The following is a 220,521-nucleotide window of genomic DNA, read 5'->3' on the forward strand; positions in this document are numbered from 1 at the left end:
CCTTGTGAATGTGCCCCTCTTACTGTCTTGTGGTTCCTTCTTTATGTCTTTGTTTAAGAGTATCTTCTTTGGTAGGTTCTTTTTTATCCATGGCTGTTCAGCAGTTAGTTGTGGTTCTGATGTGCTCATGAGAGGAGGTGAGCTCAAGGTCCTTCTACTCTGCCATCGTGTCCCAGGAACCAAGGAAATTTTAATCCAAGGTCATTGTGCTCTCCAGGAGATGGATCGTGTCCCCACAGTGAGTATCAGGGAAAAATCCCCTTACGCCTCCAACAGGAGAGAGAAGGAACAGCTCCTGAGGTCTGCGTGCTAAGCATGGACACAGCAGGCAGTGGCGAGATGACCGGCATCAAGCGTTCCTGAGTGTTAGCTGCTGCTCGTGCCGGCCCACGTCCGTAAGTGTGGATGGCGGTGTCTCTCTGGGTCGCCTGGCCATCCGTGTGTGACTTGCTGAAATGTCACTCTGTGAATGGTCTGCTCCTTCATTATGTTGCATCTTGTGCTCGGCACATGTGCCTGGGGATCTCCCTTCCCCGCAGATCTCCCTTGGATAAATTCCTAGCAGTAGAAATGTACACATAAAGGATAATTCAAATGTTCTGAAATTCCTGAACTTTTAAAGAGTACTGCCAGAAAGTTACCTACCACTCGGAGCACCTGCCTCTCCCTTTCTCATCGGAGCTGGAGACGGCACCTTGTTTCAGTTCCATTCTGTTGATTACTCTGAAACTGGACATCGTTTATACTTATATTCATGCTTCTACTTTTGTGACTTTGAGTGTTTGTCTTTTTCATGACTCAGTGTTTTTAATACACAATATATTAACTCCTCTCATATCCAGTGGTCTTTTTAAACCTATTTGTCAGCTGTCTTTTGGTTTCATTGACGGTAGGTAGGGGGTCTACAGAAGGGAAAAAATTGTATGTGGTGATATATACCTTTTTCTTTTTGCTGTTTGTTCTGAAATTGAGTTCTGGCTTCCCCACTGGAGGTGACACAGCTGGCCCCCCATCCTCGTCCATGAGAGGGTATCATGCTGTGTCCTCACTGAAGGACAGCACCACACTTGGCACCTTGCACACGCCTGGTTTAATTCCATTTATGGTTCCTGCCTTTGCTTTGTTACCCTGAGGTGACAAAAAAAAATATTCACCTGTTCTTATTTCTAGTACCTACATGGTTTGTTTTACATTCAGAACAATTCATCTGGAATTACTTCTGGCATAAAGCACGTGTTGTATTTAGAGTTTGCTATGGTCAGCAGGGCTCCCTCCTCTAAGCCAGCCCGAACATTGCCTCTTTAGAGATAAGCAAAGAGTGACGTTTTGGGACACAGGCCACCATCACCGTGTGCTTCCTCCTGCCCGTCCTCAACGCCATCCTGGGTTTCCATTCCAGCCCGTTAGTGGGCAACTTGGTTCAGCCTGGCTGCTCGGTTCTAGGGGCAGTGACTGGGGAGGTTCTGATCGGAGGAAGGTAAGAGGGGCTGGCGTTTGGAGATTCCCCGTTTGTCATTTTGCTGACAATGAAAATGATCAGCTGTTTAAAGGGCTGTTACTTTTGTTACTTCCTTACAGGCTGCTCTAAAGGGTCTCCCCTCTGTTTTTTAAAAATTTTTCTGGTATACAGCAAAGTGATTCAGTCACATGTGTATACACACTCTTTTCATGTTCTTTTCCATTATAATTTTTACAAGTTAATGAATACAGTTCACTGTGCTATACAGTAGGACCTTGTTTTATATATAGTAATGCATATATGTTAATCCCAAACTCCTAATTTATCCCTCCCTCCCTTCCCCTGTGATAACCCTGAGTTTGTTTTCTGTGTCCTGTCTCTGTTTCGTAAGTTCATTTGTATCATATTTTAGATTCCACACATAAATGATATCATACAATGTTTTTGTCTGACTTCACTTAGTATGATGCTCTCTAGGCCCCTCCATGTTGCTGCAGATGGCATTATTTCATTCTTTTTTAATGGCTAAGTAGTATTCCATTGTGCATATGTGTACTACATCATTTTTATCCATTCCTCTGTTGATGGACATTGAGGTTGCTTCCATGTCTTGGCTATTGTAAATGGTGCTGCTGTGAACAAAGGGGTGCATGCTGTATCTTCAAATTAGCGTTTTCTATGGATATATGCCCAGGAGTAGGATTGCTGGATCATACAGTAACTCGTTTTAATTTAAGGGACCTCCATACTGTTCCATAGTGGTTACACCAATTTACAATCTCCTGTGTTCTTTACTGAAATATCAAACAGCAAGTTGGAACCGTTTTTAAAGTTTTCTTGCAAGATCCTCCTCAGCCTCATGTGTTCCTGTGTTGTAGTTGTGAGGTGGATCTTCAGGCACAGGGCGACCCCTTAGTCACACGGCAGAGCTTCCTGCATTGCCGTCTGTTCTGGCCTGGGGAGTGCCAGGAGCCTGGGCCAGTAGTAGGGCCTGGCCTCACGTCTGGACATCCTGTTGTGCTTTGGGGATGGGCCCTTCCAGGATCAGCACCTTCTAGCAAGCCCTTGTGAAACTCTCCACTTGGAGATGGACAAACCCCCCCCCCCCCCCCCCCGCCCCCAATGTCTTCCCTTACAAGCCTCCATGAAGAGTTGATTTTTCAGTAAGCTGTAGTGCAGGTACTGCTCTACAGTATATGAAACCCTAGTCCAGAAGCACAAGGTTTCCGGGGAGGGGAAAGCTCAGGGTGCCTGACCTGCCCCATATTGCTCATGAGGGCTGCCCAGAGGGAGGGCAGAGCTGCCTTATAGGTACTGATGATGATTTTTACACTTTTAAATGTACCTTCCTCTCAGAGACCCTTTCCAAAAGTAGAAAGTAATTAAATTTACAGTCGATAAAATCCAATATTTGAGAATAAGGAAAACAGAAAGTACAGGCCTCCTGAGGGGTGTATGTCAACTCAAAGCATCTTTCATTCCACACGCACTGAGCAGCACAGGCACTGACGGGAAGAAGTGACTGGAGAGATGGAAACTTCTATTTAGTATGCTCCATGCTCCCAACAGGATTCTGGAAGCAGATCAGCACTGGCCAGAAGTGACTCTCCAATGCCTTGCTTACAATGATGGTGGGCAGTGACACCAGCACAGATGTCAGCCTACATGTCTAGAAGCCAAATGGTGACTTTCAGGTGGAGAGTACAGGTGGGGGCTTTGCCATGCTCTGAACTGCAGTGCGACCTTATGAGTGGACCTACACAGGGCCACCAGGGAGACCAGCAGTGGCCACCAGGGAGACCACTCCAGCCTCAAGTTACAACTCTAGCCTGTGCTGCTCAGGGGAGAATGTCCCTCCCCACTCTATGCTGAAATTTGGCAAACGGGTAATAACTTTGTCTTCTTATTACAGCTATCACTGCCCAGGCTCTGACACAGAGTCCTGAGAGGGTGGGAATAGAATATCCACACTCCAGATCCTCCCTTGGACCCCTTTTGTGCCTCAGCACTGCTTTGCAATGACTCCTTCCTGCATCAAGCCTCCAGTGGGCCTTTTCAGCCAGTCCAGGCAGGTCTGCATTCAATTATAAATCTTTACAGTGCTATCAGTTTCTGTTGTACCATTTAACAGACAGAAAAAAAAAAAAAGCCAGGTTGGAGAGGACAGGAAATGTGCTTGTTTCCAGTATTAGAGAGATGGCTGTAGAGGGATATGGCACTTCTTCACTTCCTCCCTGCTGGCACCTCTCCCTTGGCTTCTGTGGTTTCCCTTTCCTGATCTCTCACTCCACCCCTCTGACCATCCCTTTTCACTCTGATTGGCCTGTTATCTTCCACCCACCACTAGCACTGCGGTGGTCCCTAGGTTTCTGTCTACAACTTTCTTCTATTGCACTTCACATGCTCTTCCTGAAATATCTTATTAGTCATTCATATAGAATAAATTACCAGTTAATTGCTAATGACTCCCAAATTTCCAGATCCATCTGAACATCCAATCATATCCCAGTCATTCTACTTGAGTGACTCACTGGTGTCTCAAACACAGCATGTCAACACCAAACTCACGCATTCCCTCCTCCAAGCTGGCTGAGTTCTACAATAAATGACCTTACCTTCCACCCTGGGGTCACCTTCCTTCCCCTCCACATCCTGTCAGCCACTACGATCGTTTCTCTTAACCCATCCTGTAATTTCCACCTACACACTCACAGCCCTGGTCGGTGTCCACGTTCCCTCTGATCTGGACCACCTCCCTCACCTTTCTTATTCCTCCTTCAAGGTCCATCTCAGGCATGCCCTTTTCTGTGGCAGTTTCTCTCCACAAAATGAGCTGGCCCTTAAAAGAATTCCCTCAATCAGTCTTGAATATATACCTGTTACATTATGCATTTCTCATTCATCATGTTACTTTTACTTCATTGTAACTTTCAGTGACAACAGCATGTGTAATGCCTGTCACACAGGAGCTAGTCAAAAAAGTTTACTGAGTGAAAAGATTTTTTTTTGATGTTCAGTTGAAATCTTATTTCAGCACTAGACTATTGCTTTTCTCAGTTATTCTAAACACATTATAAGGAGCCAAATTCAACAGGCTCAGGGAGAAGGCAAACTTAACAGCATAGTGTGGCAAACACCAGGACAGTGGTTTTCTCTTGGGGGTGAGCAGGAGAGTCTGAGGAATGTCAGGCATCACAGAGGGTTCAGACAACATTCTGTTGATCTGGATGACAGTTACATGATGATGTACTTTATAGTTAATTGGTAGCATTATAAAAACACTATATTGGGACCAGCATCACACACCAGTGGGCAGGCACAAAAATCCTGAAGGCCAAAAGACACAATATACTTAAAGTGATAAAAGGGAAAAACCTACAACCAATAATCTACCCAGCAAAGCTTTAATAAAGGAACTTCTCCAAGTAAAAAAGGCCATTACAAGAAACATGAGAATCACGAAAGGAAAAAGCTTATTGCTAAAGATAAATCTATAACAAAGGTAGTAAATTAACCATGTGCAAAGGTGTAGAAGGTAAAAAGAAAATAGTAAAATCATCTACATCCTCTATAAGTAGTTAATAGATACACAAAGATGTAAAATATGACATGAAAACCAGTAATTGTTGAAGGAGGGGAGCAAAAACGTAGGGTTGTTAAAATGCATTTGAAGTTAAGAGATTAGCACCTTAAAAAATATATATATAATCATAATATATGTTAATCATATATATGTGTCTCTACAGAGAAAGCTATACATAAACCTCATGGTAATTACAAACCAAAAGTCAATAATGGATGCACACACAAAAAAGAGAAAGGGATCCAAACATAACTCTGAAGATAGTCACCAAATCACAAGGGAAGAGAACAAAAGAAGGAACAAAAAAGAACTACAAAAACAACCCCCAAACAATTAACAGCAATAAGTACATACCTATCAATAATTACTTTAAATGTAAATGAGCTAAAAGACACAGTAGCTAAATGGATAGAAAAACAAGACCTATGTATATGATGCCTACAGGAGACTTATTTCTGATCTAAAGACACACAGACAAAAGGGATGGAAAAAAGTATTCCATGCAAGTGGAAATCAAAACAAAGTTGGGGTAGCAATATTAGACCAAAAACCCACCTTTAAGACAAAGACTATAATAAGACAAAGAAGGACATTATATAGTGACCAAGTGATCAAGAAGATGTAACAATTGTAAATATATACACGATAGTATTTGCTTTATGTATTTAGGCACTCCTAACAGACAAAAGGTACAGATTGTCAGTAACACAGTAATAGTAGGGGACTTTAACACCCTACCTACATCAATGGACAGGTCATCCAGACAGAAAACCAATAATGAAACACTGTGGCCTTAAATGACAAGTTAGACAGGATCAACTTAATATATATGGAACATTCCATCCAAGAGAAGAATGCATTCTTTTCAAGTGCACATGGAAAATTTTTCAGGATAGATCAGGTGCTAGGCAATAAAACAAGCCTCAGCATGTTTAAGAGAACTGAAATCACCAAACATCTTTTCCAACCACAATGCTATGAGACTAGAAATCAACTACAAGAAAAAAACTGCAAAACACACAAACGTGGCGGCTAAACAATATGTTACTAAACAACCAATGGATCACTAAAGAAATCAAAGAAGAAATCAAAACATACCTGAAGACAAATGAAAACACAGTGATCCAAAAATCTATGGGACCCATCAAAAGGAGTTCTAAGAGAGGTTTATAGCAATAGCTTAAATAAAACAAAACAAAAAATTCCCAACAAACAAAAGTCCAGGACCAGCTGGCTTTCACAGGTGAATTCTACCAAACAGAGAAATTAACACCTATCTTCTCAAATTATTCCAAAATACTTAGAGGAAGGAATGCTTCCAAACTGATTCTAGGAGGCCAGTGTCACCCTGATAAGATATCACAAAAGCAGACAAGGTATCACAGAAAAGAAAATTACAGGTCAGTATCACTGATGATGAACACATGTGAAAATCCTCAACAGAATATCAGCAAATTGAATTTAATTATACATTAAAAGGATCATACACCATGATTAACTGGGGCTTATCTCAGGGAGGCAAGGATGATTCATTATCTGCAAATCAAGCAATGTAATATAACACCACATTAACAAACTGAATGATAAAAATCATATGATCACAAAATAAACCCAAAATCATATGATCATCTCAATACATGCAGAACAAGCTTTTAACAAAATTCAGCAACCATTTATAACTCTCCAGAAAGTGGCTATAGAGGGACTATACCTCAACATAATAAGGGTCATATATGATAAGCCCACAGCTAACATCATACTCAACAGTGAAAAAAGCTAAAAGCATTTTCTCTAAGATCAGAAACAAGAATGCCCACTCTCAAACTGGGTCATTTGTAGAGATATGGATGGACCTACAGTCCGTCATACAGAGTGCAAAAAAAAAATATCGTATATTAATGCATATATGTAGAATCTAGAAAAATGGTACAGAGGAACCTATTTGCATGGCAGGAATAGAAAGGCAGATGTAGAGAAAGGACGTGTGGACATGGAGGGGAAGAGGAGGGTGGGATGAAGTGAGAAATTAGGTTTGACATAAATACACTAGCATGTGTAAAATACATAGCTAGTGGGAAACTGCTATAGCATAGGGAGCTCAGCTTAGTGCTCTATGATGACCTAGATGGGTGGGATGTGGGGTAGGTCTAAGAGGGAGTGGATATATGCATACACATAGCTGATTCCCTTCACTGTACAGCAGAAACTAATACAACATTGTAAAGCAATTTTTAAAAAAAGTTTACTTAAAAAAAAAAAAAGAATGCCCACTCTCACTTTTATTCAAAATAGTATTGGAAGTCTTAGCCACAGCAATCAGACAAGAAACAGAAATAAAAGATTAAATTGGAAAGAAAACTGTCCCTGCTTGCAGATGACATGATACTATACATAGAACTACTAGAGCTCACCAATGAATTCAGTAAAGTTGCAGGGTACAAAATTAATATACAGAAATATGTTGCATTTCTGTACACTAACAATGAACTTTCAGAAGGAGAAATTGAGAAAACAACCCCATTTATCACTGAATCAAAAAGAATAAAATACCTAGCAATAAATCTAAGGAGATAAAAGACCTTTACTTAGAAAACTGTGAGGCAGTGTTGAAAAAAATTGAAGATGACAAACAGATGGAACAATATATTGTACTGTGTTCATGGACTGGAAGAATTAGTATTGTTAAAATGACCACACTACCCAAGGCAATCTACAGATTCGATGCAATCCTTATCAAAATACCAATGGCATTTTTCACAGAACTAGAATAATTCTAAACTTTGTATGGAAACAAAAAGACCCTGATTAGCCAAAGCAATCTTGAGAAAGAAGAACAGAGCTGGAGAGATCATATTCCCTGACTTTAGATTATACTACAAAGCTATAGTCATCAAAACAGTACAGTATGGGCTCAAAAACAGACACATAGCACAATGGAGCAGAATAGAGAGCCCAATAATAAACTCATGCATTTTTGGTCAATTAATCTATGACAAAGGAGGCAAGAATCTACAATGGGGAAAAGACAGTCTCTTCAATAAGTGGTGCTAAGAAAACTGGACAGCTATATGTAACAGAATGAAATTAGGACATTTTCTCTCACTGTATACAAAAAGAAACTCAAAATGGATTAAAGGTCTAAGTGTAAGACTGGAAACCATTAGAAAATCCTAGAACAAAACATAGAACACTCTTTGACAAACTGTAGCAACATTTTTTTAAGATATGTCTCCTAAGGCAAAGGAAGCAAAAGCAAAAATAAACAAATGGGATCTAATTAAACTTAAAATCTTTTGTAGAGCAAAGGAAACCAGTGACAGAATGAAAAGACAACCTACTGAATAAGAGAAATTATTTGAAAATGATATGACCAATAAGGGGTTGATATCCAAAATATATAAAAAGCTCATACAACTCAATACCAAAAAAAAACCTGATTTAAAACTGGGCAGAAAACCTGAAAAGATATTTTTCCAAAGACAACATACAGATGGTCAACAGGCACATGAAAATCACTAATATCACTAATCATAAGGTAGTGATATCACTAATCATCAGAGAAATGCAAATCAAAACCACAATGAGATATAACCTCACACCTGTCAGAATGGCTATCATCAAAAAGAACACAAATAACAAATGTTGGTGAGGATGTGGAAAAAAGGGAACGCATGTACACTGTTGGTGGTAATGTAAATTGGTGCAGTCACTATGGAAAACAGAATGGAGATTCCTTAGAAAAACTAAAATTAGAACTACTATATGACCCAGCAATTCTACTCCTGGGTATACATCCAAAGAAACTGAAAACACTAGGGACTTCCCTGGTGGCTCAGTGGTTAAGAATCCGCCTGCCAATGCAAGGGATGTGGGTTCAATTCCTGGTCCAAGAAGATCCCATGTGCCACAGAGCAACTAAGCCTGTGCACAACTACTGAGTCTGTGCACTGCACTACTGAAGCCTGCATACCTAGAGCCCGTGTTTCGCAACAAGTGAAGCCACTGCAATGAGAAGCCTATGCACCACAACAAAGAGTAGCCCCTGCTTGCCACAACTAGAGAAAGACCAAGCACAGCAACCAAGACCCAAAGCACCAAAAAAAAAATTATTAAAAAAAAAATGAAAACACTAATCTGAAAAGATACATGCACCCCAATGTTCATAGCAGCATTATTTACAATAGCCCACATATGGAAGCAACCTTAAGTGTCCATCAACAGATACATGGATAAAGAAGATGTGGTTATGTATACAACAGAATACTACTCAGCTATAAAAAAAAAAAATGAAACTGCCATTTGCAACAATGTAGACAGACCTGGAGGGTGTTATGCTTAAAAGATAAAAACTGTATGTTATCACTTATATGTGTAATCTAAAAATAAAACAAATGACTATAACAAAACCAGACTCACAGATTATTTCATAGAGAACTAGTGGTTACAAGTGGGGAGAGGGAAGGGGGAGGGGCACACCGGGGGCAGAGAATTAAGAAGTACAAACTACTATGTATAAAATAAACTACAAGGATCTACTGTACAGCACAGGGAATATAGCCAATATTTTATAATAACTTTAAATGGGGACTTCCCTAGTGGTGCAATGGTTAAGACTTCACCTTCCAATGCACGGGGTGCAGGTTCCATCCCTGAGAAGCCCATGTGCTGCAACAAAGAATAGCCCCCATTCACCACAACTAGAGAAAGACCAAGTACAGCAACCAAAAAAACAGAAAACAGAAGCAATATTGTAATAAATTCAATAAAGACTTAAAAAAAAAACTTTAAGTGAATTATAATCTATAAAAATTTTGAATCACTGTATTGTATACTTGAAACTAATAAAACATTGTAAATCAATTATGCCTCAATGAAAAAAACAACACCCTATGTACTTTTCTGTTATATTTAACAATACAATTTACTTAATCCATCATTCAATGAAAAAGCTGAAAATTTGAAAAAACAATTCCTGGGCTTCCTAGGTGGCGCAGTGATTAAGAATCTGCCTGTCAATGCAGGGGATGTAGGTTCGATCCCTGCTTTAGGAAGATCCCACATGCCGTGGAGCAACTAAGCCCATGTGCCACAACTATTGAGCCTGCACTTTAAAGCCTGTGAGCCACAGCTGTTGAGTCCATGTATCACAACTACTGAAGCCCATGTGCCTAGAGCCTGTGCTCCACAACAAGAGAAGCCACAGCAATGGGGAGCCCGTGCACCACAATGAAGAGTAGCCCCTGCTCGCTGCAACTAGAGAAACTCTGTGTGCAGTGACAAAGACCCAACACAGCCAATAAATAAATAAATAGATTAATTAATTAAAAAAAAATTCCACTTACAACAGACTCAAAAAGAGTAAGATAATTAGGAATAAACCTAACCAAGGACACAAAAGTCTTACACACTGAAAACTATAAAATGTTGCTTAGAGAAATTAAAGAAGACACAAATAAATGGAAAGACAGCCCATATGAATGGACTGGAAGACTTTATATCATTAAAATGCCAATAGTACCCAAAGTGTACGGATTCAACATATTCCCTGTCAAAATCTCATTGGTGTTTTTTGCAGAAACAGAAAAGTCCATTCTAAAATTCACATGGAATCTCAAGGGACTCTGAATAGCCAAAACAGTCTTAAAAAAGAATAAAGTTGGAGGTCTTGTACTTCCTGATTTCAAAACTTAATAGAAAACTACAGAAATCAAAGCAGTGTGGCACTGGCGTAAAGACAGACAAAGTGCAATGGAATAAAATAAAGAGGCCTGAAATAAACCCTGGTATAGATGGGCAATAATTTTCAACAAGGTAGAACACCATTCAATGAGGAAAGGACAATCTTCTCAATAGTGTTAGGAAAACTGGATATCCACATGCAAAAGACTGAAACTGGACCCGTACCATAAACATATCAACTCAAACGGGAACGAAGACCTAAACATAAGAAGTAAAACGATACAGCTTCTAGGAGAAAACTTAGGGGAAGAGCTTCCTTGGATTGGGTAATGATTTCTTGGCTACGACACCAAAAGCACAGGCAACAAAAGTAAAAACAGATAAACTGGACTATATCAAAATTTAAAACTGTACATTAAAAGAACACAACAAGAGTGAAAAGAAATGGGAGAAAAAATATCCAAATCATATATGTGGTAAGGAGTTAATATCTATAATATACAAAGAACTCCTACAACTTAACAACAAGAAAGCAAACAATGCTTTTTAAAAATGGGCAAAGAACTTGAATAGATGTTTCTCCAAAGTAGATCTACAAACAGCTAACAAAGACCTGAAATGATAAAATGGTGCTCAACATCAGTAGAATTGGTGGTTACTGAGGGTGGGAGGGAGGACAGGGTAATGGGGAGTTAATTGGTACAGAGTTTCAGTTTTGCAATATAAGAGTTCTGGTGACTGGCTGCATAACAAGGTGAATGACTTAACACTTTTGAACTATATATTTAAAAATGGTTAAGATGGTAAATTTTTCATCATGTATATTTTACCACAACTAAAAATTAAAATAGGTACTAATAAAGGTATCAGAAATTATTTTTTAAATGGATCACAGACCTACATGTCAGCTAAAACTGTACAACTATCAGATGAAAACAGGAATAAATTTCCATAAGCTTGGAATAGGCAGTGGTTTCCTTTAGATACACCAAAAGGAAAAACTGGAATTTATCAAAAGTAACAATTGTGCTCAAAAAGAGCATCAAGAAAGTGAAGATAAACTACAAACTGGGAGAAAATGTGCTTTCAAAGGCCAACCATTTGTCTTTAAAAGGAACCTGTATAACATACAAAAAAAAAAAAAAAAACTCTTCACAATAAAGACAACTCAAATGAAAAATGGACAAAGGATTACAATAGACATTTTTACAAAGATATACGAATGACCAATAAGCACATGAAAACATGCTCAATATCATTAGCCATTAGGGAAATGCCAATCAAAATCCCAATTCAATATCACTTCATACCTAGTAGAATGATTATAATCAAAAAGATGAAAAATATATTGAAGTGCATCTATGTTGGGTGCATACATATTTACAAATGTTTGATGTTTTTCTTGGACTGATCCCTTCCTTATCTCTTGTAACAGTCTTTAAAGTCTATTTGGTTTGATATGAGTATTGTTACTCCAGCTTTCTTTTGATTTCCATTTGCATGGAATATCCTTTCCCATCCCCTTACTTTCAGTCTGTATGTGTCCCTAGGTCTGAAGTGGGTCTCTTGTAGACAGCATATATATGGGTCTTGTTTTTGCACCCAACATAGGAGCACGTCAATATATAAGGCAAATACTAACAGACATAAAAGGGGAAATGGACAGTAACGCAGTAACAGTGGGAGACTTTTAACACCCAACTATATATGTTACTATATGACCAATGGATCGCTTAAGAAATCAAAGAGGAAATCAAAAAACACCTAAAGACAAATGACAATGTAAACATGATGATCCAAAACCTATGGGACACTGCTAAAGCAGTTCTAAGAGAGAAGTTTATAGCAATACAATCTTACCTCAAGCAACAAGAAAAATCTCAAACAGCCTAACCTTACACTTAAAGCAACTAGAGAAAGAAGAACAAACAAAACCCAAAGTTAGTAGAAGGAAAGAAATCATAAAGATGAGAGCAGAAATAAATGAAATAGAGATGAAGAAAACAACAGTAAAGATCAATGAAACTAAAAGCTGCTTCTTTGAGAAGATAAACAAAATTGATAAACCTTTACATAGACTCATCAAGAAAAAGAGGGAAAGGACTCAAATCAATAAAATTTGAAGTGAAAAAAAGAAGTTACAACGGGTACCACAGAAATACAAAGGATTGTGAGAGACTACTACAAGCAACTATATGCCAATAAAATGGACAATACAGAAGAAACAGACAAACTCTTAGAAAGGTACAACCTTCCAAGACTGAAGCAGGAAGAAAGAGAAAATATGAAGAGACCAATCACAAGTACTGAAATTGAAACTGTGATTAAAAGGCTTCCAACAAACACAAGTCCAGGAATAGATGGCTTCACAGGTGAATTCTCTCAAACACTTAGAGAAGAGTTAACACCTTCCCTTCTGAAACTCTTCCAAAAAACTGCAGAGGAAGAAACACTCCCCAGCTCATTCTATGAGGCCACCATCACCCTGATACCAAAACCAAAGATGTCACAAAAAAAAAAACTACAGGCCAATATCACTGATGAACATAGGCACAAAAATCCTCAACAAAATACTAGCAAACCACATCTAACAACACATTAAAAGGATCATACAACATGATCAAGTGGGATTTATCTCAGGGATGCAAGGATTTTTCAATATCCTCAAATCAACCACTGTGATACACCACATCAACAAGCTAGGAAAACCATATGATCATCTCAATAGGTGCAGAAAAAGCTTTTGACAAAATTCAACATCCATTTATGATAAAAACTCTCCAGAAAGTGGGCTTAGAGGGAACCTACCTCAACATAACAAAGATCATATATGGCAAACCCACAGCCAACATCATTCTCAATGGTGAAAAACTGAAAGCATTTCCTGTAAGGTCAGGAAAAAGACAAGGATGTCCACTTTCGTCACTTTTATTCAAGGTAGTTTTGGAAGTCCTAGCCATGGCTATCAGAGAAGAAAAAGAAATAAAAGGAATACAAATGGAAAAGAAGAAGTAAAACTGTCACTGTTTGCAGATGACAATACTATATGTAGAAAATCCTAAAGATGCTACCAGAAAACTACTAGAGCTCATCAATGAATTTGGTAAAGCTGCAGGATATAAAATTAATACACAGAAAACTCTTGCATTCCTATACACTAACAATGAAAGATCAGAAAGAGAAATCAAGGAAACAATCCCATTTACCATCGCATCAAAAAGAATAACATACCTAGGACTAAATCTACCTAAGGAGACAAAAGACCTGTACTCAGAAAACTATAAGATACTAGTGAAAGAAATCAAAGATGACACAAACAGATGGAGAGATATACCATGTTCTTGGATTGGAAGAATCAATTTTGTGAAAATGACCATACTACCCAAAGCAATCTACAGTTCAATGCAATCCCTATCAAATTTCCAATGACATTTTTCACAGAATTAGAATAAAAAACTTTACAATTTGTATAGAAACACAAAAGACTCTGAATAGCCAAAGCAATCTTGAGAAAGAGAAGTGGAGCTGGAGAAATCAGGCTCTCTGACTTCAGACTACACTACAAAGTTACAGTCATCAAAACAGTATGGTATTGGCAGAAAAACAAAAATATAGATCAATGGAACAGGATAGAAAGCCCAGAGACAAGCCAACACACCTATGGTCACCTAATCTATGACGAGGCAAGAACAGACAAAAGAGAAAAGACAGTCTCTTCAATAAGTGGTGCTGGGGAAACTGGACAGCTACATGTAAATGAATAAAATTAAAACACTCCCTAACACCATACACAAAAACAAACTCAAATGGATTAAAGACCTAAATGTAAGGCTAGATACTATAAAACTCTCAGAGGAAAACATAGGCAGAACACTCTTTGACAAATCACAGCAAGATCTTTTTTGATCCACCTCCTAGAGTAATGAAAATAAAAACAAAAATAAACAAATGGGACCTAATTAAACTTAAAAGCTTTTGCACAGCAAAGGAAACCATAAACAAAACAAAATGACAATCTTTTTTTTTTTTTTGGATTTAGTTGATTTTATTTACAGCTTGTTTTCTTTACATTTCAGAGCATTACACAATTACATTTTCTCATTTTCTGACCTGCAAACAGATACCTTAAACGGAAATATTTTTTAAAAATTATCAAACTAGGTACATCCAAAATGCAACAATTACATATATGACAATTAATTCACAAAGTGTAATTTACCAGGACGTATCCTAAGAATTTAGAAACAGCCAGTCAGTCAGGAGAAATCTGACCAAATTTAGCAATCAACTATTTACATATCCAAAGACAAACCTATCTAAACTCCCAAAGCAGAAGTTTGAAAGTTTTTGTTAAGTCCCCATTTGACAAGAGAGAGCAAGATGATTCAGACCTAACCAGCCTTGACAGTCTTAATCCCAAATACTGGGCTATTTCCCCAGTCCCCAGCAATTCAACAACAAGCATCTCAAGTTTGTCAAACATCTAAGTATCAAACACCCGTGCCATTATGCACATAGAAAGGCTAAGTGTTCATTAATTTAAGAACAAGTAGTCATTAAATATCCTCGCTATTCCCCCCAGCTCACCAGCCCTTACTATGATCCCAGATATGCAACCTGTGTCACACAGTGACAGGCTATGTTTTATATATGTATCTATGTATACACACACACACAGATATTTACATGTGTGAATATACAAATACACATACACACAGTACTAGGTACAAATAGCAATTAACAGTCCCTGCAAAAATTCATTTTCAGTTGAGGCTATGGCTCCTATGCCTTGGGATGGTTTTAGACTTCAAAACTGAAAAATACTGCTAAAATCTCACTTCCTTAAGACAAAATTTGATTGCTTGTTTAGTTTAAGCTTCTCAATATACAAATGGCTATAAGGTTAAGTATAAAAAAGCAGCCAACTGAGTGCAATTTCTCTCTCCACTTTGGCCAAGCTATCTCATAGAAGTTACCCCTAACTAGATTAGAAAGTCTGTGGTGCCTTCCAAAGGTTCTTGCCTACCTTACTGTCCACGTTCACGTCTCAAACTGTGTCAACAGAGCCCACACTTCAGGGGTCAGCTGCTTGGCAGCCTTAGCTGCCTCTGTGATAGCCTTGCGATACAGGCCCTTTCTCTTCTTATTAAAGCGTGACTGGAAATTTTCTAAAAAGGGGGAGAGTTGCGAAAGAGCCAGAAAAGATGTTGTTGGAGACCCGAACCATGAAATACGGGCTTCCTGTCGGACTAAAAGGCCGTTATCTTTCCGGCTCACAGTCATAGTAAAAATACGGGCTGGCCACCAGGGGAAGCCATATATCTTGGCCCAAACAATGTCCCCTACACATATGGTCCTGCCATCTGGTGTGACGCACTTAGAGACGTTTTTGGAAAAGACTTTCATTTTCAAGGAATTACTGAGCTTTTTCTCTTCCTTTGAAGAGGAGGAAGTGGAGGAGGTGGAAGGTGCATGCATACAGCCTGGAGGAAAATCAAAGCTTTCAGAAGAACTACACTCAGTTGGATGATTTCAAATCATCTGTGCTGTCAATGCTACACACCGAAGCACTGGAAGAGTCAGATTTCTTTTGATTTAGGGTCATGTAAACAGAGATATTGCTTTTGCTGCCCTTTTTGCCCAGTGTCTGTGGTTCATCCTGCTCATCAGGCACAAGCACTTCAGTTGTGTCCTGAACCTCCCTGCTGGCCTCTTCAGGGCCTTTGGAGGGACTCTGATTTTCTGAAGGGGCCTCACCTGCTGAGCGGGTAGAGGTGCAGCGAGACTGGGGCTTAGGTGCCATCTTGCCACTCCGCATTTTCTCCAGTCCTGTCTTCAGAGAAGAGTCATTTTCTTCATTCCTGTACCTCTGTGGTTTTAAACGAACCCGGGGTGGAAGGGAACCTGAGCTAGAATTCTGATATCGACGTGTGAAATGGACTTTTGAATGTGCATTTTTGGATGTAGAGGTTTCACTCTGCTTCTTCTGTGCCTTTTCTTTGGCAATTTTCAGCACTTCCCAAGCTTTTGCATGATCCATGTTCTTATTCTGGAGCACTTTTTTAGTACTTAACTGAGCTTTTGATGTATTTGCCTGAGCAGAAACTTTCACTACTCTGCCTCTGCTGTGAGCAATGTTTGAAACCTTAACCACAGCATTTCTTTTCTGGCTTTCATTTTGGTTTTTCCCATCCACCTTATGGTCAGTTTTCAGTTTTTTGTTCACAGTTCTTACACTTTCATTTCTCCGTTTTTTATCTTCATATTTAGAAGAGTCACTTGCACTACTACCTTTTCTAATTTCTTTTTTTCAGCAACGACACTGTTTTTACATTTGTCACACAAGACTTGCCTGGGTCGTAGTTTAATAGCATTCATTATTGAAGTAGGTTCTTCCCTGTACATTTTTCTCTTGGGTCGTTTAATTTTCCGAGGAGGTGGCTGAGGTATTGATTGGTTATATGTGTCCCTGATAAACAAAGGGGGAGGATAGGGTGCTCCTTCGTGGAAGAGATGTGGTGGTTTGGAAGTCCACAGGCTTTCGGCCAAGCTCAGCTCGGGAGGCGGGACAGGAGAAGGGTCATGGGGAACAGCACCATTCACTTCACGCTTGACTTCCGTCCCTTCTTGGAATGTATTACTTTGGAGCTGCGTGGCTTCAGGTTTATCCTTATATTCCCTTTTGGGAAATACTGTCACAGGGATCCCATGGGGCCCAAACCTTTTGGACAGATCCATGAGGACCCCAGAGAAAAGCTTCTCCCCGAGGCGGAACGACACGACGAGCGCGTCCTCAATGATGTGGTCCAGCGTGACCCGCACCTCCGAGCCTGGGATGAGCTGCGACACCGCGGAGTCCCCACCCATCGGCGGCACGAGCGCCGGGGCTGCTCCTGACGCTCCTCGGGAGCCGGGGCTCCGCGGGCGGCGGTGCAGGGGAAGGTGGAAGGCCGGGCCCTTCCGGAGGCGCGGGCTGCCGCCGGCTCCACCACCCGGGCGGGCAGCTTCTCCTCAGGCTCCAGCTCTGGCCCAGCCGCCTCCGGGCTGCGGGCGAGCTCCCCCGGCGGCGGCGGCCGCGGCGGCGGGAGCGGCGGCTCTTCGGCCTGAGGAGAGGACTGCTGCCCGTCGGCCTTGGCGTCCGGCACAGATGCCTCAGTGGCCGGGACCAGGAGGGGGTCAGTGCCAGCCTCGCTGCCGGGGATGGGCTCCATCTCCGGCTCGGCCTCCCCGGCGCCCCCCTCCCCGGGGGACGCTGCAGTTGCTCCAAAATGACAATCTTTGAAACGGAAAAAAATATTTGCAAATGAAGCAACCAACAAGGGATTAATGTCCAAAATATACAAATAGCTCATGCAGCTCAATATCAAAAAAACAAACAACACAGTCAAAAGATGGGCAGAAGATCTAAATAGACATTTCTCCAAAGACGACATACAGATGGCGAAAAAGCACATGAGAAGATGCTCAACATCACTAATTATTAAAGAAATGCAAATCAAAACTACAATGAGCTATCACCCACACTGGTCAGAAGGGCCATCATCAAAAAATCTACAAACAATAAATGCTGGAGAGGGTGTGGAGAAGAGGGAACCCTCCTACACTGTCGGTGGGAATGTAAACTGGTACAGCCACTATGGAGAACAGTATGGAGGTTCCTTAAAAAACTAAAAATAGCACTACTATATGATCTAGCAATCCCACTCCTGGGCATATATCCAGAGAAAACCATAATTGAAAAAGACACATGCACTCCAGTGTTCGCTGCAGCACTATTTACAATAGCCAGAACATGGAAGCAACCTAAATGTCCATCAACAGAGGAATGATAACGAAGAGGTGGTACATACATACAATGTAATATTACTCAACCTTAAAAAAGAATGAAATAATGCCATTTGTAGCAAGATGGATGGTCCTATCGATTGTCACACTGAGTGAAGTCAGAGAAAGACAAAAATCACTTATACGTGGAATCTAAAAAAAGGGTACAAATGAACATATCTACAAAACAGAAATAAAGTTACAGATGTAGAAAACAAACTTACTGTTACCAGGAGGTAAGGGGAGGAGGAGGGGATAAATTGGGAGATTGGGATGGACATATACACACTACTATATATAAAATAGATAACTAAGAAGGACCTACTGTATAGCACAGGGAACTCCACTCAATACTCTGTAATGGCATATATGGGAAAAGAATCTAAAAAAGAGTGGATATATGTATATGTATAACTGATTCACTTTGCTGTACACCTGAAACTAACACAACATTGTAAATCAACTACACTTCAATAAAAATTTTTAAAAATAAAAAAATAAAAATAAATTTAAGTTATAAAAAAAAAAAACACCAAAAAGATGAAAAATAAACAACTGTTGATGACATGGAGAAATTGAAATTTTCTTACCTTACTGGTGGGAATGTAAAATGATGTAGCCAGCGTGGAAAAGTTTGGCAGTTCATCAGTTAAAACTGGAGTTATCATATGACACAGTAATACCATCTCAGGTATATACCCCAAAGAAACATGTCCAGATAAAACTCATAATAATGATATTGAATGTTCATATCATTAGTCATAATAGCCCAAAAGTGCAAACAACCCAAAAGTTCACCAGCTGATGAATAGATAAATAAAATGTGGTATATATCTACACTATGCAATAAAAAGCAATGAAGTACAGATAGATGCTACATACAGATGAACCCTGAAAACATGGTGAAAGAAGCCAGTCACAAAAGGCCACATATTACATATTTCTATGCTTATGAAATGTCCAGAATAAGCAAATCAATATAGACACAGAAAAGGTACAAGTCATTGCCAGGAGCGGTGGGGGGGTAGGGAGCGCACAAGAAGGGAGTAACTGCTAATGGAGATGGGGCTTCTCTTTGGGATGATGTAAATGCTCTGGAATTAAGACAGCGGTGATGGCTACATGACTCTGTGACTATTAAAAAAACAAAACTAACTAAATTGTATATTTTAAGGGTGAATTTTATGGTATTTGAATTTCTCCCGATGAAGCTCTCAATAAAGCTGTAACTAAGAAAAAGATAGGGCTCTATAAAATAATTTGAGTTTCTTATCAAACTTAGTTTTCGATAAAAGTTGTAGCACTTAAACAGGTATACAAAAGTAACTGAAAAAAATCCATCATTTTCCCTTTCCCAGTGAATAGTATATACAACAGATTTCAGTGATTTTCTGCAACAAGGACCAGTGCTGATGTGGAATTCTCACAACTTTAGGTGAACCTTTAAGAAAGCAAATGAGCTACAGAATACCTTGACTGCTTTAACTCCAGTGAACTGCAGGTCTATGAAGAAGCTATAGCTCTTCCACTCTTCAATACTGAAAAAAAAAAGCTGGAAACCTGGACTCATATCTGGTTCTACTGTGTTATGTGATCGGAATAAAATTACTGTGATTCTTAACTTTTACAAGCATTTCATGGTTTTCAGCCTTGCCTTCAGTCAATACCTACTATTTCAGTTTGCTCTGAATCCTTCTTTTTAGCATAAGGCCCATCATTCATCCAATGTGATTCTGACATGAGTTACCAAATACAGTGCATTAAGACTCAGGCCTGGCCAAGATCATGGGGTCCCATCCCTTTTTCCACAGGGACTACAGGGACTAGTCTAATTCAAGGGCAGGTGTTCTAGAGTAGACAAGAGTCCTTTTGTGGAGTCTGATTAGTGGACCCTAGAAAAGGAGGTTGTCTCTCTTCTTTTTGGGTCACAGACCTTAAGGATGTGTGCTTTTGGCGGACGTTGGCCTCTTTCCCATTATGTAGAGAGGGCCAGCCTGAAAATGAGGTCAGGAAACAGGAAAACAGCCAAGAGATGGGGGCAAGGAGCCCTGGCACTATAATCCCAGGCTTTGGATGCAGGTGTGCCTAATGAATGATACAAATGTTTTGAGGTTGTTACTTCAGTGAATCAGTGCAAGGGAAGCATTTCTTCTCCAAGGAATCAAACACAATTTATTTTAGAACTAAACAGTACAGACTGAATAAAAGAAAGTTCTATCCTAAACTTTCCAGGTAGACATTTTCTATCTCACCACGCTTCATGTTGATTTTAACAGTCCCATCAGTGGCCTTCACAATATTCATGAAGGATGTACAAACTATGTCATTTGGTTGAGGAGTCAAGTTTGAAAATATCAATCTTTCCATTTTCTGTGCTTCAGAACAATTCTTAAAACATTTATTATGTTCTCAGCTCATAACTATTCAATTAAATTTTTCTTCAAAAATAACAGAGCAAGAGAATCATTTACTGTATACATACTGAAAACCAGAACTCATTTTCTTCAGTGTTCCATGGAGGAAAAAACTGCTCCAAAGGAACAGATGTAACAAAAAGTATGTTTCTTACTTTGGCTTCTCTGTTTTAATGACCAGAGAAAATCCTTTGTTGTTTTCATCTTGGTTTCAACATAGTAGTATTAATATCCTTTTCTTCCCCTGAATCTTGATCTGGCATCCAACTGAAAAGAAATACACAATTAAATCATATTCTGGACACCATAATTAAACACAGCTTTGGTAACAGGTGTCATTACACGAGAGAAGTAAACCAGTTTCCAGCACAATCAAAAAAGCAATGGTCACAGCTCTCAAAGGGAAAAAAAAAAAAAATAAAGATGGCATTAAAAACAAAAGTTCCACTTAAGGTCACAATAAGGATTTTCTTCTTGAGTCCAAATTTCATTTATCTTCTTTTCTGCAGTATACTCAATATACGTTGTTCTTAAACTTGACTTTCTAATTAAGTTTGGGTTAATATTCAAGTGTTTTAAAAATCTTTATACAGTAACTAAGAAAAGAGGAAGGAGCCTTGAAAAACACACAGCCATTCTGGGATTAAAAATCCTTAAATTACGACTCATAGGTCAGCTGCATGTTCTTTGACTTAAGCCTCACAGTGCGGCCACTTCTTAAGGGTGATGTGGCAGTGTGGAGGGTCCTAGTCAGTAGAGAAGGCAAAACTGCATAGACAGTCAATACCACTCCCTAGAAATTCCATAGGAAGGACAACACAGCCAGTGTGGGACAGGCCGCTATTTCTTCATTTGAGCACTAGATAAAGCAGCTAAGAGCCACACTTTCAAAAAATAAATAAATAATCTTCAAACATGGGAATCATGACCAGGATGATGAGATGCTTATGCAAAGAGGGAACAGCCGATTCAAACTCACCATCTCACCTTCACTCTGGGTTATACAGTCACTGTTTGAAATACTAAGCAAAATTACCAGCACAATTTAAATTGTTGTTTCAGGTTTTTGCTAAGAGTGCACAACTGAAGTTGCATTAACTGTGATGTGACTCCACTATGCTGGAGGACTAACAGTTAGTCACAGTTTTGAAGAAAGGCTGCAAGAATCTCTAAGTCTGCTAAAAAGTTCATTATACTGCTCTTTCTGGAGTCAAAGTATGAGTGAAGCTCTGCCTTGTACTGATATTTAGAAATGGTCAGAAGCACATTTACTTTTTATTCAAGATTGTTACAAATTTCTGCAGAAGGTAGATAAATAGTGGAAAATTTTTACATGTTCTGATTTCCTAAAGTTCTTTGGAGATCAAAGACTAAGCTTCGGGCCAGGAATTACAGGGAGTTTTTTTTACAAATTCAGTCATTACGATTAAAAAGGACAACTCATCACCTCCTACAGTAACTGTTATGACTTCTCAATTATTTAAACATGATCCGACATTCTTGAAAGATCTAAAGGCTTGCATTTTACATGGGTAACAAAACTATGTGAGAGAAGGCAAAATCCTCTTTTCTTACATTAAATGACAGGGAAATATGGCAGAGAACTGTGTTGCTTGAGGAAATAAAGAGAGCATGGCTAAATATAATCTAACTTTATACCTCCCTGGATCCGATTAGTTAGCAAACATGCTTGAGCTCTCGTCTGGCCTCCCAGATCACAATATCCTGTACTCTCTGCTTCTCCTATCAACAAAAGGGAAGGGATTTGAGTGCTGCTCCTCAACAAACAAAAGCAAGTTCAAATCCAAGTTAGTGCTATCTTTAGAGGGATGTTCGTTTTTCTGATATCATATTTTCTTTTCACAAAGAGAAGGCTCCCAGTTTCTATTCCAAAGATCTTTGTATATCTTTGAAATCAAAGAACACTAGGGTAGAAACCATTAGATTTGTAATGTCCTCGTAGGCTGTCTTTCCAAAATCCATGACTCTACAAATTCAAACACAGACACCAACATTTTCTCCTAATCACATCAACATGTAAGGCGCAGTGCACACAACTTAGACCCCCACATTATGGGTCTGTGTGTAACTGCCAAGTGACCCAAACACACAGTGACCAACATCTTTTCCCCATTTACACTTGCCAAGAATGCACTCTCACTCTTTCAGAAATTCATGAAGTTTAGCTGCTGTGGTTAGCATAACAGCAGTAACAGAACAATCAGCTGTGGGTTTTCATGAATGCTACGTCACATTAACTCACTGGATAAGAAAAAATACATCCTTTTTTCCAAGTGATATCACTGCAACCTATTTATAATTACTAAGTCACACATTTAACTCCACAGAGCTAATTTTTAGCATAAGCTTTCAAAAATCTTTAGCTACTTACCATTGATCTTTTACACTCAAAAAATGAGTATTTCAAAGCTTTGCAGTTTCCTTCCTTCAGACACTGCCGAGGGGATTTTCCTTCCTATGACACATAAAACAATATAAGTACCTGAGAAATCTTCTCACAAAGTAGAAACTAACTGTCCTTCTGGAAATAGTTCTTTGTTAAAAAGTTAAGGAAAAGGAGAAAACAGTAATTTATATAAGAAATAATTCACAATTCATTTTGACTACTGGTACTCAAGGAGAAAAGGATAGAATGAAAAAATGTAAAATAATTTTGTGGCACTTTAAGGGTACCCTTGAATTTTTGAAAACACGTTTCCATGAGATACTTTTCTTTAAAATGTTTATATAAAAATCTAGAAACTGATATCTTCAGCTCCTTATGTGTAAAAAAGAGTAAAGGTGAAAGTAGTAACAGGGTTTCTTCAGTGGTTTTAAAACTTTTACACTGAAGAAGTCCCAAAGACAGAGAAGAAAGTACTGTGTGTGTCACAGAGAGAGAGAGAGAGAGGGAGGGAGGAAGGAAGGGAGTGAGTGGACCTGCACCTGAGAGATGAGGCATGCTGTGGTGGTGAATAGGAGGGTTGGTTCTGGAAGGCAGTATCAAGTGGCTTTAAAGTCTCCAATTATAATATCATTTTAATGCAAGCAAGTTTACCTCCAACACATCTCTGCATTTTCCCACCCCTACTGCCACAGCCAAGTTCTCTACTCTGAGAAGCTCAGAGTAAGAACTGGAAGAGGAAAGTGATATTTTAACAGAACTTATACACTTGTGAGGGAGGATCTGCCTGGGTCCCATGTGAAATTAACTTGTCTTCAAGCAGTGAAAGCTCATAAGAGCTTAGGAAAATTGGATTAAACCATTCCCTTTCTGCCATCAAGACAGGATACTGCTACAAGAACGTTTACAGGGGAAGTGCTTATTTCTGACTCTTGACAAATAAATAAGACTTTAAAAATCACACTTGACAAAGTAACTGCACAACTAGATAAGAGCTAAAATTCAGTAGTATTTTAGTAGGTAAACATGGGGTAGAAATCCGAATACTACCTCTTCATTAACTTAAAATATTCTGAACAAATTTACTGCCATAAATTGAACTTAACACAAAGGCACTTAAATATATTGGACACATGGAAGCATCTACAGAAAGTGTATTTCACAATTCAAAGAGGCAAGATTAAAATTTATCTACTGTGAAATTTCTTTTTGAACGTCCTACCTTACTAAACTGTCTAGTAACTAAACACTCACAAGGACCGATTTATTTTTTAAAAAATTCAGAACTGTCCTAGATCTGTTTAGCAGGAGATTAAAAAGTAAATGTAAGATATTCCTGCCTTATAGCAGGTAGGAGGGCTTCAAATAGGCAGGAGGTGTACACATGCTGATGTTCACTGGCGGTGTGAGCAAATCACAAAGCATCGGGGGGAGGTAAGACGGGGGAGGGAGACAGAGAAAGGTGCTGAGGGGGTTCCGTTTCCCAGGAATGTAAATGTATAAAACATCTGGAAAAAGGAGACTGAACTTAAATTTCCTGAATCACCTGAGGTTTAATGACATTAAACTGACTTGCAATTCATGAGGGGAAAAAAAATCAAAACCTTACATTTTATTAAAGAAATAACAAGTAAATAAAACATATACTGCTCATAAACATTAGCTTTATATAGTGCTTGACAATATAAAGGAAGATCGTGAAATCTTCCTACTAGAAGTGAGTTCCAACGCAAAATGAATCAAGCAATTCTGTCTGAGAGTAAAAATGACCCTGTTCTGTGTTAAAAGCTCAAACAGCCACAATTAGGTGCCCTAAAACCTGAACAGCTTTAGTGCTGGTTCTCAACAATTCAGAAAGATGTTAATGAGGTCGGCCAGAGTACTACTTAGGTAGAAACAGCTGGTATAACTTACATTTCACCTGCTCTTCATCCTCAGGGATTTCCCCTCAAGCAGATTTTGGCATCCCAACCCCACCACTGCAATCAATCCCCAAACCTTTATTTTGCAAGTGCCAGTCTCACTCCTAGTTTCTACTGTGAAAAAAGCTACAGAGTACCACATCTATGGCATTCCTAATCCCCAGGAATCTTGGCCATGTTTCAGTCCTATGTCTCCTTGGGCCCTAGATTTGAATTGTCATCTACATCAGTGAATCTCAAAAGTGAACCAGAACAGAGCAGCAAGCTTCTCTGCACTATTACGTTCCTCCCTCAAACTCTGTAATGAGGTTGCCCACGTGAACAACGTGGAGAGAGATAAAAGACTGTAACTATACAAAAGACTGTAATTTATAAACTGATGCTTCTCCTTGTATCTTAGATGCCATCTTTTTCACAAGCTTTCAACCCATACTGCCCACTGCCTAGTGGGAAGATGCAATTAGATACCACACCTAACAGAGAAGTATTACTTCATCTTCCTCCACCTTCACCCCTAATGGCAGATTGCTAACTGCCCCTTATTATTCACTCTTCTTTTTGAGTGGGGCATATGGCTGAGCTAATTTCCCAGCCATCTTGCAGCTGGGTATGATCATGTGACTAAGTTCTGGCCAATGGAACATGTAGGACACTGAAATGTAAAACTTCTGGGTTGGTCCTTAATGAAAAGTGGCCTGCCCCACTTTCCTCCACCATGTTACTAGGCCTGATGATGTGGAAGCAAAGGCAGTCTTGGACCATGAGTGAGAAAGTAACATCCTAACTCCCATCACAGCACCTAACACCACAGATCAAGTGTTTAGGTTCATGGAAGACGAAGAGGATCAGACTAGATCCTACTTACAGGCAAAAGAGAGAATTCTCTATGCTGTTTAAGCCACTGTTATTCCGGGTCTCTGTGATATTTATCTGAACCTAAAACCTAACACACTCCCAAGCTTATTTGCCTTCTGAGGTCAAGACTGGTGATTCCCAAACATGGCTGTGTCCAAGAATCAACCTGAGACACTTTTAATTTATAAGGGAGATGGGGAGAGCAGTGGAATTGTACTTTCAAGCACTCCACCTCCATCTCCAGGTGATTCTGATGCAAAGTGAGCAGGTCTGGAAGCTGTTAACAGAGACATGAGGGAGATAACTTGTAATTGAGTTCCTTGGGCACAGTTTCAATCGTTTTGATCTCCCAGGAGTCACAGAATCCTAAGAAGTTTATCCAAGAGATGCCTTTTGAATCTACTTTTTCCTTGTTTCTCTTCCCCAGCCCCACTGGAGCTTACAGCCTTATCACCATTACCCTGAGTTTCTCTGAGCCCCTACAGTTCCTTGATTATCTCTCAGTGCAGCCCCAGAACGAAGTATTTTATGTTCAATTCCTCCCTAAAGTGAGGTTTGGCAGCTTTTCAGGTGGGTTAAAGATTGGTAAGGAAAGACTATAACATCATCTGTCAAAAGATCAGATTAATTTCTTTATTCAAGGAGCTGAGGAATCAAAAACCTTATCATAAATGCAGCGGCCATACAGAGCAGGTGTACACCTTAGCAAAACTCCCCTTGGTCTTGAGTCCCTAGGTGGGGAGGGGTGGGCTAGAGCTGTCATGACACCATCCCAGAAGGTAATATATCTGCCTGAATTTGCATAAGTCAATGTTCTGCCTCAGTATTGCCCTTTTATAGTCCAGTTGAAGTAACCATTCAGGATGAATTTAACACAAACTGTCAATGCATTCCATTTAAGAGACTCTTTATAAACACTACGTTCTCCTAGCTGCCCAAATTCAGCAACAAAAAGGCCATATACTCAGTGGGGGAAAGCAACATCTGTGCCACGTGTCATGGCCATTATCTCTGCCCACAGCTTTTGAGCTTTCCAGAGATCCAGTTTCTACAATGTGTCCCATTCATCTATATGTCCCCTCAATCAGACTTGGCTCTCAAATGTTTGCTAAATCAAACAATCACTGCAAAAAACCATCTTGGTGTTCTCCTTGCCACCAGTATCCTCTTCCACGTCCAGAATTTCTTTCCTCAGTCCTACTCTGTGCCTGAGCCGCTCGCTCTGACACACAAGGGCCTTCACCCATGGCAACCTTTTCTCAAGCCTTCTGTCACACTCCCCATCCTCCAGCCCAGCAGGGCACCAGCTTCTCATGGCCCTCCCACATCTCCCTGATTTTGCACGTGCTGTGTTTTCAGATTCTCCCCACAACCACCACAGCCTCCACTCCTTTATTTGATAAACTACTACTCAACCTTTAAGACTCAGAGCCAAGGTTACCTCCTCTTGTGAGACGTTTCCAAATTCTCAAGCAAAATAAGTTGCTCTTCATTGGGCGCCAGAGGCATGTTGCTCCTCTACTCATTAAACAAGTGTTTGTTTACTGAATGCTCACACAGCCCCTGCCAAAATCAGTGAACCAAATGTAAATCATGAATCAGTAGGAACACCAGTATAGCCTTATGGTTGATGTCCATTTTTTGAGGTACTTGTCTTTTCTTTGAAATAAGGGCAACTTTCTGAAATTACATCTCCAAATGCAAAAATAATTGACACCCAAAGGATTGCCCTCTCATCAGGCCTTTGTGATTGGAAAAGGTACTTGTGCTTTGGTTGGGTTTAAGGCCAGAACCCAGGTTCCCTAGTCGACTTTGAACCTCACTGCATTCAGATGGGCTCCTGAGAAGACCTGTGGCTCCAGTGAGGGAAAAACATGAGACCTCAATGTCTCCCATCACAGCACCTAAAACCACAAGATCAACGGCAGGGGGAGCAAGATACAAAGTGGTGAAAATAAAGAGCTTCCCTATTTGCGTACGCAGGAATGCATAGAACTCCAACTCAGCAACAAGTTCAAACCAACACAGGGTAGATACAGTATCTACTCAGCCACCCCTTAACAGAGAAAGGAGAATTTACTAGGCAATACAGTGTACCAGCTTCATGTAATTATCTGCTTACTAATTACCTGCTAACTTCTCGTCTCCTACGGCTCAAGAAACCTGTCTTATTCTCCTTCATGTCTCCAGAACCTGGCAGAGTGGCAGCTTTCCGTGTTTCTCGACCCGAAATGGTTTAACCTTTACATAAACCCAACGGGGCGGCACCGTTACCTCCAACTTCACACCACTGCGAAGTGAGGCTCTGACAGTGGATTCGCCCAAGTTCATCAAGCTGGAGCTGCGCTCGACACCCAGGACGGGCGAACTCCGAGGCATATCTCTCGGCCGCCGCCGCCGCCAACTGGGGCCCTCCGCCGGCCCCGCCCCCCCGCTGCGGCCGTCGGTCACCCGAGCGCCCGGCCGCGCTACCTGGAGCACGCAGTCCGACTGCAGCAGACACGCGCCCAGGTCCTCCTTCACGCCCGCGCACGCGCCGCCCTCCGGCTTGTCCTCGTAATACCGGGGCATGACTGCGCCTCCCACCGCCGCGGCCCCGACCCGCTCCCGTCGGCGGCCGCCCCGACTCGGCTGGACGTCAGCAACGCCGCGGCGGGCGGAACCGGAAGCCAGCAGCAACCACTTCCGGCGGGTGCGCGGCGGGCCACGGGGCCCGAGAGGCCGCGCTCGCGCGCGCGCGCGGCGGCAGTGGGTCACGTGACGCGCCGCGCCCCCGGCGCCGCCGACGTTGCTGGAAGGGAAGTTGGCCCCGCTGCTGCTGGGTTCGTCTGGTGGGCGGCGGTGGCGGGTCACTTTGGAGCCGGTGGAGGTCTCCGCGGGGCTCCAGGTGAGGCCTAGCCGACCGCCCCGTCTGCGCGCGACTTGGGCTTGCCCGGGGGCCGTTTCTTCCTGCAACTCGGGGCCCCACGTCACCCGGCCCTGGAGTGACCGCGCCCGGGTCCGGCTGCCCGGCCTGCGGTGGGGCTGCCAGGCACAATCAGGGAGGCTGGTTACAGTTGAATTTCAGATAACAGCGAATAATGTTTTCGTCTGTGTGTGTCCCACGCAGTGTTTCCACCCTGCTCGCACTAAAAATTACTCTTGTATCTGAGATTCAGCTGTAACTGGACGTCCTGTGTTTGTGTGATAAACCTGGCCGCTTTACCCGAAGCCCGGGCCCGGCGGGGAGCAGCTGGGCGCGGAAGCGCCGCTGGCGTTCTGGAGACCTGGGGAGTGGAGCCGGACACTGGGCTGCCGGGGCGGGGCGTGGGGGCCGGACGCTGACTGACGCTCCCCTGGCTTCAGACTGGCTGGACCGGACTCCCACGCTGTCGTTCCCCTGCTGAACTATTCAGGAAGTAAAACAGTATGCTTTTGAGTTTTGCTGTGTTTTTACATCACATGCTAATGAGCGAGTTGCTTGCTGGTCATGTGTTGATAGACCTGTGTGATAGGCCATTTATTTTACCTCGTCGGGAACATCGTTTCTGTTTGGCTTACAGGAAAGGCTTTCCTTTAAAGTCTTGATGGTTAAGAGCACAGACGACAGGGGGAATTTTGAGCCTGACTGCCGGAATGCAAATTTTGGCTCCACTCTGTATGCTTCGGGCGGGGGCGCAAGGGGGGGGGGACGGGGAGGGGAGGGTCTGAGGATTGAGGGAAGTGAAGTGCGGGGAACGTGTGGACCCTATAAAAGTGTTATGAAGGTTCAGAAGGGCGTGGGGTAGCCCTCGCCTGAAGTGCAGTGTTCTCCAGCCCCCAAACCAGCCTCAGAACCAACTCCACTAGCTCTTGAGCCCTGCCTTTACTCAGGGATTGGAGCTGAAATGTAAAGTGACTTCTCTCGAAAGTAACTCATGAGAGGGGTGCTAGTAGCTGACAGTTTCTTCAGATGACTTGTAATAGAATTTTTTGTTGTTGTTCCACCTAGGAAGATGTTACCCAGTACTTCGGTGAATTCCCCAACTCAGGGGAACGGAGTATTGAGTTCCAGAGATGCCGCCAGACACACAGCTGGAGCGAAACGCTACAAATACCTGAGGAGGCTCTTTCGTTTCCGGCAGATGGACTTTGAGTTTGCTGCCTGGCAGATGCTCTACCTGTTCACCTCCCCACAGAGAGTTTATAGAAATTTTCATTACCGGAAACAGACAAAGGATCAGTGGGCCAGAGATGACCCTGCTTTCTTGGTCCTGTTAAGTATCTGGCTCTGTGGTAAGTACTTATCTGCTTGAGAGTTGAAGAGCACATTGAGCATTTCAGGTTGGACTTGTCATTTGCAGAATCTTTTGTTAGCAACATGTTGTGGGTCACAATTTGGGGGATCTCTGAAGCTGTTTTCTTCCTTTCTGAAGCCTCAAAAATCTCACAGGCAAGAAGGTGGTACTCTTCCTGGTTTTAAAAGTCCCAAGCAGATGCCAGAGTCAACTGTTTCCTCAGAAATTTGAAAAGCAGAGGACAGAATCACTCCATGTCTTTTAACTACTGTAATAAATAAATTGATACCCAAAAGCAAATTGATACCCAAATGCAAACTTACTGTGAAAAAGGACTACTGAGATTGGAAATTGCATTTCATCATCAGGCCAATCCAGAGTGAGAGTTCTGAAAGTGCTGATGTGAACTTGAGAAACTGCTTTAAGCTCTCCAGTAGTGCAGTGAAAGGGTCTGAGCCACCTTTAGGGTGTTGGATTTTTTTCACGTTTAACTGGACTTAAATATGTGTTTTTTCCGTACTGATCGTGTTCTGAATGCTGGGGCTACCCTGGTGAACCACAGACAGACAGGGGCCTCCTCAGTAAACTTCAGATATTTCAGTGGTGGTTCTCTGTTCCAAGATGGTCTGCATTTCTTAGTCACTTACATCTAACACATCTTTGGGGTTTACATTTCTGTCTCCCACACTAGAGTGGGCGTCTGAAAGGCAGAGACCATGGCCTGTATCCCTAGAACCTAGCAGAGTGCCTGAATACATCTTGTAAATCTTTCTTTCAGTGTCCACTATAGGATTTGGCTTTGTGCTGGACATGGGATTTTTTGAGACAATAAAGCTGCTCCTTTGGGTTGTATTCATAGACTGTGTAGGCGTCGGTCTTCTCATATCAACCTTAATGTGGTAAGTATCGTAACTTTGGTTCTTCAGATGCTGCTGTAGAGCCTCCATTTGCTTGCTTCACAGAGTAGCTGATGGAAATTAAAACGAGATAGATTAACTGAAAGCATCGATTTTGGTTGCCGGGATTATTATAACTTGTCTTCCTGTGTCAGTACCTACATCAGAAAATAAGGGAAGGTCTGCTTTGTCAAAGTGCATCACATAAGTGAATTGAAGTAATGATTGTGTCATATTAACAAAATCTCTGATGTTGCAAAAATATTACACAGCCAATTCTGCTTAAGCTGTCTGGATGGTAGCACAATATTCTGCCTTTGTTAGTGGGTCACTTCTAGATATAAGATGTAGAGGGTTATGTCATGGAGTCTTATTTTGAATCTTTGACATGAAATGAAGTACACCTGAAAAAAGATTGTTCTGCTTAAACTTTTGGTGCCTTCCTGCTGAGACACACACGTGGGTTTTAGTGACTGGGCTCTCAGTCTAACTTTGTCTGCTTTGCTGTGCCAACAAGTAGTGTACTGAGTATAGATCTGCTGTTTGGTTTTTCAGTCTTCTCTCTGATCAGTGCTCCTGTGTGATTGGTGTGCTGGGTAAAGGGGGTGGATGGGAGGGCATGCTCAGCAGGGGGCCAGTGGTGGTTGTTGTATATCAGAGAAACTACTGGAACCTGAGTCACAAGAGACCTGGGTTCAAATGCCAGCCCAGCCATTTACTGTGTGCTTCATAGCCCCAGTCTCCTCTTTTGAAAGATGAGGTTATCTGTGAGGTATTTGAAAAGATTGTAGTATGAAAAGCGCCTGGCATATAGTCTGTGCTCCGTAAATGGTAGCTGTTAACATTTTAAGCAAGATTCTGAGACGCTAACCTCTCATGATACCAGCCTGTTATTTTGCTTTGTAACTTCTGACTAGTCCAGCACAGGTTTCGTATGCGCTAGGTAGTCGGAAAATGCAATGCATCATTAATCTATAATTCTAAAATCTGGCCTAAAAAGAATACTGCTAACCAATGTAAGTCATATATTCATTATCAGAACATCTGTGGGAAACATGCTAGGTGAAAACATTTCAGTAATAAGGCTTTCAAACAAATAGTTTGTAGCTGGCATTCTGCCTTGAGTACATTGCATCTGGAGGGCCACAGAAGCTGGGAGTTTAGTACCTTAGTATGAGTCTGTATCACAGTTTGAGTTCAATGGAGTGGGACTCAGTATATTTTTGAGAATCTACATTGTGTTGTGAATTGCGTGAGGAACTAGAAATAGAAATAATACGTAATTCCGGTCATGCCAGAGGCATCGCAGAAGCAAGCGTGAGGAGGTGTTTGGGCAGATGGGGTAGTTGATTCCTGGCACCAAGTGCAAAGGCAGAGAGGTGTGGAACAGGGTACCAGGTCTGGGAGCGTAGGGGGCACTGGGTGGCTGGAGAAGAGATGGGACTAGAGAAATTGGCCCTAAACGCAATTCAGAGAAAAGAATTGGACTTTTAGCTCATAGGCTGCATGTGCGCGTTGGAGGGTGGGGGAGGGGTGGGAAGCTTGGAAGCTTTGAAGTAAGAAATGCTATCAGGTTCACACTTCAAGAAAAATCTCTCTGGCAGTGGAGGAGGAGGAGCTGGAGAGGGTGGGGAGGCTGGATGCAGTCGTGGGGTCTGCATTGGAGAGAGGAAGCCAGACTAGAGCAGTGGTCCCAGAAATGGATGATGGTAGGGAAGAGGAGGGGGACCCAGGGCCTCTGGGATGGCCTGCAAGTTTTGGGCTTAGGAGTCTAGTGGCTGGTGTAGATGAAGCATTCCATGTTGCACACTTGAGTTCAAGAGGTGTGCTGATAACGAAGTGAAGGTTCCTGAGACACTGGGGTAGGTAACTCGAAAGCTCCAACAGTCTGGCCAAGATGAGGCAGTGACAGGCATTATTAATATGGGGGGGGACACCACAGCTGTCTTTGAGCTCTCTCAGAAGGAGTGTCTGTGTTCTAGGGGTGAGACTAGGACAGAGGCCAGAAGCCTGGGAAGCACGTATTTAAGGACTAAGCAGAGGGGTGGGGGCGGCAGCAGGACCCACAGAATGGGAACCTGGGTAGTGGGCTAGATGCTTACTCCATTCATGTTCATGGCACATGTTCTTGGCTCAAGTGGAAGGTGTTTTGGTAAGTTCCAGTTTGTTCGGGCAAAGCACTATTATCTTGACATTTTCAGATAACTGAGTATAGGACTCTTTTATTCGAACTATAACACCTCCCTCTTGTTTCTTTCTTTTTTCTATTTTTATTTCCACCATAGGCATAGCATTTTCTTAACTGGTATCCTCGAAATGAAATCACACATAGAAGAGCCCACTTAATTTCCACAGCTGTGTTTATAACACAAATGATCCTTTTTGTTCTTTTCCTTTGAAGATCTGTCCTTCTGTTACCTGGATGTCTGTCTTTTCATTCATTCGTCATTGAACAGAAGTCATTTAACAGAATGATCAGGCCACCCTGTGGAACAGGGACATGCGCTAGAGTGTTCTTGTGGCTGGAAATGTCGCTGGCCACTGGTTCCTTACTGGGCACCTTTCCATGGTGGGGTGACCCCACTCTTAGGCCTTGGACCTGTTCTCTGTGTTCACTCTCTGGTTGATCTCATTTGGGTTGGTGGCTTTTAATATCACATACACACTGATGAGTTTATATCCCCAGTTTGGACCTCTACTCTAAACTCTAGACCTTCTTACTACAGAGTAATAGGTTTCTTCACCATAACAGGTCCAAATCCAAACTCCTGCACTCTCCCCTTCCTGCCCCAAAAGCACTCTTTGTGCAGCCATCCTCACCTCAGTTCGTGGCACTTCAGACTTCTGTTGGTGTAAAGCAAAAATCTCTCATTCATCCTTGACTGATCTTTTTCTCTCGTACCCCACGCCTAGTACTCAACTCCTATTGGCTCTGCCTTCCAGCTGTAATATATCCCCATGTCGGCACCTCCGCTGCTGCCACCCTGTTCATCTCCTCGCAGTAGCCTCCCACCTGCCTCTCTGCTTCCTCTCTTGTCCCCAGAGCCTGTTCTTAGACCGGCAGCCAGATGAACCCTGTCAGAACAGTAAGTCGGATGTCCTTCTGGGAATTCCACAGCGACTTCTTAACCCGCTAAGAGTAAAAGCCAAAGGTCTGACAGTGGCCACAGGCTCTACAAGATCCGGCTCCCGTTTCTTTTCTGATTTCATTTCCTGCTTATCTTCTCAACCTGTTCCAGGCACTCTGGGCCCCTCCCCCATTCCTCAAGCCTGCTAGGCCCTCTGCCACCTCCCTGTACCCTGCCTCCCCCACCTCTGTGCTCGGACTCCCCTCTGCCTGGAACGCTCTTCCCATCACAGCCCTTGGGTCTTTACCCCGATGCCACTTTCTTATGACCACCATCATATTTAACATTTCAACTTTGTATTCTCTGTCCTGTGCTGCTCTTTCTCCACAGGACCATCTGATCATATTGTTGTCTGCCTACTCCCACTAGACTGAAGGCAGAATTTTCTGTTTTGTTTACCACTGCATCTCCAATGTCTGGAATAACGGCTGGGACATAGAAGGTAGTCAGTAAATATTCACAGAATTAATTTTACTGTATTATGAAATAAATGTTAACTTTCCTCTTCAGGTTTATCTCTAACAAGTATCTAGTCAAACGGCAGAGCAGAGACTATGATGTGGAGTGGGGCTATGCCTTCGATGTGCATCTGAACGCTTTTTATCCCCTCCTCGTCATTCTGCATTTTATCCAGCTTTTTTTCATCAACCGTAAGTAGCACTTACTTCTCAACATATCATCAAAAAGCCTTTACTGTGTCCACTGAAGAGAGATTCACTGTATGCAACTCTTCCGCAGATGTCATTCTAACAGACACATTTATTGGATATTTAGTTGGAAATACCTTATGGTTGGTTGCCGTTGGCTATTATATCTACGTAACTTTCCTAGGATACAGTGGTAAGTAATTATTTTTTTGGTTGCCTGACAACAGGGAGGGGAAAAGTTGTAACAGAAATACACTTTCATGGAGCTCGTACAGGCACTGTCCCAAGTGTTTTATGTGAATTCTCCCATTTAATCTTCACAGTTATATGACACAGGTTTACTTGTCCCCATTTTTCAAATGAGGAAACAGGCACAGAGAGATTAAGTAGTTCACCCGTGGTCACGCAGCTAGCAAGTGGCATAGCTGGTATATAACAAAGTTTATAATTTTAAGGAACCGTGTTAAACCATACTGATGCTCTCCGAGTTACTTGCAGGAACCCACGACCAGTTTCCTCTTCCTTTTCCCCCAGGCTTTTGGATTCTGGGTTACCAGCAGTCAGAGGAGGAAAGGGTTGGGTCTGATGTATGGGCATGTTTTAAAACCTTTGCCTCATTTTCTGTTTTATGATTGGGGGTGGGGAGGGGGTTGAAATATTCTTTATTTTGTAAACATCTGTGTTTAAAATAGATGAACCCTGCTCACAATTCATGTATTGGACCCAAGATACAGTACAGAGTTCACCCGTCACAGGGATAGTGGGGCTCATGAGCAGGCGACCGCCCAGGCCGGCGGGGGGGGGGGGGGGGCGGGGGTGCAGAGGTGCTGAGGCTTCAACAGGCAGGAGCGCCTCAGGCCAGGTCCCAGGCCACCTGCTGGGTTGGAGAAGCTTAGGGGTGAGAGGTTCTGTAGATAATCAAAGAAGATCAGGCCCAGCTTCTTCTGAGCTCAGGATATGTTTGTAAAGTCACTTAAATCCTGCTGTTGGTTCATTTTTCATAGTATGAATGAGAACCATATTTACATTATTCTTCATGTATGTTAAGAAATGATCGCTGTTAAATAGAGCTAGATTGACCTGTTAGCACTATGTTTTTGGTTTTTTTTTTTAGCCCTTCCTTTCTTGTCACTCTGGATGATTAGGATCTTACTGTAAATACTTGTACTCATGTGTGACTGGCTCTTCTGGTCAGAGGTTCCCATGCTAACCCCCTTGGCTTTGCCAGGAACCACTTAAAACCACCCCCCGCACCCACCCAAATTGTAATACTTTGGGGCATTGGGAGTCCTTTCTCTAGTTGAGGGGAGATGTTTGTGACATGTTATATTTAGGCTTCTAATGAATTTTCACATTTTGAGAACATTTTAAAATGTCATTAGCACACTGCCACGTTACGGTTTTTCAAAGTGGATTTTGGATCACTCTCCTGGTAACTCCCTACAGTTTAGAAGATTGTTTGAGCACAGCTCAGTTTCAGTTTGGAGACTACTTGTATGAGAAATATTTAGGTTAGAATGCATGGGGTAGGGATCCACTAACTAAACCATGAGCAAGAAGGAAACACAGATATCTGGGGACAGATTTTATATTTGAGAGCTTCAGTTCTTTCCTAAAGTTTGGGATACTAGTTGAGATCACACCTTCTCAAAGTAGAGATGTAATGCTTCCTCTATTGGGAAATCTCAGATAGCTGAGTTGTTTTTTTTCCTATAACATCTATCTCTATTGGTACATTAAGACAGAAGAGGCTTCTGGAGACTTCCCTGGTGGTCCAGTGGTTAAGACTTTGCCTTCCAATGCAGGGGGTATGGGTTTGATCCCGGGTCAGGGAGTTAAGATCCCACCATGCCTTGTGTCCAAAAAACCAAAAACATAAACAATGGACGCAATAATCTAACTAATTCAATAGAAGACTTTATAAATGGTCCACACTAAAAAAAAAAAAAAAAAAACTTAGGAAAAACAAAAAGGAGGCTTCTGAAGCAGTTACAGGTTTAAATTCACCATTGCGTTCATTAATAGACCCTCACTCTTAACCTTAGTCCTGGATTTGCTTCTCTCTCAGCCTTTGTGCTAAGAAACCTCTGCTCAGTTTCTTCACAACCATGAATGGGAAGGAAATAACACAGAAGAGTAGTAATAGTAATATTGTTTGGCTATAATATAGCATCATAGTAAGATACTTCAGTTAGATTCAGAATATGTGTGCCTTCTCAGCCCCTCGTGCTGTGGGGGAGCCGACTTCCAGAATGCTCATTTACTAGGCATTTACTTATTTCACCAACGGACCTGGATTTGTTCCTTTTCCAGCACTGCCATTTTTGAAAAACACAGTGATTCTTCTCTACCCCTTTGCACCTCTCATTCTGCTCTACGGACTATCACTAGCACTGGGCTGGAACTTCACGCACACGCTGTGCTCGTTCTACAAATACAGAGTGAAGTGAAACAGGGAGCTTCTTACGTCTTAGCTGCAGCAACAGTATTGGTGAAGTGGTGATTTCTTGTGACCCTTGTAAATAAACTATCATTGTAGATATCTTAAAGGTGTAAAGTTTGCAAATTTGAAGAAATATATATGTTAACACTTATCGAGTACATTCCTTAAAATAATTAAATGTACATTTCTATAATAAATATTTTTAAACTAAAGCATATATTTTATTCACTCTAATATTTGCACACAGAATGATATGCAAAGTATTAAGGGGCATGAGGAAAATAGAAAGGTAAAACTTTAATATCAATTATTTTTGAAAGAGTATCCATTTGGAGAATATGATAATTAATAATCATATGCTTCCCCTCCTCCCCTCCCCCTAGTCTAACCTTCAAAAGCCTCCTTGTAATGTAATTCAAATAGGAATCACTGTACTACAGGCTCTAAATATCAACAGCCATTGTTTATGCAAAAAAAAAAACAACAACAAACAAAATACAGGAGAATGAAGAGGCCCCCAGTGACTCATCTTCCTCCAGGAACCATACAGCACACATAAGGTCTGAGTGAACACCTGCATGACACTGATAACCACGTCTTAACACTCAGGCTTTAAAGAAAAAGAGACTTTCCAAAACCCACATATCAAATCCACTCCTGTTGTTTAACTGAAAACAGTTCCAATAAATATTACATCACTGTTAAACAAAACTAATAATAAAACTTAGTACTCATGAAGTTTTACGTGTTTTTATTAGAAGGAGTCTTGAATGCAAAATGGCTTTTTAAACATCTTTATTTCAAATACACATGAACGATTGTGGCACAGAGAGAAACAGTGATGAAAGGCACAGTCAATGGGGCCAGATTTCAGGTTTTCAGTTATAGCAGCAAATTTGAAAATAAATAATCTGCCTTTAAAAATCCAACAGGTACCTAAAATATTACTACAGGTATTGCCCATTCAACCAATGAAGACATTATAAGGAAAATATGTACAATACATTTAAGGAGGAAAAAACATCTGGTACAACCTGGAAAAGCAGTTCCTCAAGCAGCTTCTCCCAGGGGTGCTTCCAGAAACACCCCCAATTGCAACGACAGCCATTCCAAAGTTTGTTCTCAAGGAGAAAGGCTTTAGTTTTTCATTCCGTAAATGCAACACCTGTTACATTTCATCAGCTGATTTCTAAATCTGTCTTAGAAAAGGACTGTCTACACGGAAAGGAAAAGTATCAAATCTGCTGGCAGTGCATCTTACAGTACTGTCGATATCCGCCATTTTTAAGGCTCAGAGACTATGTCTTCAAAAGGTATTTGCACCCAGTTTCAGCAAACACTGAGCATATCGAATAAATAATGGAAGTGCTAATCAAACTAAAGTACCAAGCCTTTGTTTCCAGGGCAATTTGCTAATTACTAACATCATGAAGCCACTAGGAGCAAGTGACACATTAAACAGCCTCCCTAGTGTCCAAAAGTATTGAACGTTCCCTACAACAGACAATCCTTATTTTAGAACAATTTTAGCACCATTTTTCCACACAAAGTGTTTCCCATTCAATATTCAGTTTACGTTTTTGAATGATATCTAAATTCTCAATGCACACGTAACTCTGGAGTGCCAGCTCTTTATGGTTTGTTCCCCTGGAAATGCTCTAGCTAACACCCCAAACAGGTGAAGCAAGTGTTTCAGGTAAGAAGAGAAGAGTTTATATAGGTATCGATGACACAGGTATATATATATATATATATATATATATATAAAAACAAATCCTTCGTGTTTTTTTTTTTTTCCATTAACACTGGTAGTGGTCTCTTCAGCACTGTAGGTTCACATGCATTGAAGAAATAAAGTAAGCATATTATCATGGCATATACCTGTTAAGATTAATAATTAAAAATTTACAACTATCAAACTAAATTCCACACACTATAAACACTGCTACATAACTTGGAAAAGTTTCCTTTTCTTTAAAGGAAATCAGATCTTTAAAGAGATCAGATGTTTAAGTCCCCTTATGACCTCAGATATGATTATGACTCAAATTTCCAACCTTTTGATAATCTTAGCCTCTCATTTTCTTTCAGCTCAACTTTTCTTACATCAAGGCTGTGGCAATACAGTAAAAGAAGCACAAAAAGTAATGGACAAGCCAAAATTAAAACAAACTTCACTAGCAATTAATGACTTGGAAGCAGAGAAGTATTTTGTAAAATATTCCCAAAGTACAAAAATTTGGTTAGCACATACAGGATTTGATCTGTGCTTAAACTATAAAGTAAATAAGTTTTGGTTTAAAAAAAAATTAAGTTCTTCAATACAGAGTAGATTATTTGATCTCTGCATAAAGGCATACTTTTTTTCTCAATTTAGTATCTTATTTAAAATATCACTGTTCATCATTCTTAAATAATAACTGACAGGCTCAGAGCAGCCTAAATCAACATAAAGTGACACCTATTCCAGGAAAAAGATTACTCACTGGGTCCTGCTCCTGCAGTCTCGGCTAGCAGTTCCTTTCTGAAACACTACTAAGATGCTGCAAGTTTTTGCCAACAACCTGCCAAAGAGAATTAACTGAGGTCTCCGGGAAAGAATCCCAGATGAGGCCTGGGTATATGATCTGCTAGTGCAAGACTTTATTCATGTCTTTATCAAGAAACACCCAACATACCAGAGGGAATCAAGTAGGAACACTTTTCCACTTCACCTCTTTTAAATATCATATTCATTTTCTATTGCTGCATAAAAATCATGGCAAATTTTAAAGCTTAACACAACACCCGTTTATTATCTCACAGCTCTGTAGGCCAGAAGTCCAGGCAGGTGGGACTGAGCTCTCTGCTTAGGGTCTCACAAGGCTGGAATGCAGGTATTGGCAGGGCTGGGCTCTTAGCAGCTGGAAGAGAGTCCATCTGCAAACTCCTTTAGGTTGGCAGCTGAATTCAGTTCCTGTGGCTGCAGGACTGCAGTTTCCATTTCCTCTGCTGTCAGCTGGGGCCTCTCAGCTCCTTAAGACCATCTGCATTTGTTCTCATGTGGCCGTGCCCATCTTAAACCAGCCATAGTGCCTCAAGTCCTCCTGCTTTGAATCTCTGACTTCTGACAGCCTGAGAAAACTCTGCTTTTAAAGGGCTCACCTGATTAGATTAGCTGTCACCAGATACTCTCCCTCTTGCTGTACAACAGAATCATGGATCATACAGGTTCCGCGCACACTCAAAGGGGGAGGATCTACAAAGTCATTGGGGGTCATCCATACAATTCTGGCTACTACAAATATACACTGCTATTAATTAGAACAGTCTCTCCAAACATGCTGTTTCCATATAAGCACACTTGTCTTTAAGGACAGCACTGTTGGGAGACAACTTTTTTCATTGTTATGACATTTTTAAAAAGCCTTCATAGTGTTGAAGTTTTTAAAATAACACCTTCTAATTATTTACTGATACAAACATTGATTTAAAAAGCTATATACCTTTGTTCAAAGACATCTCCAATGGTTGATTTAACCTACACACACATGTCTAGAGCCTGCATTCTAAATAATCCACATGCATTCACATTTTCCAAAGCTTGTCAATCACACAAGCTTTGGAACCTCACGTTGTTGCTCTTTTTGGACTATACAGCAGGGACAGTGAATGCAGTCAAGTATGCATGAGACTTAGAACAAAGAATTTAGAACTGAATCTCAGAATCCTGGAAACAGGTCCTCAACCTTCTCTTCTCACCCGAAATACTCACTGTCATGTGCACTATGAAATGTTCTGCATATCTGCTTTTAGCCTCATAACCAGAATTCATCATTCTGAATTCTAAAATGTTCACATTAGCACTCTTGACACAGAGCTGTCCTACAGAATCTTCTGTGATGATGGAGATGGTCTATATCTGTGCTGTTGAACCCAGTGGCCACTATAGCCATAGGGAGCTAGTGTGACCAAGGAGCTGAGTGTTTTATTTAAATGTAAGTAGCTGCCCTATGTCCAGTAGCTACCGTAGAGGACAGGCAGCTCCAGAGACATCATGCCATATACACATATAAAAATAAAAGTCCCGCCATCTGACACTTTCCCCCACTCACTCTTTGGGTAAAAGTGGTTCAATGGCCACTCAAGGTTAAGTATTTACTCTCCATTCCAGGTCCCCTAATCTTCCATCCCAATACTTTAGTCCCTAAAACAACTCTTAAAGGCAACCACTCTTGCTTGAGGCAAGCCTGGCTGCTTCTAATTGTCTAGTGGAAACTGGGGGAAAGGAGAGCACAGCTAACACCTGTGAGCACAGCTCACCCTCCGTGAGCACCTGTGCAACAGAGGACAGATAGGACGCATGACTTACAGGCTTGCCTGCAGCAGCTTGACGTTTGGCCATAGTGAGTACATATATGTGCACACACACCCCCCACAAACAGAAACGAGACAGCTGAGTGTGTGTGTGGCAAGGACAGTAGGTAAAGAGACTTAAGAAAGAGAAAGAGGAGTGTGGGCTGGAACAGTTGGTACCCTCCCCCAGATGCTGCCTGGGCACCTGCCACGTGTCAGGCACTGTTTTGGGCTTGATGAGGCACTGGTAACAAATTCATGGGGAGGAAGGAGTGCACAGGAGAGTCCCTAAAAGATGGACAAGATTTGGCTGAAAGTCTTCTCAGGAACAGGAGTGATGAGCTAAGCCTGGGAGGGGAGACTGAGCATGAAAACAGGACAAAGCTGGCTGGATAAGGCTTGGTCTCAAGACCAAGACAGCCCAACAAATGGCCAGGAGCTGCAGTTACCGTCACCTCCCTAGACTCTCACAGCTTGGCCTTTCTTCCTGAAATCAGAGTTCACTACTTGGAGAGCAGGGAAACAAGGGGATCTCCTCCAGATTTTTACCTCTTGATATTTAGATATTATAGCAGTAATTTAGTATGTGAAGCTGGTGCCAAAATTTTATAATGAAAGGTTTATGCTTTTCCAGTGATATTTCCCTGTTGGACGCCGAGTCAAGGAGATTTGAGAAGAATATAAAATGTAAATTAAAGAAAATAAAAAGTAAATTTAAAAAACCTCAATAAAAAATTTTAACTGGACTTTGACATAAAAAAAAATCATTGTTGGCATCCTGTAACTTTTTAATCAAGAAAAGTAACTAAGAATTATTCAAATATGGAGTAATGGAAATAACTGTACCCTATCAGTGGTTCCCAACAATTTTCTCTGCAAAACTCTGTACAGAAAATGAGGCTGTTTGGAAGCTATTTGTTCAGCCTTCTGGGTAACCAGGTGACACTCCTCCAGGTTAAAGGCAACCAGCTAGAACCTCCAGCTGCCCAAGGCCTCAGCCACTGGCTACTCTGAAAGCTCAGGGGATTCAAGCTCTGCACACCTATAACTGCCTGTGACCCACCTGAGGACACCAGATTGGTTGGGAATTGATGTGGATAATTATAATTTTGTAAAAGTAAAAGACTTTTGTAAAGATCACCAACTGCTAAGGCTGATAATTTTTGTTTATAGTAGTGATTTCATTTGGAATTGCGTGTTTAAGAGCAAGAAATACTCTTCAGATGTGAATTTACTTACAAGTTCATAATGCAATAGAATACATTAATTGGGAAAAACAGACAACTGTTACAATACCTTTCACCAAAAAAACCGACATTACAATTTTGCTTTTCTTTAAAATTAAACCAATTATGATTCATACAATAGCATTACCTAGAAAACATTTTGTCAGAACTCATAGAATGAGTGCAGATATAAAAGCATCAAGGAAAGAGAAAATGCATCTAATTCATGGATTACAGGCAAAGATCAAAAGAGAAAGAAGATGTTGTCATTCTACACATCAGAGGAAATGTAATGACTTCGGTCCATGATAACCTGGGTTGAAATGCATCATCCGCCCTGCACATTAAAATTTATCAGACTGATTTTTTGTGGCTACACACCATACACAGTATAGTAAGATAACCCTCAAGAAGGACATTGGTCTTTAAAATCTTGGCTTTAAGGAATGACAAATGCCTTTGAAAATATTTTGTTCAGAATCACTGTGATTACAAAAGTACTTCAGTTAGGAAATCAATCTAGAATCATTCTTAAATGGCAGTGCATTTGAAAAATGGCATTAACTTGTAATGTTTGCATTTCCAAAGAAAAATATAGAAAGAACTTAAAAAAGCAAGGTAACTGGTTTTCAAAAAAAGTATCAATTCAAAAATTTACTGCACAAAAATATGTACTTCTTAAGTGTTTCTAATAAATTAACTCCATAACATTTTATGTATATTTATATATTTATATATATATATAATCCCTGATAATCTATAAAAGAGGGTCTATAATAGTAAAATAAATGAACTTCAAAAGTACCCCCTTCATAAAATGTATTTCACATTAATTTTTCTCAAATTTAAGGGATGTAACAATATGTACAACTCTTATGTATTAGTATAATACCAAAATAGTACAAGTCATATTAACAGGCTGTCATAACTGTAAAATGTTTGAGTCAAGTTAAAACTGGAGGACAATAAAAACGGATGATTGAACCTGGTGTACCCCCCCAAAAAATTAAAAAAAAAAAAAATTGTTAAAAAAAAAACTGGAGGACAGCTTAGGTTCGAATGCATACAATTATCCAAGGGAGATTCATTTTCCAAGTGGAAATGACAATCACCTTATCTACAGTAGATTTCACAAGAGGTAGAATTCAGGTTACCAAGAAAAGGTACATGCTCAGTTGTCTTTAATCAACAAATTCACAGGGAAAAAATGTGTTGGTTTCTTAGGAGATGGTCACTTTGTGACTTTTTTAATATGAATCTGAAATACAAGATAGTGAACAGCATGAAAAGGCAATTTTCAATTTCTAAAAGGTCTAAATTATGAAATCCAAATGTTGTAAAAAATGGAGAATCTAAGCTGTTTCACTGATTTAATATATTGTCTTACCTCATTAAGAATGGCCCAAACAGCAGAATTCTGAATAACTGAAAGTCGAAAGGCTGAGATGGGGTTTAGGTTGGGATCCACCATTCCTTCTGCAATGCCATTCTCAAACTTCCCTTCAAAGTAAAAATCAACACTCATTGGGTAGACTGAAATAAGCACACAAAAATTATCACTGACTTAAAGCAGGGAAGGAAAACACCAAAATATTTCTAGTGGATGTTTTTACACAAAGCATGGGTGAATTTTTTTCCTTCTTTCTACCTTTATTGAACTTTTAAATTTTTCATGAAGTAGTGCAAGCTTAAAAACATTAGAAGCAACCTATTTATAGAGGTGGAGCTATGCATTTTCTTACTGCAAATTACAAAAAAAAAAACCAAATATATTCGTTTTTACATCAACTAACACAAGGTTTTTAGCAAAATGTGATTTACAAAAAAAATAACAAAACCTTACAAAATATACTCGGGTACCCTCTCTCAGTCTGACCACTTTGAGGATCAAGTCAATAGTAACAAACTTCAGTGCTTTAATTAGACACACATACAATGGTTGGCCTTGTACAGTTTCCAAGGTTACATCTAGAAGGAATCAAGAAGTGATACCTTCTCAAGGCAGTTCTAATATAAAACTCCACTATAAATGACAAGCTCAAAAAGCTCTTCTGTAAGGATAAGGACCAAGAAGCTCTAAAAAAGATAACAGGCTCTGTACTCAATTTTTCTTGCGGTGAGGAAACAGCAAGAAAACAAAACCAAAATGTTGTTGAAAAAGTCACAGGAAAATGGTTTTTTCTGAGCCATACTGCTCTAAGCCAGGGATTGGCAAACTTCCTAAAAACGGCAGACAGTAAATATTTTGGGCTTTGAGGGTCAAGAGGGCATTTGAGAATATCCCGCAGGTACTCATACAGAAAAAGAGGTAACTAATTTCCACAAAATTTTTATTGATTAAATTTAAAATGTAATAGGTACCTAAGTACTCTTTTTTTTTTTTTTTTTGGCTAATACAAGTGTACTAAGGAGAACATAATTCCTTTTGGGGGGATAACATTTAAATTAACTGTGATTCAAAGTTAGTTTTCCTCCCTCCTACACTGTTGGAAATGTAAATTGGTACAGCCACTGTGGAAAACAGTATGAAAGTTCCTCAGAAAACTAAAAGTAGAATTACCATATGATCCAGCCATCCCACTCCTGGGCATATACCTGGACAAAACTATAATTCAAAAAGATACATGCATTCCTATGTTCATAGCAGCACTATTTACAAAAACCAAAACTTGGAAGCAATCCTAAATGTCCATTGACAGATGAATGGATAAAGAAGATGTTGTACTACATACAATGGAATACTACTCAGCCATAAAAAAGAACAAAATGATGCCATTTGCAGCAACATGGATGCAACTGGAGATTATCACACTAAGTGAAATAAGTCAGAAAGAGAAATACAAATACCAAATGATATCAATTACATGTGGAATCTAAAATATGGCACAAATGAACCTATCTACAAAAGAGAAACAGACTCACGGACATAGAGAACAGACTTGTGGTTGCCAAGTGGGAGGGGGTGGGAGAGGGATGAACTGGAGTTTGGGGTTGGCAGATGCAAACTATTACATTTAGAATGGGTAAACAATAAGGTCCTACTGTATAGCACAGGGAACTATATCCAATCTCCTGGGATAAACCATAAGTGAAAAGGATATTAAAAAAGAATGTATATATGTGTACAACTGAGTACAGCAGTACAGCAGTTTGGCACAACATTGTAAATCAACTATACTTCAATTTTTAAAAAGTGAATACATCAATCAAAAAAAAAGTGGTCCTTATCAAAATCAATTGCAAATGCTCATCTGTTAATGTGGATCTATAATGATTTATTTTATCTTAAATGTTTCCTTTCACAGAGCCTAGATACTGACAAATACTGTTGTTAATCCACAAGCACACGGTTTTAATGGAGCATGTCCATGACTTGGAAGGTTTTTACATAAAATTCCATTAGATTCCTCTCTTTGATATTGGCCCCACCATTACATTGCAGATGAATCACTTTCAGTCAAAGGTTAGGGGGAAGCTCCTCAATTAGCTTGATACTACTTGCAGGTCAAATAACATTAGTTATTATCAAAGTGACAAATGCAATATAAGTTTTGCACATAAGCACTGTTTTGTCTTGTACTTTCAGGTTGAATTCATTAAGAAACATTATCAAGTATGAAGGAAAAACTAATTTTCAAAGAGATAATAGTGGTTGAGGGCAGTTCTCACTTGGAAAATTTTCAATCTTATTTCAGAGCTAAAACAAAACAAAAACACAATAAAATTTTATCACTGCTAAGCCCCAGAACTGCTGTGTTGTAGGGAAAGTCAGGATATTTGGTTCTTACTTCTGACAAAAATTCATGGAACTGATGTTGATGAAATCAATGAGAGTGAATGAAGTTCACTGGTGACACTACTGGTTCAATAAATTAATGATACACGACAGATTCAAATACTCTCTGTAAAGCACCAGCTGATGAATAACAAAATAACTATAGGCTTTAAACACCTTACATTTTTGCAAGCTTTGTAAATCTGTCCACCTAAGCCTTCTTCCCCTCCACACATATTTTCACCACCATTCACTGTAACACATCCTAGCAGATTCCACTGCAGGTTGTATGAATTTTGTGTTTTCTCAACTTGTTTGAAAACATTCTTGCCTGCACTTGCTCTCTACAGACTATTCACAGAGGCCAATTCTTCAGTCACTTCAAACCTGGCACTGACTCCAAATAACAACTGGGCAGTCTCAGTAATATCTGTCAATTCATCAAGAGCCAAGGAAAACTACTCAAATAATTTGCTTTGCTTTTTGACAACTGATATTGTTCCCAAAGTCCCCAACTCCTCAAGCAATAGTTATAGCTGAAAGCCCAGTGCTCTGAAATAGTTCATTTTCTGGGCACACATCTGCTGTACACATGACTTAATTAACTCATCACTGGCAAATGGTTTTCTTGCTTGGCTAACACATGAGCCACGTTGAAACTCACTTTGGTTACAGCATCATATGAATCTTTCATTTTTGCGAAGAAATTCTCAGTGATGAGATATCATATTTTAAATTTTCCAATTTTTCTGACCATTGCTTTCCTGTGAGTTAGGGACACTGTTGTGAGTGCTTAATAGTGGTAACATACACTTTAGCTAGGCTCTTGTGTCACTGCATAATAACCACATAACTTGCCATCTAATTTTGTAAAACAACCCATATTCCACTGTGTTAAAAAGCACAACATTCAAAGTCCACTTTTCTTGTTTTGACATGAAGGGTAGGCATTGGTAATTTTTTAAAAATTATCACAGTAGAGTGATGTGTTTAAACACTGTCAAATTATAATGCATCACCACTATTTGTAGTGCACTGAGCAGCAATTCAAAGCACTGAGAGCACCACCACCTCCATCTCTTTTGCAACTGCTCACCTCTCTCTGCTGCTATAGCATAAAAGCACACAGTCATCACAAACAAATGAGCATGGTTGTGTTCTATTCATGGACACTGAATTTTGAATATTTTCCAGTTTTTACATATCACAATATATTACTATTCTTTTTAATTTTTTTGACCATTTAAAAATGAAAATTCGCAATGAAAAAAATTTCTACATTGTTCACTCACAGGCCATTTGAAAACAAGCAGTGGGCCAGGTTTGGCCCAAGGGCTGTCATTAGCTAACTGTTAAATTATGTGTCAATTCTAGAGTCTTAAAATGCACTCATTAGGCTCGTAGTAAGATACACTCAAATTGAAAACCATACTGGAGAAGGTTTACATTCATCTGTACAGGAAATACTCAATGTATGAACTTCCAAACTAATGTTTTTATTAAAAAATTATTAATACTTATTTCATAAAAGTATGTCCATATTTGGCACTGGACTGGGGTAGGGAGTGTATGCTACAAAAAAAGTAACATTTAATATTGAGTTAGGGAGGCTAAAAAATACTGTGGAACTTGAAACATTTTAACTTACAATGCATCTGAATCTGTCACCTGATGAGCTCATTTAATTAGAAAAATAATTAGCAAATTATATAACTGGCCTCATTAAAACACTCTCATCCAGCAATTTTATGCTGCAGATATACTCTCACATGTACAAAAAGCATATACACATTGCAGCAAAAACTGCAAACAATCTAAGTGCCCATGATTGGGAGACTAATTAATTTATGATATGTTAATACAAAGGAATACTAGGCAGCCCATTAAACGAATGAAGAATGAAAAGAATAAAGTTGTAGATAAGGCAGTTGTGATTTACTTCCATTCCTAAGTATACATTATAGAGATAAACTCTCACACATGTAGTACATAGGTGTTCAGACCAGCAAAAAGATGGAAACAAACTTTATAACCAAGCAGAAGAACAGACAGTTACATACTCACCCATGGAGATCTACACAGCAGTGAAAATGAGTGAACCATGGATACACGCATCCACATGGTTGAATCTCACAATGGTGAGAGAAAAAAGCACACTGTAGACTACAGAATGACACTGCTCATATCAAATTTTAAAACAAGCAAAATAAGACTATGCATTATTCAGGGATATATTACACATATGTAATAAAAGCATATATGGAAATGGAAACCACAAAACATAGGATAGTAGCTACTGTTGGGTAGAAGAGGAAAAGAATATAATTAGGAAAGAGCAACTGAATTGGCAAATCTTAAGCTGGGTACACTGATATTCATTACATTATTAGCTGTATCTTTTTGTGCATCTGAAACACAATTTTTAAAAAATGTTCATCTTTCATATGTATGTATATATTTTGTTCAGTGAAAAAACAAGATGTAAAACAAGGCTGTAGAGTATGTTACTATTTGTGTGTGACTGTGTGTTTTTAAAGAATATACTCGGGCTTCCCTGGTGGCACAGTGGTTAAGAATCCACCTGCCAACGCAGGGGACACGGGTTTGAGCCCTGGTCTGGGAAGATCCCACATGCTGTGAAGCAACTAAGCCCATGCATCACAACTACTGAGCCTGTGCTCTAGAGCCCGTGAGCCACAACTATTGAGCCCACATGCCACAACTACTGAAGCCCGTGTACCTAGAGCCTGTGCTCTGCAACAAGAGAAGCCACCACAAGGAGAAACCCACGCACCGCAGTGAAGAGTAGCCCCACCTCACCACAACTAGAGAAAGTCTGTGCGCAGCAACAAAGACCCAACACAGCCAATAAATAAATATTTTTTTAAAAAATAAATAAAAAAAAGAATATACTCATATATCTGTATTTATGAATAGATACTTCTGAAAAAATACAAATTATTATAGCAACTGCCTCTGGGAAGTGCTGGGTAGGAGGGGAAAGAACAGTGAAGGAGACAAGTTTACCCTTTGGAATTTGTATTTGGTACCGTGTACATGTATTATTTTTCCAAATAATAAATTTAACTTTTGTCCCTGACCTAGTGGTCTGGTAGCTAAGTATTAAAAGATAAAAAAGAAGGGGAAAATGAAGGAGGAAATTACTAAAGAGTGACTAGAATCCCCAAATCCTGGCATCGGGAGGGACTTTCAAGGTCATGCCCTCCGTGGACCTTCTTCTGCTACCCTGACAGTGGTGCATTCCTTCTTCCAGTGTTTGTGAAAGGCTCTCCTGCCATCTGATAACTTTTACCTGCTAATAAATCTGGTATTTCTTTCACAGGACTGTCCTTAGTTACCATGCCACACCCATCTAGACTACCCCACCTTCACCTACCAGGTCTTCACGAATTGCCCGCTGGTTGTCTACTGTTTCCGACAAAGCCTTTGGATGTAATTCACTGCACAATCTGATTCAATTGAATCCAGGCCCCTCTGCAGGGCCAGTCTTTGTGGCTTGTCCCACCCAAGAGGGCTTTTTTCTTCTTTTGGCCCTGCTGCACAGCACCTAGGATCTTAGTTCCCTGACTAGGGATTGAACCGGCGCCCCCTACAGGGGAAGCACGGAATCTTAACCACTGGACCACCAGGGAAGTCCCCAAGAGGGCTCTTATTAGCTATCTCTTTCTCTGGTTCTCTCTGTCAAACTTCTGGATGGCTACAGTTTGCCTTGAATGTAGCTACCAGTCTCCTCCTGTTTACCATCAAAATCTCCACCATATTCCACAGCCCCCATGGGGGTTGTTCATATAAATATCTCTACTTCCTATTCTACTTTCATAACCAGAACTCCCCAAGTTCTGTTTCAAGTCCGTCAGTCCCTTTAGGGTGAGCTACAGAGCTCTCTGTTCTGATGGCCTGCCTCTCCCCTGGAGAAAATCTCTGCACCACTGCTCAGGACCCCTGACAGGGGCAGCAGCCCACCTCCCTGCTAAAGTGATGCCCCTGCTTTACCAGCAGAGCACTGGGTTGTAGCAGTAGCCCTCCGTGTCCTGGCTGACCTCTCCCAGTGTGCAGGGACCAGTGGGCTGGGGGAGGCAATCAGGGCCAAGAATTCTCACCCTGCCAGGCCTGCAGTGAAGCTTTGCCCCATGAATGGAGGTCAGGTGGAGGAAGGGAGCCTCCGATTTCTCAGCTGTTCATGTCTGGAATAACGCTTCTGCAATAGGGAGCTGGGAAGGATGATAGATGCTGGCAGCCTGCCCTTCCCGGTGAGACACTGCAGCCCTGGAGCGGGAGCTGGCGGGAGAGGGAGTCGGCATTCTTGGCTGGGCCTGCAGAGCAGAGCTTCCGTGCCACTGAGCTTGGCCAGCGTGAGTAATGAGTGGGTCAGGGCTCCACTGCCACAGACTCTCAGTGCTCTTACTGAGAGTCAGACTTTATGAGTACATGTTTCTCCAATTTTCTATACTTTTTTAAAAATACCTTTCACTACTTATGGTTGTCTCACTGGGAGAAGGTCTGCAAAGCCCCTCACAGGCCATTCTGCTAAAGCATACTTCTTAAGGGAGCAGAATTTTTTATATTAACTTGAAAAAAATCAGTGGCTTTTGTTTCTGATGTGCACTTTTGTTACACAAGGTCCTAGGTCTGGTCACCCATCAGTTCTCTTCTGGTTCCAAATATGTATGAGTTGATGTTTTTAGAGGCCATTATCTTCAGATCACTGCAGAGACACTTAATCATATAAATGTCTCTATTTCCTATTCTACTTTCATAACCTAGAACACAACTTTCTCAAAAATCTAATAACTGACAGGTAATGGGGTTAATAAATGTCTCGTATAAGCAGCTAATTTTATAAACATTTCTCGAGTGGGCTAAGATATAACCCAAATATGAAAATAATTAAACTCATCTATCCACTAAAACTACATAGAAATTAGTCAGGGTTATTGTACAAGCCTTGTAGCAAAAACTGAATGACATGTACCAAACGTAAAACTGCTCGAGAATTAGAAGAATGCATCTGCCCTGAATACCTACAATATTAATTGCCCAACAGTTTCTTCTGCGCACCACTAGGAAAAGCATTACTTTGTTTTAAGTAAAAGAAAATACATAATCATTCACTGAGTTGATGTCTATCAAAGGACAGGTCCTACGTTAACCCCGGGAGATGCTTGAGCAACAAGCCCCACCCCCCAGCCCCACTCTGAGCACTATGAAACGTAATTATACAGAAAAGGTGCACACAATGTGGTAAGAAGAGCAGAGGAGAAGGCAACCAAACTGGTTAATAAAGGGTGAGAAAGCATTCATCAGGAGGAGAAATATCAATCCATCATTGCAGGCAGGAAAAATGGCCAGAGACACGGCTGGGAGCACAGGGCACTGGAGCAACATGTCTTAGGACTGGAGAGATAAAGCATAAGAGGAAGGGGCTTCCCTGGTGGTCCAGTGGTTAAGACTCTGTGCTCCCACTGCAGGGGACACGTGTTCGAACCCTGGTCAGGGAACTAAGATCCCACATGCTGCATGGAGTGGGCAAAAAAAAAAAAAAAAAAAAAGCGTAAGAGGAAAGTTGACAAGAAACAAAACTGGGTGGGAGCTAAGGAATCTGAACACGGAGGGTCATAAAGGTTTTCAGCCAGGTTAATGTAGCATCTAGGTTTTGGGAAGGTAGCCGCAGCGGCTCTGTGGACTGGCTCGGAAACAGAGGCAGAGGGCCTTCAGCACTGCTGCACTATGGTCAATGCACCACAAACCATGGTGACCACCAATGACGAAATGTCCACATTACAGACGCTCAGGGTAGACGGCTATGTGGCCTCCTGGTAGCTTGCCAGTGGGCATCTCGGTACAGATCTACAGCTCAGGAGGGAGGCGGGGCTGAAGGTGCCGCAGACTCTGGTATGTGGATGTTGCTGAGACCATGAGAGTAGCCAGCTAAGGTCACCCAGTACGAGACTGCAGAAGGCATACGAAGGCAGATTATCTACCAGTGACAACAATGAAACAGCAGATGGACAGAGAAAGAGGAACCAGGAGACCCTAGCTGGGTCAAGATAATAATAGAAGTATGCACTAGAACACGAGAACAAATAAAAGAGTGCGCTGGTGTTAATAATCTTGAAGTTGCTTAACATCTGAAAAGAATTTAAAATTACTTTAGGACTAAGTCCAGAAAAGTAAAGGACATTTTACTAGTTTAAAGCAGGTATTACCTATTCTGAAATAACCATCTTCTAATCGTTTGTCTTTGGTTTCTTTGCTGATTTCCAAACCTTCACTCTAAAACAGAACAAAAACATCTTATAAATAACAACTTCTATTTAAAACAAATCTAAATTATTAATATATCTGAATAAATATAAAAGTAGCATCTGTGGCACAGCTACCTCTGAAAAGAGAAAATTCCATGTAAGTCTTGAACCTTAAAAGGCTTATCAATCAATCAATGTGTTTTTTTTTTCATCTGAATCTGTATATATATGCTGTTGGCTAGAAATTTTAAATTTTAATTAATTTCCAATTTAAATCAATTAATAGAATGCTGTTTTCTATTAAAATATACAAAAGTAAAGAACTGTGTGTTAACTTGAAAAAATTAAACATTCCTTAGAGACCAATAAATTAATTTTCTGTATTATTCAACAGGCATTAAAACTATGTGGTGTTGGTTAGAATGGGCATCATCAGAAAATCTACAAACAGTAAATGCTGGAGAGGGTGTGGAGAAAAGGGAATGCTCTTGCACTGTTGGTGGGAATGGAAGTTGGTACAGCCACTATGGAGAACAGTATGGAGGTTTCTTGAAAAACCAAAAATAGAGTTACCATATGACCCAGCAATCCCACTGCTGGCATATACCCAGAGAACACCATAATTCAAAAAGACACATGCACTCCAATGTTCACTGCAGCACTATTTACAATAGCCAGGACATGGAAGCAATCTAAATGTCCATCAACAGAGGAATGGATAAAGAAGATGTGGTACATATATACAATGGAATATTACTCAGCTGTAAAAAGGAACAAAATTGGGACATTTGTAGAGACACGGATGGACCGAGAGACTGTTATACAGAGTGAAGTGAGTCAGAAAGAGAAAAACAAATATTGTATACTAACACATATATGTGGACTATAGAAAAATGGTACAAATCAACCGGTTTGCAAGGCAGAAATGTAGACACAGGTGTAGAGAACAAACATACAGACACCAAGCGGGGAAAGTGGGGAGGGGGGTGAATTGGGAGATTGGGATTGCCATATATACACTACTAATAAGAAAAAAAATACCAAATTGTACACTTTAAATATATGCAGTTTATTGTATGTCAATTGTATCTCAATAAAAGTTCTTAAAAAAAAAAAAACTACATGGTGTTTTGGGACTCAGAATACAAACAGCAAGTGAACATTAAAGTAAAATAATGATTCATTTATTTTCCCAGTATAAAGGTCCAAGTTATTTCCCAACAGGAAACAAAATAAAGGCTCTGTGAATAAGGCAAATGGGACAATATACCAGGTGTCCCACGTTTCCAAAAGAAGTTGGTATTACTCACCACTAAGGTCCTGCCATTATGAGAATTTTCTTTCATAAACAAGAAGAGCCTCAAACCAGGTCTATTAATATTAGTTCTTAAGGAAAATTAAGGGGAAAAAACAGTCATACCTTCAAAGGCAAGACTTCTACAGTCGTGTTCAGCAGAATATCCCCTGGGTGTTCCTGGTTGCCACTATGAAACAAATAACTGAAAAGACAAACAAAAAAATTAAAATATAGTCAGACTATCCTTGACAAAGATTCAGAAAGATGGCCTTACCTCAGAATAGAGTCTGTAGTGACTGCACACTATATGTTCTGAATAGTTGCAGGGAAATTAAAACCCAAGGCAGGTGTGTTAACTCCTCTTTCAGAGGGGCATGTTGCTGCTAACATAATAATGTACTTAACAGACACAAAAAAAAATGACAGTTTTTTGTTGCTATTTACGCTGCTTGAGACTTGCAAACCTCTTGACAGGAATGCCACAATTGTAGCAGCTAAAGAATACTACAGTATCTTATATCAGAGAAAAGTTTCACTAGGACAGCAAGGAGTCCTGCTGGTTTTAGCCAATACAAATAATTTGAATATGAGTAGACTGAGAGTGAATTAACCAATTCCAAATATCTGAATTAATTCCATGTCAGTATTAACAAATATTTGAATAAGTACTGATTACATGATATACTGTGATGAATCTCAAATACTCTCTGGGTCTGAGTATAAAGTTCTAATGTTTTGATATTCTGCAAACAAGTGTGTACGTGCAAAGTGTGTGGGGGAGGGTGAAAACTGGACAGGGTACAAAGTATATCTAAATCTAAACCTAAAACTTGAGTTTGGTGAAGCTCAGTGGCTAAAAGTTTATGCTTAGGCATCGGGGGAGACCTGCATCCAGATCCTGGGTCTCTCGTTCCCTAGAATTTTCACCTTTAGCAAGTCTCATTAAGCTTCCTGAGCTGGCATTTCCTCTGTACATGTGGATACTCCCACCCACCTCATATGACTGTACCAGAAAGTTTATGAGAATTGACTAAAAACACCCTGCATATTAAAAACACTTAGCAAGTCATCGTTACAGTATAGCTATGATATAGTATGGTATTTGTGGGCAAAACTCGCCTGTGATGAGGACTTGACTTTCAAATGTTACAGAGGCCAGAGGACCCTAATAGAAGCTTCTTCAACACTACACCAAAAATTACTCTGAGCATTTTCAGATGAGATACACTTTTTTTACAAGGCATCTTTGACTTGGAATGCCATATAGCCAGGGACCATTCAACAGCTCAGCTATAGATGCAAAATTAAGGGACGGGAAAGCCAATTTTAAGAGCCTGCAGATATACTTTCAAGTTTAGACAGACTGATTCAGAGGTGTTTAGTATGTAATTATTTATATAGTGAAATACTCAATACCACCTGAAAAGTTTAACATTAGAAGAAGTACACGATGGCAGAGACATGCAGTGAGATATTGTGCAGCTATTAAAATGCTTGTGAATCACTTACAACAGAGTATACTGGATAATATAAGATACAAAATTACATGTAGACTACAATCTCAAAGTAGAAAGTGCACAGAGTTACCAAGAAAAAAGTGTGCCAATATGGTCATAATGGTATCCTTGGGGGTTATGATTTTTTCCCTCATTCTTCACACCTTAAAATGTTTATATAATGAACACGTTATACAGAGAATATTTTTCCTAACACTTCATTTCTGTATTAATAAATACAACTTCTGCCTTTTCTCCCTCTCAGCTAATAAGTTATGGTGCAAATCAAATGATCCCTTTTATCAGTCCTAGGAGGGGTGGGTCTGTGCACAGACTTCAAGAAAATTCACATATACTGTTATTTTAGAAGAACTGTTTCACTAGAAAAGTGCCCTCACTAGGGGCATTGTAAATATCACTTTACAGAGGTTTATTGTAAATGTATCTGTTGTTACTAAGTTTGATCTCCAATGTAGGAGCTCTTCAGCAGATTCTTTGATGGAATTATTTTTATTTGCTAAAAATAAACCCATAAATGTGGTTTGAGGCTATTCTTGTTGAGGTGAAAGAAGACTGTTACTTCTAATTCTATGATGACTCTTTAAGTGTGTGATGAACAATACCTCACTGGGCAGACTATACAGTATAAAAATGAACATCAATGTTAGTACATGTGCTGTGGAAGTGAGCACTAAAAATGAACATTTAATAACAACAAAATGAATATTATATACTCATGTAAATGCAAAATACTACTCAAAGGTTTTATGATATGTCTTGCTAGTGATCTTCCATTTTTTATAATATTTTTACAGTTAAATTCCTCTTCATAATCAGTTTAGAGTAACAAAAGAAAATTAACAGCATTACATTTAGCTATGCATTGTTTTTGACCACCTTACCCAGAATTATTCCAAATGATTTTTGGCAGATTCTAAAAACCAAGTGGCCTTCAAAGGAGAACACACATGATCACATGTCACAGGCTAGGGAACTACATTCTATTCTGGGGATTACATGGAAGTAATCCCCACAGACAGTCTAGGGAACACACCCCAAACTGAGGAAAGACTGAAGAAATTGTGACTCTTCAGTAAAAAATGGGGAAAGTCCCAAATTTTGTAAAGTGTACATAAATGCTGAAAAATATAAAAGTGCTGTAAACTTCTCCACTTGCAAAAACACTGACTAGGAATAGTCATAGTCTGTCAAATTTATCATTTCAACCAAATTGCTGGGCCATCCACTAGCCTACAGTCAAATCTTAAGGAATATTCTAGGATAAGGACATGAAAACTAATCAGAGATTCTGAGGGAGAGTTCTACACAAAATTATTAAAAATCTATACTAAATATACATGCAGAAATACCAACAGAATTTATCAAACATGCTAAATGCTGGTATTATATCTGAAAGCAACACACCCATATTATTACTGAGTTATAGAAAATGTATTTTATAATCCAACATTTAGGACTCACTGACCTCTCACATGTGTTATATACACTAAAAAATTCTGTCATAGACCACATTATGAGTAAGAGATCTGAATTGTAAGACCAAATATATTTCAATAATGACCAACCTTTCCACACTGACTGGCTTGTCAAATTTAAACAGGATGTAGTCTCCAGCTACTGGGGTTATAGCCCAGAAGAAATCCTCCCCCATGTAAGTTTTCTCCAGTGTATGTCCTTGGTAAACCTTCAAAGACGTCGATACCTCTGCAGGGGGGTTTACATGGATTTTAAGAAGTAATGGTTTCATGTAATCTTTATCCTAGGAGGAAAGACACATGAGCAACATATGGTTCATTTATACTTAAGAAGAACAAGGATTATACAGTAAATAACAAATCGTCTGGGGCTTCCCTGGTGGCACAGTGGTTAATAATCCACCTGCCAATGCAGGGGACACTGGTTCGAGCCCTGGTCCAGGAAGATTCCACGTGCTGTGGAGCAACTAACCCCACGAGCCACAACTATTGAGTCCATGCACCACAACCACTGAAGCCCATGTGCCTAGAGCCTGTGCTCCGCAACTAGAGAAGTCAACACAATGAGAAGCCCACACAATGCAATGCAGAGTAGCCCCTGCTCTCCGCAACAACAGAAAGCCAGCGCACAGTAATGAAGACCCAATGCGGCCAATAAATAAAAAATAAAATAAATAAATTAAAAAACAAAACAAAACAAAAAAAGTCTGTGCATGAGAAAAATAAAATTAAATCACCAACCGTGAGTTTCTGAATTTTTCCTGTTAATGAAGAATGTAGACCCACATGTTGGAAAAGGGAAGGTCTGAAGCGAATCCGCAGATTGGCTTTCTGCCGATCACAGTGTTTCTAAATATCAAAAAGGAAGATTAGTGTTACATTATAAAGTGAAATCTTGTCCTCCTTTGAAAGATGAGAAGTCCTTTAGAAGAGTACATATGGAAAAGAAAATCCAACTTCATTTCACAATTCCAAGTCATGTGTTTTTTTAGGGCCCTCTTTGAGGCATTAATAGGTTTGGTGCCTACTTGATACACAGACATGATGCGGAAATTAAAAATAAACACTTCTAAGGGAAGAGTTAAGGATTTAATTTCAACCACCTTTCAAAATAGGTCAATAGAGGTTTGACTTTTAATATTAAAATGCACAAACTCTAGAGGTTTGGTTCAAATACACAAAATAGCTTTAATTGGATAATGTAATGAAGAATTTGTAGATAAGAAAAGGCACATTTTGTTGCATGAAAGCAATTTGAAAATGTGAGGCAGTAAGTGGACTACAAGTAAGGAAACAACATCGAAACAGACAAATCCATTTTGGCACAGTTGGGGGACACCTATGTTTCAGCTCTCAGTGCGCCATGGCCCAGATTTCCAGTTACAACCTGCTCTCGTGTGGGACCCAGAGCACTGGAAGGGCTCTCGTGCTTTCATTAGCTCAGAGCTTTAGGACAGCCATGGCTACCTTGTCGTGCTTTTATAAACCCTTCCCATTTTCAATGACTTTTATAAGTTTGGGGCTAAGAATATACTGAAAAAGACAAATGTATGAGGGTGAGTCAGAAATTATCCACACTCTGTTTACATTAAAACTTCTGCTGGCTGCACTGTCTTATCAGGCTACTGTTTCCCCAGTCACTGCTGTGCAGGTGTGAACATGTTACATCAGTTCATTTGGAACTGCAGTGGGAGCAAAAACAGATGCCCCACTTGTGATTTGCATGAAAGAAGAGGAGTGATTCACTTTTTGTGGTCTGAGGGTATACCTGGTGCCGTTATTTATTGAAGACTTTGTACGCAGTATGGAGAAAGTGTTTCGTCACAAAGAAGTGTGTATGAATGGATAGAGAAGTTCAAGGTAGGTCACACAAGTGTTAACCATCAAGAAGCCGGACGTCTGTCCATGTCCACGGTTGATGACAGCATTGAGCGTACACGTGAAATGATTGTCGAATAGGTAAGTGACAGTGGATTACATGGCAAATCATTTGCAAATCAGCCATGGATCTGCCGATGAAATAATCCATGACAGACTTAGGTTTCGAAAAGTTTGTACTGAAGCCTAAACTTTGGATTAAACACAGAGGACTGCTATCCAAGGGCGCTGTGATCTTGCATGACAATAAACATCTGCACACTTCTGCCCACACTATCGACACTGCAAAAACTTCATTTAAAGCATCCTCCTTATAGTCCTGCTCTTGCTGTGTTAAACCATCCTCCTTATAGTCCTGCTCTTGCTCCATCAGACTTTCACCTGTTTGATCCCCTGAAAGCAGCCCTACGAGGATGAAGATTCACTTCTGATGAAGAAGTGAAGACAGCGGTGCATTTGTGGCTCCCAGCTCAGCCTAAAACATTTTTTAATGAGGGAATATGAAAGCTTGTTGACAGATGGACAAAGTGTATTGAAAAGCAAGGAGATTATGTCGAAAAATGATGTATTTGTCTTTTCCAAAAGTTAATTAAAATAAATTCTACAGCCAGAGTGTGGATAATTTTTGACTCACCCGCGTATAAGACACTTCCACTTTGAAAGACTTCTAATAATTTGTGTTAAAATGTCTAGTTTTTCTCAACAGGTTTACTTCATTAGCATTATTGCTCACACTAGGATAGAGGTGGAATCGTATATTTTATTTACACAAATAAAACACCCAAGTGGAAGGAGAGGGAGGGTAAGGGAGAGAGAAGACAGGGGAGGAGTGAGGAGAGGGGAGAAGCAGCACTCAAGAGACCAAGCCCGCCACTCAACACACAGGCAAGGGACCACACATTCAGGCCTAAAGAGTCCAAGCAGGTCCATAACCTTTGGAAGAATGTGTGAATGCTTTTTTTTTTTAAGGTAACAATGGTTTATAACATTATATAAGTTTCATGTGTACAGCATTATACTTCTACTTCTGTGTACACTCCAGCATGCTCACCGCCAAAAGTTCAGTCTCCATTTATTGCCGTACAGTTGATCCCCTTTACCCATTCCACCCTCCCAATGCCCACCCCTGCCCCTTCCCCTCTGGTAATCACTACTCTGTTCTTGTATCTATGTTTGTTTTTGTTTGGTACTATTGGTGAGAATGTAAGCTGGTACAGCCACCGTGGAAAACAGTATGGAGATTCCTCAAAACACTAAGAAGAGAAGTACCATATGACCCAGCTATCCCACTTCTGGGTATTTATCCAAAGAATAAGAAAACATTAATCAGAAAAGATATATGCACCTCCATGTTCATCACAACATTATGTATAATAGCCACAACACGGAAACAACCTAAATGCCCATCAATGGATGAATGGATAAAGATGTACTATGTACACATATGTGCACACACACATACACACAGTGGAATACTACTCAGACATATAAAAGATGAAATCTTTCCATTTGCAACAACACTGATGGACCTTGAGGGTATTATGCTAAGTGAAATAAGTGTGAATGCTTGGAAAGGTCTCCTAGACCACTGTCAAGGGGATGTGATTCTGGAGCCAGCAAGTATGTGGTGACAGTTTCCTTGACATCCTAGCAGAAGCAGCTGAAAAATTATGGGAAATTATGGGTCACAGAAAGAAGAGTGAAAGAATGGGTCTTCATGGTTTTAATTTTTGCTTTCAGAGATTTTCACCTCATAAGCTCATTTTAGAACCTAACCATATATTAGATAAAACTGCACAGGACCAATTAAAGGCAAGTGTGTTGTACAAATGTAAATATGACATTAATTGTCTGTGTCCTACAATAAAAATTCCTGTAAATCATGAAGAAAATATAGGTAAGGGCTTATATCATAAAAATGAGTTGATCGAATCAATTTATATGTTCAGTCGTTGGAAAGCTGGTGCTCTGCTATTTCGCTCTACTCCATGATGTGCTCTAAAGAAAGTGGTTATTTTTAAAAGAGGCAGAGAGAGAATGTAATAGGTTACAGACCCCTGAAGAGGGCGTCCTAAAAACTAACTGGCAGAAGGGATGATCAAACTATCCTAGGAAATCAGCTGATTTAATAGAAATCAAATTAAATGTTTATTTGTGAGAATAAATCAACCCTATAATGAACATACGCTTGTAATAAAGATTTCCTTGTTATTACATGTCAAAAGTGACTCATTCATTTTTAAGAATGTGTACATTCATATTTTACTTATGCTTACAGCCAATAATTAAAAAATTCTTCCAGAGATACAATTCAAATTAGACAAGAAAAACATATTAATTACTCTTTACAGTAAGATTTCTATGGTGATAACTTAATATTTGAACAGTCAAAGCAAAAACTATTGTTTACTTGCTTACCTGCTACCAACATTCCAAAGGTCAGCATATTAGCAAGAACACTGGCTTCTTATAAGCAATACAATACAAAAAAAGGAACTTTTTTGACTTATTGTTTTGGTATAAAATACGACTTCCATTTTATTCCTTATATCCAGGTGTGCTGGGGTCTGATGTGGTCCCCGAAGTATGTGAAAAAAGAAAGCTGACAGAGGACATGAAGAAAACCAAAACAACGCCCACCCCCAACCCCCACAGGACAGATATGGCCAACAGAAACACCAGAGCCTAAAGACAATAAACACTCATCAGCAATTGAAAGAAAGGTGAGCTTCACTGACTTAAAAGTCTGCCCAGAACAGGAACTTTTTGTAGTTCAAGAAAGCAAGCAAGCACTTAAACCCTTATGTGGAAACACTGTTTTCTTTTCTGGTTCCCGAGTCATGGCTTACACTGAAAGCATAAAAGGAGCCTCTTCCACTGGCATAAGAAATTAACTTACTGCATCTTTTTCAGGGTTGCAGACTTTAACCCACAGAATATGGTCCAAGAGCCAATCAATGGGTTTCTCCTTATAGAACATAAATATGAATTCCACAATCAGAGTGAGGTCTGGTGCTTGAAACATTTTACCTGAAAAGATACTCCCAGTCAATAACTGTAACAAAGAAGCCAAGCATCAAAATGGCTTAAATGAGTAAAATTCATAAAACAAAAACACTAAAGCTTGTGCTTTCAACTATAAATCATTATGAATAATTTCCCCATTTGTCTTATTAAAAACAAGCTTTCTTTAGCTAAGTTTAGTTGTCACCTGAGTATAAACGGAAGTAGGTATTGAACTCCTGACTTTCCCTATTACAAAATCTATCATACAACTACTAGCTCAAAGGATTCAAGAAGCAAGCTGGAGATTTTTCCTTCATGTCTTATTAAAATTATTCCCACAAAAAAGGCACTTAAGAGGTTTAAGTTTAAAAAGAAAATTAACTAAATCAATAAAAGCAAAAAACAAGGACTCCTAATTCTGTCTTCACAAATAAAGATGTTTTGTAAGTCTTAAATTGAGTTTTGAGATAAATGATCAATAAGGTCAAAGTCCCAGCCTCTAATACTTAACAGATTTAAAGCATTACAGGACATGAAATGTTATTCTCTGGGGTGTTTTTTAAAACCTGTAAATTTCCTTCAATCTTCAACTTGAAACATATTCTCTTTAGTTGGATAATTTAGGAATTTTAATGAAAACAAAAAACAAAAAAAAAAACCACTTAAAGCACCCTGACTAGTCCATAAAGCAACACAAGAATACAAGTTAATCACTGAACAAGAACTTCACATACTACATCAAATACAGGAATTCCTATCAGAAAACCATTAGAGACGCATTCTTTTAGAAAGAACTTCAATCTTGCAAAAGCTCTAGGCTTTAAAACAGGAACTGGAAGTGTTAGATAAGAAGGAACCAGATGTGCTTCCCAGGACCGTGGTTGTCTCCGTGTAGTCTAGTCGCGAAAAGCCAGCAGGGCTGCCTTGTAGAACTCTAGAGTAAATATTACCCTCTTAGAACTCTCCAAATACTATTTTGGGTTGACTTTCACCATTTTATACACGGAAGTTTACCAAAGTTACATTTCTTCAAAAGCAATTCATTTCCAGAGGAAAAAAGGACAATTTTAAGGTTAAAAAAACAAAACAAAACAAAACAAAAAAAAACTAAGATTCTAAGAGTCACAGTTATTTCTGAAAAGTAAATAAATCTAACACTTTTCTTACCAATGAAGCCCAGCTGGGAGAACTCAAGTATCATCCATTCCTCAGAAGAAAGTTGAAGTGCAAAATTTTTTATGGTATTAAAGTAATTCTGTTTGACAATAATATCATCTTCAAGCTAAAGAAAGTTGAACAATCATATTAATAAATTAGAAAGAGAAGGGAAGATTTAGGGAGGACATTCTTTATTATGGAAAAACTCAAGCACACTTTTATAATGACAATCTAGGAAATAATGGGCAAAATGATGAAATTAGAAAAATAAATTTTAGGAGTTTCCTGGCAGTCCAGTGGTTAAGATTCCACACTCCCAATACAGGGGGCATGGGTTCAGTCCCTGGTCTGGGAAGATCCCACATGCCATGTGGTGAGGCCAAAAAATAAAAATTTTTTAAAAATAATAAAAGGGAAAATTATAAAAATAAATAAAATAAAAATTAGGACTTCCCTGGTGGTGCAGTGGTTAAGAATCTGCCTGCCAATGCAGGGGCCACGGGTTTGATCCCTGATCTGGGAAGATCCCACATGCCATGGAGCAGCTAAGCCTGTGTGTCACAACTACTGAGCCTGTGCTCTACAGCCTGCAAGCTACAACTACTGAGCCCATGCACTGCAACTACTGAAGCCTGCACACCTAGAGCCCATGCTCCACAACAAGAGAAACCATCACAATGAGAAGCCTGTGCACTGCAATGAAGAGCAGCCCCGCTTGCTACAAATAGAGAGAAAGCCCGTGCACAGCAACAAAGACCTAATGCAGTTAATAAATAAATAAATATATTTATATACATATTTTTTTTAATTAAAATAGGGACTTCCTTGGAGGTCCAGCAGTTAAGACTCCACACTTCCACTGCAGGGGGAACGGGTTCAATCCCTGGTCTGAGAACTAAGATCCCACATGCCGCGCGGTGCGGCCAAGAAAGTGGGGGAAAAAATTTCTTAAAAAAATTGAGGAAAATAAAATGGCAGATGCACATGGCAAGTCAATGAAACTACCCCCTCACCATAGGAAATAACAAAACCACTCCATGAATGACTCCTTTTGGTCCTTCTATGGCTCCCAACATGATTTTACACTATCCTGTTTTCTTTTCAAAGGAAAAGAATTTTATAGGTCTTTAAAAAAATTTTTTTTTTTTTTTTGCTTGTTACATGTATTATGTAACAAGCAAAAACAAAAACAAAAAATGCTACCAGCTCTCCTTCTCTGCCCTCCATCCTGCTAGCGGAGGTGACCAGTGTTCAAGGCTGGGTGTGTGCCCACTGGACACCTTCAGTATGGGCAAACAGCACAGGTAGATCCAGCCCTACCTAAAGGTTCCCACCCACCTTTACGTTTTTATTACAAAGGGATCACATTATGAAACTGGCTTTTTTCTCTTAATATATCATCCAGGTTAATAAGTATATATTTAAAGCATTCTCTTTAATAGACTCATACTATTCCCTGGGGTTGATGGACAAATCATTCACCTGCTCACAGGCAGACACCCAGGCTGATTCTCACTCTTTGTCAATGCAAACAACACCTACCCTTCATATCGGAGCTGTTCATTTCTGTAGGACGGGCTCCTAAAAGTTCTTTTTTTCTATTTTAAAAGATATCTTCAAAATATTTAAGAAGCTGTAGCAATTCAGAGTGCCCATTAACCCCATGTGCTCTGCCATCACCACGTGTTACTGGCATGTTTACCAGTTCAGCAGGGAGTTGACAGAGACAGGGGATCATGAATGTACGCAAAGACTTCCTCCCCAAATCTCCTTCCATAAAATTTCAAAGTCACAAGATAATTTTTTTTACATATATATACATTCTTTTTTTACATGTCCTTCTTTTTTTTCTTTTGGCCGTGCTGCACCGTATGCAGGATCCTACCCTGACCAGGAATCAAACCCCTGGCCCCCTGCAGTGGGAGCGCAGAGTCTTAACCACTGGACCACCAGGGAAGTCCCTATACATTCTTTTTTAAATATCCTTTCCCGCTGATATCTTAAAACTCTTCCTTTTCATAATGACACATTATCATTTCTAGTTATCTGCTAAGTAATTTTCACTTATTTTAGTATTTAGGTTTTTCATGTTTTAAGTCTCATAAGCTTTCTTCCTGTCTGTGAAGAAACAGTAGCAGTATTTGGAAAGGTACAATTCTGACTCACCCAATATTTACTGAGCCTCGATTATGTTCCAGACACAGTACTAAACCCTGGGAACCCATCGGTGAACAGAAAAGACAAGTTTTACACCCTCAGAGCTTGTAGGGAAGCCAGAGAGAAAACCAGACAAAGCACAGAGCCCCAGTGGCACCTAACGTTGCTTTCCCAGAGAAAAGATGCCCACACTCACACCCAAACATTGGCTGTGGATGCCCAAAGGAAAGATGACCCCCAAAACCAGGCAAGTCCAAGTTTTTCCAATAAGTAGATTAAAAAAACAAGCCTGGAATAGAGACACAGATGTAGAGGAGGACAGACGTGTGGAACACAGGGTGGTAGCGGGGGTGGGATGAATTGGGAGACTGGGATTTACACATATACACTACCGTGTGTAAAATAGCTAGCTAGTGGGAACCTGCTGTGTAGCACAGGGAGCTCAGCTTGGTGCTCTATGGTAACCTAGATGGGTGGGATGGTGGGTGCTGGGAGAGAGGTCCAAGAGGGAAGGGATATATGTATACATATAACTGATTCACTTCGTTGTACAGCAGAAACACAATACTGCAAAGCAGTTATACCCCAATTGAAAACAAACAAAAAAAAAGGTTGGGACTGATTTATTTATTATTTCATCTACACTTCTGATATACAGCAGAGTAGGTAAAATAATTTAATGCCTACTTAAAATTTAGTACACTAAATTTGGTTACCACCAAAAATTCACATTTTTTATATTAAATTAGAAAAATTGCTTTGTTCCACTCTCACATCTCATCAACAACTTTGCTTTTAAAAAAAAACTTTTAGAGATAATTGTAGATTCATACGCAGCTATAAAAAAGAGACCCCAAATATCCTCAATATAACTACAGCACATCACTACCAGTAAATTGACTCTGATACAATTCAACCAACTTATTCAAATTTCACCAGTTTTACACGCACTCAGTTGTGTGTCTGTGTATTTAGTTCCAAGCAATCTTAACACGCATGCAATTGCAGGAGCACCACTAGAGCCAGGAAGGGGTCAGTTCCATCACAGGGATTCTCATGCTACCCTTTATAAACACAGCCACCTCCCTCCTTTTCCCCCTTCCCAGCCTCTGGTAACCAAGAGTCTGTTCTCCATCTCCATAATTTTGTCATTTCAAGAATGCTGTGTAAAGACTGGCTTTTTAAACTAAGCATAACTCCCCTGAGATCCAAGCATATCCCCTGATATGTCATGTATCTTAGTTCGTGTCTTCATTATCTGGTACCCCACAATACGGATGCACCACAGTTTGTTTAACCAGTCACCTGCCAAAGAATATGTGGGCTGTTCCCAGGGTTTGCTATTATGAATGAAGCTGCTATGAACCTTCACGTACAGGTCTTTTAGTGAACATATGTGCTTCTCTGACACCAGTGTTTTATCACAGCAAGAGTCACTCTTTGAAAAATCTAACATATCTCATTAGTGATCACTAGTTCATAGAGGGAAGTTAAAATACAAGATGTAAAATAATGCTTTTGCAGTATGCAACTGCAGTATCTGAAACAGGTGGAATATTACATTTACATTTTTGCTCCAATTTTTAAAAAGTACAAGGAGAAACCAAAAACTAATGATGGTTACCTGTGGGGCAGAAGGAAACAGGGGGAAGGGGACAGGGATAAAAAGGAGACTTCTCTAAATATATCTTGTTTTATATAAGTTTTGATTTGGGGATATTATGGTTTTTACAACTAAAAAGGAAAAATATCCTAAAAACTGAATACAAATGGAAACAAAAGAACCTAGTTTCATATCAGGCTGTCAGCGTGGCCACACAGTATGAAGAATTTTGTCGAGTGACTTTCAAACACAGAATTTTGACTATATACCCATATCAGGATATACTCCTGGGGGTGGGGAAAGGACAAAAAACTTTTCATTGTATTTAGTAGTCTAATTGTTAGTAGTGATATTGGTATTGTTCTTTTGAAACTATTCTAGGTATACTATAGAATAAAATAATTATGTTATTTAGATAACTTGACTAAAACCAAGACTTTCAATGTAAGAGAAAAGAAATATATGTAAAACTCAAAAAAGTTAAATAAAAATACTATAATCTCACGCTTGAATTGGGACTATCAATACAAATCTGACTTTTTTCCCTCTGAGAAGTAAAATGTTCTTTTCCTTATTAAAACAGCTAGAAGCAAAGACACCACAAGAGCAATGAGCATCTCAAGCACACAGACTGTGGTCCTGAGCACCATATACCTCTAAAACGAACCGGGCTCCTTAGAGAGATGGCTGGTTCCAGCTCTGGGACAGGAAATGTGCAAGATGTGCCAGTCAGCAAGGAAGAGATCAAAGACTACTGGACTCACATGAAAAGAATACAAGAGCCAGTTTAAAGAGATTCCCACTGGCTCATGACGGGCCGATAAAAGCATCAATATGAATAACGACTGCAAAGACTGAAGCAAACAAACTCTATTTTGAAAAATCCATGAGTTCATAACAATACTTTAAAAATGGTCACAACTGGAGATTACTAGGGTATCAACTTTAAAAATTAATAAAGAATCAAGCATTTATTCTTCTTTTCCTTTGTGATGAACTATTTTTCAAGATAACCAAATGGTTAAGAAGGGAGAGTCCTTTACAGAAGAACTCTACTTATAAGAACAATACAATTCACACAATTAGAAAATTACCAGTTGGCAATCTCTAATGAAATAAGCGATCTGGGGGAAAATAATCAGTGGAAGCTGAAACCGTAGGAGGATTGGCTGCTGGGAGCTTTTTAATAAAGGAGAGATGAGGCTGACACCCCTACAACCACCAATTAAATCTCAGCATCACTAGAAGTAGGACAACCTGACACAATGTGTGTCACTATGTGATACAGGAAGAACCACGCAGTACCACCTGTGAAGTGTCTGTATCATCGAACAGGTGTCCAGAAGACTGTCCTCAAGTCCAAGCACTTTAGGGAGCCAGGTGTGCTGCTGTCATGGGAAACTTCATTACAAGCCACAAGCAAAACACTACAGCAGTTGGCATTTTCTTTTCCCTTTAGATGTACGTCTGTGATAACTACAGAGTAACTGCTGACTATTGCTTTTTTTTTTTCCATTTTTTCTTTTGTTTGGTTGTGCTGCTTGACTTGTGGGATCTTAGTTCCCAGACCAGGGATCTAACCCACGCCCGTGGCCAGTGAAAGTGCAGAGTCCTAACCACTGGATGGCCAGGGAATTCCCTCTATTGCCTTTTTAAAAGTACTCTTTAAAGGTCTTGGGTAGGATACACCCCCCAACATACGCAACCTTGAAGTCATGTTCCTGGGGTAGTTATGAAGTCTCTGCACATCATAATGAACTCATGGAGAGAATTAAGTACATTATGTAAAGACCTAAATGTAAAGCAACTCCCTCTTTTCTGAGGCATAATTTTTGGGCAAATAGGGTAATTTTAAGAATGTCCAGTGGCTCCATCTTTGAAAGAGCTGAAAAGTGGTAACAATCTTAATGACCAAAAACAAGATCATGATATCTGAGAAGCAATTAAAAATTATACCAATCTATAATTACTGGCATATAAGGTGTCTATGGTATGTTAAGTGACAGTAAAATAGGCTTTAGGATAGCATGTACCGTACACTCCTGTTATAAAAAGGGTTGTATTCAATGAGTTAATATGTGACAAATTTTAAAGAACAATGCCTGACACGTGGTAAGTACGCAATAAATGTTAGTTCACAGCAGCTGTTATTGTTATACCATATACTGACCCTGCTTAGGGGAAGTTTTCCTTACCGTCCTCTTTCTTAATCCCATCCTTACCTCAATTTCTTAAACATTAACTTTTCCTACACTCCCTCCAAAAGCTTTAAGGTTCCATTAACTCTTCCCTTGGAGGAAAAGTGAAAACAAATTTCAAAGGTGATATAGCTACACTTTTAAATTCTCTCTATAAAGTTCTTGACCATGATGTAAATGTTTATATATTGGCCCTAGAACAAACAGCGAGGTTCAGCTACAATAATATTTGGGATAGGTTAAAATAAAATGCTTTGAAATTATTATTTTAAAATTAAAATCAGACTTCTCTAAGGTATTTAGAGGAAATGTACTACCTATATCTAGGATATCATGTTTTTATACACACAGCTGTTGCATCCTGTTATAGACAATGTCACACTCCAACCTCATTTCCATTTTTCATCCTGTGAACCAAGGAAGGGTTCACGCACACTTGAATGCAGCTGGCCGCAGGTATAATGTCAAAGGAGACAAAGTCTGCCCTCAAGAAGTCCACTTTCCCATGTGATGCCAGCCTGTTTCCCTCTGTCTTTCCGGCCCCCGATCCCTGTCAACAGCTGCCTAACCACATCCTTCCTGTTCGGGTCCCCAGGGCTGCTTCTTGTCACTCTTGTCCAAACACCCACCCAGGAAAGGATCTAATAAATACCTTTTATACTGAAAAAAAATAATAACTGACAGGCTTTGGTGCCATATACCTCTCAGGGGTATTTGCATTTTGACCAAGGGATAAAGACGTTCGGTTAAAGAAGTGAAATTCCAGTGGTTAAATTTAAGCTTAAGTATTAAGGAGAATGAGACTTGGAAGAAATAAGAGCTTCCTAGAATTATTGAAGTTGTTGCCTACCTGGCTAACTTACAATCCATATCATGATGGACTTACTGCTTTAGCCATGCTACTAATAGTTGCAGTATTAGAACTAAATGTCAGCTTTATTATCTTCAATACAAATGCAAATGTACTGCAGCGCACAAAACAACCATCTATGAGCTAAACCAGTGAGTGGAGCTGCAGAGCCATGTTGTCAGCGATGTGATCAACCCTTCTGCTCTGGCATACTGTTATGATCTTATATGTTTTAGACGGTTTACACTTTCAAAACTTCATTTTAATGAAAATATACCCTTGATATTACTTTCCCCTTAAAAGTGTGGAAAAAAAGTAAAGGAAAAATCACACTCACCTGGATGTAATATGTGCCCTTTTCCTGAGCATACATCATTAGAAAACAATAATCTAGGTTTTGCTTTGTTCTCCACCTGAAATAAAAATTTTCAAAAATAAGTTAGGAATCAGACTCAAAGTTAGCAAAATAAGGTTAGATGGATAATATTTTATAATATATAACAGTATTTTATAATATATAGTATAAATACAAGATGTCACATTGTATATATTATGTATACAACGTATAGTTATATGATTGATTGATAGATAGATACACTGATGTCACACACACAGGATATATCCACTTAGGAGAGAGTGAAAGAGAATTCACTTTTCTCTAATGACAGTTTTATCAAAATATATTCTCGAAAACACTAATGCTCAACATGTCCTGAGGAAAAAAGGAGTCTAATGTCAAGTAAGTTTGGGAAGAACACACATTACCCTGCTAGAGACATATTAGTATATTAGAAGCATTGAAACATTCAGTAGTAAATACATTTGTTGAAAAGTTTTTAATCCAATATTTTCCAAATTTTCTTGACCATAGGCCTCTTTTCCAGTAATATCTCAATGTCTCTAGGAACTAGCGCTTCACATACAGGTAAAAAATCCTTTGGAAACCCAGAACTTCGTATTAAAGTTCACAATATTAGTGAATTCACCTTTTGGTGAATTCTTGGTACCTACAGAAACACACTGACCAATACTGAATAAAAGAAGTGGTTTTTCCAAAAGTCAGTTTAAAAAAAAAACACACACACACACAAGAAAAGTTTTGAACCACTAACTAAACTTCTCCAGAAAACACCTCACAAGCTGTTCTGAATTTAATGAGTCTATCCAGAGGTTTTTTTTTTTTAAACAAATTCAACCCTAAATTTTTAAAATAACATTATATTTATTGAGAGATAATTAACCAATTAGAGGGACACATCTGTCTTTGTGACAAATTAACAACTCAAGAAATATAATAAATATCTTCTCAAAACACGATTTTTGTCCTTTTTCCCGGTTATGGACAATCCAAAACTGATGCCAATATCTCTTAGACTACTTTGTCTTTAATAACAATGCAAGGAAAATTTCTAACTCTTTCAGTTTTAGAGATTCAGAGATAAATAAATTGACTAATGCTTTTATTGCAATATAATTCTGCACAAGAGCAGTATTGTTTTTACCACTTTTATTGGATCAGTTCTCATTTATGTTACACACAGACATGAGATTTCTAACTGGACTAACTTTGGAGTTATACTGAATATACTCTTAAGAAAAGTCACAGTGAAACTGAGACGAAGCGAGAGAGTAGCACAGACATATATATACTACCAACTGTAAAATAGTCAGTGGGAAGTTGTTGTATAACAAAGGGAGTCCAACTCGAGGATGGAAGATGCCTTAGAGGACTGGGGCAGGGAGGGTGGGGGGGACTCGAGGAGGGGGGAGTCAAGGAAGGGAGGGAATACGGGGATATGTGTATAAAAACAGATGATTGAACCTGGTGTACCCCCCAAAAAATAAAAAAAATACAAAAAATTCATCTCAAAAAAAACAACAACAAAGGGAGTCCAACTCGAGGATGGAAGATGCCTTAGAGGACTGGGCCAGGGAGGGTGCGGGGGACTCGGGGTGGGGGGGGGGGAGTCAAGGAAGGGAGGGAATACGGGGATATGTGTATAAAAACAGATGATTGAACCTGGTGTACCCCCCAAAAAGTAAGAAGAAAGAAAGAAAGAAAGAAAGAAAGAAAGAAAGAAAGAAAGAAAGAAAGAAAGAAAGAAAGAAAGAAAGAAAGAAAAGGTCACAGTATCACAGAGCAGCACAGTTATAAAATTCATTAGGTTTACCAAATTCAACCTCTCATCAGCAATTCCACAGAATTTTCAATAAAATAATCAAAAAGTCACTAGCTCTCACTTATTAGCCCAACCTTAAAATGAGTTAAGCTCTGATAAACAAGGACAACATTTATTACATATTATAGTCACAAGGGTGCACAGGCTCACCTTACTCTTTCTTTTGAATCTCCAAATGTTTCCTTTAAGTTTGTCAAGTCAGGATAATAGCTTTCAGGAGGTGATATTATTTCCACCAAGCCAGAACTGATTTCTTTAGAAAATCTATTACGAGAAAAGTTGGCTGAGTTATTTAAGTTCTGTGAGATTTTACATCTTAACAACCAACTTATGTGTTTAACATAAAAATACATTAGTATACTGCTACAGTCACAATGTGTTAAGTGAAGCAGCTCATCATTGATTTTACTCGCTAGGAAATACAGATTTTTCCAATAGTACATGCTTTTTTTTTTTAAATAATGCTTAAAAACAGTGTAAAATACTAATATCCACAGAGTAGCATAGAACTCCTAGGCCAACTACAGGTATTAAATTCCTAAAAGGTATCAGAATTTTAAAAAAGCAATCCAGGTGTCACAGAAAATAAGAAAGAAAACAACCTAATGAATGTGTGTGTATATCGATATACATATATTTAAGCAAAAATAAAATTTTTTCCATTTTCAGGAAGGCTTAGTTTTGCGGTACAGACTATTACATCATTCTAAACTAGTATTTCTCAACTGGGGGCGATCTTGTCCCCCAAAGATACGTTGAGCTATGTCTGGAGATTGTGCAAGGCTGAGAAACTCTATCTTCACTGATTCAAATGTAATTTCACATCTGCATTCTCCCTTACTTCATGTTTGCGAAACTCCACAAAATGCTTATGCAATTACCTGCCTTTGCACAAATGTTCCTGGTATTTCACTGCAATTTTTCCTGGGTTTGCTTTCCTGCACACTGAGGAAGAAAGGAATCAACAGAATCGCTGCATAAGCCCCAAAGACCTGCCCACGTGGTCTGTGGGAAGGGGGACCAATAATGATTGCTTTGTTCCCATATTTAAGGATTTTATACCAATTTGTGATTGTATAAAAGCTGCCAAGAAATTCAGCACTCGAGGAAAAAATTTTACAAATGCACAACTTAATCCTGAACTATGCATATATTTTTTAAAACCTCTGGTTTTGGCATTTTGATAGACAAAGATCAAGCCACATTATCTTACACCTAAAGTTGGCAAATACTTGTTGCTTCTCTTTTGTCTTTCCTTTTTAAGTAAAAGATATGTCTTTTGAGGGCAACAACAGATACAGGTCGATGAAGAAACCCATTATCAGGACTGATTTCATGATATTATTAAAACTACAAAAATAATGGTACCTGCAACTTGCTAAGCTGTCCATCTGTTACCTGCTACGTGCCCCACTCACAATAAACTGTTAATAAACCTTTGCAGATTTTTAGACATAGGTCAGCACTGAGGTTTGAAACTGCTATGTGACTAGTTGCCCTGCCAGCAGAAAATATTTTTCTTGGTAAACAGAGGGTGAAAGATTTAAGTGATCTCATACGACTCTCTCTCTATTCACAGATTAAAGACTGTTGTTTGATAGTGTTACATACATATGACATTCAAGTCTTTTCTATAATGAAATACACCACTATATCCAATCAGATAACATGATACACACACATACTTTACGATAATATAAAAGACCAATGACAGGTGGCCCACTGAACACTGAACTGCACAAAAAATGAACTATAAAGGAAGGCATTTTCTTTTAGCAACAAGCCAAGAGATAACAGTAACTGACGTACTGTCATTTCCATAATTAAGAAGAACTTACTCTTTCTCCAGGTTGGCTACAACACCATTTACATAATCAATATCTGTCTGGGAGAGAAAAAAACAATTACACCAACATCCATGTTTTTATATTTTTATCTTTATTTTATATTTTATTTAACTTTTAATTCTGAATTCAAAATTAAATGATTAGAACATTCACTGAAAACATGAAATTTTCAGACAACTTATGGGATTTGCATCTCTGTATTCTACTGTACTGCACTGCTATATATCACTGAGTACTTACCAATAAGCAGATTCTTAAGTTTTTATTGTTTTCAATTGTCTATATTCAACTCAGTAAGAAACAACTGAGCATAGAAGCTATTTCTACTTCTTCTGCAACATCCAAACTATAAGCAGTGAATCAGTAACAGAAGCAGCACACAATTGAGAAAGATTTTTCCACTTGGAGTTATAAAACGTAGGTTCAAGATTTGCCTCTCTAGCTACTGGCCTGTATAATCTAAAGCAAGTTACTACTGTGAGCCTCAGTTTCCCGTCCTATTAAAGAAAAAAGGGAGTGGTGGCAGAAGGAAATAATACCTCAGAGACTATGACATTAAATGATAAAGCTATGTAATAAGAAGCTGTGTTATTTTATATTATTATTATCAGGCTGATAATGGAAACCCAAGTCAAGAGTACTTTAATCAGTCAGAAAAAAATGTTTATCAAACCTGTGAACTTCTAAATTATATATAAATGGAGAGCCAATACTCCTGACCAATTTTAAATACAATGACAAATTAAAATGCTCAGTTGTTAACAGAAATCAATGCTACATCTAGTATGATGTATATTATAAAGACTGCCAAAACACAATACTTGAGGAAAATATAACAAACCAAAAAAAGATAAAGCTTAACCCTGGAAATTCCAAAACTATCGAATTATAAAAAGTTGTCTTAGAGGAAGTTTTTTGAAAAATACTTTAATTTCTGTTAATTGAAAGTAATTGCTATTTTTATTGTTAAAGATGTAGGAGTGAGACCACTTATGAAGACCATATCCTTCAAACTCTTAACAAAGAACCACGGGAACACAACTAGCACACAGCTCAAAACCCCCTGACCTTCCACTCCATAAACCCAAACACATCTTAACACTCATCGGGCTATAATTTTGGAGAACGTGATCAAGTCTGGTTTATATAACCTTTAATGAGTTTAGTAATACCTGAAATTCAATTTGATAACCATTTATTGAGAGCCGGTGATTTGCCTATCCAAGGAAACGGGAATACAAGACGGACAAGAGCAGCTCCCTATCCAGCAGGCTGTCCAAGAGGGCAGTCAAGACGAATAAGCTTATGTGAACATAGACCTATTATGTGATGCATAATAACACTCATGAAATGCAAGTCATCCATATCTAATACTATACATAATCCGTATGCTGCACACTAACTGACATAACTAGCAAGAGATTCACTTCAACGACTCTAAGCGGTGTCACCATTACACATCAGAATCGATGCTATCTGGTATCAGCCGAGGGAGTTGTGGGGCTCCTCTGGAGAAAGTAAACATGTAACTGGCCTAGAAACACACAGCCAGGCCAACCTTTGTCTCCACTCGGGCCTCTACTTGCCTCTCTCCCCGACTCTTAGATGTTGGCAATAAGACAGGCAGTCTCTGAGATCTTGGGGGCTTGACGGCTTTAAATTGAAAGAACCCTTTTTCCTGAAATCTTTTTTAAAGGTCTGTGCAGACTTTTTTAAAGGTAATATTGTCCTCCAATTCTGAGAACGTTTCTGTGAGTCTGTAACTGAGATACATATATTCTAAGGGTATGTGAGCGATATGATTGGGATACGTGGGAAAAAGAGTCGACACACACATAGCAAAAGAAGAAAGAGCATTTCCCCCTGGAGAATCAAGTGTTTTTGTTTGTTTTTTGAATCAAGTTTTCTTCGTGGTTAAGTAAAATTAAATTTTTTTAATTGAAACTAAAAGATTTATTAATACATACTGCAACATGGAGGAACCTTGAAAACACTATGCTAAGTGAAAGAAGCCAGTCACAAAGGACCACACATTTTATAACTGCATGTATATAAAATGCCAGGATTAAAATAAAACAATCTATAGAGACAGAAAGTAGATTCGCAGTTGTCTAGGCCTGGAGGGGATAGTGGCATTAATGGGTAATGGGTGCAGAATTTCTTGTTTAGGTGATGGAAATCTTCTAAAATTGATTGAGATGATGGCTACAGAACTCTGACCTTAAACAGGCGAACTGTATGTTACATGAATTCCACACCCCCCCCCCAAAAAAAATCAAAAACACAAAAACTAAGAGATAGAAAAAGATTAAATATAAAGAAACCCAAGTATTTCAGATTGTGCATACAGAACTGTGGGTCAAGCAGCTACTCTTAGGGATATGTAAGGAAAAGTTTAAGAAGCATAAAAGCAGATTCAAAGTCACTAATTCTGACAACAATTCACCAGCATACAGTCATACACACATAACAATTCATCAACATACACACTTGGCTTAAGAATCAATTTTACTAGTAGTATATAAATTAGATGAAATGACAGTAATAAATTCCAATCTTTATTTTAAATCAATAATTTATAAAGTCCAATTTGAAAAGAAATAATTCTTCGCCAGATGTCATGGCAGTCAGGAAACTGTAACAAAGTCAAATGATTTCAGGGAATCTTGCAATTCAAATCAACATATAAAACAACGTATCACTTTTGAATATGCCACAGCTGCTGTGTTCAGTAATACTGCAAAGAACAAATATGTTCTATTTCTAGAAATAGAAATCTGAGTGAAAAGGTATTTTTAAAAAATAAATTACATAAATTTATTTCTAATGATCCAAAGAAAAAAACAGAAAGTTAGAGGCAACCTCCTATGAAAGATAAATGTTACAAGTGTCAGACTTGTAACAGTTACCCAGATGCAAAACAGGAAGAAATGTTAAGCATTAGATCAAAAAAGAACATAAAATTAAAAGGACTGAATTTTAAATAACTTGAAGGTAAAAACTGATTTTTAAAAATGTCCTTTATATGTAAACTTACTATCTTCTTTCTAATCATTTCATTCCACACGTCTACTTGGTGTCTACACCATAAGCTGGGATATTTATATCCGTATTATATCAATATCATTGAGCTCTGAGTATAGGTTAGCAGATAAAACAGACAAGATCTCTGCCTTGTGGAATTTAAAATTTGTGGAAGATGCAGTCCATACAGAAAACCAAAATCATATATATATAGCTGAATATTTATTACATGCTATGTAACTAGTATGCAACAATAGAGAAAAGGAAGCAACCTATTTAAACAGGATAGTCAAAGAAAGTCTGAAGATTTGGTATCTGAGCCCAAATCTGATACATATTTCTATTCAAATCTACAAAAATAAATAGAAAATACTAAAAGGAATATTGTAAATTAATTGATATGTTAATTAGGGCTTTGCCTCTGCCCTTAGACAGGGTATGTGCAAGATAACCCACTGGAATAGATCATAGCGTACAATTTTCTATTTTGGGGTATGTTTCAGAGGGTATAACATGCTATTATTAGCATACACATGTGCAGACTGGGGGTTCAGGATCAATGGGATGCTGAGCAGGAAAGCTGGGCTCGCACTGCTGGACTGGACGAGTCCTGTTGAGACAGGAAGGTTGAATTAGCCAAACAGGCCACCAGGAAATAGGCCATAAAAATAAGGCTCATCCACCACCTTTTTTAAAAAAAAATATTTATTTGGCTGGGCCAGGTCTTAGCTGCGGCACGCGAGATCTAGCTGCCTGACTGGGACTCGAACCTAAGCCCCCTGCATTGGGAGTGTGACGTCTTAACCACTGGACCACCAGGGAAGTCCCATCCACCACCTTTGATGATGATTACCTTCTAAATACCCTCTGATGGCTTTATGTGAATAGGTTGATAGCTCTGTCTTTCCTATCCTTGTTCCTAGTGGCTAAATTTTCCTCTAGTTATGAGCCACTTTTTTTTTTTTTTTTTTGGCTCCTTGGCATACTGGACAACAATAACAATTTTTTATTTGATACTGGACATTATAAATGGACACTGTTGAGAGTCTTGATTGTGTTGTCTTTTAGAAAGCGCTGAGCTTTATTCTAGCAGGCAGTTATTTCTGGATCAGCTGATCCTTAAAGGCCTCTTTCTAAGCTTTGCTGGGGGGTCAAGAATAACCACTTCCTCTGGAGTCTCCACCGAATGCCCTGGGTGATCACCAAGGGCTCACCGTTCTGGCTGGTCAACCTCATCCTATGTGCTCAGTGGGATGTGATCAGGTTTCAGCTCCCTGATCATCCTTTTTCCAAACCTGTGGAGGCCTCACCCTGTGTATGTGGATCTCCATCCAACAGGGACTCAAAGGCACCATCATTTTCTGTGCAGCAGTCTCCTTTCTGGAACTCTGTTCTGCAATTTCCAGCTGCTGTCTTTGGGATTCTCTTCCTGTAACATGATCTCGAAATGTCTCCAGGCAGAAAGTTGGGACAACCGTGGTGCTCATCTCTCTCTCTCATAGAATCACATCCTGCACAGTTTGCTGTCCACTGTCTAAGAACAGCTTGATCATATATTTTGTCTAGATTTTTAGTCGCTTACAGCAGGAAGGTAAGTCCGGTCCTTATTAACTCCATCATGGCTGGAAACAGACATCATTTTATATAATAAAGGACCAATGAGAATTCCAGAAAGATAATGCGTACAAGTGACAAATCAAAAGGACTAAAATGACACATACGTGTCAGAATGGGACTGGCAGCTCGTAATAGATTTTATTTCCCTGGGGTCCAACAAAAAGCTATTCCTACACACCTAATGCTTGGTTTTAAGATACTTTAAATTCAGTGCAGATGTACGAACAAAGGCTAACAAATACCACAATTAGCTTGTAGCTTCTAAAATAGTCAAGCTGTTAAAAGATAAGAGTAAGAAAGAGGAAGTTAAAAGGATTCACAAGAGAATAAATAAAAGATTACTTCTTCATTTTCAATATATCTATCACAGCCTTTCTTCCATTCCTTCTCCTAAACAGTCAGCTGATGCTACAGCAATAGTTCTCAAACTTTTGTGATCAGAACTCGTTCAGTTCAAAATATGTTCATAATTTGATGACTTCTCACCATCTCCAAGCCTCACCTGGATTATTACAACAGTTTTCTAAGCAGTCTCACTTCTGCCTTTCCAAAGCAACTACTGTGATCCTTTTAAAAGGTAAATTATACCAAAAATGCATAAATGCAATCTAATCATGAGAAAACATCAGACAGACCCAAATTGAGACATTCTACAAAATAACTGACTAGTACACACGAAAAGTCTCTGAATTCATGAAACACAAGAAAAGACTGAGGAATTGTCATAGATAAGAGGAAATTAAGGAATCAGAGCAACTAAATGCAGAGTGATATTTTGGACTGTAGGCTGGAACAGACAAATGACCTTAGGTGGAAAAATGTGGAATTTGAATAATGTCTACAGTTTGGCTAATGGTATTATGCCAATATTAATTTCCTGGTCTTGATCATTTTATTAGGGCTACATAAGTTGTTAACTTTAGAGCAAGTGGAATGAAAGGGATATTCTACATTGCTTTTGCAACGGTTCTGTAAATGTAAAATTATTTCAAAATAAAGTGTTCTAAAGTGCCTTCAAAGAAAAGAAAAGTAAGTCAAGTGTCTTCTCTACTTGAAACCCTCAAATGGCTTTCCAGATCAGCAGTTCACAAAACAGGCCGACTCCCTGTTTTCATAAAGCAAAATTTTATTGGAATATAACCCAATCCTTTCATTTACATATCGTTTCTGGCTGTTTTGGGGGCTACCATAGCAGAGTTGAACAGTTGCAACAGAGACTATATGGGCTGCAAAGCCTAAAATATTTGTCATGTAGCCCTTTACAAAAAACTTTCCCAGTCCCCCAACTGAGGATAAAAGCAAAGTTCTCATGATAGCCTGTAGTGTTCTAAGTGATCTGGCCCAACCCACTCCTTCTCTGCTGACCTCCTACTGCTGAGCCCCTCCCCTTCTCTGCTCCAGCCACACAGGCCTTTCCTTGCTGTTTCACCAAATGTGACAAGCAGTGCTCTTACCTCAGGTCCTCTGCCTAAGTTGTCAGTCTGCCTGGACTGTTCAACTCTTGCACCCTCAGGTCTTTGCCCAAATGTCCCGACCACTCTAATAAGCCATCCCTTGGCAACCCTGTCTTATTTACTCTCCACAGCACTCTCTACCATCTAACACATTATATATTTTGTATTTTATCTGTTCTTCTCTACAATGTAAGTTTCATTGGGTAGAGGCTTTGTTTTATTCAATGATATGCCTAACACTTACCATTGTTTCAATAAATATTTGTTGAATTACACGCAAGTTTTATAGGATATTACATATATATGTATATAAAAATCCTATAAAACTTGAAAAAAAAAGTATATATACATATATATACTTTCTTCCTTACTGGCATTTGTGTGATTTATAACCAATGCATAAGTAAACACCTTAAAATCTAGCTAATGAAAAATACAGGCCAAAAATACTACTGAAGCACCAAGAGAGTAATCTGTGATTTAAAATCAAGAATAGAAACAACTAACAACTAGACAGATAATCAGCAAGTCTGCAGAAGACTTTAACAACACTATCAATGAACTTGACCTAGCAGACATCTATAAAACACTCCTCTCGACAACAGAATCCATTCTTTTTAAGCCACATGGAACCCTGTCCAGGATAGACCATACATTAGTCCATAAATAAGTATTTATAAATGTAAAAGGTCTGAAATCATACAAAGTCTGTTCTCCGACTACAATGGAGCTGAATTAGAAATCAAACAAGAGAAGGAAACTTGGGAAATATACAAATAGGTAAAAATTAAACAACACCTTTCTAAATAAACCATAATGAAAGAAGTAATAATAAGGGGATTTAGAAAGTATTTTGATTTGAATGAAAATTAAAATGACATATCAAAACTTATGGGAAGCAGCTACATTGGTACTTTGAGGGAAATATAGCTTTAAATTGCCTATATTAGAAAAGAAACTGCAACCAATAATCTAAGTGTTCACCTTAAAAATCTAGAAAAAAGAAGAGTAAACCAAACTAAGAGTAAGCAGAAGGAAGGAAATAGTGAAGAGTAGAAATTAATGAAACAGAAAAACAGAGAAACTGTACAGCACAGGAAACTATATTCAATATCCTATGATAAACCATAATGGAAAAGAACATGAAAAAGAATGTATGTATATATGTATAATTGAATCACTCTGCTGTATAGCAGTACGCTGTAATTAAACTATACTTCAATTAAAATAAATTAAAATAAAGAAAAACAGAAAAATGATAAAGTCAATAAAACCAAAAGTCAGTTCTCTGAAAAGATCAAAAAATGATTATCAACTGAATAGTATCACAAGAAGTTTTTGTGCTTTACCTGATGGTCAGCCAGCTGAAGCTGAAAGACCTAAAAGACCTCAGAGGCGGAGGAAATGGGGAAGAAAAAGAAAGAAAAATGGGGGTAGGGTAGGAAGAATGAAGACAGGAGACTGCTGTTTAGCAAATTAACACTGAGGAATGATTGGACTCTTAGCAATGCGTATACATAACTAATAAATATTCTTTCACAAAGGAAAAAAAGACAAAGCAAAGGTACAGAAAAAAAAAATATTCCTGTGTAATGGCAGACTACAAGTTAAGGGCATGATCTACTATCTAATGGAATTTTTAAGATTTTTAATCTCCTCCAGTACCTTCCTCATTTTAGTACTTCAATAAATACTAGTTCAATGAGTGAAAGAATACTTAGAATGAAATCTGTTCTTTTGCCTCTATGGTACTGATGAACCCAGTGGCAGGGCAAGAATAAAGATGTAGATGCATGGAACGGATCTGAGGACGGCGTTGGGGGGGGGGGGGGGGGGGCGGGGAATGCAAAGAGGAAACTGGGACAAAGTGAGAGAGTAGCACTGACATATATACACTACCAAATGTAAAATAAATAGCTGGTGGGAAACTGCATAATACTGGGAGATCAACTCGATGATGGGTGATGACTTAGAGGGGTGGGATAGGGAGGGTGCGAAGGAGTCACAGGCGGGAGGGGATATGGGGATATATGTATAATTACAGCTGATTCACTCTGTTGTACAGCAGAAACTGGCACAACACTGAAAAGCAATGATACGCCAATAAAGAGCTTCAAAAAAAATGACAAACGTAATTACGAGAGTTTGAGAAAACATAAGTACAGAGAGGGCAACTGCTTCTGAGGCTACTCTGCTCCTCAGGTGCTTTGCGGTGGAAAAAGGTTCCAAAGCATTCAAGTAACTAACCCCTGGCGCAAAGCACACGAAAGGGTCTAACCAGAAAAGACTAAACCGCTCATACAGAGTTCACCCAGGAGCACAATCACCAATGAGAAACACTTACAAAGCTGCAAACTCCATTTTTGGTAAGACCAAAATTAACAACCAAAATTCTCAAACTCAAAAGGAAACCACTTTGGTTCCAATAACCCAAGGTAATGTGCAGAATCCTACAAACTAGTTATATTTGCAGGAAGCAGCCTGACTCTGGCAGCTACAAAGACATGGTCTTTGATCAAAAAAAAAAAAAAACAACAATTAGCATGGAACACTACTCTGTCCCTCCTCCTCCTATAAACCAAGAGTCTAGGAAAAAAAGCCATTTCCTTCAATGATGATTCATAAAAAAGGAACCAACACAGCGACTATAGAAAAACATAAGAAAAAAAGAGCTTCAACAAAACCTATGAACAAAAACAACAAAAAGGAACGTTGATAACCACAAAATAGGTGAAAAACTGTAACTAAGTATTTCCTCATTAATTCAAAAGAAAAAAACACCCAGTTGAAGCAGTTGCTGTTGTGAAGCAATTTCAGATAGCAGAAATGATTGTAATGATTCTAAAACACACAGAGAAATGCAAAGGACCTAAAATATCTAAAGCAATCTTGAAACGATTGGAGCACTTAACCCTACCTGACTTCAATACCACTAATTCAAAGCTATAGTAATCAAGAGAGTGTGGAATCTGCATAAGGATCAACCCACAGATCAATGGAACAGAACAGAAAAAAGACCCACATTCATAGGGTCACTGGATTTTCAACAAAAGCACCAAAGCTATCCAACAAGGAAAGGAAAGTGTTTCAATAACTGGTACTGGAGTAAATGACATTCATGTAAAAACAGTGAATTTTAACATCAAAAAATTAACTCAAGATAGATCGTAGACCTAATTAATGCACAAATTAAAACAAAGTTTTCAGAGAAGAAAATTTTTATGATTTGGGTCATGGAGAGCAAGGGTCATGGAAAGCAACAGTCATAAAAGAAAACACTGACAAATTAGACTTCATCAAAATTAAAGACTTCTGCACACCAAGACAAGGCAAAAACATGAATAGACTTCCACAGGTTGGGGAAAAAAATATACACAAAAACACATATTTGACAAAGGAATGGTATTCAGTATACACAAAGAACTCTGAAAAACTCAAAACTACCACCATGCAATTTTTAAATGGGCAAAGTTTTGAAGACATTTTGCAACAGAAGACACACAGATAAAATGGATTAATGATGGACAGAGATGTGATTAAATGAAAATACTAAAACATTAGTAGAATGCAGGTAGTATGTAAACAGGTATTTACTGTAAAATTCTTTCAATTTTGTTGTATGTCTTAAAATTTCCATAATAAAAAAACACCAATCAAAAGTTCTTTCTTGAAATTAAAGAAGACTTGACTCTACATACCTAAAGATCATATCCTGTGCCAGGGAAAAATGATCTACAATGGTTAAAATCAAGGCTCATTAGAGCAAAATTACTAGGCTTTAAAGACAGAAAAAGACTCTTTTGAGCAACCACACAAAATATGGATTTCTTATAGCAAAAAATAAGAGAGATGGAAGGTCATGTGGCTAGCTTCGGCAATAGCACTACAACCACTCCCCATCCTCTGGGGGGAAAAAAGGAAGAGAAAGAGAGAGAGAGAGAAAAGAGAGCAAGAGAGAAAACAGAGAGAGAGAGAGAGGAAGGAAGGAAGGAAGGAAGGAAGGGAGGAGAAGAAGGGAGGGAGGAAGGGAGGGAGGGAGGGAGGGAGGGAAATGTAACTAAAGGTTCCTATATCCAAGCAAAATATAAAGGCAGAAGATAACATTTTTGATCACACAGGACCTCAGGGAAAACTGCTCACAAAGACCTTTCTTGAAGAAAAGTAGAAAATGAACTTTAATCAATAGGTTTAAGTAGGTTATCAATTGAGAATGTACTTTATGTTTATTTAGGATTAAGCAAATAAGTAGATATATTGTGAAACACAGGGACCAAGTTTCTCACCGTTGGAGAAAAGAGCTAAAATTAAGGAATAAGGGAGGCTAGAATGAACCCTGTGGGATTGGGCTGGTCCTACAAATAGATGCACACAAGACTTACATAGATGTACGTATGTAAAAGCTGATTCTTTGACAAGATAAACAAAATTGATAAACCATTAGCCAGACTCATCAGGAAAAAAAGGGAGAAGACACAAATCAACAGAATTAGAAATGAAAAGGGAGAAGTAACAACGGACACCACAGAAATACAAAAGATCATGAGAGACTACTACAAGCAACTATATGCCAATAAATTGGATAACCTGGAAGAAATGGATAAATTCTTAGAAAAATACAATATTCCAAGACTGAACCACGAAGAAATAGAAACTATGAACAGACCAATCACAAGTATGGAAATTGAGACTGTAATTAAAAATCTCCCAACAAACAAAAGCCCAGGGCCAGATGGATTCACAGGTGAATTCTATCAAACATTTAGAGAAGAGCTGACACCTATCCTTCTCAAACTCTTCCAAAACATAGCAGAGAGAGGAACACTCCCAAACTCATTCTATGAGGCCACCATCACCCTGATACCAAAACCAGGCATAGATGTCACAAAAAAAGAAAACTATAGGCCAATAACACTGATGAATATAGATGCAAAAATCCCCAACAAAATACTAGCTAACAGAATCCAACAGCACATTCAAAAGATCATACACCATGATCAAGTGGGGTTTATCCCTAGAATGCAAGGATTCTTCAATATATGCAAGTCAATCAATGTGATACATCATATCAACAAACTGAAGGATAAAAACCATATGATCATCTCAATAGATGCAGGAAAAGCTTTTGACAAAATTCAACATCCATTTATGATAAAAACTCTCCAGAAAATGGGCATAGAAGGAAATTACCTCAACATAATAAAAGCCATATATGAAAAACCAAAAGCCAACATCGTTCTCAATGGTGAAAAACTGAAAGCATTGCCTCTAAGGACAGGAACAAGACAAGGCTGCCCACTCACACCATTATTATTCAACATAGTTTTGGAAGTGTTAGCCACAGCAATCAGAGAAGAAAATGAAATAAAAGGAATCCAAATTGGAAAAGGAGAAGTAAAATTGTCACTCTTTGCAGATGACATGATATTATACATAGAAAACCCTAACCGGAAAACTGCTAGCACTAATTGATGAATTTAGTAAAGTAGCAGGATACAAAATTAATGCACAGAAATCTCTTGCATTCCTATACACTAACAATGGAAAAGCAGAAAGAGAAATTAAGGAAACTCTCCCATTCACCATTGCAACAAAAAGAATAAAATACCTAGGAATAAACCTGCCTAAGGAGGCAAAAGACCTGTATGCAGAAAACTTTAAGACACTGATGAAAGAAATCAAAGACACAAACAGATGGAGTGACATACCATGTTCCTGGATTAGAAGAATCAACATAGTGAAAATGACTGTACTACCCAAAGCAATTTACAGATTCAATGCAATCCCAATCAAATTACCAATGGCATTTCTCACAGAACTAGAGCAAGAAATCTTATGATTTGTATGGGAATGCAAAAGACCCCGAACAGCCAAAGCAATCCTGAGAAGGAAAGACGGAGTTGGTGGAATTAGGCTTCTTGACTTCAAACTATACTACAAGGCCACAGTGATCAAGACAGTATGGTACTGGCACAAAAACAGAAAGGAAGATCAATGGAACAGAATAGAGAACTCAGAGGTAAAGCCAAGCACATATGGGCACCTTATCTTTGACAAAGGAGGCAAGAATATACAATGGAAAAAAGACAGCCTCTTCAATAAGTGGTGCTGGGAACATTGGACAGCAACATGTAAAAGAATGAAATTAGAACACTTCCTAACACCATACACAAAAATAAACTCCAAATGGATTAAAGACCTACATGTAAGGCCAGACACTATAAAACTCCTAGAGGAAAACATAGGCAGAACACTCTATGACATCCATCAAAGCAACATCCTTTTTGACTCACCTCCTAGAATAATGGAAATAAAATCAAGAATAAACAAATGGGACCTCATGAAACTTAAAAGCTTTTGCACAGCAAAAGAAACCATTAACAAGACAAGAAGACAACCCTCAGATTGGGAGAAATAGCAACGGACAAAGGATTAATCTCCAAAATATATAAGCAGCTCATGCAGCTTAATACCAAAAAAGCAAATAACCCAATCCACAAATGGGCAGAAGACCTAAATAGACATTTCTCCAAAGAAGACATGCAGATGGCTAACAAACACATGAAAGGATGCTCAACATCACTAATCATTAGAGAAATGCAAGTCAAAGCCACAATGAGGTATCACCTCACACCGATCAGAATGGCCATCATCAAAACATCTAGAAACAATAAATGTTGGAGAGGGTGTGGAGAAAAGGGAACTCTCCTGCACTGTTGGTGGGAATGTAAGTTGGTACAGCCACTATGGAAAACAGTTTGGAGGTTCCTTAAAAAGCTAAAAATGGAATTACCATATGATCCAGTAATCCCACTACTGGGCATATACCCAGAGAAAACCATAATCCAAAAAGAAACAAGTAGCATAATGTTCATTGCAGCACTGTTTACAATAGCCAGGACATGGAAGCAACCTAAATGCCCATCAACAGATGAATGGATAAAGAAGATGTAGCATATATATACAATGGACTATTACTCAGCCATAAAAAGGAATGAGATGGAGCTATATGTAATGAGGTGGATAGAACCAGAGACTGTCATACAGAGCGAAGTAAGCCAGAAAGAGAAAAACAAATACCGTATGCTAACTCATATATATGGAATCTAAAAAAATGGTACTGATGAACCCAGTGACAGGTTAAGAATAAAGATGCAGATGCAGAGAATGGACTAGAGGACACGGGGTTGGGAGGGGGCGAAGGGGAAGCTGGGACGAATTGAGAGAGTAGCATAGACATATACACTACCAACTGTAAAATAGCTAGTGGGAAGTTGTTGTATAACAAAGAGAGATCAACTCGATGATGGGTGATGCCTTAGAGGGCCGGGACAGGGAGAGTGGGAGGGAGTCGCAGGGGGGAGGGGATATGGGGATATATGTATAAATACAGCTGATTCACTTTGGTATACCTCAAAAGCTGGTACAAGAGTGTAAAGCAATTATATTCCAATAAAGAGCTTAAAAAAAAAGATGTACATATGTGTGCATGCATGTGCATTTATGAATACACCTATTTCCTAGCGCTGCCCACTGAAAAGGCCAGAAGCAATGATCCCTTAGGAACAATGAGCATGTCTAGAACCCAGGTCTTGGTTTCTAATACTGTTCTCCAATAAAAGGAACCAGGTCCCTTGCAGATATAGATGATTCTAGGACAGGGGCAGGGAAAATACAAAGTTCACCTAGAACATCTTACACTGCTAGAAAATAAGAAAAAATGATGGGGCATATTGAAAGCACAGAGCAGCCACCTCCAAGAGCTCCCAATGGCCAAATCTTGGACAACTGGAGCAACAAAGCAGAAAATTTACAGTAATAACCACAACTCCACACCTACATAAATAACTGAGAAAACAAAACTGGGGGAAAGCATAGCTCTTCCTTATAGTTGAATTCCAATGAATAAATCATACAACAGTAATTATAGTAATGATAGTACAATAAATGTGCAATAGTACAATAATTACTGCAGGCAAGAATCATCAAGCATGCTAAATTAGCTGGCAAAAACTTATGATGAGAAGCAGGATATTTGCATGATCTCCAAATTATCACCCTACAAGATAGCTACAAAGTATTTACAGAAAAGGAGAATATTTACAGTAGAGAAATCTGGCAGACACCATCTCCATCAAGTGATGAAAGTTAACACTGTCAATAACGAGATATATCAACGTCATCTAAACCTGAGCTCTGAAAAAGAATACATCACTTCTACAGTGTTATTACTAAAAATGCACAATCTGATTTTAATCATAAGGAAATAAACACATCACTGGGTGACATGCCACAAAATAACCAGTGTTCTTCAAAAGTGTCAAGGTCATAAAAAGACATTAGTGGGATATTTGGAGAAATCTGAAAAAGGTGCATTGATTAGTTAATAATACCGTTTCAATGTTAATCTCCTGCTGTTGATGATTACATTATGGTCATGTAACATGTTAGCATTTGAGGAGACTGGCTTAAGGGTACCTGGGAACTCTATATAACTTTTGCCATTTTCTTGTAAAGTCAAAAATCATTTCAAAATAGTTTCTAAAAATGAAATGTGATGATGACTGGTGATGACTTAGGGGGTGAAACAGGGAGGGTGGGAAGGAGTTGCGGAAGGGAGGGGATATGGGGATCTATGTATAAATACAGCTGATTCACTTTGCTGAACAGCAGAAACTGGCACAACAGTGTAAAGCAATTATACTCCAATAAAGAGCTTAAAAAAAAACAAAATGGGAAACTTTCTCAAAAAATAAATAATCAATCCAGAAAACAAAAAGTCCGTACCAACAAGAAAGTTTAAAAACTCCCTTGATTATCTCCTTGGTCAAAGAGGAAACAGAAATCAAAATCATGGATGGGGCAAGGTAGGGGTAGGGGATTAAGAGGTACAGACTACTACATATAAAATAAATAAGCTACAAGGATGTAATGAACAGCACAAGGAACACAGCCAATATTTTATAATAACTTTAAATGGAGTATAATCCATAAAAACACTGAATCACTATGTTGTACACCTAAAGCTGTAATACCGCAAATAAACTACACTTTCATTAAAAAAAAGTCATGGGCTAATAAGAATTTAAACATTTCACATCAGAACCTATGCGATACAGCTAACACAGGGCTCAGAAGAAAATTTATATTAGTTCTTATATTAGCAAAGGGAAATAATAAATAAATAGCAAATAATAAATCAGTTTAGCATCTGGGTCAAGATGTTTGAAAAAGAATCAATAAAATGGAACCAACAAAAGCAGAAGTTAATAATGTTAAAAGCAGACATTAATAAATTAGAAAACAAAAAAGGGAAATAATAAATAAACCCAAAAGATGGTTTGGGGGATAATAAATAAATACAGATCCACTAGCTAACCAATCAAAAAGGGGGAGGGCACACAAATACAAACACGTAAACAAAGAAATCAGGGAGAAATGACCACAAAGAGAACAAAAGTTTACTTTGCTCCACTCTATATAAAGCAAATTTTAAAATTTTGATAAAATGAACCACTTTCTAGGATGATATTTTATCGAAATTGATGAGAAATCCAAGTAGCTCTTAATGTTCCAATATGAAAAGTCAGTATTATACCATCTAGGTAGAAATGGGGAGAAAAAGAATATATCCACATATACGCCCATTAAATATCTCTGAATGGGTACAAAGACCGTAACATGCGAGGGGACAGTCTTGGAGGAGACGAGGGGACAGGCTTTTCAAGGTATATACACATTTATAATTTGTAAACCATGTGATCCTATTACTTATCCAAAAAATTTAATAACTAGGAAATAATTTTCCCTTGGAAACAAGATATACAGCAAAAAATAAAAATAAAATAAAAACTCCATAGCAATTTGATCAGTTCTCTCTGGTTATTCAATTTCTGCATTCATTTACAAATTCACCTGCTCTGCAAATCCTGCCCATGGGCCCACTAACCAAGTAGCACTGTTAACCCAATTTAAACCAGAGTTGAAAGCCAGCATAGGAAAGGCCTCTGGCATTCTGACTGTAAAACACAAACTAGAACGTATACAACAGTAAAACCGAAAACTGAATAAAAAGCAAGACTGTTCTAATGCCAAATACTAAATACTACAAAAAGCTAGAAATTCTCTAAACTCAGTTTTTCAGAGACTACTTTTAGGTGTTTTCCAGCGTGATGAATTTGTTCTTTCATTATAGAAGCTCAACTCGAATTCTATCGTTTAGGAACTTAAAAATTAAATATGGCCTTTGGATGGTTTCTAGGCGAACCGCGGAAATAATGTGAACACACAGAATGATATGAAAGATAAGCTATCTCAAGTTCTTCCAAATTCCCAGCAACCTTTGTGGTTATCACCAACATAATCTGGGTGTTATGCTTCACGCAATATTCTGGCTGAAACCCACTTCAAAAAGCTCATTTTGCCTCTTTTTTTCCTTGGAATAGTATTTAGCCATCTACCCCTGGGCCTCCATGTTGACTGCCTGTCTGTTTAGGTGGCATGTATATAGCAATTTAGGTTTTTTTGAAGATACAGCCTGTATCAGTCAGGATCTTAGTTGCAACCAACCAACACTGACTCAGGCAGAATAGTCAGAAAAAACACAATTAATTGAAAGATGGTTGGTTAGAACTCACAGAACTTCCAGTTAGGCTGAGGAAGCAGGCTAGGAAGACGGCAGAAATAACACTGGACCACAGCCCCAAAATCACACAATGCTCCTAATGCCACAGCCTGCAAAGCCCTCACCACCAGTCCTCGATGCTCTGGATGCTGCCCCAGTGGGCCATGGGGGACACCACCGCCACCACCACTGTCTACCACCAGAATGGGCTGTCCACAATCCCTGCTTCTTTAGAAAATATATTTCTGCTGGCATATAGAAATATAAATTGATCCTGTATCCAGCCACCTTGATAAACTTCCCTATTATTTCTAACAATCCGTCTGTTTAAGAGGGGGTTTTCTGTGTGGTCTGAAACTAATGAAGCTGCACTCAAAGTCCAGGAAAGGAATATCCGCCAGGCTGAGCCCAGGTCACATTCCTGAACTGGTCCAGCAAATATCTGGCATTTTTAGTTTCCATAGTGACAGGAAGACACTTCTTCCCACCGAGTTTCATAAAACAGAGAATTCTCCAAATGTAAGAGTGGGACAGAAAAAATAATTTTTGCTAAAATTCAGAGTACACTATAGGAAAACACACTGTCGAGGGAGGGAGGGAATACGGGGATATGTGTATAAAAACAGATGACTGAACTTGGTGTACCCCCCAAAAAATAATAAATAAATAAAATTAAAAAAAAAAGACAGTGACAGAAATAATAGAAATAATTATATAAAATAATATGAAATACTATAAATTAATAATAAAATATATAACATAAAAAATAAGGAGGCATATGGACAACCAAGGATCCTTAGGATACAAAAAAAAATCATTATATTCTAAGTAAAAGTAAACACAAGAATGATACAATCTTAAAATCTGAACACCACATTTGGATCACATCACAGATCCTTCAGACCAGGTGGAATTCATTCCTCTCCACTCCTGCAATTCCAGAATGCAGTCAGTGAACTTTAAATAATGCATCAACACCCAACTGTTCAAAACCTTGAATGTTCTGCAAATGTCTCATCATATAAGACCAATGGACCCCTAAAGGAAAAATCATCAGAGAGGAATAGAGAACTAAAAACATAGCAAATAATTACATTTCTGTCTCTCCTCTCCTCCCCGAGGGGGGCATCTTATGGTTCACCCTTCAAAGGAAAAAAAAAAAAACCCAAAGAACAGAAAGCCAAACAAGGATGAAGAGACTATGATCTCCTTTACTATGTGTATTCTTGTCCAGTTTTTTCATTCTTAATTTTCTCCTCACATGTTAAAGTGGACCCGAGGTATTCATACTTTTATAAAAAGCTGAAAAGGTTTGCAAAAGATAAATTTACTTTGGTCTATTTACTCTAGATTAATGTCAAAGGAGAAGAGTTTCATAAAAGGGATGAGCTGGGACCTGAAGGATGAATCAGAAAGAGAAAGGAAGAGGCAATGCTGCGGGCTGAGGAATGACTACAAACAGAACTGAGGACATACAAGGTCTACGTGAGAGCTGGAAGCAGAATGACTACAGCCTAGACCTATTAACACTATGACGTAAAGAAACTTTAACAAACAGAACAGAAACCTGGAAGAGAAGCAGTTTGGGGAAACCAGATTAATTTAGTTATTGACATATTAAGAGTTGCCCATGAAATAATTCAAATAATGTTATCAAGTAGGCAGACGGAAACAGAGACTCAGGAAGAGGCTGGAGATCTAGATTGAGAACCATCCCACATGTAGATCACTAGATCACAGTCAAGGCCACAGAATATGCACTTGGGACTAGTGTTAAATGAGCCCAGGCTACCAGACACTTAGGTGAAAATTTCTAATCAACATAGAACCAAATGTGGTGATTAATAAGTTTAGATTGCCTAAAGGCAATGCAATGAATTCTGTAGATTAATTCTTCTATTCAGAATCGATTTTCTTTCAAATATTGGAATTCTATATAGACACATATACAAACACTGCAATTCAGGAGAGAAGTCCTCCAAGATCAGAACACTGCTGACCCCCGGGCCACATTTTCAGTTTACAGCATCTCTCCATGCACTATCTCCCTGCATCTCCCTGCAGCAGTGTTAAGCTCACAAGGCTCAATGACATTATTCTCCTTTTATTTTATTTTATTTTTAGCTGTGGTGTATGGGCTTAGTTGCTCTGCGGCATGTGGGATCTTCCTGGAGCAGGGATCAAACCCGTGTCCCCTGCACTGGCAGGCGGATTCCTAATCACTGCGCCACCTAGGCAGTCCTATTCTCCTTTTAGAGATGAAGAAACTGAGGCTGAAAGAGAAAACGACCTGCTCAAGTGGCAAAATCCAGACCCTGAACACAGGTCATGTGACTCCACACCCAGCATTATGACATCTTAGTGATCAGAGAAATGGCTACAGCAAGAGGTCTTGAATCTTCATGGATACTAATCTCAGTCTATAGGCTGAATACTATTTTTCAAGTGCATAAGGATAGTTTTTTATTTTGTAGTTTTAAATTTTTAAGGCTTTTTTTTCTGATAAAAATCAATATACACTCATTGCAAAAAAGTTCTAATTTTACAAAACTGTATGGTAACTCCCCATAACCTCAACTTTCAAGGTATCTGCTACTAATAGTTTCAAGTCTATTCCATGAGATCATTTTCTCTATTTATTTTATCGATGCACATTAGGAGCTATGTAAATGTGCCCTGTGCTGGAATATATTTACATACTTGCAAATGTTTCTACTGGATCAATTTTTAGAAGCAGAATGTTAGGTCACAGAGGGAACTTTACATTTTAACAGCTGTTCCCCAAATGCTTCCCAAAGAGGCTGTACCAATTTCTACTGATATACAATATGTGACTGACAAATTTGATTACTTAAAATGTAAAATATCTATAACAGACAAAAACCATCAAAAACGAAGTTCATGCAAAACACAAACTGGACAAAAGCTAATGTCAAAGAGTTAAAGAGTTAGTGTCAAAGAGTTAATTCCTCTCATATATGAAAATTTCTTACAAATAAAACATCACAAATTAAACAAATGAGCAAAGGCTATAAAAATAAGTATAAATACAAATGGCCAAAATATATATAAACCAACATTTAATCCCATTCAGTAAACAAATCCAAATTTTAAAAAAGCAATGTATTATTTTTACCCATCAAATCGGCCAAAATAAATTTAAAGAGATAAAATATTAAAGATAAATTTAATATTATCTCACAGAACATGGGGACAGGGAACCAAGCTCTCTTGCAGACTGCTGGAAAAGGGATATTAATGGCTCAACTCCTGCAGGGCATCTTGCCCAGGTGTGAACATTTCATGTATCTGGACTCCACCCTGCAACTGAATATTTAGGAATTGATTTCGTGTCAACAACCAGACAAGTGCACAACCATTTATTTACAGTAATGTTCGATGCAGTGCTGAAAAGAAAAGCAAAAGTGTGGCAACAGTTTCAATCAGCCTGGCAACCAGAAACTAAATACAGCATGGTAAAACCATACAACGGAATGTTATGTGGCCCTAACAACGATGGTGTGATAGCTATTCATTTTAGCATGGGAAAATGTCCGTGATATTAAGAAACATACAGAACAATTCCATTTATATATGTATACAGCCATAGGAAAAATTTCTTAAGATATATGTACTTCAGAATAGCAACAGTAGTTATATCTATATGGAGGAATTACAGGTAATTTTTCAATACACATTTCTGTAATTGTTTTGAACAATATACATGTGTTTACTTTTTATATTAAGGAAGATACACGAACATTCTCATTTAAGAAAAGACAGAAACACTGAAAAGTTGGGAATCAGTGGGACAGAACCAGATGAGGTCATAAATCTTCTCACATTCTGAAATTCTACATGATAATTAAGGAAAAATTTACTCCAGGATTCTTTTTCATCACTTAAAAAAAAAAAACAAAACTTGCTCAAGATTTATTCTTTCCCCATATCTTTTGAGGAGACTAAAATACAAGAAATACAGTATTTATCATGAACATGATATCTGAATTTTTAAATAATAATGTGGCTGCATCTTGTGAGTAAAGAGAGGGGGTAGAGAGAATAAAGAGATGATAAAACCCTAGCCTATGCTAAACCTTTCTCAGGTTTCAAAACTCCCAAAGAACATCAGTACATATTTCTAAATTCAGGTCCCAGAGCCAGAGATGGGGACTCACTGTTTGTAAAGATCTATGTATATAATATTATCTTACTGACAACAGATATTATACCATTCCTGGACTGTAACTGCACAAGAGAAGTTAAGGCAAACACACAAGTTAGACTTAAATTTAACTATCAGATGGAATATACCACTTAACCTTTACCCACCACATTTTATAAAAAAGGTTCATAAAAGCATATACAAAATATGGTTTTGACTCTTATAGATTATATGTGGTAAAAAAAAAAAACAATTAAATAATTACCTCTCCTATGAAGACTACTATAACACAGTCCAACTTCTCTTCAGGATACAGATTATCAATAAGGGAATGAAGAGTTTCTATGAGGTAAGATTTAACTTCTCTCTTCACTGTGGGAACTCCCATTACTATTGAAACTGAAACAAAATAATGATAGCAATTATATTAAAAGATTTTACAAAGACAATGAAGAAAAATACTACTGTTTCAAAAGTATTATACCCTCTCAAATCGATGGAGATAATTGGGGGATCAAAATACACTACATTTCAGAGAGAAAAATAATCAAAGGATACGGGGCATACCTATTCTACAGTAATTCTTTTCCATATGGCTTCTCCACAAGAAAAGAAATGATGTCAAAGAACTGACAAAGATGAAAGGCAGTAAAACACAGGTTAAAAATGAATGACGGTAAAGTATAAACAACAGATTTTATTATACAACTAAAACTTAGAAATATTAAACACATCTTAAAAATTAATGTCTCACATGTCATGTATAAGGTGCCCTAAGGAGCACACAATATCACTTCTGTGGTTTCCTTGCCAAATTCATAACCTCAATCTAACCATGAAGAAACATGAGACAAACTCAAATTAGGGGGATACTCCCCAAAGATCAGGAAAGATGAAGAAAGCATGAGGAACTGTCCCCGACTGGAGAAGACTAAGGGGATGTGACAATTACATGAAATATGGGATCCTGACTTAGATCCTAGAACAGAATAATTAATAATAATAATAATAATATGACAAAATCTAAATAAGATCTAAGGTTAACAGCATAGCATTGATGTTAATTTCCTGGTTTTGATTACTGTACAATAGCTACATAAGGTGTGAACATTTATGGAAACTGGGTGAGGTATATAGAAACTGTGTACTATTCCTACAACTTTTCTAAGTCGAAAATTACAGTCAGTTCCACTATAATGCTTGTTTTGAAATACAAATTGTTACTACATGATTAATACATTAGAGAATAATTTGAGCATGATGTGAATTTCACATTTGCTTTTATGCAGTTTCTCCCCTGGGACAAACACTCACTAGGTGAACACAGAAAACTGTACCCACTTGAACTGAGTTCAGAAAACTGAACCAAGCCATGTAGAAATACCCAAAATGCACAGCTGCCTCAGCTCACAGCGTGCTGTGGACCACACTTATCTATATCTGGTATTACAACTTTCTGCCAGATTTCTGTCAATCCGCTGTGTACTGTTTCACAAAAAGCTTCCAAGCTGCAGTCCCTCTGAAGCCCACTTTAACAAGCAAACCTCAAGTCTGTTTCAAGGTAGAATACCATATTTATTGTAGTATTTACGCATTTCTCCATCATTTAGTATGTGCAAAATTGTGCCACTGCTTTTATTAGCTTATCTCTTCTTCATGTGTAACTGACAAAGTTTTTGAGTGTTGTGATCCTAACTCCATTTTCTCACTTTATTGCACAATTTTGCATAGCACAGTAATATTTAGGGACACATATATTATATTACAGTATTTCACAATAATTTTTTAAAAATAGTATCTTTAAAAGTCTTAGGGACTTCCCTGGCAGTCCAGTGGTTAAGACTCCACGCTTCCACTGCAGGAGGGGCAGGTTCCATCCCTGACTGGGGAACTAAGTTCCTGCATGCTGCATGGTACAGCCAAAAAATTAAAATTTAAAAAAAAAAAAAAAGTCTTAGTATCCTAAGTGTTATAGATCAGTAGAGTGGTATTTTGCAAAAGCTAAAATTAAGTCTTAATTATGTAACAATTTATTGGAGACATGTACTACAAAATACTTAGAGGTCATAGAATTCTAAGGCTAGGAGGAAGCTGAAAGATAATGGATCCATGATTCTATCACCACGATTCTATAGTTCTAAGGTCCAAATAGCTTAAGGCAGTCCCCCAAGTTTCTATACCACATTCCTCTCTTCCATTCTGGGATGAAGAGTTTTCAAGGGCTCAAAAAAGGATGTGCTATATTTGTTGTGAACATATGTACTGAACACATTAAATGCAAGGCATTATTTTAGGTGCTAGGGATATAACAGCATAGATAAGGTCCCCACTTTCGTGGGAACTTTCTTACATTCTAGAAGAGGGGAAAAGATCAATAATCTTAGAGGGTGATATGTATTACACAAATTAAAATGTGGCAATATTAGAAAGAGTAGGTGGGGGTTGGGGGAAGGGGGGGTACCTCTATAGATAGTGCAGTCATAGGAAGACTGATATCAACTGAGCTGGTAATTAATGATGAGAAAGAGAAGAAGATGAGGAAACAGCTGGGCACTGAAGAGAGGATGATTTGAACAGAGTCAAGCAATAGTGAGAACAGAATATATCTAAAGCAGAATGAGCCTAGATGCAGAGGAATTAGTCAGGGATCCGATCACATATAACCTTAAATTTAGTTTTAATTTTTAGGCAAGAGAAAGCCATCATAAGGTAAGCAGGGGATGACAATATCCAATTTGTAATTTTAAAAGATAATGAAATTTTGTGGAGAATGGATACAAAAGATTTAAGAGTATAAAAGCATTTTGGAGAGATCAGTTAGGAAGTTACTGCAGTAATTTAAGGAAAAGATGGTTTGAATTAGAATGTTTGAAGATGGAGCTGAGTGAGCAGATCTGGGATCCACTGTGGAAACCCTCACTCCTGGGGCTTACGAATGGGAGAGACAAGGGAAGAGGAGGGCTAAGGAAAACCTGAATAAGTGGGTGGGGGATCTTTTACTGAGAACAGCACATCTGCGGGGGAAAGGGCTCCCCATCAAGATTTCTGTTTTGACCATGTTACTCTGAGATGTCTAGAAACAGGGTGAGTTACTCCAGAAGCAAATTTCCATATATTTTTATCTACCTCAGAATTTTAAAATATATAGAATATACATTAAAAGAATATAAACTATGCTATGAAACATTCCTATGAAATGTTAACACTTAGGAAGTTCAAAAACTTTGCTTACCGAAAAAGCAAAATCCATGCTGACCCCAGCGTATGCAAAGAAAAATGGCATAAAGTAATAATGCAAATTCTCTATTCCCTACTCAAGTCTTAGGTTTCTAAGTGTAGATGGCATGTTTAGAGAAGAAGCCATTTCTCCCAAACAGACTCTTTCGGAGCTGAAATTGAAATTCTTTAGTTTAAACCAAGGCACTCAAGGACTCCAAAAGCACTAAAAAAGAAAGTACTAATTTCAGCTAAATCTACAGAATTAGAGTATCCCTGTTAGTGGTAATTCACAAAATACCACAAAAAAGACAGCTTTTCCTGTTCTCTGGGCATGTGGTAAAGTCCCCTTAGGGTTGAGGAACTGGGTAGAGTGGATGTGACTAGTAACAGACAATGAGTCACCCCCATGTGTAACTGCAGTGTCAAATCCTTCCTGCTCAGCAGAGCAGCCAGGACCATATGGCGACTGCCCCATCAGCCTGCATCTCTGAGTGGTCAGTGATGCGCAAGGCCCCTGCTAACCCTGATGAATGTGTACTCTGAGCCGAAATAAATAAATAAACCTTAAATTACTTAAATTCCTCAGGTTTGGGGGCTGTTAGTTAATACCTCATAACCTAGCCTGTCCTGTTTGATACAATTGTTCTGTGGTTTACAATGTAAAAAACAATGTATTCTAAGGGGTCGGAGTTCAGAAGAAAGAAAACATCAGCAACATAAACAATGGGGCCACATCATTCTTTCAGAAGGAGCAAGGTGGACTGAGGATCCAAACAGAAACAGAGCCCAAGGGCTGGACACAGAACTTTGTTTCACTGATTCACTGTCCAATATTTCCTATTCAAGCACTAGTTGTGCATCTGTAATACATCTGTTATATACTAGACAATCTAAAGCACAGTAATAAGAAAAGAAGGCCACTGCCTCACTGAGTTTATAATTTGTTGTATCAGTTTTCTTCAACCTTCCTAGGAAGTTTTCAAATTCTAGTACTTATTTCCTTTATAATCAAGAAAAACTTAGGAACAATCTTAATTTGGTATTCTTGATCTTCAATTACTCAGACTACCTTCAGTTAACATTAGGTTACTTTCCTTTTTAAATATTCATTGCTAGTCAAATATTTTAGCTTATCATGTTCTTTATGGTTTTAGTCATTTATTCCTCATTTCTTCCCTTATATCTTATGAGAATTTTTTTTCCTCCTACTGCTTAGTTGCACCTTCTCTGTCTCCATCTTCCTTGGCTTCATCTTTCTCTTTCCTGAACATGAATGGCTGGAGAACCTTGAAGGCTAAGTCCTGGGCCCTAGGTCACCTCATCTACCTCTGTATCCTCAACAACCAGTCACTCGTAAATGATGACTCATAAAATTAAATCTAACTCAGATGACTCTTTTAAGTTCCAGATCTATATATCTGACTGCCTATCTTCCACTACAATAACTCAAGATCACCTCCTACCATACCCAAACTTAACTGATGATTCTCTCTTGCAAACCAGTTCTGCAAATCACTTTCTATTGCCCTGATCTCAGTGACTAGCACCCACCATCCATCCAGTTACACGATTCAGAAGCCTAGGACTTCTCCTTGACCACTCCCTCTACCTCAGTCCACAAAGCCAGTCGCTCACTATGTCCTCCCGTGCACGTCCACAAGCATTGCAAACAACTCTAAATCCAATTCTTCCTTCCATCTCTACCATCACTACTGCCTAGTCTAAACTCATCCTCTCTCAAGTGGATCACTACAACAGCCTCTCAACGGGTCCTCTCCATCTGCTCTTCTCTGCACACCCTCAGTCGTTCTTCCCATTGCAGCAAATGTGATCTCTGCAAAATTTAAGTCGTATAAAGTCATCCTTACTAAGCCCTGCTTAAAACCCTTCACTGGCTTCTTGCTGCTCTTAGGATAAAAGCCCAAATCCTGTAAATGGCCTGCAAGGCCCTGCAATGTCTTGCCCTGACAAATCTCTAGCCTAATCCTGTTTCACGTTTCCCTTCACTCTACATGTCAACGACAGTGGCCCTCTTTCATCTTCTAGAACACTGCATGCTCCCTTCCATCACAGGGCTTTTGTGGTGCTCTTCTCATTTTCTGCAACTCTTTTCTCCCATGTGAAAGACAGTATAATGGTCCCCCAAAGATGCCCCAACCCTGATTCTTGGAACTTGTAAATATATAACCTTATATGCCAAATGACTCTGAAGATGTGATTAAGGATCTTGAGATGGGAAGATTATCCTGGGTTACCCAGGCGAGCCCAATGTACTCACAAGGGTCCTTAAGAAAGGAAGGCAGGGAGCTTCCTAGGTGGCGCAGTGGTTAAGCATCCGCCTGCCAATGCAGAGGTCACGGGTTCGATCCCAGCTCCAGGAAGATCCCACATGCCACGGAGCAACTAAGCCCGTGTGCCAAAAAAAAAAAAAGAAAGGAAGGCAGGAGAGTCAGAGTGAGAGACGATATGACCATGAAGCAAGAGGGTCAGAGTCAGAGGGAGATTTGAAGATGCTGTGCTCTGAAGATGAAAGAAGGAACCATAAAGTAAAGAATGTAGGTGGCCCTAGGAGCTTAAAAAGGCAAAGAAGTGGATTCTCCCTGAGAGCTTCCGAAAGCAACACACCCCTGTTGACACACTGATTTTAGGACTTCTGGCCTCCAAAGCTGTAAGACAAGTTTGTATTGTTTCAAGTCACTAGATTTATGGTAACATGATACACAGCAGCAACAGAAAACTAATACACCCATCTTTACCAGTAAACTACTTATTCCCCTGATCTCAGGGGGATCTCAAATGCATTTTTCAAGACGTCCCTAAACTCCTTAATTAATACCTCTTCTATTCATTCTCTAATCATCCTTTATATCACTAATGTTGTAACTGTACAATTATGTATATAATTGATTATTTGACTAATGCATTCTCTTTTAGTAGAATGGAGCTCACAAGACTAGGAATCACATCTACTTTTGTGTAGTGCTCATGGATTTTTTTTTAACTTCAGCAAATACTTAGAGAATTACCCGCTGTACTCTACTAATCAGTATGCCATCTTGGTAGGTAACCTGTGGAGGGTCTTTTCTCAGTCATCCTGCTCAGCACTGAATGGACTCCTCCTCTGAAGACATGTGTGTCTCTTCAACTCAAGGAAACTTTCTTCTATTATTTATTGATTATTTCTCCCCTTCGCTCTGTTCTCTCCTTCTGAAATTCCTATTAGGTAGATGTTAGAATGTCTGTCTGTCCTGATCCTTCGTGCCCTCTATGTTGCCCTCTGGAAGAACCACACAGCTCAGTCTTTCTCATCATTAATTTGATCCTCAGCTGTGTCTATTCTGCTTATCAGACCACTTACATGGAAACTTAAAACATAATTATTGACATAAAAGTACAAAGATTTTTAACTGATCCTTTTATAAGTCATTTATAAGCTGTCCTTTCTCATCCCTCTGAAAATATGTTTTATTTTTATATTATTTTCTGCTTGCTCTACAAGTGATGTTGGTCTTCTTAAGTGTTTAAGTGTTAACCCTAGCTGTACAGGATGGCCTTCTGCCTACCTGTAGTCTCTGTGTCTATTTACTGTGGCCTGCCTCTGTAAATCTGTGGGAGGATTTGGATGTGGTGTGGGTGGGAGTTTTTTGTTCTGGATGTGAGAATTCCAGCCCCTGTCCTGAGGGGGTCAGTAGCTGCCTCCAGCACAATTCTCCCTCCTTATCCTTAGGAAGACTTAGCTGGTCTGAGTGCTGTTCTTTAATCAGCCTGACTGCTGAAGAACAGAACTTTTAGCAAAAAGCAGTATTCTCTGATCTAAAAAAGTGAAGTTGTTAATATAAAGTACCTAGATAGGTTTTAAGGCTCCACAAAACCCCAGAAATTACATACAAAACTACTTTTTCTACGTGCATTTTTCTAAGTAGAAGGTTAATAACTTTCCTAAGATAGTCAAAGGGTTCTTTTTTTTTTTTTGGCTGTGTTGGGTCTTTCGTTGCTGCACGCAGGCTTTCTCCAGTGGCAGTGAGTGGTGGCTTCCCTTGTCACGGAGCATGGGCTGTAGGCGCTCAGGCTTCAGTAGCTGCAGTACACGAGCTTAGCAGTTGTGGCTCGGGCTCTAGAGGGCAGGCTCAGTAATTGTGGCGCATGGGCTAAGTTGCTCCGAGGCATGTGGGATAAGTTGCTCTGAGGCATGTGGGATCTTCCCAGATCAGGGATCAAACCACTGCTCCCTGAATTGGCAGGCAGATTCTTAACCACTGCGCCACTAGGGAAGTCCCCAAAGGGTTCTGTTACTCTAAAAAAGTTAAGAACCACTGCCTAAAGATTTAGGAAGATTTTTAATGTAAATCCGCAGGTTTTCTGGCTTTTCTCCCCCCAGGTTGTCTGCTTTTTCTACCTTTAAAAAGCAGTTTCAGCTTAATAAGAATGTTAACCACTGAAAAGCTGGTTGACTAAAATTTTATTACATTTATGATGGATAAAGTCGTAAACAAATGGGATAAAATAAGCATCTTCAAAAAAGAGAGAGAATGTCACATTCATAAAATAAGAACAACCAACTATAAAAGAACCTATTAGACACCTTGGAAGTTTTAAATGACTTTAAAAATACTTCTACTTTCTTTTCATTTGATTTGTATTAATGAGGAAATAGTCTAAACCAACAAATGCATGAAAAGGCTAGGGCATCTTGCCCACGCAGTGATTATTAGAGGGAGAGACACACTATCAACTTCAGAAATAATTAATGATCAATGTTTTAAAGAAAATAATTTAGAATATGCTACATATCTTATTAGTCTTTGTAAATCCAGTATCTGATGTATGAATAAATATTTCTTGAATTAATAAAGAAATGGAAGAATGAGTTAGTCTGAACATGATAATTTATCACCTCCATAGGAAAACAGTTTATAATTTTAAATGATTAATAAAATAGAAAGATGATAGAACTAAAAAATGATAAGTGTAAAAACTTAAACTTCGAAAATGTTACCAAAACCCAGTAAAATACCTAAGAATCCTCTTGAATCAAATGCAGACTAAATCAGCTTCTCAAAAACATTACCATAAAGATGCATTTCAATATCTAAGAAGTAACGATTTTGTCATTTGTTAAAGACTTTGAGAGAAGTAAAATAACATTTTTGTCTCTATATCCTAAAATCTACGAAGAAAAGATTAATGAAGTCAAAGTGGAGAAATAAAAAGTATAAAAGAATCGTAAGTAAGTTCCACAGGGAATACTCAATGCTCTAACAGGAGAAAAAAAAAATGCCATAAATCATCTTTTAAGTATATTGGGGGAAAGGTACAAAGTATCTCTATTATTTCATGAAAGGTTAAATATAACTATATACTTATATTTCTGTAAGAAAAGGGAAGGGGAGATATATGAAAAGCTTTCTTGACATAACTATAAGAGCTATTAATGCTGAAATAAGATACAAGAAAAAAAAAGTTATTTCTCCACCTCCCAAATTTTTAAAAAAGAAAAGCTTAAAAAGTTTAAACACTGTTTTGCCTAGAGATAGGGCTTGAACTAGATGTCTCATAATCCTTTTCAGCTCAATTACTCTGGTTTTTGGAAAAAAATGTCCAATTCCTTTCAACATGGACTTTAGAATGACTCCTAAGTTACTACACACAGATCAAGAATTTTTATTCTTTGACCTGCCTGACTTCTAACAGTCAACATAACACTCTAAGACATAATTAACACAATAGTACAACTACAATAGGAAACAAATATACCTCCTGTTCGTCCATTTCCAATCTGCACAGCAGGTTGAAGGCTTCCTTCATTTTGTAATAAATGAGGCAAATGATAATAAATACTTGGCACTTGAAGAGATTTTTTGCTTGTTAACTCCTTTAACAGTTTTAGGGTATCATCTGAAACACAGAAGTACAATCAATCCATGGTAACACCTTACTTACGGAAGTTGCTGATGTTAAAAAGACAGTGGTAAAAATCTGTGAGAACTAAAAAGAGTTTTCTATCCTTATTTCATACTTTGGTCAATGAGATTTCCACGGACACTTTGGTAACCAGAGTCTCACAGACTCATGATGTTGAAAACAGTCTGAATGAAGCTTAAAAAAGGTCAGCCAAAGTACCATGAAAATGTGGACTGTGAATCACTCACCTTAATAATGTGTCAGCATTCAAGCCCTGGGGGTAGACTCTAAATACTCTATCCATTCATGAAAATGTAATAATAATAAGTACAAGGACCACCAGTAACTTTCACTTTTTTATGCTATTATATATGACCAAAATTTCACCTGGAAGATTTTTTTTTTTTTAATTCAAGTACACGAATTTAAACAACCCAAGTTGAGAATGTTTGGTACGGTTCATAACTCTCAAATTGTTTTTCAGTTTTTATGAGAGGAACCAATGAACCATTTAATATAATATAAAAGAAAACCTTGATAGAATAAGCAATATTGTTTTAAAATTTCATTGAACTAGAACTTAACCTTTTAAATAAGGAAGTTAGCAGTAAGGACTTGTAGTCTCAATAACAATTTCATACAGAGCAATATGAAAATTCCATTAAAATATTCTGAATATTCAGAACCAAAAATTCACAAAAGAAATGCAAATGACTATCACACATGAAATTAAAGTTTAATCTCATGTTAAAGCAACACCTACAAATGACAACATCTACCCATCAAATTAAATTAGCAGATTAAATAATAATAAATTGTGGTGATAATGTGATAAATGTTTCAGCTATTCAGAACAGCATCAAAACCACTAAAACATTCCTGCCTTATTATTCAGTAATTTCCCTTTTAGGAATTTAGCTTTTACACATTCAATAAATATTTAGTGAATTATCTACTTTGTTCCAGCCACTGTGTCATGTGTTTGGAAATCAACAGTCATCAAAACATAAATTCTGTTTTTTAAGAAAGTCATAATCTAATGAAAATAACTTAAGGCCTACCATAAAAGTAGCTGATTTATATATAGAAATGTTCTTCACAGAGTTATGAATTGGGAGACAAAAACAATCGCAAAAATCCTATTTGCCTAATTGTAGAAAAATATTTAATATATTATGCTATATGATTAGCTGACATATATAACATCATCAAAAATGGTATTTTAAAAGACTATTCGATGCCACAATAAAATGCTAATAGCATAATTTCAAGAGTAAAAATAAGGTCATAAAACACACAATCACAATTCTGAAGAAAAAATATGCATGGAAAAAAGACTAGAAGAAAACAGAGAATGTTAACCATTCCATAATTTTCAATGTTACTGTACCATCATACAAATTTTATAATCAGGAGGGGAAGAAAGGGGCACGAATCTCTAAAAATAAGGTAAGGCAGCGAATCTCGAGATGAGAGGAGTTAATGGTGAAGGATTATAACAGATAATGCTAAATGAAAAAGCATATTAATCTTGCAAGATTATGCAGACTTGGAGACAACTGATTATATACATATATACATATATATATGATTAAACTGATATAATTTATATCAGTTTAATCATTAGAATAAGAATAGGAAAGAAACAGAAGATGGTTGGCATTCATTTCACTCAGACCAGAATTTCTCAGAGAGGGAACAGGTCAGGTGCCCCCAAAAGTACCCATTATAAAACTATGTCTTTTTTATTTCTTATAAGTCATATTTAAGAGCACCAATTGCTTCAAATAGCTCAAAGGTTCCCCAGAGTCCATTTGAAGTCCATACAAATCACAACAGAAACAAGCACAAACACCTAGTTAAACTTTAGTCTCATTTTGAACATTTTTTAAAAGATGCTGGTTCTTCACTACTGTCCATGAAATTTATACAACTGAAATTTAACTTAATATTACTCTCTTTAAATCAAAGTTAGCAATTAATAAAATTGTTTATAATTACCCACAACAGAAGAAGTTTTGCGTGGTGATTTTTCTCTCTGTAGCGGGTAACAAACAACGGCTGACAAGCAACGCCAGAGAATATTTAACACAACCCTTTGGAAATATAATCTTTTCATAAGACCAAAAACATCATCTGTACCTGAAAATTTATTCACCGTATCCTTGCTCCGGTTTGTTTCTGCGCCTACGCGCTTGAACTGCTGTACAATGGCATTGAGTTCGGAAGAGCGCTGAGAGATTCTATGTTCAGCTATTCGGAGACGTTCTTTTAAAGCAAGAAATTCTCGTTGATAAGCAATCAGTTTTTCTAGAAGCAAAACCAAAAGTTATCAGTATATTTCTTTAAAAAAAAAACCATTATAACCAAAACAGAAGTGTAAGATTAGACATTTTAAATTTGCATTTTTCAGACATATATATTCACTTAAGAATTCACTGAGACAGAACCGAAAATAAAAAAGAGCCCCAACTAACAAAATGGTGACAAAGCCACCACTAACTTAGTGCTATGAATATCTGTAAGAATGTGAGTGTTTTCTAATTAGCACTTCAGAAGGTTAAAGGTGGGAAAAAAGACAATGTGTTTGCAATTTACACTTTGAGCATAATACTAACATCATTTCTCAAAAGGTACTAACAACTATAAAGACCCTATTTGCATGAAGACAGACATGAAGCATTGAAACTGATGATAATATATCTAAAAATACATTGAATATAACATATTTTAGAGCATAACCATTCATTTCCATAGGCTCTTTCCTCTATATTTCCTATTCTGCAAAAATTTCCCTAGGCCAGACTGTGGCCGAATTCCTGATCCTTAACAACTCCATCAGGTAGATGTAAGATGACCTTAAAAGTCAATTATTTGTTATACAACAACTTCCCACTGGCTATCTATTTTACAGTTGGTAGTATATATATGTCTGTGCTACTCTCTCGCTTCGTCTCAGCTTCCCCTTCACCCCCAGCCCCCCCCAACCTCGCGTTCTCCAGTCCATTCTCTGTATCTGCGTCCTTGTTCTTGTCACTGAGTTCATCAGTACCATTTTTAGATTTCGTATATGTGAGTTAGCATACAATATTTGTCCTTCTCTTTCTGACTTACTTCACTCTGTATGACAGACTGTAGGTCTATCCACCTCATTATATATAGCTCCATCTCATCCCTTTTTATAGCTGAGTAATATTCCATTGTATATATATGCCACATCTTCTTTATCCATTCATTTGTTGATGGGCATTTAGCAACTCGAGGATGGAAGATGCCTTAGAGGACGGGGACAGGGAGGGTGGGGGGGGACTCAAGGGAGGGAGGGAATACAGGGATACGTGTCTAAAAACAGATGATTGAACTTTGTGTACCCCCCAAAAAATAATAAATAAATAAATAAAATTTAAAAAAGAAGTCAATTATTTGAATTTGAGAGAATCACAGGTCAGGAAAGCCTGGTCTAAGAAATAAAAGTGGATTTTATGAGGATAAACATAGGCATTGAAGCAGTAGTATGAGACATCTCAGATACAAAGTACACAGTGAGCGGAGGTCCCAGGACAGAACTGCACACCAAAACCTAAGAGATGGCAGAAAAGAAACCACGTATGTAATCTTAATCAGCCTCGCTGAAAGGGAGCTGAGCCTGGTGAATGGTCCAAGCAATTTCCACAACCTCATTAAACTAACAGAAATCAGGACAACCGTTTCAGCTTCTCTATCAAGCTAGATAATCTCAGGCTACTATTTTGACATCTAAACAAAACAAACCTTGGAAAGACTGTTTTTAATTTATATTGTAATCTCTGCTTTCCTCAAGGATGGACTCATTCTGTACGAAACAGAATTAAGAAATATAAACTTACCTGTTTCATAAAGCTAGTCTTAAAAAGTCAATTATATTATTATTTGTCCTTTACATAAAAGACCACAGTAAATATCTCTTAAGAATTCTGTGGCAGGGAAGAAAGTCTCCCCTGCTTAACTGTCATTTTTCCCTGTACTGAACAATGTATTAATAAGCAGCTCTAGTTTTCTTAATTTGCTGGCTTTAGGAGGAAAGGGAGGGAGGGGGTTGTGATTAGGAAGGAGCACACAGGGGAGCCTCAGGGTGCCAGCAAGGTTCTATTTATTGACCTGGTTACTGATTAAATAAAATTCATTACTATACATTCATGGTTTAGGTACTTTTCCATACATGTATATTCATATTAAAAGAAATGTTAAAAAGATACTATTCACAAGCACAAAACTATAAACAATTATACTATAACAATTATAACAAGAGGCACACACGATTTATGTGATAAAAACTATAAGCCTTTTCCTGGAGCCTGTAATGGAAGAAAAAAAATGAAGTCATTTATTAACCCTAAGTGGGAAAACCCAATCTTGCAAAAAATAAGTAAATAAATAATAAATCCTACCCTAAGCTAAATAATAAATGCAACACCTTTCAAAACAGCAACAAAAACTTGACATGTGATTGTAAAATTCATGTAAATACAGAATGTTTTTAAAAGGTCAAAAGTCTGGAAATAATACCAGGGAACTTGCTCTGAGATCAGAACATACTATAAGGCTATAGAAATGAAAACCATGTTGACTGGCAGGTCCAGATAGGGGGGGTAAGGGCTTATCATGCCAAGCAGACTGCGTCCAAAATGAGCAAGAGTGAACAGTCCTGTGAGTTCTTCCAACTTTACCTCTTATCACTAATACAGTGCCGAGATAGTGGTTTCTAGACATCTGCCACTGAAAAAGAACTAGAACCCTTTGGAGAAATAACTTTAAGATGAACCTGGAGCATTCTTATGTCAAGTAAGAAAATTATTTTTTAAAAAAAAGACAGGGCATATACTGCGATTAAAAAAATTAAAAAAAAAAAAAAGACAGGACATGTCAAAAGGATACAGGAAGCCACTTGAGGGGCTCCAGCTAGCTAAATGCATGGCAATTTAAGTACCAAAACAAATATTGATGGTAATGAATTATAACTTATTAAATAAAGTAAGAATCTGAGTCCGTATTAATGATAAGTAACAATTAACAGATGAGAGAAAAGTGTTTCTTACAGTGGAATGCCAGCTTAAATATTAATGAAAGAAGGATGAATGTTAGAAAATCACCCCTTTGCAACTGTCAAAGCAATACCTGATTCAGGCAAGAATCAAAAATGGATGCTAGACAGAGAAAGACAAGTACTGTATGGTATCACTTATATATGGAACCTAAAAAATACAACAAACTAGTGAATATAACAAAAAAGAAGCAGACTCTCACATACAGAGAACAGACTAGTGGTTACCAGTAGGGAGAGGGAAGGGGGAGGGGCAGGATAGGGAATAGGGAGTGGGAGGTACAAACTACTGGGTGTAAGATAGGCTCAAGGATATACTGTTCAACACGGGGAACATATAGCCAATATTTTATAATAACTGTATATGAGAAGTAACCTTTAAAACCTGTATAAAAACTTTTTAAAATTTTTAATCAAAAAAAAAAAAAGGATGCTAAAACCAGTAGGTGAAAGTTTAATGAGGAACAGGACATGTATATCATCTCAAAGTATCTCTTCACAAAGTAGCCATTAATTTACAAAAGGGAAAATGCTAGCTTTACCTTGGAGAAACCTGGCAGATATCATCTTAATCAAGTGATCAAAGTTCACATCAGCAGTAACGGACCAGACTATCATGTGCACTCTGCTGTGATGCACAAAGGACGCACCTCGCGTATGTGGTACTCCTGCCAAAAATGCATCATCTGAACCTAATCTCAAGGAAACATCAGACACATCCAAAGTGAGCAACAATGTACAAAACAAAAAAGCTTCTGCTATAAAAAAAATGTCAAGGTCACTGAAGACAAAGGCTTATTAGGAACTGCCCCAGATAAGAGACTAAAGGAGACAAGACAACTACATACAAACTACAATCCTATGTGGGGTCCCAGACCAGAAAAAAGAAAATGCTATAAAGAATGTTACTGGAACAAAGTAACAGATGATAGACTACAGTGTGTGTAACACTGTGCCAATGATATATTTCCTAAATTTGACACCTGAACTGTCCTCACGTAAGAGAATTCCCTGTTGTTAGGAAAAACAATTATTTAGGAGTGAAAAAGCAGGACTTCTGTAATAATTTACTCTCAAATGGTCCTGAAGAGAAACAAACATCTGTAGATACACAGTAAGTGTAATAATAGAGACAAAATATTCATAATACGTGAAATGCGCAGAGAAGCTGTTTGTACCAGCTTTCTAACTCTTCATTTCTTCATTTGAAACTTTTTAAAAAATTAAAACATTTAACTATAGGCAGGAGGATGGGATGGCAGACAGGTTCAGTCTTTTAGCTGCTCTTGAGTGGTAGGAGGGATACGGATCTGAGGGCAGTCTCTGCCCTACATGCATTTTCTTGGTATTTTTGAAACCACCTTCCCAAAGACCAGCCTCACCAAGCAGGAAGTAGCCAGTACCAGTGGAGAAATACCCCCACTCCAAATTCCAAACTGCCCACCTGCTTTGAGGTGAACTGGCCATGCTTTTGAAAACACCCAGTGGTCCATGGGTCCCAGAGATCAAGTCATACGTATATTCTCTCAGGCCTAGATGCGACTGCTGCTCTTACTTCAGAGCCCACAGCTGTTAAAGGGCTCAACATGGGTCATTTTCCATCTCACTTGCATCTGTCCTTTGCTTCTAACTCCACCCTTCCGTACTAAAAGTGTTCTCTCTTGGGAGTTTAGAGCTAGCAGATGCAAACTATTACACACAGGATGGATAAACAACAAGGTCCTACTGTACAGCACAGGGAACTATATTCAATATCCTATAATAAACCATAATGGAAAAGGAATATGAAAAAGAATATATATGTGTGTGTGTGTGTGTGTGTGTGTGTGTGTGTGTCTGTATATATATGAAACTGAATCACTGAATCATTTTGCTGGACACCTGAAACTAACACGACATTGTAAACCAACTACACTTCAATAAAATAAATTTTAAATAATAATAATTAAAATAAAGCATTCTCTCCATGACATCAGAGCAAGTCCACACTTTACTTAGAAAGCCAAGACTGTGCAGTAAAGCTCTCAGCTAGTACTGCTAGGAATTCCATGGGACACTGTTGGCTCTTCTAAGCAGAAAGCAGTTACACATGCTCCTCCTCCACAATCCATGCAAACATAGCATTGCTAGTGACCTCTAGAATTTTCTCCATTCATATTTCCCATTTTACCTTGCTCTCAGAAAAAGTTCAAACTTTAACATAATGCACAAAGAACTCCTTCAAATTAGTGATGTGTGTTTGACAATCTCCTACTTTCAACATCAGTATCAAAATTCTTATTTTTGTATTTCTATGAATCATTTCAACCAGTTTCTATGGGAGAACCTGGCAGGAAACCGTGAGGGTACTTTTACACTACCTTACTGGAAGTCCCTGGTTTTGTTTCCTGTTTTGTCTTTATTGAAAATTAAATCTCTTTTTTAATTGTAGAAAATCACATACCCAGATTAGAGCAATGAAAGCACAAATCACATTCTGTGAACCTAAGAATCTGAAACGTACAAAATTTCTAAAGAAACCACCTTAATTCCTTCAACTTGAGTAATCAAGTCAGTTATCCAGTGAAAAGGGTAACTTTAGGCTTTCAAAGAAGTTCTGGTTGAACCATATGAAATTAGTGATATTTGACCACTTTTGACAAAAAATGGCAATTTCATATAGTTCAGCAAATTAAATGTCTTAGACTCAACAATTTAATTTAAAAATCTATAAGTAGTATAGATAAAAAATCTACACAAAGATGCACTAATAACTAACACCTGATAGATAAAAACAGAACAGAAAAGTTCATTTTTCAAACAGTACCTTGTTATTAGCAAGACTCAGAGGTTACTACCTAATTCTAGGAGCTAACATTTTAATACTGGCTTTTTATGTTGAAATTCTAATTCAAAAAATTAAACCCCCTTTTAAATTATTTAATTTTAATATGTATTAAATAATAAAATTCTGGCACTGGAAAGAATGTCGACAAGTCATCTGGTCCATCCCTCTGTTCTTTAGTACTACACTGTACTATTTCATACAGATAAAAAAAATTTTTAATATGAAAAACTCCCTAAATAACAGATTCCAAAATTTAACAAATTATACACGTCAGGAAGTCACTGCCTTTGAAAACATTTTATTTCACATTGACCATTCTTATACAACCATTTTTAAATAGAAAGGAGAAGACCTATATCAAATTATGGACAATTTCCCACTTACAAATTTCTTACAGAAAAAATTAAAGAACTCATTCAGAAGGTAGATTAGCAAAACTAAAGCCTAGAAAAGCCAAAAGATAGAAGTCTGGATGAAATAGGTTAAAAGAATAAAATTTGAACAGACAATTCTAATGAGAATGGATAGCTAAAAATTACAAACAAGACTGGGTCTCTCACTGTTTCGCTAACTTTACTGAACCACCAGGAAGAACTTGTTAAAACACAAAATTCTGGACCCCACCTCCAAAGATTCTGATTTAGCAGGTCTGACATGGGCCCTGAGAATTTCTAACAAGCTCCCAAGGTGAGCCACTGAGTGAGCAGCTCTGAGAGAGACAATACTGTCCTCAATGTGGGTCTAGACTCTAGCAGCCTGGAAATCCATGCTGTTCTGCTCTCTTACCTCCTTTTCTCCTCTGGACTAGATGTTAAGAGCTCCAGGGACAGGAGGGGTTCATCAAAAGTTTTAGGTCCATGATCCTCAAGATTACACTTGGGACAGAGAGGGTTTCAAAATATCCAGTGGACACCAATTTCCAAGGTCTCTTTTTAAGAGTTATAGGAATGAACAAGATCATTCCCTATTTTGGGAGTATTTCAGTCAGGACCCACGATAGAAGCATGGATTATGAAAAGACCTGTACCCTTCTAAACTCAAAAGGGAAAAATAGGGCTCATAGCTACATAGAATCATATATTTTATTTACATTAAAACAAAGAATATAATTCTACTTGTTCCCTTACATAATGTTTTCACTGTGCTTACAAAACAGGACCCTAACTAATGAATACCAGATACGCTACAGTTGAAAAGTTTTCTGGAACACAATCACTATTTCTAAGTTGTCACCTATGTTTTATAATCATTAACACTGTCATTCAAAACAAACTTCCAAGTAGAATTTCAATAAGTTAAAATCTATCCACTGATCTTATAAAGCACAAAACTTTAAGATATAAAATGATACTGCATATATCTATAACACACTTTCTTAGAAATATTTCCTCAGTCTTAATACTCACAATCATTTTCCTTGATTTCCCTTGAAGACAGGGTAATCTCTTTTTAGTAATTTTATCATGAAGTCCCAAATTCCATTATCATTATGAAATGAGAGGGAAAAACAATAATTCGCATAACCTAGGATAAGTAAACTTACCCATAACAACAGTTTTTACTTCTAAAAAATATAAACAATGATTTTATGCAATCTGATTTTCTGAAATTCATCAAGCCATAAGGAGCTTGGAGTAAAAATCGTCAGACGGTTATGAACTAACTTTCCTTAAGTACTTAAACTTATTAGCAGACATTTTCCATGAAGGGGTTGCTTTGTCCCCAAAAGAAAAAAACACTATTTGTATTCTAAAATATAGAATAGTATTTATTTTTCTATGAAGAATCCCTCAAGACAGAGCATTTTATTCTTCACCTGAATCATCTTTTCTTAAAAAAGGACACTGGTAATTAATTCTGTACTGTGGACGAACTCTATCAACGAACGTGGTGTCCTGTTACTGTATCTCCCTAGCTGGACATGGTCACTCCTTTTATGACCAATTTCGTGATTTCTTCTTCCTGCTCCTCACTTTCCTCTTTTCCTTATTTTCCACCTTTCTCCCTTCATATTCTTCTGCAAAACCCTTTTCAAATACTTCTCCTGTGTTTCTTTCTGGACTTTCATTTCAACCACAAACTTCACATCTCTCACTTCTCTTCTTCTTCACACATTCATGCTACCCCATCCACCTCATGACATCCCCATCTTCTCTGTTGTCTATGTTTCAAATTACCAGTTGGGGTGGGATGAATTGGGGGATTGGGATTGCCATATATACATTACTAATAAGAAAAAAATATATCAAATTGTACACTTTAAATATATGCAGTTTATTGTACGTCAATTGTATCTCAATAAAAGTTCTTGAAGAAAAAAACAAACAAACAAAAAAACAACAAATTACCAAGGACTTTATCCTCCAATTGATGTAAATACTCTACTTGCTTGGAGACCCTAACTTTGTAGTCTTCCATAACTTTCAATAAAAACAACTGAAAATTTAGGATCTTCCCTTCTTGTACCCATAATGGCAAAGAAAAGGAAACTGCCAGAGAAAAATATTTCATAATTATTAAGATGAGTCAGAAAATGAACGTGGACAGACAGGTAGTATCACTCTAAACTCTAATAATGTTGGTAAAATCAATCATAAAAGTGAAATCTCAGATTATGAGTCTTCAGATGACAATATCCTAAGTGAGTTTTCTCAGGTTTGAGATCAGGACTTCCAATTACAGACCAAAACAGAGTAGACACATTTCTCCCTATTTTTCGTGCTAAGCACAATGAAAACCCTGGACATTCCATATGAAACAAACATACAGAAAACTCTTAAAGGTAGAGAGACAAAGGCAGACAGAAGAGATCTTGGGACCCAAGGACACAACAGTGAGTTCCCTGAGTTTTCTGTTTGCTTCATATATTCCAGACTGGGTACCAGAGAAGGCAGCATCCTGGAAACACCAACAGAAGCACACAAAAATGCTCCAAGAAAAGCCTGCTCTGTCTAGGCAAAGCACTAAGGATGGGTGACCTAGCAAGGTAGAAAAATTTTATACAGTAACTGCTCTATTCCAGCCAAAGAGTGTGAAAAAAAATATGGTCCCATCCCCACCCCACTGGCAAAAGCCAAGCGAGGAGTCTAGACTTCCACCCCTGCCTAACTGTAACAAAGACACACACACACACACACACACACACACAGGTGGCATCAGAGAAGACTGAGTGAGGGGCTAGGACATTCACTACCTGCAGCAGTAAGGAGCACCCCTGATGAGGTGTCAGTGGAGGCTACATGGAAAGCAATAACAGGTACCTCCCCCACCGCCAGCCAGAAGAGGCCTCCTCTTCTGGAGGAGAGGCCAAGGGAGGAGCCTGGACTTCTATCCTCACCTGGTGGTAACCAGTGAGTATTCCCCTTTTCCCTCCCAGAATGGTGTCAGAAAGGGTCAGCTAAGACAAACAAATAAGCCCCAGATTTCTTGTAATACACCAAACTCCCTGGATACAACTGAAGTTACTTATCATACTAAGAACCGGGAAAATCTCAACTAGAATGAGAAGAGACAGTCGATATATGCCAACAGCAAGATGACACAGATGCTGGAATTACCTGATAACAATCTTAAAGTAGCCATCATAAAAATGCTTTAACAGCCACACTAAAGAAATGGAAAACTAGAAACCCTAAGCAAAGAAATAGAAGATATAAAGTATAAAAACAAGTGAAAAATTTAGAACAGAAAATACAATAGCTGAAACAAAAATTTAATGGATGAGCTCAATAGCAGAATGGAGAGGACCTCAGAAAATGTCAGTGAATCTTGGGGAAAATAATCAAAATAACCCAACCTGAACAACACAGAGAAAACAGACTGGGAAAAAAATTAACAGAGCCTCAGAAATATTTGGAACTAAAACAAAAGATCTAAGATTTAACATTCCTGTCATCAGAGTCCCAGAAGGAAGAGAGGGTAGGGTGGGAAAACTATCAGAAGAAATGATGGCTAGAATTTCTCAAATTGGCAAAAGACATAAACCTCCATAAAGATTCAAGAAGCTGAGAAAGTCCCAAACAGGATAAACCCAAAGAAACTGATGCCAAAAAATACCACAAATAAATGTCAAAAAACTAGAAACAAAGAAAAAATCTTGAAAGCAGTCAGAAATGACACATTACCTGTTAGGAAAAAAAAATAATTTGAATGACTGCAAATTTCTCATCAAAAACCATGGCAATCAACAAAAAAGAAAAAAAAGAAAAAGAAAAAAAAAGGAAAAAAGAAATCAAAAGAAAAAAAAAAACCCATGGCAATCAGAAGGACGTGGCACTACATTTTTCAAGCACAGATATACCTCAAGTTATGATGGAATTACGTCCCAATAAACCCATTGTAAGTTGAAAATATCATAAGTAGAAAATGCGTTTAATGTACCTCACCTACTGAACATCATAGCTTAGTCTAGCTTATCTCACGTGTGCTCAGAACACTTACATTAGCCTAGAGTTGGGCAAAATCATCAAACACAAAGCCTATTTTATAATAAAATATTGAATATTTCATGTAATTTGCGAATACTGTACTGAAAGTGAAAAACAGAATGTTTGCACTGCTACAGCATGGTTTTAGGTGTATCAGTTGTTTACCTTCGTGACGGGAGCTGACTGGGAGCGGTGGCTCACTGCTGTGCCACTGCTGAGCATCGAGAGAAAGTATCATACCACATATTCCTAGCCCAGGAAAAGGTAAAAATTCGAAGTATGGTTTTTACTGAATGTGTATAGCTTTTGTACCATCGAAATGTCAAAAAATCATTAGGTAGAATCATCATAAGTTGGAGACCATCTGTACTGAAAAGAAAAAAATATCAACCCCAAATTTCATATCTGGCAAAATTATCCTTAAGGAATGAAGGGGGAATCAAGATATTCTCAGACAAACTAGTGGAATTTGTCATCAGCAAACCTACCCTAAAATAATGGCTAACAGAAGTTCTTGAAACAGAAATGATAAAAGAAGGAATCTTGGAACAACAAGAAGGAAGAAGGAACGGAAAGAGCAAAAATATGGGCAAACACAATAGATGTTTCTTCTCTTTTTGAGTTTTTGTAATTATGTTTGATGACTGAAGCAAAAAATATAACACATCTGATTTGGTTCTCAATGTAGAAGAAAAAGTTAAAACAATTATAAACTGGGGAGGGAAAAGGAGCTTTTAAAGGGGATAAGGTTTCTACATGTCACTCAAACTGATAAAATGCCAATGGCAGTAGACTTTGATAAGTTATGTATCTGTATTATAATACCTAGAGCAACCACCAAAATATCTATACAAAAAGATACACTCAAAAACAGTACAAATAAATAATAATGGAATTTTTTAAAATGTTCAATTAACCCATAAGAAGTCACGAAAAAGACAAAAACAAAAAACAGGGAACGAACAGTGAACAAAAATAAAATGACAGACCATTAAGTCTAACATCACTAATCACATTAAATGTAAATAATCTAAATACACCAATTAAAACAGAGATTGGTAAAGTGGATTAAAATATCAATACATTATCCCATTATATGCTGTCTACGAGACTGAAGTTCATAGCATGGAAACTTACTCAGCAATAAAAAGGAACAAACTACTGAAACAGCCAACAGGTTGCATGGACCTCAATTATGCCAAGTGAAAAATGTCTATTTCAACTGGTCACATACTGTGCGATTCCATTTATGCAACATTTCCAAAATGACAAAGTTATAGTGATGGATAACAGGTTAGTGGTCGCCAAGAGACAGGGACGGTGGGGGATGGAGGAGCAGGTGTGACTATAAAGGTGTGGCATAAAGACAGATCTTGGTGGTGATAAAACTGTTGTTCATCTTAGTGATGGTGGTTACAAGAATCTGCACGTGTGATAACATGGCATAGAATTATATACACCCATAGTACCAATGTCAACTTCCTGATTTTGACACCGTACCTTACACATACGTAACTTATCACAAGAAGTAACTTGGGGAAAAAGGGGTGAGAGTTACATTGTACCTCCCTGTATTATCTTTGCAGCTTCCTGTAATTCTATAATTTTTTTTTAATTTATTGGCTGTGTTGGGTCTTTGTTGCTGCACACGAGCTTTCTGTACTTGCAGTGCATGGGGGCTACTCTTCACTGTGGTGTGTGGGCTTCTCACTGTGGTGGCTTCTCTTGTTGCAGAGCACAGGCTCTAGGCTCTCAGGCTTCAGTAGTTGTGGCACACCAGCTTAGTGGCTCCGCAGCATTGCGGGATCTTCCCAGCCCAAGGATCGAACCCGTGTCCCCTGCATTGGCAGTCAGATTCTTAACCACTGCGCCACCAGGGAAGCCCAATTCTATAATTCTTTTAAATAAACAGTTTTTAAAAAGCAAAACAAAAAACTGACGAGTTTTTAAACAAGCAAAACAAAAAAGAATCAATGAATGAATAATCATTTCTAAAGACAAAAAAGGAAACGGCATTTTCATCAAGTTAGTCATTTAACTGGAAGGACCTCATCAAAAAGAGCCATAAGAACCCAGAACATCCTGTTTTGCTAAAAGGATGGGTAACAATATTCTTTTGCCTACGATGTATTTGTGCAATAGGATTTATTGGATGGGTTCATAAGTAGACAAATGATAAAGGCTCACGTGCATACTGAAGTGATTAGAAAGAGAGGATTCAGAAATGAAAAAAACTTCCTCAGATGGATCACTCTAAATTTAATAACAAAAATGTTTTGCAATCAAGGATCAGAGAAGACAGCAGTCCTCTCTTCAACAAAATTATGAGCTACAAATGTTTTCAAAAGTTTTGTTTTGAAGATAGAGGTGAAGAAGAACTAGAAGTAATAATGAACTAGAACCAAAGACATGTATTTGAAATCTGGAATTAGAATTTATAAGCAGGATGTGTCCCAGGTTCACGCGTGACAGCTGGTGAACAGTCAGTTGCATTTCAAAGGAGCTGCCCATTTCAGTTTATATATCTACCAAACCAGAAAGGTGAGGATAAAAATTTGACTTTGCTATGTTTAATTTCTTGTTAAAATTTACAATAGAGTTGTTTTTCACTGTCCCTTTATTCTTATTTCTGTATTATTTATAAAATCACTTAAAATAAAAATAAATAAAAGGCGTCCACTGGACCCAGAGAGTATATCGATGTCTATTTTTCCTGGCATAATAAGGGCTTTCAGACTGAGTTTAGGGAAACTATCACTTCCTTCCACCCACAGTTCACCTCTTCCCACGCCATACGGAACAAACCTCAACGTGTGGAGGTTCTAATCTTCAGCATCACACTGCGTAAGACAGAAAGGACCAGGGAGCTGACCAAACATCTCATGGTGCAGTCCACTCGCACAGCTCCTACAAGGTCACCTACACGGTTAAGCCAACGTGACATCTCCTTCACCTCGTGATGGTAAGGGGGATGGAGAGGAAGGTCCTCCTCATAGAGACAGCAGAGGCTGCAGTTACTATAAAAAATACACACATCCTTGGGTGCCACCCATGCACCCTTCTGAATGTTGAAGCTTTTCACACACCCTGAAATTTCATCACAAGGTAATTGCTTAGCTTGGTGCTCATCTATCCTCTCTCGTTCACCCAGATGCCCCTGTAAGCCCTCATTTCATGCCTCACCCGGATCAGAACACAACCTTTTTCCATGTCTTCTTGCATCCCCTCTATTCTCTGGACTATCACATAGCTAATTTTCTAAACTGGAAACCCTTAAATGACTCTCTGCTGAACTCTCCATTATCTCTTAATGCTGCTCAGGATCACGTCTTGCTTCACTCCCACACTGCTTGGAATTCTCCAAACTCATGAAGCGTTTTATCCCTCATAGCTCAGCCATCTGTTTATCAGAGCCACCCTTCTCTTTCTTCATCTCATAAAATTCCACTCATCCTTCAAAATACTCTTTGGTTGTCTTCCCTTTGAAGCTCTCTCTGACGTCTGCCCTACTTTTAGCTCCTCTTCATCTTGTCTTATACTTTATCTTAATTATACTCCCATTTTGCATCTACGGCACTGCACTATAATGACATGTGTCTCCTTCTCCCTCCTTTTTTTTTTTAAAAATAAATAAATAAATTTATTTATTTATTTATTGGCTGCATTGGGTCTTCGTTGCTGGGCACAGGCTTTCTCTAGTCGTGGCGCGCAGGGGCTACTTTTCATTGTGGTGTGTGGGCTTCTCGTTGAGGTGGCTTCTCTTGCTACTGAGTACAGGCTCTAGGTGCATGGGCTTCAGTAGTTGCAGCACATAGGCTCAGTAGTTGTGGTGCACAGGCTTAATTGCTCCACAGCATGTGAAATCTTCCCAGACCAGGGCTCGAACCCATGTCTCCTGCATTGGCAGGCAGATTCTTAATCACTGCACCACCAGGGAAGACCTCCTTTTCCCTTCTAAAGTGTAAGTTCCATGACAGCAGGTGTGCCAGGAATTCCCAAGACCACATCCAGGTTCAACAACTCACTAGAGGGACGCAAGGGACACAGTATACAGTTATCAGCAAAGGGAAAAGGCACATGGGTATAAGTCTGGAGGAAACCAGGTACAAACTTCCAACCCTTCTCCCACTGGAGTGGTCCAGAACACAGTTCCTCCAGTGATGAGTTTTGACAACACATGCAAAGTGCTGTCACCAGGGAAGCCCACTAGAGACTCAGTGCCCAGGGATGTCACCAGGGACTGGTCACGCAGGCAGCCTCTGCCTAGCACATACCAAAATTCCAGACCAAATGGCTTGTACAAATAGTTTAGGCACAGTGAGCCCCTTCTGTCATGTGGGGAAAGTTTTACATCAGTGTTTACCAGCTAAGTTCCCAGCAGCCAGCCAAGGACCAACCTTGAAAGCAGTCCTTTCTAATGATAAGCAGTCTCAGATCTGTTTTTAACACTTTTCTTTACAGCAGGAATCCTAGTTAGGTATTTTCCTCTAACTGCCAATGCCTTGCAGAATGTCAGGTAATCAGTAGCAATGCCAGTGAATTAAGGCAAACCCTCTTAAATTAAAAAAAAAAAACTCATAAGAAACCGATCAATGATATGTACAAAATTTGTCACAGCATTATTTAAGATTAAGCTAAAGATGGTAACTGTATAATGGAATATTATGGACCCACTAAAAATCACGACACGGGAAACGTGTGGTATATTAAGCAAAAATGTACATTATACAACATGCACAATATGTCAATTACATTTTATTTATATTTAGTACAGTAGTACTAAACTGCACCCAAACTTTTTGGTCTCAGAACCCCTTCACAATTAAAGGACCCTAAAGACCTTTTGCTTAGTTGAATTATAACCCATTACATGTTAACACAAAAAACATTTTATCAAAAATAAGTATATTTTCTAAAACAAAAATTTAGTAGAGTGAAACTGGAGGCTTAATAAAATGTTTGGCTTAATAAAACACAGCTGAATTCTCAAATCTGCTTCTGTTATTTCTTACTAGAGTGAAAAAGGGAAATAACCAAATATCATATCAGTACTATGATAAAAACGGTCTTAACTTTATGAACCTCCTGAAAGGGCCTCAGGAATCCTCATGCGTCCCTGGACCAAACTTTGAGGACCACTAGTTCAGAAAAATGAAAGAAAATATATCAAAAATGTTAACATTGCTCTAAGTGCTAGATTCCATTGATTAGCACTTAATTTAAGATTTCCATGCATTTACATTCTATTAAGTCAGACTAATCTATTAATCTCTTTTTTTTAATGCTATTCTTTTCTGCTACTGGTTAAAGAGTCCAGTGCACCTTTATCCATGTACTTCATTAAACAATGGAGTCTAGGGCTGGACAATTACTCATATCCCTTAAAATCTGACTGGCAGTATTTCTAAAGCAACACAAAAAATTCAGTTAGCTAATGTTCCATAATAACCCAATGTTCTCAATTTAGTCTCTGCTAATATGTCAGCCATGAATAATATCCTTTCAGAGTTAAGAATACATCAGGCATAGGTTCCAGACAACCTCTGAGCAGAGCACATGTGCTGCTTCAGAAGCTTTCCAACCTGGAAAAATTAGATTAGGAAACTGTTATAGGAAATGGATGCTGGCCAACTAAGCTGAACATAAAATAATATCATGGCAAGTCCACAGGCCAAATCTACCAACTTTGATATATAAACAAGAGAGGCTGCTGGCCAACTTTGCAGAAAATAGGTTTATATTGTAGCCCCTCTTTAGGTGCTGTATTAAAATTAGGCCTTTATTTATAAAACCTTGGCTATTAAAGACTTTTTTTTTTAGAAATATGGCAAAAAGTTTGCTATGCTATGATTTTATGTGTATGTATTTAGAGCCTGAAGAATCCTAGGTATAGCGGTTCTCAATGCTGGCTGAGTATGAGAATCACCGGAGGGAACATTTTAAAAATGCTCAGGGAATCTCTAACTTCTGGCATGAAAGATTGAGGAGGTCCACAAATCCTTTCCTCAAAAAGCAACCATAAAGCTGGACAACAAAGGGAAAAGAAACACCCACCATTTCACGGCTCTGGAAATCAACCAAAGATATACAACACACTGAGAAGCATTTATTCATGAAAACAACTGCACTTCAGTTAGAACAGGGTTAAGTCTGTGACTTTCTTGCAGTAGCTGCCCTCTCACCTCCCCAGCTCCACATCAGACAAGGCAGAAGCAGGCCTTGACACCGTCAGATTCTCGGAGGGGGCGCATCTGATCAGGACTGTTGTTGGTCGAAGCGCCAACCAGCAGCAAACGCACAGGGAGGGCCAGCAGCTGTGCAACCCTGGGGATGCTGTTGTGTCTGGTGTGAGCAATGGACTTGGGCGTTGCAGACCAGCCAGAGACATAACAGGGAGTTCCAGGGACTCTAACAGCCACAGGGGCTTAAAAGGCTCTTCAGATCTCCCAGGTTGACTGGAAGCTATGGGCACGCACAGCAGAGACCAGAGAGGGCCCAGGCCACCCACACGTGCCTGACCAACAGAACCCAACCCCGCACACAGAGGAACCAAAAGTGGCCAGTGGAAAGGAAAGCCTCAAGTATGACTGTCCCACCGTCCACATGCGCCCCCGGTAGAGAGGGGAGCCCTACTGCTCCAAGGGCTTGCCTACAGCCTCTGACCAACCTGGGGCTGAACACGATGCTGTGCGGACACAGGTGCACCCCTCGAGGAAACCAGGCTTAAAAACAAAAGCAAACCAAACCAGAAGTGTAAAGCATCAGCAGTCACACACTGTGGGAGAGACAGACTCTAGCGATTCAGTCTAGTCAAGTTACTAAACAAATGAGCCAGCAAAACCACCACCACCACCGGCAAGGGTAAAAAGTAAGAATCTAGAATTGCATCAATATACTATCTAAAATATACAGTAGTCAACAAAAATTTTCAAGATGTGTAAAGAAAAAAGGAAGTGTAACCCATACTCCAGGGGAAACAAATTTTAAAGCAGTCAATGGCAATGTCTCTGAGTGTTCCCAGATGTTGGATTTGGCAGATGAAGATTTCAAAACATCTACTACCAAAGAATTAATATAAAACCACGTTTAACGAATTAAAGGACAGTGTGATGAAACTGATGCAATGAATAGAAAAAATAAAGAGAAACAAATTATAAAACAAAATGGAGGGCTTCCCTGGTGGCGCAGTAGTTACGAATCTGCCTGCTAATGCAGGGGACACAGGTTCGAGAGCTAGTCTGGGAAGATCCCACATGCCGTGGGGCAACTAAGTCCATGCACCACAACTACTGAGCCCACGTGCCACAACTACTGAAGCCTGCATGCCTAGAGCCTGTGCTCTGCAACAAGAGAAGCCATGGCAATGAGAAGCCTGTGCACCACAACAAAGAGTAGTCCCCGCTCTCCGCAACTGCAGAAAGCCCATGCGCAGCAAAGAAGACCCAACGTAAACAATAAAATAAAATAACTTTAAAAAATGGAGTTGGATAGTAACTAAAATGAAAAATTCACAGTAGGGGCTCAAGAGCAGATTTCTGGTGGCAAAAGAAAGAATCAATGAGCTAGAAGTTAGAGCAGTAGAAATTATCCAATCTGAAGAACAGAGAGAAAAAAAAGATTGAAGAAAACTGAACAGAGCCTTACAGTATAAGCTATCACCAAGTACATCCAGAGGGAGAGGTGAGAGAAAATCTGTGGAAAAAATCAATGGCTTTCCACACACTAGGAATAGAGGGGAACATCCTCAACTGGAGAAAGAACATCTACAAAAAATTTACAGCTAACACTGCACTTAAGGGTGAGAGACTAGATGCTTTCCCACTAAGATCAGGGAAAAGGCAAAGATGTCTGCTCTCACCACTCCTATCCAACATCATACTGGAGTAAAACAGGAAAAGGAAATTAAAATTATATACACAGATCGAGAAGAAAGAAAGGAAACTGTCTTTGTTTGCAGATGACAACTGTCCATGTAGAAAATCTCAAAGGTCAACAACAACAACAAAAAAACCTCCTGAAACTAATAAGTAGTTACAGTGAGGTTTCAAGATACAAGGTTAATATACAAAAACCAAGTGCTTTCTTTTTTTTTTTAATTTATTTATTTATTTGTTTGTTTATTGACTGTATTGGGTGGCTTCTCTTGTTGTGGAGCACAGGCTTTAGGCACTCGGGCTTCAGCAGTTGTGGCACGCAGTCCCTAGAGGGTGCGGGCCTCAGTAGTTGTGGCAGGTGGGCTCAGTAGTTTGCAGCACACAGGCTCTAGAGCGCAGGCTCAGTAGTTGTGGTGCACAGGCTTAGTTGCTCCGCACCATGTGGGATCTTTCCAGCCCAGGGGTCGAACCTGTGTCCCCTGCGTTGGCAGGCAGACTCTTAACCACTGCGCCACCAGGGAAGTCCAAGTGCTTTCTTATATACCAGCAACAACTGTAATTTGAAATTCAAAACACAATACCATGCACATTAGCACTCCCCAAAATGAAATACTTAAGGTATAAATCTAATAAAATATGTCCAGGATCTATATTCAGAAAACTACAAAACTCTGCAGAAAGAAATCAAAGATCTAAACAGATTTCATGATGTCAGTTCTCCCCAACTTAATCTATAGGGGAAAAAAAAACAATAAAATCAAAAGTTAATTCTTTGTAAAACTCCTCCCAAAGAAAAACACCCAGGTTCAGATGGATTTAACGAATGCATGGTTGGTTTGAAATCATAAATAAATTAATATAATACACTATATTAATAGAATAAAGGATTCAAAAACAAGATTTTCAACAGATGCATTAAAAAGTATTTGACAAAATCCAACACTCGTTTATGTTTTCAAAAACTCTATAATACACACCATACTTAATGGAAACAAGGCAAGGATGTGCACTGGTGTCATTTTTATTCAATGTTGCACTGGAAAAAAAAAATGCTGCGCTGGAGTTTCCAGTCAGTACCATAAAGAAAAAGGTGGGAGGAGGGAAAAGGGAGGGAGAGAGGGAAAGGCAGACACAGAGAGGAAGATGAAATACATTTTAAAGGCTTCTAAAGGGGTAGAGGCAACAGGTAACAGGTAATACACCAAGAATACAGGAGGCAACAGTCACACTGGCTGCTAGAAGACAGTGAAAGAAAGCACTTCTTAAAAATACAGAGGGAACGTAATTTTCAACCTAAAATTCTTTATCCAGCCATCAATGAAGTGTGACACTAGCATTTTAAAATATTCAAACATGGACCTATTCAGGAAGCTGCCTGAGAACATGCAAAGGAAAAAAGCCAAGAAAGAGAAAAATGGGATCTGGAAAACACTCCCAAGAGGGAGACAAAGTGAACTCCCGGGGTAATGGCGACTGCAGACCCAGAAGACAGTTCTGCAGAGGCCTAGCGTGTGACCAGTCCACACTGGAGAAGGACACAGAGTTTCAGGAAGGAAATAACTGAGAAGAAAATAAAACTGATAAGTTATCTGGTGTATGAAAGCATTTGGAGAGAACGACTCACAGACATATGGCACAGAGAACCAACCAGCATAAAACAGGCACACAGAAAACTATACCAGAATGACAACTGTTAATACCAGGGGAACACAAAGTTATATAATAAAGGAAAGGGTACAATACTTGGCTCAAAAGTACGATGTTTTCACTCAATCACAATAACGTAAATATGGAGTCATGATTTAGCTAAAAACTGTGATGTAACTATTATATTGGAAGAATGAGAAGGAAAGAGGGAATAACAGCTACACTTCCATCTACAAGAGGAAGTCCATAGATGATGTCTAAAAGTGAAAAAAAATCAAGAAAGAGTAGTATACACACACACACATAATTTACACATATGGAAATGCTGAAAAGAACAGCCAAAAGGACTGAAAATAGCTCCTTTTGGGACAGGAGACTAGGAGAGCACAAAGCAATAAAGCTGGACGCTATTCGTTCAATATCACCTTTCAGGGTTATCAAAAAAAATTGTTTTAAACTATTAGCATGTTTTACTTTAATAAAAAATTTTATAAATTATACTTAATTTAAAAGCACACAACACATAAACTTACAGCAATAATACTGGTTTAACTGAAGGGCCTAGAAAACAGAACTCAAAGATCCACTCTGCCTAATAGAGGGGTCAGAAGAAACAAACACGAAAAAGTCACGACGGTGGGACTCAGGGGAACTGAGCGCACGGGCAAGTGGAGAATGAAGAGGCACCAAGACGCCACACCCTGGGAGACACCGCTAGGAGGCTGAGGGCACTTCTGTACTGAGTTCTAAAATCAGGTCATGAGCTGACATGCGGGCAGGGAGGTGCCGTGAGGGTCAAAGGGACAGCTAGAGATTAGAGGAGTGCTGAATCATTGAAGCCAAAACCTATGGAACAGATAAGGCAAAGAGGGTTAAGGGACAAACATTCACAAGAGTAAAGAAGGCCAACAATTTGGGGTTAATATTAAGTCCTCGGAGGGTGATAACTTCAAAGATGAAGATGAGCCAGATCCTGGAGACCCCTGAGATGTCAGGATGAGAAACTTAAAATGGTACCTAAAATGGGTCTGTCCTCAGCATTCCACACAACTGACAACTTTTCTCCGTCTGGAAACAGTTCCCTCACATGATTCTTTGGCATCACAATTCCCTATATTCTTCCTACTTCACTCCTTCTCCTCCTCTACCTGAAATCATGATGGAGTGTGACACGGCTCAGCCCTCTTAAGTTTTCCCGTCCATTCCCACGACTCTCAGTTTGTCTACAGGCCAGTAACACCCACACTCCTATCTCTGACCTAAGCACCTGGCATTTTATGACGGAACTCCCGCAGCCCCCTCCCTCTCACTGAGCTTCACCCGCACTGACTTTGCCTTATGCTCTTTCAACATGCCAAGCTCATTCTTGACTTTTGTACTTCTTCTTTCCACTGCTGGGACTCCTCTTTGTCCTACTGCTCTGGTTTCTTATCACTGTGGCCTCGATTCAACCATCACCTCCTCAGAGAGCCTGTCTCTGACTACCTGCAGCTAAACAGCCCTCATCCCCCTTCTGTCACTGTTCGTCACGTTAGCGTTTTGCTGTCAGTACTCATTAAATCATCTAGTCTGTTCAGTTGCTCAGCTATTATTGTACAACCCTCCTCCCCACTGAGCATCTCTATAAATAGGGTCTATGACAGCAAGGATGTCACCTACCTTGTTGACCCCTACACTGCCAGTGCCTAGTAGAACAGTGCCTTGTACATGCTCAGTAAGCACAAGGTGAATGAATAAATTAACTGAGCTGAAGAGAGAAAAAGAAGCAATGTGAGGATAGCTACTTACAAACCAAAGAGCACTATGCCAATACAACACCAATATCCTGTCACTGGGGTTAGCACACTTCCTCCAGGATGAAATTCACCACTGAGCAGTATAAGCAGTAAGAGGCTTCCCGGGTGGTGCAGCGGTTAAGAATCCAACTGCCAATGCAGGGGACACGGGTTTGATCCATGGTCTGGGAAGATCCCAGATGCAGTAGAGCAACTAAGCCCATGCACCACAATACTGAGCCTGCACTCTAGAGCCCTCGAGCCACAACTACTGAGCCCACATGCCACAGTTACTGAAGCCAACGTGCCTAGAGCCCGTGCTCCCCAACAAGAGAAGCCACCACGATGAGAAGCCCGTGCACCACAACGAAGACTAGTCCCCACTCGCGGCAACTAGAAAAAGCCTGCTCACAGCAACAAACACCCAATGCATGCAAATAAATACATAAATAAATAAAATGTATTTAAAAAGAAAACGTATAAGCAGTTAAGACTCTCGGAGGCATTGTTCAATTACTCCGCTACAGTCTGCGTATTAACTTCTGGCCAGTGTATGAAAAGAACACAAGAGGCATAGTCCACATGCAGGAAGGCACTTCCTTTAAGGAAGGTGACAGGGACATCCACAGTGTCCTATTTCTACCTTATCCTTATCTTACTTTTCTGATAAGGAAATCCAAGTTATCTTTACTCTTTCATCCAATCAGGTCAGAAAGGGCAAAGCTTATTTCCCTTGGGAAGAGGGTTGATTAACCCTCTAGATTGTAATCAACACACTAAAAGGTAACTTCCTTTCATTACTGCTTGGCTGAAGCTGGCCACCATCCAGGAACGATTCCCCCCACCTCGCTGCTTCCACTTCCTTCTTAAGGAATTAATTGCAGCTCTGGGCCGGTTCCAAGGTTCCACGTGGTGTTTGATTAGCGCCCTGGATCACGCACTCTCTAAAGTACAGAGGCTTAGAATGACTGTGATTGCTGAGAGTTTCACTTCCCATCACAAGTGAATGGGAGGTGTCCCTATTCTGTCCTTACATGGCCAGTCATCTTCTACCACCGTCTTTCCCTTCATTAATAGGGTGACTCCCTTTGCTTAGGGACCGTTCCCATTTACAACTGCTATCCCAGTCTAATTGTTACTAGTAACAGCAATCACTCTCTAGGGCCCCAGTCTGGACAATAAATTATATGATCACCCTAATGTCAAGGAAATAAATGATGTCCATTAAAAATATTATCTATAGTCAAGCAACTGATGTGCGACCCTGGAACAGTCTGACCTTAATGAAAATCAATCAGAAATAAAATTTCTATGACTCAATACCCAGAACTAAGCATACTCAAACACTGAAAATGAGGACTACAACATGCATATTTAAGGGACTGATAAAATTAATAATATAAAGGTTTTGATATCATGTCCTAAACGTTATCTACCATGTATGCAGGGACAAAAGAGTCACATTGATCATGTCATGACTTAAACCCTAAAAGGCAAGCTGTTGAATGAACAAGGATGAAAATGTTCTACAGCCAGTTTAGAAGAACTTGGACCAATCTTGCTAAGAAAAGAATGGTATAAAAAGTGACCTTCGAGTGACATCCGCAAAAATGATGGAGTAGGGACCGCCACGATGAGTAAGGACCTCAGAAACACTGAAATGGTGTGACTAAAAAGAGAGACAAGATGTGGTCATACATGTAGAATAGTACTTGGATAGTACTCTTGTTACACAGAGCACAATATGATTTATGTAAATGTTTTAAAACACCAAAAATGTATATACCTGTACATGCATATGTACAATTTATGGATACTTACATGCGTAAGTCAACGTATATACATAAATCAATGCATAAAAAGTGCATCAGAAGAGCACACAGACGTGACATGGTTTGCCTCAGTCAAGGTAGAGGGTAGTAAAAAACAGGTGAAAGATTTTAGGGACGTCTCCCATACTTCATTTATTAAAAATGAAAAGACTGGAAGTAAATAAGAAAATCTAAGGGGAATACTTCCATGTTATTCATTATATTTTTTGTATATTTTGAAATTTTAAAAAATGGGATTGGGTGGGGTGGGGATGTGGTCTTTGTCCTTTAAGAGGCTCATTGTCTAGACCCAACCCTAGTTCATTTTTGCTGGCCGCAATCACTGCTTCTTTTTATAAATATTCATGCTCTCAACTAATGCCTGTCCCCAAATGTCAAGCTCTGTAATTTGCAGATCCACCTTCTTGTCCTCAGGGGAAAAAAACAAAAAACCTGTTTGCCTACATTTTGCCTTCAAGCACTTCACCCAATCTTTAAAATTCCTCAGGGAATTCCCTGCTTAGGACTCAGTGCTCTCACTGTCAAAGTCCAGGTTCGATCCCGAGTCAGGGAACTAAGACCCCACAAGCCACACAGTGCAGCAAAATTAAAAAAAAAACACAAAAAAAACATAATTCCCCCATGATCATTAACAGTAAAATGAGAGGCAAAAAGAAAAACAAAAAAACAAAATCCAAACCCAAAACAAACAAAGCCATAAAGCTAAAGTGACTTTTGCAAAATCCTAGAGCAAGCTCAAAGAGAACCAAGATGCCTAGGCTCTTATTTTTCTCTAATGATAATATTGACATTATTCCTCAGGAAAAGAAAACTATCAACAGCATCTTAAGAGTTTAATAACCTCTACATTCACCTTGCCTTTCATTTCTAAAAAGGAATCAAGTCCAACTCTTCCAGGGCAAGGCTGGTCATTTGTAATCTCTGGAGTTCTTTCTGGGCCTTCTCTATGACTTAATCCAAATATTTAAACATCTGTTAGATGTCAAAAATTTCACATATTCCATGATACACCTGACCTTCATTATAACTCACTCACTGAAAATGGTTTCAAAATAACTTAAGTTCCAGACTACAAATCTACACTTTCTGACTACCTATAATTTTTTTTGCCCGCTACCTTAAGTTTACCTTAATCAACTCTGTTATAGACCAAAATATGTAAGTCAAGTCTATGCCATGCTCCTCTGTGATTTACTCAGTATCAAGGTTCTTTCCGTTAGCACCACTAACAATAAATAGCCTGCTTTTTAGGTCCAAAGGAAAAGGAAACATACTAAATTTTATACAGTCATTGGTTATGTGTTTTATTTGAATCAAAAGCCTCTAGATATATGTGTCCTCCTCTGCATCAGAGCAATAAACCTAAACTCTAAAAGTTTAAGATTCTGTGTAATTATTTCTGTGAAAAAGAAAAGGTTACATCCATCCTAAACTATGGCAACATGTTGCTAGAAAGACACTTTAATGGTTGTCACTCTGTAACAAAACAAAAACCCACTGTAGTCCCTCAAGTTAACACACACTTCTTCTGCAACCAATAACACAGACACTTCAATTTAAAGGGAATTTGCAACAGATTATTTGCATGACCTAAGTATCCTTTAACTAAAGGCAGGGTAAACTGACTTTTATCCAAAAAACAACAAAACTGGGTTTTTTTTTCTAAATTTCTTAAAAACTGAAAACTCATGCTTTAAAAAAAAATTGCAACATAAGTGAATAGGGCTAGAACATGATTAAATACTATCAAAGAACATACTGTTTTAGAAAAAATGTGTGAAGAAGCCACATTAGGTGACCAACAAAATGGGACTTCCAGAAGCTCCTCTATGAAGACACTGTTTTCTACTGTAGTGGGCAGTCCACTTCAGGTAGTTCAAGCCATGGCATCAGGCACACCTGGGCTTAGACCTTGCACTCCATCATTCTCCAGTCAGATAACAGAGTGGGACGAAGTAATTCACTAATTGCCCGAGTGTCTTCCGTGTCAAACAGGGATTTAATGCTCACCTATTTCCCTAGAGCTGCTGTGAGGGCTGAATGAGACCATCAAATGGTATTCTTTTCCATCCCCAAATACCAAGCCTATGCTTATCTTCAGTTTTGAAACTATAGGCTTATTTCTCCTGAAACAGCAGCAGTACACCACAATAACAGAGGTCTAATAGGTCTTATTATCTCTCTGCAAAACTGTCTGCAAACAAAGAGAACCTTATCACTGACTGAAAGTAAAAGTGGGAGAAACAGGAACAGATAAAAGATGTGGAGGAATGTTGCAGAGTTACAAAACAGACCACCTGAGATAACTTCAAATTAGGAGAGGCAGCAAAAAAGAAACTTTACAACACAAATCATGAAGGTCAGGTTTTTAAACTTCACCTCCACTAATTTCAATCAAAGAACAACATGGTACCAGGGAAAACTCTATCATGGCCACAAGCCACCAGACATCCAGTTTAGGAATATTATATTTCCTGGAACATTTACCTCCTTTTTCCATAGCTCATACACAGGATTTGTGAAAAAAATTTAAATTTTTTAGTACTTTGAAATAGCAATCAAGGTGCCAAGAGAAGTTTCTATACACTTACGCTTGCCCCGACTAACAAAGAGGTAAATTAAAGTAACAACTGGCCGTTTGCCGCCATGTGAAAAAAGAGATAAACCAGTAGGCAAGCTTTTCCTATCCCACTTCACATTCTCCTTGAAGTAATAACAAGTCTCAGGCCCAGCTGCCCTACAAAACTCCAGTCCTAGTGGAATGCCTCTTTAGAGAGCTGGAGTTCATCAACATAGAACGAAGTCTTAGTGATCAATGAAACCTCATAAAGAAAGGAAAGTAGGGTACAGCATCATGAGGGGTTAAATTGGAAAAACCAACCAACGACCATTTCCTAAGAACAACATGAATACTTTTGTCTACCACGGAGTCTCATGGCAACCAAAATTCTGGTCTCTAATATAATTCCTACTGAAAGGAACTAGGACTCTTAAGGCATAACTAATTCCACATCTTCTGATGGGGGGAAAAACAGTTAGGACATGTCCGCAAGCATAGAGATAGGATTAAGAATGCAATCATGCTTCTAAAGATGTCAGGGAGTGTTCTAAAGAGACAAAGCCTTTTTAAAAGGACCTCCTGCAGATAAGTTGTGATAATGCGGACGCTGGAAGAAAAAAAATTATATTAACTGGATATAAATGTATTTTGTAAATACTACTAAAGAGAAAAATACTCAGAAAAAGGTTGGAATGCAAAAAAAAAAAAGAGGTAAAGAATATGGTTACTTTTTCGTTTAAATAAGTAGAAGACTGTCAACATATTTGAGTTGTTTCCTCTAATAAGCATGTCTCCTTATAAAGTATAGATATAAATTTGTTATCTATCTGTGTATACCAAGATATGGTGGGGGGGGGGGATTCTGTGCCATCTCAAGAGTTTTCAAACAAAGTAAGGAGTATAACAAACGGCCATCATTAAAAAATCTAGAAACAATAAATGCTGGAGAGGGTGTGGAGAAAAGGGAACCCTCCTGCACTGTTGGTGGGGATGTAAAATGATACAGCCACTATGGAGAACAGTATGGAGGCTCCTTAAAAAACTAAAAATAGAGCTACCATATGACCCAGCAATCCCACTCCTGAGCACAGACCCTGAGAACACCATAAACTCAAGAAGATACATGCACCCCAATGTTCATGGCAGCACTATTTACAATAGCCAGGACATGGAAGCAACCTAAATGTCCATCAACACATGAATGGATAAAGAAGATGTGGCACAGATATACAATGAAATATTACTCAGCCATGAAAAGGAACGAAAGTGAGTTATCTGTAGTGAGGTGGATGGGCCCAGAGTCTGTCATACAGTCTGTCATACAGAGTGAAGTAAGTGAGAAAGAAAAAACACAAATCCTGTATGCTAACACATATATATGGAATCTAGAAAAATGGTACTCATGAACCTCGTGGGAGGGAAGGAATAGAGACACAGACTTGAACACACAGTGGGGGAAGGGGAAGCTGGGACGAAGTGAGAGAGTAGCACTGACATATGTACACTGCCAACTGTAAAATGGATGGCTAGTGGGAAGCTGCTGCAGAGCACAGGGAGATCCACTGGGTGCTTTATGACAACCTGGAGGGGTGGGAGTAGGAAGGTGGGGCGGAGGCTCCAGAGGGAGGGGATATGGGGATATATGTATACACATAGCTGATTCACTTTGTTGTACAGCAGAAAATAACACAAGATTGTAAATTATACTCCAATAAAGATGGAAAAAAAAAAGTATAACAAGAATGGGGGGGCGGGGGGGGGGAATGATCAGAACAGTGGTCACACAAAGAAACTACGAAAAGAATGATGTGTCCTAAGATGATCACATTCCTAGAACAGATCCGTCATCTCAGAGGAGTAAAACTCTAGGTGGCCTTCTAATTAGACGGTGCTAGTAAGTAAAGGGTGCTTACGTTTACAATATCTCTACCAGGTCAGGATGATGACAAGAGGACAGTTAAGAATCCTATATCAAAGGGAAAACATCAGCATGAAAAAAACTAAAATCATAAACGAAGGGTGCTTAAAAGGCCTTATTAACCGAACAAGTTAAGTTTAATTGCAAAAAAAAGGACCCAACTAGATCATAAGCAGCTCAGGTGTAAGTAAATCGTCCTGGGAGAGGCAACCAGGTTCCCCACCTCACCCAAACCCCCCTCAGTTAATAACCCCGATCGCATGTGGCACAAGTGGTATCAGCAGACCTTCGCCTTTTTTTTCCCCAGCCTAGTGAGACTTCTAAAACCTCAGGAAGATATAAAAAATAAGAATTACCATAACCTTAGGAAGGTTCAGAAATAAAGAAATGAGCGAAGCCCCTGGTACTGATAGTTCAGATAAGTTTAAATATAAACGTGGTAGTAAGGTTGGCAATATTTGCACTTCTTTGTCTACTGATTGAAGTGTTTGAAGTTCAAAAGAAATCAGTTGTCCTTTTAAGCCAAATTATGAGAAAAAGAAAAGACGTGTGCATGCACATGCCTAAGTATCCTGTCATCACCTACCCTAGTCTACAGAGACAGGCTATTCTACTGGAAGTAAAATTTAGAGAAAGTAATAAGACAATAACACTCTTCATCATGAACTCCTCCCTGGCCCTTTAGATCTCTCACCACCTTTCCTGCCATCACAACTGCTCTTATCACATCTGCTTCTGATCTAACAGAAGCTTCCAGTCCCTAGACTCCCCTTACTTCCTCCGCCTCTTCCTGCTTCCCTTCCATCCTTCATGCATCTGGACCTCCGGTCCATCAGGTCAAATGCTACTGCCATTCAAGGCTTCTCTGCCACTTGCACACGCCTTGGTTCAACCCAGCATCCACCCATTCCATTACTGCAGGGAATACATTCCTCCTTCCAGCAAACTCCTATTTGATAGGAAATTGCTCTGAAGACGATAAATATTGAAATCTGCTGAAATGCAGAAGGGATACACATGCCAACTCCCCCTCCTCTCAGCTAGGAAATCATATCTTATCATCTCAGTTCTGGAGAAAGTAAAATGCCCAGCATGTGAACATTTACTACTTTTTAAACTGGAAAAATAAACTTTAAAAAATGAGTAATGATTGCAATTTGCTTTAAGTTACCTTCTAGGTAACTGTTGAAAAGGTATAGATTAGAGCCTCTAAAAAACTGGCCTTCTGTCTTCAGGTTTTGAAAACTAAATATTAAGTTTGATAGGCAAACAAAATACACTTTAGCAAAAAAGAGGGAAAGTCTACTTTTCCTGAATAAGCTACTTAAATCTAAATGTTAATCAAATCAATTCTATCCCCAGACTTTCGTGTTTACAATATAGACAGCAACTCCAGTTTTCTTACATAAAATTAAGAGCTTGATTTCCATAGTTTGGATAATAAATTATGGCTAAAATTAAACAAACAAAAAATCCTGTAAACTAGATTTCCTCTACTCAAGGCCCTGCATGATGCCTGGCAGAAAACACGCACGCACGCGTGTGCGCGCGCACATACACAAATTACTGAATGAATGGGATATGTATAAAAACCAAAATGCCCCTCGAGAGGAGTGTGGTTGGATAAATTATGGTGCAGCCACACAATGGAGTATTATGAAGTTGTTAAAAAAAAAAAGAATGAAGAAAATTTCTATGAAGTGACATGGAATAATTCCCAGGATACACTGCTGAGTAGAAAAAGCAACGTATAAAAGAGGGATCTATAGCGTGCTCCACTTCACAGAAGAGAAAAAAGGATATGGGGAAATGTCTGTGTATCTGCTCAATGTGTGCCACAAGAAATACAGGAAGGAAAACGCCAGTAAATAATAAGATTGAATACCTACAAGCGATAGATGGGAACAGCAGAAAAAGAAGAAAGGAAGGGAAATGGCACAGAAAGAACGAGAACATCTCTCTCAGGACACTTTTTCTTTTTAACTGGTGAGTCTCTGAACCGAGATAATATTTCACATATCCAAAATGCAAATGACTGCAATTACACAGGATATGCAGGAAACCCAAAATAGAGTATTCACAGTAATAAATGGACCTACGTGTGTTATAAATAAACAGTATAACCACACTGAAGAGGAAGTGACTAACACAAAGAACAAGCTAAGGAAGCTTGCAAAACAGCATTTGACTACACGAAGGTAAGAGTAAACACAAAAAGAACCATGTACAAATACAAATAATAAGGTTACTTTACACTTGGATACGGGTTAGCAATTCTGAAACTACTGTATGTATATATACTGAGATTGAGCAAATAATTGCTATATTGGGATCCTAACAGCCACGTTACGGAGACAGGGAAGTGTGGAGACTAGAATGAACACCATAGTACTGGATTAAAATCAGAGGAACCAGTATCAATTCATGGTGGTTTTTTCTAATATATACAGATGGATATAGAAATAGGTAAGAGATGTGTACACAGACACACACGCTTCCTTTGCACTGTCCACTGAGAGGGACGAGACGTGCTGGCACCACATAGGAATTAGTCCACCAAGACTCCATTCTTCAAGGAACCACAGGCTCCTTGAAGAAATGCTGACTCCCAGGGCTGGGGTAGAGAAAATATCAATACAAGGTGATCCTGGAGCAGCTTATGGCACCAGAAAGTTAACAAAAAATTGCTCAAAAAAATGAAGACTAGATAAAGATGGTGGCTGCACATTATGAATGTACTAAAAGTGCCACTAAATTGTTCACTTTAATACACTTAATTTTATGTCATGTGAATTTCACCTCAATAAATCTGAAAAAGAAAAAAAAAAAGATGATGGGCAATGTTGAAGGCACAGACGCCAACCTGAAGGAGCTCACAAGGGCCACCTCTGGGACTATTTAACAACAAAATAATTAATGATAGTTAAGGATTATAACCCATAGGACAAAATAACTACTCATGAGTTCATACTCATATCAATAAATAAGAAATAAATGAGGGAGAAGAGACATCTCTTCCCTTCAGCCAAGTTCCAGTTAATAATAAATGCAGAAGGAAACAAAGAGAAAACGGAAACAGAAAACCATATTTGGCAAACAGCACAATAATAATTGTTGCAGACAAAAATCATCGATGCATGTTGAAATTTGTGAGCAAAAGTATGATGAGAAACAGGATTATCTGCTTAGTTTTAAAGATGCTTCCACAGAATACTTATTAATTGCTAAGGAAAAAATAGTAACTTTACAGAGGAGAAGCCTGGCAGACAACACTTTAACCAAGTGATCAGAGTTAACATAACCAGGGATAAGACCACTAACTTCAGGCATCTCTTGATATAATGCACTAAGAACACAATGTCATTTCTATGGTATTCTCGCCAAAAATGTATTACCTCAGTCTAATCATGAGGAATCATCAGACAAATTTAAATTAAGGAACAGTCTACAAAATAACTGACCAAATAACTTCAAAAGTGCCGAGGACATAAAAGACAGAGAGATTAAGGAAATTCCCCATGATAGGGGAGGCTAGGAAAATGACAACTAAATGCAGTGTGGGATCTGGGACTGGATCCCAGAACAGAAGAAGGACATTAATGGAAAAACTGGTGAAATTCAAATGAGGTTTATAGATTAGTTCACAGTCTTGTATCAAAGTTAAATTTTTGGTTTAGAAAACTGTGCTCTGTGGTTATGTTAGCTGTTCATATTAGCGGGCATCAGGGAACTCTGTGGACTATTTTGCAAATTTATTGTATATCTAAAATTATTTCAAAATAAAAAAGTTTAAAAACATATTCATTATTCTTTAGCTTCTTGTTCAATTTACTTATTATTTTTCAGCTGTCTTCCCCTTCCTCCCTGACACTAGAGCAGGAATTTTTCTCTGATATGTTCACTAATGTCACCCAAACCTCTAACAGTGCCTGATACACAGAAGGCACTCAACAAACACACTTAAACAATTCTGGTGAGCCAGAACCAAATCCTAGATTTACTATTAATTTCCTTTATATTCTGTTTGAAAGGAGCTTGGCTTATTCCATAAAGAAAAACTAAAAAAATTCTACATGCTTTCGTTCACTGTTTTTGTTTACAGTAAGAGTCCCAGTTTTAAACAAAATGCTTTATTTCGTGTCTGTATTTTTATACCAAACAGGATATGACATCTGATCTTTCTAGGCACCAAGGCTCTACCTTGAGTGCTGCGTGATGAGAACACTGGGGCCCCAACAGCCCTTCCTCCAGTTAGTGAGGCAGAGCCAAGGCTCCTGGCCCCTTCCTCTTATCCAGGGCACAGTTCCTAGAGTGGAGATACCACTCTGACAGAGGCCTGTCATCATCATCCCCACCCCCACTTCCAGAGCCCTGGCTCAGAAATTTTGCCTGGGGGAAAAGCGGGCCATAAAACAAATAGCTTCTAATCTCTTCCCAAGGGAACCAGCTTCATTTGCAGCAGAGCAAGGAGGAGTTTAAACTAAGAGCCCTCTGAAAAACAGTGGAGGTTGTGCTGAAGGGAATTGGGAGAATCATGGATCTAACGAAGAGGCAGCCTACACTGCAGGCGTTTGTGGCTAGTTTGCAAAAGAGAACCAAGGAAAGCGACAGCTAGGAGGAGTCTTCCTGGGGTCAGAACAAATGTCAAACACTGAACTTGGAAACAGCTTCTCCAAGGGAACCACAATTTGATTAGATTAGTTTGTAGGAGAATTTATGCTCCAGTGCATTGTTATAAACAAGAGAACAACCAACCAGCCATTAGGGCAGTAGACACTGGGAGAGTAGAAGAGAACCCTACCTGTAACGACGGTCACCCCAGGATGACTGCGGGCATACCCCAAATTGTGCCCCTCACCAAGAAGCAACAACAGAGACTTAACCTTGACAGGGTGAGAAGGAGGACAGACTTCACTAAAATCCAGTCAGTCACTAGACAAATAAACAAGCAAATAAACAAGCCGTGGGGTGGGGAGAGGGCAGTACCCAGTGTTGCTAAAATATATTACCTAAAATGTCCAGTTTCCCAAAAAAAATTATAAGACATGCAAAGATATAGGGAAGTGGGACCCATACACCAGAAAAAAAAAAAAGCAAGCCACAGAAACTGCCTGTGAGCACTACTAGATACAGGCTTTATCAGCTAAATATCTTAAAGCAGCCATTGTAATTATACTCACAGAACTAAAGAAGTAAAGGAAGGTATGACAATGTTACATCAAATAAAGAATATTAAGAAACAGCAATTTTAAGAAAGAGCCAAATGGAAATTCTGGAGTTGAAAATGACAGAAATGAAAAGTTCACTAGAGGGCTTCAACAGATTTGAACTGGCAAAAGAAAGAGTCAGCAAACTTGAAGACAGATCAATGGAGATTAGGTAAGCTCAAGAAAGAGAAAAAAGAATGAAAAAAATGAACAGAGCCTCAGAGAAATTTCGAATACCATTAAGTGTATCGTCCTATATGGAACGGGAGTACCAGAAGGAGGGGAGAGAAAGGTGAAAAAAATATTCAAAGGAATAGTGACTGAATACTTCCCAAAGTTACTAAAAAACATAACTTACACATCTAGGAAGCAAAACCCACACACACAGCATGGTAAAAAGGATGAAAGTCAAGCACAAGAAAATCTTGAAAGCATCAAGAGAAAAATGAGGGACTTCCCTGGTGGCGAAGTGGTTAAGAATCTGACTGCCAATGCAGGGGACACAGGTTTGAGCCCTGGGCCAGGAAGATCCCACACGCCGTGGAGCAACTAAGCCCGTGCACCACAACTATTGAGCCTGCGCTCTAGAGCCTGCAAGCCACAACTACTGAGCCCATGTGCCACAACTACTGAAGCCAGCACACCTAAAGCCTGTGCTCCACAACAAAAGAAGCCACCACAATGAGAAGCCCATGCAGCACTGCAATGAAGAGTAGCCTCTGCTCACTACAACTAGAGAAAGCCCATGTGCAGCAACAAAGACCCAAAGCAGCCAATAAATTAATTAAATAATTTTTTTTTAAAGAGAGAAATGATGCATGACTTACAAGGGGAACCCCAATAAGATTAATAGCTAACTTCTCAGCAGAAATAACAGAGGATAGAGGCAGTGGGATAACACAAAATACTCTCAAACAAAAAACACACAAAACAAACCCCATCAACCAGGAATCCTACATCCAGGAGAACTGTTTTTCAAAATTGAAGGTAAAATATACACATTTCAAGAAAAACAAAAATTGACAGAATTCATTGCTAGCAGACCTGCCTTACAAGAAATACTAAAGGAATTTCATCAGGCTGAAAACAAGTGATCCTAGTTATTCAAATCCACACAAACAGCCTCAGCAATTATATAATTGTAATGGACACTATTAATACACATTTTTCTCCTTTCCCTCAACTGATTTAAAAATTTTATAAAATATGTATATAATGTATTGTTGAATCTATAACACATGGAAATGTAATATATTTACTAATAATAGCAAAAAAAAAAAAGGTAGGTCGGAACAAACCTAAGGAAATAATAACAGGTGGTAAAGTAATAATTATAACAATGTATTGTTGGGTTTATAACATTAAAAGATGTAATGCTTATAACAACAGTGCCACAAAACAAGGAGGAAAGGGAATAATGTTTCCTCCCAAAAAGGGTGGAAAAGGAGTAACATTTCTATGTTACTAGAATTAACTAGTATAAATAGGAAGCTGAATCTGATAAGACAAAATGTATATGGTAAACTCTGAAACAATCACAAAATATACTCAAAAATAGTGAAAAAAGTCATTAATGAAATTAAAATGCTACATTAGAAAATATTTAAGCAATACAAAAAAAAGTAAAGAGGGAATACAGGAACAAAAAAGATGGGACATATAAAAAACAAAAATATAGCAGATGTAAATCAACCTATTACAATATCATTAAGTGTAGATGAATAGACAGTCCAATCAAAAGGTAGATATTGTTAGGCTGGATTTTTAAAAAAAAGCATAATCCAACTATATGTTATTTATAGGAGACACACTATAGATTTACAGACACAAACAGACTGAAGAAAAACATGGAATAAAACATACCATAAAAGTGGAAACCATGGGAAAGCTGGAGCGGCTACACCAACATCAGACAAAATAGACTTTAAAAAAAAATGCTACTACAGATAAAGACAGAAGTTTTAATAATTACAAACCTATATGCACTCAGTAACATAACACCAAAATACTGACAGAAATGAAGAGAGAAACAGACAATTCTACAATAATTGGAGACTTAAATACTCCACTTTCAATAGTGGATAGAACAACTAGACAAAAGGTCAACAAGGAAACAGGAGACCTGAATGGCACTATAAACTAGCTGGACCTGCCAGACATCTACAGGGCACTCCACCCAACAACAACAGAATGTCCATTCTTCTCAAGTGCACATACAACGTTCTACAGGATAGACTATATGCTAGGTCATAAAACAAATATAAATAAATATAAAATGTAAAGGGATAGAAATGATACAAAGTATATCTTTTACCCACAATGGAATGGAATTAGAAATAAGTAGCAGGAAAAAATTGGAGAAAACATTTAACAAAATCTAACACTTTCATAATAAAACATTCAGTAAGCTAGGAAGAGAAGGGAGCTTTCTTTACCTGAAAAAATGGCATCTACTTAAAAAAACATCCAAATGTAAAAGACTGGCTGCTTTCTCCTGAAGATCAGGGACAAGAAAAGGATGTCAGCACTCACAACTTCTACTGAACACTGTAACGTAGGTTCCAGCCAGGGAAATTAAATACAGAAAAGAAATAAAATGCACACAGACTGGAAAGGAAGAAATAAAACCACTTCTATTCACAGGTGGCATGATCTCATATATGAAAAATCCTAAGAAATCCACTAAAACCTATTAGGACTAATAAACAAGTTTAGCAAGGTTGCATGATACAAAATCAATACACAAAATCAATATACAAAAATCAACTGTATTTCTATACACTTGCAATGAAAAATTGACAAATGAAATTAAGAAAACAACTCCAAATATCAGTAGAAAATATTAAATACTTAAATACAAATTTAACAAAAGAAGCATAAAACTTGTAGTTTGTAAACATACAAAAAATTGTTGAAAAAAATTAAGATATAAATAAATAGAAAAAATCACATGTTCGCAGACTGGAAGACCTAACATTGTTAACGTGGTAATACTGCCTAACTCAGTCTATAGATTCAACCCGATCTATCATAATCCAAGTTGATTTCTTTATATAAATTAACAAGCTGATTCTAAAATTCATATGGAATTGCACAGGATCCAAAATAGCCAAAACAATCCTGATAAAGAAGAATAAGCTAGGATTTACATGTCCCAATTTCAAAACTTACTATGAAGCAACAATAATCAAGACAGAGTGATACAAGTGCAAGGAAGATAGAACTAAGAATAGAACAGAATTGAGAGTCCAGAAATAAATCCATACATCTATGACCAACTGATTTTCAACAAGAGTGCCAAGATCACTCAATGGGGAAAAAACAGCCTTTTGAACAAAAGGTGATGAGACAACTGGAGAGCCACATGCAAAAGAATGGAGTTGGTCCTTTATGCCACATACAAAAGTTAACTTAAAATGGATCAAAGACCTAAATGTAACAGCAAAGCAAAACATAGGAGAATCTTTGTTATCTTAGATTTAGCAGTAGATTCTTACATATGATGCCAAAGGGACAAGCAGCAACAACAACAAAAAAATAGACTGGACTTAAATGAAAATTTAAAACTTTTGTGCTTCATAGAACACCATCAAGAATATGAAAAGACACCTCAAAGAATGGGAGAAAATATTTGCAAATCATATGTCTCACAAGGAACTTGTATCTAGAAAGAACTTTTTTTCTTTTTTAAAAATTGTAGTTGATGTACAATATTATGTTAGCTTCAGACGTACAACACAGGGATCTGACAATCAAGTACATTATGAAATGGTCACCATTACAAATCTATGACATCATATAAAATTATTACAGTATTACTGACCATATTCCTTATGCTCTGTTACATCCCTGAATTAACTGGAAGTTTGTATCACTGTTGAGCATGATGTTAGCTGTATATCATATGTAGCCTTTATTATACTGAGGTATGTTCCCTCTATGCCCACTTTGTTGAGAGTTTTTATCATAAAGGGATGTTGAATTTTGTCAAAACCTTTTTCTGCCTCTGTTGAGAAGATCATGATTTCTATCCTTCACTTTTCTAATGTAGTGTATCACATTGATTGATTTATGAACATTAAACCATCTTGCATCCCTGGGATAACCTACTTAATCATGGTGTATGAAACTTTCAATGTGTTGCTGAATTTGGTTTGCTAATATTTTGTCAAGGATTTTTGCATCTATGTTCATCAGGGATGTTGGCCTGTAGTTTTCTTTTTTGTGATATCTTTGCCTGGTTTTGGTACCTGGGTAGTGCTGGCCTCATTGAATGAGTTTGGAAGTGTTCCTTTCTCTTCAGTTTTTTGGAATACTTCGAGAAGAATAGGTATTAAGTCTTTAAATGTTTGGTAAAGTCACCTGTGAAGCTATCTGGTCCTGGACATTTGTTCTTTGGGAGTTTTTGTTTGTTACTGATTTAATCTCATTACTGGCAATCAGTCTGCTCAGATTTTCGATTTCTTCCTGATTCAGTATTGGAAGATTGTATGTTTCTAGGAATGTACCCATTATTTCTAGGTTGTCCATTTTGCTGACATACAAATTTTCATAGTAATCTCTCATATTTTGTATTTCTGTGGTATCAGTTGTAACTTCTCTTCTTTCATTTTTTATTTCATTTATCTGGGCCTTCTCCTAATCTTGATAAGTCTCATTAAAGGTTTATCAATTTTGTTTATCTTTCCAAAGGACCAGCTCTTACTTTAATTGATCTTTTCTACTGATTTTTTCATCTCTATTTCATTTATTTCCACGCTGATCTTTATTATTTCCTTACTTGTACTAACTTTGGGCTTTGTCCCCTTTTCTAGTTTCTTTACATGTAAGGTTAGATTGAGATTTTTATTGTTTCCCAAGGTTAGCCTGTATTGCTATATACTTCCCTCTTAGAACTTCCTTTGCTTTGTCCCCATAAATCTTGGAATGCTGTGTTTCCATCTTCATTTTTCTAAGGTATATTTTTATTTCCTCTTTGATTTCTTCAATGACCCATTGATTGTTTGCAGCATGTTGTTTAGACTCCACATATTTATATTTTTCCAGGTTTTTTTTCTTGTAGTTGATTTCTAGTATCTTACTGCAGTGGTCAGAAAAGATGCTTAATATGATTTCAATCTTCTTAAATTTACTGAGACTTGTTTTGTGGCCTACCATATGACCTATCCTGGAGAATATTACATGCACACTTGAACAGAATGCGTATTCTGCTCCTTTGGGGTTGAAAGTCCTGTATATGTCTATTTATTCCATCTGGTCTAATGTGCCATTTAATGTCAATGTTTCTTTATTGATTCTGTCTGGATGCTCTATCCATCGATATAAGTGGCATGTTAAAGTTCCCTGCTATTATTGTATTACTGTCAATTTCTCCCTTTATTTCTGTTAATATTTGCTTTATGTATTTAGGTGCTCCTATGATGGGTACATATATGTTTACAAGTGTTATATCTTTTTGTTAGATTGATCCCTTTATCATTATGTAATGCCCTTCTTTGCTCCAGTTACAGTCCTTGTTTTAAAGTTTATTTTGTCTGACATTTAAGTATTGCTGTCCCAGCTTTCTTTCCATTTCCATGGAATACCTTTTTCCATCCCCTCACTTTCAACCTGCATGTGTCTTTAGATATGAAGTGAGTCTCTTATAGGCAGTGTACATATGAGTCTTTCCTTTATATCTATTAAGGGGCCTTTTGACTGGAGTGTTTAGTCCATTTACATTTAAAGACGTTATTGACAGATACGTACTTTCTGCCATTTTGTTAATTTTTTTCTGCTTATTTTTATTGTTCTTCTCTGTTCCTCTCTTTCTCTCTTGCCCTCTTCCCATCTGATCTGACTACTTTCTTCGATATTATGTTTGTATTCCTTCCTCTTTATTTTTAGCATCTATTATCAGGTTTTGGTTTGTAGTTACCATTGAGGTTCTTATAATAACAACATATGTATATAGCTGTCTATTTTAAGTTGATGGTCACTTAAGTTTGAGCATGTTCTAAAAGCACTACATTTTTATACCACCCCTTCATTTTACGTTTTTGATGTCATCTTTAACATATTTTTATTCTGTGTATCCCTTAATTAATTATTGTGTGTATTTACTCATTTACTTTTATCTATAGTTATATGATTTTTACTAGTTTTGTCTTTTAACATTCATACTAGGTATACAGGTGGTTGATCCACTACACTTACTATATTTTTGCCTTAGAATATATAAAGAACTCTTACAACTTAATAGTCAAAAACCTTTTTTTTCAATAGGCAAAGAAGCTGAACATTTTTTTCAAAGAGGATACACAAATGGCCAATAAGTACATAAAAAGATGCTAGACATTATTATAAATACAAATAAAGCTCACAATGATATACTACCTCACTACCACTAGGATGAGTAGAATCAAAAAGCCAGATAACATGTGTTATCAAGAATGTGAAGAAATGGTAACCCTCATACCCTGTTGGAGGAAGTGCATAATGGTCCAGTTACTTTGGAAAACAGTCTGGCAGCTCCTCAAATGATCAAATATAGAGTTACCATATGACTTAGCAATTCCACTCCTAGATAAATACCCAAGAGAAATGAAAATACATGTCCACACAGAAACATGTACATGAATCCCTATGGACAGGGATCTAAGATCGCTTGCTTGGTCCTGCCAGGTTTCTAGATTATGCCTGACCAAAATAGGAAGTTCATTAGGAGAACCCTCGCCGCCACCACACACACACACACACACACACTCACACACACGTGAGACATGCAATTACTTTTGCCCCACTCTCACATCTGCTTACAACTTTCCCAATCTGTGCTTTCCACACAATTGGAATTCTGCCTCATTTTTTTATGTGTGAATCCTGTATACCCTGCAGAAACCTGTACCCTGGCCTAAACTCCAGCTTTCCTGGCTGGGTTCCTGCAATCCTCTTCAATTTATGCCAATCCCTCATGTATTCTTCCAAGTGGTAAATGAAGACCCATGACAACTATAATAGGAACTGCACTGGGATTACCAGCTAAACCCTGGGACAGTCCTGGAATCCTACATGCCAATCACAGTGAGTGATAATTCCAAAGCACAGATACTCTACACCCTTTCAGAACTTCAGGGATGCACAGGCAGCTCCCTCCATCTGACATGCCCACTGTCCCCTACTCTGCCTGGTCTCTGCTCTTCTGCGCAGCAGACCAATAGCTAAGAGCATAATCTCTGGAACCAGCTTGACTAAGTTTAAAACTTCACCCTTCACCTTAATGTATGACCTTGACAAGTTTCTCTACCACTCTGCCTTGGTTTCCTCATCTGTAGAAAGGAGGTAATGATACCTCCCAAGGACATCATGAGGGTTAAATGAGACAATTCATAACATATACTGTGCTTATAAGAGCACAACTGTAGCACTCTGTTACTGCTTCTATCTCAGTCTATATCTGATGGTATCACATTTTTTTTACTTACATTTTCCCCTACTGGTCCTTGAGCTTCCTAAAGGTGTAAAGTTTCTTCTTCCTTTTCATATTCACAGCATATAACACAGTGCTAGGCACAGGGCAGGTACATGAAAGGGACCAATGAATGAATGAAAATAAAAATTATAAGTCCAGCAACACCAGTGATTATAGAAACCATGCTTTCAATGTAACAAGCAGAGCATGTGGTTTATGAACATACAAGAATTAAACATCTGAAATGAGGCCGACTCTGGAAAATCCAGGCTGACTGCCAGAACAATCTAGAAAGAATCCAAATGCTCAGCAGTTAGAGTGGTTACATAAACGATGGCATTAAAGCACAGGGGATTTTACATAACCATAGCAGACCTCTGCTGATACCTGGAAGAGTCCGGACAAAACCCTAAGCAGAAAAACAGGGCAGAAAAGTATGCACAAAAAGGATTACACAACTGTTCAAAGAATGATAATCAAAGAAAAGAAGCCTTTGTGTGTGTCTCTAATACCACATGGTGAAAGGATCCTTGCATTTTTTGAAAATCAAAAGTAATCAAAATTAATTTTGATTCTAAAGACAACCTAACACACACAAAAATAATGCTTATAATGGCTTTACATCAGAAACAAGATAAATGGAATGAAGATTCCAAAAGTTTTAATCCTTTAAATAAGACACAGTAAAAAAGGGTCAAGATTCTGTTACTACAACACTCTGGATAAGTTTCCTGATAAGAAAAAAATCTATATACTCTTCTTATGGTCAATTCTCTTATTTCCTAAGTAGACTTTTAAGGCCAGTCATCTCTTCTGTTCATGACAGGGAAAAGCAATAGTTTAACTACTCAAAGTTCTTCTTAAGTAAGTCTCCTCCTTTTGATACGATTAAAAAATGAAATCTAAAATGTATATATTTGTTTGCAAAGAAGAAAGGTCTTCAGCAAATGTTTCATTCATTTTCCCCCAAAGAGTTCCTTCCAAAATTAGAGCCCAACTCAGAGAAAAAGAGAAAAACAATACTATACCTGTTTGAAGCACAGAGCATGCTTTGCCACTTATATCAGCTTATTTCATATATATATACACACACACACTTACACAGATATATACATATCAATAAACATACCAGAAAAACATTAAGTCATGAACACATCTTTTTCAGTTACCTTCATACAAGTCAATAAAATAATGCCAGCAACCGCACCTTCCAATAACCAGGTGACAACTACTTGCTCTACCTTGACTCTAAGAAACCAAATGCATACCTCCATCCTTCTTGCCATCAATATTCTCTAGATTAATATGAGGAAAGGAGACAGGTAAAAAGGAGTAGGAATTTACTGTAAATGTCTTCTCTTCAAAAAAAAAGGCAAAGAAACTCACTATCCCTGAATATAGTTCCTATCACTAAACAGATAACCTTCCTTAAAAACACAGTTCAATAATCTAAACAAAATTAATTTTTAAACTTTTAAAATTTTCACATCAGAATTTCTCCTCACCCACTTCGAAAAGACTTTTGCCTAAACAGCAATCTGTCAACACACGCAGTTTAAATCATTAACTACACAGCATCAAATCATTCTATAATCAGCATGTAAATTTCATGAAGGCGCTGATTATGTCCTTTTAAGTGTTTTATACAACATCCGGTACAAAGAAGCTTATTAAACATTTATGATGTTTAATAATAAAAGAAATAAAATGCCAAAACAAAAGTCTTTATTACTCAACTTGGCTGCCATTTATAATATAAACCAAGGATGAGCATGTTTCTCCAAGTGCAATTACAAGAAATTAAAAACAAAACAAACCCCATTCAAATGAGAAATTCTGTCTCCTCTGTCCAAGAATACAGTTTCATTTTTCTGTCAGAAAGAAACTGGCAGGCTGCCAGCAGACAGCATGCAACATGCAGATCACAGAGGCATTTAACTCAAACATTTATGCACCACTGACAAAGCAAAAAACCTACTACACTTCATGCATGTCTTCAGAGATGTTTTCCTTACCTTTCCCATTTTGCCATGTAGTATACCAAGATAAAGTAAGGAACGAAGTGATAAATGCTAAAACAGTGGCTACAGTTCCATTTCGGAGCCTCATCTCATTTCACCATCACACTGGTTCAGATGTTTATGATGATAACCAAGACTGTTTCTTTTTATCCTGAAGTCAAGTGAATCCAGTACTCCTGGCTCTGGGCCAGTCAAAACAATCAATAGGAGAGGTTCATTTCAGATGCTTGGCAGAACCAGTCTGGCAGCCACACCATCCACAATGACTATTCAGCATTGTCTGCACAGTCTTCACAGGTGGCTGTGGCAGGCTTCTTTCTTCCTATTCAGGAGGAAAAGAGAAAAACTTGCTCAGTGATGCAAAATATTCGTTTCTTCATTTATCAGTCACTGTTATAAACAGATTTTTGGCTGGGCTAAAATGTATCTGTCAAGATTACCAAATGATATCCAAATGACATTTAATATATTAGAATGATATGGTTCTTCTCCTCCAGGGGAAAAAAAAGCTTCCAACTATACTCCCTCCTCATTGGTTTTGCTTTGCCTGTGGAAACAGAGTTATGGTTACTTATGTAAAGGGGGACATGGTGGGGCTCACTAAATCAGCCACAGATTCCAAGCTGAGAACTCTAGTGATCACACAGTGGTTCCTGAGTGACATAATCTTCACTCTCTGCAATCCTCCTATTGCACAATAATAGTTAATGTTTTAAAATTTTTAAAGAAAACTGACAGACTACATCTTACAAGGGTCAAAAGCCCTGGTTCCGAGACCCAGCTCCATCACTGCTGAGGTGGCTTCAGGCACGTCACTTACCTCAGCTTTGTGGTTTCACCCATAAAATGAGAAAACTACCTGTCCTGGCTCCTCTTGTTCTCATAAATAATAAAAAGGTTACCGTTATGATTGTTACTGATCATCATCATAAAATAAATGTCATTTTTCCAACGATTAACCTATTCCCCAGGTGTAAACTGGGACTACTTCAGCATTTACAAGATGCAGCAATCCAACTAGGATACCGTAGGACCCAGGACTAATCACTTAGCATTGCTTTAACTCAGGAAATCTGGAGATCACCTCCCACCTAGCAAAACTGTTCAGAAAATGGAATGAAATCAAGTCCTTAGAAGTAGCTAAGCGTAGTCACCTAGCACATAATAGGTTCTCAATAAATGTTAAGTATATTAAAAAATAAAACCAAATCAAAAACCTGCAGCCAGTCACTGGTTCAGGCCGCTCTGGGCAGAGCCGGTCTCATTCCCTCGGGGCGTATCAGGAGCAATAAGATGTACACTGATTCCTTGTGGCCACAGGGGTACCAGGAGATGCACTTGGCAACCCACTAAGTGACACTCCAGTGGGGTGAGTTAATGCACCTCCGAAAAGGCCTGGGAAGCCCGAGGGACAATTCCCTCTGACAAAGAGCATGGTTGATTAAAGTGGTCATTTGTAGGCAATTCAGAAACTACCACCTCAGCTGGTTTGTAAAACTGATGTCGCTAAAAAACTCCACTAGTGAAAACAGATCACTAGGGTATAGGATTCATAATAAAAATGACAGAGACTACAACTCACCGAGTGTTTCCTATGCGTCCCACACGTTCTAAATCTTCACTAACTCCCGTGAGGCAGGCATTGCCGACTCTATTTTACACAGAGACAGAACCCTAATTTGCATGACTCCACAGTCCAAGTCCTCATCTCCCACCCTCTGTCTCTCAAACTAGGCCACCTATACCGCCAGGGATATGGGTGGGATACTACATAGGGATACCAGGGTTATAGGTGGGACAGAAGGGCCAGGGATACTCCAAGTCTCAGGTTACACTGGTGAATCTTCCCAGGGTTTTACCTTTACCCAATAGTTTAAGTCTGAATTAAAAAAAAAAAAATTATACTCTACAACAAACATGGATCTATAATGGAATAAACTGCAAAATTCACAGGAAACTTCAAAGTTGTAACTGAAAACTTGAAAAGAATTTCTCACTTCCTGTGCCCTGGGCTAGGCCCTCCCCTCCCCCCACTCACATCCAGGCAGACTCCTTGGCCAACAGCTCTGCCATATAATATTCTAGAAGCACTGAACTCCCCTATTTTCTTGCTTCCCCTCACTCTCCACAAAGAACTCCAAAGATAGTCTCAGGTTCAAGTTATGGTTATTTTCTAAAGCCAAAGTTTTTCACCTTCTGACATATCCATGTCAACAGCCTTCACAGTGAAATCCTAGAATTTCAATTCAATTCCATAAAGTGCCTAATATATTGCCTTATGTCAATAAGCACTCGATAATGAACTCTGATTATAAAAAGGGAAGGGATAACTCAGTGAATTATGTAACTTGGAATTTTAATCCTGCTGTGGCATCAGAAAAAATTCATATAAAAATGCATATAACTTTCTGTTGCTATATCCTTAGCCCTACCTTACTTCAAGAAGGGTTCTGTCTTGATAAAAGATCTAAAAGTATACAGATTATTAAACATTCAATCCATAATCACGGGGAAGTAGAGAAGCAGAGAACCAGAAAATAAAAGATATTTTGAAACAGTTATATTCAATACAAATAAATCCCATAAGATAAAATCCAGAATAAATGGGTAGAAAGACAAAAGTCAATGAACTCTATAACCAAAGTAGACTATAGATATAGTTTAGTATTCATAATGGGAAAAACATAAGGAATATTAAATATTGGATCCAGGAAGTAATTAATCTCTGGTTTGAAGATACTTACAATGAACCCTGCCAACAAATAAGACCTGAAATTCTGCAAGAGAAATATGAGAGCATTTTACTTAGTAAGAATGTCGTCATACATTTTTAATTAGGGTTTCCACACTGATGAAGTTTAACTGCCCAGAACAAGAGCAAGACCAATGATCCCCATGCTCTCAAAACAGGAGAGGCAGTTCAGAGGCTGGACAGCCAAGAGCCCTGTGGGTGACTGACTACCTAAAGCAAGAGAAGTGACCCATATTTCTCATCGCTGTCCGCATTTGTAAAAATTTTGGTCTAACACCCGGACACTCTCTGAGACTATCACTGAACACATCTGAATTCTTAGCAACAAAAAAGGCAGTGGCTAAAGTTCCTGGTCATCTTCTCCACCCTGACAAAGATGTATGGAACTTTCAACTCTAGATCTCAGACCAAAAAATCTGTTTTATTAACAGTCCTTTAGGGGCTGCACTCCTGTATGTTATGATTAGATATATAGCTTTTGTTGGATTTTAAAGTGTTCTCTGAAACATTCAATATGTTCTATGGCTGAAAACACTTAACATGTGGCTTAATTACCATCCCACAGGCAGGACAGAGGTGCCTGTAGGGAAGGCACCATCATGAAATCCATGATGTAAGCCCTATAACTTTATACACCGCGATTATGTTAAAATTCATTGGTTTTACGTTTATAAAAGGATTTCTATTTTTCGTTAATACAGCTTACATAATTTCATCGTCCTGTGCATTTTCAGATTTACACGTGTGGGCTAAAAAAAGCTCCGTTAGGATAACCTGTTAATGGAACTTTTTTTTTTAACATTCAGAAAAAAGAAACATAAACCACTAGACGCATGTTATTCACTTATACATTGAGGTTCTAAATTCGAACAAACGACGATGTCATTCTCTTTTATCAGAAGTCGTCCGACAGCAAAAAGACAACAGCAAAATACACGGAGAGCACCGAAAACATACACTGCGCCTGCTTATATCTGCATCTCGGATTGTAAGCAATGAACGGGCTCCGGAGAAACACACGCTGCGAGAAATAAAAAGCGGGCGCGCAAGTGGTCCGACCGCCAGCTCATACAACACGCCTTCGCGCTGTCACCTGGTACGCTCAGTGGCATCACCTGGCCCCAACCCGAGGGTCCCCCCTCGCAGCTTCCTCGTTAGCGGAAAGCTGAGGCCTGGGGATGGGAGTGCGCTTGCACAGAGGACCGGCGGGTCTTGACTTCGTAGGAAAATTCGCCAGGATGGTGTACGCCTCGCCGCCCCGGGAGCAGCCCAGCCCCTGCGCCCGGGCCGCCTCGCCCCCGCCCCACCTGCCCCGCGGCCCCCGGGACGCCGCCGACTCCGGGATGAGCGTGCGCCCCGGGGCAGCCGGTCCCGCGGGCAACTCTCCCTCCCCCTCTGCACCCCCAAGCCCCCCACTTTCCTCCACTCTGCCCCAAAGTCGACGAGCCCCGCCGCGCCGGGCAGCGCCGAGAACGCCACCGGGCGCCCGGCCGCCCACGCCGAGAGCGCGCAGCACGGAGGAGCTGCGGCGCCGGCGGAGCGGGGCCGACGGCGAGCCCAGGGCGGCCCAGCCCGCGCCCCGCCCCGAGGCCCAGCCCGCCCGCGCCCCGAGCCGGCCCCGTCGCAGCCGGCGGCGCACGAGCTCCCGGCCGGGCCGCGGCGCAGGCTGCTCCGTTACCAGCAGGTGGATCTCCCGCGAGCCGGCGCCGCAGAGCCCGGCGGCCGGCGCCGCCCCTCAGTCCCGCGCCCTCCGCGCAGCCGCCCCGCGCCCCCACCTCGAAGCTGCCCGCGCGCCGCCGCCGCGAGCTCCTCACCCGCCGCCGGCGCTGCCAGTCCTGCCGCGGCCGCCGCCGCCGCTGCCGCCGCCGCCGCCAGGCGCCCCGCCTCCCCGCGCGGCTCCGCCCCGCCGCTGGAGCGCCGCGGCCCCCGTGCCCGGCCCCGCCCGCGACCCCGCCAGCCATTGGCCGCCGGTGCTGCGCGCCGTCCGCCCGGCGCCCCCGCGCGGCCGAGCCGCCCGCCAGAGCCCCGCCCGGCTGTCATTTAGGGGCGCCGTCTCGCAGCCCGTATCTTTCTCGTGAGATCTCCCCGCTTCATTCACTGTCACCGCGGGCTCTGGAGCGGCGTCTGGGTCTCCGGTCCCGGGCTCCCGCCCGGCCGCCACATCTGGCTTTAATCCTCCCGGGAGTGCGCGCGGAGGCCGCTCAGGCTGCCAACAAAAGGCCCCGGGGAGCCCCCAGCCTCTGCCTGGCGAGCGACCCGCCCACCAGGGGTGCCGCGGCCCCAGCCCCTCCTGCCAGCTGGGGTCCCGTCCCCGCCGTCCTGCCTGGGCAGCATTCCCGGTGACAGGTCCCTGGGCGGCTCCCGCCCTAACCCAGCAAGAGCTTCAGAGGCCCCGCAGGTCCAGGCACCTCACCGACTGTCTCTGGCCCTCGCGACATCCCCAGCGATAGGCATCGTTATCCCCAGCTTACCGCCGAGGAGACCGGGACTCAGGGAGAAGGACTAGCTTAAGCGACTGGGAAGAAGATATATAAACTAAAACTTAAATGCAGATCGTTTGGGTGTTAAAGACTGATTTTCCACCACACCACGTTGTTCTGCCCCTTTCTCCTGAGCCCTCTGTCCTAATCTATCACCATTTCATAAAGTTGGAGGTTAACTTTGGAACCAAATAGATAATCATCTATAGAAAGTCTGAGTGGTCTGCCCCTGTTTTTCTTAATATCTGTCTGTGCTAAGACTTGGGTTAGTAACTGGCCTAAGGGCCAGATTTCCTGTAATCTATGACAAAGACATTTCCTAGTAGCAAGCTGGCAACAATTTCATGACCAGATGTAAGTAATAAAGGCTGAAACCATTCTCGGATACAACCTTTGATACATTGTTTGATACATCGTGCCTGAAATATCTCTTGGGAATGGAAAGCCCCAGGCCTTGTTCTACAATGCTCAATGACAGGCAAGCAATTTCCTTGCAGATGAAGAAAGAACTACCATTTCACAAAGCCACGTCCACAAGACTGGCCAAAAGACCAAAAAGCGCAGGTAGCTACTGTCCGTTCTACAGAGGAAGCAACTGGAGGCCCTGAGAGATTGATAGTACAAATAGTAACGATACACACTGATACAAATAGTAATGTAGGCACTAGTAAATGATCCAGCCAGAATTCAAACCGGGGTCTGTTTGACTCCAGAGCCCCTGCACCATTCCTGTACCTCTCTGCTTACACCTTCAGGAACTGACAAAATCTTGTTGAGTGGAGGAATATTAAAAAAGATGTGTGTCTCTCCACTTTGTCCATTTTTTTCTCTCTCAGTGAGGGAAGGAAATGAAAGCATTCACAAACATTCAATAAGCAGATGCATATGTCAGAGAGAAAGGAAAGCTGCAAAGGACAAGCTTCAACTACAGACTCAATGGCCTTATTCAGGAAGACGGCAGAATTCCCTCTGGATGAGGGTTAGCAGCGAACCCACAGCAGAAGACAAAAAGCAGGAGAAACAGAACTGCCTTCCTTTGGGGACCTTCTTGATCATCTGTTGCTACTCCCTCTGGCAGCAGAAAGGCAGGTTTTGGAAGAAATCTGGTGATACAGTTGAACTTGTCACAGACCAATCACGTTTTAGTCCTGGAAAGTCTGGATTTCAGTTCGTTGTCCTGAGAAATCGGAACGGCATGGGACGTATGCCAAGGTGTGGGTTAGAATCGGTCATCATTCATCCTCGCTTTGCAGAGTACACGATCCTAGATTTTCCAACTATGTCTGTGAAACTTGTTTAATAAACAAAGGAGTTCCAAACCCCACTGAGTCCCGTCTAGTTCTTTTGCTCTTTTTTATCTTTTCCGCAGTGATTCTCTAGCTCCATTATTCTGCAGCTTCCCTTTCCGCCTTCTCCTGGCCTTTAAGTTCACAGAATCAGTGGAAGCTGCGGAGGGACTTAGGCTAAAAGTTCTGCCTGTGACTTCACCATTCTATATTCTGTCTCCAACAAAACTGCGATATGGCGGCTGTTCTTTCCACAAACATTTTCTGAGTGCCTAAGATGTGCAGAGGCAGCTGTTGCCTACCCAGGGGTGCTCACAGACTAGTGGGAGAGGTGGATACGGAATGAGACCACATGACAGCGTGGTAAGCTCAAGCTACCAGGACAGAAGATAGGATGGGGCCCTCAATCAGTTTCTCAGGCAGGGGGAGGCTTCCTGGAGGTGACATCTGATCTAAAAGCAGAGTACGTACAGGAAGCTAATCTTTTCCTTTTATCACTTTGATGGGGAGTAGTTGTTGGTGGAGCCGTGCCTACAACAGTCAACTTCCAAGAAATCAAACACAGGATCTTTAGTTATTTTCTGCTCTGATCCCCTCCATGCACGAACAATCAAACCTGCATCATTTATGAGTGTTGATAAACGTTGTGATTCTGGTTTCTTGGCTACTGGCTCAAATGGGATTTTTTTTTCAACCGTAAAGTTTTCAAGAGGAATCACATCGGAGGTGCTTCCTAGTTTTTTGTTGTTGTTATTGTTTTCTTTAATTAATTAATTTACTTATTTATTTTATTTATTGGCTGTGCTGGGTCTTCGTTGCTGCACACAGGCTTTCTCTAGTTGCTGAGAGCGGGGGCTACTCTTCATTGTGGTGTGCAGGCTCCTCATTGTAGTGGCTTCTCTTGTTGTGGAGCACGGGCCCTACACGTGTGGGCTTCAATAGTTGCAGCACATGGGCTCAGTAGCTGTGGCTCACGGGCTCTAGAGCACAGGCTCAATAGTTGTGGCACATGGGCTTAGTTGCTCCGTGGCATGTGGAATCTTCCCAGGGCAGGGCTTGAACACATGTCCCCTGCATTGGCAGGTGGATTCTTTACTACTGCGCCACCTAGGAAGTCCAGTTGTTATTGTTTTTCAATGGCTCATGTAGGGGTTGTAGGAGCCCTCCCATCTTACTTGATAAATAGTGTGTTGGATCCGTTTAGTCTAGAAGCTATAGGGGAACTAGGACCACAGTAAGAGTGTATTAACTCTTTGTTAGCCACAGAGTGTTTCAGACACAGTGTACACAGTATTTCTGCTGTGTAATCAGACAGAGCACACGAGGTCCAAGAAATTAATGGGAGAATTCAAATAGAACCAACCACCACATTTGCTATTCAACTTAAGGTGGACATTAAGGTTTATCCAGATGAAGGACATCAGAGAGCTAAATTATTTTAATTTTTCATTTTCACACTTACTCTCCACACCTTCACTCATCTCTTTGTGAGAGAATTCCTGAAAGAGGACTTTCCTATTCGTTCACATTCACACTGTCAGGGTAGGTGTACCTATCAGATTATTCAGACAAAAGCCAGGCTATGTGGCTACATGATTATGGAATTATAAACCCTTACCCTACTGAAGTGTTGTGGCCAGTGGTGTTTACATATGTGTATAAGACATTGCAAAAATTTTTCAAGAAAACCCCAAAGCAAAAGAGAATCCAACCATCTTACTGGGAACAGGCACCCTCGGCAATGCCACATGGCAGGAAGTTTAGGAGGCTTGGAGGGATCACTCTTCCCTTCTAAGTGATTTAGCCACACTATCAAAGCCGATGCACTGGTTTTATTCTATTTGATGTATACGCCAAAGGAACAATGGAAGAGAATTTCATGCCAGAGAATTGCAGACCCTTGGGGATTTTTTTCTTTTCTTTTCCTTCCTCTGTGAATTTGGTACTTGGAAAACATGCTGGATCAACAGCCCTGCATCTGAAATCCATCCGTGCATGAAACCAATTTGATCAGCTCAACTGCGCTACTCCATCAACACATTTCAAACAGGATGAAAACCTTTACTCAAATAATATACCCAGGACCATGACTGCCAAATATTAGGCCATTTGGAGTTTTGGGTATCAGGACAACATAATCTATGTCATCTTTTTCATATACCTAGTGTTTCGTTACCCTCTTTTATAACAACTGAACACAACTCTACAAGTAGGTGTCTGTATCAGCCACGGACCAGGCAGGCAGAAAGAAAGAGCGAGAGATGGGGGGGGGGGGGGGGGGAGAGGGAGGGAGGAAGGGAAGAAATTATTCTAGGTATTATGAATGGAGGGAATATTATACAGGAGATTGCTTGCAAAGGTTTTGTGAGGGCTGAATGAAGAAAGAAGGGGCACTAAGAGCAAAGAGGATGCAGGATGGATACCCAAGGATCAGAGGCTGCTAGTGCACCTGGGTGGACACCTGGAGCTTGCGTCTGCTGATGCGCTATTGGAGAACTGTTGCTATTGGTCTGGAACCCTGAAAAGATGCTGCCTTAGCCTGGGCAACTAGAGATAGGAATCACCCCACCCCCACTGTTTTTGCAACTGTTACCAATAACTTCAAGTAAGTGCCACAGTGTTAGAGGCAGAAGCAGGAAGCTTCTCTCCTCCCTCTGCCTTCTAACCTCCAACCATTGCCTCCTATAGGCACATACTAACAGAAAGCCAGCTCTAGGAAGCCCAGCAGCTGTAGCCAGCTCACTCCCAGCTCCAGCAACACACAGCAGAGGAAACGAAAGGCAGCAGCATGGGAGGCTCAAGACAATGGGTAAATAACCAAATCAGTGTCTGAATAAAAAACCACCTTAGGCATGCTTTAAAGTGAAACTAGAGCTTGTCCTAGAAACAAGAGGGAAGGGAGCCTGTCAGATCTTTCCGCTCCAGTGAGATTAACACAAACTCTAGAAAACACCTTTCACATTCACATCACTCTTAAGAGAGGCTTGTTCACATGTCTATCACTAGATACTATCACTAGTAAAGAGAGACTTTTCTATCAAACAGTGATGCTATATGGAGCCCTTATGTGATCAGCAGTTTAGAAGACACAGAATTGTAAAATATGGACTCAGCCCTCAAGGAGTTCACAGTCTGGTTGAAGGAACACCCAAGACCCTCCTCATCTCATGCTTGCTTGTCACTAGAGGCACATTCTAGCTTCTGCTGCTCAAGCCGAGCCACGCCATCCTGAACCACTCCCTGCCAGCCACCAATTGGCACATCCTGTTGCCTCTGGCAACTCACTCCCCAGCCCCACCCCACCGCTCTCTTTGGCTCGCTAACATTCTCCAAGATTCAGCTTGATGCCACCTCCCCAGGAAGCCTTCCCTTTCCCCCAAGACTGGGAGAGGGACACATTGTGCTCTGTTCCTACTCCTACCAGTGGATTTATCACACTGTCGCATCGCCCTGAGTTTCCAAGCTGGTGTTCATTAGAGGAAGGGCAAGCTTCAGTGCCTCTCAGTCTTTGGAGTGGTTGGGTCAGATCCGGGGCAGCTGGAACCCTCCAGCTACAAGGAGCCTGGAGGCCCATGATGAATATGATCCTCTTCTCTGTGTTTTATTTAGTGAAAAAAAGCTGGGCAGCATGGATATAACTGTCTGCTGACTTATCTGCCTCATTCACTCAGCTGGTACACTGTTTGAGGTCAGGGACCATCTTATTCGTTACTGTATGGCAGGCCCATGGGAGCCACTGCCAGCGTTCTTTGACAGAATGAAGGAGGACTGTGTGGAAGAGGACATACTTGCTCTGAGCCTTGAAGAACGGGTGTAGAATTGGGGCAGATGTAGGGTGGGGAGGAAATAAGCATCACAAGGGAAGGAGGAGCACACACACAAAGAGAGCAGTGCACCAGTGTTCAAGGCACCTGGGCCGGGGGATGAACAGAGGCATCACAGGAAACGAGGTAGGTTATGAAAACTGCACAGGGTCTCAGGCTTTGGTAAGAGGAAAAGACTGAAGATCGCTGTATAGAAAAGCAACGTAAAAAAAAAAAAATCCTCAAGGCCAGAGGTGTCCTTATGTCATTGACCCCAGTTAGAAAGTTGCTGTGATATTTTTACCTGAGTGAAAAAACAATGTGTCTTATGATCATCCAACAAATATTTGCTGGGGCTGCTACTCTATGCCCTGTCTACATATGTCCACTAGAGCCTCTTAGTAAATATTTGCTCATTGGTTTTGCTTCCTACTTTAAACTTCATACTGGCCTAGGATCAAAATCACAAGGCTTAAGATACGATGAAAGAGGGTAGAGAAAGACAGTTCTCTTCAGTCAGTGGACATTCTAATATTTATTAGTGTCTCAGATGCAACTGAAAATGCCCTATCGCTTCAGAAATGAATGGGAGAGAGGGCTTCCTAGGTGGTGCAGTGGCTAAGAATCCCCCTGCCAATGCAGGGGACACGGGTTCCATCCCTGCTCAATGCCTTGGAGCAACGAAGCCCATGTGCCCCAACTATTGCACCTGCGCTTTAAAGCACGTGAACCACAACTACTGAGCCCATGTGCCGTAACTACTGAACCCCATGCACCTAGAGCCCATGCTCCGCAACAAGAGAAGCCATGGCAATGAGGAGCCCACCCACTACAACGAAGAGTAGACCCCACTTGCCGCAACTAGAGAAAGCCCGCGTGCAGCAACGAAGACCCAGTATGACCAATAAATAAATAAGCAAATAAATAAATTTATTTTAAAAAAAAAGAAATGAATGGGAGAGAGAAATTATAAGGGGTATCTTCAGGGAAAAGAATCTTCCAGAATTCTGAACGTTCCACTTAATAGCCTTGTTCAAGCCAGCCTCTGTAGAAGGAGTCTGGGAATGTAAAAATGGTGTAAGAAATCAAGAATGTCCTCTGAATTGAAAGTCTTGGTGCACAGAAGTGTCATTAAAACATTCCAAGACAATCTCCACAGAGTGCTTTGTAAAATTAATTTGTCAAAATTCTCTAAAACGTTTTTGGATGGCAATTTGCTTTGTGAACTTGAAAGTGCTTACTGGGATTTCCCTGGTGGTACAGAGGTTAAGACTCCAAGCTTCCAATGCAGGGGGCCTGGATTCAATCCCTGGTCAGGGAACTAGATCCCACATGCATGCCGCAACTAAGAGTTCACATGCCACAACTAAGGATCCCATGTGCTACAACTAAGGAGCTGGCCAGCAGCACCTAAGGAGCCCTCGAGCCGCAACTAAGGAGCCCATGAGCCACAACTAAGACCTGGCACAACCAAATAAATAAATTAATTAAATAATAGTGATAAAATAAATATTTTTTAAAAGTGCTTATTGCGGGGACACATTGTAAGAGTGACCTGCCTCTGGTTCTGCATGGGAAGTCATGTCTTTATCCTGCAGGTAAGGGAGAAGTCAACAAGTCCTTCCCAGGCTAGGGTGCAAGGGAACAATTTTAAAAGAGATGCAAAAAACCTGAACACAGTGGAGTACAAACACAGAGGCCTCCTTCTAGAGGAACTCAGGTCTTGTGCCAGCTGGGTTCTTTTACCAGCTGAATACTTGCCCCATTCTTTCATCACTGACAACCTCTGGTCCTGTTGGTTTTCCTCCTAAAGACTCCAGGTTATCTAAAGCTTCCGCATGCCAAACCAGCTAAACGTATTAATTGTTTTCCTATTATTAATCAAGTGATACATAGGTAGACAGACAGATATAAAACCAAAGGTTCTGATTTACAACAGTGAGATGGCCTAGCTGTTTTACAGACTAGCCGATGTCCCAGGATACAGGGCCCTGACACTCGGAGCTGCCCTTTAGGGGTGACTTAAACAGTACTGAGACCAAGTAAACTCATCAAATCTCTTCTTTGAAGGTCTTTGAAACAAAGACATACGGTCTCATTCAGTGTCAGACAGAAGCAGAAAGACAGGGTATGGAGAAGCCCTGAGCAAAGAGGTAGAAGCCAAAAGATAGAAAGCAAAGAGAAGTGAGTCTGTAAAAGGGTAAAAGCAGCACGTGGGGGAGGAGCAGAGACTGGGTAGTTGAGTGAGGCAGTGGCTGGAGCTGCCTTTGGGGCCCAGCTGCTGTGGGGGGACCAGAGTGGCTGCTGCGGCAGGACAGGGACAGACAGCCTTGAACTTGTACGCGAGGCTGCAGGTTTGGGTTTCTGCTCTTCTCAAAACTTTCCATCACATGACTACACAAAGGGCAGAGCGGAAGCATCAGGAATTTGGGGAAGGCAGCCAGATCTTCATAAATAGGACTTGATTGTAACTGTTTTTTAATTTTTTTGGCCATGCCTTGCGGCATGTGGGATCTTAGTTCCCTGACCAGGGATCAAACCTGTGCCCCCTGCAGTGGAAGCTCGGAGTCTTAACCACTGGACTGCCAGGGAAGTTCCCAGGACTTGATTGTTTTCGTGAAGCACCCTGAGCTCTTGCAAGATGATGTATGCACATTGAAAAGCGAAACCTAAAACATTCTGGAATCAAAGACATAAATAGGCTTTTTAGATTATCCACGGTATATATTATGTGCCTCATAATTCCATACTTCTATCACTCATTAGTTGAAAAAAGTAGGTAGTTATACTTATTTTCAGTTTGAAACTTGAATTTAAGACAATTGAGCATGAATTGAAGGAGTGGAGAGACCAAAATGCCAAACCTCATCAATGTGGCCTGAGAGCCAAAAACTTAAATGTGGGACTTCCCTGGTTGTGCAGTGGTTAGGAATTCACCTGCCAATGTAGGGCACACGGGTTTGATCCCTGGTCTGGGAAGATCCCACATGCCACAGAGCAACTAAGCCTGTGCACCACAACTGCTGAGCCTGTGCTCTAGGGCCTGTGAGCCACAACTACTGAGCCCACATGCCACAACTACTGAGGCCTGTGCGCCTAGAGCCTGTGCTCTGCCACAAGAGAAGCCACCACAATGAGAAGCCGGTGCACCACAAGGAAGAGTAGCCCCTGCACGCCACAACTAAAGAAAGCCCACACACAGCAATGAAGATCCAACGCAGCCAAAAAAAAAATTAAAAAAACCAGGTAAACGTTCCATCAGTGTGTAACTTATGGATATACACATCCTAAAACCATCTTAGAGAGAACAAAAATGACCTATTTCTAATAATGATTGTTCATAATTTCCCCATTCCATTCATTTTTCCCCAAACCCAGAACATGAGATCACACAGATAAATCCCCTTGCACTTCAGCATTTATTAGAACTCCCTGTGGGATATTTTCTTTTATCAGTTTTCTAATTTTCCAACCTGAATCCTATCTCACTAGCTACATTTATGTTGCCTTTCAGCAGCCACAGAGAGGCAGGGAGGGTGATGTTCAGAAGTACTGGGGAGTGGGACCCTGATACTTCTAGCAGGATGTGGTACCATGCGCTTATAGCGAAAAAAACCTAAGAGCTGCTCCCAGCTAATGGAAAAATAAATTGGAATTGTATTGGGAACGTGCCCAAAAGAACTTGCCTCAAATGAGAATTGAGTCTTTATTAGAAAAATCTGATAAAGGGGGGGGGGGAATTTCCTTCCAATCATCTAATGGGCCTTATAATTCATCATTTCATTTCCTTCCTATAAAGGGACATTACATTTTAGTGTCTGTCAAATGTTATTGTAATTGTGAAAGTACCTTCTTCCCAGCAACCTGAAATAATTTCTCCTTTCAAGTGAAAGCTTCAACCTTGCACTGAAAGTACATCCCAATTTCTTCACCTTCCAAGCACTAGGGGAAAAATCATCATCTTGGCCTCTGCAGAGAATAAATATTTAGGAAGCTTCTTCCTCATGAATTTTAGCATTTGCCACAGTTGCTGTCTGACAACGTGTCGTATTTCTTTCCTGTTGGACAAATATTTGCTGAGGGCTTACTGTGTTCTGGCACCCAGCTCCACGTGGCACAGACAATTGAACCCGCCTTTCGGTTTGTCTGGGGTGAGGGGTAGGGCAGGAGTATAGCAAGAAACGAGGTTGCACAGAAAGATTGGGATTTGGGGTCAGTTTTGTGTGTGTTTTGGGAGGTGGGTGGGATGCCAGGGGAATTCAGCACTAGCATAAGGAGTTTGGACTTTATTCAGTAAATAATGTAAAGTCATCAGACGTTTTTGAGAATGACCAGTCAGAACGAAGGGTAAGGAGATCCTCCTGGTGGCAGCCAGCACAATGGGTGGTAGGGGAGGGAGGTGGATCCTCCAAGTGAGAGCTAATCAGTCCCAATTTAGGGCTCCTGTAGGGACAGGTGAACAGAGGAGGGCAAAAGAGGCATTGAGGTTCTTTGTTTTTTGTTTTCTTTGACCACGCCCGGCTAGGGATGGAATCTGTGCCCCCTGCAGTGGAAGTGCAAAGTCCTAACCACTGGACCACCTGGGAAGTCCCGAGGCATAGCAATTTTGAGGCCAGCAATGGGGCTGATGGCAGCTTTCAAAACCAAAGCAGAGATCACAGGGAAGGAGATGTTTAGGAGGAAGATGACTTCAACTTTGACCCTACTTAATCAGAGTTGTTAAGAGACGCAGAGGTGTTGCTCTTTGGCAGGAACAAGACATGGAAATTAAGAGAAAGATTAGGCAACACCAGCAAGATGGAGAGGGATGGGGGGTGGTGAGTTTACCAGCTGGGTTTACCAGCTTGGTCACCGGCTGCCTTCACAAGGGACATTTCAGAGGAGCAGCATCAGCAAAGGCTTCATGGCCATTTGCCAAGGATGAGTGGGTGGTAAGGAAGTGAAGACAGCTTGGGCTATGCTTTGCAGGGTGGCATGAAGAAATCCGGGTTTTGTTTCTAAGATCAGAAACATTTGAAGAGCAAGAAGAAGGGGTTCTAAATGATAAATCAGGATCGTCCCCATCACGGGCTACCTACTACTCAGCATCCACTTTTGGATTTGCCACTTGGTGTTCTGAACCGTCCCCTAGCCCTCTGCTGCTTTTCTATAATTGCAAATAAGAAAGAAATGATAGTAAATAGAGCTAGCATTCCCAGAACATTCACACTCTGCCAGGCACCCCACGAAGAGATTTATACATATTAATTAATTTAATCTTCATGACGACTCTAAAACGCTGGGACTCTCATTTTGCCTCTTTACGCAGGAGGAAAGAGAGGCAAGAGACATTAAATAAATTGCCTAAATTCACGAAATGAGGAAGTAGCTGAGCTAGGAGCCGCCTGGGCAACCTGTAGGTATCTGTGCCCTTGATCATGACCACTGGCCTCCCCCAACCACTGCAAAGGTATTAAAGGAGTCCTAGGAATTTTGCAGAAACTAAACACAATTGTAGAAAGCTTTCACATATTCAGTGTATTTATGGACTCGCTCATTTTAGAGGGTGACACAGGCTAAGTTCAGCATGACTTGTTTCAGGGCAAACAGTCATGCTGGTGAGCTGAAAAATCTGCCAATATCATAAGCCTAGAATTGGGAGCTCTGGGAGCTAGGAGGGACCCTATCCCCTCTGGTCAAGTGCTTACTTGTGCATAAAAAGAAACCACCATCCAGAGCAGCAGAGTGTCTTGGCCAAGGTCATACACCAGCTAAGGGCTTTCTAAGACTGGATCCCAATATTCTGAGGCTTTCCACTGCATCCAAAGGAGCTGGAGTGAGGGAAAGAGGGGAGAGGGGTATGGCGAGAGAGAAGGAAGCAGCAGGGCAAGGCTGCACGCCAGAACCCAGCTCAGGGTGAGGGTGACTGGTACTGACCTGTCGACAGATTGCAGCCCACCTCAGGCCTTTTCCTGAGTCTGCATGTTCCTTTTAGCCATGCGACCTGACTCATTTTCTTTTTCTCTCCCAGACCCCCACCCCAACTCCCACCTCCACCCCACCCCACCCCCACCTCTGGGTTCCACACTCTACACCCAAACGGAAGTGTATATGAGGCCCCTGGCACACGAGTGCTTAAAGAATGTTTTTAAGTGTTTTTAGTTAATTGACAATACATACATGCACCTCTGTGTTCATAGCAGCACTATTCACAATAGCCAGGACATGGAAGCAACCTAAGTGTCCATCAACAGAGGAATGGATAAAGAAGATGTGGTAAATTTACATAGTGGAATACTACTCAGCCATAAAAAAGAATGAAATAATGCCATTTGCAGCAATGTGGATGGACCTAGAGATTATCATACTGAGTGAAGTAAGCTTAGTATGATAGATGATATCAGTTATATGTAGAATCTAAAATATGACACAAATGAACTTATTTAGGAAACAGAAACAGACTCACAGACATAGAAGGCAAACTTATGGTCACCAAAGGGGAAGGTGGGAGAGGGATAAATTAGGAGTTTGGGATTAACATATACACACTACTATATGTAAAATAGATAAACAACAAGGACCCACTGTATAGTACAGGGAACTAAATTCAATACCTTGTAATAAACCATAATGGGAGAGAATATGAAAAAAAAGTATATATACTGTACACCAAAAATTAACACAACATTGTAAATCGACTAAACTTCAATAAAAAATTAGTTACTTGATCCATAGATAAGTGAACAATTCGAGGAGAAACATGCACAGGAAAAGTAGTTCCTTGGATCTCCCCTTGATCCCCTAGAAAATAACCTCAGCAGAATTCTCTTGGGTCCTACAGAACAAAAACACATGGTTGTACCAAAACACATGACTTGAACTATGTAATGTTGGTCCTGGTTCTTTTTAGGATTTGTCCACTTCTTTTTAGCATTGAGGCTCCCAGCATCTGAGCTGCAGATGGTAACTTTCACCTTCTAATGGCATTTCATCTTTCTGCCAACAGGGATACAGTAATATGAAAACACTAAATGAGTGTCTTGCGAAAACAACTTGCCGCCAAAAACCTTACTGTGCAAACACGGCTGTTCCCTAAATGGCCCTACACATAGGCCGAGAAACAAAAAGCACATTTTGCAAAATAACGGCCTCTCCCCAGACTGGTTCAGCTTTTTGGATGGCGTTAAATCCCGTAAGCAGGAGAGGGAGAAGTTAAGACTACCCAAGGATCATCTTCTGCATTTGGCTTGGAGATGTGTTACATTTTGAGGCCATTCTGTTTGAACGATTAAACTCAATGACGTATGGAAAATACAAAAATACTTTTCACATCAAAGATGTGACTAGTTTCCAGCGTGAATTTGAGACTACGCAGAACAGGCGCATATTTATATAGGTTTGATTTTATGGGCACTGGGTTGACCCCACACAATAATATTTTTCTTGGTGATTCTCTGCTGCTTAAACATTAGTACTTTGTTATGACTTATCGCTCAGTTTAAGGATTTTCCCTTTGTTGATTACCTTGAAGTTGGTAATCATTCTACAATGTAAATGTATACATATATCAAATCATCATGTTATACATTTTAGATATATACAATTATATTTGTCAATTATTCCTCAATAATTTTTTTTTACAAGAATGATGCTGCAAGGGCACTGCATTACACCGAGACCAACACAGGCCTGTGGACCCAGACAGGCATTAAAAGAAGTGACAAGAGCCAGGGTGAGAACATTTCCAGCTCAGTCACAATTCTGAGTGACAGCTGAGCTCGGTCCCTGATGCAGGGGGGGCCAGAGGGAGCTGTGGGGGTGGGGCAAACAGGAGAGCACCCAGCATCTGAAGCAGCAGCCACTGTACAACTCTGGTCAGTTGTTGCCTCCTGGGGATGGAGGCCCAGACCCACCTTTTCCCAAGAAACTGAAATTCTGATTCTCATGTTAATTATCCTATTTTAAGATAGCAGGAGGACCAAACGAAACACATTTTCTAGCCATATCTGGCTTGTGGACCTTGGCTTCCAACCTCTCTGAAGCCCTCTTAGTCATCATGGTAAACATCTTTTTTTTTTTTTTTTTTGGCGCATGGGCTCAGTTACTCCACGGCATGTGGGATCTTCCTGGAGCAGGGATTGAACCTGTGTCCTCTGCATTGGCAGGCGGATTCTTAACCACTGAGCCAGCTAGGAAGCCCCCATGATAAACATCTTAATGGGAACCAGTGCATACAGCCCTTAGACTTAGTGTGACTCCCTGGGTTTCCACTCAGTACATGTGTTATGTATGAATTTGTGGTATGCATTTTAATAATGTATGTGCTACATATTAGAATATGTTATAAATATTAATATAGTAAGTAATTAGGCCTAGTGACCTTATGCTTAACTCTTACAAGCCCAGTTTTCATAGCTGTAAATTGAACAGGGCATGGGGCGCCCTGCAGGGATGTGTGCGGACTTATTGCACATATCTTTTCCCATTGTACTGAGTGCCCTGGAGGAAGGTACCTGACACTGGGGCCTCCTAGGTTTGATATTTTGTCCAAATGCTTGTCCTTAAAGCCAGAGGAAGACAGAAGGGAAGGGGATCAGGGCCCTGGTGGACGTGGGGAAAGTCTGGAGCAGCCACAGGAGGGAACGCCGACAGCCGGACACATTCTCTCATCCTTAGCGGTCCTCTTTTCATGATGGGTTGAGCATCTGTGAACACTGGTGCAACACAGCGTCCTCTCCAGGAGGGTTCACCCTCTAAGACGGGACAAAGGGTGAGTAGAAAATGCTCGTGGCAGGATAGGGCTGGGGAAGCCACACCTGGAGGCAGGCAGTGGCCCAGTGAGCAGGGGACAGTGGCTTCTCCCACGTGCCTTGCAGCCCTGCCTGGTGCAGCCCGCCTGTACCCCCGATGTCGGCCCTAGCCCAGCCTTGTCCAGATGCTGTGGTGACCACAGTACATTCAGTTTAATGAGAGCAGATTAAAGTCAATGCAGAAAATACAATTGTAACTTTGTAAAAAGAAAGGGTAAAACGTGGATGGCAGAGTTCTACTTTCATCTTTATGCTTGCCAAATGGACAGTTTTCCCCAGGACCCACAGACTCCCAAATCTGACAGGCCTTCCCAATCTGATTTTCAGCCCCTCTCAGCAGCATTCAGCTCTGCTGGGCCCTTTCTGAAACTCCCTCTGCTCTGCACAGCATCTCACTGTCTGTGCCTCTCCTCGTTCTGAGCCTGTCCTTCCTTCCTTGTTTCCTCTTGGACTTTGTACCTTCCTCCTGCCCTGTCATGTAAAGGGACCCGAGGTCCTGTCCTCAGCCCTCGGTCCCTCCATCCCCCTCCCCCTGAGCACCCTCCCCTACCAGCGCATCCCTCCATCCCCGCTTCTGCCCCCCGGTCAGACTTCTTGGTGAGCCGGCACCCCGACTCAGGCTCGCTCGCTGCATCTTCACCTAACTGTCCCCCCACTGCAGACCAGCCAGCACAGGATGAGCCCAGAGTGGGCTCTCAGAACATGTTGCGAACTGGTCCTGTCCCTTTTTCCCTTCTCAAACCAAAATCATCATCTTTCTCCAAAATACATTTCCTCCCACATCTCCATCGGAGGGATAGGACCCTCGTGCTCCCAGGGACTGAGGCTAGACTCTCAGACTCAGCCTTTGCTCCCCTCCCTGTCTCCCCCGCACTTGGAGTCAGCTGCCCACTCCTACCTGTCCGCCTTTCATAAACTGTACAGGCGTTTTTGTCTCATTTTGCCTGTCTCTTCATTAGGACAAGCCCTGGTGACCCCAGCTTCCGGCAAAGTGGTACAGAAACCCCTGCGATCGAGCATAAACACAAAAGGGGGATAACACCTGGGCTTCGTGAGGGACTGAAACTAAGAACTAGATCTGAAAATGGCGGTGCGTCCAGAAATAAGAAGCTAGTCTTTATCAGAGAGAAGGACTGGGGAGCGGTGCCGGGTGGGGCACTCCATCTACTGTAAAGGAGGAGCCCCAGACTCCTCAGCCCGGCACTCAAACCTGCCCCGGATCTGCAGCTTCCTGCCTCACCAGCATGAACCGTGATACTTTCCCTCAAAAACACCACGAACATTCCAGCTTCTCCTTCCTCATGCTATCCAGAAAAATATGATTTTAAATCATAAGGGGTGTTAAAAAGAGACAGCGGGCCCCAAATGCAGTCCCTGGTGCTAAACCCCAAGTCAGCAAACTGAGACTTAATAACTAATTGCAGTCTCAACTCCCCCAGGGATATAACCTTTTTTGTTTTTTGTTTTTTCCAGAGGGAAAAGGGTTTCATACAACACAGTATCAAAAAGGAAAAGGAACACATTAAATGCACAAACTGGTGGCAAGTCAGTCCACAGCCTATTATGATAGGTCCTTCCAGCATCAATCAGGTTTCTTCTCAGCTGTTATCTCAAGGTTATTTACAGATGTGTGACTTTAACAAGAGTCTCACAGGAGGGTGGGCAGGCTTCAATCATTGGTTTCGGGATCTGTCTGAGCCATGTAGGCATCCAACTCAGCATCCAGGTGTCCTTTCGTTTTTGACATGTACGCATCCAATTGGTTGTCCAGCTGCTCCTTGGTCAATACAGGGCGAGCAAGGGCACCTCTCCCTCGTCCACGGCCTCGGTCTCTGCCTCCAAAGCCCCCTCTTCCCCGACCTATCATACCCTGACCTCTACCACCGATTCCGCCACGACCCATAGCTCCATGCCCTAGGCCCCCTCTCCCAGGACCTCCACGACCTTGAACACCACCTCTTCTTAAGCCCATTCGGGGAGCTACGGCTCGTCCACCTCGGAGCAGGTTTTGACCTCAGAGCGACATCCCGCCCCTAAGCAGGGTTCTTGTGGCACGTCCCCCACGAAGTCCTGCTCTGGGCAAGCCTCTCTGGATAATGGGTAAGCCTCATCCTCCGATTGCTCCCCTGGCCAAGGCCCCTATTGGTCGGCCTAACCGTGCCTGGATGTTACTCTTACCCAGGCGCTGCTTTAAGCTCTTCTGTTTAAGTTTTAATGCTGCCTGGACAGAGGGTCTATTCTCCATCTGCTGGGCCAGTCTTCTGTTTCTGGCACTGGCTAGCTGCTGCTGTTGCTGCATCGAAGCCCGAATATTCACTGGCATTGGCTGTTTGTTCTTCAGCATATTAGTAAAGCGCTCATTTAGAGACATCTTGGTGGTGTTTTTAGCACAACTTTCGGCGCTGACTGTGCAGCCATCTTCAAATCCCGAGAATCGCAGGAAACGGACGCCAGTGCTCCTCCCGGGGCTGCCACCACGGCTGCGGCAGGCAGGCCGGGGGCCGGCCGAACCTGAGTTGACGGTGGAGGGGCTCGGGTTAACTTGGGGGGCGGTTGGTTAGATGTGCGAAGCGGTAGATTGCTAGGTTAGCTCGTTGCTGTTGGCTGGCTGTTCGGTCGGCCCGTGCACCCGCTCGCCCGGCCTGCCCTTTCCTGCCTTTCACCACAGCCACTGCTGTCCACTCCCCTTTGGTGTCGAAAACCAGGGATATAACCTTTAACCAGGCTCCCTGGAATTACCTGGTCAGCACCGGTGAGGTAATCCGCCCTGTAGACCCTTTGGTTCCTTTAGGAGGGAGACCTTACCTGCAGTCTTTGATAATGACTTCCTTTTTCCACCCCCTTTCTACCTTTGAAAGCCTTTCCTTTTCTAGAGTTCAGTGGAGATCCTTTCTATTGCTGAATGGGATGCTGCCTGATTCACGCACTATTTAATAAAGCCAATTTGATCTTCAGATTTACTCAGTGGAACTTTTGTTCTTTAACAGATTTGGTGGCAGCAGCAGGACCAAAGAAGTTTTCCCATGGCTTCAGGAACAAGAAACACAGGTGAGAAACACATCCCTTCTGGGTTCACTGTCTCTCTCGCTGTTTCCGAGGTCGTGGGTGAGCTCCCTCTCAGTTCTAAGCTCTGCTCTCTTTGCACTGAGCTCACTATCTAATTGGGTTTTCAGCCCAGGGCTTAGGAGGTTAGCTGGAGCTGGCAGAGGATTTCATCCTGGACCCGAGTCCCCCGCCTTAGTTCAGTCTGCAATTCCCCGGGTGTTTGGAATATCCTTCCCCAGTTCTAGCTCACTTACTGGAGTCTGCTGGTTTAGTCCCCACTTACTGGAGTCTACTGGGTTAGTCCACGCTGGGAAAGGCTGGTGATATGCATGGCCTTCTCTTGGTTACTGCTGGTGTGTTAAGATGCACATGTTTGTCTTGTTTTGTGTAGATAAAGGCTATGGTTAACAAGGATCTCAGAGGCCAAAAAGCTGCAAAAATTGGTGGGCACTGATCAAACACTTAACAGCTATTGGAAAGCCTGACATCAAATCCAGAGATGCCTGTGTTAGGATAAGATGGTCACAGGACAGGTTAGATTGACACTGGGTTACCTGCCAACCTCAAGAAAATGTGTGCGACCAGGTACACTGTAAAACACCACACCATCCCCAACCCAGTGGCACACCCCTTTCAGGTCTTAGTTTGGCTCTGAATAATCCAAAGACTTAGTGAATGGGATCTGCAAGCACCCAACCTCTGTCACTCCTGCTTAATTTTTGTCTGAAACCTATGGTCCCAGAAGCTATAAATAACTTCCAAAAATGGCCCCAAACTTACTAAAGACAACCTAGAATTTTGTATCCTGAGAACTTGGCTTGGTAACGGTCAGGTTGGGGGTCCAACAATATGACCGGACAGAAATGTGGGGTGTACCCCATTTGTGGCTAAGGGTCCTACTGAGCTACTACCCGCTTTCAGGGGAATTACAACCTAGAATTACAATGACCATCATGAGGAACGTTCCAATTAGATGAGATCACTTAAGAAGTGCACTTGATAGTAAGGATTTCCAAACAAAATAAATGGAATGAGACACCTTTGGGTATGCAAACGCTTCCAAAAGGCTTCAAGATTCCCAAATAGCTTCATTGAAAGATTTGTTGTAAAAGGCTAGTGAAAAATTCAAGGTATCAGAGCTACCTAAAACCAAAGACTCTCAGATTGAAGTAACTCCTAGTACTCCCTGCTACCCTCCTTTGTTTTAGCACTCATTCTAGTAATCCTGGTCTAAACTGCCTTTCCACCGGAAAGAGACTGTTTAAACAGTTACCTTTAAAATAATACCACCTGAAGCTACAGATCATCCTCTTCATCTTTTACTCCTTGGTCAAAGGCCAAACCAAGGGCCATAGTTTAAAAATTTCTTAAACCCAGGCAGGACCCGTAAATGTTTTTGTAAATGGATTACCTCCTGAGATTAATGGATAGATAAGAAGAAAAATAAAATGTCTGGCTAAACTCAGCCTGATAGGAATTTGTTTTTAGCCTTTTTCCCCTAAGTTAAAATAAAACAATGTACCCAAGCAAATTGGGGATAATGTAATTAGATCAGTAGATCATTTATTGTGTCATTTAAGTTACAATCCAATTCCTTGAGGAATTAGAAGGAACTGTCTTTCAAATCTCCACAAAACCAGAAATGCAACTCTAGAAACAATTCACAGCTCACTTATCTTTACCAAGCCAAAAACCTCCTCTATTCTTCTCAACATGCTTGTAGATACTATAAAAGATCAGGATATTAGAAACAAAATTGTCCTGTACTTAAGAAAAAGGAAAAGAAAATGTCAACTATAATTATCCTAAATTTCTGATAATAGACATATATACCCCCAAAACTCTGAGGAAAAAACTTGCATTCTTTCTCTGTTCTTTGAAGTTGTAAATCTTATCATGTCTTTGAAATGTAAACACAGTACACTAATTCCAGAGACTATGGGAGAAATAAAAAGGGAAAGAGGCATTTTAAAAATACAAACTGCTATAAAGTCTCCCTTACCACATCCTCCGTAAGATTACTTGTCCAGGGCAAATACAAATCTTAAAAATCTTCTTCACAAATAGTAAAAGACATTAGCCATCTGAGTGGATAAACTTAACTTATTCCAACTGTTATTTACAAACCAGTGAATTTTTTATTGTTATACTTGATTCATGGTTAAAATTTTTGAATGAGAGTTATAAGATCTCTGTTTGTGTTTGTATGTTTATGATGTATGTTTTAGATATGATATTTTTCTACTTCTGAATGGTGTTACTAAAATTAATTTGTAAAAGAGCTCTATTTAATTGGTTTAAACAAACCAGTACCTATATAAAATTTACTATTCATAAAAATTTTCAAAAATATAATAGAAACAAATCTATTATATTGTATTTCAAAAATATAATAGAAGCAAACTAAGCTGTGGTGCACGGGCTTAGTAGCTCTGCGGCATGTGGGATCTTCCCAGCCCAGGGATCGAACCCATGTTCCCTGCATTGACAGGTGGACTCTCAACCACTACACCACCAGGGAAACCGAGATGAAAGGTTTTCAATGAACTCTTTAGCAGTAATTGTTTTACATGTCTACTTAAGTAGTTTCCCAAATATCTTTGCTAACTTACACCTTTAGTTTTTTCCTAAATTAAATTAAATGATGGAAATTCATTGAATACATAGATTATTTCCGAGTAAGATAAAGTAGTGAAATATTAAGTACTAAACACAGATTTATCCATTTTTGGCTTCCTTTTGTAGAAGAATTAAAAACATATGGGTTTATTAGTAAGCATGGTTTATGAAAGTTGTACTATGAAGAGACATATATTTGTAGAAATTATAAAAAATATTTCTAAATTTGCCAAGCCACAGAATGTGTAAAAGACAGTTCACAATTGTTTACTTCTTTATTGTCACTAGAAATTAAAGTTTCTGAGGGTTAAAACTTTTAATGTATGTGGTTAAAGTTACTAGAAATAATAAAGGAAACAACTCTGTATGCAAAGAAAGTAGAATGTGTTTTTGGCCACGAGAAGGTATAAAATACGGAGATGTGTTTTTGTTAAGGAAAATGAAAATAATTTTGCCCTAAAATAAAGCTGGTTATTTCAGAATGGGAAGGAAGAAAATGAAGGAAAAACTATGGACATAGAAGGTTGAGAAGAGAGAGAGGGGAAAAAAAAAAAAAAGAGGGGAGGGCAGGGGAGAGGAAACCTTGTGTGGCGAAAAATTGAATTATTACAAGGGTTTTAAAAATAAACTTTAATATCAGTAGTGTACTTATATAAAGCTAAAACTCAATTTTCTTTGATTGACAAAGGTTTTAGGACAAAAGTTTCTTAGACTATTGATTGACACTTGATAAGAGATTATGAAAAGTTCTCATTCACATTTTAGGTTAGTCTACTTGCAAAACAAAGATTTTTGCGTCTTACCAACTGTCTTCATCAGGTCTTTAATTAAGTTCTCAGTATTAAAAGAGCTAAGTTTTGCTCACAGCTATGTACTCTTCTGCATTTGCCTTTGAAATCTTTTATTGTCATTTTGTTTAAGTAACTAATTAAGTGTTGTTTCATAATGATCTGTGATCCTATTTAGTCAAATGTCCAAATCTTTTTTTATAGTTTTGACAAAATTCCCCAAATTCAAATTCTACATGAAGTCTTTTTTGACCTGGAAGTAACCTTGGGATTTTCCAGAAGGACCCTGGAACACCTCAAAAGATTTGTTTTCTCTTTTTATAAAAAGAAAGATAGTAAACCAATTAGGCTAATTTGATTTGTACTGACAGTATTACATGGGAATACTGTCAAATAAGTGATGCTAAACCTTCTTAGATTATATTTGTGTGGATATATTAATATAAGTGTTTCAGAAATTATATGCAATTTCTAAAATTCTGAAATGTTCTGCTGTAGTGCTATCACTCATGATTCTAGATATTATCTTAAAATGTGGTGTACCACAGACATAACCAGATTTCCTTGTCAATTCCATTGTAATGAATTTTCATAAAATCTTTAACAATGGCAATTTTTTAAAAGTCTTTTGTCATTTACAAAGAGTTATTGTTTTACTCTGATGCTTTTGCAAAAGTGTTGCTGCAAAAGTGCTTCATCTTCAAGAAGATTCATGGAAAGGACTTTTGACAACTACAGGTTTCTCATAAATTTAAGATCATAAAACCAAACTGGGTAAAAATAGACAAGCTGGATTCAAGCAGAACAAAAATTGATAACATGGAACAGAATGAATTGAGGAGGAGGATTATAATTTTTATTCCCTTTTGTTTTAAAACATTGCTGGTTCCTTAATGTTTTACTTTCCCTGATTTAAGGAAATTTTTTCTCTCAAACTATCTATGACTTGCAGCAATTTGATGAAATATACCTTGTAAGCAAAGATGAAACAGTTACCATACTCCTTTCCTGATCCCTTCAAAATTTGGAAGCTCTTAAGTAACCTTTTCATGGCAACATAGTTATTTGTATAAATCAATTAAAATTGTTCTCCTTGTAATGGAACACAATTGGAAATATTGGCTATATTACCAAGGCTTTTACGGCTTTGTCATATTTGAGAAAGATACACATAGACTCAGATATGACCAGATAGCTTTAAGGAACTAAGGTTGACTTGATAGAGCCAATAGAACCCTTTGGAAAAATTGACCTGTACCTTGCACACAAGGTTCTAGCAAATCAATGTTAAACAGAACTTATATGGCCAATAGCTATTCCTGCCACACCTATGTAAATATTCAGGCCAAGTTTAATGCAAACAAATTAATTTTACCATGATTATTTTTGATAAAGAAATGGGGAACAACTAAGCCCTTGTGCCACAACTACTGAGCCTGTGCTCTAGAGCCCGGGAGCCACAACTACTGAGCCCATGTGCCACAACTACTGAAGCCCGTGTGCCTAGAGCCCATGCTCTGCAACTAGAGACAGCACTTGTGTAGCAACAAAGACCCAACACAATAAATAAATAAATAAATAAATAAATAAATAAATAAATAAATAAATGTTTATAAAATTTAAAAAAAAAGAAAGAAATGGGGATAACTGTAGAGAAAAATTGTTTGCACCTTTGTCTACATTAGATTCTAGGCCTGTTAGTTGTCTTTGAGGTTTTGTTATCATATCTGTAAATTGGACTGGATCCTAAATTCTGGTTTCTTCAAATATCTAGCTAGGACTCTCCAAACTCACTTTTTCAATCTTCTCCCACTCTTCTGATTTGGAATCAGTAAGAACAAAGACAGCCCTTACCTTTCCTTGGAAGAGACTATACCAGGTCCTCCTCATCCCCAGATAGCAGCCAAACTTCAGGCATTTGAACTTTGGGATACACATCTTACAGCCCAAAAAGGCTCCACCTGACATCTGTCCTGTGCAGACCCTGGAGACCACCGAATCAAATTGATGAGGAAGAGAAGTAGCTGGCATTGATGTAGACTGCTTCCTCCCAAGATGCCAGATCGAGGCTTCACACCAACTAAACATGAAACCATTTCTTCTTCTCTTTTTTCCCTTTACCCTGGCATTGGCCTAGAAAGACAGCACCATAATCCATATTGCTTGGTGAGGAGGGTAACCTCCAGAATTTGGAACAACTTTTGATTTCAGGCTCAGAGAAAACCTAACTGACCTCCAGCTTGAACGGGCAAATGCAACAATCCCTGCAGATGAATCCATCACGGCACCACCTTAGTGGAAGTCGTTTGTGCCCCAACAGGATTTATCTTTGTCTGTGGTGCTTATCACTCTCCTTGGACCTATGAATGCCCAGACGGCTGGTGCACAGCCCGGCGATGTCCCGTAGGCTTTCTAACTGTGCCCCCGTCTTTCCACAAACGAATTAAAACACCTCTTTGGTTGAATCTCCTGGATTTACATCGTTGAGTTAGAGAGAAACTACCAGGAGGTATTTATAACTCAGGATTCACACCTTTGGCAGAGCCTGGTTCCAACTTTCCTGGTGAGGAATCAGTGTAAAGGAGACTATGATCAGAATCCTCTCCTTAACTCCTGAAAATATTATGGAAGCAACTGCTAAAGCAATAACTGCCCAACAAAAATCCTTAGACTCTCTGCCTTTGATGATAGGGTAGCTCTTGACTATCATTTAGCTGAACAAAGAGGTGTCTGTGTGTGGCCAACACCACTTGCTGCCCCTGGATGAACATTTCTGGGGAGGTTGAAACTCAGTTACATAAGATCCCCGTGCAAGCCCCTTGGCTTTAAAAGGTGACTCTTTCAGTGGGGTCTTTCTTTGATTTACTTGATTTTGGTCATTTTGGGTCTTGGGGACCATGGCTCCGAAGTGCCTTCCAGACATTGGACATTATCCTGCTCGTAATAATCACAGCAGTGGCTGGGTGCATCGTAGTCTCTCAAAAGCTTTAAAAGTGTTAAATGCTAAGCGCCAAGCAACGACCTCCCTGAGCCTGGAACATCAGAAAATGAATGAAGACAATGACCAACTGAAAAAGTGTGAAACTGGAGTCTTGGCTCGTGAAATCACGAGGAATTCAGGGGGTAAAAAAGTCCTGACCTGTGAATACACATAGAGGATCAACAAAACCCGTGAGAACTACAGAGCAGCAGCTGGGAATGACACAGGTGCCTTAAATTTCAATCCCATCTCTCAGCTAAACTGAGCATCTGATCAAAATAGGGTAATTGTTAAAAGGTAACAGCAGGTCCAAAATAGAGTCACTGTGCTAAACCCCAAGTCAACAAACTAAGACTCGATACCTAACCTAATGGCAATCTCAACCCCCTCCCCCCCCCCGCCCAGGAATATAACCTCTAACCAGTTCACCTGGAATTACCTGGTCAGCACTGGTGGGGTAATCCACCTGATAGGCGGGTCTGTTTCCCTCAGGAGGGAGACCTTGCCTGAAACAATGTATTCTTTGCTAATAATTTGCTTTATCTGCCCCCTTTCTGCCTTTAAAAACATTTCCTTTTCTACAGCTCTGCAAAACTCCTTTCTATGGCCCGGTGGGATGCTACCCTATTCATGAACTATTTAATAAAGCCGATTTGATCTTTAAATTTACTCAGTTGAATTTTTATTATTTAACAGGGGTCTTATGCAATAAAAACGTCTGAGAAAAGACATGTAACCAAGCAGGAACCCATGGGGTCTTCCTAGAACAGGCCTCTCCCCAGCCCCCAATGTCCTCTCTCTGCCTCTGATCTGTAGAAACACTTTAGCCTCCTAGGCCTTCCCCAAGTTCCAAAGAATCAACTTAATCAGAGAAGTGAGAAAATGCGGAAAGAAAACAGTCAAGCAAGACAAAATAATAATAGTTAAGCCATTAAACAAAATCAAGGACCTTTAGTTCCTCCTCAAGGGCTATATTTAATATTCTGAGCCATGTCCTTTGAGCTGTTTTGCAAATACTGAAACCCCACCAGGTGGAAGAAGTTAACTGTATGCTGCCCACAAGCACATAGACTCCAGATGGGTTGGAACCAGAAGGCTGATGATGTTGACTGCCAGTTACCTCACCACCAACCAATCAGAAGAATGTCCATGAATGGATCACGCAACCCGCCTCCCTCACCCTGTCTTTAAAAACTTTTCCTTAAAAGCCATTGGGGAGTTCAGGTCTTTTAAGCACCAGCTCCCTGGACTCCTTGCTTGGCATGCTGCAATAAATGCTGCACTTTCCTTCTCCACAACCCGGTGTCAGTAGATTGGCTTTACTGCGGGCAGGCAAACAGACCCAAGTTAGGTTTGCTAACAAAAATATATCTCTGTAAGTTGAAGACCTCTTTTTCAATAAGACATATGTAGAAATGAGACAATATGTCTCAATATTTTTAGCAATTTGTTCATATTGATAATTAGATTGTATGGCATAGAGGTTTCTCCCACTATATACTGAGGGGATCCCACGCATATGAAGGCACTCTCTCTAATGGGCATCTGTTGGCTTTTGTTTAACAAGCACCCTGTGGCAGGAACAGATAGTTGCCTATCCTATGTCCTCCATTCTTCCTTACTAACACAACCCTGATTTTGTTGGGAATGGCGACATGCCCAACTAAATACATTTCCCAGTCTCCCTGACAGATGTGGATGACAATATGATGAGTTTCCTGCCATTGATAGTTAAGCAGAATGCATCAGGTGAGGCTTTTACCCTTGACGCTCCTCCTTGCTGTTGTGTGGAATGTGTGCCTGATGCCTGGAGCTTTAGTAGCTATTTTATGACTATGAGAACAAAGGCCTTGCCCAGATGGATAGTAGAGCTGAGGGCAAAGTGGAGCCTAGGTCCCCAATACTTTGTGAAACTGCCACACCTGCCTTGAATTGCCTAACTTCAGATTTCTTTTCATTTAAAAGGAATATAACCCCCCAATCAGTGGTTCCCAGCTTGGGCTGCCCATTGGACTCATAATTTTTAAATCTCAGAGGAGATTTGCTGCCTGGATCTCACCTCAAAAGTTTCTAATATAATTGATATGGGGTGTAACCCAGGTAGGCAGTTAAAACAAAGTTTAAATAAAAGCTTTCAGATGATTCTAGTGTCAAGCAAATGTTGAGAACCACTGCCCTACTTTAAGCCATTGCTTCTGCAGGGTTCTTTTGCTTTGTTTTGTTTTTTGGGATTTTTGTTTATTTTGTTTTACAAATTCAATAGCCCACAGATACAAGCGTCTTTCACTGGGGAATTGCTTGCGCTCAGTCTCGCAGTGTGTCTCCAGGTACAATGATAACCGGGTGCCATTGATGTGGGGCACAGGAGACACTACCTAGAACTGGAACAAGGGGTGGGCCTATGAGCTAACCAGGGCCAGTAAAACAATAAAACTTTTAGATGCAAACATGGGAGAATAACTCCATGACCTTGGGGCAAAGATTTCTTAAACAAAATATAAAAAGCACTATCCATAAAAGAAATAATCAAAAGGTTTCTTTTCTCATTTCACTTTCATTAAAATTAAAAACTTCTGTTCACCAAAAGATACTAAGAGATTGAAAAGGAGAGCCACGTGCGGGAGAAGATATTTGTACTACCTGTATCCAGCAAAGAGCTGATATCCAGGATATACAATGAACCTCAATCTATCAATAAGCAAGAGACAGTCAACCCAATAGGAAAATGGGCAAAAAAAAGATAATGGGCTAAAGACTTGAACAGGCAATTCATGAAATACGATATCCAAATGGCTATAAACATATGAAAAGGTGCTCAATCTCCCTAGTCATTAGGAAAATGCAAAGTAAAAATATAGCATGATACCACTCTTTATCCACTGTATAATGGTATAAAATGACTAAAATAAGGAAGACAGACAGGATCAAGTGTTGCTGAAAATATGGAGTAACTAGAAATCTTCACACTGCTGGGGGTGGGGAGGGTAATTAATGCCATTATTTTGGAAAACAGTTTGACATTATCCAAAAAAGCTAAGTCTTAAATCTTCTGAAGGGAGGAATGTGAAAGAATTTTTGGACATCTTCTATAACCACCCAAAATCTCCCCTCCTCACCCCCAAATTCTAAATACTGGGAAGGAAAGAAAGAAAAAGAAAGAAAGAAAGAAAGAAAGAAAGAAAGAAAGAAAGAAAGAAAGAAAGAAAGAAAGAAAGAAAGAAAGAAAGAAAGAAAGAGAAAAAAAGGAGAAAGAGAGAGGGAGGGAGGGAAGGAAGGAAGGAAGGGAGGAGGACAAGTTCTGCAACCTTTGACACAAGTGAAAGCTGGAGGGCCAAGTAAATTGCACACCCTGTTTATAGTAATGGTACCGAGCAGTGCCATCTGGGCTGGGAAATGGAAATATCATCCAGCATAAATTATGAAAGGTCATTAGGAACACACCCCCGACGACATAAAATGCAATTGCTGTTGTACTTGCCTCTATGGGCAGCACGTGATCTAACTTCACTGTAATAACTAGGACAATTTCACTGTAAGCGGCAGAACCCAATTAGAAGAACATTTAGGAAAAAGGGGATGTGGCGGAAGACTGCTAGGTTACAAGCTGTGGGAGAGTAGGAAAGAAGACGAGCCTTGGGGACAGCTGGACCCAAACACCTCTGGGATGCCCTCTCCCCTTTGGCTCCACCTCTCCCCACGTGTGGCTTCCTCTCCTGCTAACGGCACACCTACTTCTGTCTAGAGAGTCCTAGGTTCCAATTTTATCCACTGGGAAGACACTCATTCTTTCTCATTTCCCACTTTAAAATTCCAGAAAGGGAGGAGGATTTTGGCTCAACATGAGTGAAGACTCCCCCCTTGGCTCCCTCAGCTGTGGCCTGGGGGTGGGGCCTGACAAAGGTGCTGTGAATGTCCAGCTCTGGCCGGGTACCCAATGCTGTCTGGTTCTCTGTGGCTGGGAGGCAGGTTTTCCAAAGATCTGCTCCTGAGTTATGAGGATAGGGTGGGCGTGAGGGGAAGCAACGGCCAGAACATGGAGCCCCTGGTGACTGGCAGCGGTGTAGGGGGCAGGCAGCACGCTCACTTTAGGGAAATTTATAGTTTATTATTCAACACCGAGTTACAGGATTGTGTTGTTCTGTAGGACCCTTTCTCCAATGTAGCCTCTCTGGGGACTGGCGTTAGAGGAAAATCAGCCACAGCCCCAAACCACTGGACCCTTGGAGATGTACCCACAGAGAGCCTAGGATGCCTTAAACAATAGACTGTCACACTCCATAAGTGATAAACTGAACCTCAGATCACGGGATTGGGAAGCCGTGTGTGCCCAGAATACAAAATGTCAAGCATCAAAGCATGCCCGACTCAGACCACGCAGACCACGCAGTGTGTCCTGAAGCAGAACTCAAGAAGTGCTAGATGAAGCCCAGTTACAAAGTATGGGGCAACACACGTATAGCTCAAGCTGCTAGACCACAAGAACACAGCATGCTCAAAGCATGAAGTCCATTCTCTCAAGACAGTCAGCTTGGGAGATCCCAAGCACCAAACGTAAGTCAGTGCAAAACTTGGAGACAAAAACGTATGCCTGGAAATATAAGACAATCTCTGAAGGCTGTATCCTCAAAAGTGGAGATCAGGCTGCTCCCCTGTTCCCTACAGAGAATTTTGAAATATCTGTGTTGGTGTTATTAGCTACAGAAACCTAAGAAAATCCCACAGGCTCCAAGACTGCATGGATACAACTCCTAAAGAGTAGCTTTTGTGCATGTACTGGATCTCCGTGAACAGCAGTAAAACTTTGCTCTTTGTATCACGTTTCATCTACCAAGTTGGAGTATTTTACAGGCAGGTGTTCTTCCTGTATGTTTACCAGTAGTTGCACTGTGGCAGAACCCAGTCTGGTCCCTGCCATCATCAGGGTTATCTGTGCTCGCAGTGTGGCCCCTGAGAGCACAGACACGGTGGACTTCCTGCCACATGTCTGGGTTTTCACATGGGTAAAAGCTAATGTTGCTTCACCCAGTGTTTCTCAATTCATTTCCTGAAAAGACAGCTGTCTTCTTTCAATTCCTTAAAATGTGCTTTAGCATCTTTTACAGCTGTCTTGTAGTTCTCAAAATATTGACTTCATCAATAAAGAAATGGTCTGCATCTGCTTCTATGGCCAGTAAGTCCCTCTGTGACTTAATCAATACTACAGAAGCAAACAAACAAAAAATAATCAAATAAATTGCCTGCTAGACTCAAAAGAGCCAGTGACATCACTGAATTCTACTTGAAGCTTTTGGTTACTTCTGCGGAAACAGCCTCAGTTTCTTTAGCCCTTGGTGCATGTCATCAAACATGAAGTACTGGGTTGAATGGGCGAGAGCCTGAGGAGGCAGTGGGCCCTCATCACAGAACAAGCCCCAGAAAAGGGAAAATGTTCCCAAAGATGGTGGCACATGGACAGCTGGGATCAGGATGGGGTGAAGGATGCATGGAGATGGGTGAGGCATGCCTTTAACTGCTTAGCACTGCCTTACACGAAAGGAGAGGCCTTCTGGACTCTACCCTGGGATTCCTCCTCTTTTCTCTCCTAAGCCCCTGCTATCCTGGCAATGCCCAGGCCATGCCAGAGATAAAACACTGTCTTACAGATGAGGGCATATGGATCAGAAAAGAGCCGTTACTGACTCCTGTTCATGCTTCTAGGTGTCTGAAGGCCTTTGAGAAATGAGGAGAAGACCCAAAAAGCAATAACGAAGAAGAAAAAGAAGAATCTAGAGTGAATATACAAGTGGTGAATTGGCATCTAATGTTGAAAATCATAATTGATATAAATGCTATGCACTATGCAAAGAGTGGTGATGGGTAGAGAGAACAAAAAAAGAAGTGGGAGAAATAGTAATGTCCCTTCCCACAAAAGGCTACCATTTATATAGGGAAACAAACAAGATTAGAGATTTTAAATAGCCTAACCTAGTTGAACTGGACCAACAGAAGGGTTCATTCAGCCTCCAAATTTAAAAATCAGATTTCCACATTAAAATCTGGGAATCTGGCTTCTTGTGAAAAATCAGAGGATGCAGTAACCTCAGATGTGCATCCTCATGAGGCAACAACCTGCTGGGTCTGCCAGGAGCTGCCCCTACAGATGGGGCAGGTGGTCTCCACTCTGAAAGAATCCCCACCACTCCCTATTGTCTTACTCTTTTTTTTTGTTTGTTTTTAAAGACACTATTTATTTATTTATTTCTGGCTGCATTGGGTCTTCATTGCTACACATGGGCTTCTCTAGTTGTGGCGAGCAGGGGCTACTCTTTGTTGTGGTGCACAGGCTTCTCATTGTGGTGGCTGCTCTTGTTTAAGAGCACGGGCTTTAGGCGTGCAGTCTTCAGTAGTTGCGGCACATGGGCTCAGTAGTTGTGGCACATGGGCTTAGTTGCTCCTAGGCATGTGGAATCTTCCTGGACCAGGGATCGAACCCGTGTCCTCTGCATTGGCAGGTGGATTCTTAACCACTGCACCACCAGGGAAGTCCGATGGTCTTACTCTTCACTACTGTGACTGCTGGGGCCCTATAGCACATGAGTTTGTTATTCCCAACTGAGACATTAGATGAACGATTAGAGGATGATTCTGTACATGCAACAAAAGGCCACTTATGTTGTAAGTGGATTCCATGCATTCTCGTGGACATAGGAGCAGCATCAGTCAATTCCATAAATCATCTCCAGTTCTTCGCTCAGGGGTACTGGGCTGGCGGCTGAATGAATTCATCCATCTCTGGCAGTTGGACAAGGAAGCCTAATTGCAGTGGCTGGCCTTGCACTCTGAGCCCGCTTGGAGGAGGGCGGATTTTAGGATGGGGTGTCAACCCTGTGCACAGCTGCTCAGCTCTGGGGGGTAGAGAGGGGAGTAGGGGTCCTGTCCTAACATCAACCTTCAACATAAGGGAGCCGTGGGGGAATCCATGAATAATTTATATCACGACCGGACCAATGCACAGTGAGCTTCAGTGGCAATGAATCACCTTGTGTGCATTTCCTGTCTGCACGTCCGTCTCTTCCCCCGTGTCTGTGGCGAGCTTATGAATGGGTGCATTCTCTAACGATTCTGCTTTCGGAGAGGCAGTCTCAGGATCCTGGCCCAAGTTTCCAATTTCTGGCTTGCTGTTTACAAACTGGACATCATAAGATTTCTAACAACACGTGACTTTAAAAATGCCTCTACTAAAGAGGAATCTGGATGGAAATTGAGAAAGAGTAGTCCTTTTAGAGTGTCCGGACATTCGTCCATGTGGAAATCAGGAGACTTGGGTGTTCTGGTGAGAAAAAAGTGGGTGGGGAGGAATGCAGACATTTTTAAGAACATTCTCTGGCTTGGGCAATTTACATGTGTTCTCGCTGCTCATATCATAGACGAAGAAACAAGTTCTTCAAACCTGAAGCCCTAGAAATAGAATGTGCACCACATTTGCAAGTTAAGATTTTCCACAACAAGGACCTACTGTTTAGCACAGGGAACTCTACTCAATATTCTGTAATAATCTATATGGGAAAAGAATCTGAAAAAGAATGGATATATGTATAACTGAATCACTTTGCTGTACACCAGAAACTGGCATAACATTGTAAATCAACTATATTCCAATATGAAATAAAAATTAAATTGAAAATTTTTTTCCAGTAACCATATTCTAAAAAGGTAAAAATAAAACAGTGAAATGAATTTTGATTATATATTTTATTTCACTCAAAATCCAAAATAATCATGTCAATATGTACTCAATATGAAAAATTATGAATGGGGTATTTCACTTTATTTTTTCAGACTAACTCCTTAAAGTTCAAGCTGGAGCTCACACTTATGGCACCTTTCAGTGTGGACCAGCCACGGAGCAAGTGCTCAAAAGCCACATGCACAGCAGCACAATACTGTTTTATTCAACAGTATGGCCCTGAGGCGAGATGCACTCAGAGTTGCATAACCTTGGGCAAATTGCCAAATGTCTCTGGTCTCCTGTTTCCTTATCATAAAACGTGAAGAATAGTATTTGGACTTTGTGCAACTCAGGTATAACTGCTCATTCCCTCCTGGTTTTGTAATAACAGATTAGCAGGACACAGTGGTCACTGTGACACAGGGGCAGGGTAACTGCAGGTGCAGGCAAATGGCAAAATGATTTACATGACGTAATTACGCGTCATATCTGAAATTCAGGTGACAGGGTTTGTTAAAGGTAGTTTTCACAACCATATGGACTTTGGGTGATGCCTGGTCAGGCCTCACCTGGGGCTTCCAGCAAGCTTCACCCAGACAGGAGGATTCTAATGCCACCAGCCACCAGCATTTTCTATGAGACACTGGGGAAATAACAACCTTCTTTAACCTTATCACAATATACTGTTAACTTCTCTAAGATCTGTGTATCAATATTTGTTGACGATGATTACTGTGCCAAAATAACAAGGCATGTGCAAAAATGCTGTATGCAGCTCGTTTGAACAGTTTTTCAGTTTTATTCAGATCAATTAAGCTGTCTTTTTAATATAAGTATTCAAACAATTGATGCTCTTTAGGCAAAATCTTAGCTAAAGAAAGTCAGTTAGAATGAGAATTTTATGGAAAGCAGAATATCTTTGTTAACCAAAGAAGTTTATTCTGATAAAATCAGAAAGCTCAGGTATAGAATAAGATGCAGCTTAAAATTATCACAAGAAGAGACAGCACAGAAGTGAGGAGCACTCGCCTTTAGACCAAACAACCTGCTCTCACACCTTGATTTTCCCACACTTTTCACTGTGACTTTGTTTCCTTGCCTTTAAAATGGGAAAAATATGTACCTTCCAGAGATAAGGGATGGAATTAGATTCCTTCATGATAAATGTCAGTTCCCCTTTTTTCTGTATCACTGAGAATAGATGGAGTGAAACAGTTAAGAAAAAAAGAAAAACAGGCAAAGGCTTTTGGCGATTTTGAGTGTTTTTGCCTTTATTGTAGCTTAATTTTGTTTAATAAAAAGCAATAATTGTTTCTCTGATTAGGAAAGTAATACATTGATTACTAAATATTTATAAAATGCAGAAACATATATTTTTTTAATGACCAGTAATTCTACCACCCAGAGATAAATACAGTTAATATTTTGGTTTTGTCCTAAGCATGCCTACATGCAAACATTTTTCTTTCTTTTTACAAGATTGGGATCATGTTATTACATTAAGTGTTACAGCCCAATTTTCACTTGTATGCTTTTATTTTTAAAAGATTCTTCAAAAGTTTTTGAATTTCTTGAGACTTCCCTGGTGGCGTAGTGGTTAAGAATCCGCCTGCCAATGCAGGGGCACAGGTTCAATCCCTGGTCTGGGAAGATCCCACATGCCACGGAGCAACTAAGCCGGTGCACCACAACTACTGAGCCTGCACTCTAGAGCCCAAGAGCCACAACTACTGAGCTCACATGCCACAACTACTGAAGCCCACATGCCTAGAGCTCGTGCTCTGCAGCAAGAGAAGCCGCTCCAATGAGAAGCCCTCATACCGCAATGAACAGTTGCCTCTGCTTGCCACAACTACAGAAAGCCTGCATGCAGCAATGACAACTCAACACAGCTAATAAATAAATGAATAAATAAATAAATTTATTTTTAAAAAACTAAGTTAAAAATTTTGGAATTTCTCTTATTTTCAAAACATTGTTCAAAAAATAACTTAGTGGTTATATAATGTTATTATATAAATAACTTCAGTGGTTATATAATATTTCACTATTTAATGTACCATATTTTATTACATTTAGTCCTATTTTTGGACAAGTAGACTGTTCCCAAGTTTTTCAACATAGAAATTCTGCATTATATTCTTGCACACAAATTTTGGTGCACATCTGTTGATGTCTTTAGGATAAATTCCTAGGAGTGGAATAAGTAATTCTAAGGGTTTTTAAGTGGCCCTGACACATTACTAAATCACCCTTCTGAAAGACCATAACAACGAATGATGAGTCTACCATCGTGAATGATAATTTTTGTACCATCTGGCCTCAGAACCAAATGATCAACTACAAGGGTGAGTCAAAAATTATCTGCACTCTGGCTGTAGAATTTATAGAAGTTTTACTATAACCAGTGTGTGGATAATTTTTGACTCACCCTTGTACATTTGAAAATATTTTAATAGATTGAGAATGAGTTCTATCTATCTTTCTATGAAGCTCTCTATACGATTTTCCAATTTTTTATCATTGGGATTCAGGGCTACAGAAACTTGGGACATGGCCAGAGAGTTTCCAGAGAAGAGAACTTCGTCAAGAGTGGGAAACATTTGTCAGCTGTGGAATCAAACACAACAAAGTACTAAGAATGAGGAAGGCCCATACAAATGGCAAGGTGCTGGGTCAGTTCAAAGTCTCCAAGGGGAACTTGCTCTAGATTTGGCTTCTGCCCTTGGCAGATGAGGCTTCTGGCTGCCCGCCAATTGTAATCATCTAGAAGCAGAGCAGCTCAGAGAAACAGAAAACCAGGGTGGGGGATGGAAGACAAGGGCATGGGGGCTGGTGAGAAGGAGGAGCTGGGTCTGCAGTGCAGCCACACCCACAGTCTGCTGGAGAATAATGACAAGCTTTTCACTTTTATTCAACATAGTTTTGGAAGTTCTAGCCACACCAACCAGAGAAGAAAAAGAAATAAAAGGAATCCAAATTGGAAAAGAAGTAAAACTGTCACTGTTTGCAGATGACATGATACTATACATAGAAAATCCTAAAGATGCTACCAGAAAACCACTAGAGCTCATCAATGAATTTGGTAAAGTTGCAGGTTACAAGATTAATACACAGAAATCTTTTGCATTTCCATACACTAACAACAAAAGATCAGAAAGAGAAATTAAAGAAAAAATCCCATTTACTATCATATCAAAAAGAATAAAATACCTAGGAATAAACCTACCTAAGGAGAAAGGAGACAAAAGACCTGTAACTCAGATAACTATATAAGATGCTGATGAAAGAAATCAAACATGACACAAACAGAGGGAAAGATATACCATGTTCTTAGGTTGGAAGAATCAGTACTGTCAAAATGACTGCAGTACCCAAGGCAATCTACAGATTCAAGCAATCCCTATCAAATTACCAATGGCATTTTTCACAGAACTAGAACAAAAAAAACCTTAAAATTCTTATGGAGGCACAAAAGACCCTGAATAGCCAAAGCAATCTTGAGAAAGAAAAACAGAGCTGGGGTATCACCTGACTTCAGATAATACTACAAAGCTACAGTCATCAAAACAGTATGGTACTGGCACAAAAACAGAAATAGAAATCACTGGAACAGGATAAAAAGCCCAGAAATAAACCTGGGCGCCTATGGTCAATTAATCTACAACAAAGGAGGCAAGACAATACAATGGAGGAAAGACAGTCTCTTCAATAAATGGTGCTGGGAAAACTGGACAGCTACATGTAAAAAAATGAAATTAGAACATTTCTTAACACCATACACAAAAATAAACTCAAAATGGATTAAAGGCCTAAATGTAAGACTGGATACTATAAAACGCTTAGAGGAAAACATAGGCAGAACACTCTTTGACATAAATCACAGCAATATCTTTTCTGAGCCATCTCCTAGAGTAATGGAAATAAAAACAAAAATAAACAAATGGGATCTAATTAAACAAAAGCTTTTGCACAGCAAAGGAAACCATAAGCAAAACAAAAAGACAACCCACAGAATGGGAGAAAATATTTACAAATGATGTGACCAACAAGGGAGTAGTCTCCAAAATTTACAAACAGCTCATGAGGCTTAATATCAAAAACACAAACAACCCAATCAAAAAATGGGCAGAAGACCTAAACAGACATTTCTCCAAGGAAGACATACAGATGGCCAAGAGGCACATGAAAAGATGCTTAACATCACTAATTATTAGAGAATGCAAATCAAAACTACAATGAGATATCACCTCACACAGGTCAGAATGGCCATCATCAAAAAATCTACAAACAACAAATGCTGTAGAGGGTGTGAAGAAAAAAAGGGAACCCTCTTACACTGTTGATGGGAATGTAAATTGGTTCAGCCACTATGGAGAAGAGTAAGGAGGTTCCTTAAGAAACTAAAAATAGGGCTACTATATGATCCAGCGATCCCACTCCTGGGCATATATCCAGAGAGAAACATGGTTCGAAAGGATACACGCACCCCAATGTTCATTGGAGCAGTGTTTACAATAGCCAAGACATGGAAGCAACCTAAATGTCCATCAGCAGATGAATGGATAAAGAAAATGTGGTACAAATAGGCAATGGAATATTACTCAGCCATTAAAAAGAATGAAATAATGCCATTGCAGCAACATGGATGGACCTGGAGATTATCATACTACAAGAAGTAAATCAGACAGAGAAAGACAAATATCATATGATATCGCTTATCTGTGAAATCTAAAAAAATGGTACAAATGAACTTATTTACAAAATAGAAACAGACTCACAGACTTAGAGAATGAATTTATGGTTACAAGGGGAAGGGTGGGGGGAGGGATAGATTGGGAGTTTGGGATTGACATATACACACTGTTATATTTAAAATAGGTAACCAACAAGGACCTACTGTACAGCACAGGGAATACTGCTCAACATTCTGCAATAACCTAAAGAGGAAAACAGTTTGAAAAAGAATAGATACATGTATAAATACAACTGAATCGCTTTGCTATACACCTGAAATAACACATCATTGTTAATCAACCATGCTTCAATATTAAAAACAAAAAAAACCTTTCCAGAAAGCCCAGGGTTCTCAAGTGTAAACCAAGAGAGCAGTTCCTGCTGGTTCCTGGAACTGTCAGGAGGCTGTCATGGATGTGGGGAGCAGCACCACACCCTATATTTGGCCTGGGCCAGCAGCCTCTACTGCTAACTGCTGCTCTAGGTTATATCAAGATTAGAATTGAGAACATGGCAAAGATAATACGGAAGTAAAGAATTTATATAAATATATGTGTGTGTATATATATATATATATTTAAACTAGAGATATGCACAAAGCAAGGTCCTGGAGACTGAGTACCTAAACAGCTGCCATTGCTTTTAATAACTTCAGGAGAATTAGTGAGCTAATGAATAAGAAACTGGTGAAATCAGTTTAATCAATTCTTAGAATTGCCACAAAAGAAAATACCTAATCCTAGAAATCACGGATCCCTCACTGCTGAACCCTCCTGAGGAGTAAACATAAAATACTATTCAGCATGCTTTGGTGAATCACAAATCCTGTGAGATTTGGAAAACTTTAACTACTAATTCTAAGTTTGATAAGTCATGCACTGTTGGTTACATGATACACCTAAATTTCAACAAGGGTTTAAACTTGTCCCACATAACAAACCAGAAAATTAGGGTCAAAATGTCATTATTAGGAACAAAGAGTGTTTTCAAAGGTTGGTCTTGGGGCAGTATATCTTAAGTTTTCATCAGTAATGATAAAAGATGGTACATGAATAAATGAATTAAAGAGATGCCCAGCCTGGGGTTAGAACCCACTAACATTGTAACTGAACATCTAAGACAGGAGACAGAAGCTTAGAAATCAGTAGTCACAGATATAGAGAATGAATTTTGATAGCATGAGTGTCCTTTAATGATAAAGAAGAAATTAAGCAAATAAGAAATGGAGTGAACACACAGTAGAGTAAAAATATCTCCAAGAACAAGCCATTCTAGGAAGCCAAGTTTCTAGACATTGAGACCCCTTTAAGCACTAATCTTATATATTTTTTCTATTTTCAATGGAAAATTTTCAAAAAGGTATCATTCACATCTCTGCTTTCTTCAAGAATACGAGCAGAGTTTTTCCTTGATGATTCTGGGCGATCACATGTGATCAATTTCAATAAGTACTTATTGAGCATTTCTACTTTGTGCCAAGTACTGGACATTGACATTTAAACCTTTTTTATTTGCTTTAAAACCAGTCACAAAGGACCACCTATTGTATGATTCCATTCATAAGAAATGTCCAGAACAGACAAATCTGTAAAGATAGAAAGTAGGTCAGTGGCTGCCTAGGGCCAGGAGGGAGGGGACAGGGTGGGAGGGTTGGTGGGCATGACGGCTAAGGGGTGTGGGTTTCTTTGGGGGCAATGGCAACATTCTAATGAGTGCGGTGATGGATTCACAGCTCTGGAAATATACTAAAAGAGCCAGGCAGTATACACCTTAAATGGGTAAATTGTGTGGTTCTGTGAAGCACATTTAAAAACAAAACAAAACAAAACAAAACAAAACAAAACAACAGGTTGGCAATGTCCTGGGGACAGTAAGAGACAACATCTGAATGAGGATGAGGAGGGTGGAAGGCAGGATGGACAGGGGGCTGCAGGAGGAGCTGGCCATGCTAAGCTACTACTCATCTCTGAAGGGTCCTCTGCCCCCTGAGATCCTGCCCAGAACTATCTCCTGTCTCCTCTCCCTCCTGTCCCTGTGCCTGTCTGAGACAGTTCCATGGTATGGGTTGCTCTGGTTCTGGAACCCACAGAGTTGTTCAAAGCCAGGCTCAGGAGTCAGAAAGACCTGGGTTTAATGACAGTTTGTGACACTGTCACTATGATCTTGGACAAATTTGATACCCTCTCTAAGCCCCAGTTTCCCCATCGGTAAGATTGGGGTAATATCTACTTCATAGCATTGTTTTGAGGGTTAAGGATTAAATGAGATGAAGCTCAGAAGGTATGTGCCTTGCTCAGTGTTTAACAGTCAGCGTTCGAAAGAATGTTGTGTCTGGGAAGAGGAGAGCAGCAGGTTCTAAGGAAAATGTCATCATGGAGAACAGTAGAAGGGGAAAGCAATAAACATTAGTTGAGTGTTTACTATGTGCCAAGTGCTTGACATTCAGTATCTCATTTGCTTTTTATAACAATAGCTCCATGTCACAGATGAGGTAACTGAGACTCACACAGCTAATCATTATGACAAGACCACTAAACACTCTTCCAATGTGCTCACGTCATGTACTAGCTCATCTAATCCTCACTACCTTAGAAGGAAGTGTGATATTGTGTTTATAAGAACTAGATATTTGGTCTTGTCCCTGAGAGCACAGAGCTCCCCAAAGCCCTTGGAATCAAGTACTGAGAGTGAAGAAGGTACATTTTGTTATGTTAATGAGGTGACTTTCAACCTCACCTAAGGCTGGGGGCTGGTTGCAGGAGAACCAACCATGTAATTAGATGGCTGGAACTTTCAGTCTCAGCCCCTGACCTTCTGTGAGGGGAGAGGAACTGGAAGTTGAATCAGTGGCCAATGGCCAATGAGTTAATCAGTCATGCCTATGACATGAGTCTCAAGAAAGCCCCAAAAGGATGGGTTTGGAGAGCTTCTGGGTTGGTGAACATGTAGAGATTGGTGCCTGCCTGGAGAGGGCACAGGAGCTCTGCACCCCTTCCCCATACCTTGTCCTATGGCATCTCTTCCATCTGGCTATTCCCAAGTTATATCCTTTTTTAAAAATTGGAGTAGAATAGCTTTACAATGTTGTGTTAGTTTCTGCTGTACAGTAAAGTGAAGCAGCTATATGTATACATATATCCCCTTCCTCTTGGACCTCCCTCCCACCCTCCCCATCCCACCCCTCTAGGTCATCACAGAGCACCGAACTGAGCTCCCTGTGTTATACCACAGGTTCCCACTAGCTATTTTACACATGGTAGTGTATTTATGTCATACCTAATCTCCCAATTCATCCGACCCTCCTCTTCTGCTTGGGTCCACAAGTCCATTCTTTATGTCTGTGTCTCTCTATTCCTGCCCTGAAAATAGGTTTATCTATACCATTTTTCTAGATTCCACATATATGCATTAATATATGATATTTGTTTTTCTCTTTCTTACTTCCCTCTGTATGACAGTCTCCAGGTCCATCCACGTCTCTACAAATGACCCAATTTTGTCCTTTTTATGGTTGTGTAATATTCCATTATATATATGTACCACATTTGCTTTATCCATTCATCTGTTGATGGACATTTAGGTTGCTTCCATGTCTTGGCTATTGCAAATAGTGCTGCAGTGAACACTGGGGTGCAAGTGTCTTTTTGAATTATGGTTTTCTCTGGGTATATGCCCAGGAGCAGGATTGCTGGGTCATATCCTTCTGTAACACACTGCTAAACTAGTAAGTAAAATGTTTCTGAGTTCTGTGGCCTGCTCTAGCAAATTGATCGAACCCAAGGAGGGGGTGGTGGGAACCTACAATCTGTAGCCAACAGGTCAGAAGCACAGGCAACGACTTGGCTTGTGACTAGCACCTGAAGTTGGAGGGGCAGTGTAGTAGGACTGAGCGCTTCACCTCATGCCATCTCCAGGTAGATAGCATCAGAACTGAGTTGAATTATAGGACACCCAGCTGCTGTCGGAGCATCCTCTCCACCCCCTCCCACACTGAAACTGGTCACAGAACACCAAAAGAGGCAGTTATCATTATTATTCCATTTTACGTATGAGGAAACTGAGGCACAGAAAGAGTAACTAACTCACGCAGGGTCACATATATTAAATTGTAGATCTGGGATACAAACAGAAACAAATCTGATTCCAAAGCCCTTGTCTCTTCCATGTTTATGCTGTTCACTAAGAACACAGCTGAGGGTCCTAGGAGTCCCCATACCTAACAGAAAGACAGGCTGCAGAAGGAGCAGTGTATGGCCTGCTGGACAAATGGAAAGGACAGTGCCTGGCTTCAGTCAGGGAGCTGGGAGGGCACTGAGAAGCTGCATCAGGCTCTTCTGAACCTTCCTACCTGAGAATGTAGAGAGTACCACTTTTCAGCTGAGGGCTACTTGTGGCTTTGAGCTTGTCAAAATGGCTCTTAGCGGTTAACCATTGCAAGGCTGCTGGGTGGCTGAATTTCTAATTTTTCCTGGCTTTTTTTTTTTCTCACATGGATTTGATAGCAGAGAAGAAAGGAAGTTCTGGAAAGCCCTGGACACTTGAGAGAGAATAGGTGGATTCCGAGACCCATGGGCCTCACCTGCCTCCCCCTTCTGTACCTGAAAGCCCAGGCCGGTCTGGAAGGTGTGTGGACTACACGGACAAGGGTGAGGACTCTCTCTGGTTAGATGTTTGTCTCCTATTCTCCAAGATGGCTCTGTGTGGGGAAAGCAACGGTCCTTGGTCTGCTGCCTCTACTGTGTGGTTAATTTAATGCTGGAGACCTCTAGCATCTGGACCAGGGGAGTTTTCTTACTCATAGACATTCTGTGTTAAGAAGGACAGTGTCCAGCTGTTCCCAGTGTCCACAGCCACAACCCGGGCAGAAGGATAGTACAGGCGCCCTCTATATCCGTGAGTTCCGCATCCTTGGATTCAGCCAACTGTGGCTCAGCCCCCCTGCATCTTTCTCCTGTTCCTTAAACCATCTGGCTCACACCCCTTGCCCCTCCCAACCTCTGGGATTGGCCCATTTGATAAGGCTGTCACAGCCTAAGGATAACCGCATTTAATTGATTTTACCTTTGGGTGGAAGAGTCTAGCGGAGTATATTTAAAACTGTTTTTCCATGGCTGATACAACTAGATGAATCCAACTATCATAGAACCTTTCCCAAAATGTGTTTTCTCCAGATTGGGGCTTATTTTGTTGGAGTTCAGTGTCCCTGGCTAGAGGAAAAAATTCCCACAAGGCAAGTAACTGTTAGAGCTTTTCTTGTGCACTTTTCTGTCACAAATGTATTATATTAAAAAAAAAAAATCACAGGGACTTCCTAGGTGGCACAGTGGTTAAGAATCCACCTGCCAATGCAGGGGACATGGGTTTGATCCCTGCTCCAGGAAGAACCCACATGCCGCGGAGCAACTAAGCCCGTGAGTCACAACTATGGAGCCTGCGCTCTAGAGCCCATGAGCCACAACTACTGAGCCCATGTACCACAACTACTGAAGGCTGCACACCTAGAGCCGGTGCTCCGCAACAAGAGAAGCCACCAAAATGAGGAACCCGTGCACCACAATGAAGAGTAGCCCCTGCTTGCCACAACTAGAAAAAGCCAGCGCACGGCAACAAAGAAGACCCAATGCAGCCCATAAATAAATTTTAAAAAATAATAAAACATTTTAAAAAATCACAATACTTACTCCTGTGAAGAGAGTACCTCGTTGATTCCAGCCCAGGGTGGGAAACGATCCTCTCAAGTACCTCTCCCCGACTCCACCGGAGGTGTCTCCAGGTCCCCCACTGAAAGAAGAAACCTCAACCCTTTTAATTAGGGTGGGGTGGTCCAGGCTCAGGAAACAGCGGGGGATGGCCTAAGGGGCGCCTGGCAGCTTACATTTGACTCCTTAATCACAGGGCCAAAATCAAAGCGCTTCCAGGGAGGACCAGTGTCCACCTGGGTTTGGGGATGGCTGTTGCAAAGATGCCCTGGGAACAGGGCAAGGTGCCAGGCGTGGCCGAGCGTGGGCGGGGACAGGACAGGAGGGCTCCTGTGCTTCCCCCAATCTGCTTTCTGCTCAAAGGCAGCTGATGAGGTTCTCAACTTGCTTCCCATCCCCTGGGCTGGGTCACTGCCACGATCAGGTAGTATATTAGAAGCTGCTGACAGTTTCTTACACTTTAATAACCCCCAAAGCACAGCTGCCCAGATCATGTTTTAAAAGGGAGAAAGGAGAGAGTTCAAGAGTAAGCCTGGGTGGGGGCCCCTTGGAAGAAGAGTTGGGCTGCAGATGCTTAGGAAGACACCAAACGTGGCAGAAGGAATGGGGCAGATAGCGTGTGAGTCTATCCAGGCTGCCATCGCAAAGACCACAGGCTGGGGGACTTAAGCAACAGAAATTAATTTTCTCACAAAACTGGAGGCTAGACATCCAAGATCAAGGTGTCCACAGCTTTGCTTTCTTCTGAGGCCTCTGCTTGGCTGGCAGAGGGCCTCAGTCTGTGCTGTTCCCTCAGCCCCTCTTCTTATAAGAACACCAATCATATTGGATTAGGGCCCACCCTCAATGACCTCGTTTAACCTTAATTACCTCTTTACAGACCCCATCTCCAAATACAGTCACATTCTGAGGTTCTGAGGGTTAGACTTCAACACATGAATTTGTGTGTGTGTGTGAGGGGGGCACAATTCAGCCCATAATAGAGGGTGAGGGGGACAAGCACCAAACACAGCCTCCTTCTCAAGCTTGTGGAGGACATCAGGGTCACAGGTCCCTGCCAGGAATTCACCCAGAGATGAGCTCATCCTCCCACCCAAGACCACGTCCTAAGCCTGGGGAGGGGGCCCATCCTGGGGTGCCCTCCAGAGCAGGGCAGTAGCCGTGAGCTCAGCTGCTGGCCCAGCCTGGGAGGCCCAGTCTCCTGCACCGGGTTCAGCTTTGTCTGAGCAGGAGACCCAGGGGGGCCCTTCCCTGCTCCACTGTTATGAAGCACGCTTAGGGGAGAACCGAACTCCATGCTAATTTCACAGTTATTAATAATTGATAACACTTGTTCCTCAAGGATTGTTTTTCCATGGTGCTCGGAGGCTCGAGAATTCGAGAATAAAATTTTAGCATTAAGATAAAACTGGGTTAAGAGCTTTTCTGCCTCTGTTTTAAATGTTTCTATATATAAAATATTCATTTTAAGTTATAAACTAATAAAAAAGATGTCCCTGTAGGCTCCCATGTGCGAAAATCTAATGTGATCATGTAAACCAGGAAAAAAGTAATAAACAAATTATGAGAAAATGATCACCTGGCACACCATGAATACATTAATAGAGTAATAGGTCAACACAAAGAATCCAAATGGGACAGGAAGGGGAAGGGGCTGGTGTCCAGCGCCTGCTCTGTCACCTGTGGTGACAGGTGACCTGCAGATGTGGCCTTTATCCTTTCAGCAGCTGTGATTTGCAACTGCTGGGCTAGTCTCACCAAAACCAGGGAGATGCACTCCCTGTGTGGTCCTCACGCACCTTCCTGCCCTTCCCTTTTTATAAAAGCAATTCCGTGAAGAAAAAAAGGTAAACTGCAAGTGCTTTTTTTTTTTTTTTGCCATGCCACATGCTGGATCTTAGTTCCCCGGACCAGGGATCAAACCCGTGTCCCCTGCATTGGCAGGGAAGAGTCTTAACCACTGGACCCCCAGGGAAGTCCCAAGATGCAAACGCAATTAGTGCTTAGGCCTGCCCAGCCTTTCCTACTTGGAAGCTCTGGTGCTAGTGGAAGCCTGCAGTCTCTTACCTCTGCTGCTATTCTCTCTACTGAGTCCCTAAATACCCTCAGGGTTCATTCTAGGGCTCCTGCCCTTCTCTATCTACACCCCTCTCCTAGGTGCTTTCTTCCATTCTCATAGCCTTAACAGGTCTCCATGATGACAATTCCCAATGTATGTCTCAATCCAAGACCCTCCTCCGAGCTCCAGACTCACACATCTGTCTCTTTGACGTCTCCACCTCTTAAAGCTCAGGCGTCGCCAACTCATTGCCTCCTTTCTCTGCTCCTCCTTCCATCTCAGTAAATGGTGACACAGCCACTCACTTGTTCAAGACAAGATCCCAAAGAGGCGTGCCCATTCCTCCCTTTCCCTCCAGTCCACTTGGGAGTTCTTTCAGCTCTACCTTCAAAATCCACCTGGAGTCTGCCTACCTCATTCATCATCCAGACTGACCATCTCCGCAGTCACCACCCAGGCCCAGTCACCACCATCTCTGGATGACACCGTAGCCTCCTGGAGGTCACCCCACTGTCACTTTGCCAACCCAACCAGCAGCTGGAGTGATTTAGAAACAAAAATTAGATCATGGAATGCCACTTCCACCCCTAATTTGCACAAAATCCTTCACTGGGTTTTCCTGCTGCCTTTGAATAACATCCAAGCTTCTTATTGTACCCCAAGGCCCTGATGGAGCACACCCCGCCCACCTCTCTGGCCCCATCTTGAACCTTTCTTTCCTCTCTCAGGATTTTTTGGCCAGACTGGTCCCTACTGGTTCCCTAGGACTTTACCGCTATCAGTGAAAGCTCCAGATCAGCAGCCTCAGCGTTACCTGGAGCTGGTTAGAAATCCCAAGCCCCACTCCAGACATACTGAATCAGAACTGGGAGTTCTACAAGACCCCCAGGTGATTTGCGTACAAATCGAAATTTGAGAAGCACTGCTCACAAACACAACAAACTCTTTCCACCTCTGGGCCTTTGCACGTACTGATCTTTACCCTGGCTCTTCAAATGGCTGGTTCCTAGAATAAATCATAGCTGCTTCTGGAGAGAGGCGGAGTATGGCACAGGGGATGGGAGGGACAGTTACTTTTTATTATATACTCTTATTCACCTTCAAACTGAGATAGGCTGGGACCCTTTACTGCAGTGCTTGCACCTGGACAAACGTCTCCTCCAAAAACAGAATACAAAGAAACTATAAGGGACTAAAAATAACTGCACTCATGCACAGTTGGGGCAATTATGAACAATAAAATGCAAAAAGGCCACAAAACAACTTCCACTGCTGAGATGCCGGGAGCAAAAGCAGGGTCCTGCCCCGCCCCGCCCCGCCCGCCCCCCCAGCACCAGCAAGGGGACGGGCAGACCGCCTAAGCCACCCCTCCAGCTCCACCCACTGGTCCACCCCCACCCTCACCCCACTAAGGGACCAGCTTGTCCCGCCTCAGGGAGTGAGCAAGGGCACCTGTTACCTGTTTTTGCTCCCTTGTACCACAGCACCAGCCCAATAAAGCCTTGCCTGAATTCCTCGTGCGGCTGCTTATCAACTTCCATTGATTAACGAGTCCAAGGACCCAAGTCGGTAACAAAACAAACAAAAACGCCATTTAAATGGCTTTCGGTTCTGGTGATGGCCATCACCCCATGAAAAGTAAACCCCCATGAGCCGGTGTCAAACCTCATTTCCCCCAGAGTACGCACCGCCATCCTGTAATTGTCACCAGTCTCCCCTTGGTGCTTGCCCTCCTCCCCAGAACGCAGGACGGTGAGCACCGGGTCCGTCTCCATCACCACTGTGTGTCCGCTGTCTGCAGCTCAGGGCCTACACACGGTCAGCTCTCAAATACTCTCAAAATGGGCTGCTGCGAACCCTCGCGTTCCGTACATCTCCCCGCCCCTCCCACCCCTCCCAGGCAGTGCTTCCTCGCCTTCTCTGCTGCACCTATTTCATCGGTCCACAGGGCCTTGCGTCCACCTGCTCTGCCCTCCGCCTCCCAGGGCTTCATCTTCTAGCCAAGCTGGTTTGGATCCATGGTGCTGGGCTCTGTCCTCTTCAGCATCTTCACACAAGCAGCTGACTTCACCCCCAGCGAACAGAGAAAAATGGAAGTCGGCAGGAAAAAAAGCCCTCATTTCCTCACCAAGGATCCCACAAACCTACCTGCATTTGCTCTCTTTCCCTCCTTCTTGGCTGCTGCGATGACAGTGTTACCCTCTCTCTCCATAAGTGCGCTGTTCTCACTCCAGCAGTGTGCTGGAAAATGTCTAACAACTGGCTCTCTGGGGGTATTGGGAGCTCTGATGTGTAGATTTCCCTGATTTCTGTGGTGTCTCATCATGGCTAATTTCAAGCCCTCAACTTGTTGTCTCTGAAGGCAGAGATGGAAGAGGTCCAGAAGGGCTTCACCCATGTTATTGTCACCACATGGATGCCATGGAAGTGAACACCACCGAGAGAACAGCTGTCAGTCAAATGTACTGAAATAGGAAGGGATGGGTTTTGAGCATGTATTACCTTTGCCATTAATATCATCTATTTAACTGTAAGTTTACATAATTTCATTTTTAATCCTGGCTATGGCTTGCAAAATTCCTGAAAATTGAACACTCAGCTCTCCTGGCTGCCAGTTGCTCTCACTCCTCACTTTTCTGGTTCTCTAGCCACCACAGCCTGGCTCTGCTACTTACATTTATTGGTTTATTATAAAGGATACAATGCAGGGAGAGCCAAATAGAAGAGATGCATTTCCCCTCCTCGTTGCCAAACTTCCGTCTGGGTCCCCAGGGGCATCAGACTCTCGGGGCTCCTACGCCTCCAGCTTCGTGGCGCTGCAAGCCTGGGCTTCCTCTTGTCCTCTGGCCATCTGCTGCTGCTCTCCCTCCTTTCCCCAGGCCCCTTCCTCTGTGCATCCCTCAAGCTCTGGCCTCTGCCTCTTCTCCCTGGGGCCCTGCCTGAGTGATCCAGCACTGTCATGGCTCCACTATCACCTTATATGTGTGAATGACCTGAGTTCTCCATCTGCGGTCTGCCCTCCTGGACCGCTGCCCACAGCGGGCACTCTCGATGTATTCATGGCACCGAAACAATCCCTTGTCTCTGCACTTACTGGCCCCTCCATCCTCCACTTCTATCCAGAAACCCGTCTCTCAAGTGCAAGTTTTACACGCTGGCTAGAACCCTTCAGGGGGGCGTCTGACGTGGTCCAGTGAGACCAGGCTAGGGCCAGCCTGATGAGAGTGGAGGTGGACAGAACTGAAAGCGTTCACAAGCGGCTATGGAGCTGGACTCTGCAGACTGTTCGCCAGATGTGGAAGGCGGGAGAAGGGAGGGGCAGGGACAATTCCGAGCTGACGGGCTGAGGGGTGAAGAGGTACTATGAATTGAAACAGGGACTCGATGGTTTCTACTCACCACACTTTTGACACCAAATGTGCGAGTTTTTTCCTTACACCAACCTATTCTCCAACTTTCTGGACACCATGTGGGTGTCCTAGAATTCGGATTCCATCACTTTCTACCTGGAGTTGGTGTCTGAGCCCTCAAGTTCAGGGCTCAATCCCACAAGACTACCTGCATGTCAGATGCCAATTACAAGCCTCAGGCCTCCTGTTCTTCTGACTGACAAGCTGTCAATTGGGGGTTCCCACGACCTCCTCCTTGGGATCAATAATGTGCTAGAATAGCTCACAGAACTTGGGCAAACAGTTTACTTACATGTGCCAGTTTTCTATAAAGGATACAACTCAGGAACATGCACATGGAAGAGATGGGGGGGGAGGTGGTATGTGGAGGGGTGGGGGGAGGCACCGGGAGGGGCACGCAGATCTTCCAGGCCTGCTCTGGGAGCCCCACCCTTCCAACACCAACCCAGAAGTCTCCAAAACCCGTACCTAGGGTTTTTATGGAAATTCCGTGCTTGATTAAATTATTGGCTATTGGTGATTGAACTCAGTCTGCACACCCTCCCCTCCCTGGCGGTGTGGGGATAGGGCTGAAGACTCCAATCTTGAATCTCAAGGTTCATTCTTCTGGCAACCAACCCGCCACCTCCAAGAGTCACTTTATTAGCATGAAGTCAGGTACCTTTGGACAGGGGGTTATTATGAATGACAAAAGCTGCTCCTCTCACCCTTTCAGGAACTTGCAAGGGTATTAGCAGCTCTTGTGCAGGAACAGGACAAAGACTAAATATGTGTATTTCTTACTGTATCACAATATCACAGGGACTGTGGCAGGAAGAGCAGATTTGTGGCAGGGATGTTGTCTAGAGCTACAGGTGTCTACCGGGCTTTGGCAGATGCTGCGAGGCAGAAGGGGTCAGAGCAGAGGTCTGGGATGCAGGTATAACGCTGTCAGCATGTAGACGATGGCCATGTCACATAGATTAAAACAAAAGCTTTTCAGTGATTTTTCACTAAAATTTTCACTGAATTTTAGAATCAACTCTAAACGCGTGAACTTTCTCCCCCACAGTGCCCCTCCCCCCGTCAGCTCACTCCCGCTCAGGGCCTGAGTCTCGGTGCAGGTACGGCAGGCCTGGCATCGCTCCCGCTGCTCTCTCCTGCCTGCCCCGCGCGGTCCTCTGCCTCTCACAGCCGTTGTCACGTGGGGTCACTGCACAGGAGGCCATGCTGTCTCTGCCACGGGACCTGACTCTTTCCCCTGTGTACCCCCCCCCCACCACCGTGTGTGCCCAGCACCTGGCTCCTGGCGGATGATCAGTAAATATTTGTCCAGAGAAGACGTTATGAAATGAGCTTTCTGAGGCTTGGGAACCAGCCCCAGAGAATGAAAACCCCAGTGGTGCTGGTGTTGGAAACGTCTGGTCCCTGGAGTCCGGCCAGTCTCTCCTGGATGCCGTGACTTGTGTACTCAGGAAGGCGTGAAGACGTTCAGAGATGCCAGGCTCCCAGGGATGCCAGGAACACGTGCCTGTTTGTTCCCTTGGTGTCACCCCCCCTCCCCCCACCCCGTTTCTGGCCACATTTCAAAGGTGTCCCAAAAGCCCAACCCCTGGGTGAGACCTTCCCTAGCCCCACTCGGGGTAAATACATAGCGGCCACCACCCCACACTTGCCAACACTCTCCCGGGATTGTCTGTAGAGCACAGGCTCTACTTCAGTATTATTTTTATACTGTGCATGCATCCATTTACGGCTTGGTGACATACAGCAAAGTGCTGACCTGCCCCTTCGAGGGGCTGCCTGTGAACTGCTCCAGCAGGGAGGCGAGGAAGTGCCTTTGGGATTTAGCTGTTGGCATGAGGCCTTCTGGGGTAACTCAGGATTCCCTCGGGGGAAGAACGTCCCTTCATTCCAGATTTACCATCTAGGGCTGTGCTAAATGCCGAGCAGAACAGAGCTTGTCACGTTCCCAGAACCAGGTATCCGCTATTCAAAGCAAGTAGGAAACGTCAGCCCCCGCTCTTTATCAAGCTGGATTCCTCGCTTGCGGTCAAAGTGCCTGCAGAGGACCCCGGGATGACAACGGCCTTGGGAGGCTGGGAAGGTCCAGGTACCGTGCCTGCCCTCCCGCCCCACCTGGGGCCCACCCTGGGCACTGCCCTGCAGGTGGCTCTCTGGCAGAGGAGGAAGCAATCATGGCCTAGTTGCCCGTACGGCTGGTTCTCCGAGCAGCTCTGCATGACTGTGGTTTAGTGGTAATGAAGGTGTAGGACAGGAGAAGGCCCAGAACCACATGTGTTTTACAGACTTGGGTCCCTTCAGAGGCCTTGAGAGACAATCTCAGAGAATAACAATCAGCTGTTCATGTGTTTGTGTGGCGGCGGAGGGGGAGGGGGGCAGTCCCGGTCCCCTCCCCCTCCCAAGCCCTCCTCTGAGCTGGAGGCAACATCACACAGCCCTGGGTGAGCGCTTAGCCTTCTCAGAGCCGGCTGTGAACCAGAGGCAAATCCCAGGTCCCATTAAACACACAACCTTGTTCCAGCCTCTGGTTTTACAGCGGAGGTCACTGTCACATTCTCGCCGGACCCCTACGGTCCCACCCACACGTCTGAACCGTGGCCGACCTCACCCCTCCGTGAACACACCTTCTTGTCCACCAGACTTCATCTACCTGTTCTGAAGTGGGGGACGTGATTGCTGGCATATTATCTGTCTGGACAACCGCTTCTCGGTAGCATTCCAGAATAAAATGTGTGTGGACACACAAGACAGTAATTGCCCTTGAAATATAATGTTAGAAATCACTGTTAGGGGGTGTGTTAGCCGGAGTTTCTCCAGAAAAACACAACCAGTAGGACTGGTTGACTGATTAAAAGGTATTAGCTCCCATGATTAAGGAGGCTGGGAAGGCCCAGAGTTTGCTGTCTACCAGCTGGAGATTCAGAAAGGCAGGTGTGTAGCTAGAAGGCCTAAGACTGGAGAGCGAGGGGGTGGGCTCCAGTCTGAGTCTGAAGGCCTGAGAGCCAGGAGCCCAGGGGCAGGAGAGCTGTGTCCCAGATCAGCAGGGGGGTAGGGAGGACAAAGCAACCCTCCCCCTGCCGTCTTGTCACGTCCAGGCCTCCACAGGCTGGATGCTGCCCACACTGGGGCGGTGGGGGGGGGGGAGGGGAGGGGAAGGGGCACCTGCTTTACTTAATCCACCAACTCAGAAACATCTTCACAGACATGCCCGACAAAACGTTTAACCAGGCATCCCGTGATCCAATCAAACTGACACGTAAGATCAACTCTCACGGGCAGGCGGTCACGGTATTTCTTCTTCCCTCAAAGTGGCTGAAATGAAGGTTAGACGGCGTCCATTTTACACTATCACGAGATGCAAACTAGTGACGGCGTACATGCTTCCACACTTTCAAAACCAAGTCCCCAGCCTGGCGTGTCCCTGTATCAGTACCCAGAGCTGCTTTCATGCCACTGGCCCAAAGGGTCACAAAAGTACAAGTCGAGCAGCGACAGTTTGCAGCTGCTGTTTAAGGGCTGCATTATAGAAAAAAAAAAAAAGCCCTTTGGTTTCTCTCTTATTTTAAGCAACATTCTCGGCAGCATGTTTATATTTTGTGGGCAGGGGATGCAAGTGAATATTGTGGAAAACACGTTTGTATACCTTCCGAGGCCTCAATAACCATGGCAGTTATCAAAGGCCCCAGAAGGCATCAGCATTAAATCAAGTGGCTTCAGAAAGGCAGTAATAAATCTGTAGTTGAGTCTTTCCAGAAGAAATGTGAACTACAAATCAATTGGCCTCACACAATTCATTTATTTAATTTCTCCTTTGGATTTATGAAGGGATCCAATTAATTCAAAGATGCTTCATTAGAGCTGGCTGCTCTGGGTGGTTTTTCATCGAGAATATTAAGTTCCTGGAACTGATGACTCACTTCCTATATTTCTTTGCATCCTGTTCAGCCCCTTGAACCCAGTTTTCTCCAACTCAGAAGGGCAAGGGATTAACCCACTCAGTACCTTAAAAGGGACACTTAGTGCCACTTAGGCTGCTGACTTGTAGCTTTCCAGGCTGATAAAATGACCAATGATATTGATATACAGGCAGGAAGGAGAAAGCAGTTCTACCTAATGGATTAATAATATTCTTTCAAATACCCCTAAAAAATGAAGAATCACTTACTCTTTGGAGAAGGGGAAACCCAGGTTAAAATTCTCTCTTGGAGACCTTTCCAAACTAGCAAATCTCTTTTTTTTCAGAAGTACTGTTCCTTCTCTTCAAGCAATGGAAAACTGTTTCTGTTTTATAAGATTATTCATATTATCTATTTGTAGGAATTATTTGATCTAAAATTTTGCCAAAGGTAAATCTACCTTGTGTATTTCATCCAGTGGACAAATGGCAGCTTCAGGTTTTCTAGGTTGTCGCCTTCCCACAATTCCACTGTGAATGCTATCAAATGGAGTCGAAAATGGAATAATTCCACAAGCGAGCTTAGAGCAGAAGGGTTGCCAGCAGCAGATCAGATCCTGATATATTTCTGGAAGGGGGAGAGTGAATGTGATGACACTGTTGAGTTACCTACATCAGAGTGAGCCACAGCTCAAAAGATGCAGAAGAGGAAAACGGCCTGGAAACAGAGCTCTTATCTTACCTCCAAAAACTTTTAGATTCATATTTCCCAGGCACAAACCACATCGGTGGAAGGAGGGGCTGAAATTAGGCTGACTCTACAAAGGTCTCTGAAGAATTGCAACCCCACTGGGCACTTCCGTCACAACTCTGAATATTATTCCTGCTAAATCAGGAGAGCTTCCCTCTAAGAATGGCGTGGTGGGGTGGGTGGCTTAGGGTTAGGTCCCAGTGTGGATGTTGGTGCCCTATCCCAGAGAAAAGTCCTCCTTATTAGAGCTTCATATGGTGGGAGGAACTAAGCATTTGCTTCCTGCCCGTGCACCCTAAAATTGAGCCTACCAGTTGAACTTTCCTGTCTATGAACTTGGTCTTCCTATTCTGGAAGGGGAGTTAGGAGAGAAAAGTGCGACACAACTGCAGAGGTACCCACCACATACTCCCCAGATCAACCAGTCTGGCTTTCATCCATAAATACAATGGACAACCAAGATAGCCTTGAGGAAAACCAACAATTTCAAAGAAAAGAACCAAGATAAGTAACCCCAGGATGGCTCCCAGGGGAAGGAGAGAGAATTCAAGAAATGCAAGTCTCAACATAGATCAATGGAACAGAATTGAGAGCCCAGAAATAAACTCATAGACTTATGGTCAATTAACTTACAACAAAGGAGGCAAGAATATACGATGGAGAAAAGACAGAGTCTTCAATAAGTGGTGCTGGGAAAGCTGGACAGCTACATGTAAAAGAATGAAATTAGAACACTCCCTAACTCCATATACAAAAATAAACTCAACATGGATTAAAGACCTAAATGTAAGACCAGAAACCATAAAACTCCTAGAGGAAAACATAGGCAGAACACTCTTTGATATAAATCGTAGCAGTGTTTTTTTCACTTGTCTCCTAAAGTAAAGGAAATAAAATAAAAAACAAACAAATGAGACCTCATTAAACTTAAAAGCTTTTGCATAGCAAAGGAAACCAGCAACAAAAGAAAAAGACAACCTAATGAATGGCAGAAAATATTTGCAAATCATATATATGATAAATAAGGGGTTAAAATCCAACATATATAAACAGCTCATACAACTCAACATCCAAAAAAAAAAAAAAATGATCCAATTAGAAAATGGACAGAAGAACCGAATAGACATTTTTTTCCAAAGAGTAAATGCAGATGGCCAACAGGCACATAAAAAGATGCTCAACATCCCTAATCATCAGGGAAATGCAAATCAAAACCACGAGATATCACCTCACACCTGTCAGAATGGCTGTCATCAAAAAGGATACAAATAACAAATGTTGGTGAGGATGTGGAGAAAAGGGAATTCTTGTACACTGTGGGAATGTAAATTGGTGCAGCCAGCCACTGAGGAAAACAAAAATAACTAAAAATAGAACTACCATGTGATCCAGCAATTCCACTCCTGGGTATATATCTGAAGAAAATGAAAATACTGATTTGAAAAGGTAGATGCATTCCAATGTTTATAGCAGCATTGTTTACAATAGTCAAGATATGGAAGCAATCTCAGTGTCCATCAAAAGAAGAATGGATAAAGAAGATGTGATATATGCGTGCGCCTGTGTGTATACACACACACACACACAATGGAATACTATTCACCCATTAAAAAAAAGAACGAAAATTTGTCCTTTGCAGCAACATGGATGGACTTGGAGGGTATTATGCTAACTGAAATGTCATACAGAGAAAGACAAATACTATATGATATCACTTATACGTGGAATCTAAAAATTACAACAAACTAGTGAATATAACGAAAAAGAAGCAGACTCATGGATATAGAGAACAAGCTAGTGGTTGCCAGTGGGGAGAGGGGAGGGGGGAAGAGCAATACAGGAGTAGGGGATTAAAAGGTACAAACTACTATGCATAAAATAAGCTACAAGGGTATATTGTACAATACGGGGAATATAGCCAATATTTTACAACTATAGAGTATGTTGATGAAAATTCAATTACTATCAAGTTAAGAAGAAAAAAGGGAATTTTATTTGAGCCAACCTGAGGATTATAACCTGGGAAGCAGATTCTTAGACATCTCTGAGAACTGTTCTGCCTGAGAAGTCGAAGGCTTAGTCATATTCACTTTTGAGACAAAGGATCGTACATCAAAATGACATACCGATATTTTACGTAAAGGTCACCAACGATACATAATCCAGGTAAGATGTATAAAGTGAGTAGCAAGTCACCATGACCCCTAGAGAGCTGGGAAAGAATGCTACTCTTTTAAGAAGTTACATTGCTAGTGTCAGAAGAAAGAAAAAAAATTGTCTTTACGGTTGAGCAGGCACTGCCATCTTTGAGGAGCTCTGGTTAATGTGTGATGTAGATGCACACTGCACATTAGGGAGGGAGGAGGTGCAAACAAGCACAAAGAGAGAATTTTATGTTTAATTTTCTTCTTGTCCTGCCTTAAAATATAAATCTTATTTCATCCAGTATAAACATAAAAAATTGTGAATCACTGTATTGTATACTTGTAACATATAATATTGTACATCAACTATACTTCAATAAAAAAAATTAAAAAAAAAGAAAGAAATGGAAGTCTCAGAACTCTGGCTGAGGACATTTTTTCCATGAAACAGGAATAGGTTAACCTGAAAAAGGAGCAGAGAATAAGAATTCTTGAAGATTAATGATAGGATTCTCAGGGTAAGACTGAGAATGCAAAGGAGAATAAAACTAAAATGCAGTATGATTTTGAGTGTTTGCTGGAGTATAAGAAAAAACAATCCATATGGCTTTGATGCTTGGAACATTGTGGAGTGATGGATTTGGTCCCAGAGGATTATGTTTATTTCTCCAGTCACATCACTTGGTTCTATAGTGATTAATGTTTGCATAGGGAAAATGTTGTAAATGCTATTTCTTAGTTTGCAAATTTTAGAATCAACTTCTGGCAGAGCACCAAAGATATAATTAATTTACAAAATGAATGCAAACATTATTACATGGGTAGTATAAAAGTAACATTGGAACTGACAGCAGTCGGGCAAGGATGGGGAGAAGTATAGGGGAGGAGATGATCAAGAGGAATGGTGTCCTGTTAATGGAAAAAGAAAGAGCAAAAATTATAAAGGTAAACAAAAAGAAAAACTATAAATATATATATATTTATAAAATACAAGTCTTAGGGAGTAGCATAGGGAATAGGTAATGTGAGTCAGGCAATTTTCCTATATTTCATAGGGGGACTCAGTAGATGCCATGCAAAATTCAAAAATCAAGAAATAGAGTTATATACATATTATCTAGAATTATGGGTTTAACCACCCAAAGAATACAGAAAATGGTTAAATGTGGTTACTCTGGAGAGTGGGACTGCCTCTGAGAATGCAAGGCTTTGATTTTTCATTTCATATTGTTCTATAGCTCAGGAGTCAGCAAATTATGGCCCACAGGATGGCTGCCTGTTTTTGTAAATAAAGTTTTATTGGGACACAGTCACACTCATTTGTATCACCTATGGCTGATTTTGGTTAATGATGGCAGAGCTGAGTAATTGTGACAGAAGTTGTATGGCCTGCAAGCTTAAAATATTTGCTGTCTGGCCTTTTCTGTAAAAAGAAAAAGTCTGCTGACCTCTGCTATAGATTACAATATTTAAAACTGTGTGTGTGTTTGAGTTTTAAAAAAGAAAACAAAAGTGGGGAAAAGCCTAAACTTCCTACTTTTCAATACCTATTTCCAAACTGCTGTAAACTTGAACCCAAAGTTATAAAAATCTCCTTTTTATTTTTATTTAAAGACTGTTATTTTAAAACCTTCTTTTTATACTTAAGTTACACTGTGTCTCTCATCACAATGCATTTGATCTTGGAAATGGATTATTTACCATGGAAGCCATGAGCAGATGCAGAAACAGAGAGGAATTTGGTTTGCTGTTTGCTTATTTTTTTCACCCAACAAAAAATCCAGTTTTCTAGGATTTTAGAAAATTAGGTTTTGATTTATTCCCCATGACATTCTTGCAAAAAGTTGTTTTAAATAAAAAAACAGTACAAGTGAGAGAAATCAAAGAAAATAGGGATTATAAATAAGATGCTATTGCCCAACAACCAAATAATAGATACTGTTAGAACCCAGTACATTAAGGATATAAGGATAGGAATGTTTCCAAGTGTGGCTGAAAAGAGCCCACAGTGTTAACAACTTATTGACTGGCACTTGTTTACTGTGACAAAACAACTCACTACACCATGATCTGAAGTCATAATGAAGATATAAAGGTAAAAACTACAGCCTCGGAGGCATTAACTCTATGTTGGAGGTGCCTTTACTCTGACAGAAATTTTTTTTTCCAGCTTCTGGATTTCAATACATGAAAACAACAGGGAAAACTGGAAATTTGATTTGTTTGTTTTTTTCCCCAGGGTATTGTGTTAATTAAAATGCCAATGTAGACTTCCACTTTCAGCTTGGAGATGTAGAGAGCTTGAAAGAGTCGTTACCACACTTATAATAAGAAAATAGCAAGGCAGGGACTTCTCTGGTAGGCCAGTGGTTAAGAATCCGCCTGCCAATGCTGGGGACATGGGTTCGAGCCCTGGTCTGGGAAGATTCCACATGCCTGTGAGCCACAACTACTGAGCCCATGAACCGCAACTACTGAAGTTCCCGTACCAGTGCTCTGCAACACGAGAAGCCACCACACTGAGAAGCCTGCGCACTACAATACAGAGAAGCCCCCACTTGCCACAACTAGAGAAGGCCTGCACACAGCAATGAAAACCCCACGCAGCCAAAAATAAATGAATAAATAAAATAATACATAAATTGCAAAAAAAAAAGAAAAAGAATCCATTGTGCAATGCAGGGGATGCTGGTTTGATCCCTGGTCAGGGAACTACAATTCCAAGTGCCACGTGTGACACAACTACTGAGCCCACTAGCTCTGGAGTCCAAATGTCACAGCTAGAGAAAAGCCTGTGCACCACAACAAAGAGCCTGCGTGCCACAATGAAAGATCCCACGTGCTGCAACTAAGACCTGACTCAGACAATAAATAAGTAATAAATAAATAAATAAATAATTTTGAAAAAGAAAAGCAAGGCAAACTACAAATTAATGACTTATCTTGCACCCACTAGAGAACTGAAGTTGCAAGACAAACAGTTTACCTGAAATCTGGAGAGACAGATGCTTGCTGGGAGAAACAGGACCCAAGCATTTGCTTACTTAGAACAAAAGCCACTGAACACTCTTTAGGTCAATATGATGATTTGGCTAGAAATTTCTAACAAATTGCTAACAGCCAAACGGAGGCTAATGTAAGAGAGGCTTCTCTTGCAGGATTTCCCCCCCAGGAATTCCACCAGGTGGCTACAGACAGGATTAAAAAAGATTTCTGAGAAAACTTTCCTGTGTTACTGGCTGAGAGAGGGGAATATCAGCCACTGACAAAATTGGCTGACCCACATTCCACATCTTCCCTAGAGAACAAAAACCTTAATATGCAGAGGGAAGGGTGACAAAAACTGTATTCTAAGGTCACTAGTGGAAACTTCCTGCAGCTAGGGAAGAACAGAAAACAAAAAGCTCTACCCCTGGGGGAGGGGCAGGAATACTTGTGAAGGTTATACCTCTGAGACCAGGTTCACAGTGTTGCCAGAGACTGGGCCTTAATCAGAACATCAGAGAATGATCCACCTACCTCCTTCCTTCACACATGCTAGCAAGCATCCAATAAAAATAATGGTGGATAGGACTTCCTTGGTGATCCAGTGGTGAAGACTCCATGCTTCCATTGCAGGGGGCATGGGTTCAATCCCTGGTCAGGGAACTAAGATCCCCCATGCCACATGGCACCCCCCCCCCAAAATAATAATGCTGGAATACAACAGGAAGAGCTACAAAGACATATTCTCTCTGAGGAGTAGCAGGAAGACCAGAAACCAAATGGAGAGCACATATTCAGAAAAACTCACTGGCAAATTAGTCCACACTGTAAATATAGATAACTAGAAAGAGCTGAAACCTCTAGTGCACTGAAGGTAGCTAAACCAATTAGAAACTTCAAATCAGCCCAATTCCTGACTAGATTAACACAACTCACCAAACTAAAGTCCTAGGAGAAGGAAAGGTAGGTCCACCTCCAAACATAAAAAAAACACTTACCTTAATATCTATTGTCCTATTCAGTATTTCCAACTTCCAATAAAAAAATTATGTGCACTCAAAAAGGCAAGAAAAACTAGTCTGAAGAAATGAAACAGTTATGAGAACCAGACTCATGTGTTGAATTATCAGACGTTAACTATGATTAATATTTTAAAAGACCTAAAGGAAAAAATAGATAGCTGCAAAACCAAATAGGTAACTTCAGTAGAGAAATGGAAACCATAAGAAAGAATCAAATGGAAATGCTAAAAATTAAAAAACAAACAAACCCCACAGTAACAGAGATGAAAAGTGCTTTTGATGGGTTCATCACTAAAACTTATTGAATTGAATAAGGAATGAACTTGAATAAATTCAATTGAAATTACCCAAATTGAAACCAAAGAGAAAAAGAGTGAAATCAAACAAGCAAAAGAAAAGAACATTCAAGAGCATCGGAAAATATCAGACAGTCTAGCATAAGCATAATTGGAATCACAGGAGAAGAAAGAGAAAATGGGCAGAAGAAATATTGGGGTGGGGGGGAGGCTGAGAATTGTCCAAAATTAGTGACATACACAAAATCACAGATTCAAGAATATCACAGAAAACCAACAGGGTAAACACCAAAAACCAAACAAGCATACCTAGGTGTATCGTATACAAACTGCTGCAAATCAAAGACAAAGGGAAAATCTTAAAGGCAGCCAAGAAAACAAATATATTATCTACATTGGAACAAGAGTAAGAATCAAAACAGACTTCTTGTCAGAAACCATGCAAGCTAGAAGACAATGGATTAACATCTTTAAAGTTCTGGGAGAAAAATCTGACAATCCAAAACTCTATACCTAGTTAAAATAGCCTTAAGAAATGAAAGATTTGTGGAATAAAAACTTTTTCAGGCAGAAAAACTGAGGAATTCATTGCCAGCAAAGGTACCCTGCCATAAATGTTAAAGGAAGTTCTTTAGGCAGAGAGAATATGATAAAGGTCAAAAGAGCATCATAAATAAATGAAGGTAAAGTCTTGTTTCTTTATTTTTATTTGCTCCAAAAGACATCTGTTAAAAGAAAATAAAATAACAATAAAATATGTTTATAGCATAAGCAAAAGCGAAATGTATGACAACAATGGCATAAGAGATGACAGGGAAGAATTGAAAATATACTGTTATAAAATCCTTATGATACTTGTGAAACAGTATATTATTTGAAGAAAGCCTTGGATTATTTAAAATATATATTATAAATTCTAGGGAAATAATTTTAAATGTTTTTTTAATTTGAGATATAATTGACATATTACATTAGTTTCAGGTGTACAACATAATATTTGTATATATTGCATAATGACCACCACAATAAGTCTAGTTAACATTCATCACCACACAGTTACAATTATTTTTTCTTGTGATGAGAACTTTTAAGATTTACTCCCTTGGCAACTTTCAATATATAATACAGTATTATTAACTATAGTCACCATGCTGTACATTACATTCCTATGACTTGTTTTTAAATAACTGTAAGTTTGTACCCTTTGACCCCCTTCACCCATTTCATCCTTTTTTGCTTTGGATTCCACATATAAGTGAGATGACATGGTATTTGTCTTTCTCTGTCTGACATTTCACTCAGCATAATGCCCTCAAGGTCCATCCATGTTGTCACAAATGGCAAGATTTTATATATACATCACATTCTCTTTATCAATTCAAAAATGTTTTTTAAAAATAATTCAATAGAGGAGATACAATTGAACCATAAAAAAATACTCAAACCCAGAGAAGATTGTAAAAGAGGAAAAAGAACAAAGAACAAGTGGAACAAATAGAAAACAACTTTACTAAATGGTAAAGTTTAATGCAATCATATCAATAATCATTTAAAATATAAATGGTCCAAACATATCCGTTAAAAGACTGAGACTGAACAGAAAAAAGCCTGCCTCAACTATATGCTATCCACAATAAACCCACTTTGAATATAAAGTCATGCACTGTTAAAAGTAAAAGGATTGAGAAAGATATACAAACACTAACCAAAAGAAAGCTGGAGTTGCTATATTAATTTTAAAGTAAACTTCAGAACAATTAGGGTTAAAGAGATATTATATGGTGATAAAGGGGTCAAATATTCAGGGAGACATAATAATTGTATATGTGTTTGCATCTAACAACACAGCTTCAAAATACACGAGGCCAAAACAAATAGGTTTGAAAGGAGACATAGACAAATCTGCTATTAGAGTTGGAGAGGTCAACCCTCACTCTCAACCAACTTGACTCAATCGACACTTAAAGAAATTCCACCCAACAACAGCACTTCCTCCATGCACATGGAACATTGATCAAGAGCATTCACCATGCTTGGGGCCACCAAATGCCAACACAAGGCTGCATTCCACATACCAGGTAGTTTTGGTCTGATATGCACCAGCGAAGAGCAGGCTTGCATAGCCTGAAAAAAAGCTCTTTGGAATTTCTGAGGACTTCCCTGGAGATCCAGGGGTTAAGAGTCTGCGCTTTCACTGTAGGGGGCACAGGTTCCATCCCCGGTAGGGAACTAAGATCCTGCACGCCCTGCAGTGCAGCCAATTAAATTAATTAATTAATTAATTATAACAATGGCTAGAATAAAAAAAGCTCCTTGGAACTTCTGATTCTTTTTCCTACCTCCTCCTCTATCTCCCCCTGCCCTTCCACTACAACTAAGAACCTTTGGGCTGGACTTTGATAAGCAGGGAATGAATGAAGGTGAGACGTGTATAACTAGAATGATGTTTTCGGATAGACATTTCTGCATGGAAACATCCATGCTGCTAAATACCTTGTTTGTTCCTCCATTCAGTAGACATTAACTGAGCATCTACTCTGTACTAGGTACACCACTCTGCTGGCTGGTGCTGATGGCACAAAGGCACCAGTAAAAGATGGCACTGCCAGGGCCAATGGGAGCCTCCAAGTGGAACCTGCAGCCTTCTGTGGACTGAACCAAAGGAATGTCCTGAGAACCAGTGAGGGGCACAGAGACTGAAGTTATCAGAAACTAGAAAGAGAGAATTAAAAACTGAGGATTATTCTTTTTAAAATAAACAATCACCTGCCAGTAGTATCAAAGCTTTTGCTCAAGATAATAAGTTGATGTTGTTTGTGGCTCACCACAAAGGCTCAGAGTGGGTGGGGCCCACGAGGTCACTTCTCCCACCCCAGACCCAAAGAGGCAACCCCAACTCTAAGTGCAGACCACATGACGTGTGTATTAGTTTGCTTAGGCCGTCATAACAAAGCACCACAGACTAGGTGCCTTAAACAACAGAAATGTATTTTCTCATAACTCTGGAGGACATAAGTCCGAGATCAAGGCATCAACAGGATCGGCTTCTTTGGAAGTCTCTCTCCTTGGGTTGTAGGTGGCTGCCTCCTCTCTGTGTGGGCACATGGTCTTCCCGCTGTGTGCGTCTGTGCTCTAATCTCTTATTAGGATACCAGTCATATTTGATAAGGGCCCACCATAACGAAAGCATTCAACTTCATCACCTCTTTAAAAGCCTATCGTCAAATACAATCACATCCTGAGGTGCTTTAACACCTTAGGACTTCAACATTTGAATTTGGGGACACAAGCCTATAATAGCTTGGAAGCCCAGCACCCACTGGGAAGAGACCGGAAACAGATGAGAGCTCTGGAAACCTGCTGCAGCCTGTGCAGAGGTGGACAGCCTATCAGGGCAGGAGCTGATGGGACTTTCAGGGTCCCCGGGACATGTGACCCAGGACATGTCTGGCTCCAGCCAATGCCAGGAAAGCTGGCTTCAACTTGGTACTTTGTATGTAGTGCCTAGACCCACGCTGTTTGTTTGTAAACATTGCAGGTGCTTCCAGTGGACAGTGTTCCAAGAGGCAAGGCAGTGTGGGGTGGGCGGGGGGTGCTCCGTGCTCCTGAGTGCTACCCTGCACTCAGCTTGTCTGTGAGCATCCAGACTCTGCCCTCGTGGGAGCCTGGGAAGCCCAACTGGTGGGAGGGCCTGATCCTTACAGATGAGCTGGTCGATGAAGTGGGGGGAATGGGCGATAGTGAAAACCATCTGTTCATTTCCCTCCTCCCCCTCCTTTGGGAAGAAAGACAGAGCATCTGCATTGAAAGGCTTCGGCTTCTGAAAGATTGGGCTTATTTTGTCTAAAGGACTCCCTGATGACTTGCCTCTAGTTTCCTTTGTCTCAGTAGCAATTTTGCATTTTCCTAAGTTTGATACCAGAATTCTTATCCCTGTGGGGAATCTTCCAGGGGCAACTTGTTCTTTATTGGATAGTGAGCTAAATGGTGACTTTCTGTTTTTCTCAAAATGTCATAACAATGGTTGAACTAGGCTCTTGGCAGGGAGGTTTGCTCGTGGTGAGGGGCGTGCAGGTCTGGAGGCCTTTGGCCTCTCTGCAGATACTTCTGGGTGCTCTTGGAAAAAGCAAACTCCTGGAGGACACCCCACACCAGCCTGACCATTGTTGTCTCTGAGATCTTCTGGGCATCACAAACACATCTCTCCTTTATTTCCATACTAATGAGGATAACTTCCCTTGGAGGAGGCAGGAAGAAAGCTAGACCACATGAATAAAGCAAATGTCAACCACTGCCTGAACACCTGTGCTTTTAGCCCAAACACATGCATTCAGCTTGCATTACTTCTGCTATTTGGTCCTGAGAAGCCTATTTACTAGAGATTATTTTCATCAACCAAGGAATAAATTAACATCTCCCTCCACATGGGAGTTATACAGAACCAACCAGAAGATTCAGGGCTAGGGTTGGGGGGTGGGGAGGAGATCTGGATCCCTTCCCCATCGTGTACATCTCTAGAGAGGACTGGGAAGGCCTATCTTCTGACAGGCCGTTCCACCTGGCTTCCTTCTTCAGGTAATCAAAAGCTTGCAAAGCACTCTGAGCAACTACAGTCTCATAAAAGCCCATGTGACTTATTTTCTGGATGATGAGTTCTTGGTAATAATTAGATTAAGAGCAATGTAATATAACCATCGTATAAAGTTAATGTAAAAGGCCTCGACCACTACAGGTTGTAGATCCAGAGTAGCTTCAGGCTGGGGAGGCCACCCAGTCCAAAGTTCTTTCCAGAGCGAACATAGGCACACCACCCTGGAGGGACGGCCATCCTCCCACTGCTTGCCCACTTCTGGTGTCAGGGAGCTCACTTCTCACTAGGTGTCCTGTCCCATGCTGGACAGCTGTGAGTGTTAAAACTTTTCTTCATTTGTCCTTCCCTTGAACTTTCATTTCTGGTCCTGGCTGGCTCTCTGTGGAGTTAGCATAAGTCAGTTCTCCCTTCTTTCTTCAAACAACTGGATAGGCTTGAAGTGGAGAAAATTTTATTCCTCAAAATTCCTCTCAGCAAGATGACTCTGTTTGTTTTGGAGAAATTCTGTTAAGCTGCTTGGAGTGGTGTGTGGGTGGAAGGACCATGGCAGGCCTGATGTGCTTGAGCTAAGCAAGAGCGATCTGTCCCGCTGGTTGGGGTGGACTATAGGATGGGGAAGCTAAAGATGCCATGTCCCCTCCAGGGGACCACCCCCCCCGTGCCCCCAAATATTTAGTAGGCTTGACCAAGACAAAGAATGCCAGGTGTGCATGGAATCCTTCTGCAGACTGTCAAGGGGCCAATTTCTGGAGAAAGACAGCAACAACCCCCCAAAATGCACACGTCCAGCTGTGAAGGGGGCTGTAGAAACAGGGAAGACCCAGGACAGGCAGGGGAGGATGTGACCAGGACTTTGCCATTCCAGTGGGGTCTCCCCTGGCAGCTGGATCAAAATGGGGGGCTCCTGGGTCCAGGAATGAGAGCGGCCCGCAAGTGCAGGCCGCTTTCATCCTTGCCGGAAGCCCGGGAAGGTGAGGTGTGCTTCACAAAGATCAACAATTTCCCCTTCTCTCTTGCACGTTTACTCCTATCTAACCAGGAGCACGCTCTCGTAACAAACAAACTACAAACTCTCTGTTGGCCACACACCTCGCCCACCTCTGGCTACAGCCATTTCTTAGGCTCCTATTCACAGAAACAATTCTTGAAAGTTGAGTGTAGCTGATGCGAACACAGGCTGGCTGCCCTTGACCCACTCTACCTGTGCTTCTGCCCCCAACATTCCACTGAAATCGAAAAGGTCACCTACGCCCTCCAGTTCCCAGGATCAGTGGTCACTCTCAACCCCATGTTTTGATCCCCGCCTGCATAGCTGATGCCTCCCTCTTTCTGCCAGTACCTCCTCCTCTTGCCTCCTCCTCCTTTACAGACCCTCCCTGTCTCCTTTGCTGGCTCTTCTTTCTCACAATCTTGAAGTGTTGGCAAATCCTCAGAGCAGTCCAGAGACCCTTCTCTCCTTTCAGATCCTTGAATTCCTTCCTACCCCATCTAAAGCTGATGATGTCCCAGTTTACATCTGTATTTTATACTCCCCCTTAGATGTTTAATCGGAATCTCAAAACGAAGATGCCCAGAACTGAACTCCTTTTTGTGGCGTGTATCCCCCACCGCATTTCTGTAAAGGATATGACTCATTAGGAGCTTGAAACAAAAACCTAGCTGTCCTCTCTACTTCCCCGCTTTCCTTTCCCAAGTCACATCCACCAGCATTTTGGATTTTACCCTACTTTTTAAAAGCATTGAATCCATCCACTTCTCTCCACCTCCATCATGACTCTAGACCACCATCATCCCACATGGACCATGGTAACAGCCTTCTAGCCTCCTGCTTCCACTGTGTCCCCACCCAATCCATTCCCACCCATCAGCTATAGCCATCTTCTTACCATGTAAATCCCATCCTCTCTCCTCACTCACCTTCACGGACTTCCCAAAGCACTCAGAGAAAAATCCATCTCCCCACATGACCTGCTTCCTGATGTCCACACCTGCGTCTTCCCCTTGTTCCACACATGCCAGCTACACTGTTCTTGGACAGGCCAGGTGCAAGGGCCTGGGATTTGGTAGCGTGGTCCCCTCTTTCCGAGTGTTCTCCCCCAGATCGCTGCACAGCTGGTTCATGTTTATAATTAGGGCATCTCTTGAGCGAACCCTTTCCGAACCACCCAATCTCCAGGAGACTTTTGGCCACAACCAAGTCCCTGTTTTAGGCTCCCCACTGCCCTTACTGCTCTCGTCCCATGTTTTCTCATGTCCCACGGTTATGTACTTAGTGTGCTCCCGCCCCCTTAAGTAGAATGCAGGTTGCCCATTTGCTCATCAGGGTGCCCCCAGACCCCGGTAGAGCACTGCACACAGGTGCTGACTGAAAGAACCGAAGAAACGAATGGGAACACCTCATAGTCCATGTAGGTGCTCACGATGAAAAAGCACAAAAGAACCCTCACCCTTTCTCCAGTCCTTCTAAGGAACTGAAGGGTGGGAGTGAAGGGAAGCATCATGAACTATGCTTGTCTCCAGGACATGTCTTAGCCTGGCTGGGCTGCTGTCACAGAATGGATGGCTTATAAACAACAGAAATTTGTTTCTCACAGTTCTGGAGGTCAGGAAGTCCAAGATCCAGGTGCCAGTAGATCTAATGCCCGGTGAAAGCCCTCTCCCTGGTTTGTACATGGCCATCTTTTCACTGTATCCTCACATGGCAGATGGGGGAAGGGAGCTCTCTGGGGTCTTTCTTATGAGGGCACTAATCCCATTCATGAAGGCTCCATTCTCACGACCTATTCACCTCCCCAAAGCCCCATGTCCTAATACCGTTGCATTGGGAATTAGGATTTAACATATGAATTTTGGGGAGACACAAAAATTCAGTCTATAGCCATGCAGGAGCCCTCAAGGTCAAGTTTAGTGCTCCCCTGTCTGTCTTACATCTCTGAGGACACAGATTCACCTCCATACTAATGCTTTTTTAAAATGGGGATTTGCTTGAGGGTAGTGTTTGAAAGCATGGGACCTGGGGTCACTTACCAGGTGCTCTGCTATGAGATCTTGGGCAGGTGACTTTAATCTCAATGAAGTGTCTCTGCTTCCTCATCTGCAAAGTGGAGATCGGTACTTATCTCCAAAGGACTATGGAGAGGATTACAAATAACAGGTAATGCACTCAAAGCAGAGCCCAGGACAGAGGAAGGACTCAGTATTGCTTGCTGTCTTTCTTAGGAAAACCAAGCTGACAATTCCTTGCAGGCTTTTTATCCTCTCCACTGCCACTCCAGAATTCCCACATCATCACCAAATTTTGGCCTCTGTCTCAGCTCCTCTTGTTATGGAAGAGGGTCACAACCTCCATGCAGGGCAGAGGGAGGGGTGCTAGCTGCAGGACCACCCCCCTACTGAATTCCCAGTGTCCTAAAATTCTATACCCTCCTAACTTACCAGGTGCCAGAGAGAATGAAACCCAGTTTCAAAACCCAGAATGAAAGCCAGAATGAAACCCAGTCCTGAAACACACAGAAAATATCAACCTCCATTTGAACAAAATGGAACCAAATATTTTTGATCTTAAAGTGAGATCCACTGCCTCGAAATGGTTCATCTGAAAGGCTGAAATAGGAGAAATAATGGCATTGAGTAATAATAGCCAACATAGTTGTCTGGTTTTTTTCCTAGTTAGAACTATTCACGTCTAAGCTTTTGGAGCAAGGCTGGATGGAGGGAGCTCTTGTTTAGGGCACAGTCACCATGGAATTTGGCACTGATGCTCTCTCAGAGAATGCAATTAA

The 220,521-nt window shown here is 40.4% G+C and overlaps 4 protein-coding genes and 2 pseudogenes across 6 annotated transcripts; 1 reads left to right on the forward strand and 5 right to left on the reverse strand.

The window, feature by feature from the left end:
• Positions 1 to 16,096: 16,096 nt before the first annotated feature.
• On the reverse strand, positions 16,097 to 21,227 carry LOC130856460 (PWWP domain-containing protein 2A-like; annotated as a pseudogene).
• LOC130856463 (cytochrome c oxidase assembly factor 5) lies at positions 20,691 to 28,801 on the reverse strand. The gene is made up of 3 exons (XM_057740807.1): positions 28,613 to 28,801; positions 23,352 to 23,435; positions 20,691 to 21,226 (listed from the first exon to the last, which is right to left on the reverse strand). The coding sequence occupies exons 1-3, from the start codon at positions 28,709 to 28,711 to the stop codon at positions 21,185 to 21,187; spliced, it is 225 nt and encodes a 74-aa protein (XP_057596790.1). The 5' UTR covers positions 28,712 to 28,801; the 3' UTR covers positions 20,691 to 21,184.
• A 42-nt stretch (positions 28,802 to 28,843) lies between these two features.
• On the forward strand, positions 28,844 to 37,722 carry UNC50 (unc-50 inner nuclear membrane RNA binding protein). 2 transcript variants are annotated; one of them, XM_057740805.1, is made up of 6 exons: positions 28,844 to 29,027; positions 30,115 to 30,394; positions 31,175 to 31,295; positions 34,931 to 35,070; positions 35,159 to 35,260; positions 37,381 to 37,722. In XM_057740805.1, exons 2-6 carry the CDS (start codon positions 30,115 to 30,117, stop codon positions 37,515 to 37,517), a joined length of 780 nt encoding a protein of 259 aa, XP_057596788.1. In that variant the 5' UTR covers positions 28,844 to 29,027; the 3' UTR covers positions 37,518 to 37,722. The 2 variants fall into 2 exon arrangements, with proteins under 2 accessions (XP_057596788.1, XP_057596787.1); XM_057740804.1 differs by having other exon boundaries at positions 28,846 to 29,027; positions 30,111 to 30,394.
• A 6,019-nt stretch (positions 37,723 to 43,741) lies between these two features.
• MGAT4A (alpha-1,3-mannosyl-glycoprotein 4-beta-N-acetylglucosaminyltransferase A) lies at positions 43,742 to 153,498 on the reverse strand. 2 transcript variants are annotated; one of them, XM_057740802.1, is made up of 16 exons: positions 153,464 to 153,498; positions 148,892 to 149,219; positions 106,422 to 106,589; positions 104,133 to 104,273; positions 95,425 to 95,558; positions 74,270 to 74,316; positions 72,582 to 72,695; positions 70,589 to 70,664; positions 63,453 to 63,567; positions 62,179 to 62,309; positions 58,143 to 58,250; positions 57,492 to 57,685; positions 54,533 to 54,611; positions 53,074 to 53,140; positions 44,459 to 44,571; positions 43,742 to 44,329 (listed from the first exon to the last, which is right to left on the reverse strand). In XM_057740802.1, exons 2-16 carry the CDS (start codon positions 148,983 to 148,985, stop codon positions 44,303 to 44,305), a joined length of 1,608 nt encoding a protein of 535 aa, XP_057596785.1. In that variant the 5' UTR covers positions 148,986 to 149,219; positions 153,464 to 153,498; the 3' UTR covers positions 43,742 to 44,302. The 2 variants fall into 2 exon arrangements, with proteins under 2 accessions (XP_057596785.1, XP_057596786.1); XM_057740803.1 differs by having other exon boundaries at positions 153,425 to 153,472.
• Positions 153,499 to 169,524: 16,026 nt separating this feature from the next.
• Positions 169,525 to 169,979, reverse strand: LOC130857228 (chromatin target of PRMT1 protein-like). The gene has a single exon (XM_057742710.1). It carries the CDS (start codon positions 169,977 to 169,979, stop codon positions 169,677 to 169,679), a length of 303 nt encoding a protein of 100 aa, XP_057598693.1. The 3' UTR covers positions 169,525 to 169,676.
• LOC130857227 (chromatin target of PRMT1 protein-like) lies at positions 169,810 to 170,608 on the reverse strand (annotated as a pseudogene).
• Between the last annotated feature and the right edge of the window lie 49,913 nt (positions 170,609 to 220,521).

Source organism: Hippopotamus amphibius, chromosome 7 (genome assembly GCF_030028045.1).
Source record: "Hippopotamus amphibius kiboko isolate mHipAmp2 chromosome 7, mHipAmp2.hap2, whole genome shotgun sequence".
Taxonomy (NCBI): Eukaryota; Metazoa; Chordata; class Mammalia; order Artiodactyla; family Hippopotamidae; genus Hippopotamus; species Hippopotamus amphibius.

Excerpts from the sequence above, each read along its gene's own strand:
- LOC130856463 (XM_057740807.1), bottom strand. The coding sequence starts at position 28,711 with ATGCCCCGGTATTACGAGGACAAGCCGGAGGGCGGCGCGTGCGCGGGC. Across the intron at positions 23,436-28,612 it reads AGTCGGACTGCGTGCTCCAG|GAAGGAAAATCCCCTCGGCA; the intron begins GTAGCGCGGCCG and ends TATGTGTCATAG. Across the intron at positions 21,227-23,351 it reads TTGAGTGTAAAAGATCAATG|TTGGATGCCAGATCAAGATT; the intron begins GTAAGTAGCTAA and ends ATTTCTTTTCAG.
- UNC50 (XM_057740805.1), top strand. The coding sequence starts at position 30,115 with ATGTTACCCAGTACTTCGGTGAATTCCCCAACTCAGGGGAACGGAGTA. Across the intron at positions 30,395-31,174 it reads GTTAAGTATCTGGCTCTGTG|TGTCCACTATAGGATTTGGC; the intron begins GTAAGTACTTAT and ends TCTTTCTTTCAG. Across the intron at positions 31,296-34,930 it reads CTCATATCAACCTTAATGTG|GTTTATCTCTAACAAGTATC; the intron begins GTAAGTATCGTA and ends TTTCCTCTTCAG.
- MGAT4A (XM_057740802.1), bottom strand. The coding sequence starts at position 148,985 with ATGAGGCTCCGAAATGGAACTGTAGCCACTGTTTTAGCATTTATCACT. Across the intron at positions 95,559-104,132 it reads TGGAAATGGACGAACAGGAG|TTTCAATAGTAATGGGAGTT; the intron begins GTATATTTGTTT and ends ATTTTGTTTCAG. Across the intron at positions 62,310-63,452 it reads CTCCCAGCTGGGCTTCATTG|GTAAAATGTTTCAAGCACCA; the intron begins GTAAGAAAAGTG and ends GTATCTTTTCAG.
- LOC130857228 (XM_057742710.1), bottom strand. The coding sequence starts at position 169,979 with ATGGGCTTAAGAAGAGGTGGTGTTCAAGGTCGTGGAGGTCCTGGGAGA.